The 224,664-nt window shown below is 35.2% G+C and overlaps 5 protein-coding genes, 1 long non-coding RNA gene, 4 other non-coding genes and 1 pseudogene across 10 annotated transcripts; 6 read left to right on the top strand and 5 right to left on the bottom strand.

Moving 5' to 3' along the window:
- The first annotated feature begins 18,703 nt into the window (after nucleotides 1-18,703).
- Trnat-ugu (transfer RNA threonine (anticodon UGU)) lies at nucleotides 18,704-18,776 on the top strand. Its single transcript has one exon. It is a non-coding gene; the product is annotated as a tRNA-Thr (tRNA).
- Nucleotides 18,777-20,111: 1,335 nt separating this feature from the next.
- Trnat-ugu (transfer RNA threonine (anticodon UGU)) lies at nucleotides 20,112-20,184 on the top strand. The gene has a single exon. It is a non-coding gene; the product is annotated as a tRNA-Thr (tRNA).
- Nucleotides 20,185-20,756: 572 nt separating this feature from the next.
- Nucleotides 20,757-20,828, bottom strand: Trnag-ucc (transfer RNA glycine (anticodon UCC)). The gene has a single exon. It is a non-coding gene; the product is annotated as a tRNA-Gly (tRNA).
- Nucleotides 20,829-21,246: 418 nt separating this feature from the next.
- Nucleotides 21,247-21,336, top strand: Trnay-gua (transfer RNA tyrosine (anticodon GUA)). The gene is given in 2 exon segments: nucleotides 21,247-21,283; nucleotides 21,301-21,336. It is a non-coding gene; the product is annotated as a tRNA-Tyr (tRNA).
- Nucleotides 21,337-29,858: 8,522 nt separating this feature from the next.
- On the top strand, nucleotides 29,859-62,661 carry LOC138309288 (uncharacterized). Its single transcript, XR_011206234.1, has 4 exons — nucleotides 29,859-30,815; nucleotides 38,862-38,929; nucleotides 46,887-46,950; nucleotides 62,121-62,661. It is a non-coding gene; the product is annotated as an uncharacterized lncRNA (long non-coding RNA).
- A 14,262-nt stretch (nucleotides 62,662-76,923) lies between these two features.
- On the bottom strand, nucleotides 76,924-147,625 carry LOC138308485 (structural maintenance of chromosomes flexible hinge domain-containing protein 1-like). The gene is given in 54 exon segments (XM_069249482.1): nucleotides 76,924-77,277; nucleotides 77,280-77,498; nucleotides 77,914-78,072; nucleotides 78,677-78,712; nucleotides 78,715-78,796; nucleotides 78,798-78,848; nucleotides 79,245-79,315; nucleotides 79,709-79,815; nucleotides 82,683-82,771; nucleotides 83,187-83,288; nucleotides 83,635-83,754; nucleotides 84,187-84,272; nucleotides 85,006-85,125; nucleotides 96,777-96,909; nucleotides 97,459-97,608; nucleotides 98,007-98,138; nucleotides 98,957-99,041; nucleotides 99,732-99,787; nucleotides 100,309-100,427; nucleotides 102,369-102,526; nucleotides 103,773-103,822; nucleotides 103,824-103,853; nucleotides 105,892-106,017; nucleotides 106,322-106,477; nucleotides 108,575-108,655; nucleotides 109,507-109,636; nucleotides 115,450-115,494; nucleotides 115,538-115,653; nucleotides 116,266-116,333; nucleotides 118,135-118,294; nucleotides 119,317-119,451; nucleotides 119,898-120,034; nucleotides 120,978-121,050; nucleotides 123,631-123,730; nucleotides 124,474-124,618; nucleotides 125,184-125,303; nucleotides 125,639-125,716; nucleotides 126,015-126,125; nucleotides 127,343-127,425; nucleotides 128,003-128,223; nucleotides 128,903-129,097; nucleotides 129,460-129,583; nucleotides 129,827-129,886; nucleotides 130,485-130,605; nucleotides 131,832-132,045; nucleotides 132,508-132,610; nucleotides 134,029-134,192; nucleotides 134,594-134,713; nucleotides 134,921-135,059; nucleotides 138,999-139,135; nucleotides 139,751-139,833; nucleotides 140,355-140,513; nucleotides 140,927-141,005; nucleotides 147,453-147,625. Coding segments are annotated over 54 exon segments (6,147 nt in total). The 5' UTR covers nucleotides 147,615-147,625; the 3' UTR covers nucleotides 76,924-77,230.
- Nucleotides 90,869-94,598, top strand: LOC138308486 (leucine-rich repeat protein SHOC-2-like). Its single transcript, XM_069249483.1, has 4 exons — nucleotides 90,869-92,635; nucleotides 93,279-93,489; nucleotides 93,809-94,092; nucleotides 94,493-94,598. Exons 1-4 carry the CDS (start codon nucleotides 90,900-90,902, stop codon nucleotides 94,590-94,592), a joined length of 2,331 nt encoding a protein of 776 aa, XP_069105584.1. The 5' UTR covers nucleotides 90,869-90,899; the 3' UTR covers nucleotides 94,593-94,598.
- A 277-nt stretch (nucleotides 147,626-147,902) lies between the features above and the next one.
- LOC138309862 (peroxisomal acyl-coenzyme A oxidase 1-like) lies at nucleotides 147,903-180,905 on the top strand. Its single transcript, XM_069251104.1, has 14 exons — nucleotides 147,903-148,129; nucleotides 152,521-152,683; nucleotides 156,181-156,341; nucleotides 157,282-157,389; nucleotides 159,012-159,131; nucleotides 160,779-160,894; nucleotides 161,154-161,326; nucleotides 162,101-162,263; nucleotides 162,974-163,164; nucleotides 164,165-164,317; nucleotides 176,450-176,555; nucleotides 177,809-177,955; nucleotides 178,448-178,654; nucleotides 179,167-180,905. The coding sequence occupies exons 1-14, from the start codon at nucleotides 148,009-148,011 to the stop codon at nucleotides 179,224-179,226; spliced, it is 1,989 nt and encodes a 662-aa protein (XP_069107205.1). The 5' UTR covers nucleotides 147,903-148,008; the 3' UTR covers nucleotides 179,227-180,905.
- On the bottom strand, nucleotides 168,202-170,672 carry LOC138309863 (neuronal acetylcholine receptor subunit beta-3-like). Its single transcript, XM_069251105.1, has one exon. The coding sequence runs from the start codon at nucleotides 170,121-170,123 to the stop codon at nucleotides 168,861-168,863; it is 1,263 nt and encodes a 420-aa protein (XP_069107206.1). The 5' UTR covers nucleotides 170,124-170,672; the 3' UTR covers nucleotides 168,202-168,860.
- A 3,883-nt stretch (nucleotides 180,906-184,788) lies between the features above and the next one.
- LOC138309808 (E3 SUMO-protein ligase NSE2-like) lies at nucleotides 184,789-191,893 on the bottom strand. The gene is made up of 2 exons (XM_069251028.1): nucleotides 191,676-191,893; nucleotides 184,789-185,554 (listed from the first exon to the last, which is right to left on the bottom strand). Exons 1-2 carry the CDS (start codon nucleotides 191,879-191,881, stop codon nucleotides 185,431-185,433), a joined length of 330 nt encoding a protein of 109 aa, XP_069107129.1. The 5' UTR covers nucleotides 191,882-191,893; the 3' UTR covers nucleotides 184,789-185,430.
- A 25,019-nt stretch (nucleotides 191,894-216,912) lies between these two features.
- Nucleotides 216,913-220,324, bottom strand: LOC138308677 (uncharacterized; annotated as a pseudogene).
- Between the last annotated feature and the right edge of the window lie 4,340 nt (nucleotides 220,325-224,664).

A 224,664-nucleotide genomic window follows, 5' to 3' on the forward strand; every position in this document is an offset into this window, starting at 1 on the left:
ATATACTGCTGTTTGGTTTTTACATATACTGCTGATTGGTTTTTACATATACTGCTGATTGGTTTTACATATACTGCTGTTTGGTTTTATACATATACTGCTGATTGGTTTTTACATATACTGCTGTTTGGTTTTATACATATACTGCTGATTGGTTTTATACATATACTGCTGTTTGGTTTTATACATATACTGCTGTTTGGTTTTATACATATACTGCTGATTTGTTTTACATATACTGCTGATTGGTTTTACATATACTGCTGTTGGTTTATACATATACTGCTGATTGGTTTTACATATACTGCTGATTGGTTTTACAAATATACTGCTGTTTGGTTTTTACATATGCTGCTGATTTGTTTTACATATACTGCTGATTAGGTTTTACATATACTGCTGTTTGGTTTTATACATATACTGTTGTTTTACATTATGCTGGTTTTATACATATACTGCTGTTTGTTTTTACATATACTGCTGTTTGGTTTTACATATACTGCTGATTGGTTTAACATATACTGCTGATTGGTTTAACATATACTGCTGATTGGTTTAACATATACTGCTGATTGGTTTAACATATACTGCTGATTGGTTTTTACATATATACTGCTGATTGGTTTTTACATATACTGCTGTTTGGTTTTTACATATACTGCTGTTTGGTTTTACATATACTGCTGTTTGGTTTTACATATACTGCTATTGGTTTTACATACTGCTGTTTGGTTTTACATATACTGCTGTTTGGTTTTTACATATACTGCTGATTGGTTTTACATATACTGCTGATTGGTTTTACATATACTGCTGATTGGTTTTACATATACTGCTTTTGGTTTATACATATACTGCTGTTTGGTTTTACATATACTGCTGTTTGGTTTTACATATACTGCTGTTTGATTTTACATATACTGCTGTTTGGTTTTACATACTACTGTTGTTTCGTGTTGTTTACATATACTGCTGATTGGTTTTACATATACTGCTGTTTGGTTTTACATATACTGCTGTTTGGTTTTACATATACTGCTGATTGGTTTTACATATACTGCTGTTTGGTTTTACATATACTGCTGATTGGTTTTACATATACTGCTGATTGGTTTTACATATACTGCTGTTTGGTTTTACATATACTGCTGTTTGGTTTTACATATACTGCTGTTTGGTTTTACATATACTGCTGTTTGGTTTTACATATACTGCTGTTTGGTTTTACATATACTGCTTTTTGGTTTAACATATACTGCTGTTTGGTTTTACATATACTGCTGTTTGGTTTTACATATACTGCTGTTTGGTTTTACATATACTGCTGTTTGGTTTTACATATACTGCTGATTGGTTTTACATATACTGCTGTTTGGTTTTACATATACTGCTGTTTGGTTTTACATATACTGCTGTTGGTTTTACATATACTGCTGATTGGTTTTACATATACTGCTGTTTGGTTTTACATATACTGCTGTTTGGTTTTACATATACTGCTGTTTGGTTTTATACATATACTGCTGATTTGGTTTTACATATACTGCTGTTTGGTTTTACATATACTGCTGTTTGGTTTTACATATACTGCTGTTGGTTTTACATATACTGCTGATTGGTTTTACATATACTGCTGATTGGTTTTACATATACTGCTGTTTGGTTTTACATATACTGCTGTTGGTTTTACATATACTGCTGTTTGGTTTTACATATACTGCTGTTTGTTTTACATATACTGCTTTTGGTTTTACATATACTGCTTTTGGTTTTTACATATACTGCTGTTGGTTTTTACATATACTGCTGTTTGGTTTTACATATACTGCTGTTTGGTTTTACATATACTGCTGTTTGGTTTTACATATACTGCTGTTTGGTTTTACATATACTGCTGTTTGGTTTTACATATACTGCTGTTTGTTTTACATATACTGCTGTTTGGTTTTACATATACTGCTGTTTGGTTTTACATATACTGCTGTTTGGTTTTACATATACTGCTGTTTGGTTTTACATATACTGCTGTTTGGTTTTACATATACTGCTGTTTGGTTTTACATATACTGCTGATTGGTTTTACATATACTGCTGATTGGTTTTACATATACTGCTGTTTGGTTTTACATATACTGCTGATTGGTTTTACATATACTGCTGTTTGGTTTTACATATACTGCTGTTTGGTTTTACATATACTGCTGTTTGGTTTTTACATATACTGCTGTTTGTTTTTACATATACTGCTGTTTGTTTTACATATACTGCTGTTTGGTTTTACATATACTGCTGTTTGGTTTTACATATACTGCTGTTTGGTTTTACATATACTGCTGTTTGGTTTTACATATACTGCTGTTTGTTTACATATACTGCTGTTTGGTTTTACATATACTGCTGTTTGGTTTTACATATACTGCTGATTGGTTTTACATATACTGCTGTTTGATTTTACATATACTGCTGTTTGGTTTTACATATACTGCTGTTTGATTTTACATATACTGCTGTTTGGTTTTACATATACTGCTGTTTGGTTTTACATATACTGCTGTTTGGTTTTACATATACTGCTGTTTGGTTTTAAACATATACTGCTGTTTGGTTTTACATATACTGCTGTTTGGTTTTACATATACTGCTGTTTGGTTTTACATATACTGCTGTTTGGTTTTTACATATACTGCTGTTTGGTTTTACATATACTGCTGATTGGTTTTACATATACTGCTGTTTGATTTTACATATACTGCTGTTTGGTTTTACATATACTGCTGTTTGGTTTTATACATATACTGCTGTTTGGTTTTACATATAGATTGGTTTTACATATACTGCTGTTTGGTTTTACATATACTGCTGATTGGTTTTACATATACTGCTGATTGGTTTTACATATACTGCTGATTGGTTTTACATATACTGCTGATTGGTTTTACATATACTGCTGATTGGTTTTACATATACTGCTGATTGGTTTTACATATACTGCTGATTCAATGGGGACAGCCTACGTCATCGGAAGTGATATCGGGCACACAAAAACAATGAAAAAACGCCCGCTTCAAGATGAAAATCGGCTGAAATTATCACATAAAAGCAATGCATCTTCTAAACCTATCGCGAGTCAAAGACAGTGTGTTGTTAGAGACTCTGTGAAACCATAAGATATCGTCAAACTAGCTTCGATAATGCAAACACCTCGACACAATATTTTTCGACAGCAGGTATATCGGTCACATTTTATTAGATAAAACGTAACAAGTTGTAAAAAATAAATTTTGCTGCCACAAAACCGTCCCATTTACTAATATGTAATATATGACTATTGAAAGAAAACATTTCAATCGTTATATCTGCTAGTGGACAAACATAGACGGTGCTTAATTAGAAATTATGAAAGTGATATCGGTCACACTTAGAACTTTAAGGGTAACGGTCACATCCAAAATTACGAAAACTGAATATTACAGCATTGTACATGTAGTCGTTATTTACGCATTTATGCAACTCCAGTGGAAAAGCGCCAATACACTTTTATTGAATTTATCTGATCTTGAAAGATGACTTTTTAACCGATTATCAGCAAATGGTTGGCGAACTATAAAAAACCTTTCCCCCATTGTCATCCATCCGTTTTTTGTTTCTGTTATTTCTCTGAAAGTACTGGAGGGGTTTCATATGTAGATCCAGTTATGTATAAAATATTTCGGGATCAATCAGAAATTGTGACCGATAGCCACGCTGTCAAAACAAAAAACGGACGGATGAAGAGCAATGGACGAAAGGCGATTTCAATAGCTCGCCAACCATTTGCTGATAGTGGGTTAAAAGTCGTCTTTCAAGATCAGATAAATTCAATAAAGGTATTTTTTGCGGCGTATCCACTGGAGTCGCATGCTGCTTAAATAACGACTACATGTACAATGCTGTTATATTCAGTTTTAGTTACTTTGGATGTGACCGTTACCCCTAAAGTTCTAAGTGTGACCAATATCCCTTTTATAATTTCTAATAAAGCACCGTCTATGTTTGTCCACTAGCAGATATAACGATTGAAATATTTTCTTTCAACATTCATATATTACACTTTAGTAAACGGGACAGTTTTGTGACAGCAAAATTTGTTTATTTACAACTTATAACGTGTTTGTGAAAAAATGTGACCGATATCCCTGCTGTCGAAAAATATTGTGTCGAGGTGTTTGCATTATTTTAGCTAGTTTGACGATTTCTAATAGTTTCACAGAGTCTCTCACAACACAAATTGCATTGCTTTTATGTGATATTTTCAGCCGCTTTACATCATGAAGCTGGCGTTTTTTCATTGTTTTTGTGTGCCCGATATCCCTTCCGATGACGTAGGTTGTCCCCATTGTGATTGGTTTTACGTATACTGCTGTTTGGTTTTACATATACTGCTGATTGGTTTTACATATACTGCTGATTGGTTTTACATATACTGCAGATTGGTTTTACATATACTGCTGATTGGTTTTATACATATACTACTGATTGGTTTTATAGATATACTGCTGATTAGGTTTTACATATACTGTTGATTGGTTTGATACATATACTGCTGATTAGGTTTTACAAATACTGCTGATTGGTTTTATACATATACTGCTGTTTGGTTTTATACATATACTACTGATTGGTTTTATACATATACTGCTGATTTGGTTTTAACATATACTGCTGTTTGGTTTTATACATATACTGCTGATTTGTTTTACATATACTGCTGTTTGGTTTTAAATATACTGCTGATTGGTTTTATACATATACTGCTGATTTGGTTTTACATATACTGCTGATTGGTTTTATACATATACTGCTGATTGGTTTTACATATACTGCTGATTGGTTTTACATATACTGCTGATTGGTTTTACATATACTGCTGATTGGTTTAACATATACTGCTGATTGGTTTTACATATACTGCTGATTGGTTTTTACATATACTGCTGATTGGTTTTACATATACTGCTGTTTGGTTTTACATATACTGCTGTTTGGTTTTACATATACTGCTGTTTGGTTTTACATATACTGCTTTTGGTTTATACATATACTGCTGTTTGGTTTTACATATACTGCTGTTTGGTTTTACATATACTGCTTTTTGGTTTTACATATACTGCTGTTTGGTTTTACATATACTGCTGTTTGGTTTTACATATACTGCTGTTTGGTTTTTACATATACTGCTGATTGGTTTTACATATACTGCTGTTTGGTTTTACATATACTGCTGTTTGTTTTACATATACTGCTGTTTGTTTTACATATACTGCTGTTTGGTTTTACATATACTGCTGTTTGTTTTTGCTACATATACTGCTGTTTGGATTTTACATATACTGCTGTTTGGTTTTACATATACTGCTGTTGGTTTTACATATACTGCTGATTGGTTTTACATATACTGCTGTTTGGTTTTATACATATACTGCTGTTTGGTTTTACATATACTGCTGATTGGTTTTACATATACTGCTGTTTGGTTTTACATATACTGCTGTTTGGTTTTACATATACTGCTGTTTGGTTTTATACATATACTGCTGTTTGGTTTTATACATATACTGCTGTTTGGTTTTACATATACTGCTGATTGGTTTTACATATACTGCTGTTTGGTTTTACATATACTGCTGTTTGGTTTTACATATACTGCTGTTTGGTTTTTACATATACTGCTGTTTGGTTTTACATATACTGCTGTTTGGTTTTACATATACTGCTGATTAGGTTTTACATATACTGCTGTTTGGTTTTACATATACTGCTGTTTGATTTTATACATATACTGCTGATTGGTTTTATACATATACTGCTGTTTGGTTTTACATATACTGCTGTTGGTTTTACATATACTGCTGTTTGGTTTTACATATACTGCTGTTTGGTTTTACATATACTGCTGATTGGTTTTACATATACTGCTGTTGGTTTTACATATACTGCTGATTGGTTTTACATATACTGCTGTTTGGTTTTTACATATACTGCTGATTGGTTTTACATATACTGCTGTTTGGTTTTTACATATACTGCTGTTTGGTTTTACATATACTGCTGTTTGGTTTTACATATACTGCTGTTTGGTTTTACATATACTGCTGTTTGGTTTTACATATACTGCTGTTTGGTTTTTACATATACTGCTGTTTGGTTTTACATATACTGCTGTTGGTTTTACATATACTGCTGATTGGTTTTACATATACTGCTGTTTGGTTTTACATATACTGCTGATTGGTTTTACATATACTGCTGTTGGTTTTACATATACTGCTGTTTGGTTTTACATATACTGCTGTTTGGTTTTACATATACTGCTGTTTGGTTTTACATATACTGCTGTTTGGTTTTTACATATACTGCTGTTTGTTTTACATATACTGCTGTTGGTTTTACATATACTGCTGATTGGTTTTACATATACTGCTGATTGGTTTTACATATACTGCTGTTTGTTTTACATATACTGCTGATTGGTTTTACATATACTGCTGTTTGGTTTTACATATACTGCTGTTTGGTTTTACATATACTGCTGGTTTGGTTTTACACATATACTGCTGTTTGGTTTAACATATACTGCTGTTTGGTTTTTACATATACTGCTGTTTGGTTTTACATATACTGCTGTTTGGTTTTACATATACTGCTGTTTGGTTTTACATATACTGCTGTTTGGTTTTACATATACTGCTGTTTGGTTTTACATATACTGCTGATTGGTTTTACATATACTGCTGTTTGGTTTTACATATACTGCTGTTTGGTTTTACATATACTGCTGTTTGGTTTTACATATACTGCTGTTTGGTTTTACATATACTGCTGATTGGTTTAACATATACTGCTGATTGGTTTTACATATACTGCTGTTTGGTTTTACATATACTGCTGTTTGGTTTTACATATACTGCTGTTTGGTTTTACATATACTGCTGTTTGGTTTTACATATACTGCTGATTGGTTTTACATATACTGCTGTTTGATTTTACATATACTGCTGTTTGGTTTTACATATACTGCTGATTGGTTTTACATATACTGCTGTTTGATTTTACATATACTGCTGTTTGATTTTACATATACTGCTGTTTGATTTTACATATACTGCTGTTTGATTTTACATATACTGCTGTTTGGTTTTACATATACTGCTGATTGGTTTTACATATACTGCTGTTTGGTTTTACATATACTGCTGTTTGGTTTTACATATACTGCTGTTTGGTTTTACATATACTGCTGTTTGGTTTTACATATACTGCTGTTTGGTTTTACATATACTGCTGTTTGATTTTACATATACTGCTGTTTGGTTTTACATATACTGCTGTTTGGTTTTACATATACTGCTGTTTGATTTTACATATACTGCTGTTTGGTTTTACATATACTGCTGATTGGTTTTACATATACTGCTGATTGGTTTTACATATACTGCTGATTGGTTTTACATATACTGCTGATTGGTTTTACATATACTGCTGTTTGGTTTTACATATACTGCTGTTTGGTTTTACATATACTGCTGATTGGTTTTACATATACTGCTGTTTGGTTTTACATATACTGCTGTTTGGTTTTACATATACTGCTGTTTGGTTTTACATATACTGCTGATTGGTTTTACATATACTGCTGTTTGATTTTACATATACTGCTGTTTGGTTTTACATATACTGCTGTTTGGTTTTACATATACTGCTGTTTGGTTTTACATATACTGCTGTTTGGTTTAACATATACTGCTGTTTGGTTTTAAACATATACTGCTGTTTGGTTTTACATATACTGCTGTTTGGTTTTACATATACTGCTGTTTGGTTTTACATATATACTGCTGATTGGTTTTACATATACTGCTGTTTGGTTTTACATATACTGCTGTTTGGTTTTACATATTACTGCTGTTTGGTTTTACATATACTGCTGTTGTTTTAATATTGGTTTTTACATATACTGCTGATTGGTTTTACATATACTGCTGTTTGGTTTTACATATACTGCTGATTGGTTTTACATATACTGCTGATTGGTTTTACATATACTGCTGATTGGTTTTACATATACTGCTGATTGGTTTTACATATACTGCTGTTTGGTTTTACATATACTGCTGATTGGTTTTACATATACTGCTGATTGGTTTTACATATACTGCTGTTTGGTTTTACATATACTGCTGTTTGGTTTTACATATACTGCTGTTTGGTTTTACATATACTGCTGTTTGGTTTTACATATACTGCTGTTTGGTTTTACATATACTGCTGTTTGGTTTTACATATACTGCTGATTGGTTTTTACATATACTGCTGATTGGTTTTACATATACTGCTGATTGGTTTTACATATACTGCTGTTTGGTTTTATACATATACTGCTGTTTGGTTTTATACATATACTGCTGTTTGGTTTTACATATACTGCTGTTTGGTTTTACATATACTGCTTTTTGGTTTTACATATACTGCTGTTTGGTTTTACATATACTGCTGATTGGTTTTACATATACTGCTGATTGGTTTTACATATACTGCTGATTGGTTTAACATATACTGCTGATTGGTTTTACATATACTGCTGATTGGTTTTACATATACTGCTGTTTGGTTTTACATATACTGCTGTTTGGTTTTTACATATACTGCTGTTTGGTTTGATACATATACTGCTGTTTGGTTTTACATATACTGCTGATTGGTTTTACATATACTGCTGATTGGTTTTATACTTTGGTTATACATATACTGCTGTTTGGTTTTACATATACTGCTGTTTGGTTTTTACATATACTGCTGTTTGGTTTTACATATACTGCTGTTTGATTTTACATATACTGCTGATTGGTTTTACATATACTGCTGTTTGGTTTTACATATACTGCTGTTTGGTTTTACATATACTGCTGATTGGTTTTACATATACTGCTGTTTGATTTTACATATACTGCTGATTGGTTTTACATATACTGCTGTTTGGTTTTACATATACTGCTGTTTGGTTTTACATATACTGCTGATTGGTTTTTACATATACTGCTGTTTGGTTTTACATATACTGCTGTTTGGTTTTATACATATACTGCTGTTTGGTTTTATACATATACTGCTGTTTGGTTTTATACATATACTGCTGATTGTTTTTACATATACTGCTGATTGGTTTTTACATATACTGCTGTTTGGTTTTTACATATACTGCTGATTGGTTTTTACATATACTGCTGTTTGGTTTTACATATACTGCTGATTGGTTTTACATATACTGCTGATTGGTTTTACATATACTGCTTGTTTTACTGCTGTTTGGTTTTACATATACTGCTGATTGGTTTTACATATACTGGCTGATTGGTTTTACATATACTGCTGATTGGTTTTACATATACTGCTGATTGGTTTTACATATACTGCTGTTTGGTTTTACATATACTGCTGATTTGGTTTAACATATACTGCTGATTGGTTTTACATATACTGCTGATTGGTTTATACATATACTGCTGTTTGGTTTTACATATACTGCTGATTTGTTTTTACATATACTGCTGATTGGTTTTACATATACTGCTGTTTGGTTTTACATATACTGCTGATTGGTTTTTACATATACTGCTGTTTGGTTTTTACATATACCTGCTGATTGGTTTTACATATACTGCTGATTGGTTTTACATATACTGCTGATTGGTTTTTACATATACTGCTGTTTGGTTTTACATATACTGCTGATTGGTTTTACATATACTGCTGTTTGGTTTTACATATACTGCTGTTTGGTTTTACATATACTGCTGATTGGTTTTACATATACTGCTGTTTGGTTTTACATATACTGCTGTTTGGTTTTACATATACTGCTGATTGGTTTTACATATACTGCTGTTTGGTTTTACATATACTGCTGATTGGTTTTACATATACTGCTGATTGGTTTTACATATACTGCTGTTTGGTTTTACATATACTGCTGTTTGGTTTTACATATACTGCTGTTTGGTTTTACATATATACTGCTGTTTGGTTTTTACATATACTGCTGTTTTGGTTTTACATATACTGCTGTTTGGTTTTACATATACTGCTGTTTGGTTTTACATATACTGCTGTTTGGTTTTACATATACTGCTGTTTGGTTTTACATATACTGCTGATTGGTTTTACATATACTGCTGATTGGTTTTACATATACTGCTGATTGGTTTTACATATACTGCTGATTGGTTTTACATATACTGCTGTTTGGTTTTACATATACTGCTGTTTGGTTTTTTACATATACTGCTGTTTGGTTTTTACATATACTGCTGTTTGGTTTTTACATGTACTGCTTACTATTTTTTTTTTACATATACTGCTGTTTGATTTTACATATACTGCTGATTTGGTTTTACATATACTGCTGTTTGGTTTTACATATACTGCTGTTTGGTTTTACATATACTGCTGTTTGGTTTTACATATACTGCTGTTTGGTTTTTACATATACTGCTGTTTGGTTTTACATATACTGCTGATTGGTTTTACATATACTGCTGTTTGGTTTTACATATACTGCTGTTTGGTTTTACATATACTGCTGATTGGTTTTACATATACTGCTGATTGGTTTTACATATACTGCTGTTTGGTTTTTACATATACTGCTGTTTGTTTTACATATACTGCTGTTTGGTTTTACATATACTGCTGTTTGGTTTTACATATACTGCTGTTTGGTTTTACATATACTGCTGTTTGGTTTTACATATAATGCTGTTTGGTTTACATATACTGCTGTTTGGTTTTACATATACTGCTGTTTGATTTTACATATACTGCTGTTTGATTTTACATATACTGCTGTTTGGTTTTACATATACTGCTGATTAGGTTTTACATATACTGCTGTTTGGTTTTACATATACTGCTGATTTGTTTTTACATATACTGCTGTATTGGTTTAACATATACTGCTGATTGGTTTTTAACATATACTGCTGATTGGTTTTACATATATGCTGTTTGGTTTTACATATACTGCTGTTTGGTTTTACATATACTGCTGTTTGGTTTTACATATACTGCTGTTTGGTTTTACATATACTGCTGATTGGTTTTAACATATACTGCTGTTTGGTTTTACATATACTGCTGATTGGTTTATACATATACTTACTGCTGTTTGGTTTTACATATACTGCTGTTTGGTTTTACATATACTGCTGATTGGTTTTACATATACTGCTGATTGGGTTTTACATATACTGCTGATTGGTTTTACATATACTGCTGATTGGTTTTACATATACTGCTGTTTGGTTTTACATATACTGCTGATTGGTTTTACTCATATACTGCTGTTTGGTTTTACATATACTGCTGTTTGATTTTTACATATACTGCCTTGTTTGATATACATATACTGCTGTTTGGTTTTACATATACTGCTGTTTGGTTTTTACATATACTGCTGATTGGTTTTAAAATACTGCTGATTGGTTTTACATATACTGCTTGTTTGGTTTAACATATACTGCTGATTGGTTACATACATATACTGGCTGATTGGTTTTTACATATATGATTCAATGGGACACTACGTCATCGGAGTTATACAATATCAAGATGAAATCGGCTGAAATTATCACATTAAAGCAATGCACAGTACCTATCGCGAGTCAAAAGACAGTGTGTTGTTAGAGACTCTGATGAAACATAAGATATCGTCATATACTAGCTCAGATAATGCATTACACTCGACACAATATTTTTTCGACAGCAGGGGATATCGGTCCACATTTTTATTCAATAAACGTAACAAGTTGAAAAAAAAATAAATTTTGCTGCACAAAACGTCTTCCCATTTACTAATATGTAATTTATGGACTATGCTGAAAGAAAAATATATCATTCATTATATCTGCTCTAGTGGAGAAACATAGACGGTGCTTAAGTGTAGAAATTATGAAATGTGCATATTCGGTTCACACTTAGAACTTTAGGGGGTTAACGGTCCACATCCAAAAAATTTACGAAAAACTGAATATTACAGCATTGCTGATTGTACATGTAGTCGTTATTTACGCATTTCATGCAACTCCAGTGGAAAAGCGTTTTTACAATACACTTTTATTGAATATTATCTGTTTGATCTTGAAAAGATGAGGTTTTTTAACCGAATTATCAGCCAAATGGTATTGGCGACTGCTATAAATAACCTTTCCCCCCCATTGTCATCCATCCGTCTTTTTGTTACTTTCTGCTGTTATTATTACTCTGCTGAAAAAAGTACTGGAGGGGTTTCATGTTGTTGATCAGTTATGTACATAAAATACTTTCGGGATCAATCAGAAACGAGATGGGAACAAGGGAAAACTCATTTGTTTCGATACAAATACAGGTATTTGCCAGAGAGTATTAAGGATCTATTTTAATATCCATGTTTAGAATCATTTTCTTGATTCATAATAGTTGTACTTGTGCTATGGTTCAAATTCTCACATTGTGAGCAAAGTTATGCATATTTCATATTGGGACCGTGCATTGACCACAATGGCCAAACTGGTAGTTTTATCATATACTTTGGTTTTAATATATAGGATTTATTTTACATATTTTTATGTGCTTTTGGTTTTACCTTATACTGCTGAATTTTATAAGTACTATCTGTCTCTTTTACATTGTTGTGCTGGTTTTACATAATGCACAAATTAAAGCACATGGTAGTCGACAACTTGAAGTTCGTTGCCATGTAGATATACAATTACTGCAAATTGGTTTTTGATATACTGATATTTTGATTTCATTTACTTGGGTTTTATTTATAATGCTGTTTTTGGGACAGATAATATTACAAAATGAATTTAACTATATTGGCTATCTTGGAAATTTTTTACATATACGGTGCTTAATAGCATTCATTTTACATATTGAATTGATGTTTACTTTTTCATGCAACCCCACTGCTATTTATTTTACCAAGTGCATTTGACATTCAGGCTGTGCATGATCTGCTATCCGCTATTTTCATGTAACGTCATAATGTTTTGGCCATTACGATCACATAAACTATAGTTGTTATCGTCCTTGACGATATTGCTTTTTTCCTATACTTAAAGGAGATATCTTTAAATGTTATCATACAATTGTTATCAAATGAAAATGCTGTTGATCAATTAGGGGAGCATGAATGCCAACTGGACATCGGCTATTCAACATGAAGCGCTAATAGATATTGGTCCCACATATCAAATTGACTAATTTTGCAAATCCAATGGGTAGACGTCACGATGTTTCCTGGGCCTCTTGTTATCGACTGATTTGCTTTTATAATTTGTTTGCGTATGATCATTTGTGATATTGTTGTTAAGATATATTCTATATTACATGTACCTTTTCAACCGTTATAGTGTGTTTATTTGTATAAAGCAAATTATTGAGTTCAGAAAATCTTTGGAGAAACTATCAGTGAAAATGTCATTCAAGATTGTAAAACTGCTAAATCATAAACACTAAAAACCCTCTTCTAAGTGATCCTGTTCTATCATGTATTCACGTATTTTTCTGTTGCTTTATAGATCTGTGAAAACCATTTTGTTTACATCGGATGCCTTTAATGCAAACATCTTTAATTTTAATTATTTTTCTTATATATTGTCACTGCAAGTTTTTATTCGGTTAATTACTTTTTAAACAGAAACGTGCTTAAAAAACAAAAATGGTACTACATAAACTGAACTAATGGTAAATATGACTGTTGAAAAGGGTTGCCCCACTTTCAATTTGCTTCTGCAAGCATATGGTTTCACAAAGACAATGCAAATTACAAATTATGTACAAATTTGTGATATCGACAAAAACAAAACAACTTTATAGGGATCTAACCAAGTTCACAAAAAAATAGTTACGATAAAAAGTTAATAGCATGTGTTCATGTAGTCTCGTTAGTCTTTACCATCTATGAATGAGTAGATAAGGAAAACCAATGCTGCAATATTTCACAATCTGTATTGAAGCGACAAACCAATTTCAAAAATTTGGACTTTTGGACCGCATTACCATCGTGAACGACAATTCTGTCAAAAACAACAATACGCCAATTATACAGGTACGTCACTTTTGAAGCGGATAAAAATGAACTATAGTACTACTTGAAATATTAAGGTTAATTTCATATCAGTAAAATAACTAATATAGGTACGAAATTTACACACTTGACATATTTCAGTGAATAAAGTTGGACGATAGCCCCTCGCTGTCATAAAACAAAAAATCGGGGGACGGTTGCCGAGCATATTGGGACGAAAGGCAGTTTCAAATAGCTCGGCACAACCGATTTGTGGATAGTGGGTTTAAAAGTCGTTCTTTCAAGCTTATCAGATATAAATTCCAATTATAAGCGTCATTTGTTGCGGAGTATCCCACTGGAGTCGTCATAGCCTGCTTAAATAAACAAAAAACTACATGTGACAATTTGCGGTTTATATTCAGGTTTTAGTTACTTTGGAATGTGACCGTTACCATAAAGTATTCCTAAGTGTGGGGACCAAATATTCCCTTTTATAATTTTAAATAAAAGCTACCCGTCTATGTTTCTCCCACTAGCAGATATAACGATTGAAATATTTTCTTTCACATTTCATATATTACACTTTAGTAAACGGGACAGTTTTGTGACAGCAAAATTTGTTTATTTACCACTTATATAACGTGTTTGTGAAAAAAATTATCTCAATTTTTTTTTATCTCAAATCAAGAGATTTTTAAATATCATTGGGAGGATAAGTAATAGGGCTGTTCTCGCGATATCACGTGCCACCTATTGTTATTCGTAAAAAAAGGATGAACGGTTACCGCGAGGAGGACCAGCCCGTGCGGTCTGCGCCCACTAATAGCTAGAGGCGAGAGTTTATTTCATTAGTGTTAAGCCCAATGAAGCTGTGTACGGCATTTTACTTCTATATAATGACTTATACGACTATATACAAAACCACTAAACATCGAAAAGTATTCTCAATAGCTTTTTTTTACTGTTGCATTAGAGACGCTAATCTCATGCATGTTATATTTAACCATTTCATGTAATAATAATTACCAATATATCCTATATAATGCCAAAAAAGGGCTTTCCAATTGTTGGTTGGGGGATGATGAGGCTAATGATGAAGATACATTTCTGTTGTTGTGTTTTTATGAAAAATTGTAAAATTAATAACCTATGCATTGGAAAAATTCTGTAAGCAATGATCAAAATGTTGAGTATAATTTTGAGTGATTAAATGGGTACACTATTTATAAAAGCTTTTCTTGAATTCGTTAGACATGAAAAAGTACGGACAATATAAATTTAATGAGTTTAACCCAGGAAATTTCAATTTTGACTTTGAGTAAAAAAAAAATGCTTGGTAAAGCAAGGATTTATTTAATGAATTATATTTCAAATTTCTGGTATTTAAGACGGTGGGAAATTAATTTATACTATTTACACTTAGATTTCAACTTTTATTTTTCAAAACATGGTTCTATGGCATTCTTACAATACAAAACTGTTTGGGAGTAAATTAAGATTAGAAAATATTTAATTCTTAATTTAGAAAAACTTTTTTGCATAGGCCTTCGAGACTCAAATCACAGGTAAATTAGGACCACCAGTTGGAGTTAAGTGAGGCGATTGACCTGGGGCGGTGGCCAGGATGTTCTGGCCGACGGTTCACCTGATCGACCAGTTTAAGACACCTGTGATTATAGCAGGTTGCAAAATATCACTTTCCGTTAATTAGATAACTCAAAATTATTGCTATCCGATCACAGCTCGGATCGGCACTGTAAAAAAAAAATGAAAAAAAAAAAAATGTATCTCTTCGCCATGATATATTGGGTACCTTCGATAATTTGTTAACACTTGTACTTGAGCTTTAAAAGTTTCCCATATGTACAAAACTCAATCAATAGAAAATTAATATTTGAAAACTAAATAAATGGAAATCAGTCAATTATTGAAAAATCAGAGTATGTTGGTTTTAATTGTGCTATCTTTCACGACCCTTGATTCTGAACACGTATCGTCGCCATTATAAATTTTGGGTAACTTCGATGATTTGTGTACAGATTTACCACCAAAAATTCAAAAGGTTCAATATGTTCAAATTTAAATCAATTTAATATTTTATCATGTAAAATTTAACCAAGCAACAATATTTGAAATTTTAACTGGATAATCAGTCACCAATATTGAATTCAAGAGTATGTGGGTTTAATATTGTGCTATCTTACACGACCCTTATCGGAAAAACGGTTTCGTCGCCATTATAAAATTTTAGGTAGCTTCGAACATTCAAAAGGTTCTTTATGTTCATCTTATATTCAATTGACATATATTAACTCTTTTAAATTTCTACGAAGCAAACATATATATTGGAAATTACTAAATGGAAAATCGGTCAATTAATTGATAATCAGCAAGTCATTTCTGGGTTTTTGTATTCTTTATCTATTATTTCCACGGGGCGATCCACAATGGTATCAGTTAGGAGGATCCGAGGTTATTCATTGACGGTTGAGGGGGGTACGATTTCACAGTTTATGCAATTCGTTTAACTCGAGTGTAAATCAAAACTCTACAATTATGAAACAATGTGATGGATTATTCAAATAAATTACATTTGCAATAAAGAGCCAAAACTTTATGCTATTTGGTTTATTTTCTGTTCATCACCTGAATTTTAGTCCTAGATTGCTTCATTTCGGGCGAAGCGTAGTTTCAAATATGGCCGTCGTTAGACTACTGTAGACACGCGATGCACTCTGGGATAGCTTCCGCTGCGGGCGTCGTTAAGTAAGGCTATGAGGTACCTTCTTATCCCTACTATTTAAATCTCTGCTCAAATGTATGCTTTTTATCCTGCATTGTTCAGCAATTACGTCTCAAGGAAAAAAAAGCAATGTGTTTAGGGCGGTGATTTCTATATTGAGAAGCAGAAGCGAAAACGACCATCGATAGGTCGTTTTTCGGCATATTACAACCAACCTTAAACCAAAATGTTTCAACCCCTATTCTCACAAAACTCGAGGTAAATCAGATGTAAATATAGAAAAATTAAAAAGTATCCCTTGGTCAGAGATGACTAACCAGATAAAAATCGGCACATTGAACAATTGCTGAATCGTGTCTGGTTTTACATGACACATTGAAGAAAAAAAATACAATATGTAGTTTACATTTGATATACGACTTCGTGTAAGTCGATAGTAAGTCGCACTCGAAGATATAGATTTTTTTCTTGATGTGGCAGACAAAATTTTCATTCTATTTGAGGCCATTTTTTTTTTGTAAATATGTTGCTTTCTTTTGAAAGCAGCATTGTGTATTTTGTTTGCTTTACAAAATTTACCTAAACATTTTTTGGAATATAGTTTGAATTATTACGGTATATTAAATGTAAAAAAACACTTCAAACCTACCATTTCGATCCCTTCCACTTTGGGCTTTCATAGAAATTTATTTTTATAACAATTTAATTACATTCTGCAAATTGATGGTTTCGGGAATAGTGAGCGTCTTCTGTTTCCATGGGCGACAACAGTTACAGGATTTTTTTTTCTTGTAATCTTTTGGAGCATGGACAAAAACAATTATTTTTCGTACAAAAAATGTATTACCATAGGGACAGATTCTTTAATTTTGTAGTCGATTTCATTTAACTCATCAAATATACTACTGTTTTCTGAATGCCCTGTTTTTACCTGATGTTGAGGGTAGGGTTAGATTATTAACGTTTTTTTTAGATTGTTTTATGGCGGAAACAATAACAATTGTTTTCCTTTCAATATGATGTCCACCCTCCCAAACACATTGACATTCCAACATTGTTTGACACTTGTCAAATATAAAGCAAAGATTGACACGGGGATATTTACTTTGACTCCGTACCAATCAGTTGTTATCTGTTTAATACAAGATTTCAAAAAATAACTGTTATAGCATATAACAATTATAGTATTTTTAGCCAATTGCAAACTAGCACTTTTCTCTCAATTTAATGTCTCATTGTAAGAAAAGCTATATGTTTGAGGTGTGATGTCAGATTTGCAAAAGCGAAAACAATCATCGTTTGGAACACTAAAAGCAAAACGTTCAACCTCACCATCAAAGAAGTACATTTTGGTGAGTTCATGAAGTCGATCACAAGGCTTCCTCATGGTATTCATCTTTTTCTATCTGTGGCAGACAAATTGACAAATCTTCCTATGTAATGGAGATATTTTTGCTTTTTTTTTGGAGCATCATTGTCTGTTTGTATGCCTACAGATTTATCTGTATTTGTGAATATAGTTTGATTGTTACTGTATATTAATGTATGTACGTGCAAACATTCCGGGTTTTTTTCCTCACAAACACATGGTTCACAATCAAATGTATCCAATTTAACACATTTTTGTTAAATATGTCTTATTTTGACCTATATTTAAGACTTTTTGAGACTTTGGGAATGACCTAAAAACCAGGATAAGATTTGAGATAACTACCGAAATGTGGAGATAGATAATTAGATTATAATGCATAGGACAATATATATCTAGTGCAGATTTGTCAGCTACATAATTGACTGTTGTGACACGGTATCAATCGATTGTTATCTATTGCATAAAACGAAGAGCTGCAACAGCTGTCGGGAATGAATATATCGCCTCCATAGCTCAGTGGTTAGAGCACTGGTCTTGTAAACCAGGGGTCGTGAGTTCGATCCTCACTGGGGGCTTTCTTATAATATTTTATAAAAACTGCGTTCGGTTTGTCAGAGATCAGAAAGAGTGAGCGTCTTCAATCGTCATAAAATTAGTAGCATTTACCTGTATGGTCCGAGAACGAAACAAGGCCCCATTGGCCAATATTACAATTTCTATTTTGCATTTTTCCGAATCGTTAATTCGTAGAAGTTTTCTTCCAAATTCTCATGAATGAATCCAATTCCTAAATACGTCCAATCTAAGTAAAGCTTACATGTCTTTTCATACTAATTGTGTACATAGGTATCCGCTCATGTGGGTAGATATTGGTTGTTACGGCATGTTTTTATGAGCGTAACGTTATATTTGGAAGAGAAAATGGCGTAATGTTCGCACGTTCCTCTCTCACCACATAGCCTCTAAATCGAGTAGTTCTGTATTGTAAAGAAATCGTCTCCATATCTCAGTAGTTATAGTACGCGACTTGTTAACCAGGGGTCGTGAGTTCGATCCTCACTGGGGGTTTGTTTAATTAGTTTTTATACAAATAACGGCATTTTGAATTTGGAGTTCAAGAAGAATGAGCGTCTTCTGTTTCCATGGCGGCAAATGTTTGTGTTTTTGTCTTGGAAAGCCAATGGATGGGAGTGGGGCGTCATATTTGAAAGCAAAGAAGACATTTTTTCTCGCACATACCCGATCTTCAAAACCAGACATATAAGTCATTCAAGATGTACTTTACAGGCGAAATACTCCCAGGTATAGCTGACGATGAATCCTTCGCCATGATATCCCAGACATTTCTCCGCAGAAACCACTGGACAATATATCTTCACATTTTGGTAATTATTCCAAATCAAATCCCGTTTTTTTGTTGTTTTTTTTTTTTTTTTTTTTTTTGTTATTCCAATGTCACAATAAAGTCCTAAATCTAATATTGGTCAAAATAAGATAAAGTTTCCTTTTATCTTTGCATTAAGTTATTGATTGGTACACCGTGTGTTTGTGAGAAAAAATGGAATGTTTGCACGTGCATATACATTAAGTAAACAAAGACAAAATGATGCTTCAAAAGAAAGCAAAACATATCTCCTTTAGATAGAAAGAAGTGTCACAAATAGAATGATTTGTCTGCAATATAAAAAATAAACAATTGAATAACATTGGGAAGTCATGCGATCGACTTTATGATCTAAAACAGCGAGTCCCTAACTTCGACGACACGACTTCATCGAGATGTTCATTTTTTTCAGTGCATGGTATTAAAATCACACATCATTGGTAATTCAAAATCATATACAATGTAAACACTTGGATGATAATAACTAGATAACTCAAGATTTCAATATATAATATATCCCCATAACGCCTCCATAGCTCAGTGGTTAGAGCACTGGTCTTGTAAACCAGGGGTCGTGAGTTCGATCCTCACTGGGGGCTTCTAAGTTTATGTTTTACTTATTTTGATAACACGCACAAAGGTCAAAGAAAGCCTTGTATGAGATATATACAATGTAGCCTAGCTACGCTTAGCGTATGGTGAATAAGTATATACCCAAACCTTTATAATAGAAAGTTCACTACACGGGTCGGAAGTCCTACTAGATAAAGAAGGACATGACTTGTTATCGTGATACACATATAGTGTAGTTATATAGAAATAAGTCACCGAACCCATTTAAATTAAAGATTTGAAATATGCTTCAAAATCAGAGACTTTTTAAATTCAAAATGAAGATTCAATTTCCTTCAAAATGCATTGTATTATAAAATGTCTATTTTTGAGATTATATGAAAATTATAACCTATAGAAACACACTATAATGCAATAGAGAACTAGGCCTATACCTCAAAACTAAATTGAAACTTTACTAAATACATTTAGGTGTCAATTAAAAGCTATAGTTTAATAATGGTATAACTCGAAGGGCAGGGACTTAACTAAACAAATAATCGAAATAAAACAAACAAAAATAAAAATTAAAAAAAAATAAAAACAAAAAAAACAAAGGTGCGTTGGCCGGGAGTCGAACCCGGATCGACTGCTTGGAAGGCAACCATGCTAACCGTTACACCACCGACGCTCTTGAAGGCGGAAGGAGATATCAGGTGAGTGGATCATAGCAGCCTACTCACCACGTGTACTACTAACACACCATATGGTGTGTATTGGTAGGTGCAACTGAAAATCTTCGGCATTTCGTCACTTTAATTACTATTGATTAACATTTTATGTAAAAATATATACATGCGAGAACTATCTTCCTTGCATTCATGGTATATGTCTACATACAGGCCTCATATGTAAAACATGTACATAATATACAATACAAAATATGTTTATTTTATCAAAATTGACTACAATTCTTCTGAATATTGATGTTCTCCCTCCAGAAAAATATAAAAAGTTGTCAATCATGTTATAATATATAAATATATTCAGTATTCAGTTGAAAGCATATTCTTGAACTCGGTCAAAATATATATTAGAGAGGCATGTATCCCGTGATAGCTCAGTTGGTAGAGCGGAGGACTGTAGTGGGTCATGACTTAGCTATCCTTAGGTCGCTGGTTCGACTCCGGCTCGCGGGAATTTTTTTGGTCCTGTATATTTATTTTTGAAGATAATAATTTCAATTCAAACTAATTAAATGAAAAATTGTAAGAGCCATTTATCAAATAAGTTCTAATGTAGTATAAAATTATACACTGAAAAATTGAATGTTGAAACAACATATTTTAGTATAGTTCTAAATAAATAAATATGAACAAATCACTTTATAGTTTACTTATATGATTGAAATAAAACAGAAATAAAATGTACTGAAACAAAGGAATGCGGAATAAAAAATATTGAAGGAAAAAGCATGTTGTGTAAAGAAAATAAAACGATTAACCAAAGACTTTTGACGTGTAGGTTGTACTGATCAAATCTAAAATAGTTATTCCTTTGTAGTATGTAATTTAGACAACCAGAAGAGCTGAATTTATGTACGAAAAAAGGGAGGCAACTCCGCTAACCTAAACATTATCCACTATGGCAATCGATGTATGAGCTGACAGCATCCCATCCAGGTACCATATACATAACGGTTTCATATAGTTCCGCCGGATATAAACACTTTAGCTAATCTAAAACTCAAACGTGAAATATATTAGAGAATACAAAAACTGAAATGAATTAATTGACAGGAGTGAAGCTAGGGTTGAGACAATGTGGGTGTATATCTTATTCCCTGCTGAAGCCAGCTACCCTCTCCCCTACATGTCATACCAAACGTTGTTAAATATGAAGTGGTGGTATTATCATTGCGTTCTTGTTATATATATTGCATTATTTTTTACTCACATTCTATGTTTCGATATTCCTATAGCGTCTTTTATATAAATATCATATGTTTACTATTCTAATTGTATATCTTCCATTTATATTAGTTACCGGTATGTCTCTAATGATTGGTTCTCATTAGATCAAACTAATTAATATTGATTCTAAAATGAACAGTAAAATGATGGGGAAACACAGGAGTCTATGGTAGCTATGTATGTGCCTGATTGGTATGATGTTAAATGTACTCATCAATTACGAGTTATTGGTTGGCTGACACTCAAGCATTGTCATAAAATGACGATTAAATAAAATACAACCTAGAATTAATAACGGGATGGATGGTAGGAAAATGTCATCCAGTGAATATATTCTTTACTTGTAGTGTAATGAACGTTTTCAATATTTGTTTTGAAAAAATAAGTAAAACGCCACCCTCGATACTCCAGGGATTACTATCACTGACATTATTTCCACCCCTGGACTATCTCATAGTAAAACCGAAGGCAGTTCAAGAGAAAATACTGAAATAAAAGGATCAAATTACCTGCGTCTTCTGTAGCTTCCAGTTTATTGGATAGTCCAGGGCTGGATATAACGTCAGTAATAGTAATCTGCAGTATCGAGGGTGGAAAAATGCTTTTGAATACAAAGTCTTCCAAATGACATAATTAATGTATGACTGTTACGAGATGTCTCGTGATGACATGGGCCGCACAAAATAGCTGCATAATTTATTCAAATTTAGTAGTTCATCTACAAACTAAAGGTATCCCCTCCCTCCATTTCGTTTGAAAAAGGCAGGGATGAATGTCGTCATTCGGACTAGCTCGTGGATATAGTGATCCTTGATACTATCACTGACGTCATTCGGACTAGCTCGTGGATATAGTGATCCTTGATACTATCACTGACGTTATATCTACCGCTGGACTATCTCATAGTAAAATTGAAGCATCAGCAGACACAGGTTATTTGATCCTACATGTACATTAAATGAATTGTATAACGGTACGCTGTGGTTAGTGGTCAGTTTTTCCCCTGAACTGCCTTCACTTTTACTATGATATAGTCCAGGGGGTGGATATAACGTCAGTGATAGTAACCCCTGGACTATCGAGGATAGTCGCACGGTAGCTCTATCGGTAAATCATCTAGCCAGTGTTTGCAGGTCCCAGGTTAGTCCGCTAAACCTGCCTATATTATTAGGTTTTTTTATTTCTAAAAAAGCCTAATAAAATAGGCAGGTTTAGCGGACTAGTCCCAGGTTCGAACCCCAATGTGGTCGTTCTAGTCCCCCTCTCTCCTATTACAACATTACATTTTCTATCAATAAATCTATTTCATATAATTGATGAGGACATTTTGTATAAACTGTAAATGCCCCTGTGCCGAGTCCATGAATCATTGTGTACCGACATGACAATCTGGTCGTTCTGGGTGATTCATTAGCCCAGATTTAGGATTATACACCGGCTGGCAAACGTCTAATATAAAAGGCGCCTGCGCAATCCTGTCTGCCCTGACTAGGTCAAGGTGAAGGTCGCCACTAGATACTATTACGTCATTATAATCATGTATTGTCCGAAGTGTTCCCGCTACGAGCGTGTACACATCAAGATTGATCTCGACACGGGGAACGGTGACCATCGAAGGAAAATTCAGTATAAATATGTCCATATAAGGAGATTAAAGTCTAAACAGTCCAATACGAGGACGTAACGTAAATCGACGCTATTCTTGTCATCGACGGGTCTGTTTTAATTATGTGTAGTCTGCTCAGCCATATAGCTACACGGAACGTCCATTGGACATTGGTCATTTTAACCGGATTGGCAGTCTGATGTGAAAGTAAACTGGACACCTCTGAGTCCTATTTCCTCACACCATACTAAGTGAATATCCCTTAACTCAATTCTAGTTTTAAATATCTGAGGTCAGAGGAAAATTAGACCGACTTGGCGGATTGAGCTTAAACATATTCGCGGCGTGCGATATTATAGTACATACTAAAACCGTCTAGAAAACATGGTCAAGGGGCTGTAGTCTGTTCGTGAAAGCTGACCAGCAAAATGTACAACTGACCACTATTAATTATGAATCAGCGGTCGTTATGGACACGACAAATCAATATTGAATGGTCAAAGAGCACATGTGTATACGAACTGACCACTTTGTTTCCGGCCACAGATAGCAGATACTGTAACACACGTGTGTATCGTACACTTTACACGGAATATAGAATAGGTTTCATACCGACACGTAGCGTTGAAATGTATATTTGTAAAATATCACGTATATTAAACTACCATGTAGTGGGGAAATTCACATAAAATCTAAATATTGGATTTTGATGACGAGCTAAGTCAGAACATTTCCATATTACAAGGATACATTTTTAAAGCCTCAAATATATCATATTGACATAACCACTGAGCTAAATTTATGGGATATTATGTAAAAAATTCAGAAAACTTTATCTATTATTTCTCTGGACAAATAAGATTAATAAGGAAGAAAAAATAGATAATATATATATATAATATGCGATATACGATAGTATTATATAGATTTAACACCCATATGCGTCAATGATGACCCAAAGAACAAAACTTTTATACGTTTATGTGGTAGCCCATTTTGTTACAATAACTTAGAAATCAATTGACATTATATATTAACATAACTTGGAAATCAATTGACATTATATATTAGTATAACTTAGAAATCAATTGACATTATATAGAAGTATAACTTAGAAATCAATTGACATTATATATTAGTATAACTTAGAAATCAATTGACATTATATATAAGTATAACTTAGAAATCAATTGACATTATATATAAGTATAACTTAGAAATCAATTGACATTATATATTATATACTTAGAAATCAATTGACATTATATTTAAGTATAACTTGAAATCAATTGACATTTATATAGTATAACTTAGAAATCAATGACATTATATATAAGTATAACTTAGAAATCAATTGACATATATATAAGTATAACTTAGAAATCAACTGACATTATATATTAAGTATAACTTAGAAATCAATTGACATTATACTAGTATAACTTAGAAATCAATTGACATTATACTAGTATAACTTAGAAATCAATTGACATTATATATTAGTATAACTTAGAAATCAATTGACATTATATATAAGTATAACTTAGAAATCAATTGACATTATATATTAGTATAACTTAGAAATCAATTGACATTATATATAAGTATAACTTAGAAATCAATTGACATTATATATAAGTATAACTTAGAAATCAACTGACACTATATATACGGAGTACAAATCATGGTCAAAAACATGGACATTTTAAAATATTAAAAGCCCACTGACCAACGGCATTTTGTCATTAATATAATTTACAAAACATTTATAATACCACAAACCATTTACATAGTCATCAGAGGCAATATACGTACGACTTAGCTTTACACAGTAAGCTCCCTTTAGTGAGTTGTCGTTCTTTATCGAGAAAATAAAATGAGTCGGCGATGCATTTGTCGGGTAAGATTTGCTTACCTGGGAAAACAATTTGGATAATGGATATAATATAATTAGTGAAACATAAAAAGACTTAAACGACTTTTTGTTGAATAGTGAAGGTTTGAATTTCAAATTGACTAATTAATCAAAAATGAAAGTGTCTCTCATACAAATGAAAGTCTGTTGCTAATATTGTTTACATGAGACCCAAGTTTGGTCCTATAAATGTAAAATGCGTTCTACTTGATAAAACTGTATGAACACGAGAAAATCGTCGGAAGTTCTCAATATAGTTAAACTAAGCGTGAGACACCAAAACTAGGAGAGATTAGTACGTTACTGTACACAGATTTAGTATCACGAAGTATCGCGGATGCACGTGTAAATCGCACTAAGGTTTATTTACCTCTGAGTGAAATGCCCGCATTGGCTATGGTTCTATTAAATATTCATAGTTATATGAACACGAATGTAAGTCATCTGAGAATACGATATCAACAGAAAAGATGGCGGCGTTCATATTTGTGGTGTCTGTTCTAACAGTTTTGTAGATTGGACAAGATCTCCATCTCATTTTATGTCGGAACCAATCAAATAAGGGATATTTGACGGCCGAGTTATTGATGATACCGCAGCAAAGGTACACATTGATATAGCTCCATAGCTTCTGTCACTACCCTATAATTCACAAAGTAAATGACAGTGCAGCGCCACCTATGGTCTAAGTTTGAAAGGTACGCAACTCTAACATAACAGTCAGCGAATAACATTTTCATAAGTGTTTGTTATAATGTATAATACATGTAAATAACTACAAGATTAGTCAAAATTATTCCGCCGGTCTATTGTCTTTTTATATTCCGTCTTTGCATGTAACAGATTTTGCTCCCATGTGAGTACATAGCTATTGTTACGTCATTATTTTGTGACCGCAATTCGCGACGTTTTTCTCCGAAAAGTATGACGCTCGCAAACACATTACGTCACAATCAATACCTACCCATAAGGGCAGATAGTTCTGTAATATGAAAATACAGAATTGGCCTTGAACTCAATGCATAAGAAAGATGATATAACGGCAAAATATTTCGGACTGTGCATTTAGGTATGAAATATTTTCAATTTGTCCTATGGTATTAGGTAAAACATTTGGTATCCGTATCATTTTTTAAAACACATCTGATATGAGTGCAGTGTGGTCTCCGTGGTTGATAAACGTACACGGGTTATTAAAATGATCGGAGAACGACCCGCGCGGAAACAAACACTCGTCCAAATGTACTCTAGAGCCAATTATCGATTTTACCTTTCTCTACCACTCGTATTTCAGTACAATTCCTTCATTTATATCTAGATACACAATGAAAATCTGTAAACATCGCCATTTTACTGTCCATCAAAATAACCAATGTCACTTTGGTGCATTAAATGTGCACCGTCACACCTGGTAAGCGCCCGCCATTTTAGAACCTGTTTTCCTGACCGCGCGCCTCTACTGTAATTGGCGGGTCAGATCTTACTCATCGTCTGCTCCTTGAAGGTCATCGCCTTTCGGTGGCCACACGCACGGGGTCCGTTAGCCACGGAAAAACATGAAATTTGAATGAAACATGCATAGAATTTTCTCAGGATCAAAATGGTGTATTCCAAAATACGTTTTACACATGTTTTAGTTACGTAACACACGTGAACAGTTGGAGGAAAGGCCTTGTAGCTATACGCCGGTCAATAGCGGGCATTACTCCGAGGTGGGGTTAAAAGTTTAGCCGGTCGTTTCACAATATGCTTGTCGGGGCTCACCAAGGGGGGAGCCTCTTTTAATCAAGTAATAATTCTTGAAATTTAGTCTCAAGGACACTTTGTTGATCATAAAGCGGCGACCTGTAGCTTGACAAAGGTATGTTTGTTGTTTGGGGTCCGCCATTTTACCTCGATTCTAGTTCGTTAATAAAACTGCATAGTGATCTGACCTATCTGACGGAGTGACTAACAGAATAAGGCATGGACAAACACATGTTCTAAAGCTGCTGTTTACCAAAGACTAGTTAGCTTTATGTTATTGGTCTGAATTAATCTAGAATAAATCTTCTTTTCAAATAATGTATTGGTGGAGTAAATTCTATGCACTAATAAAAAAAATCCGGCTGGGAATCTCGATGTTAAATTCAGATAGAACATCTTATCTGTTCTTAGATTGTATACCACATGCCGTGTGGCGCGAACATCCCCCTATATACAATAAATCTGATCCCCTTCTCCAGATGCCTAGGAAATCGCCATGACCAATGGTCGCGCGAGTAATATAAATATACTGCACGCTTGTCTACTTGCGGTTTCCTAGATTTATGATACGTAATATTCACATTTTCACTCTATTTTTAATGTCCCTTTCAACTTTTGACACTAGGAATCTATAAAAAATGAATTGATTGATATAAATCAAAATTAGAGTTTATAACAGCATGAACCGGTAAAAAAATAATGAAAATGTTTTATATTGAAAATAATAATGGTTCACTAGACTTTTATCATTATGATCTGGTCATTACCACGTGTCCCTCTCCAAGAAATGTTAGCTTTTATCATTTTAAACTCTACTATAAGGTATTGTCTTTGTTAATGCTTGTCTATTTTTAATATTCAAGAAATAAGATGGTTTACCCCCTAATTTACGTTGTATAATGTATTTATTTTGTTTACAGGATTACTAGGGGATTTTTTTACCGTTGGTTCTGCCATTAAATTGCATGCGAATGGTGATTTATTACATTACAGTACACATTTATATTTTATATGCCGTTAGTATTTGTACTGAAACATATGCAGGACGAACAACTGTTCGTACTATACGTTTATTACAACAAAATTTATAGACTTATGAATAATGATTGTCCTCCCTCGCGCCGCGTTATAAATCACGTATTTATGTTTTGTTGTGTGAGAGGCACGCAATGTCATACTCAGGCTTAGAAGTGAGGCGATCGTCCATTCACTCCAATAGCCATGCTCACGGACTTGGGGTCAGCGCGAGGTCTGCAGGCTTCTATATCGGTACATCTAGTCGTTTGTGCGCTTGTCCAGCTATGTAAGGAAACTCACACACGTCAAACATTATTTTGTTGTATTTTACGAGCTGTACGGAAGCTCTTCAACAGCAAACTTATTCTGTCCCAGAGTAAATTGCGTTCTCTGTCGGTGGTTTTTCACCGGGTACTCCAGCTTTCCTCCACATAAAAAGTTGCACATTTTTTAAGACCTTGGCTGTTAAAATGACGTTAAACAGTTCAAACCAAATGTTCCTTTCTGTGAGACAAACGTAGAATGTACTTACGGGCCACGTGGAATTATTATTTTGCTGTGCGTTGCCTACCATTTAGAAGTGTTCGTTTTCTGTTTTACATTAAACTGTCGGCGGGAATTAGAGCTACAGTCTGTTGTCAAATAAAACCTCCGAATAGATTTATATTTTTTTAAATTCTATAATACCTTTCGATACTTGAAGTCGAAAATAACACTTTTCTATTTTACTCTAAACCAACTTATTGTGGCGCGCGATGAAATTTTGATTATTTTGAGATAAGAATCGTCTAAAAATGTCAAGATCTCGAAATTGACAACTCACGACTTATCACGAACTTACTCGAGTCTCGAGAACATTACAATCATTGCAAAGATTTGAAAACTGCGACAAAAATTGTTTTTACAAAATATCCGATTTAAACCAGGGGGAGATTATTTTTTGTGAAAGGGCGAGAGTGTATGCCGAGCTCGATTTTACTGGCGGGCTGCTCTACCGAGTGATGAGATAATTAATGCGAAATTCTTCACAAGGCGAGCGTATCACCACGTGTAATTAAAACCTGCCAAACCATTATACCAGAGACCTACATAATTTACTTTTATTTAAATCTAAAATCTATTAACAACTTGGGCCCTGGCGGCCAGTCTGGAATAAGTCGTACGGCATGGAAACGCGAAAATCAGTCACCGCCCGCGAGAATACGTTCGTGTACAATACCTGTCGTTAGACTCTAAATGGGTTTCTGTTTCCATTGTTTGGTTCGACCACAGTGTGATGTGTATCAGAAGAATTATATGGTATATATGGTTGTCCGTACATACACACAGAAAGCTAAAGAGCTATAGCTTCAGTGTACACACATGTTACACCTACTGACCACAGTAACGTCAGTCCGCCCAGTGGTCACTTCTACACATACGCTAACCCTGATACACATACTGACCATTACTGACCAACACATATATACTCGTCTGCATGTCGACCACAGCCTGGCCGATTTCGTGTACGTAGCAATGTCCGAGCTGACCGGTCATCGCTAACTGACCACTACGAGAATATGGAGCCAGGTGGAGAAATTATTTGATTAGGTCAGCGGAAAAAGGTGTGAAAACGTCTAATTTTGATTAACAGGAAATGTGATTCATCATACAGTAACGCTTTATTCATTATTTTAATCTGACAACGAAATACTGGATTTTTTTCAAACTATCAGGTTTTATAATGTTATTACATTTCAACGTGTTTTAACAGAAATGTTTGACCAGTACTTTTGGAGGATTTCGGACCATGGATATAATGCACGTTGTTATAGCCGGTTACTGTGGCAGGTGTGTTTCAGTTGATTGATAACGACTATTTATATCACAGATTTCGCTGGACCATGTCCAGATAGTTTATCACTGGCTGGTCAGCTTTTGTCGTGGATCTGACCAGTACGCTTAAAATAGTAAACCGAATGTATTTTCCTCATATTGACCGGTGACGCTCCGCCATAACGCTCGAGTCAATATGTATATATACATATTTGCATACGGCATAAAGCAACAAGTTCACGTTCAGATGTAGGACAATCGTGAATTATTATAACTCTGTGTTGTATAAAAATCGATTTAATTACTACAAGTCAGTGCTCTGAATTCTGGATCCCCCGTTGGAGCCCCTTTTTGGCGGGCGGTTGTTGGCGTCCTTGGGTTTGCCTAAAGTGCAGAAAATAGCTGTGACTAGACCAGAGACAGTGGCACATCGACGGAGGCAGAAAGAAAAAATAACTTTATTCAAAAATCAAGAAAAACCCAATATCATATTTGGTGATTATTTTTCTAAAAATCAAAATTTTCGCATATATAAAACACTTAGCTTTCATTGGTGGCTGTTTGAAATGGACGTTTGGATTCAAGAAAGGAAAATCAACAGGAAAGGTAAGAGTTCACGAAAATCTATGATAAAATTTCGACTTTTCGTATTATAAGTAAGGCTTGTCAACTCCACATGTAATTACAAAATACAGTTTTCATAATTGACATAGAAAAGTTAAATATATATGAAACTCAAAGTAAAGGAAAGATGCCTTGTATAAAAAGTCCGTTAATTCAAAATCAAGGCGATATCACTTGCCTTCTTTCCAGGTAGAGCTTCATAGAATACTTAATCAATATGAAACCTGTGATAAAACAGAACTGATATATATCACATAGGCATACCTGGTTTTAGATTTCATATAATCGATTAAAGCGGTAAATTACGGAAATAAATCTAATCTGTTTTCGTTGGGAGAATAACAATTTCTGTACGATATGCTTGAAATTGATGTCGAAGGGATTGGATATATGTTGTGTCAATTATGTCGATTCGTAATCTAAAAGCATCGGATTTTAGTGTAACTTAAGATTATTGCGACTGCATTCCCTTTTGACTCATTTCAGCGCCAACGGTTAGTATTTCTGTGCCTTCAGACAATATTGTACACATTTCCAGACAGTTAATATCCCACACATTTATAGCCCTCAGTTAAGATTCCACAAATTGACCCCCTCCCCAGCCAATATCCCACATATTTTGTCGCCTTCGTTCATTATTCTATATATTTCATCACCTTCGGTCGCAATATTCCACAAATTTAAACTCCATCTTAATGTTCCAAATATTATGTCGCCTTCGTTCATTTCAGCGCCCTCGGCCAATAAACCACCCAAATTAGCGCCCTCGGCCAATAACCCACCCATTTTTATATTCCACATGTCTACGCCCCTAGTCAAATAACCGCGATTGCGGCGCCCTCAGCCAAACAAATATCCACTCATTCTGCGCACTCAGTAAATATTCTACATATTCCAACGCCTCTAGCCATAATACTGCACATGTTGTGCACATATTTTATTAGCTCCCTCAGTAGACATCCATACATTTCTGCGCCGTCGGTAAATGTCCTACATTTTAGCGCCCTCAGTCGATACTCCACATTTTAGCGCCCTCAGCCAATATTCCACATTTTAGCGTTTTCCGTCGATGTTGCGCATTTTTTTTTTGCATAAAGGTGGTTTCATCTTCACTCGATACAAGAGTTCATATTTACCTCATTTAGGTGGTCAACAGGGCGCTGTTTTAAACGCGATTTCATCTTAACTCTGTCTTGGGATTCTAGACGGATTCGTTTTAGAAGCGTTATATTCACTTTGTCTAGGGATTCTACAGGACTCTATTTTATAGGTGGTGATATTTTCACTTTATTAAGGAATTCTACAGGGCTCTGTTTTAGAGGCGGTGCTATATTCACTCATTTAAAATTTCTACATGGCTATGTTTTAAAGGCGGTATCATCTTCAAGTTATCTAGGGGGTTCTATAGGGCTCTGTTTTAGAGGTGCTATTTTTTACTTTTTAGGGGTTCTACAGGGCTCTATTTTAAAGGCGATGCTATATTCACTCATCTAAAAGTTCTATAGGGCTATGTTTTAGAGGCGGTATCAACTTCATTTTATCTAGCGGTTCTTCAGGGCTTCATGTTAGATGCGGTATTCTACAGGGCAAATTTTCAGAGGCGGTACCAGCATCAAGTTCCTTAGGAGTTCTTCAGGGCTCTGTTTTAGAGGCGTTATTTTCTACACTTTATCTGGGAGTTCTACAGGGCAATGCTATTATCTTCACTTTATCTAGGGGTTGTACATGGCTCTGTTTTAGAGGTAGTAGCATCTTCACTTTATCTAGGGGTTGTACATGGCTCTGTTTTAGAGGCAGTAGCATCTTCACTTTATCTAGGAGTTCTTTAGGGCAATGCTTTAGGGGCAATATCATCTTCACTTTATCTAGGAGTTGTACATGGCTCTGTTTGAGTTCACGTTCCCTAAGAGTTCTACAGGGCTCTGTTTTAGAGGCGGTGCTATCATCACTCTATCTAGGGTATCTACAGTAGCAGGGCTATGTTTAGAGGCGGTGTATTCACTTTATGAAGGGATTATACATTGCTGTATTTGAGGGGCAGTATCATCTTCATTTTATCTAGGGGTTCTACGGGGCTCAAACTGATTAAAATATAGATCCTTACACCCACTCCGTCCAATAGAGGATCTAACAACATCTCATAAGGGGTCATGTTCAGATGACCTTTATATCATCTGTACATCAGATTAAATGCATTTCTACGCCTTGCTACGTCACGACATTTCGCCCCGGTTTACTTATACATTTGGCTTTGTTGTGCTCTTTGGGCGAGATAACTACATACACAGACACAGTCAGACAGCATTTTCACACAGTTTCGTCCCCAGTCAAGATTCTGGCAGCAGCAATGTGATTGGAGTTCTAAAGGTCACCAGAACGTGACCCTTAGTGGGATGTTGTCAGATCCTCTTATCAAACGTAGTGATAATAAGGATCGATTTTTGATCAGATGTACAGAGCTCTATTTAAGAGGCGGTGCTATCATCTTTTTATCTAGGGGTTCTACAGAGCTCTGTTTTAGAGACGGTGTATTCACTCTGTGTAGGGTTCTACAGAGCCAGTATCATCTTCCCTCTAACTAGGGGTTCTACACGGCTGTTTTCTTAATCTAAAGGTTTTATGGGCTCTGCTATAGAGGCAATGCGTTCTTCAATTTGTCTTGGAGTTTTACAGGGCTCTTTGTTACATGCTGTGCCAATTTACACTTTATCTTTGGGTTTTTCAGGGCTCTGTTTTAGATGCGGTATCAACTTCAGATCATCTAGTTCTACCAGGGTCTTTGTGTCTTCACTTTATAGATAATTGATGTTAATATTCTCCTCTTACGTAAACGTATGTCACACATTATAGCAATGATTATTTTAGCAAGGCCGTAAACGTATGTCACACATTATAGCAATGATTATTTTAGCAAGGCCTCCTCTGTATGCAATGCTTTGTATGTGTACCTGTCCGTATGTTTCGGGAGTCTGTGGTGTATTCGTGTTGTTTTTGTAACAGTAGGAATCTGGCCCTTATACAACAATAAAACATACCGCCCAGAACACCAAAAACACATCCCACCCTAATAACGAGCGAACCAGTCGTCCATCTCTCTTTATGCTGAGCGCTCAGCAGGCGCAAAACCTACCAGTTTTAAAGACCTTGGTGTGTCTCAGCCAAGGGACAGAACCCATAGCCTACCTCATAGGGGTGATCGCTCAAATGTGAGGCGGTGTCAAGGGAGGCGTTAGGAAGACGAAAATTCAAATTTCAAATTTAGTCGCCTTTATATCGTGAAATGGCAGCAGCCAGTACAATCCCATCGCCCTAACTGCAGGACTAACATGAAGAGCTGTAGTCATTGTCAATTGCTCGAGATATAACAAAAATATGTCCATCATCAATAGTTTATTCTGATATGTCAAATATATTTCATATTATGACATTTTCGATAGTCTAATTACTGAAAGTATCCAAACTGTACTTGTTTGTGGAATATTCGTGTTTTACAAACGGTAGCAAAAAGATGTACCGTAACTAAACCTTGATTTGAAGTTGACATGATATCTTAAGTTGATTTTCTTTCTATAAACATGTACACATTACTGATTCACTGATAAAATATGTATGGGCTATATCTTATTTGACCTACATGGACTCAGAATTATAGATTTGTATACATGTAAATACGTTTCTGATTTTTAATACAACGCGACTAGCGTTTGTATTATTGCTATCCGGTTTACCATGATGTGTAGGACTATGTAGGACTTGCCCTACAATGACATCTAGTGGTGACCCCTCAAATCATTTCATTCATAAACTTCCAATCATAAAATCCTTATTTATTGAATAATATTCCTTTTTACCAATAAAAATGTTGCATTCACTTTACTGCAGTATGCAATCGTGGGAAGCTTGCCTTATGATTGGTGGAATTCACACAGCCTCTGTAGAATATACACACACATACTCCCTATCTGTGTCTACATGTGTATACATGTACATACAATTTACATCTGGTGGTGACTCCTTTGTCTGACTTACATAAACTGTTAATGATAATACAAATTAGAATTGCTATTGATATAAGACTTATAGACCTCAGAGTTAAAAAGTAAACAGTTCAGAGTTACTTTCTGTTTACATAATGCTTTAAAATGATTATTGATAAGGCTGTTCTCATGTGTGCATGGTTTTACCTACATAGGTGTGCAACAGGAGTCAGGAGTGTAGGACAAAAATTCCTTTTTAAATGGAGATAAGACTTATATGCTTTCTTTATTTTGAAATTGTTTATTTTATGTTTAATTAAGAAGAGTGTCAAACAATATTCCTTCGGACCAATCAAAATGTGGCATTCCCATTACTGCATTTGTGTGTATGCAGTCATGGGAAGCCTGCTTCCTGATTGGTGGAATTCACACAGCCTCTGTGTAGAATATACACACACCTACTCTACATGTGTATACACTCCTCTGTCTAACTTATATAAACACTGTTAATGACAATACAAATTGGAATTACTATCTAAGGCTTACAGATCTCAGAGTTAAAAGTAAACTAATCTGAGTTTCTTTCTGTGTACATTATAGTAATGTTTTAAAATGATTATTCATAAGCTTAAGGCTGCCCTCATGTGTGCATGGTTTCACTATACATACATAACTGTGCAACACAAGAGTCAAGAATGTAGGACAAAAACTCATTTTTAATGAATATATGTAGGAATTTTGATTAAGAAGAATGTCAAACAAAGATATACATTAGTTGAATATTCTTCAATTACGCTTAATTTTCCAGGACCTACGGCTGTTTTTTGGTCAAATATATCATTGGTCATTAAAATTTTTTTTTCACAAAATCAGAGTGGTGTATCAAATGTCATATAATCAACAGGACTTGATGGCAATACTGAATTCATCAAATTAATTTTATTTCATTCTAATTTTTCTGTATCGAGTACTTTGATTGTTCTAATTGTAGAAATTCAAACTTCGGGATTTCAATGTATAAACAATGGTTAGACAGAATTTTTAGTTAGTTTAAATTTACAAAAATATATGAAGAATTTGTAAATAAAAAGAATTATTCAAGCATTGTTGTAAAAACACGTCTACCAGAACTATACTAAGGGGCTGCTGAAGCCATGCTGTTATTTTCACAATATGCTTCAGAAATGTTAAAATTTAACTTTTCCATATTATGGTACACAGATACTAGCTATTTCTCCTTGATCTCTGACTTTCCCCGCTTGGTATCTTCGGCGGCATGCTTCAGTGATATAGCACTATAAAAAGGGCAACAGTTCCACTATACAAGAAGACACAACATGAATATACCGCAGTCTCCCAAAACACGCACCTCGCACAACATACACACAACACACCGCATACATGGGAGGCCGTCCTTACATGACCATAGCTGTTAATAGGACGTTAAAGATGTTCCTTCGCTGACAAATGGTAATTTTTTCACTATAAAAAACCGGAGCAGACGATTTAGTATTTTTCTCCAGTTACAAAAGCTACTTACTTTACACCATTACCACCATTGAAAAGTTTGAGCTTCTAATTTTACTTCGAGTTAAAAATATGAAAAATAATTAATTGCATCCCGAAAAAAATCCGTGACACTATATCCTATATGGAATGAAGTACTGATTGCGCATGCACCAAAAGCGAAATAAATTATTTTATATTATTTTTTTCTGTTAATTAGGCATATATATACACGATTAAACACCAATTATTGTTCAAATGATTAACATCATTTATGCTCTGTCGGCGGTGGAGCATCTTTAATTAATCATACAAACAAACAAACAAACAATGTCATAATATGATACAATGTTTGATAGTAGTACCGGTACATAAACAAACAAACAACATTGACATTATAATGCTTCAATAAGATATTGAAAGAGAATCAACAATATGTCACCTTTTATTGTTTCCGTCATTGTATTATTTTAAGCAATATTATTCAAATACAGATCCTTATAACGACTCCGCTCCATAGAGGATCTGACAACATCCCAGTAGGGGTCACGTTATGATGACCTTTATACCACCTGAACTTCAGACCAAATGCATTTTGTTCACCTCGCTACATCAATTGAAAACGTCATTTCGTCCCAGCCCACATATGCATTTAGCTTTGTTGTGCTCTTTGGGCGAGATGACTACATACACGAAAATGATTCTAACAGCTCTTACTAACCTTTCGTCCCCCTTCCAGGCTGTATTGATTAATTCAAAATGACATATTTTTATTTTAAAGATGCTCCACCGCCGACAAATAGTATTTTTTTCACTATCAAAAACAGGAGCAGACGATTTAGTATTTTTCTTCAGTTACAAAAAATTACTTACTTTACACCATAACCACCATTGAAAAGTTGGAGCTTCTAATTCTACGTCAAGTTAAAAATATGAAAAATAATTAATTGCATCCCGAAAAAATTCCGACGCACTATATCCTACATGGAATAAAGTACTGATTGCGCATGCACCAAAGGCAAAATGAAAATATATATATTATTTTTGTATTAATTAGACATACATACACACGATTGAACACCAATTATTGTTCAAATAATGAATAGCATTCATGCTCTGTCGGCGGTGGAGCATCTTTAAGAAAAAAAATATTCTGTTGAATGACCCACAAATGTCAATATAGATGGTGGAATTTTCAACAATAATTTGTAAAAAAATAACTAATAATAAAGATAAAGTACTAAGCTTTATATGAAGCTTTATATGTTCGTTCTCCTTTCAAAGTTATGGGTTTTCATCAAATGAGAAAAATTTTCTCTACAGCTTGCTATCGATTTAACGAAATGATATTTCTAAGTTATAAACTACATTTCCTGCAAAAATTTGAAGGAACTTCAATGCAGACAAAAAAGGCGACTAAGTTTAGGATATGATAGTTTCTCTTCTTCATAACTGACTATCTTCTTCCTACCGTCTCTCTTGACACCGCCCCACTTTTGGTTTTGGGTTCTCTGGCCGAGACATTTCATAACTTTTCCTTCTGCTTAGCGCTCAGCAATAACAGAGGGCAACGACTGGTTTGCTCGTTGTCAGAATAATGTGACAGAGTGCTGTGTGTTGCTTCGGCAACACGCTTCAGTGATATAGCACTATAAAAAGGGCAACAGTTCCACTATACAAGAAGTATAACTCAGTCTCCTATATTCACACACTACAACACATTGAACACAGGGAGGCCGCCCTTAAATGGCCCTGGCTCAGTGTCTGAACGTGACTGTGAATTTTCCATAGACAATCGGTCTACAGAGAAAGTTAATTCTATGGCCCCAGCTGCTATTTTTTCATAGACCCATTATATCATCATATACATGTATTGAATTAAAAATGAAAGAACTGTAAGATTGATTGTAATGCTTCTAAGGGTTTTGTGATACTAAAGCAACAAAAAACAATGGAAATTGCTAAATTTACAGATTTTTCACAATGAATTTTATTCTTTATCCTTGTCAAGCATTTCATTAAATATAGATGAAAATCAGAATTTGTCAATGGATGCAGAATAAAAGAATTTTGTGTCAAAATTGTGACCACTGCTGGCTGTTACATTAAACCTAATGAAACAAACAATTAACATTGTTATGTGACTGTGAGTTTTGCCGTTTTCTGATTGGTCTAGACCGCTCGGTCAGGTCTTGACAAAATGCAATGTCAACCTGAGACCGATGAACACCTGTTCAGAGGTTGACATTGCAAATCCGGTAACCACGCTATAAATAGACACAGGGAATTCCCTGTCTCTTCCACATTTTTGACGAATCAAAATAGAGCATTGCCGATCATCGGACAACAGCCATGGTTTGAGGTGTTATGTGTCATAGAAAAAGCATTTCATGAAGGGAATTCTAAATATAGATAATATAAGCGTTCTCAGCGAAACAGTATCCCAGAGAGATTTTAACTCCCCTGGCTTCATTCTTTCGGATGATAAGCTGATTGTAATTATGGAGATTATAATATCATGTAGATTCTTTCATTTTCATTACAGGATACATGTTGTATTTGTATCAATGAAGCACAAGACCACCTAACGTAGAACTGGACATCATCAATCTGGTAAGTCTTTTATTATGTTTAAATATTGTATTTATAATGCTTAAAAAACGTCACCGTTGACTGTTGATAAAAATGTTAATTTCTGCAAAAAAAATGTAGAGAACAGAAAGTTTGACAAAAAAACGAAGACTTTGAAAAATTATTGGTTTTAAATTTCACTATCATTGTTTTGGTGTGAGACAGCTTTGTCCTGTGCGGGGTAGCTTAATCTATAAAGGATAAATCGTACAACCAGACTTTAAGCTTAATATATTATTAATAGCAAAATACACGTGAATTAAATCCTTGTTTTTTGAAAGCCATTTGACGAACCTTAAATCTGTCTGCTTAGAAAGCGTTCCACCACTGAACAGCCAATCAAAAGAGACGTTTCAAACGGTCTATGTGGAACCTATTGATGATGTGTTTTACACTTTTCATTCTTGACCAATTAATTTCCTTCTAAAATTGGACATATGGTAAACGCTATCAATATGGCAGCACTTAAAACAGAAATAATGTACGTGTATATTAAAGATATCAGTACGCTTCTGTTGTGGGGTGTTTGAGATAATAATATTTCTCCGACATGATTTTGGTCTAATGTAGGTAGCAACACGTGACATTGATAAGAATGAAATTTGCTGATGATACCCCAGTCTCCTAATTTAACCGTAGTTAAGATATCCACTGTTTTAGCTGTTATGAGAAAATCTATACCTATGATTCTAATAAGGATATTTCCATATCTTAATGTGACCAGGATTCCCATACACTGTATTTCTTTATTTCACTGTGATCGGGTTTTTTTATGTTGAAGAAATCTCTATATAACTGATTATGGTAATATGTATCTCTAACTGTGGTCTGGATTGATATAAATCATCTGTGTATTACTTGTCGTACAGTTGAACCGGAAGTCACTCCCGGAAGTCGATGTCAAGAGTAACCCGGATGTTGATAATTGTGTTAATGCATTTATTGTATAAATAATCATCATTCTGTAGTTTCTCTGCATTTCTTTCCACTTCTCGATCATACAGTCTTTAAAGATGCTCCACCGCGGAAAGAGCATAAACGATACTCATGATTTGAAAAATAATTCTTGTTCAATCATATGTCTAATAAACACAAAAAATTATATGAAAAATATTTTTTCTGTTGGTGCATACGCAATTACTTCATTCCTATATAGGAAATAGTGCCACGGATTGTTTTATTTGGGTACAATTAATTATATTTAATATTTTTATCTTGAAGTAAAATTAGAAGCTCGAACTTTTCAATGGTGGTAACGGTATAAAGTAACTTAAGTAAGTAACTTTTGTCAATGAAGAAAAATACTTGTTCGTCTGCTCCTGTTTTTGATAGAGGAAAAAGACCGTTTGTCAGCGGTGGAACATCTTTAATAATATGAAGTGAACACATGATGCATCAATACAGATAACGGATACCGTCTTTATAAAATGTTATTATCTAAAAAATCATCTCTTTAACTCAGTTTTAAAGGGACACTGTGTTTCAAAGCTATATTTTGTGTAGATAACAGAACAATTAAGTTGCGTAAGGGTATATCTAAAAATGGGTTCCTTATTTCAAAATAGGTTATTCTTTTAGATGCTGGAAAATGGATGATAGATCAACAAAAACTTTCTGTACGATCAAACGGCCACAAATCGTTATTATCAACGGCCGACCGATCCCAGAACAATCAGATTATACAGAGAAATAACACCATTGTTGTATTTTTCACTGACGAGCAAAAACAAGTCGAAGCTGATATTAAATTTAAAACATGTGAACTAGGATCTCTGCTACCACAAGTGATAAGGTGTTGAAGTGGACATGGCTTTTTGGAAGAAAATGGTTTCCATAAATTTAAAACATGTGAACTAGGATTTCTGCTTCAATAAATCTGATCAACAGTGATAAGGTGTTGAAGTGGACATGGCTTTTTGGAAGAAAATGGTTTTCAATATTTTTTTGTTTTTGATTGAAAATATCAAAATAGTTTGGATACTTTTAACAATCTACGGAAAGTAGAGATTTTTCAGAGCTAAAGTCTAAATCATGCAGAGTAGACCAAAATATCCGATAGACCCCGAATATCCTATTACATACGAGATTGGATTTCGAGTGTCCGGCCGTATCAGACGATATGGTCAGTCCGTGTCTGGACTATAGACGGTGGTTTGACCTCAGCTTTACCTTACAATAGACGGGTACAGGAGTGTACGTGTGTGTGGATTTAAATTCCTTTGTGTACTTGTCTACAACAGCCCAGCGATAACAGAACGCGGCCCGACCGATAATGTTACAAGGTCATCGTCTACTGTAATCTAGCACTGGCAGGCTCCTTCTGTATCTGATTGGTTGGATATTTTATGATAGTTCAGCACTCTCAGGCTCTCCATGTTTTTGATTGGTTGGATATTTTATGGTAGTTCAGCACTCTCAGGCTCTCTATGTTTTTGATTGGCTGGATATTTAATGGTAAAACATCACTGATAGGCTCTCATTGTCTTTGTTTGGTTAGATATTCTATGATGTTTGCGATTGGTTGAATATTCTAAAATCGATGGCCACTTACAAGGACTTTTTGTGTTTTGTGATTGGTTGAATATTCTATGATAAAATACTATCGGGGTGCTATATAGTTGTGATTGGTTGGTTATTATTCGGCAGCCGAAATGAAATGTGCAAAGACTGAAAGACTTTTAACATAAACACATAACCAAAGCTACGTCTTGATTCCTACAAATGATGTAATTATAAATATTTTAAAACAATCCCCGCCAAATACATTATGTAGTCATATTTAGTACTTGTTGAATCTGTAGAGACACTATGTATACTCATGTATAGCATGGCAGGTGGGCGGTACAGGCCCTCTTGGTCTCTTGCTTCCATTTTCATTGCACTGTACATCATAGATAATGAATTTTAACTCTGGCAATTACAATATGTACGTATATAACGAGAGCCTGTGATATTGATATAACGAGAGCCTGTGATATAGATATAACGAGAGCCTGAGATATGATAAGCGTTAAAAATGTGGCTTATCTATGAAACATGTGATATTGGTTTAACATAATCTGGCAAGCCGTCACTGGAATGTTACAGATTGATGGGAGGGGAGGTATTGACCAGCTGACACGAAACTCATGTTCTGAAGTCTGAGGTCTGATGGTCAGTATGTAGGGAATCAATCCAACATATGATGAAATTGGGTGTAAGGATGGCCATTCATATTGAAAAAGTTATGATTTACTGGAAAATGTTGCTAATTAGCCAGAGGAATTCCAGGAAATTAGTTGGAATTCAGCTGAGAAATCATATACAAAAGTAAGGGACATGTGATTGGTGCTGGCCAGTGTTGAATACTGACCATCACTGACCACTACATATGACCGATATCTATCCAACACATGATGTTGATGATAGACTAGCAAACCGTATCTGTTATGTTACTTATTACTGGGATTTATAATTCACAAGAAGACGATAATCTAATATAATAATACGGCTGAGAATTTCTTATCTTAAACTATAGTCTGGTGGTCAGTTTAGTATCGGTCATCGTTGAGAATTGACCATCACTGACCATCACATGTGATGACCAGACGAATATAAAGTAGTCCTGATATACATGCACTGACCGTTATGTGGGTGAGGCGGAGTGGACTACACATGTTAAATCAATAGACAGGGTGAGAGCTAGGTCAGGACAGTCAATACTTCTCTGTGGCATATCCTAATGGACGCGACGCTTCATATATATGAACAAAATATCACAATTCATCTTTTGAGTAAAACGCGATGTTTAGTAAATACTAGCAAAACGGAACACTTCTTCGAAACTAGCAACACAAAACGATTCTTATATACGCGTAATAACGCTTCGTCTACACGAGCAAAATACGACGTTTCTTATATACAAGCAAAAAACCGAAACGTTTCATTTTTAGAGCAAACTATAGCCTTTTATCTTTAAGTCATAGACACCATAGTTCATAATATGTATGTTCAAAAAACGTAACGTTTCATCTGTGCGTGAAAACGAGCGTATCTACATTGTAGATACAGTGAAAAACACTGCTTCTCCTCTGTTTGCCAAAACACAAACGAACCTATACGAACAATAGCGTTACGTCTCATGAAATTTGGACATTTCAACCAAGCGTGCAAAACGTGATGTTTTATCTATATGTGCATAAACGTTTTATCTGTTATGTAAAATATTAGATTGATAAAAATGTGTTTCCATGGTAAAATATGTACGCGCCCATTTAACCGATCACCAAACAGTATCTTGCATGTGTACCTATTCACTGTCGGAGTTTATGTCGGAGCATACACAATGCAAAATGCACGTGTGGTACCCGGGCAGCATTGTTGCAATTTTAATAGACATATCTCATGTGATGCCACCTTGTAAACTATAATATTGGGACTGGCTACTGCGTCTTTGCTCCGACAAGATATCAAGCCCCATGAGCACACCCTACTGGTGACAAAATAATTATTACTGGCCAATATGATATCTTCACCATTCTTAAGTGATTATGTCCATTAGTTTATCTTTGTTACCAATTTACTTACTCGAACGCCTACATCCAGTTTCTCATAGGAGTCTGTGCTGCAAACAGCAATCAAGTGATCTAAAACTTGATCAGGTAAAACCTGTGAAACAATACAAATAACCGATAATGACTATTGCATCAGAGTTAATTCCCTCATTATATCGTTTATCGTTTTTTACTCAAAATGTAAGGAACGATAACTCTTGTGTAGAGTTCAGTTTCTATATAATAATACCAGACTAAATTCAGATGACCACTGGTCGTTCAGAGACCGGACTATGTCCTTGTGTTTGGTAAACAAAGTCATTTTCGCGCCAAACACGTACGTAAACTAACGATGCCATTTGTTATGAGATATTTTCGGCAATTTGACCAGCCACTCGCCATATACAGTGAACTATATATAGCTCGCCATCAATTGCTGTCTATCTCACTACGTGGTCAGTACACAACGCCCGTAGACAATGTGTATTATTTTATAAAGGAAACCTGGAAATGTTTTTTTTCGTATCCCAACGGCAAGGGATTTTTGCTAAGTGGTGTAAGTCTCGACATTAAATGGTTTTTTTTAAAACAGTTACAAGGATATTTGAATATTTTATAACATTTTCGCCATGTTGCAAAGTACGGTTTATTTAGCATAGCGTAGCCAGTGAAAAAATATGTATGAATTAATATCATTACATGGTATATAAGTAAAAAAAACTTGAAGATTTGAGTCTCTGTTCGAGAAGTTGGAACCTGAGTTTCAGCCAGTTAACATTAAACATTTTTAAACAAAAACGTGAAAACAACTCGTTGAAATTCTTATTTATACAGCAGGTGCCCCTTGTTAGACTGGATAACTGTATTACATATACATAATTGTCTAACACGGATGTCTTTTTGCAGCCCCAAGCATACACAATGCCTGGTACCCGGGCAGCATTGTTGCATAGACATATCTCATGTGATGACACCTTGTAGACTATAAATTGGGACTGGCTACTGCGTCTTTGCTCCGAAGCCCCATGAGCACACCCTACTGGTGACAAAATAATTATTACCAATATGATATCTTCACCAAAGTGATGTCCAATAGTTTATCTTTGTTACCAATTTACTTACTCGAACGCCTACATCCAGTTTCTCATAGGAGTCTGTGCTGCAAACAGCAATCAAGTGATCTAAAACTTGATCAGGTAAAACCTGTGAAACAATACAAATAACCGATAATGACTATTGCATCAGAGAGTTAATTCCCTCATTATATCGTTTATCGTTTTTTACTCAAAATGTAAGGAACGATAACTCTTGTGTAGAGTTCAGTTTCTATATAATAATACCAGACTAAATTCAGATGACCACTGGTCGTTCAGAGACCGGACTATGTCCTTGTGTTTGGTAAACAAAGTCATTTTCGCGCCAAACACGTACGTAAACTAACGATGCCATTTGTTATGAGATATTTTCGGCAATTTGACCAGCCACTCGCCATATACAGTGAACTATATATAGCTCGCCATCAATTGCTGTCTATCTCACTACGTGGTCAGTACACAACGCCCGTAGACAATGTGTATTATTTTATAAAAGGAAACCTGGAAATGTTTTTTTCGTATCCCAACGGCAAGGGATTTTTGCTAAGTGGTGTAAGTCTCGACATTAAATGTTTTTTTTTTAAAACAGTTACAAGGATATTTGAATATTTTATAACATTTTCGCCATGTTGCAAAGTACGGTTTATTTAGCATAGCGTAGCCAGTGAAAAAATATGTATGAATTAATATCATTACATGGTATATAAGTAAAAAAAACTTGAAGATTTGAGTCTCTGTTCGAGAAGTTGGAACCTGAGTTTCAGCCAGTTAACATTAATTATTTTTAAACAAAAACGTAAAAACAACTCGTTGAAATTCTTATTTATACAGCAGGTGCCCCTTGTTAGACTGGATAACTGTATTACATATACATAATTGTCTAACACTTTTGGCACCTTCCCAGATCCTTCGGACGTAAAAAAAGTACACCAACAAAAAGTGATTTAGTGTGACATCCATCAAACAATGGCGATAAAACAGGGAACAGTCCCGGACACGGGGGTCAATGACATTATGTCAGAGTTACTTCCCTTTGTTCCGTTCCGTCACCACACTCTATCAGAGTTACTTCCCTTGTTCCGTCTGTTACTATACTATATGTGTCCTAGGCTCGGTTATAACCGGAACAAGGACGTTAAGCCCCATCAATCAATCAATCAATCACTATACTATATGAGAAGCAGTGTGGCTGGATCCTGTGTGACCCAGAATTCTGTGAAAATTTGGTTAGCATAAACTTGCGTAAGAAGACTTTGTTTAAAAGATTCGTTACAGCTGAGTTAGATAGAAGCATATGTCCGTCCTTTCCTCTCTAGGTCTCCGTCAGAACCACGTGTTTTTATGAATGTGATAGTGTGTAGAACTGTGTTTACCAGCTCAAATAGTGTTTATAAATGATCCATTTGTTGGAAAAGGTTTTAAAATCGCATGTTGGGCGTTGCATTGCTGTAATGGTTTGGTCACTAAGTTCTTTACGGAAATCGTCGAAAAGTTACGAGTGTACAGAGATGTCTGAAGAATGATCTAGTCTATTACTGGTTTGAGTTATTGAGTTCTTCTGAATTGTGTTCTATTGTCAACTAATAGTAATAATTCAGAAAATATAATTAAAAACATTCCACATCTTTCCAAAAATGTTTGGGTATATCTATTTAAGTATTTTGACTGAAAGAAATTTGCAATTCTAAAGCATTTTTTATGCAGAGATTCAGTTTTCTCTTATAATTTGAATACAATTGGTTAATTCATATTCATTTCAATGCTGTATGATGTAACGAGACTTTAACTTAGCTGAAAAGTTTATTTTCTTACCTTAGTGTAAAATGTTATTCCGTCATTTGGGGTCGGAAGGGGAGGTAATTTGTTATAAAAAATCCCCACAGGAAAGTTTTCTGTGAGGATCATGTCTATAGAATTCATTTGAAAGTTAACCTCTTGTGTTTGTTTTGACACAATAAGGAAAAACTCTTAAATTAAAACCGTTGCATTTTAAGGTGCTTTATGGCCTCTCTCGTATTAAAATTCAAACTACCAAAAACAGAATTGAATGAAATGTCTTACAAAATAAGTCTACTTAAAAAATATGATTTTAAATAAAAGTAATCAACTTAACGAATGGCTTTCTCGTAACAATATGTGATATATTATTTATTTCTCGCGTTCATCATAATGCATATAGGCGTGTATGATGGTTTGCTCCAGTTTTTATATTCTGTGTACAGTGTGTATGTTCGGGTTCGAAAGTTTAGTGGGGGCACCAGAGTTCGATCACTTCTCGGCCTGCCTATTTATGTGTATTCCTTTGGTTTGTAGGCCGAGCAGACGACACTGGACGTTTTTCCGCGTGATGTATCTGGAGATCGTCTGCGGATAAAAGGTAGGAACAGTTTTATTTGTGATCTTTTACGATAACAGTGATTAAAAGCCTGAAAAATTCTACGAGTAGGTATAAAAGCTTAAAGTTATAAATACGTGTCATAATTTCTATACCTACAAATAAAGAAGAACTCTTGGAATGTGTTAAATAGATACGAATATTTTCAAAATTACTACACGTATATTACAACAGCTTTTAAGTCTTGAAAAATTAAAATAAGAACGTATTAGTATATTGGGTTTAATTCCGAAGAAAGAACCCTATTATGGCACCTAATTATGCCTTGAAATTAGTAAATATAGCAAGATTTTGTAAAGAAATGTTTTTGAAGTGAAAGTGGTCAGTCGAGGAAATGTTTTGTAGAATTAAGTGGATGAAATGTAGGGAAAAGCTATTTACAACTCTTTTATAGAACTCTTTCATACGAGGCGTGAAAAAAACTTAAAGCAATATATGTATGTAACTAAAAACAAAACGTAAGCAGCTTTCTGTTGCGTTTATGAGATTTTGGCGAGACTCGAATGAAGTTTTATGAAAACCGTTTCTATATATGTGGACAAGCATTAATTTTGCCAAATGGTGTCATTTTGACCGCGAGAATATGTATGTGTTAAGGTAAACGTATTAACCGGATATATCTCCTCATTTATGAAATGCACGAAGGCACACTCAGAGCAGTATCGAGATCATATTGCCTCAATATCTAAGCGATAATATTAAGTTATTCCCAAGATTTGTAAAAACATATGATGAAAATGTTCTGCCTTATTATGAATCTAACTATATATATTGATAAATCATGTCTGGAAAAAGTAAAGGCGTGTGACAAACTTGCTCCTGAAAGTATAATATGACTTACAGCACCATGTTTATAACTAGTAAATATGTGTACCTAACATATTGTCTATAACTTCACAAATGCTCCTTGATTGTGTTCTGCAATAATGTGTTAATTATTTCTGAAAAAATACTTACTAGTAGTTTTTGTGTGAAGTCAACGTTTACGACGATCAATCACCGTCATACAGTTTAAAAGCAACTACAATGTATCAATTGTGAAACTCGAGTTCTTGATCGACAATGAGAGGGATGTTGGTAATATTATAGACATATTCCATGAAAAAAAATAGTTCTTAGTAGAAAGATTATCAATTATGTATATTATTCTAAAGAAATGTTGAAGAATATTTGTCAACTTCGTACGCCAAGAACTGAATGCCCTTGACTAGAGAAGATGGATTGTGTTTAAAGGGTATTTTTAAATCTTGACAATTGATAATTTTTGTTTCTGGTTTTGATCAGTTATTGTTTTTGGGAATAGATTAGTTTTCTTTGCATCTTCGAATTTCAGAGATATTATAACCATGGTATTGTTAATTTGTTTTGTTGTTTATTTTACATCATACCAACTTCCATGGACATTTTCATGATGTTAGTTTTGGGTGCTAATACAAGAAGAGGGACATAATCGCCGCCCTTTGTACCTTTTTATGTGTAAAGGGAGCTAACCCCTGTTGATTTGGGAAATTTGATATTTAGTGTGTTGATGCTGTTGAAACAAAACTGTTATTTCAGACATAATTTTACACTGATTATGTTGGTTCAATACAAGTTTAACCATTTTCCATATTAAGAAATTAGATTTCAATAAAGAGATGTCTACACAGATGTCCACACTGGTCATACCGATAACAATGATACTGGGGGTATAAACTCTCTTCAGATATCTACCTTCATTTTCTCCTGTAATTCATTGAATCACGTTATTCTGATCATTTCATTCCGATATCCAACTGTAAGATAAAAACGTCCATTGAATTAAGGACTTCCTTGACTGATTTATTATCAATATTTTACTCTTTTTTTTACATTTTGTAATTAAAACTGCATCTTACTCCAGTCGTGCGGAAGTTTATATAACTTTTTGCATTTACATATATTCCAATGGAGTTACTTATTCGTGCAAGACATCAGTAATATATCTTCAATCCTACAGCAAGGAAGTGTTATATACATTCCATGTGTACATATTCAGATAATCACGATGTATGCACGTGGATGAGATCTTGTGTTGTACAGTTCCTATAGAAAATCCTCTCTATAGACGTTTACTTATTTGCATAATTATTCTACTCGGGTGTTACGTTATTTACATATCACCATGACGACGGCCCCTCCCCACTCCCGCCGACACCATTCATTCGGAACTGCTGACAAATCATTCGGATTCTAACATGGATTTCGATCTTCTGTGAGAATCTACAATTACTGTGAATTTCAACAGATAGTTATTTGACGATACTGTTCGGCCTAAATAGCAAGTGCTTTAGTCTCCAGTCTACATATTTGCGTGAACTCGCGATTTTAAATACTTGTAGTCCTGGAGATGGACTTTTAAATTAATTTATTTAATAATTTATTTATTTGTTTTTGTCCATTCAACATCGGATTACTGTAACTTTATGATTTGTTTAATAGTGTATTTACGAGAGCAACACGTTTGCTAATAATCGATCGCTAAAATCATCAAGTTTTCAGCGAGGCACATTGTCAAGTTTTCAGGGCAAGTGTTGAGAATTGAAAAGATCTTAGTAAAATCCCACACACATACGACAATGTGTACATAGGACTTGTACAGGTGTACCGACAACACACCCTCTTTTTTCTTACACGCCGCTTCACTACCTGGCGCAGGGTATAAAGTTATTTGAGCAAACACGTGGAATTTTATTGTTAAGAGTCTTTTGTTCGCCGAGTTGTTGAACGGGTCTTCGCGTAGAACGACTTGAAATCTTTTCTAAACCAGCTCTGGGAGAAGAATAGCCGGGCATATTTATAGAGCCTGGCTTTTGTGTTTAGCGAGGTCATGCATTGGTCGATCTACCTGGCTTGGGGAGCGCAATACGCCTTGTGACCTCACCGTATATGATTGGCGTCTCCTTCGCCAGGTATACAGGTGAAAAATTCCGGAGTTTTCTTTCTAACGCCAGAAATTCCGACACAAAGGACGGGTTTGTTTCGTGAAACACTTCTTCATGTATACTCAGGGATAACTTTCTTCCTAGGTTGTCTTTACGCTCGCGGGAAGAAATATCGAATGTATATAGGAATATATATAATAGGACATGGACTATATAACGAGTACGCATGCGCAGTAGAAAACAATTTAATCCATTCAACACCCATATTCGATGAATTTGAAACTGGTATCGCCGTGGAGCGCTCACAGAGACAGGCGTGCCCCGGACATGAGTTGACATCGGCATTCCGGGTACGGGAGGAGAAGGGCCGACATCGCAAGGCTCTCTCACCTGTAGGATATACCTACTTATTTGTTATCACGGAGCACATATGTGTTAGGGGAGAACGTTTGTAGGGACTTGTATATCGTACCTTGTTGTAATACAGGTATGTAAATAAGGACGTTTACCTGGCCAAGTAGCGTAGCACGGTATACAGGTGAGCTGTATTTATCTTAACCAGGACGAAAACTTTAAAAACTTTGGATTCTTCGCGAACTGATTTATTTTTTATTTCATTATTTTGTAACTGTGCTTATCTTAGTGTGTACGTTTTTGGATAGTTTGCGCGGTTTAGTGTGGAAGGCACATGTGTGATCGCCACCACACACTTACACTACACTATTTTACATATATACAGCTTCGAACGCTATGTCACTCAACTTCCTCGCTAGTGTCTTCACCCACGCACGAGCCGAGCCTTAGCTCCGGATAACTACCCACGGATCGGAAGCATGGGATATTGTCAAATATTAGAATCCACCTCGCCGATAAATTGGCGGGAAACTCGCCGCATGAGGAAGACCATTTATTGAGCGCGTGCTTTAGGGACCGGCGAGCACGAGACAGTATTTTAGGGTTTTTGTCAGCAGTTCCCTGCCAGGCTGTATGACTGTGTGTCTAGGTCCATGTTACTATTTATATCATGACTAGATCCACACTCATCCAGCCTCGGCAGGACTATCCACCACGGAATTCCTACACGAGACTTTCCCTGTGACGTCACATAGGACACCAGCGTCCGTTTTCTTTGTATAACTCTCTATTTAACCTTCTTTATGGACAAGTAGTTTAGTTACCCTAACCATGTAGTCTAGTAATACTGTATATTACACTAACTACTGCTTTATCATAATCCACATACGTTCATCAACACTAAATCACATATGGAAATATCACTTGTATATTTTAATACTTCTTGCTAGTGTGTCCTAGCTTTTCTTCCAGTAATACTACCATTTAACACCCTTTCATATTCCTATTTCACCTGTCTCTCAAACCATCACCCTGGCGGTGTGATCTCCATTCCGATATCGGTTTGATATCCTGTGTATAAATCTGACCAATATATACATGTATGTGTATGGACATTTTCCATGACGGACGGGCCATCCTCGATTTAAACAAACATACCCCTTATCTGAGACCAGGCCAAACAAATATGGCACGATGAGACATCCCGAGGTCTCGACCACGGACTCCTCTCTCTGTCAGCTAGCTCTAGGGCGCTTAAACTTCACACTTTATCTGTAGCACTAACTATACACTTTATGTACATACAATTAACATTTTTTAATCTTATTAAACTTAGTAAACTAATCACTAATGGAGCTATATGGGTGTCCTAACATGTTTATGGCTCTCGTTCTCGCTAGTATATTGGAGAAGGAAATGGATTACTTATGCAAAGTTCGTTTTGAAATAAATTGTGTATAAACTTGTAAATAAGTATTATATTTTGTATATAGTTTGACAAACTAGGAGCATTGTACTTTTCTAATATGACTCTCAATAAATTACCATCCTTCGAAAATTTCTACAACGTAGTTTCAAGATAATAATTGAAAAGTATTCCATCTATTTATCCTAACAAAGATAGGGCTCTAGCAATAATTGGATAGGGAAGTTATAGATATTTAAAAAATTTGAAGCCATACAAGCATTTCATTTCGGATTGTAAAATAACAATGATCTGGCTATAGATGCCTATTGCAATTTAGTTTTTCTCTTGGTAAAATCCTCCATGGGACCCCTGTCCCTACACCCACAATTCAAGCAGTCTGTTGGATGTATAGAGTACTATTTTGACCACCGATTGGTCAGTTTATGTCGACAGAAAATCAGCCATGATAAATCAACGACGGAATTCCCAGTTTTAGTTTAAAAATCACAAGACGCTGAAGAAGCAATTACATATTGTTAAAACGCACAGAGACTAGTAAACATTCCTTTTTATATTGCTTAAGTATATTTAAAGTTATTTTTATTTCAAAATCAAACCTTAAGTTAATGGTTTATGAAGTAAACAATTTTCTCCCTTATCCAATAAGTTTTTCTGCATGACTGACGATAGACATCAAGGAGTATCATATACTTTTAATATTCGTCACGTTTCGTTGGAGATACCGATTTTTTTCTGGTATTTATATTGGAATTTACTCGAGAGAAAATTAACTTTAATGGATTTTAAGGGTTTAGGAATTCCCATGACGCATACAGCGATATATACAACTGAACAATCTAGGTAAAAACTCTTTTAGCAAGCACTAGTATAGTGATATTGATGCTATATAGGCTGGTGTCGGAGATAAAACCGGAGTTTACGGAGATAATCATTGAATTTTTAACATAATTAATAGGAAATTAACGATCTAAAACTCGTGAAAGTTAGAGGACAATTATTTTTAAAATCTGATTAAGAACAATCATTTTGGAAAGCTACCTCTTAAAGAAATATCGAAAAGCCAAATAGCTTGGAAATGGCCAATAATGAATCAAATTCACAGAAGTATTTCTAGTTAGCCGATTGTGCTCGTTGATTCAAGGTAATTAATGAAAGAGTGAAGATTTTGGTCTTAAATAATTTCATTCGCAAATTTTCAAAATAAAGTAACCATCTAAAACTCAAATCGGTAATACTTAGGAAAATCCGGATTTTGTGAAAACTGAGAAATGACATTTTGAGTAGTAGTTTTATATTTTATAACGCTTTTCGTGGATGTAAGTATAGTCTAGACAGTTTATATAACGCAGCTTACTGGAGTATTAAAGTATATTTGATTCAAGCGGGAAGTTACCGCAGCATAAAGCCATATCTGCTCAAAAATCGCCTGAATCGTCTTCGGGTGGATGGGTTTGTGATTGTGAGAAAATGACTCTTAAAGTGAAATTTACTCCGTACAAAAATATCTGTTCATGCAAGCGTGGATTTTATCATCGCCATCTATACAACTCGTCAAAAACAGGACAAAAAGTTAAAAGAAATTTGTTCTAGAATTTTATAAACCACAGCTTCGGAATTTGGGGTTCAGTAAGGGATATTTCTACCCGTTCATGTTAGATAATTTAAATCAATTTAATCTTACAAAAAATAAAGATTGTTGTGCAAATGAGAAAATTTGACGATTGCGGACCTTTAAAATTGGAGACGTGCAAATGTGAGCATTAGCCAAAAGTGATATTATTTAATATTGTATAATTACGTGGGTGAAGTACCCGTTAAAGCCCCAAGCCTGTTTAAGGAGATTTGAAGGTAGACTGGAGTACTTCGACACGGTGAAAGATTTTGAAAGGATTTCAGTAGAAACTTGATCCTACTGCAGGGAAAATATACGGTGTAAATCCGGACTCGATTACTAGAAGTTACCTTGGGGCCCCGTCTCGGGGTTTATATAATAAAACTGGATGGATTTCTATGGCAGGAAGCTGCTGTTTGAAAACTTATCCTAATGTAAGATAAAAGCATCATTGTTGCAACCATAAAACATTTCTGTTCAGTTGAGAACGTACATGTTTGATAGGATTTTATAATGTGATACCCTTAATGTACCCCATTTAATTCAAAGCAAGTAAAGTCGTTAGGACAACAATGAAGTCTTTTCTACTCGGAAAGGAACTGGATTTCTATGGACTGGCGTTCACGGCGTATAGACTCTTGATTATGCGGTAGATGATTGTATATTCTCTCGCGGAAAAACGTCTATCAATCATTATATTTACATGATTAAAAACCAAACAGGATTCTATTAAAGCTTGTTACTTAATTTCAAAACGACAAACATTTTCGCTATACATATAGAACTACTTGTCAGATACTAAAGGAATTGTCCGAACACGTCACAGTGGCCCTAAGCTGTTTACCAAAGGGATTCACTTACAAAGGGCCAATTAGTCCTGTGTGGTTTACGCTGTAACAAGTCTTGTCAATTGTCTCCCTTTGTTAGTTTGTGACGTAAGCATCTTAACACAGTGGCACGTGAAATCAAAGGCGATAATTGTTGACAATTTTACAAAACAAATACGGGAAAACGGAATCGCCCTGGGGCATACCCTTACAAAGAGAAATTGGTGGTTAAGGGTCTGGTAAATAAGCACTAAGTCAGTGGAACGCATTCCAGATCAATTGTCTATGGCAATCCCCTTTTCTAGGAAGTCTGACCTCTAATAAAGGCCCCTGAATGTGTAAAGACGATGGAATGAATTAAGACATTTACAGGAAAGTGCCTTTGTGCATCATGAGAAATCTCAATATATGTTACTATATCGTTATGCATGACCCACTCATGACTCGCTACCAATTTTCGAAAGTTATCCCTAATTTTAGAATTATGAACTATTTAACTATATTTTTTGTTACTACATGTAGCTGCAGATATAAAAGTTGAATTAAGCGCATTTGGCATTGCAATGAACTTAGAAACTTATTTAAACAAATATCTTTTTTTTGGCTCGTTCATACACGGAATTTAGTAATTTCACAAGGAAAATCAAGACACAATGATTGCAATGGCATTGTATATGACATTTATTACGGATTAGATTCCATGTGACCGGTCTCGTTATCCCCGCTCTTCAGTAATGGAGGCGTTATTGTTATATAACGTGTCTTTAGCACAGATTACAATAATGTAACGTTACGTCAAAATAATCTCCGGAAGAGTTACCGTTCGTTACCGAGGGCAAATATTAATAAAAAAAAAAAAAGAATTAAGTTGTATTGAGAAGTTGTCAACATTATTACCATTTTAAAAAATGTTTTGATTCTGATTTCGGAACTAGTGGGCTGAACTGATTCATTTCTTGTCTTCCGCATTCTTGTATAGAAATAAACCAAAATGGACGGAAATGGTTAGCTATTTACAGTGTTACACAAATACTAAACTCCCCTTCCAAAGGTGTTTCCGTACCCATCGTTAAATTGTACATAAGATGAGTCTTAATTGAGGAATTCGTACGGGTAACCTTTAAAAAAATATTAGATTATTTGCACTTTAAAAGTTAATTGAGGCACTGAAAGATGGATATCTACAATTTACACTTAGAAGCATGTCTGTGATACATGTAGTCGCGGCCATTATGTCAACTTTCGATGTAAAAAAAAAAGTGAACGTAGTTTGAATGTAATAATTGTATTTTTGTCGCGTTTTTTATACATTACGACACAAAGCACCAAAAGTCGATCAGTACTGAATTCAGCCTCCCACGTCCCCGACTTAATCGATGCGTTTCCGGGCATCTTCGATACTTGAGGGGTTACTATCACTGTCGTTGACTTAAAGGGACATGAACCTTAAATAATTTGTTCTGTATGCTTAGATATGGTTTTCAGATGTTCATTGAATATTTTATTACAATGTTTGGTTATCTAAAACGACAGGAAAACGTGGGGAATACCTACCTCAAAATGATAAAAATAGACCGTCTTATTCTATTTTTGGAACACAAAACGAAAGCTGGCCGAAAGCGAGGTTATAATGAACAAAAACCTTGCTGACGTGACAAGGAATATTAGTTTTCCACATTATTAAAATTATTTTCTAATTTACGATGGTTGACAAACGAAGTTTAAGCCATATTTTTTTATAAAACAATTTATTTAGTGTAATAATGATAAGTCAAAAGTCAAACGAGACTTTTCATTCGATCATGATAGGGCACCGCGAAGGGAGGTTCCTGACTTATTGCACATATATACATCACGCAAGTATAAAGTGGGGAGTTGCTCCCGTCTCTTGCATTTCAGCGATCCATTTATATTTACCTACTTTCCCAATCGCGCACGTTACGGACTCTTGACGTACACTGTTTTCTATCGGAATTCTTTTGAGTTCGCTTCACCCACCATTTTGTTTACACTAAAGTTCAACACTACTATCGTTACAAAATTCGTCCGGGCCGGTTCAAAATACAGAAAGATGGAATTTCCATTATAATTATTTTATTTGACACATTTGCACAATAACTGATATATATTACTTAGTAAGGTATCTGACACGTCTTAAATATGTATTTCACTCAAATTTACATGGTTTATTTAGGTTCATGCCCCTTTAACCTATTTGTAATTTACCTATTTGCATACCTCTTTAAAGTCTGAAATACGCTAACATATCGGCTGAAACGAAGTGAAAATCGATTCATTTGTACTTCTGATTGCTTAACATTACCGGGCTGTCCTTAAGACACCAGATACTGATATTTACCGATGACCTTTGACATACTCTCCATGTTACACACCCCTATATTCCAAAATGGACTCGGCATTCTAGTGTACATAGAACGGTACTATTCGGGTTTTAAGGGTGACAACGATTGGAATCTAGTTTAAGCAAATACGGGTTATCGCGTTATCAAGTAGATGGTTGTCAATTTCCTCGTCACGTGGCTATATGTAAACGACAAATCGTATACAGGTGGGACAAGATTACCTGACACACAAATCAATACATTGACTGGTATAGATAAGACACTGTCACGTACAATTACCTTTATATTATCAAATTGATTACCTCCCCTTTGTCACGTGCATTGATCACTTTTTGTCACGAAAAGAAGTAGTTACATAATTACCTTCCTCTTTCATATACAATTACTTGCCCCTTACAATTGCCTTCTCTTTATTTCTTAGAATTATCTCCCTTTGTCAGGTACGACTTATCTCTCCTTTTGTCACGTAGTTACCTCCCTTTTGTCACGTACATTTATCTGACTTTGTCATGTTCAATCACCTGTTTGTCACATACAATTATCTCCCCTTTGTCACATGTATTTTCCTTTCCCTTATCACATATAAATATATTCCTTTGTCACGTTCAATTACCTCCCCTTTTTACATAAAATTACCTCCCCTTTGTCACACGCAATCACTATTTCTTGTTCACGTACAATATCCTCCCCTTTTCGTAGCCTATAGATTGAAAATAGAAATGAGAAGTTATCGCCCTTTGCTCTGCTTCATGTTTCGTTATGTCGCAAACATCATTAATTTATAGTGCTTTTAGTGTTCGTGTTCAATACGTTCATAAGAAACATTGAAGTATAATCAAAAAGGTTGACTTACGAGACGAGACTGAAATACATTATGTACGTTTGTCCACTAAAACGCGCTGTACGAGCAAGAATCGCAAGTGCCTATAGAAAAATCTATCCAAAACAACGAAGTGCTTAACTTGGGGCGATCTTTTATTATTTTCCATCTATTTTCCCTGACTGCTGTCTTTACTACAGGTTAACAAAGCTCGTAAAATACTTCTTAAGCGGACATTTATGCTCAACAGTATAATTTGAATTAAGAATTTTATTACATCACTACATTTATATTACCTTGTAGGTAAATCAAACAGCATGGTTTGATGTTTATGTACAGGGTATCGTTTGAATAACTTATGCCACCAATGTGTTAAGTTGTAGCGAACGTTTTGTAAACTTTCAAATAAAAACGTACACGAAGGACAAAAACATCAACACGACAAAAATAACATCTATTAATATCTGAAATGGGTCAATATAGAAAAATATTGACCTGACGAAATGATAATATACTTTATTTAAACTTGATAACATGTTGAGATTAGCAGCTCGTCTTACACATGGTCAAAATAAATATACAATATATACAATAAAAATGAAAATGAAAAGGTCTTGTACTTTAATATCAGAATTAAAGCGGTTTGCAAGGTGATCTTTTGTATCCCTCTTTATTCAGAATACTGTCGGAATGTCAAATGTAAAAAAAAAAGAATTAAAACAAAAAAGAAGTTTTAATGTAAGATTATATATGAAGTTATTTAATTATCTTTCCATATACAAAAAGGTAAATCATTATACTTAAAAACGATGCCATACATATAAATAGAATCGCAATAAAACATGTTAGTATGTAACGCTAGGCACATGATACATCACTGAAATAGAGTAAATCAGAAAATGGAATGTAAGACGAGCGATGAAAACGACAGATTAACGACGTAAAGGGAAGTGGAGGTAATGAAAACGACAAGAAAAAACGAGATAGGCGACGATATCGCCGATGGAATCATCTACTAGGGCTGTGGGAATGGGATTGTGTTAGCAAGTACAGTTTATACCAGTAAGGAAGAAAAGGATGAAAATAATGGAATTGTCATGAAATTAATAGTTTGGTTGATAATACTTATCATATACTAAAATAGTAGCAACAATGGTCGTATCGGGTCATACCGGGTTTTAGGGCGAAAGGAAACAAGAGAAAAAGATCACCGACCTACGTTATCCTTGATACCGTCTCACTTTGACCTTCATTTGAGTGTTGCTGCTGTTAGAAAGACTAAGGGTTCTGTTCCCTGGCCGAGAGACACCAAAGTCTATTAAAGGCTTCTGCTTAGAGCTCAGCATTAAGGAAGTGGGACGACTGGTTTACATGTATCAGTTTGATATGGCCAGGTATGGTGTGGTGTTGAGTGTCTTTGGTGGTAAGCTTCAGTCATGTGTTTAGTGCTAGTATTTGATCAAGAGGGTCCAGATGTTAAAAGTTAGGGGTTGGACTTCAAATACCCATTTTCTGGTCGCGGCCCACACTTAAAGAATGCTTTCGGTAGAATTATAGACACAAACCGTTTCGCCACCGCAGTTCGGAGATGAAGGGCTAGTAATGGTATCATAATGTCGGACACAAAACCGCTCTGCCATCATTGTCAATACATGGAAGGCTAATGTTGAAATACTTAGTCAAGACATGTAGGCCTTGACTATTAAAAGTATGTCAGACACCTTGACCACTTTGCCGCTGTGGCACGGAAGTGGGTGGCTATTGGTCGGAATTAGTGGTATTAGTGACAGCTTAAAGGCAAACTGGAGAATGACGTCTTTACGGTATAAATATGGACATTGATTTTAGACTCAGACAGACTCAGAATCAGGTAGGCCTGAGTCTAAGACGATTTTAACAACCACACTTGCCTTAGACAGACTATAAATCGGGTAGGCCTGCATTCTAAGATGCCTATAAACCGAGCAGTGCATATATTGCCTGTAGAGTGATGGAATGTCAGCCGTAAACAAATAACAATAGACTATTTCTGTTGGCCCAAGGTAACCCGACACGGCCATTCAGAGTGCCTTTGTACATTTGTTTGGCGAGGGACGCAAAGCAAATTCACGTTAGCTATTAGGTGTTCTAGTTTTTGTGTAAGGAATGCAGAAACATCACCGGGTAGGTGTAATTCTACCCTGTATACAAATTTCATTACCACTGAAGGAAGAGAATTTTCGCCTGTATTTTTTAAAACTTTCTTAACCTTTCAAATAAATAAAATAATATTATGTATCATGATACGTATCGTATCGTGAGTTTGGTGTATCTTGCAGCCCTACTTTCAAAACCTTTTTTTAGGTCATCTGACCCGAGGGTCATGATGACCTATAGTCGTCACGTTTCGTCCGTCGTAGTCCAACGTATGCCGTCCGCCATGCGCCGTCCGCTTTCGCCACAGCCGCCATCTTGAAAACACATTTGAACTTCTTCTCAAGTTCTACTGGTGCGATTTGACTGAAACTTGCATTAAATGATCCTGACATGGTCCCGACAAAGTGGTGTTTTTTCGGGTTGATCCGAAATCCAAGATGACCGCCATAGCTGCCATCTTGAAAACACATTTTGAACTTCTTTTCGAATTCTACCGTTACTATTTGGCTGAAACATGCATGAAAGGATCCTGACATGGTCCCGACACAGTGTTGTTATTTTTCGGGTCGATCTGAAATCCAAGATGGCCGCCACAGCCGTCATCTTGAAAACATATTTTGAACTTCTTTTCAAGTTCTACTATTACTATTTGGCTGAAACATGCATGAAATGATCCTGACATAGTCCCGACAAAGTGTTGTTACATCTCTGGTTGATCCCAAATCGAAAATGGCTACCAGGACACTACATACTTATATCTAAATTAATTTCCCATATGATTATTGCCAAGGTAGTCAGATGACCGTTAAGCCTCTGGGCCTCGTGTTTTATTAATTCGTCTTCTCCGCTGTCACGAGACTATATAAACAAACTATTGATATATACTAGGATTTATGACGTAGTACGTAAAGCTGAATACAGGGAGTTATTGTATAGAACTATTACAATTAACGATCGACACATTCCGGAATTCCAAACACCGTATCCGAATCATTATTTAATAATGCCCCAGCCTCATTTGCTTCAATTAGTGGTCAATAGTTCGAACTCCTTTAAGAAATCGCATTGTCATATCTGGATTAATTAGATCTTCATATTTAATGTTGTTATAATTATAAGCATAGACATATATGTTAAACTTATTTTTATTCCAATATGGTTCCATAACCTTGTATCCCGACAAAAAGAGGCGTCTGATCCCAAACCTCGCTTTGATCTGCAGGTCTGCTTGGCTCGGAATTGGGTACCAAATGTCCCATTTAGCGAGTAGTTCAGTGATTCGGCTCCTTGTGTCCCAGTAAACAGGTCCACATGTATTCTCCAAAACTAGCGTTCTTATAATCACAAATAAAGTAGCATCAAAACCCTTATGTGCCCTACTGGTAACCATAGCTTTTTTCAATCGCAACATGTCGGAAAAAAATCCGGCAATTTCGGTCCATTGAAGAAGGACCGCCACTGGAACTCGTGTGCCCTTCTTTTTACCAAGCTCACTTGTAGCTCCTTAGGTACACACAATAAAAATGGAATGAATCGGTAATTGATATTCCATTCTGATCCATCAAAGTTACTTCCCTTCGTTACACTTCGTCAGTATTGACGCAGAAATAAAGGGCAGTAACTCTTATATATCAGAACCAAGGGAAGCAACTCTGATAGATCATAATGACTCGTCGGCGAACGTACAAAGAAAACCGCAAAATATCACAAATTATGACGTATCTGCTATGCCTACAGCAAGATCGTCAAAAGGTCCGGACTTCTGGTGTCTGAAGTCTGTGTGTGTGTCTGTATTACCGGGTATACATTCTTCCTTAAAGTCGTTAAAGGTGACCTCGGTTAACTCTTCTCTCCCTGTTTCACGCCGCGCTGGTTTTCAATGACGTACCTAGACGGAGATAGTTTCGGGTGTCAACGCCAGTCATTGGATTGTGTACATAATAGCTTAGCTCTGTTGTTCCGCATTCAAGGGCAACACAGTCTGTATTCTTGGAATTTGATAACGTTTTATTGAAACTAATTTTATAGAAAAAATGCATGACTTACATATGAAACTCTTTTGTATGACAAGGCGACTTCGCTGTTTTACTGCTTAAAAACCGACAGGAAATATTACACACTATCAGGTACTAACGTTACGATTAAAATGGTTACTGCACCTTGCATATGTTTCTATAGCTAAAACACACACTAGTGTGCGGAGTGACTGATTCCGTCATCATTTATTAACATCGGTACTTTCCGTAAAACTTGATTCTTCGATCAATTGGAGCAACTCGGCAATCTTTGGAAAGAGAACACGCGATATATTTCCGAAGATTGCCGGAAATTTCTCCGAGATATCGCGAATGACTCTTCAATATGTAATTTACAGTGTCTGTAGTAAGTTTAAAATGTACCCATGGTTTCTGATTTCTTCCGTTATCTTAAAGAAGATGATTGGTTGTATTGATGGAGAAAATGTCACTTCAGGTTGATAGGAATATGAGCTGGATGTTTGAGTTAGACAACCAAAACTGACAAAAAGCATAATTGAAGGGTCATGGTAGCTTTTCGCTGCAACAATACCGTACTCTTTACTGGTAGGTCACGTGACGATAGCACTGCACGTGAATTGAATTAAATATGTACACCATAAATAAATAATCTTTGATATTGAATCCCCTTTATCTTTATTTAATTGCTATTGTATTTTGCTATCTTTGCAGGAAATGACACGCTCCCATTCTTTCAAAGTCACCTTCAGGACGAGAGATCACCTGACCCATGATGAGACTTCGCTTGACCTTTGACCCGCCATTCCGTGAATGAAACGTGGATGCTCTTAGTTGTATTTTAAAAATCGACTAATTTGAAGGTGACGTTTTAACAAAAAAAAACGTGGGAACCTCGAATTAAGCTCAACCCTCCATTCAAGGTTTTATCACGGTTGAGTTCACACGCTTTTAATTACTTGATTGTGTTAACTTCTAACTACATACAAGAGAAAATGGTTTAAATATCCAATCACAATTGTTGCTCTATAATTAAAGTCAAGGTTTAAATTAAATCACAGCAAACATAAAGAAACTTCTCCATATGTTATTTCGCCTTCCGAATCGTCCTTATAATAAGTTCTCAACTTTTTGCTATGAACAGTCTTTAATCAAAACACACAATAGGCTTCCAAACACACAACGTGCACAAGGTATAATAGCAAAAATGGGAGCGACTTTACGACTATTGTCCTTCCTGGAAATTTTGGTTTTGACAGTTTGAATTAAAAGTGTTCAGATTTTACTGCATTTCTCCTATAAAACTTGTCTTTCATGAAGAATGCGATTCATCAGTAGTAATATGACCAGTATATTTTTTTCATAAAAATGTATTTGCGGTTTACAATTTCCATTTTGAAATAGTAATAACACCGTGATCAAAAGCGAAGGAAAGATATTTTATAGTCTACCTATCCAACTTTTGCATGCATCGGTGGCTTCAAAAAACTGTCCCATCTTACATACCGAACTCTATTTAGATATGCAGGTCAACTTCCTGTTGCGGCGAAACAGAACGCACCCATTATAAAGCCATTGACGCGGAGCATTCGAATGGAACTGCGAAACGTACCCATTCCCAAGGGTCATGAACTTATAGGTCATCCGGCCGATGCCACGTCAGAAAGCCAACCATGTGAAACTTTGCCAATTTCCCTTATACTACAATGTACACGTATTGAACCACGTGAAATGCTTTAATGCTTTGTGTGTGTCGTATAAGATAATTAACATTCTGTTTTCATATCGTGTATAAAATAGGTTTTGCTTGGTTGACAAACGTCTCGGTTGTTAACGAAGGAAGCTGAAGTTCTTTTTTGTTTAACATGAGTTCCCTTCATTTGTTCAACAACTACTGCAAAGATAGTATTTATTCTCACATAGTTGAGTTTATGTATTAGACAAATATGTAACTGTATATTAATTTGTTCTCCAGTTGATTTTGAGATTTTGTAATTGATTCATTTGTAAGCTTGATCTTGCTTGCAAGCATACGAAAGAAGCTCAAGCTATTTTTGACCGAATTTCCCCGTTCATTTGTTCACCATCTATACAAAGAAGATAGTATCATATTTGTTCTCTCATTTTTGAGGTTTTGCATTAGACGATTATGTAGTAGTATATTAATTTCCATTTGATTTTGGGGTTTTGCAATAGATTTATTTGTGGCCTTGTTCTTCCTTGCGAGCACACGAAAACGGCATTAAGAGTTCTGTCTTGTACAGTTACGTTTTGTTGTCATATTGCCATTATTTGATTCCGGTTTAACTCTTTCAATTCTATTCACAAGAAGCACTTACAAATCACAAGTTAGAATGTCAATATAATTGTGCCGTTCCACATGTGTGTTATCAAACTGTGTGTATGAGTATGTTGTTTACATGTCGTTATGGATTTGAAGGCCCTGTCTATATATATAGCAAATATATGAATAATATCTCTTAAGTTGTTTTTCCTTAATGACGGCGCTGTATAATATATACCCTACGTTTTACATGTGACTAGGTAGGTATACAGGTAATTAAAAAGGTGTGGCGGACGGGTATAAAGGTGATTTATATTTCCTCGCATCGTGTCACTAAACTCGCGGTTTTAAACAGGAAAGTATGTCTCGATTGGCTGCACAATAAATATTAGGATGCTTTTTTAACAGAATCGAGCTTCTTAACCTTCTATACTTGTTGGATTTACGAAAACTTATGAGATCTATGCTTTTGTTGGCTTTACGAAAACTATTCCCATCTACGTAGACCATTTTTAGATCCTACTGCATTGGAATTTTCTACATCATGTACTTAGACAATCTGTATATTGTAGATAATACTAGCATATAACCTGAAAGTTTGATAATCAGTTATACAGATATTAAAGGCGTGGTTTCCGAACGAATTGCACATTAGATTGTTGAGATACGATGCGCTATGCAGACCTGGATAAAAACTAACATTTTTGAACTGAGCTTGAAAACTTTTTGTGTCTCGTCTTAAACCACCAACATCTCGATCATTCTTTAGAAGCAAGTATAGGAACATTTGCAATTATTGACCATAACATTCGTTTGTTTTTGTCCATGAACTCCGGTTTTCCTCCACCGTCAAAAACCTAACGTGTTCTTTTAAAGATGCCCAGAGCTGCTTTTAGGTCGTAAAGGTGTAATTAAAACGATTGAGAAAGTGTGAATGTATAATGCAATTCTATACAAATATTTATATGAAGATATATACAGCCATGAACTAAATCTTTCAATATATGAATGAACTATGTAGACCAATAGTGAATTCTGTTCTATACTTTACTTAATACCTAGCTATAGAATTGACATGTTAATATATTCGTGTTAGGTCCTGTAGCTCGACAAGTGAATGGACTATTTTCTTTTTGCACAGCATAATCATATTTCGATAAAAACCGTTTACAATGGTGCTAGATTTACACCATTTTGCCGCTTTCTTTTGTTATGGAAAATTTTATGAATTCCGTTTTATTCATGTTTACTGTTGCGTTAATGTATGCCGTGTTTAAAATACATGCAGGGAGAACTATACTCCAGTTGAAATTTCACTTTATACTTTATATTTAGCAGCGTCATCATGTAATTTTCTATGGAATCCTGTAAAGACTGTACGAAATCACTCAGTTGCAGCAAATCGGTGATTTCCGTCATTGATCGGAATCAATCGTAACATTTTGATAAATTCATACGGGTTTGGTATTTTAATTATACCTATCTGCAATATTTTTTAAATAATTAACTTTGCCGATCTATCAGGGTTATTTCCCTTCGTTTCAGTTCGTCAGTGCTGATTGTGTGAAACGAAGGGGAGTAACTCGGTATATCAGTGTCTTTACGCCGGCCGAAAAGCCGGGTACGTAATCTGACCTCTTCGTTACGAGTTCGAAATACTCGTAGATCAGGTGTCAGACCATATGTAGTTGGATTTTCTCCGGATACTCCGGCTTCACTTTAGGTTGTGATCTGGAAACCCACGCGGCCGTAGGGCGGTGATTTTTCTGCCGGGGTACTCCGGTTTTCTTCTATCTCCTAAACATGGCACGTCCTTAGATAACCCCGAGTATTATTTAGGTAGCGATGATGGGTCGAGTATACGCCGTCCACAGGATTCCATAAGACTCCAGTCACAAGCAATATACATATATTTTAAAGCCTGGGTCTATTCGGAGTCAGTGAAGCGTTTTAACAGCCTAGCTACCGACCGAGAGTGATGTGTACCCGACACTGCTACACCGCCTCTCTCCACGTAATATACTTTGTGTCAGGACAGGCACACAAAAGTTGTTTGTTGGTATTTACCCAGATGTATATATATACGTGTTTACATTTGAAGAACTTTTAATTTACTTATTACGGTGTGTGAAAAGAAAATCCGTGTTTTTGATCGGCATCGATATTTATGCAGATAATATTTTGGGTTTTGTGTCGTATTACAACTCGTAGTATTTGGGTAGATTGTAGACCTTGATTGGTCATATCGGTATGCATCTTAACACTATGATGTACTGCTAGTATCACAGGGACCTGGCACGAAAATGTTTAACCAATAGTATACATATATATATTATAGTATCAAGGGTATGAACTCGGCGGTCGAGAAAAACTGACCTATTTTTTTTAAACCGTGATTATTTTAATAAATGGGTTCTATACAACATTGACGGATATCTTACCTTAAAGAGAAATAATTTATCTTTCGATTGAGTGCTTGATGAACAAAATTGGCCAAGTATTGACGATGTTATGGCTTGATGAATCTGGAAATTTACGAAAAATATGCTAGGTACATGTAGACATTTCCCTGTCCGGTCGAAATGTCATCTCGGCTCTAATGGGTACCTCAAAAACCAAGCCAAAATCACAAAATCTACGCTTGTGGTGGTAAACAGTATCCATAACCGTGTTCATCCACAATCTCCTTTGGAGGTGTCATGACCCGTACTTTGTAGAAACTCCATTTAAACATCGTGTAGCTCACTTACTTTAACCGTCACCGCCATGTTCATTTTTCTCTCGGAACGCTTCTCGACTTTACATATCGTGACTACATTATGCAAATTATGTTGTCTTGTGCTTGTCGGTAAACTCGAGAAGCGTTCCGAGAGAAAAATGAACATGGCGGTGACGGTTAAAGTAAGTGAGCTACACGATGTTTAAATGGAGTTTCTACAAAGTACGGGTCATGACACCTCCAAAGGAGATTGTGGATGAACACGGTTATGGATACTGTTTACCAGCACAAGCGTAGATTTTGTGATTTTGGCTTGGTTTTTGAGGTACCCATTAGAGCCGAGACGACATTTCGACCGGACAGGGAAATGTCTACCTAGCATATTTTTCGTAAATTTCCAGATTCATCAAGCCATAACATCGTCAATACTTGGCCAATTTCGTTCATCAAGCACTCAATCGAAAGATAAATTATTTCTCTTTAAGGTAAGATATCCGTCAATGTTGTATAGAACCCATTTATTAAAATAATCACGGTTTAAAAAAAATAGGTCAGTTTTTCTCGACCGCCGAGTTCATACCCTTGATACTATAATATATATATGTATACTATTGGTTAAAAATTTTCGTGCCAGGTCCCTGTGGCTAGTATGAAGTTTCTACTGCAATTTCTATGCAATTTGATTCAGTTTAAACGTGAAACTTACAAATGTTGTGATGTGGAAACTTAGACCAAATGTTGTGATGACTGAGTGGTTAAGGTGTCCCACATCGTCCTTAACCATCAGCACTCCACTTCTTGGTCGCGAGTTCGAAACCCACATTAGGCAGTTGCTATGTACTATAGCAATAGGTCGATGTTTTTGCTCTAGGTACTCACACCTTCACCTTCTAAGCCTTGCACATCCTTAAATGACCATGTCTGCTTAAATAAGCTAGAAATATTAGGACAGTTTAGTATTCTTGTCGTGTCTTAAGATAGCCAAGCTTTTGCTCTAGTGTACTGAATCAATAGGCTGGAGTACCCGGAGAAAAACCATATCTCGTATCGGGTCAATCCCTTACAAAAGTCCTAACCAACGGATAAAAGGCTAGTGTTACAATTTAAGAAGACAAAATTACCAATTGCCATGTTGGCGGTATAAACTAGTACTAAAGTAATGTAAGATGCCTCAACCACTCAAACGCTTCATAATAGAATACTGGATTTTCTCTTCGGGGTAATATGAGTAAAAAGATTCCTCAACCTATCTCATTAACCACTTAACACTTATAAAATACAGAATTCACTCAATACACTAGTCAATTTAGTATATTAAATACATGTATATTAGCCTTTTTACCCCAGTCTCTTTAATTTCCAAATACTGAATTATATATAGTTCTTCCCATTCACATGGAAATTTGATCTTTAAAGAGCACATCAACAAAATATAAAATGTGCGACATACATTAAGTCTGGGGCTCAATAAAACGTGTGTTCATGTTTGGAAGGAATGTTTATGGTGCGTTTATGAAGAAGAGTACATACACATTGAGGATTCGGTATACGAGCTTATTTATATTAGATGTGATGGACTCGGTCTTGTGTTATGAATGAAATACACAATGTTTTAGTTACTGCAAATTAGAAATAGAATTCTTCGTGGTGGGCAAATTTTCGCCTATATGGCTACCTTCAAATCTTCACGAATATATCTTACTCGTGAATATATCTACACGCGAACATGACAGTTGTAAGTTTGACATATGACTTTTAAATAAATATAATACACTGTATGTGTATAGTTTAAAAATTGATGACCAGCGCGATAATTTGCACAACGCGAGCAGATTAAGAGTTTACTAAGCGAAAATAGGCAACTCGCGAAAACATCCACGTTTACAGAATTGTATGTAAACTACCCGAGTAACCTTACATCCCACCAAAAAGCCATTGGGCAATGGGGTATCGATTTTAGCTTTGGCTCATTATCCCAACCTTTAGCAGAATACTTCTGATAACGAATACATGTACAAATAACGATAAGAGTGATGATACATTTCAATACTTTGAAAAATGAGGAGACTACAAAAAGCCAATAAAAATTGTAAGGACGCAGTCATCTAAAAATCATAAAACCATCACTAAAATATGTACGACGGCATTGCGTTGTCTCTTATTGATTATGTGTACATTGAAAAAAATCCATCTAAAAATTGTCTTCGTATGCAGTTAATAGTGGCAGAAACATCTAATAATATATGTTTCTATTTGGGGTGTATATTAACATTGGAATCCTAATCACTTACAGATTCTTATTGCTTAACTGACCTTCACTACTTTTCATCACTATATCGTGAATAATAGCACAGCAATAGAGAAGATAGCAAGTTACTGCCTAAGGCCGTCAGAGTTACTCCCCTTACCTAACGGAGTGCCGAGTCGTATATTTAGACTTTGTGAGTAATCTCCCTTCTCTTGTTTTCAGATTGAAGACTCACTGCAGCGTTGGTTGATGTACTTTTATATTTGAGACTGAGCGGTGAGTGTTAATCCGGTAAGATGTTGCCATAGAAACTCATCACCGGGTAAACATTCATCCGCTTATGTCTTGATATATCGTCTATTGGTCTCCATGGGGATAAAGAGGGAGATTTATCAACAAGATGGACGATCCACGTGGTGAACGTCACAGGGACTTGAGAACTTTGTGTATCTGACCGGGTCTTTTCTAGTCACAAGGCATGTAGGCCTATTTATAGTTTGTGTTAAAGTTTCCTGCAACATCAATTTGCTGTGGTGATTGTAGACATGGTCATGTCTTTGTCAAAGGGACATGAGAACTATAAGTTATTGTCAGCTGTATTTTGTGTAACACATTAGTCACAGGGACACGGAAATATGATCTTGTATGTTGTACACATTAGTCACAGGACACGAAATATGATCTTGTATGTTATACATTGTATTATACTATTTACATGAACATTAGTCACAAGGCCTGACAAATTAGCCACAGGAATCAGGAAAGTTAGGAACTAGGTCCATGTGAATTAGTAACAGGGATATAGGAATTAATCATCGGGACATGGGAACTTATCACATGGACCTGGAAACTAGATTTTCTAGTCACATGGGGCTTTGGAACTAATCTCTGGAGACTTTGAAATTAATTGCTTTTAATAGTTTTTTTTTGTGCTATCCTAATAGTTTTTTTTGTGCTATCCTAATATCAGGGACTGGTCCTAAGATTGGGAGATTACATCTTTGTCATAGAGCATGAGAATGTTTTAAGCAGTCAATGATTTCTGGACATTTGTGATGGTGGTTTTAAAATAAGAATAAGTGGTACCCTTAATAAGAACATTTGGATATGTTGTTGATTGTTATATCAGAATGCTTTGTAATATTCTACGAGTCTGTTGGTGATACTTTCATTATATCTACTGAGTTTGGATACCTGTTTCTTTTCTATATGATCAGCTCAATATCCATGGTATTTTATTAGAGGTTTGCAGGTACAATCGGGAGGTATTTGGACGATGCTTTGGCGTGGAAATCTTCAAGTCAATTATTGTCCTTTTCGTCTCCCGGCAAAAAATTTCATCTAGATCTCTATTCTCTTAGGAAACAAACGACTCCAAGGCCTTGTATGTTGTATTTCTTTTGATTGGATGAAAGAGTCGATATGATGTAATGTTACCAAATGTTTATTGTTCATTAAAGTTAAATTGTCTGATAAGTGTTGGTTTCATTTTTAGGTCATCTGACCTGAAGGGTAAGGATGACCTTGAGCCATTTTTGTTTCGTCCTTTGTCGTCCCATGACCAGCTTATTGCACTGGTAGAACTTGAGAAGAAGTTCATAACAAGTTTTCAAGATGGCGGTCATGGCAGCCATCTGGGATTTCTGACAATAACAACACATGGTTAGGACTATGTCAGGATCATTTCAGTTAACTTTCAGTTAAACTTGACAAGTTCAAAAATATATTTTAAAGATGGGTATGAGCTAACATTTAACAGTATTTTTTTTTAAATATCGAAAATGAATGGCTGGCAGCTCACTCTTATATTACAACCTTCTGAAATAAAAACATAAGCTATCGGTATTTTACAAGTTTATTTCATAAATGTAATGTCTTTATATATATATATATTTATTTAGGAAATTTACAAAGAATGACAATCTCTTTTTACAGTATTAACAAAGAAACAAAAAACTAAAACAAAACCAAGGCAAACAAATGGTTAAAAACAATCATGATATCATTACAGTATTTCTTCTGACAGCATGCCACATATTTTGTTCCTAAGTTGTACATAACAGAATATCATTAGAATTAACAGCATGCCCATCAGTTATCCCCATAACGTTGTGTTCTATCTCCATGACAACTGCTTAATATGCTGTACAGTTGTCTATACATATGAAATCATGACATCATATAAAATAAAACACGACAATTTTTCATTATTTCATAATGTTAAAAGTCTAAATAACTTGTTCCTACTTTGTTGTTTTAATGTAATTTATTTCTCATCATATTCAAAGAAATCTTTCATCAAATAGTGTAGAATTTTCACTCCAATTCATGACTTAACTAGAACTGTTGCCAGAGTGGAAGACTAATACCACCTGCTGCACAAATTTAGCAATAACACCATTAATAGGGGGCACTGCAGACCCATATATAGCTTACTTAACTTCCCTTTATGTCAAGGTTCTTCGTACCAAATTTTAATCAAAATCTGTCAGTTAGTTTAGGAGTTGGCCTGACAAAGTTGTGTGTACAGACAGCTGGACAACCCGATTCCAATATCCCCTACTCCCCACACATCGTAGCATGGGTTATAATAATAAATGAGTGAATACAACAAACGGATAAAAAGTTACATCTTGCGTTACTCACATTATTAAATAATCCATGTAGTGAGTATGTTTTATCTGCACTGCATTATAATTCAAAAAGTAAATTAACACTCCAAATTAAGGAAAGGTTCTCATGAACAACATCCAGATATATGACCATAAAATTTCTTCAATCAGATATCAACTATCCTCAGAAATCAAAATATGTTTCTTTTGCAATCTAAATTTAATAAAGATTTATGCTCATGTATGCTTTTATTTACATGAATTGCAAACAGAAAAATGGAGAAAAAAACCCCTATAAAAAACTAAAACAATAAAGTTTTTGGTTTTATTAAATACTCAACTTCATTTAATTGATTTAGTTTTACAAAATACCCTCCCCTTAATTTTCTTAACAATGTAATTCAAATTGAATTAATACAATGTTGATGTAACCAATATTGAATTGGCTGGATTTTCCAATTTGAAGCCATCATAACAGGTATTGAAGTCAGAGTTAGTGGAGAAAAACTATCAACCTTCACAACCTTCAACTAGTATGAACATTACTTATTCTAGCGCAGTCAAATTATAGTACAAATGCGAAAAAATGTGTTGATTTTCTTAGCATGGATATTAATTTTGTGCAATTTGTAGTGCTTGTACATGAAATAGTGTTTCAGACATCACGAAAAATGCTAAAAACAAAACTTACCTAAAAATAAGTACAATTTACTATATTTCATGCAGGCATTAGACTTCTGAAGGGCTAGTAATAGAATTTTAGTCACTACATTTGTTTGAAAGTGTTATTTTCTTTTCGTTTTGAGAATGGTGTCAGATTTTCGGACCAATATTAACATCAACTACAGTTAAGCCTGACACGAGCCTAAGACTTGAGGCATATCAAATTATTGAATCTATTTAATAAAATTTCATAATGTATAACACGAGAGTCTATCTATAAGTTACTTACTCTGAACATATCTCAACTTGTTTATTCAATGCAATGTAAAAGCTGTAATGAAATAGTTAATAAACACTGATATGAATAAATGACACATGAAATTGATAGCTGCCAATGTTATGTATGAAAATGGTTTTGACAGAAACATGAAATGCTATGAAAATGATGTCATTAGAGACATAAACCTTTGTGGAGACCGAACGAACATGAACCTTCACTGTAACATATACAGAGTGAAAGTGCCAGTAACTCTAATAATTTACACTTGTAACACCACATTTTGCTTTTTTAGTCTTACAGAATGAAATAGTTTGGGAAGAGCTATACATGTAACAATATTTGATTTTCTTATTTGAGTTTAAATATTACATTGTAAAAGAGGAAAAACATGCAAGTCTTATCAAAATCCAGCTTTTTACATCAAATAGAGATCATATTTAAATTAGGTCAGAAATATTTTCATAATCATTAGTATGTAAAATTTATGTTGCTTTTGCCTTTCAGAGATATGAATTTAAGAAAAATTCAATATGGCAACTGAAGCCATATAAATATTTGTATTTATCTAAAAACAGGCTTGAGCAAGTGGCTATTCAATGGAAACTTACTGCAAATTTCAAGAGGGATATCAACCGAAACACAGACTGTACAATTAACAATGATTCTCTTGAAAGTAACACAAAACAAATCTTGGATTTATAATGACTAGTTTACATATGTATTAGAACTTCATCAAGGAATTTGAATATTGAGAATCCCAATATATTGTATTAGGTTTTATTTTAATACCTACATTAAAACCACACATTGTGCCAAAAAATAGATAGAATATTAAACACAAAGAATATAATACCACTTTGATTTTGGTAAATAGCAAATTTTGAAATGAAAGTTACTGAAATAAGCGTATCTGTAATGTTGAAATAGGATTAGTAGATTACTGGCTTTCATATCCTTACCATATACATTATCCAAATGATCTTAGGTTGGAAAATTTTCAACTTGAATTGTTTACAGTGTATCTAGACTTTTCGTCCCGAAAATGTTGTTTACAACGCATGAAGACGTTTCGTCCCGAAAATGCTTCGTTTCGCCCCACGCGTTTAGTCCCTACTAGTGACAATTATCCCGCAACGGAAAAAATGAAATCAATATTTCACCTCAAACATCAAAATTGTTACAATAATGATTTTTGTTCTTTGAAATCATATTAGTGCGGGAGCAAATAAATTTCAGGACGAAATGGAGATTTGTTTATCACGGCTGCGTTATGCCACATGTACGTGTAAATCCACAATGGAAGAAAGACAACTCTAACAAAATTTAGGATAAACTTTGTCTACTGCTCAAAATAGCGCGTGACAGACGATGAACATTTTCTAAATGTGGCGTAATCTTCCAACTTACGGCAGTTAATAAGGTATGAATATTTACCGCATCCATAATTATCGATAAATTTATAAGCACATGTATACATTATCTGGATTTAATACATATTAGAGGTTGTTACTAAACCATACTTTAAATACATTTTAGCCTCTTTCATCAAATGTTGGCCTACAGGAGCTTGACGTTCTGATAATATATATACAATGTAGCATATTCAGTAAACTACGTTAATTAACGAAGTAAATATTTGAACCGAATGACACAAATCATACATAAAATGTTCGTATAACTCGAAGTGAGATTATTTTGGACTACTACATTTGTAGGATCGATGAAAATGCCGATTTCTTTTTTCATTATTCTACCGTAGAACGGCATTATAAAGCTGTTTCAATCTACAACAAACGTGGAGAAAACTGTTAAATGTTTAGACAATTATCCTGGTTATACTTTATTCAACAATCATCAGAGATTAGCAATTAAAACTTACATAAACATACTCCCGACTCTCACTTGCATTGGTGTGATCATCGAGCGAAAAACTAATCTCTACCACATGACACAGTCTTAAATTGCACTTCACACAAAGCCTACATGATCACTTGTTTTTAGTGCGATTTACATCTTTGGGTATGAAACAAAATATGTTCTTAGATGTTTTTACTCGGGCAAAATAGACTTTACGCCTTTCATATTCAGCATCCGCAGTTTTTTTAATAAATTTCAACGTGCCCATGCACTACCTGCGTATACTTATATTCTTTGGTGCCACATTATCAGATACATTATATGACAACTGCTATCATAACAATCAATTTCATGAAGGACAAAAACTCTAAAGAACAGGAGGACTAAGAACAACGGGAAATAAATTTCAATAATATGGTACTCTAAACTGGTATTGATATTTATAAAAAAATTGTTTAATTATATGATATTAGCCTTTTCAGTAATTTTACTCTGTTTTTACAGTTATTGTTTCCTTATGTTTTACAGAATGTCTCTACATGCAAGTATCATTTTCATTGGAACCAGTCCAGGAGGTAATTTGTGTGAACAAAATGAAAGAAATAATGTTCACTGTGAGAAAACAGGCTTGTGTGAACTGATTTGTGGAAAATAAGAAAAACTGAAATAATAAATTCAAGCTAATATGGTAGCTTAATTAAAATCGTTAATAATATAATCTTCAACCGCATAACAAACACAGACTGAATGTGGTGATTTTACAATTGCAAGATAACATTTACCCTGATACTCTTGAAAGTAATGACCACATTGTTCTGACAAAACATGTCATCCAGAATTTTTATATTTTATATCTTGGACGGATTTATTTCATTAATGGAAATTATACCCTATACAGGAAAGATAAAAGTTGTATTATTCTCAAAAGTAAACGGTCCAACAACTCCATACGTGTATGGGATATAAATTATTTTGATAGAACTTCAGCGTTTTTCAATTGGAACTAACAATTAAAATTTGAGAATGTATCCCCAATATATTAGTATTGTAATGCCAGTTTTAGTATTGGGATTTATACCTACATTAAAATCTATGCCACACAATTGATATTGATATAATAATGTAGAATGTTAATTTTTTGTAAAATAGATTATTGTAATATGAAAATAGACAGACACTGTTAGAAAGAGTGTTTACAGATAGTTTTTAGGCCAATACCTTTCCAAAAATCTAAGGGGTAACAAAAGAAATTATATATGATGGCTTAGATGTGGTTTGCAAGAATTTCTGTTCTAATGATAACTATCTTTTCGCTGTTTTGCCGTCTGGCGCAGTGTTAGAGAGCGGATTTAGGACCCACAGGAAAATTAAACATTTATTTATTAATAAAACAGTCTGAGGTGATGATATGAATAACGTTTAGAATGTCATGACACCTATTTTAAAAATTAAAAACGTTTGTAGTGACTTGGCCAAATGAATAATTACATACTTGTTTTAAAAGTAGACCAAACCAATTTATTCTAGAAGTTTCTAGAGGATGACATTCTACATTCATTTTTCATTTGAATATATGCACTGTCTCCCTGATTTGTTAAGACTGTGTTCCAAGGAACTTGATGAGAAATACCAGAATGGATATTTTAATGACACCAAGGAAAAAGGTTAAAGATGCTTAAAATCAGCCACCTTATTGAACATCCAAGAATCCTCACATAGTCCAAACCAAGAGATGGAGAGATAGCCATTTAGTACTTTTCAGTAATATCAAAGGTGGAGATTTAATACATGAACGTGTGACCTTAACCACTTCAGCCACCATCAGTTGTAAAATAATCTTAAACCTAACCCAGATGACCCAGAGGTAGATGACTTGTTGTAGAATGTCAGAGCACCTTAACCACATCAGCCCTCCAAGACCTAAAGGGTGGAGGACTGTGCTAGAATGTCAGACACCTTAAATTTGGCTCATGACAGGGTAGTGGTAACCATATAAGACAGACACCTTAAACCACTCAGCACCATGACCAGAGATGGAGGCTAGTGTTAGAATGTCAGACACCTTAACAACTCAGCCACAATGACCCAGAGGTGGAGGGCTAGTGGTAGAATATCAGACACTGTAACCTCACAGCCATACATGACCCAGAGGTGGAGGCTAGTGGTAGAAAGTCAGAACACCTTAACCACTCAGCCACATGACATAGAGGTGGAGGGCTAGTGGTAGAATGTCAGACACCTTAAACCACTCATGGGCAACCATGATTCTAGAGAAGGAGGGCTAGTGGTAGAATGTCAGACACCCTTAACACTCAGACACACATGACCCAGAGGTGGAGGACTAGTGTAGAATGTCAGACACCTTAAACCACTCATGCACCATGACCCAGAAGGATTGAGGGCTAGTGGAAGAATGTCAGACACCTTAACCACTTCAGCCACCATGACCCAGAAGTGGAGGGCTAGTGGTAGAATGTCAGACACCTTAACCACTTGGCAACCGTGACCCAGAGGAAGGAGGGCTAGTGGTAGAATGTCAGACACCTTAACCACTCTTGGCACCATGACCCAGAGGTGGAGGACTAGTGGTAGAATGTCAGACACCTTAACCACTCAGCCAACCATGACCCAGAGGTGGAGGGCTAGTGGTAGAATGTCAGACACCTTAACCACTCAGCCAACATGACCCAGAGGTGGAGGGCTAGTGGTAGAATGTCAGACACCTTAACCACTCAGCCACCATGACCCAGAAGTGGAGGGCTAGTGGTAGAATGTCAGACACCTTAACCACTCAGCCAACATGACCAGAGGTGGAGGGCTTAGTGGTAGAATGTCAGACACCTTAAACCACTCAGCCACCATGGACCCAGAGTGGAGGGCTAGTGGTAGAATGTCAGACACCTTAACCACTTGGCCACCATAACCGAGAGATGAAGGTTAAGTAGTACAATGTCAGAATTATTACATAAAACCCACTGGATCAGACAACTGAAGAAATGTTGTCCCCTAGAACAATGCATGATATGGTGATCATACCAGAGAGATCAATGGTTTAAAAGCAAATAATTTTAAACCACAATTACCTATTATCTGAAACTGAAAGAGTTCACAATTTCTTTTCTATAAATGAAGTCCATCATTTTCCAGTAACTATCTATGTACTACGTTCTTCTCAAACGTTTCTTTCCATCGTCGGACGTCACGGGGACATAGATGCTAGTCGTCCACTTTTCCTAGTAGGCGTGCCAAGAATACTAGACGTGGAAGCAGAACTTGGAGTTGTGTTGCCGTTAGCGATTGTGGATTGTGGTGTGGAGTTAGTGGTCACTTTCGGCCTCTTGGACGCAGACGGACCTTCATCTGAACTTGGTGGTGGGCGCATCTTGACTCTCTCTGACGCTGGGATTCTTGGTGTGGACATCGTCACACCTATAAATAAACAAATATATTAGTAGGAGAAGATAATGACAAAGCAATAGAAGTCTTCTTAAGTTCTTTTCTTTTTCTCTCTCTCTGGTTTTAGAAGTGTCATTTTTCTATCTCAAGCAATATTTGTTCGAAGGGGGATAACTCTGCATTGCCAAACGATTTACAAAGTAATTGATATTTACTTTTTTTTTTCTCTTATTTTTTTTTTTTTTTTGAACTCATTTAACATTATTTTCCAGTTACACTATTAGGCTAACAAAACATAACATGTTAACATTGTAATTAAGTGACAAATGACTTGTTAAGACAAAAATATTGAAATAAATTTTGCTCAAAAAAAAATTAAAATGTTGATTAACATCTATGTACCCATTGCACCTAATTAAGTCATAAAACTTCTAAATTACACACTGACCTAGTTTTTGTTCTACATCTTTGAGTTCACTCTCAGCCTCGCGACATTCCTTGTACTTTTCCTGCATTTCTGGCAGCTTCATATGTGTCACTTGTTCTGCCAGTTCACTTTTGGCCTTACCCGACTTCTCCATCGCCACACGATAATTCTGGAGCAAATCTTAAACACAGAGGTCAAAGGTCAAAAGTAGGTTTTATAAAGACAAATATTGGAATAACGGAAGTTTAAAACTAAAATAGTCAATATCTTAGTTATTCATGGTTTTTTTCTCATTTAACTGTGAAATGACCTCCTTAACTCATTTTCAAGATGAAATAAGGAGAAGAATTTCTTTCAGAAATCTGTATTTTTTCAAAAGTTCAGGTACAACGTAAAATTTGAAATCAATTTGAACAGAAGTGCAGACCATATATTTTGATTTACAGTCAAACCTGCCTATAAAGACCACAAAAGGTACAAAGAAAATGGTCTTACAGCCAAAGTGGTCTTTAAACATAGGTCATGCTATGTTGAAAATTTTGGACCCAAAAAAGTGTTCTTATTTAAAAGCAGGTGGTCTTTATACAGAGGTGATCTTTATACACTAAGGCAGGTTTGACTGTACCAGTCTCTATTATGAAACAGCCAATTCCCTACCTACCAAGTCCTGTGTAGAATTTGAAATCTTTTTCATTAGGAATATAGTCTGTTTTTGGTTCAATGTTTTTTGTTTGTTTTGATTCATTTGGTACCAGGATGTATTGCTTAGCAGTGAATTCCTTACCTATTTGATTGGCTAGGTCGTGAAACAATGGCGGTAGGGCTGACTAAACACGGCCCCTCGTAGTTTGTCTATTGACAGGGCCTTGTTCATTAGACCACCAAACTTGCCGTTACTACGGATTACGGTCACCTTGTCGCGTTAAGATGGTGGGGCAGTGAGTGTATTTCACTAGCTGTATGACAAAAAGATTAAAGATATATCTGAAGAAATTACAGTCAGACATGTTATAAACAACATCACCTTATAATACATGATCAATTAAGTAGTACTTTATATTTCCTTGTCTAGGTTCCTGTAAGATGCTTGTAATGTGTATAAATTATGCTTATAATTAAAACATAGCGTCTTTTAGTGTGTTTTATTGTAAAAGGAAATATAGAAGCATGTACATTCTCCTTATTTTTTACAGTCTTCAAATATTACATAGTTATCTCTCATGCATGAGCATATTACCGATTGTGATTAATTAAACTAATGATGTTATGTTTGTGAATATATGACAATACAATCACAATACACACCTACAAGGGCAGATAACTCTTTAATATGTGTGATTAAACGTACTAACCTCCTGCCTGTACTCGTTGGCATGGTCCAGATTATCTAGGATTAAGGTATCACCCAACAGCATACCAAATACTGAAGGGGAAATCAAGTTCACATTAGATAATCAACAAATCTTTAATTTGAAGGTCTGTATAATCAATACATTTTCACTGTATCTCTGACTCCATGCTTTCACAGCTACACATCCTTTGTGTCTTTTTTATTTGAAAGTCAAGGATTACTTACACTTTGTCGGTAAAGTTTATAATAATCTAATTACACAACATTTCACATACTGGAAGATGTTTAGAGAAACAAGAATTAAGTTTCTTCAAACATTTAGAACTTTATCATGCCTTTAAAAAAAGCAAAGAGTAATAAAGAAATTTGCTCTTTCATATGGAAGATATTTATCGATCAGTCAACAGACCATATTTGAGAATCAGCCAAACACTATATATAAGAATCGATTTAAATATGACCTACCTATTTTACATTTTTCTTCGTTCTGTGGGAATATGATGAGATTCCTGGCATAGATCGGGTTACCACGGGGATGCCAGCTCGGTCTGTACTTCACGTGGGGTAAAGGTCTGAAGCAGAGAATGATACACTACATAAGGAACAATCACTGTTATTTAGATATTTTTGCCTGCTTGAGAGGGCACTCTCCGATCCCAGACGATATTATCAATAGAACCAACTCAACTGGGCCATAATGGATTTAGCACATCACCCTCACAGTTGTATAAAGTTTGTTCTTCATTTCTCATACCAGAAATAAAAATATTTCAGGCGACACAACGGAACAGTATTTTCATTTCCAAGTTACATTTCCATGCATGTACAAACATGAGCTGTTTGAGAACAGCAAAGCTCGTCTGTGGCAGTCATTAAAGACATGAGAGATTATCATTCAAGAAGAAGTTTGCCTATTGGACATCTTGAAATTCTCAACATTCTGTGTTTTAACCCTAAAATGAATGTTCATTTTCATAACATATATAATTCTAAGAACCTATGTAAACCAAGGCAGAAACCAATGCCAGTTCTAAAGTAAAATACAAATTGGCAACGAATCCATCTTGAAATTCTCAAAACTGTAATTTTTCATCCTTAAAATATTTGTCCATACCAAAAGCAAAACTTACAAACCTTTACTTATGTAAAGATATCAGTTGCTACAGATTATAGTTTTTCAACACTTAAACCAAAACCTTAACCAGGTAATTTTGACATATTGTGTCTCTTGAAATTCTCAAAATCCAGCATATTCTTCCCTAAAATGATAGCTCATACCCTTCAAAACTCTTATTATCCTAACTTAATGAAGAAATCAATGTCAGTTGCTACAGGTAACTGTTTTTCAACACTTACACCAAAACTTTAGCCTGGCGACTTCGGCCCTTTGTGCCTCTCGAAATCTCAAAAAATCCAGCATTTTCTACCTTAAAGTGATAGCTCATTACCCATCACAACACTTAAAAATCCTAACTAACTCAATGAAGAAATCAATGTCAGTTGCTACAGATAACTGTTTTTCAACACTTACACCAAAACTTTAGCCTGGTAACTTCGGCCCTTTGCGCCTCTCGAAATTCTCAAAATCCAGCATTTTCTACCTTAAAGTGATAGCTCATACCCATCACAACACTTAAAATCCTAACTAACTCAATGAAGAAATCAATGTCAGTTGCTACAGATAACTGTTTTTCAACACTTACACCAAAACTTTAGCCTGGTAACTTCGGCCCTTTGCGCCTCTCGAAATTCTCAAAATCCAGCATTTTCTACCTTAAAATGATAGCTTATACCCATCACAACACTTATAATCCTAAACTAACTCAATGAAGAAATCAAATGTCAGTTGCTACAGATAACTGTTTTTCAACACTTACACCAAAACTTTAGCCTGGTAACTTCGGCCCTTTGTGCCTCTCGAAATTCTCAAAATCCAGCATTTTCTACCTTAAAGTGATAGCTCATACCATCACAACACTTAAAAATCCTAACTAACTCAATGAAGAAATCAATGTCAGTTGCTACAGATAACTGTTTTTCAACACTTACACCAAAACTTTAGCCTGGTAACTTCGGCCCTTTGCGCCTCTCGAAATTCTCAAAATCCAGCATTTTCTACCTTAAAGTGATAGCTCATACCCATCACAACACTTAAAATCCTAACTAACTCAATGAAGAAATCAATGTCAGTTGCTACAGATAACTGTTTTTCAACACTTACACCAAAACTTTAGCCTGGTAACTTCGGCCCTTTGCGCCTCTCGAAATTCTCAAAATCCAGCATTTTCTACCAAGTGATAGCTCATACCCTTCACAACTCTTATATCCTAACTTAATGAAGAAATCAATGTCAGTTGCTACAGATAACTGTTTTTCAACACTTACACCAAAACTTTAGCCTGGTAACTTTGGCCCTTTGCGCCTCTCGAAATTCTCAAAATCCAGCATTTTCTTACCTTAAAGTGATAGCTCATACCCTTCAAAACACTTATTAATCCTAACTTAATGAAAAAAATCAATACCAGTTGCTACAGATAACAGTTTTTCAACACTTACACCAAAACTTTAGCCTGGTGACTTCGGCCCTTTGCGCCTCTCGAAATTCTCAAAATCCAGCATTTTCTACCTTCAAATGATAGCTCATACCCATCACAACACTTATAATCCTAACTAACTCAATGAAGAAATCAATGTCAGTTGCTACAGATAATAGTTTTTTAACAATTACACCAACACTTTAGCCTGGTGACTTTGGTCCTTTGCGCCTCTCGAAATTCTCAAAATCCAGCATTTTCTACCTTCAAATGATAGCTCATACCCATCACAACACTTATAATCCTAACTAACTCAATGAAGAAATCAATGTCAGTTGCTACAGATAACTGTTTTTCAACACCTACAAAGCTTAATCTAGGATTTCCAACGCCGACGCCGATGCCAGAGTGTTTCCATAAGCCACACTCTCTTAGAGAGGCGAGCTAAAAATGTCACATTTTTGTGTTTTTCAAACCAAATCAAAAGTAACACTAGCTGTCTTCTGAAGAAAAGAAACTGATTTCCTTTCCCAATGTATCACAGCCTATCAGCAATTTTGATGTCGTAGTCCAGCCCAACGTTACAATGACGTCATTTAATATTCATATTCAATCTTACACCACTTCAAGGGCCCAGTTTCACAAACACTCCTTAACTTTAAGGAATTCGTTAACTTAAAAATTCCCCACAGGAAAGCATTACAAAAGTAGAGGAAAACCCCTTAACCCTTAGAATTAAGGAACCTTCCTTAAAATCTGTACTGCTTTCATATGGGAAATTTAAGACAAGGAATTCCTTAGATTTAAGGAATGTTCGTGAAACTGGGCCCAGGGGATGCAGTGACAATCATTTAAATTTAGCATCAATGAATTTACGTCCTATATTTTATTAGCTTGATACTTACTTTCGCCAATCTGGCAGGTTTTTCTTAAATATGGAGTCGATGGGTAAAACTTGTTGCTTGCCGTTGGTTTGTGCATATATTTCTTTAGCCTGGAAACGAAGGAATAGAAAACTTAAAACACTTTCACAAGACATCTTCAGTTTAGAAAATCCCGCAGCATTAATATCTTTCCTGTTTATTGTGCAATAATTTTGAATACCATTAAATTTTGTTCACTAGAAATTCTGTAAAACATAATTATATGCCGTAGGCCCCATAAATAAAAGATGGAGGGTAGGGTGTAGGGGTCGGGCCACTTGAGTAACACTGTGTGTCCCTGATCTATCCTCCCATCCCCCTAATTTGTGATGAAGGTCATATGTTCTAATGTCGGCCACATCTCCCAAACTTCCTGATGAGGGTCATTAGAATTATGGACAAGTTAACAAATGATGCTGAAGAAAACCTTTATGATTTAAACCTTCAGACCTCTCATACTTTATACCTTACAGAAATGTTGTTTACCTTTTTATTAGTGAGTGTAACGACACAGTCCATGTCTGCCGACATGTGCCACGATAACACCCGAGCTATGTCCTCTTCATCTATCTGGCCAAGGTGACCGATCTGTCCAGAATAAGGGAGATAATTCAATCAATTCTCAAACAAAAACAAACTATAAAATATAAAATATTCTCATCAAAGGGAGATAATTCAATCAATTCTCAAACAAATAGTAAAATAACATAAAATATTCTCAACAAAGGGAGATAATTCAATCAATTCTAAAACCGAAACAGTCACATAATATAAAGTATTCTCAACAAAGGGCGATAATGCAATCATTGCATTCTCAATTCATAAAGATAATCAAAAACAAAAAAGTGAGATAATTTAGATACATATTTGTAAATTTTGACCACATCTGAAATAATTAACAATTCAATTCCTTCGTTTTTTTTTTTTTTTTTACCTTGCCCAGAACCTCATTGTCCAGTGGTGCCTCGGCCAGACCACAAGTTCTTCGCTTTGACGTCCGGATTTGTTCACGATTACAGGATTTCTCTTCCATAAGCTTGTCTACACTGGGTATCTAAACAAAGATGATATCATGTTTATGTAATAAACTCGTGACCAAAAACAAGCAGACAGCTTTATCTGTGAAAAGGGCCCAATGGGCCTGTATCACCCTCTTGATATCTCATCATCATCAGGAGTCTTTGTAACCATGTTGTTTAAATATCTTGCCTTATTTGGCACCTGTAACCTTGAATACAGGTCTAGGTATATTTAATAGCATACCATTGAAATATTTGTGTGTTCTTTCTTTAGTGGATTGTTACTTACTAATCATCAAAATAGATAATTGTGAATGGTCTTTGTAACAATGATTACAGTGACACAGTAAACAAATTTTGTTTCCATAACAACCATGATCTACAATAATTGCCCAACATTTCATGTTATATTTGATATTGCAGCAATTGATCTTATGACACGTTTGACCTTTGTTGACCAGACTTACATTCTGTAGGTGGACCAGTGGCACTTTCAGTTTCCTCAGCTCTTCTCGGATCTTGTTTTCCTCCACTTGGGCCTCATGCACAGAAACTACAACCAAACCATTATCTATCATTATGTAAAAGTTGGTGATAAAAACTCACTCTTCTCACCATTACTGATCTATTTGAAACATCATGATCATAAGAGGTACATAATCTTAAGCTTGCAATTTTAAGATTTTTTAATTGATGTTACATATATTGTGTAAAAGTCTGATGTAATTCTATATCATTTTTTGAACACCAATTTTTGAGTCCCTAGACGATCTTACATACATGACATGGTTTATTAACTTATTTTTAACCCCTTGACCTACTTTCTAGTGTCTGTGACTTTTTTTTAGCGCTTTGACCTACTTTCCAGTGTCTGTGACTTTCTTTTGAGCTCCTTGACCACTTTCCAGTGTCTTTTACTTACTTTTGAGCTCCTTGACCTACTTTCTAGTATCCGTGACTTACTTTTGAGCTCCTTGACCTGCTTTCCAGTGTCCGTGACTTTAAGCTCCTTGACCTACTTTCCAGTGTTCTTGACTTACCTTGGAGTTCCTTAACCTACTTTCCAGTGTCTGTGACTTACTTTTGAGCTCCTTGACCTACTTTCGAGTGACCTTGACTTACTTTTGAGCTCCTTAACCTACTTTCCAGTGTCTGTTACTTACTTTTGAGCTCTTTGACCTACTTTCGAGTGACCTTGACTTACTTTTGAGCTCCTTGACCTACTTTCCAGTGTCTGTGACTTACTTTTGAGCTCCTTGACCTATTTTCGAGTAACCTTGACTTACTTTTGAGCTCCTTGACTAGTTGTTCTGTGGTTTCAAACAAGGATTTGTAGGTTTTGATCACAGCTTTAAGGTCGTCTCGTTGCCGTGACAACGTTGTCATCTGTGACTGTTTCTTGGCATCTGTAACATATAAAAATATCTTTGTCACAATTACGGCAAAATCTATGCATTTTACTTTTGACGAGGATCTCGCAGAATAGAATCAAAGTGCCAAGGCCACTCATAGATGCTGTGAATGAAGGACTCAAACAAAGGAATAAAGAAATTGGTTTTTCATTTAAATATAGAATTTAGTAAACTATACATAAGTGTGCAGTGTTGAATTTCGGAGTTTAATAAAAAAATATTTACGATATACCGTATTTATTTTATGATATTTGAAGTTTTTCAAGAACAATAAGTTGAATAACTTATTATCCTGAAATAACTGTAATAAATTTTATTTCTAAATTATTTTTGAAATAACGATTTCAACACCAATGAAACCGTTCAGAATCTGAGTATCATTTTTTATAATTCTTTTTTAATTACTAAATTATCAACTTCATCAATGTCTCTTCAAAGACAAAAAAATAATAAGTAAACATATCCGTATCTTAATATCCACTTAACATTGAAGAATATTTTCGGAAAAATATAACATTAGAAATATTACCATTTCCGGATATGTTTTGGTTTCCTTTTTAGAAAACTAACATGGGTTGCTTTGACGACTTTTGACTAATAAATCATGGCCAGATACTTTTGCCAAAAAAATGTACATTATTTCATTACGTATATCACTCGGATTTCTTTTAAATTCACAAGAACGTTAGCCGTTAACATCAAGAAAGCTACATGTAATGTATCGGACTTTAGCAAGTCTTCGTAATCCTAACTAACAGTAACTGGTTGGTGAGATATTATCGTGCAGAACATTTATCGTGAGTTTTGCTTTGCCGACTCTTGTCTTATAATAAAACATGGCCATATACGTTTGTCAAGTAAAGGGTACATTATTTGGTTACTTATAAAAGTCAAATTTCTTTTGAATTCATAAGAACGCTATCATCAAGAAAACTTCCTGCAATACATTGGACTTTAGCAAGTCTTCATAAGGCTACCGTACATTACACGGCAATATAAGTTCATTTGTCACTTTAAGTTGCTCGTACATAAATAGATCTATATTATCATTATATTTTGTAAGTTTATGTTGATAGATTTGGTACTTTTTCCCTTTCAATATACCGCAGTTGTCGATAAACAAAAGACAGAACTCCCAGTGACAGATCAAGGGAGGAGGCACGTACTCAAAACTATTAACTTTTACTGCGCAATAATATCTCAGATATAGTTCGTCAATACAACCAACACAAAAAACTTCATTAGCGTTATAAGAACTTTCTTTTGCAGTTACCTTCCTAACATTTGATTACAATAATCGATCATTAGCATGAATAACGTAAAATTCGAATAAACATACACAGTCCAAAATCCACCGAAAGTCTGTCGCGGAGGAAGACAGCGAAGAAGGCGTTGTTCGTGACTTTCGGGAGACCAGTGTTCTCGGAGTAATACAAATATGATAGAGTCCCAACTGAACACTTAAAACACTCCATCAATGGTATATACGTATGTACAAATTCTATGTCTGTGATTTTGAATATTGGGGTTTTATTTTTTCATACCATCAAGTAATACGTGAAATGAACTAAACAACTTTTAATTTTCATCGCGGAGTGGTTTCATTGTTTTGATGTGCACAGGCTCTCCGAGCGTACCTAAGAATGCTGTTTCACAGCATCAATAAAAACTATTCTCTTAAACCCACCTATTTGTTGTTGTTTGTGGTTTTATTCTGCTTACCCTCCTATCAACATCTAAAGTCATTAATACAGATGTCAATTTCCTATAACTGCTGTGTGTTTTACTTATTTTTGTCTCCTTGTATAGTGGAACTGTTGCCTTTTTTATAGCGCTATATCACTGAAGCATGCCTCCGAAGACAACAAGTAACACACCCCACCCAGTCACATTATACCGACAACGGGCGAACCAGTCGTCTCACTCCGTGTATGCTGAGCGCTCAGCATGAGCAGAAACTACCACTTATATAGACTTTGGTGTGTCTCGGCTAGGGGACAGAACTCAGAGCCTTCTTTATCGATTTTATTAGACTTTGTGAATTGATTATTCAAGGCTTATAAAGCTTTTCCAGACTTGCTGCTTTCATTTTTCGCTGACGTTCTTAAGCTACAATTATTACACAGGTTCACTATTTTGTTAGTGTCTCCTTAATCCTAAGAAACATCCAACAAATCTGAGACCAATGAAATAGTTATCAGCCTATAAGTAGCTCCATAATGAAGTATCAGACTTGATGTGTGTTACTGTTCTTTTCATGTGTTTCTTGCCCCGAATCAGACAAGCACGCTATACATGTAAAATATACATGTTCTGAGAAACATCAAAGCACCCACTAATTGAGATCCCCATCTATACTCTCTAAATTAGCTGTGTACTCATGTTCTGTTACCAGGTATGTCTACAGGATATGCCAACTCAATATTTTCAGGTCAATACACTTAAGGAAATAGCTATTTACTTTAAATCTACTTATTTCCATGGTAACATAATGTCACCTTTCACTTATCTCCTTGAATTTGGGGGCTGCGGTGGCCGAGTGGTTGTCTTGACATATTACCACAAGCCCTCCATCTCTGGGTTGCTAGTTCAAATTCCAAGTAGGGCAGTTGCCAGGTAATGACCCCTAATTGGTGGTTTTTCTCTGGGTACTCTGGTTTATTTCCACCAACAAACCTGACATGCCCCTACATGACCCTGGCTTTTAATAGGACGTTAAACTATTCCTTAAATCAGAGTTAAAATGCTTTTATGTTCTTGTACAAAATTGATTTTTTTTATGATTTATTCTTTTATTTTCTTGAATTCTAATCACCTTGGTGATATTCTTTATTTTTTTTATTTTCTTGATACTAGGTTTACAGTATAATCTAACATTTCTCACATGATAATTATAGCTGTCAAGAATTTCTAAGTACAATTTATAACTTTTCATTTTACCTGTTGACCTTGAGGAGGAAATCTATTTGAAATGTTTCACGTGTACGATTGATTATCGCCATAGATACTGTGTTTGCAGCCTCGAGAAATCAATCAGAGTGCAGACGATCCTTATCAATGATAGTCTTCAGGGATTAACCTCGGCATGCGATCAGAAATTAAGACAAACCAAGAAAAAAAGAACCCTCCAATACACACAAACCCAGCACTCGCTGTATCCCCGGGGACCGATGTTTGACTCCTATTGGCTTGGTCAGATCAGTTTGTTTACCATCGTGTTATAACAGTCAGGGTCATATAAGGTTGTGTTAGGTTAAACATGTGTGATTTTTACGACTTGATGATTGATAGCCAGGTTTGTTTGACTGATTACATGTTAAGGTCTTACTAAAAGATGTTGATTTGATGAAGCAACAGGTTTGGATGAAGGAAAGCTGAAAATCCTGAGTAACCAGTACTACCAGAAATTCTTCCCCACATACACAGGCAATATTTCTTAATGGAAATTTCACATGAACCGGGGCAAAAACTGAAATTCTTCCTCACATTCAGAGGGAGTTTTATTTCTACACCTAAATTTAACATGAACTGGGGCAAAAAACTGAGATTCCTCCTCACATTCAGAGGGAGTATTATTTCTATACGTAAATTTAACATGAACCGTGGCAAAACAGTGAAATTCTTCCTCACATACACAGGCAATATTTCTTCATGTAAATTTCACATGAACTGTGGCAAAACAGTGAAATTCTTCCTCACATACACAGGCAATATTTTTTCATGTAAATTACACATGAACCATGGCAAAAAAAGTGAAATTCGTGTGAAAAATTTCATGTGAATGTCATGTGAAAGGGCCATGTGAAAACATATTGCCTGTATATAATTGATGGAGACACCACCAAACAACAACTAGTTCCTTCAAGATATAAAAAAGTTTTCTCACAATATTTGTCATGAGTATTGGGGACAGAGAAAAACTACCAACCAACAACTAGTTCCTTTAAGATTATTTATTTACTCTAGAGATCATGGTCAACATTCCTTTAAGCTCATTGGTGTTCTTGGGATAGGGATGCAATTTTTGTCTAACTGATACAATTTTCTGAAATATAAAGTTTTGACGGTGAAGGGAAGCCAGATAACCTGTAGAAAAACCATATATCTTCAGGTTTCATCACCTAACATCTACTTACCCTAGAAATTGGCGATTCCCCCTCAATGGAGTATTTTGGACAGGAATGCAGCTTTCATATTAATATGATTTATACAACAGATACAATAATTTTACGAACCATAAAGTTTTGATAGTAGGGGAAAGCCGTATAACCAAGAGAAATACCAAACATCTTCGGGTTTTCTCTCGCAATATGTATTTACCTTAGAGACTGGCGACTGCGGTATTTTGGATGGGAATGCAGCTTTCGTGTTACTGATATATACTACAGATACAATAATTTTATGAAGAATCAAGTTTTGACAGTGGGGGAAATCCGTATAACCAAGAGAAATACCAAACATCTTCGGGTTTTCTTTCACAATATGTATTTACCCTAAAGACTGCGTACTGGGACGGGGATGAAAGCCTAGGTAAGTCTTGGGAGGCCACAATTGCACTAAAGCATACATAATATATAAACTGTATACCCTTGTCCGTCATTAAGTCAAATTGGCCCTATCTGTACCTGACCAATCAAATGCCCTGATTAGCTACCTGCATAATTAATAAGGCATGCACAATGAACCATTGATTTTTCTACCAGGTAAGTAAAGTTAACTAGGGGGCTCCATGAAGGGAAATTATTGATCATGCTTTACACGGATACCTTCCTGGGGCACCAAAAATGAATGTATTACAACACTTAAATTCTTCAAAGTAAAACATGTATTCAGGTTTATTGTAAAACAACATGCCTTATTTCATAATTCAATGAATCTTAATATTTTTTTGGTGAAGATTTCCCCGATTTTGGCCCCATGTGTGAAGTAACTCTATCATCCTGTAGGGAGGGTGTGATGAGGTCTCTAAAGACTTTTATTATAAGAAATGCAGCTCTGAGAGTCTGGAGAGGATTGTGGCATGGTGTCTCTATGTGGCTCTGACAGTCTGGACAATCTAGTTTCGCTACCTACAGCGTGTTCCAATGTCAGGATTCGGCTGTGTCCTGAAGAAACAGGTAGATAGGCTGGGACACAGATAATACAGGTACGGTGCGATGTTGTGTGCAGAAATTTTATCTGATGTCTTCTGGGACTGAGACTCCAAATAATTCATAACCAAGTTTTTTTTTATGTTTCGATGTAACACAGGATTACTGATCTTAGATCATAATTTCTGACTGAGATATTACGTATGACTTACTGCACCTGCTTTTACCAAAGTAGAACAGTAATACCACTACACCTATTGTTTATATCTCTATATGACAATTGTTAATGCTGATACTAAATCATATTTTATTGATATTTGCAGTAACATTTTTATATGTAATCATATGTAATATACACTAATACAGCTACCATAGACTTCCATACTCCCATGCACCAACGTCTTTTTCTCTACTCATTCCAGAATTAATTCTAATTGTTTATAAACTTAATTTATACCACAATATCAATATAATATAGACAAACTTAATTTATCCTCTAAAAGTTGTATGCTGATTGCCAACATCTCCCCATGAAGATCTAATAATTTTCATCAGATTCATTGCCGGAGTTATTAGACACAAAATGTACGCTCCATTTTATCACAGAATTAAATAAATACCTGTATATTTAAATCTCTGATTTCATTTAAATGTTAGGTTTGCTATGATATTATATGGATGGAAAACAGATATTTTTTATTTATATATTCTTGTTTTATAGCATACAACAGAATGTCGAGATCTGCCTTCAGTTCTGGGTACTCCACCTGGAGACAGAGGCGACAGTCCCGATCCAAGTCACGCTCCAGAGCTCCCCTGTCACGTCATTCACAAACTCTGTATGAGGCGCCGCGTCTTCTCCGTCTACACATCAGTCGTAACCACAAGGGCTACATAGAGTTAAATCTGTCAGGCCAGGCACTACAAACTCTACCCCAGGATATCAGTTATTTTACGCGTCTCGAAGTCCTGAATGTATCCCATAATTCCCTGTGTGAAGTCCCCGCCTCCCTTGCTCGACTCCGTGGGTTACGAGTTCTATTGTTACAGGAGAATAAGATAATGATGGTCCCCGACACCATCACAAACTGTACACATCTCACAGAGATTAACCTTACCAGGAACAAACTCTCAAATCTCCCCAGGAATATTGATGCCTTGAAAAACCTACGTATTCTAAAATTAGGCCAAAATGAATTTGTCAGTCTACCTCATGATGTCGGGCAGCTACAAAACCTGACTTATCTCGATCTCCAGGGAAACAGAATATGGTATCTACCGTTTTCAATGCACGGTCTTCGTAAATTGAAATATCTTAATCTTGCGGACAACAAATTTGAACATCTGCCAATTCCAATTTGTCAAGTTTCTTCATTGAAACTGTTAAACTTGAAAGGAAACAGTCTTCAGAGTTTGTCTCCAGATTTTGAATCTTTGAAAAATCTCCGTGAGTTGAACTTGAGTTACAACAAGTTTGACTCCATACCTGGAATAGTGTATAGGTTGAAGGAGCTTCGGTTTCTTAACATCGCCGCCAATGACATCAAATATATTCCACACCACATCCAGGGTCTGCCGAACCTTCACATACTCCACATACAGGGAAACAGACTGGCTAATTTACCAAACACTTTTAAAAATCTTCAGTACTTAAACATGTCTAACAATTGTCTGTACAATGTATCGCTGGTCGGTATGACCCGGTTAAAAAATCTTAACGCAAGCAACAACTTCCTGGAAAACCTCCCGATGGGTGTGTATACGCTGACCAAACTGGAGATTCTTCGTCTGAGCAATAACCAGATTAAGTATGTGTCACAGGATCTGGCGCATCTGAAGAATCTCCGAGTGTTAGATCTGGGAAACAATAAGTTAGTGAGCTTTCCTCAGGTCATAGATCAGATGCATCGCCTAGACTACTTCAACGTAAAGGGAAACCAGATCAAACATCGAATCACCCTTCAGTACGGCGAGATCCCCGCTAACCAGGACGATATGATGGATAATCGCCACATATACGCCAGCAAACGTAACCCCCATCAGGATAACAACAGGTACAAGTCTAAGAAACGTGAAAAGTCACCAAGCACCAGATCTACAACTATGTTAGACTCTCAGGATTTAGATGAACTTTTACTGAATGGCTTCTCGCGTAAGCACATTGAGAATAACTCTGAGTCTGTGATGTGGCGAGACAATAAAAACAAAGCTAACAAAGTGGACAAAGAACCACTAAAAAACATCCTACAGCACATAGCAGACCTGGACGCAGCCGAGGGACAGAATTACATGTCTCCAGCTGACAGAGAAACAGATTTTAGGCTGTTGGGGATCTGTAACCAGTTAGAGATGCTGCTTAATAAACAGCTACTACAACCAGTACTGTCACTAAAGGAACATCCCACCGGGAAAAGGTGAGTTACCTTCCTTCTTACAACCAGTACTGTCACTACAAGAACATCCAACAGGGAAAAAGTAAGTTACCTCCCTTTTAACAACCAGTTACCTTCCTTCTTACAACCAGTACTGTCACTACAAGAACATCCAACAGGGAAAAAGTAAGTTACCTCCCTTTTAACAACCAGTACTGTCACTACAAGAACATCCAACAGGGAAAAGGTAAGTTACCTCCCTTTTAACAACCAGTACTGTCACTACGATAGCGTCCCACCAGGAAAGGCAGGAAAGTGTAAATTACCTCCCTTGTTACAACCAGTACTGTCACTACAAGAACATTCCACCAGGAAAAGGTGAGTTACCTCCCTTGTTACAACCAGTACTGTTACCACAAGACCATCCAACTGGGAAAAGGTGAGTTACCTCCCTTGTTACATATCACAGAGAAATGGTGAGTTATCTCCCTTGTTAGCTCATATCATACAGAAAAGATAAGTGACCTTCCTCTCTTACCGCCTTAATTACAGAAAGAGTAGATATTTTAAGTACAAATAACATGTAAATCACAATGATATTACTTTCAGTTACACCTTAAGTTTGTAGTTTTCAATATCTTCTTTTCTTTATATCCATAAAGTTTTGCATAATAGTATGTATCAGTTTCAGTGATAAAAGCATTGTTCCTGTTGCCGATGGTGTTTGGCGGTTAAGTGATAACAAATCTCCTGAAGCTGTTGGAGTGATCATGTCCCGGACAGAAAGTTTTACTGTTACGCCCTCTGGTGGGGAATTTGTGTCTACAGTCAACCCAAAAGTCAGCATCAACGTGCCAAATAAAGGTGTATCTGTTCCCTTAGAGGTCAGCCTTAAGGTAAGTCTGATTTATTGTTAAGAGTTCAAACCATGAGAAAGACGTGATAGAATATTTTTCCTATACACCCGGTTATTTTGCCTAACTTACCATTACTACAATTCTGATATAATTTTCATAAAGATTCAGAAAAGGTCAAAATGATCTCTTAGCTATAGTAAGGTTGATTACTCATTGAATACATTCTAAAATAAGGATTTTGGTGTATTTGAATTGAAATGCATTCATCAGATCTCATCAGCTTAGTGTAATATTAAATCACCATTAAAATAGGTAGGTTTATGGTAGACCACTATCAAACGGTTATTTCTACGTTCAGATCATCAAAGTGGAGCGAGACATGCTTCACTCGTTACAAGAGGATGACGGTATCATCAGTAATATACTGGCCATAGGACCAATTATCTTTTTAAAGACTGAGGAAAAAATGGATCTTAACAGTTTGGTAACCATGACAATTCCATCTCCCACCAGTACGACACATGAACAGAATGGATATCTTCATGTTTTGACAATCAACAGTGACAACTCCTGTAGTCCGAACTCTTCTGGGTATCAGATTACACGAGCATGTATCCGGCTTAACACATGGCATCTATCTGGGTAAGGGGAAGTAACTCTGGTTAGCAGAGGGTAAGGGGAAGTAATTCTTGAGTATTAGATCACCTGTGGATGTATCCGGCTTAACACATGGTATCTATCTAAAGGGAAGTAACTCTTGGAAACAGATTTATCTTGGTAAGGAGACGTTACTCTGGGTATCAGATTTGTCTAGATAAATGGGAGTAAGTCTGGGTGTTAGATCTAGTAGGGGGAAGCAACTCTGGGCAACAAATCAAATTATAAGCTGAATGTATCCGGTTGAACACACGGAATTTATCTCATCCTGCACTTAGATAATTGTAGGCCTAAAGAGGAAGCATCTTATGAAGCACAATGAATTCCATATCTAATAGTATTGCTTAAACTATAATCTCATGTATGATTTTCTCTTGTTTCACAGGAAAACCGTGATCCTCGCCAAGGCTAAGTGTAAATACAAGGCCTGTAGTGCTGTAGAGAGTCTACTCAAGTGTATGTTCCATGTACCTATCAAGTTCTGATCAAGGGGCGAGACAGGGAAACCTAAAGGGAAACACTACATATCATACAGCCATGTACCCATCAAATTCTGACCAAGGGGAGAGAGAGGGAAACCCTACATATCATACAGCCATGTACCCATCAAATTCTGACCAAGGGGAGAGAGAGGGAAACCCTACATATCATACAGCCATGTACCCATCAAATTCTGACCAAGGGGAGAGAGAGGGAAACCCTACATATCATACAGCCATGTACCCATCAAATTCTGACCAAGGGGAGAGAGAGGGAAACCCTACATATCATACAGTCATGTACCCATCAAATTCTGACCAAGGGGAGAGAGAGGGAAACCCTACATATCATAGTCATGTACCCATCAAATTCTGACCAAGGGGAGAGAGAGGGAAACCCTACATATCATACAGCCATGTACCCATCAAATTCTGACCAAGGGGAGAGAGAGGGAAACCCTACATATCATAGTCATGTACCCATCAAATTCTGACCAAGGGGAGAGAGAGGGAAACCCTACATATCATACAGCCATGTACCCATCAAATCCTGATCAAGGGGCGAGAGAGAGAATTTTACAGAGAAACATTGCGTATCATACAGACATGTAGCCATCAAATTCTGATCAAAGGTTGACACAAGGAAACTACATATACACAGACCCCTTCATCAGGAACTGTATGTTTGATTTAACCATCAAATTTTTATATGACAGAAGAAAACCATACAAACAGTTCACTCCATCCAGAAATATATCTTACCTGCATCATACATTCCGGGTCGACAGAGGAATATCAACTGGGAAACACTACACAGTAAAATCCATTAGACCATTATAGAGAGCTATACATCTTCTAATCTTCTACTTCAAGCACTTCATTTAATTGAATATCAAGGAACTGAATTCTGAACTAAATGGACACCAACTTTACACCTAAATTCTCATTACTCAATAGATTGCCCTATTCAGATGATGCTTTTATACATGGTGCCAAAGTTTAAAATTGTACGACTTCTTTGTGATTCAACCATTCTCAGTGTCCTTGGAAGTATAATGGCCCGTTCCCAAAGCACTATTGATTTTACACTAAATGCATCAATATCAGATCCAGGTACTAGGATCAGGAAACAATCTCAGACTTGTGTTATAGCTTAGTCAATCTAACATTATGTTAACTTTTGTTGACGTCATCTGTAACTGGCTCAGTCTGAACCATTTTGTGATCTAAGGCCCACATGCCTATGGTAACCATGGCAACTATGACTTTTTTTATTTTTTGTTTTCTAAGATAAAAGTTATGACCAGGCCTTCAACACTTTCTAAAAACATTTCTAATTCTTGTGATTTTCTCTGTCATTTCTATATACAAGTAGGAGGTGATAACATGAAATGTTATTTAAATAGTGTTACAATATGTGGATGTTTGTTCACAATAAATGAATCAATTAAATAAACAAGAAACTTGCATTGGATTTTCATTTTTTCTTCACATACCACAAAGTTATCTTCATAAAACATTGAATAAATTTTCTGTGAATCAGAAGATAAGTGAGAAATGTTGATTCACTGAACAATCTACAAGTCAGGGGATTGAAATGAAACACTTAACCTCTAACCTTTGGTTCAAGGCCAAACAATATTGTACTGCATATGGGTAAGTATACAACATGAACTTGAGATGTTATGATATTTGTATTGCTAAGAACCTAGACTTACCGAAGTAGGAAAGAATGGATATACTGTTAAGTTGTTCAATTTTGTAATTTACTGTCTAAAACTTACTGACAAGGTTTTATTTTGATGTGAATTACACTGTAAACTTTAGAAGAGTTATTCACATGACAATGTGTGCTATTTAAATAAATGGATTTTGAAAAATTATGCAAGATATCAAATTTCAGCTATTTGGTAGAATCGCGAATTAAACGAAATTATAACCCCGCGAACATTAGCAACCACACAATACCCAAAGACAATACTGTACAAACTTTAATGATATTATATTTTAGCACTTTTCAATGTTTTAGTGCTAAAATATGATTGTGTTTATTTCATTTACCAAAAAAGTAAATACAGCAACTATTTCAAATGTTAAAATGGATGTTTTAATAAAATTCAATTGTGACAAAGTATGTTTAAGTAAGTTTAAAGTTGGCAGATTTGTAAACCATGAAAAGTTGAGACTTACCGTTATAGAATAAGAATGGAATATCAAGCGGTGGAACACTTTTATTACGGGGAATCAGATCACAGTCAACTACACATCGCAGGAAATATTCATAGCCATCTTTACCCGCAGAGTTTTCGGCAAGGGTCAAATTCTGTAGAAAAGAAAGTTTCATTATTTACATGGAAATATTCATATCTGTCTATACCTGTGGAGTTCTTGCTAGGGTCAAATTCTGTAGAAAAGAAAGTTTCATTATTTACACGGAAATATTCATAGCCGTCTTAACCCGCAGAGTTCTCGGCTAGGGTCAAATTCTGTAGAAAAAAGTTTCATTATTAAGTTTCATTATTTACATATGGTCAAATTCTGTAGAAAAGAAAGTTTCATTATTTATCATTTGTTAGAAATAGAGAGAAAACAATCAATTGATTTGGGTAAAATATCCATAGCTATACTTAAGTTTATCAACTAGGTTTTAGCTAGAGTCAAATTCCTTAGGAAAGATCTGGCTTTGTTGGAAAGTTATTTCCAGCAGAAAATCCATCATATTGAGGTCTATTAGTGTAGAAAAAAATTCTCAATGAATTCCTGAACTAGATATCAAAGCCAAAGAAGGCAGAACAAGAACAACAGACATTAAGAACACTATAAGGTTGTTCCGTTAAAGCAATTTTGAAGAAAGCACCAGTATTAGACTTACCGATAACACACACTGGCCATTGTTCATGTTAAACTGGAGCGTCCTGTTACCCCCGACGAAGGACGGTACTTCTGCTTCTCCAGAAGGACCCATGATCTCCAGGTTAATTTTACCACTGTAGCCGAGGCCTGCAGTATTGTCAAACTCATCCTGGAAACAACAGCAGTGAGTGCGAAAACATATTAACGTACCATACAGCTGGTCACTTTGGCAGGGACATTTATGTAATTTGAAGAAACATATCACAATCATGTTATCCCAGAAACAATAAAGAACGATTACACTTAGCCTTGTTGCAAAAATTATAAATGTCATTTTTTACTTTTGTTTAAAATTCAAAATTGCAAAAAACATTCATCTTTGAAAAAGAGTCACCTATCAAAGCCCTTTTATTTTATTATCACTGATGTCATTTGGTGAAAAATAATTAACATTTCCATAAATTTCTAATCCATTTCTTTTTTAGGCCTCCTATTTTAACACAATATGACCCGTGTATAACAGTAAGAATGCAAAGAACATTTCACTATCAATGGAAATGTGCCTACCCTGAGGTCTATTTTTAGACTACGTATAACACAGCGTGCTGCGGCGTTATGTGTGTTGGATACGGTTGGAGTTCCGGGCTGTTCCATGGATCCGAGTCTCACTGGGGCACCGGGTTTTACATCTACTGTTATCTACAACATTACAATAATTTTGTTTGTATTACATTAATCTCAGAAATTCATTTTTCCTAAATTTGCCATCTTCAAGACACTGTAGGTAGTGTGTATACTTTCTTGTTTGGAGCTTTTACAAGATTTTCAGTGTAGAAATATTCATGGCTGGCATGTGAGACAGTGATTCCAACAACCAAATCAAATTTTTTGTTTGTATATTCATGGTCAAAAGCACAATGAATAGTTCATGTAATACATTGAGGATCTTACATGGGTGGCTATGTAATATGTAATTTATCAAATATGTTCAATTATTTGATATGCCACAAGCCTTGAGACGATTGGCATATCATATTATTTAACTAGCTTGAAAAATTTATTATTACATAGTCACGAATTTAAGATTCTATTTATCATATAACTTTTATTAATAGAAATATAAGTGAAACTTTTAATTTTGTCTCTTTATAAAACAATAGAAATCCGGCTTGGATGTGAAGTTTCCATCTACGGAGACAATCACGCAACATCATAATTTATATAGTGATTATTCGTGTTATACATGTATAAGTACATTATATTTTCAAATCTTTGATGCCATGTCATTATATCGTCGATATATACCGGCCATTTATGTTACACAGGATATTAAAGGAGGATATTCTATATAACAAGTGGAGAAGTTAAAATATAAATGTTTAAAACTTGTCACTGAATCAATTTATTTTACAATGGTGAAATAGTGATTGTCCATAACATGAATAATACAGCTATTTGTGAGCAGGAAAAGACAAAAATTGAAATGAATTTGAGAATCTGTTACCATGGTTACTCACCACATTGCTAAAGAGTTCGTATTTGCCGTCGTAATATGTGAGCATTAGGTTGTGTATTCCCGACACCTCTGGAATCTTCCGTTCCCTGAAAGAAAAATGTAAATAAGCCATACAGTTAAAGTCATACACACAGAATGATCTTGTGTTTGGGGTCTTTATGTAGGCAGAAACCAGAATACTTAAAAAATTTTAAGGTTGAGCAACGACTCCATCATCTATAGCTGTTAAACTTGGTGGGAGAACAATTCACAATATTCTCTTTGATAACAATTCACAATATTCTCTTTGATAATAATACATGAGGAGAAATCTACATACAATTATCAAATTCTAACAATAATAAGCCATACTGGTTCTCTTTGTTGTTATTCTTTCCTTTTTCATTTGTAAGTTCACAGAAATTAACTTGACTGCAAATATAGAGAAATTAAATCCCCTATGAATGAAAGTAACTACAATATAAATTATTTTTGCTTAAGATCAAGGAATATCTTATAGTCAAATGTGACTTGAAGTTCAATATATTTTGTAATTTTAAACCTTGATTTTTAAATTTATTTATCTCTTATCAAAGGAAAGTTTAAAGAGAACTAGCATATGAAAATTGTAAGAGAACAATCAAATGAAAGTTATAGATCTGAAGAACTATCAAATGAAAATTGTAAGAGAACTATCAAATGAAAATTGTAAGAGAACTATCAAATGAAAATTGTAAGAGAACTATCAAATGAAAATTGTAAGAGAACTATCAAATGAAAATTGTAAGGGAACTTACTTGAAGATGAATACACCTGGATTATGTTTTAATGACTCAGGACTGAAGGATACGGCCTGGAAAAAGAAATTGACACATACATTATACTTAAAACTGGTGCATTTACATTTAACAATTATCCAATTCAGATCACAGTACAATACTTATAAAGTGTTAATATCGCAACAGGTGCCCCATGGTTCATTAGTGATATTTACTTGAAATTCTATATATTATTCTTCATTTCCTACTTGCCTATTTTAAGGGTAATCTTTCAGAATGTTTGTCAGCTAAAGAGAACTTCACTTTTTATTTTACAAAGACTAAGCTACTGTTATGTAATATTATATGTCTTCGTTTTTCCCCCGACATAGTAGACCAGGGGCTCAGACAGACAATTAAGTATTCATATAGAAGTCTTATATAATTATTCACGTAACATATCAAATTGCATTTCAATTCTCTTGTGATATTAAGTAAAAATTTGTATCTCACAAAATAATGTGGCTTACATATATCATTATTCATACAATTAGGTCATGATGCATAAAATTCAGAAATAAAATTTAATAATGAAGACAACAGACTGTTACATTACCCTAGATGGAGGAGTGTTCTGGGTGCGGACGTCCATTTTCCACAGTTTCATGGACAGATTTGCAGCCTTAGCTCCTTTCATTGGTTGTTCGTCCTCGGCGAGGATACGGATTGTGAACTCTGTAGGAGTAAACATATATCGTTTAATTGTTATAATGTCCTGGTAACAGCAGGGGTCAGGTTTAGGTGGTTAAGAAAACCAACCACCTGTTGTCAGTATGGGATTCGAACTTGCGACCCAGAGACGGAGGGTTTGTGGTAATAAGTTAAGACATCACAGTCACTTGGTCTATACAACATATATTATACAAACATATGCATAAAAAACTCTTTATAGGGCACTTCACAGAACTATAGACACTGCATATCTCATTCAGTAAGTATAAGTAAAGAATTTCTGATTTGTTTCTCGGTGTACATAACACTGACCTATCATTTGTTAACACTGACCTATCACTAGAATTTCTGATAAGTTTCTCGGTGTACACAACACTGACCTATCACTAGAATTTCTGATAAGTTTCTCGGTGTACATAACACTGACCTATCACTAGAATTTCTGATAAGTTTCTCGGTGTACATAACACTGACCTATCACTAAAGTCATAACCTTATCACTGATAAGTTTCTAGTGTACACAACACTGACCTATCACTAAAATTTCTGATAAGTTACTCGGTGTACATAACACTGACCTATCACTAGAATTTCTGATAAGTTTCTTAGTGTACACAACACTGACCTATCACTAAAATTTCTGATAAGTTACTCGGTGTACATAACACTGACCTATCACTAGAATTTCTGATAAGTTTCTCGGTGTACACAACACTGACCTATCACTAGAATTTCTGATAAGTTACTCGGTGTACACAACACTGACCTATCACTAGAATTTCTGATAAGTTTCTCGGTGTACACAACACTGACCTATCCACTAGAATTTCTGATAAGTTTCTCGGTGTACATAACACTGACCTATCACTAGAATTTCTGATAAGTTTCTCGGTGTACACAACACTGACCTATCACTAGAATTTCTGATAAGTTTCTCGGTGTACATTCTCACTGACTTCATACATAACACTGACCTATCACTAGAATTTCTGATAAGTTTCTCGGTGTACATAACACTGACCTATCACTAGAATTTCTGATAAGTTTCTCGGTGTACACAACACTGACCTATCACTAGAATTTCTGATAAGTTCACGGTGTACATAACACTGACCTATCACTAGAATTTCTGATAAGTTACTCGGTGTACACAACACTGACCTATCACTAGAATTTCTGATAAGTTTCTCGGTGTACACAACACTGACCTATCACTAGAATTTCTGATAAGTTCTCGGTGTACATAACACTGACCTATCACTAGAATTTCTGATAAGTTACTCGGTGTACATAACACTGACCTATCACTAGAATTTCTGATAAGTTTCTCGGTGTACATAACACTGACCTATCACTAGAATTTCTGATAAGTTACTCGGTGTAACACTGACCTATCACTAGAATTTCTGATAAGTTACTCGGTGTACATAACACTGACAAATCACTAGAATTTCTGATAAGTTACTCGGTGTACATAACACTGACCAATCACTAGAATTTCTGATAAGTTACTCGTGTGTACATAACACTGACCTATCACTAGAATTTCTGATAAGTTTCTCGGTGTACATAACACTGACCTATCACTAGAATTTCTGATAAGTTTCTCGGTGTACATAAACTGATCTATCACTAGAATTTCTGATAAGTTACTCGGTGTACATAACACTGACCTATCACTAGAATTTCTGATAAGTTACTCGGTGTACATAACACTGACCTATCACTAGAATTTCTGATAAGTTACTCGGTGTACATAACACTGACCTATCACTAGCATCTGTTTACAGCCAAGCAGTCTATAAACTAGAAACATGTCAAACACCTTGAGTACTGGCTATACTGTGATCTAGAATTAAAGTGCTAGTTGTAGAATATTAAATACATTAACCGCTTAGAAATCATGGCTCAGAGATAGATAATTAAGACACCGAGACACGTTACCTGGCATGGTCTGCCCGACCTGGAACAAGGCCTTCTTGTTGTACTCCACCTTCATCTCTACCGGCCGCGTCATGTCCGGCTGTATCAGGATGGTTAACTTAGGGCCATGGATGGTCTCGCCAGACACAAACGCTCTCGGCTCTACTTCATAACTCCCTCTATAACATACAGAAACAAACTTAATAGTTAACTTAGGGCCATGGATCGTCTCTCCCGACACAAACGCTCTCGGTTCTACTTCATAACTCCCTCTATAACATACAGAAACAAACTTAATAGTTAACTTAGGGCCGTGGATGGTCTCTCCCGACACAAACGCTCTCGGTTCTACTTCATAACTCCCTCTATAACATACAGAAACAAACTTAATAGTTAACTTAGGGCCGTGGATGGTCTTTCCTGACACAAACGCTTTCGGTTCTACTTCATAACTCCCTCTATAACATACAGAAACAAACTTAATAGTTAACTTAGGGCCGTGGATGGTCTCTCCCGACACAAACGCTCTCGGTTCTACTTCATAACTCCCTCTATAACATACAGAAACAAACTTAAAAGTTAACTTAGGGCCGTGGATCGTCTCTCCCGACACAAACTCTCTCGGTTCTACTTCATAACTCCCTCTACAAGATACAGAAATACAAATAAGGAAAGGGTCCAATAGGTCCATTTCATTACATTGCTTAGCAAATGTAATGTTGATCATAAATCTATGCAAGTTCAAAATGAAAATTTAGTTTGAAACCATTTTTTTTTTTTTTTTTTTTTTTTTTAAGTATAGAAATGTGTTTTAATGGTTTCAATAAAACATGTAAATCATGTCATCTTTTTTTTTTTTTTTTTTTTTTTTTTTTGAAACCATGGCATGTGTAGCAGCATCATTGATTTTTCTTTTACGCCATCTTTTTCAATGGTGACCTTGAAAGTGGATTAGACTTAACTTAGACCAAACAATGATGTACCTTATATCTATATAAAGTGCACCCTGGTAGTCTAGAAAACTCAGAGTTTGGAGAGAAATGTCAAGACCAGATTACCCTAATGTGACTACGAACATGGAATTTGGCAGTCCAGAAAGTTCACAATCTGGACAAATTAGGCTGGGAAATGAAGGCGTCCGGATAAATGAGGGTTCACTGTACCTTTCATGTAAATATTTGGAATCATTTGACAGGACACAACCTGTTAACAGTTTTATCAATTTTAACTAAATGACCTTGGAAACGACCTAAGGGTTTGTAATTATAACCAAGCTCTTACCTTCTTCCTTACCAAATAATCACAGATACTGTGTTATACGTTCTCTTCGTAAAATTAACACTTTAAGTAATATATCTGATTAAACATCTGACCTCTGAACTTTAACCACGAACTTGACCATTTGACCTCCGACCCTGAACTAACCTTTGTCCCACCACAGCAACAGTCCCAAAGTCTACCTGTCCTTGGGCATATGGATTTCTTGGGCATCAGGAAAGGTACAAACTGTCAATATACAAATACATAGTAAGTTTTAGACAAGTTCTCTGTACAAACTGTCAATATACAAATAAATAGAAAGTTTTAGACAAGTTCTCTGGTTATTATTAACCATGATATCTCCTTGTCAAATCTTTCATATTAATGACATTTTCTATGTTTTTTTTGTGATGCTTTAATGCTTCTTTTTGTGACATTTTACAAGTTCCTCAAAAAAATTTATTTCTCTATATTTTTTACATTCCTTATTTTAGTGAAAATCAATTTATTCATAACAATCCCTTTATCTATAAAAAAATTTCTGTATTTTTGTCGAATTCTATATATATACATTTCTATTTGTAACCCACCTTGATCTTGGTATCCTTGGCTAGTTGCATTTGTAACCCACCTTGATCTTGGGGATCCTTGGCCAGTTGTATTTGTAACTCACCTTGATCTTGGGGATCCTTGGCCAGTTGTATTTGTAACTCACCTTGATCTTGGGATCCTTGGCCAGTTGTATTTGTAACTCACCTTGATCTTGGGAATCCTTGGCCAGTTGTATTTGTAACTCACCTTGATCTTTGGGATCCTTGGCCAGTTGTATTTGTAACTCACCTTGATCTTGGTATCCTTGGCCCAGTTGTATTTGTAACTCACCTTGATCTTGGTATCCTTGGCCAGTTGTATTTGTAACTCACCTTGATCTTGGGATCCTTGGCTAGTTGTATTTGTAACTCACCTTGATCTTGGGATCCTTGGCTAGTTGTATTTGTAACTCACCTTGATCTTGGGATCCTTGGCTAGTTGTATTTGTAACTCACCTTGATCTTGGGATCCTTGGCTAGTTGTATTTGTAACTCACCTTGATCTTGGGATCCTTGGCTAGTTGCATTTGTAACTCACCTTGATCTTGGGATCCTTGGCTAGTTGCATTTGTAACTCACCTTGATCTTGGGATCCTTGGCTAGTTGCATTTGTAACTCACCTTGATCTTGGGATCCTTGGCTAGTTGCATTTGTAACTCACCTTGATTTGGGATCCTTGGCTAGTTGCATTTGTAACTCACCTTGATCTTGGGATCCTTGGCTAGTTGCATTTGTAACTCACCTTGATTCTTGGGATCCTTGGCTAGTTGCATTTGTAACTCACCTTGATCTTGGGATCCTTGGCTAGTTGCATTTGTAACTCACCTTGATCTTGGGATCCTTGGCTAGTTGTATTTGTAACTCACCTTGATCTTGGGATTCTTGGCTAGTTGTATTTGTAACTCACCTTGATCTTGGGATCCTTGGCTAGTTGCATTTGTAACTCACCTTGATTTTGGGATCCTTGGCCAGTTTGTATTTGTAACTCACCTTGATCTTGGGATCCTTGGCCAGTTGTATTTGTAACTCACCTTGATCTTGGTATCCTTGGCCAGTTGTATTTGTAACTCACCTTGATTCTTGGAATCCTTGGCCAGTTGTATTTGTAACTCACCTTGATCTTGGGATCCTCAGCCAGTTGTATTTGTAACTCACCTTGATCTTGGTATCCTTGGCCAGTTTGTATTTGTAACTCACCTTGATCTTGGGATCCTTGGCTAGTTGTATTTGTAACTCACCTTGATCTTGGGATCCTTGGCTAGTTGTATTTGTTCTATTTTTGACATTTCTTATATATACATGTAGCTAGGTGACATTATTAACTATAGCTGTGAAGTCCATGTTCATGTTGTCAAATTAATGACATCTCTGTATTCACCAAAACCATTATCAAAAGTTTTAAGTAACCCACCGTCCTTGGCCAGTTGTATTTGTATTTGTAACACTCACCTTGATCTTGGGGTCTTTGGCCAGTTGTATTTGTAACTCACCTTGATCTTGGGGTCTTTGGCCAGTTGTATTTGTAACTCACCTTGATCTTGGGGTCTTGGCCAGTTGTATTTGTAACTCACCTTGATCTTGGGATCCTTGGCTAGTTGCATTTGTAACCCACCTTGATCTTGGGATCCTTGGCTAGTTGCATTTGTAACTCACCTTGATCTTGGGATCCTTGGCTAGTTGTATTTGTAACTCACCTTGATCTTGGGGTCCTTGGCCAGTTGTATTTTGATGTCAGCCAGATGGACTTCGTTATCAGCGTCATCCAACAGCTGTACAATGAGTGGTCGAGGAAGTTTGTTCTCGTTCAAAACTGTCACTGTCTGAAATCAAAGGGCTCAACAGTAAGAGTCTACAACAAAATGTTAACATCAATTTTTTATTTAAGAGAATAATGTCTTGCAGGTTAGTTGAATCAATGAAAATTTGACAATTCATTGTTACATTGTTAGCATCCGGTCCAACAGTTTAATTCTCTATACACTATGATTTTTATGAGTAGATCATATTCAAGTCTTTCAAAGCCGGTCTCTATAAGACACATTCAAATTCAGGAGTCTCAGGGACCTTCAAAGTCAAAGATAGAGGGAAACCCTTTGAATTAAAGCAATGTTTCAATCCTACTACCTCATCCTCCTCCCAGCCTGGTAATGAAAGCTTTGTAGGTGGACCTGCAGTCAGCTCTAGCTGGACGAAATCTGAAAAGTCTTTCCACGTCACTTTCAGATCGCGAGTTCCGGCCTTTCCTCCTTGTAACGTTACAGATTCGATATTGAACTTTCCCTGTGAAAATCAAAAGTTATATGTCTTTCTAACGGTGAAAACATATGAAAACCTAATAATAGTTTTTTTAGTTTCCAAATGGAAAGTATGTGAAAATGGATTAAATATGTTTACAACTGATGTTTTTAAGGATAGAGGCAGTGTATATTATGCAATGATCCTCTCCAGGTAGTCTACTGGTCTAGGGAATGTGTACATGGCCTCAAATATTCCGTCTTCGCATATTACAGACTGAGTTTACTAGCAAACACATAACGTCATAATCAATACCTACGCTCAAGGATAGATAACTCTGTTATATGCAAATACATAATTATTTAGGTTTGTTAATCAGACCAAAACCGAAGTTTCAAATCATTATCATTTCACAATGACAATTTTTATGTAATAACCAAAGCATTTTTTCTGTTACCTATACCGTTATAATGCTCACATTTTACACAAAAAAAACCCAATAGGCAATTATACAGGCCTCAAAGTAGCACTTGGGAATGACTAGCCAAGTGGCGAGTGACCTCTAAATTTTACTCGCCAAATGTTGACAAGCAAAATTTATAAGTTTCATATATTGATTTGATGTGTTAAGAGCTTTATTGAGACACCTTACACTATTGAGCAAGCAGATACACATGTACAAGTATTAAAAACATGAAAAACATAATTTTGTGTTGGTCAAAACTCTTTTTATTCAACAACTGCAATGTCCCCTAAACAGCCTCTGTACTTCAGCTTCCTGTTTGTTTTAAACCATTTTTCAATCTGTTTATTTTTCTATATGCGGTAATATAAGTAATCTATATATATATGTATAGTAATAATCAATATATCTCAAATTTATTCAGTTACTAACTCATATCTCGCCGATTAGGGTTATAATATTTGATTTTAAATTGAATAAATTGGGCCTAATACCTCAGGCAGTCATGTACAAGCTTCCAAGAGTCCGTTTTTCGTTGCATATGTGTACCAGCGGCTTGGAATTTAGTTTTGGCTTGGCGATTCTATACATGTATGCATTGACGAACTTCATATGCATATCTTGCAATGTTTTTGAATCACATTGTTTGCGTTGTTTGAAAGTTGTGTCCGACTGTACTTTCGATTGAACTTGAAGCAATAACAGTACTATCATGAATGTCTTACTGTCTTTATGTGTCACACAAGCGTCTGTCTCTTTCGTAACAATCAGTAGTTTGACACAAAGTCTGTTTTACCGGCCATTGATTAATTAATAATCTGTTCACACATCTTTCAAAACATTGTACCTTCGTCATGTCTTAGCCACAACATTCGTTCAGCCATGTCAAAGCGTTTGCTTCCTGTCGATGTATTGGCTTCAGTCTCTTTTTTCACATGAATCCCGAGTCAAATCTACCATTGTTCTCTGTTTATTTTGACTTTTTAAAGCCAAAACAAGTCAAGGGGATTTGCCCCGGCCTTTTTGCCGCCATATTGCTACTAATACACGTGGTAGGGTCATCAAGACGCTTTACAGCAGGCAGTGATTATGCTTTGAAGCGCTTTTCTGACACAGATTAGATCTGTGTTACTACTAAAAGAACCGAACACATAAAATAAATCCGGAAATATTCAGGAATTTTTTACTCGCCGTTTGGCGATATATCGTTAATTTTAACTCACCTTTGGGAATATTTACTCGCATATGCGAGTAAATTTCTCTCAACTTTGAGGTCTCTTATAACATCATTGTCATTTTAATTTTGTTTGTTTGTTTGTTTGTTTGATTGATTAACGTCCTATTAACAGCTATGGTCATGTTAGGACGGCCTCCCATGTATGCGGTGTGTTGCGTGTATGTTGTTGTAAGGAGTGCGTGTTTTGGGAGACTGCGGTATATTCGTGTTTTGTCTTCTTGTATAGTGGAACTGTTGCCCTTTGTATAGTGCTATATCACTGAAGCATGCCGCCGAAGACACCAACACACCACACCCGGTCACATTATACTGACAACGGGTCATTTAAATGTAACAATGCAAACATTAGTAACATTTGCTACTAATACACCAATGACATATTCAGATTAACACTAAATATTCAAATAAAGTTTGGAATTTTGTACCAGTCCAATACACCTACCTTTGAATAGGTGACCTTGACCTCATTTGACTGAAGACCTTCACCAGAGACTTGTACTTCTTGAGATGTATTTTTAGGCAGCTGTAAATAAAAGCACCATAGAGTTACATTTCTGTGTAACTAGACATATTAGTGGCATTGATAGTATCTCCAATTCTGTAGGAAATCTGATTACAAATGTTGCAATTATTTCAGAGGAAAGGCAAAAAAATATGTAAATCAGGTAGAAATAATACTTTTCATTCAGCAGAAATTCAAACTTCTGAATGGCGTGGGTTTAAAATGAAGACATGGTTTTTGAGTTTAAAATGAAGACATGTTAAAAACAATCAATTTTCAACAATTGCTGTACCAATGCTACTGAATCAATCATCTTCTACAAATGGTATCAATATCTGGGGTGAATTTTAACCGATTTTTTTTAGCTAATGAAGTATATTGGGACTTAAAAGATGCTCCACCGCCAGCGAATGGTATTTTTCTCCTATCAAAAACAGCAGTAGACAAATTAGTTTTTTTCTTCAGTTATAAAAGTCACTTACTTTACACCATTACCACCATTGAAAAAGTTAGAGCTTCTTATTTCAATTCAAGATAAAAATATTCAAAATGACTAAATGTGTCCTGAAAAAATTCCATGCCACTATGCCCTATATGGAATTGTACTTATTGAACATGCACCAAAACAAAAATTATTTTATACACATTTTTGTGTTAATTAGACACATATAAACACGTTATACATCAGTTATTATTCAAATGATGGGTATCGTTTATGCTCTGTTGAGCATCTATAAGGATGTTTCAGATGTAACCGTGGCCCTAAAACTAATATCTCCACTTTTGGTGAAGAAAAAGATCAAAAGGATTTTATAAATATAATTGAGAAAGTAAAGCCGATTATGAAAATGTACACTGACATGTTAACTTACATCTGTAATCTCGTTGCCAAACTTGTCCTTAATCGTGACCTCGATCACAGACTCCAGCGTCTCACCAATACGGGCCTGGTTGGGTCCATTACAGTGACACTTGATCTGACTGGGCTCCGTGGGGGTCGGACTGAAACCATAATTAATACATACAAAGTGAAACATTCAGGAGAAACAGAATACCGTGAGGGGTAGGGGGAATCGACCAGGATCTAACTGCATATAACAATATATATAATATATAAATATTTATAATTCCTTAAACGTTGAATAACATTTTAAAGTTCTTCATGAGAATTATGTCACATATAACATTGATCTGACATGTATTATGACTTTTTATACCTAAAGTTGGGGAGTAGGGTACAATAATACTTACACGACAGTAAAACTAAAGTCTAAAGTCATGTTGTGTACTGTGATACTTACACCACAGTAAAACTAAAGTCTATAGTCGAGTTGTGTACTGTGATACTTACACCACAGTAAAACTAAAGTCTATGGTCGAGTTGTGTACTGTGATACTTGCACGACAGTAAAACTAAAGTCTATGGTCGAGTTGTGTACTGTGATACTTACACCACAGTAAAACTAAAGTCTATGGTCGAGTTGTGTACTGTGATACTTGCACGACAGTAAAACTAAAGTCTATGGTCGAGTTGTGTACTGTGATACTTACACCACAGTAAAACTAAAGTCTATAGTCGAGTTGTGTACTGTGATACTTACACCACAGTAAAACTAAAGTCTATGGTCGAGTTGTGTACTGTGATACTTACCACGACAGTAAAACTAAAGTCTATGGTCGAGTTGTGTACTGTGATACTTACACGACAGTAAAACTAAAGTCTATAGTCGAGTTGTGTACTGTGATACTTACACCACAGTAAAACTAAAGTCTATGGTCGAGTTGTGTACTGTGATACTTACACGACAGTAAAACTAAAGTCTATGGTCGAGTTGTGTACTGTGATACTTACATGACAGTAAAACTAAAGTCTATGGTCGAGTTGTGTACTGTGATACTTACATGACAGTAAAACTAAAGTCTATGGTCGAGTTGTGTACTGTGATACTTACACCACAGTAAAACTAAAGTCTATAGTCGAGTTGTGTACTGTGATACTTACACAACAGTAAAACTAAAGTCTATGGTCGAGTTGTGTACTGTGATACTTACACGACAGTAAAACTAAAGTCTATAGTCGAGTTGTGTACTGTGATACTTACACGACAGTAAAACTAAAGTCTATGGTCGAGTTGTGTACTGTGATACTTACACGACAGTAAAACTAAAGTCTATGGTCGAGTTGTGTACTGTGATACTTACACGACAGTAAAACTAAAGTCTATGGTCGAGTTGTGTACTGTGATACTTACACGACAGTAAAACTAAAGTCTATGGTCGAGTTGTGTACTGTGATACTTACACGACAGTAAAACTAAAGTCTATGGTCGAGTTGTGTACTGTGATACTTACACGACAGTAAAACTAAAGTCTATGGTCGAGTTGTGTACTGTGATACTTACACGACAGTAAAACTAAAGTCTATAGTCGAGTTGTGTACTGTGATACTTACACGACAGTAAAACTAAAGTCTATAGTCGAGTTGTGTACTGTGATACTTACACGACAGTAAAACTAAAGTCTATGGTCGAGTTGTGTACTGTGATACTTACACGACAGTAAAACTAAAGTCTATAGTCGAGTTGTGTACTGTGATACTTACACGACAGTAAAACTAAAGTCTATGGTCGAGTTGTGTACTGTGATACTTACACCACAGTAAAACTAAAGTCTATGGTCGAGTTGTGTACTGTGATACTTACACACACAGTAAAACTAAAGTCTATGGTCGAGTTGTGTACTGTGATACTTACACGACAGTAAAACTAAAGTCTATAGTCGAGTTGTGTACTGTGATACTTACACGACAGTAAAACTAAAGTCTATGGTCGAGTTGTGTACTGTGATACTTACACGACAGTAAAACTAAAGTCTATGGTCGAGTTGTGTACTGTGATACTTACACGACAGTAAAACTAAAGTCTATGGTCGAGTTGTGTACTGTGATACTTACACGACAGTAAAACTAAAGTCTATGGTCGAGTTGTGTACTGTGATACTTACACGACAGTAAAACTAAAGTCTATGGTCGAGTTGTGTACTGTGATACTTACACGACAGTAAAACTAAAGTCTATGGTCGAGTTGTGTACTGTGATACTTACACGACAGTAAAACTAAAGTCTATGGTCGAGTTGTGTACTGTGATACTTACACCACAGTAAAACTAAAGTCTATGGTCGAGTTGTGTACTGTGATACTTACACGACAGTAAAACTAAAGTCTATGGTCGAGTTGTGTACTGTGATACTTACACAACAGTAAAACTAAAGTCTATGGTCGAGTTGTGTACTGTGATACTTACACGACAGTAAAACTAAAGTCTATGGTCGAGTTGTGTACTGTGATACTTACACGACAGTAAAACTAAAGTCTATAGTCGAGTTGTGTACTGTGATACTTACACGACAGTAAAACTAAAGTCTATGGTCGAGTTGTGTACTGTGATACTTACACGACAGTAAAACTAAAGTCTATAGTCGAGTTGTGTACTGTGATACTTACACGACAGTAAAACTAAAGTCTATAGTCGAGTTGTGTACTGTGATACTTACACCACAGTAAAACTAAAGTCTATGGTCGAGTTGTGTACTGTGATACTTACACGACAGTAAAACTAAAGTCTATAGTCGAGTTGTGTACTGTGATACTTACACAACAGTAAAACTAAAGTCTATGGTCGAGTTGTGTACTGTGATACTTACATGAGAGTAAAACTAAAGTCTATGGTCGAGTTGTGTACTGTGATACTTACATGACAGTAAAACTAAAGTCTATAGTCGAGTTGTGTACTGTGATACTTACACGACAGTAAAACTAAAGTCTATGGTCGAGTTGTGTACTGTGATACTTACATGACAGTAAAACTAAAGTCTATGGTCGAGTTGTGTACTGTGATACTTACATGACAGTAAAACTAAAGTCTATGGTCGAGTTGTGTACTGTGATACTTACACGACAGTAAAACTAAAGTCTATGGTCGAGTTGTGTACTGTGATACTTACACCACAGTAAAACTAAAGTCTATGGTCGAGTTGTGTACTGTGATACTTACACGACAGTAAAACTAAAGTCTATAGTCGAGTTGTGTACTGTGATACTTACACGACAGTAAAACTAAAGTCTATGGTCGAGTTGTGTACTGTGATACTTACACGACAGTAAAACTAAAGTCTATGGTCGAGTTGTGTACTGTGATACTTACACGACAGTAAAACTAAAGTCTATAGTCGAGTTGTGTACTGTGATACTTACACGACAGTAAAACTAAAGTCTATGGTCGAGTTGTGTACTGTGATACTTACACGACAGTAAAACTAAAGTCTATGGTCGAGTTGTGTACTGTGATACTTACACGACAGTAAAACTAAAGTCTATGGTCGAGTTGTGTACTGTGATACTTACACGACAGTAAAACTAAAGTCTATGGTCGAGTTGTGTACTGTGATACTTACACGACAGTAAAACTAAAGTCTATAGTCGAGTTGTGTACTGTGATACTTACACGACAGTAAAACTAAAGTCTATAGTCGAGTTGTGTACTGTGATACTTACACGACAGTAAAACTAAAGTCTATGGTCGAGTTGTGTACTGTGATACTTACACGACAGTAAAACTAAAGTCTATGGTCGAGTTGTGTACTGTGATACTTTACACGACAGTAAAACTAAAGTCTATGGTCGAGTTGTGTACTGTGATACTTACACGACAGTAAAACTAAAGTCTATAGTCGAGTTGTGTACTGTGATACTTACACGACAGTAAAACTAAAGTCTATGGTCGAGTTGTGTACTGTGATACTTACATGACAGTAAAACTAAAGTCTATGGTTGAGTTGTGTACTGTGATACTTACACGACAGTAAAACTAAAGTCTATAGTCGAGTTGTGTACTGTGATACTTAACATGACAGTAAAACTAAAGTCTATGGTCGAGTTGTGTACTGTGATACTTACACGACAGTAAAACTAAAGTCTATGGTCGAGTTGTGTACTGTGATACTTACACGACAGTAAAACTAAAGTCTATAGTCGAGTTGTGTACTGTGATACTTACATGACAGTAAAACTAAAGTCTATAGTCGATTGTCGTAGTTGTGTACTGTCGTATACTTACACGACAGTAAAACTAAAGTCTATGGTCGAGTTGTGTACTGTGATACTTACACGACAGTAAAACTAAAGTCTATGGTCGAGTTGTGTACTGTGATACTTACACGACAGTAAAACTAAAGTCTATGGTCGAGTTGTGTACTGTGATACTTACACGACAGTAAAACTAAAGTCTATGGTCGAGTTGTGTACTGTGATACTTACACGACAGTAAAACTAAAGTCTATGGTCGAGTTGTGTACTGTGATACTTACACGACAGTAAAACTAAAGTCTATGGTCGAGTTGTGTACTGTGATACTTACACGACAGTAAAACTAAAGTCTATGGTCGAGTTGTGTACTGTGATACTTACACGACAGTAAAACTAAAGTCTATAGTCGAGTTGTGTACTGTGATACTTACACGACAGTAAAACTAAAGTCTATGGTCGAGTTGTGTACTGTGATACTTACACGACAGTAAAACTAAAGTCTATGGTCGAGTTGTGTACTGTGATACTTACACGACAGTAAAACTAAAGTCTATGGTCGAGTTGTGTACTGTGATACTTACACGACAGTAAAACTAAAGTCTATGGTCGAGTTGTGTACTGTGATACTTACACGACAGTAAAACTAAAGTCTATGGTCGAGTTGTGTACTGTGATACTTACATGAGAGTAAAACTAAAGTCTATGGTCGAGTTGTGTACTGTGATACTTACATGAGAGTAAAACTAAAGTCTATGGTCGAGTTGTGTACTGTGATACTTACATGACAGTAAAACTAAAGTCTATGGTCGAGTTGTGTACTGTGATACTTACACGACAGTAAAACTAAAGTCTATGGTCGAGTTGTGTACTGTGATACTTACATGACAGTAAAACTAAAGTCTATGGTCGAGTTGTGTACTGTGATACTTACATGACAGTAAAACTAAAGTCTATGGTCGAGTTGTGTACTGTGATACTTACACCACAGTAAAACTAAAGTCTATGGTCGAGTTGTGTACTGTGATACTTACACGACAGTAAAACTAAAGTCTATGGTCGAGTTGTGTACTGTGATACTTACACGACAGTAAAACTAAAGTCTATGGTCGAGTTGTACTGTGATACTTACACGACAGTAAAACTAAAGTCTATGGTCGAGTTGTGTACTGTGATACTTACACGACAGTAAAACTAAAGTCTATGGTCGAGTTGTGTACTGTGATACTTACATGACAGTAAAACTAAAGTCTATGGTCGAGTTGTGTACTGTGATACTTACATGACAGTAAAACTAAAGTCTATGGTCGAGTTGTGTACTGTGATACTTACACGACAGTAAAACTAAAGTCTATGGTCGAGTTGTGTACTGTGATACTTACATGACAGTAAAACTAAAGTCTATATGGTCGAGTTGTGTACTGTGATACTTACATGAGAGTAAAACTAAAGTCTATAGTCGAGTTGTGTACTGTGATACTTACATGAGAGTAAAACTAAAGTCTATGGTCGAGTTGTGTACTGTGATACTTACATGAGAGTAAAACTAAAGTCTATGGTCGAGTTGTGTACTGTGATACTTACACGACAGTAAAACTAAAGTCTATGGTCGAGTTGTGTACTGTGATACTTACACGACAGTAAAACTAAAGTCTATGGTCGAGTTGTGTACTGTGATACTTACACGACAGTAAAACTAAAGTCTATGGTCGAGTTGTGTACTGTGATACTTACACGACAGTAAAACTAAAGTCTATGGTCGAGTTGTGTACTGTGATACTTACACGACAGTAAAACTAAAGTCTATGGTCGAGTTGTGTACTGTGATCTGACTGTGATCTGACAGTATTTGGTGTCCTGGATGTCCGCGGGGATCTTTATATCAGGTAAACGTCCTTCCTTCACAATATTTATTGGAATTTTCTGTACCCAGTTCACCTGAATGTCAAATATATTGAAATAAATGTTGTTAAATGTTAAATGTCACTGCCTTAATGCCACACTAAACAAGTTTCATTCATCACTGTTCAATATAGGCAACATTGTGGAAAACATATCTATAATATCAAATTCAGTATCAAATTTAAAGCTTTCATTATTGCAAATTTAAATTCTTCATTTCTAACAATGTACAAAATGACATCATGCTAAATTTGTATTCAAAGTTTGTGACGCGAATCAAATCAGTTTCTGAGACAAAGAAAATTTGTCTGATATTTACTACAAATAAATTAATAGATTACCAGTTTCATCAACAATCATTAGCATTAAGGAATTCCTTAACTTAAATTTCTCCATAGGAAAGAGAAAAGAATCATTTGTCCTTAACACCTGTATTGCTTTTGTATGGAAAATAATAAGTCAAGGAATGTTTCTGTAACTCAGACCTGACCCCCTGACTTGTTGACCTTGAATGCTGGTCAAGGTCATTTCCCATGTCTACCCAGAATTCCAAGAAAATTACATTATAAAACTTTTGGTTTCTCAGTAAATAGCAATACCATTCAGGCATAGTTCAAACAAGAAGACACATAGTATTTATTTACTTACTTTTACTTTGGCAGCCAACTTGTCGTCTATTTCTAGTTTTCTTCCAGCTTCGTCAAACAATGAGAAACCTGTTGATGTTGAAAAGAAAACAATGCTACATTAAACACGGTCTCATCTAGGTAGACCTATATATCAAGTACCAGGTATTAAGTTATTATGCCTTATGGTCTAGGAGACAGAACCTGAACAAAATGCATATATGATACACAGATGGACTGAGAGAAGAATGGATGGACTTGCTGCTCTTCCCAGTTTTCTCATAACCAATGCATTTACTGCATGCATTTATTTCGAAAGTACTCTAATTATATATCTTTTTTCTTATTCACATCATTTGCGCTACTTCAAGTACAGTTCTAAACTTTGAGCTTTCATTCTGTATACACGATATATGTTGAATATGCATGTGATTGATTGCATGAATTTCAGATTACACAAATTTATCAATATCCCGTCAGAATGCTAAAATTTGAATGTGCTCATTTAAATACACTTAAAATCTAAACTGGCACCTACCTAAACAGGGCTGGGTATTGGAAGGTCTAAAACGATACGATACATATACAATACACTGAAACAATACACGATACGTATTTTGACGATATACTGTACATCTTTTTTCAAATTCAGTTGACCATTGTGTTTTGAATATTTAAAAGACAATTTTGATAAAACATTCTATAACCTGGCAAAAACATACCAAACATTTAATTTGGTTTACCATCTGTGTTGATTAATTTCTGTCAATTCGTACTCTTAGTCATGAAACAACATTTCTAATCCATTTAGGTGACACACATGCTTTAAACACTTCCTTTTGATTGAAATGCTTTTACTTGAATGATATTTTAGAGTAAATTTTGTTTGAATTTCCTCTTTCTATAATGGAAAAAGTAGGTTGGGTTGTTAAAACGATACAGCGATATACAGCATGTTTGTGTATCGATATTCGATACGCTTTTGAAAACCGATACGTATCGGTATATCAATATATTGATCTAGCCCTAGCCTAAACCACCTTTTACACCACAAGAAGGGACATACACTATCATTATAGACGTAAATACTTACTAAGGTTGCTGATAAGATCACCAGTTACACCACAAGAAGGGACATACACTATCATTATAGACGTAAATACTTACTAAGGTTGCTGGTAAGATCACCAGTTACACCACAAGAAGGGACATACACTTTCATTATAGACATAAATACTTGTTACACCACAAGAAGGGACATACACTATCATTATAGACGTAAATACTTACTAAGGTTGCTGATAAGATCACCAGTTACACCACAAGATGGGACATACACTATCATTATAGAGGTAAATACTTCCTAAGGTTGCTGATAAGATCACCAGTTAGACCACAAGATGGGACATACACTATCATTATAGACGTAAATACTTACTAAGGTTGCTGATAAGATCACCAGTTACACCACAAGATGGGACATACACTATCATTATAGACGTAAATACTTACTAAGGTTGCTGATAAGATCACCAGTTACACCACAAGAAGGGACATACACTATCATTATAGACGTAAATACTTACTAAGGTTGCTGATAAGATCACCAGTTACACCACAAGAATGGGACATACACCATCATTATAGACGTAAATACTTACTAAGGTTGCGATAAGATCACCAGTTTATCAACCACAATAACCATAAGGGACATCCACTTTCATTATAGACGTAAATACTTACTAAGGTTGCTGATAAGATCACCAGTTACACCACAAGAAGGGACATACACTATCATTATAGACGTAAATACTTACTAAGGTTGCTGATAAGATCACCAGTTACACCACAAGAAGGGACATACACTATCATTATAGACGTAAATACTTACTAAGGTTGCTGATAAGATCACCAGCTTTGCCTGTTAATGATCCGGATTTCATCGTGGTCAACTTTCCGTCTTCATTCTGAATCCGTACCTCGATACTTGACACACGGTTGCTAGGCATCACCTTGACGGGTCGCTCCACGGTGCTCACCTGTTTGTGGTTCTGTAACCCAAACAAACTTATGGAATGCTCATCTGTTTTAAATTCAATTTTTGAAAATGATGATACAAAGTCCTTTGGTCTTTTTGATTGTTTGGAAGCAGAAGATGAAGATATGTTTCACCTAAAGTAACACAAAACAATAGGATAGCATGCCTGGTTTTGTAGTCATGAGCTGTTTATCTACATACAAGGTAATAACAATGACTTACCTGTAGGTGATGAATATTCACAAGATTATGATCAAAGTGAGCTAACTTTCTAAACACAAGATAACTATTTGGACCTACCTGGAGTCCTAACAAGGCACCACGTTTCTGGCACCTTTCAATCTGATTAATACAGGTGAGTTGATTATCTAGATCAATATACAAACTAACCTGGATCTCTATCGGGCAGTGAGTCATTAAAAGTTTCTGATCTGTTTGGTCCAGGTAAAACAATTATCTAGTAACAACTTATGTGGACTTACCTGGAGGAAAATGAGGGCAGTGACTTTTAATGTGATTGGACAAGGTAAAACTATTATCTAAACACAAGACATATATTAGACTGGTTCCCGCCTCAGTTACCTCCCTTGCGTACGCTTCACTGAGGACCGGTAGCGAGTAGCCATCTTGAGTGGGAATTCCAACTCCAGAGTAGTGCGCATCATTTCTGCGCATGATATGTCATCATGGAGACGGCTACTTCCGTTAAGAGAAAATAACGTCATTAACGTCGTTCCTACGAACACTCTAAACTCTGTTAGCATGAAACGATTTCAAAACTTAAGATCTTATTTACTTTTGTTTATATATCGTTCAAATAAATTATTTATTCTTTACGTTAAGATCCGTCGCTTCGTGCGTAAAGGGGTTTCCCACGCCTAAAAAAGGTGATGCCAGCGAACCGGATATGTAGATTGACCAATCAAAAAAATCATCATAGTTACCCGCTACCGGTCCCTAGTGAGCAGAGCGCAGCCTGGCGGAGAGTAGAGAACTAAGGGAAGGGAACCAGTCTAGACATATATCTAAACTTACCTGGAGGAAGATGAGGGCAGTGATTTTCTGGTTGTGTTTGAACTGTTTTAAGTTGATGGGATCACCGGTAATTGTTCCTGTACCACGCCCAGAACAGTCAAGTGTATAGACAGGTAACCCCGCTACACCAGTGAACTGTAAATAGAAAGTATGGATTATCTCCCTTCGTTGTATAGATTATTTCCCTTTTCAATATGTATATTTTGTGGAATTCGAAATGTTTAACTGCAATCAGAGTAAGAATTATCTCTTCTTTGAATATAATTTTAGTGACTTATCATAAGAGTTGAGAGTAAAGAGAGAGAGAGAAATGAGCCTGTCACACTGGGAGTACAGAGAATGGATGATCTCCCCTTTCAGTATAATACTATATCAGTACATACTTTGGTGGATTATCTCCCCTTTCAATACAAAACTACATCAGTACACATATATTGGTGATTATCTTATAGAAAAATTGTGCTTAAATATGATACCACCAATAGAATTTTCTGACAGTTAACCGGCCATTTTCCCTGAATGATGAGAACAGGTTGGAGTAGGGGTGGTTTGGGCATTTTGGGGAATGAAGTCATCCTTACCTTACACATGACCACAAGTTTGGCGTCGCTAGTCGGGTTACCGGCCTGGTCCCTCACCTCCACGTTATAGGATACAGGGTTACCGTTCTCTATCTCATGGCCTTCCTCACTGTCTACATAAAGGCTATGAGGCGGGCCTGGAAAACAGAGAAAGTGTTTGTAACATAAAGAGGAAGTATTTCACTACATACAGGCTGTGGGGTGGGCCTGGGAAACAGAGAAAGTGTTAGTCAGGCAGACACAATTAAACAGGGAGAATTCCACTAAAATAGTCTCCTTAACCATCATGGTCATCTGAATACTTTACAAGTCAAACTCATTCATTAGTGTTGAAAATAATATTGATTCCATGAACGTCCTTGTGAAAAATTACAGAGACCAATATTAATTTGAATCATTTCAGATTGAAACTGACATTCATGGCTATAGGTCATAAACATCTTTCTTCTTTGTTGATTTTATCTTGTCTGCATCAATTTGTTTGTTATATCACTGGAAAACATACAGGTCTGCCATATGACATTAGACTCCAGTAAAATGTCTACTTAAACAACATAACTACATCAGCACAGACCAAATCAGCTATCCATTTCTCAGCTGCCAGAAACATGACTGACTTCATTCAATTTTGCCCATTTAAATGAAACTATTTTTATTATAGCCAAATGTAGACATCTAAATGAAACTACTTTTGATAGTCAAATGTAACATTTAGACATTAATGAAACTATAACGTAGACATCTAAATGAAACTACTTTTATTATAGTCAAATGTAGACATTTAAATGAAACTACTTTTATTATAGTCAAATGTAGACATCTAAATGAAACTATTTTTATTATATCCAAATGTAGACATCTAAATGAAACTACTTTTATTATAGTCAAATGTAGACATTTAAATGAAACTACTTTTATTTTAGTCAAATGTAGACATTTTAATGGAACTATTTTTATTATAGCCAAATGGTTTTTTTATTTATCAGTACCTATCTAAGCTACAGAGGCTTACTTTACTGTGAGGATATGATGAAGTATATAATACAAGGTTAGACCTTCAGTATTTGTGTATGGTTTTACCTGGTAAAAGTCGGATCTTCAGTGTCTGACTGTCATGTTCCAGTCCAGGTACTTTGATAGTCATGGAAAAATTCTGAAAACAATACAACAATGTTAAGTTTCTTTATAGTAGAATATCATATCAATTACAATTGATCAGTTGGAGTAGTGATTTGCATTGATTTTCATCTAACAATTTTGTTCATTCCAACTTCTGGTAAACTATCTGTAATCAATTATTGAACATATGAATTTGGAGTTAAATCCATCGCACACAAAAAGACACTTAAAATTTTAAACATAAAATGGTCTTTAAAAATCAGGAGATCAATGTCTTTGAACAATGATCAGGTAACAGATTTCCATGACAGATATGTTGGCAAGGATGCTTAATCATAATTTGTTAAATTCTTTTAGAGTCTTTAATTGCTGTGAATGTTTAGCTGGAAAGGTGTATGTTAGTGTGTGTATCAAAGATTTAGAGATACACATCTCTATATGATATGGACTAAGTGTGTGTGTGTTAGTGTGTCAACAGATTTAGTGATATGTGATATGGTTAGTGGAAGGTGTATGTTAGTGTGTGTATTACAGATTTGGGTATGTGTGTGTTAGTGTGTGTATTACAGATTTGGGTGATATGTGATATGGACTTAAGTGGAGATTGGTGGTGTATGGACTTAGTTAGTGTGTGTATATTACAGATTTGGTGCTATGTGATATGGACTTAGTTTGAGTGTGTATTACAGATTTGGTGCTATGTGATATGGACTTAGTTAGAGTGTGTATTACAGATTTGGTTTGCTATGTGATATGGACTTAGTTAGTGTGTGTATTACAGATTTGGTGCTATGTGATATGGACTTAGTTAGTGTGTGTATTACAGATTTGGTGCTATGTGATATGGACTTAGTTTAGTGTGTATATTACAGATTTGGTGCTATGTGATATGGACTTAGTTAGTGTGTGTATTACAGATTTGGTGCTGTGTGATATAGATTTAGATAGTGTGTATATTACAGATTTGGTGCTTTGTGATATGGAACTTAGTTAGTGTGTATATTACAGATTTGGTGCTATGTGATATGGACTTAGTTAGTGTGTATATTACAGATTTAGGTGCTATGTGATATGGACTTAGTTAGTGTGTGTATTACAGATTTGGTGCTATGTGTGATATGGACTTAGTTAGTGTGTGTATTACAGATTTGGTGCTATGTGATATGGACTTAGTTAGTGTGTGTATTACAGATTTGGTGCTATGTGATATGGACTTAGTTAGTGTGTGTATTACAGATTTGGTGCTATGTGATATGGACTTAGTTAGTGTGTGTATTACAGATTTGGTGCTATGTGATATGGACTTAGTTAGTGTGTGTATTACAGATTTGGTGCTATGTGATATGGACTTAGTTAGTGTGTGTATTACAGATTTGGTGCTATGTGATATGGACTTAGTTAGTGTGTGTATTACAGATTTGGTGCTATGTGATATGGACTTAGTTAGTGTGTGTATTACAGATTTGGTGCTATGTGATATGGACTTAGTGTAGTGTGTGTATTACAGATTTGGTGCTATGTGATATGGACTTAGTTAGTGTGTATTACAGATTTGGTGCTATGTGATATGGACTTAGTTAGTGTGTTATTACAGATTTGTGCTATGTGATATGGACTTAGTTAGTGTGTATATTACAGATTTGGTGCTATGTGATATGGACTTAGTTAGTGTGTATATTACAGATTTAATGCTATGTGATATGGACTTAGTTAGTGTGTATATTACAGATTTGGTGCTATGTGATATAGACTTAGTTAGTGTGTGTATTACAGATTTGGTGCTATGTGATATGGACTTAGTTAGTGTGTATATTACAGATTTGGTGCTATGTGATATGGACTTAGTTAGTGTGTGTATTACAGATTGGTGCTATGTGATATGGACTTAGTTAGTGTGTTATTACAGATTTGGTGCTATGTGATATGGACTTAGTTAGTGCGCTTATTACAGATTTGGTGCTATGTGATATGGACTTAGTTAGTGTGTGTATTACAGATTTGGTGCTATGTGATATGGACTTAGTTAGTGTGTGTATTACAGATTTGGTGCTATGTGATATGGACTTAGTTAGTGTGTGTATTACAGATTTGGTGCTATGTGATATGGACTTAGTTAGTGTGTGTATTACAGATTTGGTGCTATGTGATATGGACTTAGTTAGTGCGCTTATTACAGATTTGGTGCTATGTGATATGGACTTAGTTAGTGTGCTTATTACAGATTTAGTGCTATGTGATATGGACTTAGTTAGTGTGTGTATTACAGATTTGATATGTGATATGGACTTAGTTAGTGTGTATATGCTATGTGATATGGACTTAGTTAGTGTGTGTATTACAGATTTGGTGCTATGTGATATGGACTTAGTTAGTGTGTGTATTACAGATTTGGTGCTATGTGATATGGACTTAGTTAGTGTGTGTATTACAGATTTGGTGCTATGTGATATTTGTGTGTGATAGTTTGTGTATTACAGATTTGGGTTTGTGTATTACAGATTTGGTGCTATGTGATATGGACTTAGTTAGTGTGTGTATTACAGATTTGGTGCTATGTGATATGGACTTGCTTAGTGTGTGTATTACAGATTTGGTGCTATGTGATATATCCTACCTTGCCAGCACTTCCACCCACTAATCCTATGGCCACGATTCCTTTGATTATAAGGTTAAAACCTTTCAACTGTATAGACTCATAGCTCAGTTCTAGTCCACTGTAAATATTGTACAAAGACATTAAAATTACTAATTTGTTCATTGGAAAAGTTTACAAACTACAGTACACTTAACTTATTTTTGCAGCAGCTTATTTTTGTGATTTCATTAACTCTGGTCATGACAGCAGAGATATAAAAAGACATTAGATTTCAGATCATGGTATCTCTATATATCTTATATGTGGAAACTTAACGTGATAAAACACTACAGATAGATAAGCGGACCTGTAATATATTTCAATAACTGTAATACTTTAAGGAGTAATCCTAATTTACTACTTTTCTTAATGTATGTTTTGCACTTAATATGATTGTGCTAAATGCATTATTTAATGTTATTCATATGCCAATTTTTTGTCAATGTGCAAATTCACAATCAAATGATTTTGTTCAAAATGAACAGGGCTATAATGTTATGGCACTCAGATGTTTGCTACTGGACAAGAGTTCTCAGAAGAAACAAGAGGTCGAGAGCCAAATGCACAAGTTCTGATGTGAGTAAAGTATAAAGTATGATTTACTGTCGCATAGTCCCACATTCTGGTGATTGAAACTTTATATTTAGAAGTGATTTTTCACGACATGACAATTACCAAAAGGTGGGACTACTCAACAGTACATTGTTATTTATGTACATCATTTTCAATCCTCAAAACCCCTCGTATTATCAAATCAGGAAGAAAATGTCCTGACTAGAGTTCTCAAATTTACAAAACATCCACCAAGTCTAGCTATCGTACCTTGCCTCTAGTTCTGGATTAAACTTAACAGAAGCTTTGGTATGGTTGTTGAATTCGTCCTGGAACTCGAGAGGAATCTGGAACGGAATTCCGACTCTGAACGGTCCGTCTAACATTCCTACAGTAAACTTCTCAGGCTCTGCCTCTATAAATAGATCAGAGCATTACAACTCATTCAACTATAACAGAAATCTTCATATACCATTATTAACTTAATTTCTTTACAGTAACCATACTTTTGCATTTAAAGTATTGTTTTACATTATCATATTACATAAGACCTCAGACCACATCTCAAGTAAATAATGCTGTTTTTGTAAATCAATACTCAGAACTGCAATATTTTTTATCATAAAGTGTCCTACAATAAAATGCTTTGAATTTACAGTTCTTAAGATATTTGTTTAATTTTTATTCCATCATTTTTACCTTGACAATTTCTAGTAAACTATTCTGTATTAAAGCAGATTTTCAAACATTTGTTCAACCTATTGATTGATATTCAAACATTTGTGAGTGCTGGTAAAAATATTGAACCATTTTGCTCAAATTCTTTGACACTTAACAGATGTGTTCAACCATTTGGTTCATATATCTCAAACATTGTGTGACCTTGATGATATTTTACAAATATTTGTGTGACTTTGATGATATCTTACAAACATTTGTGTGACTTTGATGATATTTTACAAACATTTGTGTGACCTCACCTGTGACTTGGAACTTGATTTTGTGAGATGGTAGTTGTTTGCCAGCGTATGTAGTAGCCCCACTCTCATTTAGCACCACTTGTAAAGATAGAGTGTGGGGTCCAAGGTTCTTTATATTTTCTACAAAAGAAAAAATAGCAAAATTTATTTTCAAACCAAATCAATTTTATTAGATGGTTCAGTCTTCATGTTTTTCAGTTCTTGAAAATTAGAAAGAAAACCACTCATAATTTGTTCAAATCTTAGCCAATTTTGATCTATAATACATTTTTCTCCAAGAACTTTGCTTCACCAAGAAATCTATATTTCGTTAAAGAACCACCTACTCATCTTGCTGAATTATCAAGTCTTACATGAAACCAACTTTCTAAACCAATAAACCAAAACCAACTTTTCTAAAACCAATAAGTCTGTAAAATAGAAATTGACTATTTTGCATTTATGAAACCACTTACCCATTTTCCTGAACCAGTAAGGCCAAGTTTTTCCGTGCTGACTAATATGAGACACCATTACTTCGTCACCACTGCTGGCTGTTTACAGGAAGGAAAAGATAAATAATTAGAAAATACAATCAATCCACTTTCAAACATTTTCAACATTTTTTTCTAAATGTATATTTTTTCACATTTTCAATTTTATTTTGTTGGCATATATTTTTTTCATAATTCCATACATTATGTCCAGTCCTGCGTTTTAATTGATGTCATATCTTCATTTTAAATTCCAATGATATGCCTGTCTTAGAGATCTAAGAGTTTCTTGACTGTGTAGTTTAAATGTGAACCATCTCCTAGACAACAGACTCTACAATATATACACTCTACTTACAATGCCACACGACCTTGAGCTCCACCAACAGTTTCTTAGAGACGACGGCTGTTCCTGGAAGCTTGCTGATCAACTCTCCCTTTTTGTTCGCTATCTGAACTTTGATATCACCTGTACAATACATCTATTGTTAAAGCTGTGTATAATTTAAACATTTTTAAGAAATATGAAGATAACATTACATATGGAGTCTGCGTTCTTAGATAAAGTTTCTTCTCTCTATGAAGAGCAAAGATGGTTTCACATTTCTATAATGTTACAATAATTCATGAAAACTGCACAGAAGAAAAGCATGAATCAAAGTGACAAATTCTTTGAATCATTATCAAAAGCAGATGGCGGAATAGGGAAAATATTTATATAGACAATGACTGAAGTCTCATCCCTTTGTGTTTGACAAAGAAATTATTTGAAATTGAAAATGTTTTGTCTCAATAAATCTATACACATAGAATCTTCCATGAGTGGCTATGCAATATGAAATTTATTTTATAATTCATTTACATAACTTTAATAATCATGTTTCTATATATAAAGCAGTAATCCTCCATCTCAAATCTATCGTTTCCATCTACCGAGACAATCATATGATGTCATATATTGGTTATAAACGTCATAACTTTCGGTGAGGCCATCAGTATTACAACAGACATTGAAATAAGTATCAATACTGAACATTTTTACCTAGGCAGAAATAAGGCCGGGTGTATTTCATTCAGAGCAAATAAGCAAACCGAAACAGTACAGACTAATCTGTTAAAGATGCTCCACCGCCGACAGAGCATAAATAATATTCTTCATTTGAACAATAATTGGTGTTTAATCGTGTATATATATGCCTAATTAAAACAAAAAATAATATAAAATAATTTATTTCGCCTTTGGTGCATGCGCAATCAGTACTTCATTCCATATAGGATATAGTGCCACGGACTTTTTTCGGGATGCAATTTATTATTTTTCATATTTTTAACTTGAATCTAAATTAGAAGCTCAAATTTTTCAATAGTGGTAATGGTGTAAAGTAAGTAACTTTTGTAACTGAAGAAAAATACTAAATCGTCTGCTCCTGTTTTTGATAGAGAAAAAATTCCATTTGTCAGCGGTGGAGCATCTTTAAGTCTAAAGTATTCATATTAGTTACATAAGAAGAAAAACTTCAGTTCTGACTTTAGTCTGCACTTTTGTTTCGAGAAATCGGGGCCAGATATGAATCTGATGTGTGGTTGAGTAATATCATCTAGGACAAAGATCCAGGGTTTGTGGTTTCGTGCTCCACACAACAGTACAGACCAGTCCGTTTATCCTTTAATTCACCACCAACTTACCCACTGTCTTCCCTGCTGGCCTTTTCTCGTTCTGTTTCACCTCATACCCTTCAGGCCAGTTCACAATCAAAGTGGACGGCAATCTGAAACAACCATCAGTAAAGATTTCTACCAAATATGAATTACCATGAATATGGAGTATCGTGTCAGATATCTTTACATATTTGCCTACATTGAGTTGAGTGTTTGGTATTACTGTAGTATACTGGCTCAAGAATCAGGAAACAGTCTTAGACTTACCTTTGTGCCTAGCCAATTAAAAATGATGTCAATTTTCGTAACGTCATCTTTGATTGGATAAGTCTAACCTTAAGACCGTTTTAGACTATTCAATATCTTGGGGCCTGGTCTACAATATCAAGCAGTTTGACTGAGAGCATTAATGTCTGTGACGTTTGCAAGGAATGGAATTTTCTAGAATTACAAAATCAAGTTTCAAATCTCTCAAAATTTTCAAAGTAATTTATTCTATGGAATTCTCACGACCAAATTTTAGACATCATCCTCAAACTATGGGACTATTCGGAATCTATAAACCCTATCACAAATAATTTGAGGAAATGTGTTTCAATCAATTCCATGCTTTCCAAAAATCATCAAAACATTTCTTCACTTCATAAGAATTTGCCATATAGCATGGTAAAAGTAGTTCTTCCTTACTTGGCCTCCTCCTCGTCAATGTGTTTGCGGACCGCCTGTGAAGAGCAGGTACGGTCAAGCTTGCAGAGGGGCACGATTTTCTCCTCGTTGTACAGGGACTTGGGTTCCTGACTGACTTCTATGTCCCCACCTGTCGCGTACACATCGTTGTCGTTCTCTCCGTAGAGTAGGAAACGTTTAATGCTACCAAGCAGCATCGGAACTGTTCGCTGTATCCTCACCTAGAATGATGTCAAATTGGGTCAACTCCTAATATTGTATCTATCTTCACCTAGAATGATGTCAAATCTGGTAAACTCCTGATAGTGTATCTCAAATGGGATCTCAGGATGGCAGGAGCTGTGTGAGAGATACTTTTTGCACAAACTTTAGAGCCTTGGGGAGCAAAATCAAAACTTCGGAGACAAATTTTATAAAATCTCATATTAATTTACACAAGATTTAAAATACGATTACATAACAACCTACACTGAAGAATCTCATGATCAAAATGTGTTGCAAAAATCTAGTGGAGGCCGCCATTTTGTCAAGACGTCCTTGAATCCTAACATCATGTCTTGTTGTTTCAGACAATGATACACCTTTTTACTACATGTATATATAAATGCTTGAAAATAAACAATTACAGAAAATGATACACGCTACAGGTTATAATGGGCAAAACCACTGTAAAATTGCCATGTGAACAAAAAAATCTGATTTTGCTTTCAACAAAACGTACATTTTAATGACAAATATGAAACTCTTGCTGTTCATCCTCAATCTAAATGATACCATTCAGGAAATGTAACTCTTGGGACTTTGAACTAGTTTGGTTTTTATTATATAATTGGTTCAGTTGTTCAAAACCTTTTGTAATTTTCACCTTTGACCTTCACCTTTTAACCCTGTCCTACTTACCAGTTGTCCCTTTTTGTAGGCCTTGCCATCCCAGTCGACCTGTTCGTACACAGACCAGGGGTATTGTTTATGTTTGGGTAGATCGTGGCGCGTTACCACACCCTTAAAGTGTGAGAATCGGATCTGTTTATCACATTGTTCGTGACATTCCTTCAACCACGACACAAACTCACGGTCTATAGCAGTCCTCCTCTCCTGAAAAAAAACCCAAAAAAATCAAGACTTCTACGATTACAATTTGTTATAATTCGAAACGCAGAGAAAGCAAAATGTTTAAGATTACAAATCATTAAAATTTGAAAAAAAGAGAAATCATTATGTTTACGATTACAAATCATTAAAATTCGAGAAAAAACAGAGAAATCAAGATGTTTTTTTAGATTACAAATCGTTAAAATTAAAAAAATTGAAAACAAAGAAATCAACGAAATACAAAGAAATCAAGATATTTACGATTACAAATCATTAAATTTCAATTTCAGAGATTATTAAACAGGAATTGTTTGGAGTAAATGAGAATCAACCAGATGTATTTTAAGCTACATTGCCATACTTACCTGCCCGTTAACGAGATGTGAATACACCGTGTTCTTTTCCCTTAACCTCATCTCAAGGTCGATGAAGGTCAGCTTATTGGTACTCACTTGGAAATGGTCATTTGTAAACAACACACCAGAAATTCTGGAAAGTATATTGAAAGTCATATGGTATGTTTGACAATGACATTAAGGTTAAAGTTCAAAACATTCAATTGTGTTAAAAAGTCATAATAAACATAATCAAAACTTTTGAGATTGTCCATTTTCAAGGAAATCATGGCACACTATAGAATTAAAGGGACATTCGATATTATTTTTATAAGTATTTCTCAACTGCATATTATTTTTCTCATCCTTGGTTTAACAGCAGACATAATCCCAGTACCTGTTGTAGCACTCCAGTGGTATAGTTCTACTCTTCTTAGGCTCAGCACACCAATCAAAACTGAAAATTTAACACACATCTTAAATACTGCCATCATTGTTAATGATAATGTATCACATTTATAAAGGATAAATATTTCTGCATTTTGTCAGAGATTAAAATGTTACCACTCTTGGGATGAAAAATGAGGCATATTTCAGATTATGTTTAAGCATTATTTCCAATATATTTTGGCTTCGCATCTATGAAGAATGTCCCTCCATTTTTTTTGTGACTGTGCCACTTTTAAAATATACCGCGTAAACATTCTTTAAGCATGACATCATAATACTCGACGTACAAATCTTTCTGTCTTTGCAAAAATAACCTCAAACTTCTAACCAATAGAAATGAGTGGTAACATTAAATTTAATTATTTCTCTTAGAGATTTCAAACAAAAAATAATTTTCTGTTAATTTCAAAACATGTCCTTATCTGTTATACTTTCTGATATAATTAGTCAAACCTGTCTATAAAGACCAATCAAGGAATTCAAGGACACGTCTTAAATCTTTAAAAATCAAATTTGAGTCTATCATTATTCTATACAAATGCACAATAATATATCTATGAACATTTACTGTGTAATATTACAATATATAAAAGCGTGATCCTTACTTCTCTACAAATGTGTATGGGATAAGTCGGCCGTTCCAGTAACACTCAAACACTGGACGTCTCCCTCTGGCTGGACGATCATTGATGGCATAATCATGTTCATCAAACACTTCAGGTTCAACTGTACAACACAAATCATTGATGGCATAATCATGTTCATCAAACACTTCAGATTCAACTATACAACACAAATCATTGATGGCATAATCATGTTCATCAAACACTTCAGGTTCAACTATACAACACAAATCATTGATGGCATAATCATGTTCATCAAACACTTCAGATTCAACTATACAACACAAATCATTGATGGCATAATCATGTTCATCAAACACTTCAGTTAACTTACAACAAATCATTGATGGCATAATCATGTTATCAACACTTCAGGTTTAACTGTACAAAACAAATCATGATGGTTCATGTTCATCAAACACTTCAGGTTCAACTATACAACACAAATCATTGATGGCATAATCATGTTCATCAAACACTTCAGGTTCAACATATACAACACAAATCATTACAAAAGTTATTTCACTGTATGTTGATGCAGCATTATCACTGCTATTTCAATGCAGCTCAAAAAATTGTAATAGAAGGTGATTCCATTCCCGCCGTGAAAACTACATCTGGGGATGTGTCTAATGCTTGAATACCACTTAGTAGAAGGTGATTTCATTCCCCGCGTGAAAACAACATCTGGGGGATGTCAAATGCTTGAATACCACTTAATAGAAGGTGATTTCATTCCCCGCGTGAAAACTACATCTGGGGATGTCAAATGCTTGAATACCACTTAATGGAAGGTGATTTCATTCCCCGTGTGAAAACTACATCTGGGGATGTCTAATGCTTGAATACCACTTAATAGAAGGTGATTTCATTCCCCGCGTGAAAACAACATCTGGGGATGTCTGATGCTTGAATACCACAAACACATTATAGATCTTGAACTACCCAAGGTATCATTAGGTTGATTTCAATGGAAATTTATTAAAAAAATTTCTATTCCCCTAAAGACAGAGACTTGTGTGTTGAGCAAATAATAGCAACTGGTTTTTTTTGTTAATTAAACATCTAACAATTTTTTTTATATAGCATTTGAAACATTGAAATAATTAAAATCTTCACTTTTGTTTTTTTCCCAAACATGTTTCTATTCCCCTTGAAACAGAGAGTTGGGTTGGTCAATAATGACGAAATTTTCAATATTTCCTTTAGAAATACAGGTCTAATTTCAGGAGACGTTAGACTCATACAATAAAAGTTATTAAACTTTTCCAACTAAATCATTCAACCATGAATATTTTTACTATTACTTCCCTGAAAACTAGGACTTACTTCTGGGATCATTGGCGTCGGAAGGGTAGGTCTCTCTGTCATACAGGAAGGGGTGATACCTCAACACGCCCTCTACGACCCCTGACCCCTCAATGCTGGCCTTGAACTCAAAAGTATTGGCTGCTGTACGCAGGAACTGTGTCTGCATGTCATCGTCGACGTCGCGTAGATTCACGACCCGAGGCTGGGGATGACCTTTAGTAAACAATTTTACCTGGAATTAGAAATTAAGAGCTGTTCAGGATGTCACAATAATATGCTTTGTAAATCAACATATTTTCGTGCGTGATTAAATTTCGAAGACCATTGAAAATCAAGAAAATTATTTGCCACAAAAATTAATACAAGCACTGACAATGTAGAATCTAACAGTTCAATTTTCCTGTGTTAACAAACAAACCATTGACCACTTCTATAAATACAGAGTCCAAAATTTTCTTTTATTGTTTGTCCAATCGGAATTTTTTTATTGTTCTAATACAAATTCCTGGAATAGGAAATTTATTGTTCTAATTGTCTAACTGGAAATTTTCTTTATTGTTCTTATAAAAAGTCCAATCGGAATTTTCTTTATTGTTCTAATAAAAAGTCCAAACAGAATTTTCTTTATTGTTCTAATAAAAAGTCCAATCGGAATTTTCTTTATTATTCTATCTTTTTAAGGTCTGGACAATACCTCAATATCTATATTTTTGAAGGGACTGGGTGTTCGTCCTGTACTGACATCTTCTGTTCCTGTATTTCCCCTTGGGCCATGGATGTAATAATGATAAATATGCCTGTAAAACAATATCAGAACATGATGTTATCATCAACCCCACTCATTAGATACAGATGATTATATGTTAACTGTATCAAGCAAACATTTCTCGGGTAGGCATACTTTAGGCCTTTCACAATTATATAATTAGCTAAAGAATTAAGTCTTTGAGACACCTCGTTATACCAAATGTGAAGAATGAGCAATCGGAATTTTCTTTTACAATGAGTCTGGAATAAAAAGTCCAATCGGAATTTTCTTACTGTTTTTAAAAAGTCCAAGCTGTTCTGACAAAAATACCGCTTTAAAATATCGATTGCAATATTATAAAATATCATTTTTTTAATTGTTCTGTTTTTTAAGGTCTGGACCCGCGTAGCCACCTCAATATCTATATATTTTGAAGGGACTGGGTGTTCGTCCTGTACTGACATCTTTGTTCCTGTATTTTCCCCTTGGCCCATGGATAAGTAATGATAAATATGTCATGATCCAAAACAATATCAGAACATGACTTATCATCCACCCCACTCTTTGGGTACAGATGATTCTATGTTAACTGGGGTCTTCCCCGAACACCAACTCTGGGTCCCAGGGTGGGGTGTTTTCATAGGGGTTAAGGTGTGTTGATAGGGAGTTATAGTCACCTCCCATATTTACATAAATAGTAGTTATGTGATAAATAGAATCTTAGACTTGTGGCTATGTAACATAAATTTTATTATTTTTCATTAAATAATTTAAATAATTGTTAAATTTGATAAAGGCCATAGCCACTCATGTAAGATCCTCTATATAAAGCCTTTATAGAGCGCTTATTTCTCATTGTACCAAACTATTCAATATCATTGTTGTGTTAGAATTTGAATGGGCTAAAATAAGTATATTTACAGTAAGGCCAAAAAAAATTAATTCTTAGTTTCTCAGGCCCCGCCGCATCGACATTTACCCCCCGCACCAAAGTTTTTTATGCGCCATAACTTTAAAATTAAAATCGAGACCGCCGCATCGAACGCACTCCGCATCTTTCATTTCCGGTAAAAAATGGCTGCTGATGTCAGCATTTGCTCAAAACGGAATGTTTCCTCCCAGGATTATGTATTTTCAACTGGTATTCTTTGGATATAGTGACGATTGAGATATTTAAAAGCTGTTCTTAAAGACTGAGTAATATCGTAAGACACATGTGTAATAACACTGTTATGACATCAAATATAGTTTTGACATCATAATCTATATATGACGTTGCATATTGTCGCAGTAGACTGAAACGTCACATCGGAGCCAGATTTCTACTGTTTTATATATAGAAGAAATTACAAGTTTTACTTTTATTTCTATCAATTAAAGTTATGTGATAAATAGAATCTTACACTTGTGACTATGGGATATGAAATTTATCAAACTCGTTACAATTTGATATGCCACTCCACTTACGCGAGTTGTCGTGTCCACTGTTTCATGTGTAGTTTGAGGTAGGCCATGTGCTGTGAGTTTATTCCGTGTATTTCTACCACTGTAAAGTGGTCTCGGTTTTTCTCTTCCTCGATGACTTTTCCGAGGATTTCGTCCTCAGCGGGGATGTGGGATGAGTCTCCAGGCTAAAATAACAATTAACATATCTTATTAAAGGCATTCTGGTATTCAACATTGAAAAGTGTTCTTTTTCATATGAAATACTATTATCTTTACATATTTAACTTACAGGTGGTATGTATGTCTTACGGGATGGGTTCAAGAGAAATTCCAAATGACTTTGAGGACAGGTCACAGGTGTGATTTACACAGACAAAACCAAGTAGCTGCCTGGCAGCCATCTTGTTGACCAATTGGTCCCAAAATGCATAAGACACGGATGTAATTTCAGATATGTGCACCAAATACTTCTCAAGATGTTGTGATTACCAGATTTATTTCAAAAAGGGACAGCAGATAAAAGACAGTTAATTTATGAATTAATAAAGTCTACTTCACAATTCATTGGAAATTCAATCTGTCATACTTGTCTGTTTCGTATGTAACCACTATAAATAGCCTCTTGGTTTTTCTCTTTCATTTGGAACTCCTCTTTGGATATTGTCAGCTCATGCACATCCTTAGAGTCCATCGGTTTAGTTATCATCTGAAAAATATATGAAAAAGATAAACATTTATGTTAAACTGCCTGCAAGATAATTACAAACTCAAATAATTGTGCAAAATGCCCTGGACTTTTGACTCACTACACAAAACTGTATAGGTTTACAATAATTTTGTCCTATTAAGCACCTTTTCTTTTTTTCAATTTTTCAAACTCCACTTATTGGGTCAAATATGGTGATTTGTTTACCCGTGTTGAGTTTCCTATAAAGAAGATGGCCTGTTTTCCTCCGACGCCAAAGTAGGAAATGTCGCTGTTGAGTGAGAGTGGGGTGTACGCCGAAGACTGGAGCTGCTTTCTATCTTCATCATCATCACCCCCAAAGCTTCTGTAACAGTAAAATGGACTTACTTATTTATCCCTGAAATATCATAATGGACTGGGCCAGCCACTGAATAAGATGAGTCCAAACATTCTTCAGGGGGGAATGAATTGAGGTATTTACAAGAAAATAAAGATTCATTTCAGAACAGTCTGACCTCTTGTACATTCTGAATATCATGGTTCATCTTGTACTGTTCTTTTTGCATGTCTCTGTTCAAAAAGTAATTTGTGATTTTAATATATTGGGCAATAGTTAGGTATGAGCAATTGATTGATTACATATAGTATAAACTGATTGGGTTTTTTAATATCAATCATTTAGCCTACAATAACACAATTCTTAAATAACTTTTGTCTTGTTTTCTTCTTCCATTACAGTGTTCATCATATTAACTCATGCACCCCTGGAAATCCATAATGTACTGTTCCATCATTTGAATAAGAAGAATTCAAATGTGTATATAGGGTTAATGACTTATGTGAAGTGGGCCTGCTGTAAAACTTGTCTCAGTTAAGTGAGTTTGATGTAAGGTTTGAAGGAAACCAATTAACTGGTAAGACATTTATACATTCCAGATTACAACTTTTAGTTGCTGTATTTAAAGCTAATTAATTGAAAATATCTATAAATAGAAAATGCTAGCTATAAACTCTAAGAGAACATACAAAACATAACATAATCAAACAGTTCTGAACAAAACAATAAGAAACAAAACAAAACTAGAATAATCAATTCTAATGTGTTACCCAGGATAGATTTCTAATAATTATAATCCTAAAACAAGTTAATATGAACTATGGATACAAAAAATTTGGTATATGTAGTTGTGTAGAGGTAATCATGTTGAGATACTAAATGTTGTACATGCATCATTAGGAAGCAAGCCAATTATAACAGAAGTTAAATGGATTGATTAATTACATGTTAGGTATCTATGAATGCTTCAGAATTTTAGAGTATTATTTTTAGCTTCCCTGACTAATAGACTCAATTGACAATTCTAAATATGCAGGAATAAAAGAGCACCAGAAAAAGTGTCAGGCAGAAATGATGTCTCAATGACCGGTATAAATAATGTATGCTTAGGGCTATATGTGGTTAGACGTTATGGGATATATATCTAATGACAATAGATTTAATGACTGTTTGGTAATGGGATATATAGTTTTATTATATGACAGGTGTTTTTGCTGTATTTTGATTGGCTGATACCTTTCTCAGAAGTATTCATCAACTGCGATATCAGCCCCGAAACCGAAAGCACGCGAGGTTACTCGACTCAGTTCAGATACCCCTCGCGAGGCCAGTAACCTGTGTCAAAAATAGATCGAGGAAAACTCCCTTTAGATGTGACGTCATAATCACTTTTGACGTCAAGTCTTACCAAAATATAGTTTAACGGGAGTTTCCCTCATTCAATGACGTCGAATTAATCTATTGTGATGTCATTTATAATCAGCAACATATATTGCTGAAGGCAGCAAGTTTACTGCGATCAATGGTGATCAACAGCAAACTTCAATTGATGGAAAATGTTCAAGAATGCCAGTTGATGCAGCGATAAAATATTCCGGTTCTACTAGTCTAAAACATTAGCAAGAACCATTTGTATATTTACCATATACTACATGTTCATGTAATAGATAAACTACTTTTGTAAAAAGAATGTTTGCAAATACCATCCTGTTTATTGTAGTTAAGTCTTTTTGATGAGCCGGGTTAATAGCATGTACATGTCATATAATAAAACAGTTATCGACCTATTTTCAGGTGGATACGGTGAGTTATCAACCCTCGAAAATGATATATCCCGAGGCCGGAAGGCCTCGAGATATATCACTTACTCGGGTTGATAACTCACCGTATCCACCTGAAAATAGGTCGATAATTGCATACTATCACTACTTGTAAGATTTAATGACTGTTTGGTAATGGGATATAAAGTTAAATTTTATAATATACTGGGATAGTATAATGAAAGCTAAGAACTACATATTATTTCAAAATTATCTGTGTGAGAAAGATAAGAGGCATTTTTCAAGACCCCACCTACCAACATATATTTTAGAGATCCCACCTCCAAATATATAACTAATTAGAGATACCAAAATCTGAACATATTTAAGAGACCCCAACAGCCAATATATTATGTTTTAGAGACCCCATATCTAAATATATCACTTTTAGAGACCCCCATATTTAAACATATCAGGATTCAGAGACAATGTCAACTAATCTTGAATTATAACCTGTTTAAAGATGCTCCACCGCTGACAAATGGTATTTTTTCACTATCAAAAACAGAAGCAGACGATTCAGTATTTTTCTTTAGTTACAAAAGTTACTTACTTTACACCATTACCACCATTGAACAGTTTGACCTTCTAATTTTACTTTAAGTTATAAATATGAAAAATAATTAATTGCACCCCGAAAAAATTCTGTGGCACTATATCCTATATAGCATGAAGTACTGATTGCGCATGCATCAAAGGCAAAATAAATTATTTATTATTATTTTCTGTGTTAATTAGACATATATATACACCATTAAACACCGATTATTGTTCAAATGATGAATATCATTAAGCTCTGTCAGCGGTGGAGCATCTTTAAATCATGGTTGACCTAAAAAGAAGGCCTGATTTCTATAAAAGTGCCATCCATCTCTCCTTCACAAATAATTTTGCAAAAGCCCAAATTTTAAGTGATAGAGTTCAGTAGCAAAGCTGAATATCTTGGTAACTTATATCGAAGGAACTCATTAAGATCCAAGATTGAGGATCAATAATCCATCATTCATATAATATATTTAATTGAAATTTAATGATTTCATAATTAATGAGGACCCACAATGTGGTGGTAAATAAAGACAGGGGTACATAACTCACTCCAGACACCAGACTTTTAACCCAATGGTCCAAGGCTAGTGACAGAATGTCAGAAATATATAAAATATTTTGCCAATTTAACACCTTAATAAATGTATTCTCTTTGTACAAAATTATTTATTTTCCTGAATGAGAGGATTGTTTTTGCATTTTTGTATAGTTTATACATGTATAGCAGCTCTGCCACTGAACTTTGACCATCAAAATGAAAATTAATGTGTTTGATCACCTTGTAAAGACTCTGCAATTAACAAAAAGAGACGCGGATAAAACCTGGACTGTTACAAACACATCGAACATAACCAGGTAATAGCTGAATCCGAGAGACGATCCAATCAACAAAGTTTTAATATCATCAATTTTACCTGTAATAATTTTATCACAGTCATAGCTTTAGTAATTTGGAGTCTGTTAATATGATATATGACACAGCTTGAAAATTTATCTTTAAATCAGGGATTTGATTATGTGAAACTTGTTGATGAAATTTCACTGTTTTTACGCTTCTATCAAACAACATATGCCATATTTGCCGTAATTAGTGCACAGGGCACTTAATAATTGAAACAAAGGGGGCGCTTATTAATGAACAAAAAAAAAAAGTTGTGGACAAGTCAGCCATATTTATTTATTTTTTGTACTCATGATACATTAATCTGTTACAGTAAACATGCATATGCCTTTTATCCTTTGAGACACAATGTCACATTATCATGTCGTGATTAACATTGTAAAACACTTGTTCATGTTATATGGGATATAATTCTGGTGTTAGAGGCATCACATGTTGTTAAATCCATGGGATGGGGGCTTTTATACTATTCCAACTCTTTTCAAGAAAAGTGGTCGCAAATAGGGGGAGGGGCACTAATTATGGCAAATATGGTATAATTACTGTAAATACTGTTATGGTTATATTTTGAGTAAAACATTGTGAAAATAGGCTTCAAAAATACATTAAAAAGTCTAATTAAAACTGATTAATATTATTTTAGTATCAATCCTGGAGATTTTTCTACACAAACATCATTTGTTTACAAAGATAACTTACACTTTTCCTCGTTTGTCCTTGCGGATAAATTTTGAAAGACGATAAATAGCCCAGTTGTTGAGTTGCCGTGGTGTCATCCCTTTTCCATTGTCGATGACGTAGACGCAGTTTTTACTAGGGTTACCGTCATCAATGTGCTGTTAACAAAGTCATTTGAGGATTAAGGAACAATTGAATTATGACTATATTTATCCTGTGAAAAACCAAGCACTAAAATCTCTATAAAGTTGGTGCCTAACTTTATAAATGTTCTTGACATTTACTCAGTGATTTCGAGAAACCAAAATAATGTGGGTGATATACGACATGCAGTTGAAAAGTCATTCCTTCCAGTGATTGTAAACTCATATTTTGAGGTGATTTTTGTGAAGGCACAATATCTGGAAGGTGGGACTAACCGACAGGAAGATGTATGTTACAAACATCTTGAAACCCCCATTTTAAGCGAGGACTATTTTACCTGATTTTTTGGAAAAAATAAATTGGTAATTTGATTGTGAATTTCCGAAATCAATTGTATTTCAAGAATTTGAAAAGAATTTGGAAAAGTATCCTTATGGAATAGTCTGATAATACTAATCACTATGATTAACAGTGAAAGTAATTTGACCAAAAAAAATTGCTATCCTGTCCCTTTGCCCCAGTTTTTGTGCTATTATGTGGTATTCATAGAAAATGAAAAAAATATGTATATCTGAAATGATAACAGAGAATCAATCAGTCACTTGATGACTCTCCGATACCAAACCTACCAGGCGTATTTCTATGGAGCGAGATCCCAGATTGTTGGATGTGGCAGCTAAAGCATTGTCAATTAGCTCCGCAAAGGCATAGGCTGGAAATAAAAACTCAATATTTCAGATATAGTTACCAGAAAAAACATTGGAGCAACAAAATGCAAGACAGAGAAAAAGAAGGTGGAGCTGATTGATGGATGGACAAAACCTTAATTCATATTGTCCGGTGAAAGGGAGAATGAATTTATTTGTATACATCACACATCAGCATCTTGGCCGTTTCAACAGTTCCAAATAAACATTCTTTAGAAGATCATGACAAAACTTTGCTTGATCCCACCTCTGGTCACCTAAGGGTTTCCTTTTTATTATATAATAGTGTTTGTTTCCTAACACGTCTCTTGTATTTTCTATTGTTAATTCTATATCACATGACTGCTTTATGTGTGTCTTGAAACCTTAAAATTTGCTAAAATATTTCGTCTACCGGGTTTCGGATTAATTCTTTGCCCCATAATAATCATACTTGTAAAATGTACAAGCATATTTTATTTTACTTTAGTAAGAATTTTCAATTAAATAATGTATAACAGAAATCTGTTCAAAATAAATGCCTTACGGAGTGGATTTTGTCCTTCTGAAGCGTAGTATTCATACATTCCACCTTTGACAATGGTATCGTAATGTGGTAAATAGCTGACTCTTTGCTGTGCAGGGGCACATAACTCCTGCTGAATGTTCCGCAATATGTACAGGGTGTCTCCTTTGTCGATAATATCTGCATAAATAAACAAACAAACCTTGTTAAAATTGACAGAGTTGGCAATGGAATGTTACTTTTAACAGTTTAATATTGTATTTGCAAAATTAAGGTAAAAAAACTTCTATTATAATTTAAATAATTTGTCTTAATTAAATTTCAAATGTTGCCGATACTTTTTTTTCAAGTTCAAAGCCATATTATTAATTTTTCATAGTTTTTAAACTAAATCAGACTTTATGAATGGCAAATATTTTTTTATTTTTTAATTTGTTTTGCAAGCTTTAGTGAGAATCCACAATACAGATTCACACAGTTTTCAAACAATTTTAGATACATGCTAGTCTTTCCTATAGAAAGTTAAAGAACAGACTTGTTATGATGAATTTATCAAATCTGGTATAAAAACAAATTTCATATCAATCACATACCCCAGGAGTCGTCATCTTTAATTTCTTCTCTGTTGGTTGTAGCGATAACAAAATTCTCTGATTTCTTTATCTCAAGTGCCTGACAATACAAAAGACAAGATTTTAAAATGAGGCGGTCGGAATGAAGACTAGGTACTCTTTTGTACTACCTGTTGTGCATGTGCAGAAAAATAACATGTCTAATGTTACAAAATCACCTATTGATGCTTAAAAAAAGTTACAATATCATCAGCAATTTATGTAGGATTTTTAAGGTGAGTCCAGCACACTAAATTTCAAATTTTGACGAGTCCCAGTACAAAGAAATATAGAGGGTTCTCAAAATTTTGGTGAGTCCTACAGGAAATTGACGAGTCCTGGACTCGTCTAGGCAAGTCCCGTAAATCACTGAATCATTTACATCTTTCACAAATATTATGATTACATTGGATTTCCCTCAATCTGCAGATCGACCCACACAATAACGAAGCTGATATATGAATATAATTTATGTCGAGTACTCTGATATGGGTTGGGTATTTTGGGTACCGATCTATAAGGGGACTAGATATTAGATTGTACTTTTGAGATATTACAAAATTTGTTGGTGACAAATCAGTGCTGCTGTTTGTTGCAAAATATCCATATCTCATTTTGTCTATATACAAGCATTTTGATATTACTTTCTACAATACAAGCATTTTGATATTACTTTCTACAATACAAGAATTTTTAAGATATATTTATAATATGAATCTGCTATAAAAATGCTTCTCTTCCGAGATTGGGAGGAATTTTCAGTCGATAAAGCGCCGTTTCAAACCAGACTTACAACGAAGACAAAGCCTGCAGATACCTTTAGCAGATAATTCATTGGATACTCAGTATGTGTGATGTTTTTCTAATATACACAACCTGTCACACCTACCGGTCTGAGGTAATCGGTACATATTTTAGGGTTAGGGTTTGATTGATTGGTCATATTTAGGGTGAGATGTGATCTAATTATTACTCAGGAGAGGGGTAATTACCGTTGGTAACCATGACAACCTGCAATAGAATGTAAAGGTAATTATATAATTATGGTGATCCGTGTGACCTGACAGAGAAAGCAGTCTATATACGCACAGAATATTGTTTCAAAAGTAATCTTACATCGCCGACTATATCAAAAATCAATCAACCCTCCATTCGTCTTGTATTTATCTTGCCACATTCTCCTCTTTTTTGACTAGGTCAATGTTAAAATAATGACCAATTGAATTGCGTTATATACAATAATATAAATAACCGTTGTAATCTATTCTTCTATCCATCAGTAGTCATTTTGGCCCCGGCGTCATCGCTATACCACGGGACCTCTACACTCTGGAAATAAAAAGAAAACAATAGATGTAAACACAAACATGTAGACGAACACGTTGTGGTAGTGTTATTTCGGACTGAAGAAGGCCCTATAGTGGCTGAATATATATTCCATAGAAATGATTTTGATTTTACTTTGAATTTATATTTTGGCCTGTTATTTCGGATTATTAATATACTAGTTTTATACCGTTTTCCTCATTATGAAAAAGAAAACAAAGTAATATGAAATGTAAAATTAACATGACTGGTTAATTTCTTATCGTAAAGCCAGCAATACATTATGTATTCTGTTAAGTATTCAACGATAAAGCAGCTTGGTAAAATCACATAGTATTTTCTTATCATATTCGTAAAAATTACGGTTATATTACGAATAGTAAAGTTATGTTACGAGTTGTAAAGTAAATTACGACTTTTTCTCAAGCCTGGCCCGGAGGCTATATTCTTCACCGGGAGGTGTGAAGACTCCTGCTGTGCGACCATGCCTCGCTGGCACAGCTACTTTACCTGTGTCCGGCCGGCTAACTGGTCGGTCAACGTCCCAATATTCTTACTGTGGGCATTTCTTGTTTATTTGTTTACATTCAATAAAGGCATCTTTTTCAGAAATATCGAGAAGTTCAAGTCGCATAATATATATTTCGTCTTCATGTCCAGCAAGTTTTCGTTTCTATAAACTTAACGTAAATATGATTCATTTTCAGTAAAAACGTTCATATGTTTCATTTAAAATATTAATTTCAACACAAGACGATACGTACATCATGAGAATATAGTACCAAACAGGTAGCGAGTTGTCCTAATTTAAAAAAAAGTGTGTATAACCAGACACATACATAATTTATTTTATCTACGTCTCTGTTATATTATGTCTACGTCTCTGGAATAACTCACGGGGAAATCACAACCATTGTAAACTAAATCACAACCAGTGTTAACTAAGCAAAGTACCTTGCCGCGGGCAAAACGTTACGAAGACAATGAGGGATCACACATACTGATAGCAGGGAAAGCCCTCCTGTGGTTTGATTGACAGCCACAGGTACGCTAATTAGTAATTGATCCATGTCACTGCAACTCACAGGTAAAGTGCCCGAGCAATTTTATTCTGATTCTTTTGCAAAAACCTCTTTTCTCTTACCTGATATACTACCATTAATTATACCCCGGCAACCGGTAGTTCACGCTGGGATTTGGCAGTTTTACTTATTTACAAACAACAACAAGACAATACTTCTGTTTAAATACGGAATGAATTTTATTCAGATCCGTTTACAAAAACTTCACTTCTCTTACCTGATATACTACCATTAATTATACCCCGGCAATCGGTAGTTCACGCTGGTATTTAGTAGTTTTACTTATTTACAAACAACAACACAATACTTCTGTTTAATTCCGGAAAGAATTTTATTCAGATCCTTTTACAAAAACTTCACTTCTCTTACCTGATATACTACCATTTCTTATACCACGACAATCGGTAGTTCACGCTGGGATTTGGCAGTTTTATTTAGTTAAAAACAACAACAACAAGACAATGAATTTTATTCAGATCCTTTTACAAAAACTTCACTTCTCTTACCTGATATACTACCATTTAATTATACTCCGGCAATCGGTAGTTCACGCTGGGATTTGGCAGTTTTATTTAGTTACCAAAAAACAAGACAATACTTCTGTTTAAATACGGAATGAATTTTATTCAGATCCTTTCACAAAAAACTTTTTTTCTCTTACCTGATATACTACCATTAATTTATACCCCGGCAATCGGTAGTTCACGCTGGGATTTGACAGTTTTGTTTAGTTACAAACAACAACAAGACAATACTTCTGTTTAATTACGGAATGAATTTTATTCAGATTCTTTTCCAAAAAACTTCACTTCTCTTACCTGATATACTACCATTAATTATACCCCGGCAATCGGTAGTTCACGCTGGGATTTGGCAGTTTTGTTTAGTTACAAACAACAACAAGACAATTTTTATATTACATTCCGGAATTAGTTTTATTCAGTTTCTTTTCCAAAAACTTCACTTCTCTTACCTGATATACTACCATTTCTTATATCCCGAGAATCGGTAGTTCAAGCTGGGATTTGGCATTTTTATTTAGTTACAAACAACAGCAAGACAATACTTCTGTTTAAATACGGAATGAATTTTATTCAGATCCTTTCACAAAAACTTCACTTCTCTTACCTGATATACTACCATTAATTATACCCCGGCAATCGGTAGTTCACGCTGGGATTTGGCAGTTTATTTACAAACAACAACACAATACATCCGTATAATTCCGGAAAGAATTTTATTCAGATCCGTTTACAAAAACTTCACTTCTCTTACCTGATATACTTTCATTAATTATACCCCGGCAATCGGTAGTTCACGCTGGATTTGACAGTTTTGTTTAGTTACAAACAACAACAAGACAATTTTTTATATTACATTCCGGAATTAATTTTATTCAGTTTCTTTTCCAAAAACTTCACTTCTCTTACCTGATATACTACCATTTCTTACATCCCGACAATCGGTAGTTCACGTTCGGATTTGGCATTTTTATTTAGTTACAAACAACAGCAAGACAATACTTCTGTTTAAATACGGAATGAATTTTATTCAGATCCTTTCACAAAAACTTCACTTCTCTTACCTGATATACTACCATTAATTATACCCCGGCAATCGGTAGTTCACGCTGGGATTTGGCAGTTTATTTACAAACAACAACACAATACATCCGTTTAATTCCGGAAAGAATTTATTCAGATCCGTTTACAAAAACTTCACTTCTCTTACCTGATATACTACCATTAAATTATACCCCGGCAATCGGTAGTTCAAGCTGGGATTTGACAGTTTTATTTAGTTACAAACAACAACAAGACAATACTTCTGTTTAATTACGGAATGAATTTTATTCAGATCCTTTTACAAAAACTTCACTCCTTTTACCTGATATATTTCCATGATTTATGCCCCGGATATCGGTAGTTCACACTGGGATTTGGCAGTTTTATTTATTTACAAACAACAACAACAAGACAATGCTTCAGTTTTCGGAATGAATTTTATTCAGATTAAGTTACAAAAACTTCACTTCTCTTACCTGATTAAATACAGTACCATTACTTATACCCTGCAACCGGTAGGTCACACTGGAATTTTGCAATTGTAATGGAAAAAAAAACAATAGCAAGACAACATATCTGTTTCAGAATGATTTAATTTGAGATTATTTAACAAGCTTCACTCCATTCACCTGACATACTACCATGACAGATTGATGTCTCGGTAACCGGTAGCTCATGCTGGGACCTGGCACTTGGCCAGTTCTGGCTAGCTGAAACACAGGTAAGCCGTGCGCTCAGCCGTGACCGACCCTGGCAGGGGGCCAGTACCTAATCGACGGTGACTGCTGGCAGGGAGCCAATATCTTCAGCGACAACTCTGAATTTTAGATGACATTTGTCTGAATTTTAGATTACATTTGTCTGAATTTTAGGTGACTTATCTGAATTTAAAAAATCGTGTCTGAATCTTCAGAATTTGTCTGAATATAATAAAACTAGTCTGATTCCACAAGGAAAGTCTGAATAATTCAGATAAAACGTAGTAATTTCAGACTTTACTATCTCCTAGTGACTGTCAACAGTGCAACACTTGCGGGGTCTCTGAACTACCATTTGGGTTTATACTTAGAGCTACATGACTAACAAGGGTTTGTGTCGTTCTAGGGGATTGTCAGGGCTTAGGGCTTAGACCAATCCATAGGAAAACCCCTAGTTTTCCCGCACCAGTGTCGTAAGGGGATTCCCGTCACGGGGCCTTTATAGGGCTTAGACAATCCCCATAGGAAACCTATTTTACGCAGTTTTTAGTTTTTATGGTCCCCCCCCCCTCCTTTTTAGAGTTTGGTGAAACCTTTGGTAAGGGTCGGTTAGTCCCCCCCCTCCCCGATAGGTTGTTTTTTGTAGGACTGTGGTTTGGGGAAAACCACATGGACCTTTAGTTGTTATTTCTGTAAAGCTTATCTAATTTTAGGGTTTTTTTACACTAAAACCTAATACGAACGACAGTATGCTTTATTCCTGTTCCATACTGGGTACGTTTTGTTCCTACATCAGGCAACTATGGTAAAATATTAATTCCCTTTCTCCACGTCCTAAAATATTACTTTTGTGATCCCCCTTAGATATAAATAGAATTCGTTTATTTTCTGTAACCTGTATTTAACTAGTTTGAGTTTTTTTTTTTGTTGTTATTTGGAACTCGTGTCCAGTGCTCCCCCGCTACATCCCTAGAGATCGAAACCTGTTGTGATACAGGCCCCTTTAACCTTGGGAGGACACGGGAAAATCCGGGAGAGGAATTTAGTGGGACGACTGGTAGACCTCAGTTTTTGTAAATAACTAAAAAAATTACTAAATAAACGAATCCACGATTTTGGGGAAACTTTATTTATTTAAACATTATAAACGGGAATCAACAGTCCCCCGGAGGTCCGCCCCTTGCCGGGTTCCTCTTTGTTGTGGAAAACAAAAAACCCCTATATCTGTTTTAAGTGCAAGGATCCCAGTCTGAGCAATCATATTCCAACATTTAAACAACATGGTCACAAAAAGAGGTAGCAGGATCGGACTGGGTGGAACCTCAGTCAGTTAAAGTATTTGGCTAGTGTTTGGAGGTCACTGGTTCGAATCCCGGTCTGGCTGCTACATTTTCATCCTCCTCTCCTGTTACAAATCTAACAAAAAATTATTTCTAAGATTAAGAATCTAACACAACCTGCCAATATCAATGCAAAGCACTTATTTTGAATTGAAAGAGAAAATGCATGAGTAGGTTCAGTGCAAGAATAGCTGGCAACTTTGATTTCAGTCTATTAATCAATGATAGTGAACGGGTGAAACCACAACACTCAATGTAACTGACTGAAGTCTGTTTCTTTTTTGTTGCACTTTGCAAGTATTTTCCTTACTTGCCATCAGCTTTAAACGCTCTCAAAATGAACTCACTGATAAATTCTCTTACATTTTTCCAATGCAAGAAAAGTGATGCACTTTTACGTTTTGCATAAAAATGAATGAACTCGGCCATATCCTCCTTCCACAGACAAATTTGTTTGTAAACAAATGAGCACAACGTGCCTCAAAACGAAACCTCACCTCACGCACGCGTGCTTTGAAATCGACGTAGGTGAAAAGACCTCCAGTTGGGATTTTGATTTCGGGAACATCGCTGTCTCTTCGATCAAAAACATAAACGAATGCATCATCATCTTCTAACTGTGCACTCGTATTCCCCACGCTTCTCCTGGAAGTCGCCATTTTCCAGGGGTTGCGCGCGCTGACAAAAATGGGAATGAAATTGCCCGGATGAAGAAACGGGAGAGGCCTTTCAGGGGTAACTCAACATTCAACTTTCATTTTAGCTCAACGCATATTTTAAACGGTTTCATACTTTGATTGTAGACCTTATATCTAAAGCTCGATGTAAACATATGCTTTATTTATTCATTTGTTTTGATTTATAGGTGAACTATATTATATAAAACCTGATTCTATGTACTTTCTTTTCTTGTTCTTTCGGAACCCCCCAGTACTTTACACTCGCAAGCGGCTAAAGTCCAAATGTCAGGGGACGACGAGAGTTGGTAACTTGGATTGTAGTTGTCGAGGGTTTGCATACCTGCACAGTGAGTTGACAGGAGCAGACGAGACCATGGCATCAAATGTCAACCCCGACTTGTTGGCGGAAAGAAAGAAAGCAACTTTTGACAGAGAGACCTTGACAGATTTTATATTTGGAGGAGCTAAAAAGAAACAGAGAAGACGAGAATTAAGTATGAAACAATTTTGTTCCATTTTGTTTAGTTGTTATACCCTTATGTAGTCAGACAGACCAGTTACATTTGTGCATGTTTATTTTGTTGTACTGAAGCGCAATTAATTTCATGGTAGAGCCATCCGGCTAGTGTTCCGAAGTACCGGGTTTGACTCAGTTTGAGCCCCGGCCTGGTCGCCATACATTTTCTCCTCTCCTGTTACAAACTTGGCCAACAAAAAAAACAAGAAACAAAAAAAATAAAAAAATAAAACATGATATGACTGATGATGTCATAAGTAAGTGCCTCATGTGTCTTGGAGGGCATAGACTCTGAAAAAGGAGGAATGGGTGTAGCGGGTCTGAAAAGGATTGATGCAATTGGTGACCAAGTAATATATATATTTAACGTTAAGTTTTATAGGCAAAGTTTCAATAAACTAGCGCTCGGACGTCAATTCATTATTTTGAGACCTGTGCAAACATCTTTGCAGTTATAGTGATTGTTTTATTTGATTTACATCCTTTACTTATTCAGCGCCAGTAATTGTCCTATGTTATATATTATTATATTGCGACCTCGTTTTACAGTTGTTCACCAGAAGAAACGCATTAAAGTTTATTGCTGTCTAATTTGAAATATGTTTGCGGTATTTGTCACCTACTGGAGCTTGAATTGTCAAATCAATTAAAAACCCCAATGGATTTATCTGTAAAATTGTTTGTCTACCTGATGATCAGTTAATAATCATATCATAACTTCTTTATTATTTCAATTTACACGGATTATAATGATCAAATGTTACAACTGTAACCTTCTTAAACTTCATTTGTAAAGAGACTTGAGAGAATGTCTTCAAATCAAATTGTTTAAGCCGGAAGAAGATGTCAATGATACTATGACAGAAGAGAAAAATTGTTGTTTAAGCAGGGGTTGAGGAAATGTACTCGTCTGTTCTCCCAGATAAGTGGATTATGCAGTCAGAGAAATGAATGTTGACAGCATACTTGTTTGTTGGACGAGCAAAAACAATTGCTGACGCTGATTATGACCTGGACCTTAATTATGTTAACTGTACAATGTATGTCTCGTTAATCACTATGACAATCAACTGAATACAGCTATAACAACACTAACATACAGTCACATATGCTTAATTCACTGGAAAATACAGATGGCAAGGGAAAATACCGTTCAGACAAGTAGATTTTTAGAGGAGCACTTATCGGACACACGAGTACATTTCAAAGTTTTTCCACAGCCCTGTTAAACCAGGAGAACATGATATTACTATGACAATATCAGAAGTAAAACAGTTTAAAATAAATATATATATTTTGTTGTATTTTTGCTGAACCAATTAATAAATAATGATATGAAATGTTGAAATTGTTTTCAATAGGAAGGGTTACCATTTTACAACATTTTATCTAATTAAAATTTAAAATTCCACTTCACTACAATGTACAAGTCTAATTTTAATTATATTACAACTAATCATCAATTATAAATTGATTATCTTTGATCCTTTCTGAAGACTAATTAGTATACTTGGCATTAAAGGCCCAATATCCGCATCTTTCTTATTTTTTTCATGATTTAGAAGAATGTTGAAAAAAATTTTTGTTGTAAATCATGCAGAGACAGGACTAAATCGAAGTCAAGATGAGCGATTATGATTCAGAATACTTTGATAAAAATCAAATAAATATTAAACATCGCTAGGTGGGTCCCACTTAGTCAAACAAGCCGAAGTTAGCCGACATTGTAACGTCGTTGCCGAGAACGTCATGTGACTACCGTTACTACGTAACGTCTGTCCGAACTCTTCCAAAAGTGGGTCATGAACTTTCCGACTTCCGTTCGGTAATAATCGTAACTTCTATGGCGGCCAGTTTAAAATGAAGGCATGCTTACTTTTATCGACTTTCAATAACTGCTGTACTAAAGTTATTAAAAAAACCGTTACAAATATTCTTTAAGATATCTTAATTTCAACTACATCTACAAATACTAACAATATCGGAGTCGAATTTAACTTGATTTTTTGTTGATAGTTACGTATAGTGTGGCTTTAATTTCTTTCACTAATATTTCATACCAAGTCTAGCTGAAATATGAATTTGAAAAAGGCTGATTTGTTAAAAACTTCATAGTAAATTCATTTTCATCAATACACTTAAATGCAGTCATTTTTTATGATCCACTGAGAATATTCAACAGATACATATATATTATGCATTTTAGATATACATGTATTGAATACAAGTTGAATATCTATGTAAAACCCTGTATTACCGGTACATATCTTTATCAGGTCAGAAGGTAGGATGATATTTGATGTGCAAGTATTTACAGTAGCTGCAGGGTAAACATTTTATCAATCAAAGCACAGGTCAATATCTATGACACTTTAACAGACATTTCTGAAACAGGTTAAAATCAAGGATGTTCTTTTTTATATTCCTGAGTTGGGTCAAAATCTAGGACGCTCTTTTTTGAAAGCCCTAGTCAATCAGGTCAAAATCTAGGACCCTTCTATAGACAATCTTTGGTGTTATACACAATACATAAACTTTGTACACTGGTTATCTAAGAGATAAAAAGATAATCCTATGGAAACTGTACACATACTCATTTAAAGGGACAATTCAGTCTAAGAGTACATTTAAATTTGCACATATTTCGGAATCAAACCAGTTCAAATAGAAATTAGATTAGTTGGTTTTACTTTGATATGCCAGAAAAGTCCACTGTAATGAAATGTTCAAACTCGCTAATTACTGTCCGCCATTACACATAGTGGTTGGATGTCTTGTATGCTGAACCCTGACCCTTGCTAGTGTAGTAAAGAAATTTTTGTCTAGAACTACTCAAATCACTCTTACAGTAGTGTGTTTACGTTATTAGGTGCATGTTCTTGTCTAAAAATAATTTCATATAAATTTCTCAGTGGTTATGTATTGCATTTGTTTAACGTGAGTGATTTTGGCTTGGGTATGGGTACAGCATACATGTTGTACCTGCTTAATCGTAAATAAAAATAATTGTTCAACAATTTGGAATTTCAACAGAATCAATTAAAATACTTAACAATGTCGTGAGATTTGTCAATATTTCTTGTTATATGTTTCATAAGGAATGTAGAACAATACATTTATGTCATATTTTTCATCGTGGTTATGTAACAGAATACTGTTTCTGAATTTTCCCTTTAATACACACGAACTGGAGATATTAATGTGTGTACTGGTAGGTGTCTTTCATTGGTGCTGATTCATTTGGCAACATTTATTACATCTTAAGCCCTCCACTGACAGCTGCTTCACATGGGTTTAAAACCTAGGTAGATGTTTTTTCCCAGGTACTCTGGCTTTTTTGGGAGTCTGGTATAGAAGGTGGAGCACATTTTATTAGCAATCTAATCATCGACCCAGTCTAATCCCACTGTACACCTCCCTCCCTTTTCAAAGTCTTTGCCCTTGAAGACATACAAGACCCTTATACCACCACAGTAGGTATTTTAGTTAGGCACCAAATTTCATGAAAAGGAAATAATGTTGTAGCCAGACCAAGAATCGAACCTGAAACCTTTGAACACTTATGATATAACACGGAAATGTTCTGAATATTTCCATATTACCACATTTATCTCTATGTTATAAATTATATCAAATTATAACTAATTTGATACAATGTATTATAAATTTATAAAATTCTGATATTGAACATTTTCAATATCATCATTTTCAAATCAAACGAATTTACATTTTCAAATATTAAGGAAGTCGGTAACAACATCTTGTTGGTTTTTCAGTGTTGAATCAACTGCATGGTTGACTGGTTTCGGCACTATAGGACTCACTGTTATTTGAACAATTTGAAATTCAAGTAAAGTCTCTAAAGTAAGAAATGTTTTTAATGCCCGGGTCCTATTTTTCTTGAATGCCACATTTGTAAGATGACCGGAGACAATGTAAAAGTCATACCAGGGCTCGAACCCAGGGACCTCCGAACACGATCAGATCATCTATCGATTGAGCTAGCTGGTTGCCAATGATAGACCCATTTCAGTCCCACTACATTTGAAGTATAATAGAAATAAACAAAAACATTTTACACAACAAATTAGAGTGTGTATTTATCTGTATATTGTACTGTAAGCCAACTTTCTTTCATGGCTACTAAATTTCACGATTTCCATTTTTTTAAAAATTCATGAAGATTAACATTCATGAATTTAAAAATTGTCCGGAAATTCCTATTGGAAGCAATGATGTAAATGTCTATTTGTGGAGACAAATTTTTGCAAACTTACTTGGATCGCAAAATTTGTGAAAGAAAGTTGGTCTACAGTACCTGGTACTTTGATGCTTTATTTTGTAAAATTTATATTTTGTTATTCACAGAAAATGCTATATTCAGTGACCCAGAATACAAGACTCTGAAACCCTGGGCTTTCTGTACGAGAGAAGAGCTCAACTCGACCCATTTACAGAAGTTCAGTATAATACAGCGGATAGAGAAAACTCTAAACATTACAGGCCGCGATGAAGCCTTCACTGTCAGACAGTAAGTATAGCATGGTTAAGGATAAAAGACTGTTTTTCTAACATTAATGTTAGAACAAATTAGTCCTACTTTCCAGTGTTTTGTAACCTCATAATCACTGGAATTGAGGTGGACCGATTGATGATATTCAGTAAATCAAATCCATGTCATTTTGGTATATGGAAATCTCTGTATACTGTAAACTAACCTTTTTTCGAGACTACTAAAATTTGTGATTTGCATTTCAAATCTAGTTTGTGAAGACAAATATTCTTGAATTTGAATAAATCCCTATCAATAAACCATATTCAACCCAATAAACGCCACCATCCCTATCAGCGCCCCTTCCCCTTTTTAGGCTTCAATTTCACTTACTTTGAAATAAATTTGAATGAAATGCAGACTGAAAATATTTAAAATTGTATTGATTTCCTTACTGATTTCTTTTGCAAATTGATTTATGACTTACTTTGATGAATAATATTATGAAAGGCTAGTCCAAATTTTTTTCTACTATGCGCTCCCTCATTTGCTTTATTTTTGTAAGCGCCCTAGGCACTAATTGAGTCAAATATGGTAAATTTTATAGATGCTCTTTCGTGGAGATGAACTTGACTAAGTAAATCGCTTGGGAAAGGAAGTGCGTTTACAGTAAACATGTATACCGGTAATATCATGTAGAGTTCTATATAAGATCCCCTATATCCTATCTTGTAGAATTCTATATAAGATCCCCTATATCCTATCTTGTAGAATTCTATATAAGATCCCTATATCCTATCTTGTAGAGCTCTATATAAGATCCCCTATATCCTATCTTGTAGAGTTCTATATAAGATCCTCTATATCCTATCTTGTAGAGTTCTATATAAGATCCTCTATATCCTATCTTGTAGAGCTCTATATAAGATCCTCTATATCCTATCTTGTAGAGCTCTATATAAGATCCTCTATATCCTATCTTGTAGAGCTCTATATAAGATCCTCTATATCCTATCTTGTAGAGTTCTATATAAGATCCTCTATATCCTATCTTGTAGAGCTCTATATAAGATCCCCTATATCCTATCTTGTAGAGCTCTATATAAGATCCTCTATATCCTATCTTGTAGAGCTCTATATAAGATCCTCTATATCCTATCTTGTAGAGCTCTATATAAGATCCTCTATATCCTATCTTGTAGAGTTCTATATAAGATCCTCTATATCCTATCTTGTAGAGTTCTATATAAGATCCTCTATATCCTATCTTGTAGAGTTCTATATAAGATCCTCTATATCCTATCTTGTAGAGTTCTATATAAGATCCTCTATATCCTATCTTGTAGAGCTCTATATAAGATCCTCTATATCCTATCTTGTAGAGCTCTATATAAGATCCTCTATATCCTATCTTGTAGAGTTCTATATAAGATCCTCTATATCCTATCTTGTAGAGTTCTATATAAGATCCTCTATATCCTATCTTGTAGAGTTCTATATAAGATCCTCTATATCCTATCTTGTAGAGCTCTATATAAGATCCTCTATATCCTATCTTGTAGAGTTCTACATAAGATCCTCTATATCCTATCTTGTAGAGCTTTATATTAGATCCTCTATATCCTATCATGTAGAGTTCTATATAAGATCCTCTATATCCTATCTTGTAGAGTTCTATATAAGATCCTCTATATCCTATCTTGTAGAGTTCTATATAAGATCCTCTATATCCTATCTTGTAGACTTCTATAAAAGATCCTCTATATCCTATCTTGTAGAGGTCTATATAATATCCTCTATATCCTATCTTATAGAGCTCTACATCCTATCTTGTAGAGTTCTATATAAGATCCTCTATATCCTATCTTGTAGAGTTCTATATAAGATCCTCTATATCCTATCTTGTAGAGTTCTATATAAGATCCTCTATATCCTATCTTGTAGAGTTCTATATAAGATCCTCTATATCCTATCATGTAGAGTTCTATATAAGCTCCTCTATATCCTATCTTGTAGAGTTCTATATAAGATCCTCTATATCCTATCTTGTAGAGTTCTATATAAGATCCTCTATATCCTATCTTGTAGAGTTCTATATAAGATCCCCTATATCCTATCTTGTAGAGTTCTATATAAGATCCTCTATATCCTATCTTGTAGAGTTCTATATAAGATCCTCTATATCCTATCTTGTAGAGTTCTATATAAGATCCTCTATATCCTATCTTGTAGAGCTCTCTATATAAGATCCTCTATATCCTGTCTTGTAGAGTTCTATATAAGATCCTCTATATCCTATCATGTAGAGTTCTATATAGGCTCCTCTATATCCTATCTTGTAGAGTTCTATATAAGATCCTCTATATCCTATCTTGTAGAGTTCTATATAAGATCCTCTATATCCTATCTTGTAGAGTTCTATATAAGATCCCCTATATCCTATCTTGTAGAGTTCTATATAAGATCCCTATATCCTATCTTGTAGAGCTCTATATAAGATCCCCTATATCCTATCTTGTAGAGTTCTATATAAGATCCCCTATATCCTATCTTGTAGAGCTCTATATAAGATCCCTTATATCCTATCTTGTAGAGTTCTATATAAGATCACCTATATCCTATCTTGTAGAGTTCTATATAAGATCCCCTATATCCTATCTTGTAGAGTTCTATATAAGATCCTCTATATCCTATCTTGTAGAGCTCTATATAAGATCCTCTATATCCTATCTTGTAGAGCTCTATATAAGATCCCCTATATCCTATCTTGTAGAGCTCTATATAAGATCCTCTATATCCTATCTTGTAGAGCTCTATATAAGATCCCCTATATCCTATCTTGTAGAGCTCTATATAAGATCCTCTATATCTTATCTTGTAGATCTCTATATAAGATCCTCTATATCCTATCTTGTAGAGTTCTATATAAGATCCTCTATATCCTATCTTGTAGAGTTCTATATAAGATCCTCTATATCCTATCATGTAGAGTTCTATATAAGATCCTCTATATCCTATCTTGTAGAGTTCTATATAAGATCCTCTATATCCTATCTTGTAGAGCTCTATATAAGATCCCCTATATCCTATCTTGTAGAGTTCTATATAAGATCCTCTATATCCTATCTTGCAGAGTTCTATATAAGATCCACTATATCCTATCTTGTAGAGTTCTATATAAGATCCTCTATATCCTATCTTGTAGAGCTCTATATAAGATCCTCTATATCCTATCTTGTAGAGCTCTATATAAGATCCTCTATATCCTATCTTGTAGAGCTCTATATAAGATCCTCTATATCCTATCTTGTAGAGCTCTATATAAGATCCTCTAAATCCTATCTTGTAGAGCTCTATATAAGATCCTCTATATCCTATCTTGTAGAGCTCTATATAAGATCCCCTATATCCTATCTTGTAGAGCTCTATATAAGATCTTCTATATATATATATATATATTGCAGAGCTGTATATAAGATTCTCTTTATCCTATCTTTTAGATCTCTATATAAGATCCTCTATATACTATCTTGTAGAGCTGTCTGTCCAAACGAGTACTACGGTCTGGGTGTCCACTCCCACATGTTCATACCAACCATTGAAAAGCTCGGCACAGAAGAACAAAAAAGAAAATGGCTGCCACTAGCTAAGAACTTCTCCATTATCGGGACCTATGCCCAGACAGAGCTAGGCCATGGTAAGACAAACAGATGGAACCTCAACCTATATATGGAGTTATTGCCCTTCTTTTAAAGCTGTTAATAAAATTGTATAGATAATTGAGATTTCAAATTGAATTATTGCCATTTCAAACTGTTTAAAATAAAATTATATAAATTAATGGGATTTCAAATCTAGGACCTATTACCTTCTTATTTAAGTTATTAAGTCAAAGTTTACAGATAAGTATTTCCATTCTACTTTCAGTTTCCCGTTTAATCTATGTTAAACAAGATGGGCAATATCTGCCTATGAACTCCAATCTGGTCAAACGTATGAATATCTAACGTTTCCGCCGCATCACTGACAATGTATTCAATGTATACTTATGCCTATACATAACGGTCAAATTATTTTAAAAGTGGTTTTAAAGTTGTGTAGTCTAATGAAATCTAATAGTATTATCGTGTTGACAAGATCACTTGTATTAAAAAAAACGTCATCGCATAATTTTCATTTGTTCGCTTGTTTCAAACCGTTTTGTGTTGAACTATATTCAGAAGTTGATGCTATTGCTGTTCCATCTATTGAACTTGGTGACGTCAACACTAGCGCAAGCGGGAAATTTAAAGGATATACGTGTGTGGTTTTGAATTCGAATGATCGTAATGGAAATATAAGTAATAAAAACGGGCGCCATGAATATTTATCTTCCTTCCGGATGGGCTTCATATCAACTGTATGTCCAATCTGGTAACAGTTTATTGCTTAAGTATTCTAGTGAATGTTAAGGCGTTATGGCCCCTTATTAAGTATTCTGTTAGATATTTACATTAATATTTTTTAAGCCTCATAGGCATAAATTTTTTTTTTTTTTTAAATTGTTTCCGCTTTTAATATGTTGTAATTTAATTATTGAAATTTCTTTGAAACAAATAAAGTTTTGCTTAAATGAAATTTTGCTGTATCCTTCCAAGGTACATTCCTGAGAGGGCTGGAGACAACTGCGACCTTTGACCCCAAAACACAAGAATTTGTGATTAATTCTCCTACAATCACCTCCATGAAATACTGGCCTGCCAATTGTAAGTTGATTAAAGCTGATATGAATAGGTTAATATGTCTGATCATCTTTGAGCCTTTTGCCTCAATTTTAAAATATAATTTCTAAGCCATGTCTATGCAAAAGAAATAGTTTTTCTCCAGCAACATACCTTTATTATGATACTGACCATAACAGTTGTTTGTAGAATATAAAGACCACAGACATTATACAGTTGTTGACTGGGATTGAGGGCAACAGATGATTTGTTGGACCTGAAGACAAACTGTTTGGCTGAGGCCAAAGGCAACAATTTGCTTGAAGGTCAAAGAAATCATCTGTTGCCGGAAAACCCAGTCGATAACTGTTTTGTTATACCCATTGACTCAAAACAATGCATTGACATCACGAATTGTAGGTGTGACGTCACTCCGGTCCAACAGCACATTTTAACAGTCGATTTTAACAGTTCTTTGGACCGCTCGACGGAACAGTTCATTTATTGGCATTTTTGTCAATAGAGATTATATAGAAATGATTGTATAGGGGTGTAACAATATTATTTGTGGTGTTTGCTAGGTCTACAAAATTCTGTTTTGAGTTGAATAATTAATTTTATCCCGCGAAACACATTTGCGGGGGATATTAAATTGGGCTCTGTCGGTCTGTCCATCCGAGATTTTTTTTCTGATACATGCTATAACTCTACTTTCTGTATACATCAGACAAGTGCCCTAGTTTTCCCTTTTGCTATTGCAGACCTTCCATTTTTGATTTTTTTTTCTGTTATCATGGAAATTTGGTCAAAAATACCTAATTACTGTTTCCTATTGCTTCTGGACTATAACTCCAAAACCGTTCAACGCAGCTCCATGAAACTTTCTGAATATATCAGACAAGTGCCCTAGTTGTGCCTTTTGCTATTCCATATGATGTGTTTTTCCTGTAACCATGAAAACTTAGTCAAAAATACCAAATTACTGTTTCTTTTTGTTTCCGGGCTATAACTCCAAAACTGTCCAATGCAGCTCCATAAAACTTTCTGTATATATCAGATTACTGTTTCCATTTTGTTACCTGATGTTATTTTTTTCAGTTTTACAATACTCACATACATTTTAAGTTATACTTGAATATTTGTTACTTTGACCTTGATGTATTTGGGATTTTATACCAACTGCGGGGCACGGGGAATAATGCCACGCTTTCGGCTCCGTGTTTTTAAATCCGACTTTCTGTCGGCAGAATCTTTTTCTTCATATACTACGATATTTTCTTCATATTATATGAAGAAAAAAAATCTGAGAATGGCGCGAAAACTTGATGTTATCATGACGTCACAATAGAGACGTCATGATTTAGAAAAAAAAATCCATAGGAAAATTAATGGAATTGTATGTTTAAACGTATTTTATATTATCAAGAAGTCTAAAAAAGTTAATTATAAGCATTGATGTAACTTTTTTTTAACTTCATCGGGTTATGAAATAAGATTTGTTTGTAAACTTTTGTGAGACTGCGGATTCACACTGTTTGCAAACAAAATTTTTTTCATACCCCAATGAAGTTAAAATATAGTGACATCAATGCTTAAATAATTTGTTTTGAATAGTTACACTTCTTAGATATGATATTTATTTCTAAACTTGTATATTTAATTTGAAGTGGGTAAGTCCGTCAACTTCTGTGTGGTAATGGCCGTACTAAAAACACAAGGGCAGAGTCACGGTATCCATTCCTTCTTACTACCTCTCAGGGACCTCAAAACACATAAACCTCTCCCAGGTAAGGCTTCATTGCTGTTTGATACTTTATAATAATGAAAATAATAATCAACAAGAATTTGTCATTTCTTATTTAATTAGCCAAATACAAGAATTTAGTACCCAGCGATTTTTTAGGTAGATTTGGGGCCGAAAAAAGGCCTTTCCCTTGAGAAATTTTGCTGTATTTTCCAAATTTTATGTAAATATTTTCCCCAAATACAGAAAAACTGTCTAAAATATACATATTTCAAGAAAAATGCAATTTAATTTTTTCCCAATTGAACAGGTACGTACAGGCCCCTGAAAGTATTGAGTAAGAAAATCTGCCCTTTAGACATGAAGGGGCTAGAATAGTTATATACATGGGAGTGTCATGTGAAGGCTCTCTTTCATCATCACCCATTAAAGATGCTCCACCGCTGACAAATGGTATTTTTTCACTATCAAAAACAGGAGCAGACGATTTAGTATTTTTCTACAGTTACAAAAGTTACTTACTTTACACCATTACCACCATTGAAAAGTTTGAGCTTCTAATTTTACTTCAAGTTAAAAATATGAAAAATAATTAATTGCATCCCGAAAAAATTCTGTGGCACTATATCCTATATGGAATGAAGTACTGATTGCGCATGCACCAAATGCTAAATAAATCATTTTTATTATTTTTTTTTGTGTTAATTAGACATATATATACACGATTAAACACCAATTATTGTTCCAGTGATGAATATCATTTATGCTCTGTCGGCGGTGGAGCATCTTTAATCCATATTTACATTCACTCGCTACTTTTACTACATAAACTAACCAAGTCAAAGTGTAGTCTATGAGGGTATAACTGACACACAAAGCTTAACCATTATGACGTCATTATTAAATGATGACACGGTAATGTAAACTTGTCATCGTCAAAAATGGCTGTTCCATCTTGTGGCGTATATTGTTGTTGATAAACAATTTCACTGGTTTAACTTAGACCATTTTAATGTAGAAACCCCAAAATGAGTTAACAATGAAATATTGAAGGGTTATGCTATCTTCCTAAAGAACCTATGTTCTACATAGATGCCGGAGCTTTGCAGACAATCATATCATAATGCATGTTATTATGATGAATATTATCTGCAAAGCTCTAGCATCTATATACCGGTAGACTATAGCTGCCATAGGAATATAGCATAACGCTTCAATATTTTATTATAACTCATAAGCCAGTTTGATGAAGCCTATATGACCCATTTTGACAGATTTTGATCTTAAACCTTGTCCTACTGGGTTCATGGTGGCTACAGGCCTTGAAAAGTCTTTGAATTTATGTGTTGACCTTGAAAGTCCTTAAATAAAGAGTTTGGTCGTAAAACGTCATTGAAAATCACCAAACAGCCTTGAAAAGTCCTTGAAAAATATGTATGTTCTAAAATGACATTTGATTCCTCATTCAGAATTTTTATTATAGCATAAAATGAACATGAAATTTACTCAGACTTGCCATGGAAGTCTTGTGGGAGAATCTACCTGAAATCCAGATTTTTAATTTCAGGCTCCGGACTGTGTTTTCATTCGGATTTAGACATTCCTTGAATTTGTTTTTGAATTTTTGAATTTTTTTATGAACCATGGGGTTACATATGTAAACTTATTTATATTTTATTGTTGTGAACAGGAGTGGAAGTTGGAGATATAGGACCAAAGTTTGGCTTTAATGAAAACGACAATGGCTTCCTACGGTTACATAACATCCGCATTCCTCGGGACTACATGCTTATGAGATATGCCCAGGTAAACAAGATGTTTTTCAAATCAACCAATTCTATTCCCCACTCCAAAACTTGTGGCCAAGTTTGCTTACCATCGAATGATACATCCCTTAATCAAAAAGCATCAAAGCAGATGTCGCTGCATGTATTGATAACGTTATATCACTGTCAAGCATATGTGAGCTATTTTTTCCCCTACCCTAGTAAAAAAAACAGTAATATTTTCCCTAGCAACCTGCATTGGAGTATGAGAGAAATAAATTTCTTGTTTACATTGTCAGGTGTCTGAGGACGGGACCTTCACAAGTTCGACCAGTAGCGGACGACTTACCTACGGTACCATGTTGTATGTACGTGCCATGATCGTCAACTCCACTTCCTCCACCCTTGGTATGGCGTGTACTATAGCCACGAGATACGCAGCTGTACGGCGCCAGACAGAGGTATCACCGGGGTAAGGTTCTTGTGTTGTGGCTTTTCCTCCGCCTCGTAAACTTTGATGCATGTCTTTAAAGATACACCAATGACCAATGGTATTTTGTCACTATCGAAAATAGGAGCAGATGAATCAGTATTTTTCTTCAGTTACAAAAGTTACTTAATTTACACCATTACCACCATTGAAACGTTTGAGCTTCTTATTTTGTTTTTAAGATAAAAATATGGAAAAAAAATTAAATGTGTCCTGAAAAAATTCCATGGCACTTGAAATATAATAATGTCAGAAATGGAATGAAGCACTGGATGTGGATGCAACAAGAGCAAAACAAATTATTATACATGTACTATTGTGTTAATTACACAATTAAACACCAATTATTGTTCAATTGATGAATATCGTTTATGTTTTGTCGGCGGTGGAGCATCTTTAAAATGATCTTTGCTGATAATAGGAATCCCAAATCTGTTTTACAACATTCTCCATATTCCAGGGATTACTTTTACTGTTGTGATATTCTTCTCCGACTATGTCACTGCAAACCTAAAGGCTCTGTGTGTGACAACAGAGGAAACAGGTAGTTTAGTCTCTAATATACATCAAAAGAATTAGTATAGCAGTAAACAGTAAGACGTTGCTCTCTGTAATCGTCAAAGGTAGTCTCTGCAGGCCTGTAATTGGTTGGTTTCTCTATGACCTAGTCCTGGGGTGGATATAACGACACTGATAGTAACCCCTGGAACATTGAGGATGGTTTTAATATTGATAACATTTTTGGTGTATTTACAGTGGACCAGAAGCACAGATTATGGACTATCAAACACAACAGTACAAGTTATTCCCCCAGATAGCTGCATCCTACGCCATCCGTTTCGTCGGTCAGCGTATATATGGACTATATGTTACTACCAACAGCAGTATAGAAAGGGGAAACTTTGAGGATCTCCCAGAGGTAAAGCTTGATGCTCTTGTGAATTATATGTAGCGGGATTGGACTGGGTCGTTTATTGGTGACCAGGTAGCTCAGTCGGTAGAGCACTCGGTTAGTGTTTGGAGGGTCCCGGGTTTGAATCCCGGTCTGGCTGCTACATTTTCTCCTCTCCTGTTACAAAATTGGCGCACAACTAAATAACCCACGGTGGTGGTGTTTGGAAGGGTCTCGTATGTCTTCGAGAGGGAAGACTTCGAGAAAGGAAGGGGAAGTGTAGCGCGATTGGACTGGATCGATCATCGGTGACCAGGTAGCTCAGTCAGTAGAGCACACGGCTAGTGTTCGGAGCCGCTACATTTTCTCCTCTCCTGTTACATATATATACTTTTGTGCCAGAGGGCCAAGTTATTAGTAACATGTTACAATATTACAAGCCATTCACTTTATGGTTCTGATTTTGAAACCACTCATAAGGCAGTTAGCATAATTATACTGAGTGTAGGTTGGTGGTTTTTTCTGTGGGTACTCCAGCTTTCCTCCAATTTTGAACTGGATTCTTAAATGACTGTTTGATAATATTCAAGAATATGACTATTCACTGTTTATTATTAGGATATACCACGGTATAACAGTAACAAAAATAAACCCCGACCTAAGTGGCCTTAAATGACCTTGGCTTTAACAGGTAAAAGAAGATAAATCCCATCCTAAATTTCCTCCATTTGATCCAGCTCCATGCCCTGGCGTCTGGCCTTAAAGCCTTCTGTACTGGAGAAGCTGCTGACGGCGTGGAGATATGTCGTCTGGCGTGTGGCGGTCATGGTTACTCACATGCAAGCGGTCTTCCCAAAATCTACACGTCAGCTACGGTGGAATGTACGTACGAGGGCGAGAATACCGTCATGTTCCTACAGATGGCGAGGTGGGTATAGAATGAAAGTGAACATTAGATAATTATGAAACGCTTTATTATCTGATTGGGGAAAAGTTTGTTTATTTGCCATAGTTTAGCATAATAGTTTGTCTATAATCCATCTAACAAAAGCATTTGCATAGCTATCATCTTGAACGAACCTTGTTAGAACATACTCAGATAACTACGTATTTCACAAAGTGTACTCTACTATTCACATTCACTATGTGAGGATGTGTACATAAACCATTTTTAAAAAAGTGCTATAAATCGTGTTAAGGTTTTATCGTGATAGGAACATAAAACCCTTTTTCAACAAAACCAATGATTGCTTCGGAAAGAAAACCAGTCTAAATGTGTTTTTGTTAATTTACGCGGGAGTTTTTAGTTTCCCAGTTCTGACCATTTAAAGTAAGAAAGCGAAATTAAAACACCCGCTTTCCTCAATCAACAAACTTGACACGTTTGAATTTCCATACTTTACATTTGATCATGGCTTTTAATAGGAGAGATTTTATTTTTACTAAAAAACCAAATTAAAACAAGACTTTAGGCTACCAGGATCGTGAAGTAATTTCAGACTGAAGTTTAGACTTAGCTAGTCATTACGGATGTAACATTTTGTAACATCACATTTGATTGGCTTAGTCTAAACTTCAGTTTTGGACTGAAAATTGTTTTGTGATTTTGGGGCCTGGTTTTATTCAGATTTGGACTCCAGAAGACGTTTATTGACTTGAATACAACTCACCTGTTCAATGTTTATACCATTTCTGTTCATCTATTATTTTCAAAATCTTGAAATAAAAAGTTTTCGATGGCATATGGTTCAGAGTAGTTAATTCAAATGACATGCTGATATTGTATTATTTGAGACAAAAGCCGTTCATGGATTTCACAAAGTTTAATTTCTATGAAGTGTTTTCATTGGTCCAAGTGACTTCTTGAAATACAATACCCATCTTTTTCAATCAAAGTAAGTTAAGAATGTATGGTACATGTTTTAAAGGTTCCTGGTGAAGTGCTACCAGCAGATGAAGTCGAAGAAGAGACTACCAAAGACTTTTTCATACATCACAGACAAACCATCTCTTGTGTCCGACCTGGACAGTTCTCTACAGTTTGACAGCATCATAGAGGCGTACGAACACCGAGCTGCCAGGTAAGGTTTTATAAATATACTTTAGATTGATCATATAAAGATGCTCCACCGCCGACAGAGCATTTGAATAGTAATTGGTGTTTGATCTTGTATATATGTGTCTAATCAACACAAAAATAATGTAAAATAATTTATTTTGGTTTTGTGCAGACAGTTCCTCTTTCCACATAGGACATAGTGCTATGGATTTTTTTTTCAGATATATTTATCTTTAATTAATATTTTTATCTTTCAATTGTGTAAAGTAAATAATATTGTAACTGCAGAAAAATATTTATTTGTCTGATCTTTTTTTTCATAGAGAAAAAAATACTAATTGTCAGTGGTGAAGCATCTTTAAAGAGGTGTCCTTCATTTAAAACACACCAAAATGTAGTTGTAGAGTGCTGCATGTAAAATTAATGAATCTACCATGTTTGACCCAATACATGGCAATGGTGCTTAGAAAAAAAATGGGGCGTTTAAAAAAGCCATATTTGGATTAACCTTTCAAAACATTATTACACTTAGTAAATTATAAATCATCAATTTTCATTACAAATTAAGAAAATACATAGTTTTAATATTGTCAGCCTGCATTTCATTAGAGAAATTAAGGCTTCAAAAAGGGGGAGGAGCTCTTATTGGGTTGAATATGAAATATGAGAAATAGGTCTCGTACAACTCATAGACCTTATTGGTCCTGACTAAACTTTTCACAATATATTTGATTACAATAAAGCCTGTCTATAAAGAGGAAGTGGTCTTATTAAGCAGGTGGTCTTTATACAGAGGTTGTCACTAAGGCAGGTTTGACAGTAAACTTAACTCAAATACTCGAACAAATCAAAGTGATACCCTTTTCTCCCATACCTGAAAGGGTTATCACGTGGTTGCTAGGGAAAAGATAACTCTTGTCTTTTACCGGGGTAGGGAAAAGACAGCTAACACGCGTTAGACAGTGACGTCATCAATACATGCGGCGACCATTTTTACGCACGTGGACGTTCATCTGATTAATTGAATTTTCACCTTTTTTTGTTAAAGTATGGGAGAAAAAGAATCAAACATGGGCCTGTCAGGTGGACAGGGATATCTCAACCCTCATGAAAGATTTTGACCATCAACCCTTGGCAAGCCTCGGGTTGACCAGCCAAAATCTTTCACTCGGGTTGAGATATCTCTGTCCACCTGACAGACCCATGTAAGATTTTATTAGTTCCAACTTCATCATTTTAACAGTTTTTAATATATTATTATCTTCCTGCTGAAATGACATTACCTAAGGCGTATAGCATCATTCTATGACCAATATAAACAATTGTCCTCTACCACTGTTACTTGGTACTTGAATTAGTCCCATATCATACTAAAAAAAAACCTGAAGAACTGATAATGTTATTTTGCGCTCCATTTGATTTCATAATTTAAGGACAATAATAAAAAAAAATATGGAGGCTGTTTTTAAAGATGCTTCACAGCTTACAAATAGTATTCTTAGGTCATCTGACCCGAACAGTCAGGATGACCTTTTGTTGCCATGCATCGTCCATCGTTGTGCTCCGTGCTCCGTGCGCCGTGCGTTAACTTTTCATTTAAACTACTTCTTTTCAATAAGCAAAGGCCCAGGGTACTGATATATGGCCTATAGCATGCTGGGATGAAGGGCTACCAAGTTTATTCAAATGAAGGACTTTGACATTCATTCAAGGTCACAGGGGTCAAATATGCTAAAATCTTTTAAACAACTTCTTGTGAATAACTAAGGGGCCAAGAGATCTGATATTGGGCTTGTGGCATGCTGGGATGAAGGGCTACCAAGTTTGTTCAAATGAAGGACCTTGACCTTATTCAAGGTCACAGGGGTCAAATAAGCTAAAATCCTTAAATGACTTATTGTAAATAACTAAGAGTCCTAGAGACTGGATATTGTCAGATGACCGTTAAGGCCCATGGGCCTCTTGTTTCTCAATAAAAAACAAGAGCAGATGAATGAATATTTTTCTTCAGTTACAAAAGTTACCTACCATTACCACCCATGAAAAGTTTGAACTTCTAATTTTACTTCAAGATAAAAATGTTAAAAAAACAATTAATTGCTTCAAAAAAAACCTCTGTGGCACATTGTCCTATACGAAATGAAGTACTGATTGCGCATGCACCAAAGGCAAGATAAATTATTTTATATTATTTTTTGTGTTAATTAGACATATATATGATTAAACACCAATTACTGTTCAAATGATAATTGTTATTTATGCTCTGTCGGCAGTGCAGCGTCTTTAAGTGTTCATTTTAATTAGGAATTTCAGAACTATTGTTTAGAGAAGCAGAAACTTGATTTTAATTAAAATAACATCACATGTATCATACTATTCCCCAGGTATTGGGAATGGATGAAATCAGAAAACCGTCTTAGCATATTAGAGAGTATATTGTTACCTGACTCTCTATATGAATATATATAAAATATTTTTGACTGTTTTCACAAAAAGTTGCTTGAAAATTGTTTTAAATGTACAAATCCTCAGAAACTATTGACCGTTAAATGGTTTGACTGTTGACCGACTAGGAATTTTTGCATGCGCTTAATTGTTGACGTTATAATCACGCCGGACCCAAATATTCTTTCGACGAACGTCATTTTCGACAGAAGCTGCGACAACTTTAAAATTGTGTTACAGTGATTTGATGAAATCTCGGGCTGATGGCATTTTGGTTGTTGAGAAAACATACGATAAGTGTTATAAATACAGAAAATGTCATTGGGGAAAACAACTTTGCACAATATTGTATGATACGAATTTAGCGAATTTTCAAGTTAAGTTTTTGCTTAATTAAACACCGATTCAATGTTTCTGGACTTTTCAGGTAACAAAAGAGTTGTTTCATGCCTTATCAGTCAACAGTGAAAACTCTTTTTTCCCCACGGTGTTGGGATAAAAAGTTTTGACTGATGACTGATGAGGCATAAAACAACTACGGTAAACCTCCGGTTAATTCGAACCGCCGGTAGTTGGAACACACAATTTTTTCCAGAAAAAACGGTTTTTTAGCTAGTGATAGTTCCAACACTGACTTTTTATAATCAATCCTATTTCGGATAGTTCGAACACGTCAAATTATGAACAGTAAGATTTTTGTCGGCAAAAAATGTGGTCCCAAAAAATGGCGATATATTTTGCATATTGCAACAGTTTTGATGTTTGGAATAAAGATTGTATAATTGATCATTATAATGACCATTACGACAGATAAGTAATGAACATTTTAAGCCATAAATAAAAAAATTTTAATGCCGATATATCGTACACAAAGCAAGCAGGCCAAATGTTTAATCTTAGGCCCCGACAATGTACTGTATATTTAAATTCGCTATACCTGATGGAAACACGTGGAAGAAATCGCCAATTGTTTGTTAAGTCCAATCTAGATATGGATATCAGTTTAAGTCGACATTAAATTATGCATTCAATCTATCTTTAATCAGCCAATCAAGGTGTTAAATTACCTGTAAACACGTGCCTCACGCTGGCTTGCACACTAGGCCAGTTACGAGGTGTCACAGCGAGCATCAAAAGCCAGCCGCTTGGTCACAGCGAGTGAATGTGATTACATTATTCAGCTCCAGCCAAAACAATCCACGTGTTGGGTAATTGAACAATAGATACGTAGCTTTTCATCAGGTTAAAACTAGTTACATAATTTTAGAAGCAGACAATATGCAATCGGGTTTTGGACAATCTGACATATATATTGAAGGTATTCAGTGTGACGACATTGTTACCGTTCATAAAGACACGACTTCACAATCAATACCTACCCCCAAGGGCAGATAATTCTGAAATATGACTGTCTCTGATGGAATCTTGAGAAAAAATATTACCAGCTTATGACCTTGCAAACTACCCTACATGTATTTATTAGTAAACTAGGTAAAATCAAAGGTACACACATGTATATCAATTTCTATAAAGTTTGTAGTAGATTCATACCAAAAGTAACATATACTATGTAGTAGTAAAAAGTGTTATATATTACAAGACTCTTTCATATGTGGATATGAAGAATAGGGATATTCTATCCGAGGGTCACAAAATGTCGTAAAACCGGAGGCTTGCAACATTTTGTGATCCCGAGGGTAGAATATCCCTATCCTTCATATCCACTTATTTATGAAAGAGTATTTTTCTTTCATACCTCGACGTTTTTATTCAATTTTACAACTATAATATCCTGCAATTTTGAAATAGATTCGAAGAAATCCACGACTGGAAGTCAATTTTTCATACATGAAATATTATGCGATATTTTCAACACAAATTTCATTGTGTGCATCTTTTATAGTAAAACCAGTCATATTTGTGAAAAAAATGTTTGAAGTTTACCGAGGAAATAGAGATTTTGTTGACGCTGCGACGTCACAAGGGTTTATTGCATGGGTAGCTATGCAATACAGACTCAGGCGACATGAGTGTATTGCCCTGGACCAGCCAGTATTACAACCGTAGTTATGAAAGAAAATATAGTAATATATAACCTGGCCTTGCATACTAACCGACTTCTATTTATAGTAAGCTAAAGAGAACCCAAGGATAAGACCTATGACAATGGTTTCTGTCAGAAAAAACAAACTGATGTCTATAAACGTCATAATGACAGTTTTGTCTTCAATGAAATTTTCAGTTTTCTGTCCACAAACTATTTCTGTTCCGACAATGTTAGCAGTATACTCTTTTGTTGGCTCAAACTCAGCCTTATAAGTGTCACCGTTAGCAACAGAATCCAGATGCTGACTAGTTTTCCTGTTCTTTTTTAAAGCCAATTGTCTTAAACATTTCGGGTACATACTTACATCTGTCACTGCCTCACAGCGAAGTGTAAATATTGTGAGTATAATCAGCACACAGCTGAACACCATCGAAATAAGGATAAAGTAGGAGATCCCGGCCATCGGCTCCGATACCTTGGGCATGTTATCCCCGATAAGTGTCATATAAACCGCCAGAGACAGGAACATGGTGATGGTGTAGGAAATTCTCTCCCCTGACGAGGCGGGCAGCAGAAACACGAACGGGTTGAGGAAGCAAAGGATGTATACGGGTACAATCATCGTTATGAGGAAATAAGGTGACTTACGCTTCAGGATGCAGCTGTACATTATTTGAGAGCTATTTGTCTCATTACTTTGAATTTCCTTTGCAAATGTTTCTTCCATCTGCCATTCACCGTGTGGAGTGAAGAAGTCCATGTGGAAATGCTTAAGTCTTGCTGTAAGATATATTTCAGTTGCAGGATATCCCCATGAAATTAAATTCAAGGAACAATTCTGTCTATCCGTCGGGAAATTTGTCATATCAATCTCACAATTTGATGCTATTCTTCGACCCGGAGAAACCTGAACCGTGCCATCATTGTATATCCTGGCGTCAAATCCGTCGGCGCTGAATTTCTCAACTTCTGCCGCAAATGATAGTAGGAATATAAGGGGTTGCCATATCATTGAGGAGTTGATCATGATCTGATCGATCCCTCCATGATCTGAGGGTTGCCATGACAACCGAAAGTCTTGCCAATTCATCGTTATTCCTCCACTCATAGTAATTGTCCCTGAGACCTCATCCAGGTCGCCGATGGAGACGAGAAAAAAAGAAATGTCAACCGGAACAGTCTCGTTTACATAACGTGCTGGTCTTAATTCTCTGCGATAATTTAAGAATAGTTTGTCACTCAATGCTGCTAAATCCTCGATAGTACCAGAAATAGATTCTCTGCCATCAAAACAGCAAACCATACAAAATAAAAATACGATTCGCTGAATCTTCATTCTTCTGTCTTTGGACTGGTAACTTCTCAGTTCAGAAATAAAGAACCTTTGATGAATGTGGGTATTCAATAAACGACCTGTATAAAATACCACATAATTTTCCTTAAGGTGAAAAGATGTGAATCTTTCCTTTTGACAAAGTAAATATAGAAAAAGATGCTTTCAGTTTTGCCTTGTCAATGAAAATCTATAGCAAATTTCGGATGTGACGAAATATTTCTTCATTAGTCCTGTGGTCTTGCAATTTTTAACAATTTGAACCTGTGGCCAAACAAGTTTTGCTGTGAAGTGTGATTGTCCTGTCTAATTTACAGTTCTTCAGATCACTGATATCATGTCTGAGTCGATGGAACTGAATTTTGATGTGATCGATTACCATAAGTGATACTCCGAAGTATTTTCAGATGACATTTAATGGAAGTATCAGAGTTGCTACTGTATCCAGGAACTTAAAGTAAGCAACTATCCTCCTGTCTGTTTCATCTGAAAGGTTCTGATATGATTGTTAACACTGGCAATGTCTATAGCAAGATCATCAGACAATTGACTAATCGCCAGGCAGTATTTAGCCACGCCTCATGCTCACAAACACACATGTACCTATTTAATGTCAGAGAAAACATAGCATACACGATACAAACTGCAGCGTCACGTGCAGTACCCAGGTATCTTGATTGACAGGTGGTGATTCGTCAAGTTCACACTTTTGATTTATTTGTATTGACAGAAACTCCTGGACTGATATATGATTACATGTATTGTTTCTGCAGCATGAACATCATATTTATGAAAAAGTCTAACTGATGTTGTGAGGCAACAGGATATACAAGCTGTCAGAATATTTATTCAGTGACAAAACATTGGCTGTGGGTTTATCAAAGTTAAAAGGACACTTTGTGAGTGAACTGGATAGATACATATTATAATAAGACCCATTTCCTGTTCATGAAGCTTTTGTTCACCGACTGATGCGGTATTAAGTGATACAGTATAGCTATGTAAATATGTTCGAGAATTTGATGACAGCCATTTAACAAGATGATGTTTTACTGATTTTTAGCAGTCGGTATATACCTGGAACAATAGCTGTGCTTTATCGTGTCCATTAAACAGATTGTATAGCCATTGATCTGTATGATATATTTAGTACAGTTATCTCTTGTTGTTCTTTTGATGTCATCTACTATATTCGACTTGTAATAAACTCCTACTCAGCAATCAGCACCCTTCCCTTTTTATTTTGTCTGTTAATTAGAAACATGCATGCTAAGAAAAAAGCCCTCTTCAAGCTCCCTATTTTTATTCTGTTTACTTGTAATTTTGTTCTGAAAAAACAAAGATTCTCAACTCTATTCAACCCAATAAGTAGCCTTGTTCCCTCCATCACACTTTTTATCTCGCCTATTCGAAGAATAGGGGGAGCTAATGTTGTCACCCCGGCGTCGGTGTCAGCGTTGGCGTCCCATTTCACGTTAAAGTTTTTGAGCAAGTTTCTGTTTCGTCAATTGTTTAAGCTTAAGTCATCATAAATGTTTTTGATTTTATTTTTCTAATGTGTATCACTGTAGTGCAACTAGTACGGCAACGATGTTTTGATCCGTTTCCGGTATCGCTTCGATATACGAGTACCGAGCAGGTAGGTTCCAACTTGTAGAGTTTAAATACATTGCGCATGGTGTTACAGACCGATATTCAGCTCAAGTGTTAATTAGATATCCTACCTTGTATTGAGATCGTGATTTCACGCAAAGTACTCCTATTTATCATACAATTGTGACACTTACATACAGCTTGATGCGAGTTCCTAGCAAAAACTTAAAGTTTTCATCTGAATCTTGCTTATTATCCAAGATATTCACAAAATATGACTGAGAAAACAAATAATTAGATTCATATGTATCAATTTGATATGCGCTTTGCTATATTTGATGAAGAATAAAGAGTGTTTGACCCATTGTTTACATCGTTGTGTCAGTCTTTGCGCAACGGTTTTGATCGATGATATTGCGAAAACGTGTACGGTTTGGAGTTTGAGATTGCAACGGTTTGGTATTATTTATATGATGGCATTTCCATGCGTAATATAATCCAACCGTAACGTATTAAGCACAGGGATCTGAGAATTAGTTACAGTTTATATAATTATGGACCCGCCAGAGTGCCCATAGACTATTTTTTAGACGTTTTAGGGACCTAGATAAAAAAAGAAATCAGTAAAAATCCTATTCTACATTAAACACACATAGTACAATGTAGAATAGGATGTTTACCGATTTTTTTTATCTATGTCCCTAAAACGTCTAAAATGGTCTTTGGGTACTCTTGTGGGTCCACGATTACATTGTAATTAATGTACATAAATATCTAAACTGTAAATAATCATCAGATCCCTAGCTATGGCATTAAATGCATTTGTCTAGTTCACCTTTAAAATAATAGTTTGACGCTGTCCACTCGGTCACACTGACCAATGCATATATACTATTACTAATTAGGTACATTTTCATTATACGAGTGAGATGTGAGTACCTGCATCTGATATGTACATGATTTCGTATATCGTTTTTATGCCCATCATTACAATGCCTATAAGGTCTCTCAAATCCTTTGATGTGGGACTAAGGAGTTTTTACTTTTGAACACTTTTGAATTTATGAAACTTTTTATCGAATACCTACAAAAAACTATTTTGGAAGAATTTTAACGGAAAAATTTGCTGTAAATATGCAATAGAGTCGGACATCTTAACTTGCCTGTCCCGCCGTCCTCGAATCCTAGCGTAACCACAAGGATCTGAGAATAAGCTACAGTTCATTTCAATATGGACCAAAGAGCCCATAGACCATGTTTACACGTTTGAGGGGTCTAGATAAAAATCGGTTAACTCACATTCTACAAAGTACGTATATATTGCGAAAGGTGGAAAGCTCCCCAACACAAAAAAAAATTCGAAGAAAAATCTACCACGCCTGCGCTTTAGCGGCCAAAAATCATATTTTTAGAAAGTCTTAAGAAACAGATTACTGCCGTTGGAAAGAACGATACTTTTTGCTTTTAAAATCGTATAAAATGGTCCATGGGCACTGTTTTGGGTGTACACTGATACAAACTTTATCTAATTATCAGACTCTTGTGGGCGTAACGTCTTGGTTTCTTGATGTCCCTTCATCGTTTTTGAAATGACGTCAGATTGAATTTCGTGCCCGTTAATAGCCGATATTTATATTGTCACTGTACATATGTACAGTAACTATGTATGGCTATTAACCCCAATGTATGATAATTCTCATTATTAACATTGGCAGTTACATGTAGATTTTGGTGTGCTAATTATTTCTTCAGAGTTCAAGAGGTCACATAAACACTGAGTTTAAGCCAATGTGAGAATTCGTTGAATAATATCAATGTATTCTTAAAATTGAAGAAGTATATATATCTGTGTATATTTGGTTTATCGGCAGTCAGATACTGTCATTGTTTAATCGGTTGCTGATTACAACACACCAGAAGAAATTCCCCCCAAATCATCAACTGTTTATCAAATAGTATTCTTACTCTATACAGACGTATAAACGAACGCGTTTTATTGTTAAACTTTAGCTTTTTTCCCTTTATAACTGGAACGACTAGTGATTTTGCCCGTATAATATTTTGCATGTATCACTAGTGTAATTAAGCATTCGTTGTCATATTTTGACATGCATTGGTGTGTGACATAAATTGGTTGTTCTCGCATATCTATCATGGTGCGGATATATGTTAAAACACAGTCATATGATATACATCATGTACATGTATATGTGTATATTTCTATTATGGAGTGCTAATTCGCACCAAGTATTTATAAGTATATTTTTGAAGTCCTTGTGCGTGCTATTTGATATGCTTTTTTAAAAAAAAATTAAAATAGCCGATGTATACAAAAAATATGACATAAACAAGGTTACTGTATATCAAGCGCATTATGGGATAAACTAGTATACCCATTTCTAGTCTACTACAAAATTAAGATAGCATACACGTTAAATATTACGTCTAATGAATTTAATTCTAATAATAGTACAAAAATTGGTCCATTTTCATGTCATTATCTGAAAGAAAGAAATCGAAACCGTACACTCACTTTTGTTTTAAACTTGTGTCTCAACCGTACACTATTGAAATTCGAAACCGTTGCGACACTAGTCTGATATCGAACACAAATTGTTGAATTTCATAAGTATTTTTAACATTATTGTAAACATATTATATACCAATGGAAACGGAAAAGTCTAAAGATTTCCAATATTGAATCACAGTAAAACTATACCTCAATATAAGTCGGCAAATCGAAGCTGAACGAAAAATCTAGCTGTGTTTTCTGTCATGTGTGATATTCAAATGCATTTTTTGAAATATAAGAAAACAGAAAATAATATATTTTTTGGTTTGGTTGAAACTTATCATACTCTTCAGCAATCACTACATACCATGAATCATGGTATCATCCGTAACGCCAGCAAATTAGTGATACAAAGCACAGTACCGTGGTCTTCATGTCGCCGAAGCGATACCGGAAACGGATCAAAACATCGTTGCCGTACTAGTTGCACTACAGTGTGTATGGCATGCTGAACGTGATAATACAACCAATTTGGGGCCCTTTAGGGGGTTTTTGAGTCTGTTTATTTGTCATATTTCCATGTTGAAGTTTTTGAGCAAGTTTCTATTTTGTCAATTGTTTAAGCATAAGTCATCATAAATGTTTATGATTTTATTTTCCTAATGTGTATGGATGCTGAACGTGATAATACAACCAATTTGGGGCCCATTAGGTCTTTTTTTGAGTCTGTTAATTTGTCATATTTCCATGTTTAAATAGTAAATACTTGAACATCAACTTCTTCTGAATAGGCAAGCTTTGCTGTTCTCCAACAGCTCTTGTTTGATGTTTCAAGTTCACTTTCCTTGACTTAGAAAACTTCATTAATTCTGTCATCCCTGAAGAAACATTTAGACTCTTCTTAATCAAAGACTAGACCAGTCCAATATAAAATTTCACGGGTGAATGAGTTAAATGCAGGAAAACCTAATACCAGGCACAACCTAGTATGTTATTTCTAAACTATATATCACTTCTTTTACAAATTGATTGAGTAGATCAGTGCGTTAATTTTGTCAAAGGGCTAGTTTTGTGTCCCAGTAGTGACACTGCTGTATAACATAAATGTTGTTGGCTTCTTTCTTTCGTGGTTTAATTAAAACTTTAAAAATATTTTGTTTGAAGAAATATTTATGGTTGAGAGATTCCAATTACATGTACCTATATTACCAATTTTCGTTGATTTTATGTCTGTTCCACAGCAATCATGAGGACATAGAAATTTTCAAACAAATATTTCATGTTATACATTCAGTAATTGCCAATTAAGATTTCTCAGTTTTTGAAGTGCCCCGCGCATTTGTCAGGTTGAATAATGTTCTGTATCTAAAATTGATGTTGACAAAATATTTGTAGAACAACAAGGAAAATACACATGTGATTTCTGTAGAATGCCCCAACCAGGAATCGAACCCAGGTCTCCGGTGTGAAAAACAATGGCACTACCAACTGAGTAAAAGAACAATGATTGCAGTATTGAAGTAACGCTTTGTACAAACCACAAACTCTTCTCATTTTTTTGATGATGCACAGAAAGTCTTGTTGAGCCACAGGAGTTTGACGTTCTGTCAATAATATATAGTATAAATTTATAAAAAAAATAACCCTATATACTATATAAAAAATAGGGGTATTTTTTTTTTTATATAAATATAATTTTACAGAAGTAAGTCTAATGTGACAAACATACTCACTATTGCTCAGTTTTGTCACCAGCATGTCCCCACAAGCTTTCTAGATGTTACGAATTATTTATGAAGAAAGCAAAAGAGACCTAACAACCCTAAATTAAATATTACAGGTTCTGATTATCTCCCCTTGTTGGAATCTTTGATTCAGACATTATAACAAAGGAAAGCAAAATCAAATTCTAATAAATTAAGTAAAAAAATTGAAAACAAACTTATTGTAAATTCATGGTTATAACATAGTCATATTCATTCCCCGTTTAGTTATTGGTATTGATTATTTATCATACTGCAGAGAAATTGGAATGATGCAATTCATTACAGGTAACAGATTTAACATATTGGTGCACTTTCATAATTTTCAGTGGATATAGAGGAAAGGTATGAAGGCTGTGGAAGGGGGAGGGGGAGAGAAGGGGGAGATGAAAGTTCTAACAATAATTGTTATGTTCTATGAACAGATGTGTTGATCATTGATTTATCTTTTACTGCCACAGTGAGGTGAAGGCAGCAGCACAAAGTATCACATTTTGGTTGAAGGCAGGAAAGAACCCCTGGCACTCCAACAACAAGAGCTCAATACGGCTCGTCTGGGCTGCCAAGGTAACCATATCCTCATTATATAAATTGAAAAAAAAATAATAATCTCGTTTAGTACACAAATGAGTAGGCCAAAATCTTTAAAAAAAGTATAAAAATTGTTGAATATACTGATTTAACCTAAAATTCTTTAATCAATAGTCAATCACGTACCATCCATTTGTTACTTTCACTTTCCCATTAGAAACCTATTTAGATAAATTGGATCAATATTAAAAAAAATTCTTTTGGTGAAAATTTGTTAAGCTGAATTATATTCAAGTTTTTATTTCATAACACATTTTGACACATAAGTCAACAGACTGTTTTGTAGGCCTGCTGTCACCTGTTTGTCAGACTGTTTCTGTTTTGTAGGCCTGCTGTCACCTGTTTGTCAGACTGTTTCTGTTTTGTAGGCCTGCTGTCACCTGTTTGTCAGACTGTTTCTGTTTTGTAGGCCTGCTGTCACCTGTTTGTCAGACTGTTTCTGTTTTGTAGGCCTGCTGTCACCTGTTTGTCAGACTGTTTCTGTTTTGTAGGCCTGCTGTCACCTGTTTGTCAGACTGTTTCTGTATTGTAGGCCTGCTGTCACCTGTTTGTCAGACTGTTTCTGTTTTGTAGGCCTGCTGTCACCTGTTTGTCAGACTGTTTCTGTTTTGTAGGCCTGCTGTCACCTGTTTGTCAGACTGTTTCTGTTTTGTAGGCCTGCTGTCACCTGTTTGTCAGACTGTTTCTGTATTGTAGGCCTGCTGTCACCTGTTTGTCAGACTGTTTCTGTTTTGTAGGCCTGCTGTCACCTGTTTGTCAGACTGTTTCTGTTTTGTAGGCCTGCTGTCACCTGTTTGTCAGACTGTTTCTGTATTGTAGGCCTGCTGTCACCTGTTTGTCAGACTCTTTCTGTTTTGTAGGCCTGCTGTCACCTGTTTGTCAGACTGTTTTCTGTTTTGTAGGCCTGCTGTCACCTGTTTGTCAGACTGTTTCTGTTTTGTAGGCCTGCTGTCACCTGTTTGTCAGACTGTTTCTGTTTTGTAGGCCTGCTGTCACCTGTTTGTCAGACTGTTTCTGTTTATAGGCCTGCTGTCACCTGTTTGTCAGACTGTTTCTGTTTTGTAGGCCTGCTGTCACCTGTTTGTCAGACTGTTTCTGTTTTGTAGGCCTGCTGTCACCTGTTTGTCAGACTGTTTCTGTTTTGTAGGCCTGCTGTCACCTGTTTGTCAGACTGTTTCTGTTTTGTAGGCCTGCTGTCACCTGTTTGTCAGACTGTTTCTGTTTTGTAGGCCTGCTGTCACCTGTTTGTGGTGAAGACCTTTATTGGTCATGTGACCTCAGCGAACCTTGACCCAAAGGTGAAGGACGCCCTGATTACCTTATGTCGACTGTATGCTGTCAGTGGAATGGTACAGAACATGGGACAATTTTCACAGGTAAAATATATATCCCAAGATATTTCATACACTTTTCGGGATTTAATACTTTGTTTCATACTGTGAACACATATTTTCATGGTGTCTTTATTTTTGTGTTTTACAACATTGTCATGGATGTTTATTTTTGTGGTATCCTATCACCAGCGAAATATGTGTCACAACTCATATAAAGATAACTTGGTTTATAGTGCATTATAATCATATCGTCTTCATGTAAAACCTTGATAAATTACTCTCACAATGAACTGGGATGATAAATGATAAAAGTTTTTCCACTGTAAACAAAAATCACTTTGAACATTGAGTTTTGATATATCCCCTGTTACCAAACATTTAGTTTTGATATATTCCCTGTTACCAAACATTTAGTTTTGATATATCCCCTGTTACCAAACATTTAGTTTTGATATATCCCCTGTTACCAAACATTTAGTTTTGATATATCCCCTGTTACCAAACATTTAGTTTTGATACATCCCCTGTTACCAGGATGGCTACTTCAGTGAAGCCCAGATCAACATGTTGACCCTGAAGTTATCTGACCTGTTAGAGGAGGTCAGGCCAAACGCCGTCACATTGGTGGATGCTTTTGAATTTGATGACAATGAACTGCAGAGCTGCATAGGGAGATACGACGGACAGGTTTATGACGCGTTGTACCAGTACGCCAAATCGTCACCGTTGAATGATACGGATGTAAGTGACAGCGATACATACCACGCAGTATGTTTCTTATACCTTAGGTTATATCACAGCCAACAAACAGTAGCTTTATTTTGCATACAGTTTACTTTCACTAATTTTGCAATCAAACTTAATTCACGAAATATCTTCACTAATCATTTGTCTTGTTAGGTACAATGTATTATATCAGTTCAATAATTATTCCATGAATAAATGCCCATGAATTTATATTGATATGAACATCACAAAATTAACTCATTGACCCCTGAAAATTCATATTGATCTCTTCTAGCCTTTTAATTAGACCGATATAGTTCAAATGTTAATTTAGGGATGAATGGGTTAAAAAAGCTACAAAAGAAAGTTGGTTTACAGTAAAATTTTCATGAAAAACTAGTGTGTCTGGTCGATAACAACTCTGGATAATATGAACATATGTCTATAGCAGTGTTGCTATGTAATATTGATGTCCACAGTCACCGGTGTATGGTGTCTATGTAAAATATTGTATTCATTTATTCCAGGTGCTGAGCTCCTTCCATAAGTACCTAGCTCCTCTGAGACAACAAGCCAGCAAGTTGTAAGATCAATCCATTTACACAGGAGGCATACAGTGTTCTATTCCAATAATTTTGTATTATTCAATAGTGATCCTCTTTTTTGTTCATAAGACAATACATGACTGTTATGGACAACAACAAAAAACTGGATGCATTCTGCTCTATTCTATTCTATTCAGAAGACAGTACCTTTATATTGCTCAACTCAAAGATTGTCTCCCTTTAAAATTCAGAGTTATCTCCCTTATAGTATCCTGGTTGTCACCCTTTGCATGTAAGGGAGTGGAATGTAATCAATCAGATCCCCTTGGGGGAAATTTTCGGTAATCTTCGGAAATAAAAGATTGACGGAAATTACTCCGAGATATCATGATTGGAAAGTAATATGACAAATATTGTAAACAAGGACGTAGTATAACGTAGATGCAACTTATATTCTGAAGACTGGGATCTTATGCTACCCAGGAGTTGTCTTCCTTGTTGTGCAACATGAACTCGGAACATGTTAACTTCAGTGACTCGACAGATTGATCTTTAATGGGTTTTTTTCTTTAATGTTGCAATTAAAAATTGATTTTAGGAAAAGCTCCTGAACAACAATTGATCAGATCAACTTATAAACAATCAACACAAACACCTTACTATAGAAATACTGGATTTTATTGTGCAAGTATTGGGACCAAATACTGCCAAAATTGTGTATGTTTCACATTTTTCTCGATTTCTATGCAGCAGATTTCAATCATATGAGTTGACAGTTTCCCTCCAGTTACTGTAACTTTCTTCCACCAAAATAGCTGGTAACGTTCCTATTCTGTCTTTGCATATTACAGAGTTAGCTTGTGGGTAGGTATCCATTGTGACGTCAATATTTTGTGGGCACAATTCACGTCATTTTCTCTGAAAAAATATGACGTTATGCTCCCAAACACATGACATCACAATCAATACCTACTCCCAAGGACAGATAACTCTGTAATATGTTAATACAGAGTATGACTTTTATATAGAATAGATGCTAATAATTCAATTTAGAAAATTGACATCCATCAGAAAAGCAAATTTACCCTACTGGGTATATATAGTTACACCAAATGCAGTGCACATGGCTGAAGCAGCTATTTTGGGTTCTGTCACCCATTCAGAACCATGTTTATCACACTGTTGATCCAGTATACCAATATAAAACAATTTTCATTGATTCAGAAAATTGCTCATTTAAGCCTAAGTTTCATTTCTGTGAGTAAATACATGTGATAGACATATATCCTCATGACCACCTTCTGCTTTACTAGAACAACCTTTTACTTTTGAAATTACACTATTATTACAGCAACCTTTCAATTTGCTACTAATTGCTGCCAATCAATTATTGTTTTACCCTGAAATTACAATTAATCAAACAGCCTCTATGGCTGAAATGGGAAAAACTGAAACTGTTTTTTGTTTTGGCTAAGATAAAGTAGGAATATGGTTTGCCTCCAAATAGATCATGTGATATATGAATAAATCATCATGATTATTGTTAATTAATGTTATTGTTAAGTATTGTGGATGTTTTTATATTGTTGATAATATTTTTAAATGGAACCAGAAACTAAATCATATTTAATTGTCCTGGTCATGTTTTACACAAAGTATTTCATATTTTATTTTGTATGATTATATGAAATTCAATGGAGAATAAAATATGATTAAAATGAGATTGTTGTAGAGTTAAACTATATCATCAGCTATCTCTTACAGACATCTTTACAAACAAAATGATAAGATGACTAGCATCAAGATCTTGAAAGTTAAAATCATTTTCTGATCATTACAAACAGCTCAACAAGAGGCCTAAGGGGTGTAATGGTTAACTTAGTAATATGTACCAGTAATTATAATAAATGATAATTAAAATTGAATCAGTATTGTATATTCAAATTTAAATGAAGTAAGAAATGGATGTTTACTGTAAGCCAGTCTATTTTGTATCCATATATACAATATTTAGTGCCTTTGTTATATGCTCGACAACATAAATTTGTGATCAAGGGCTCTTACTGACAATCATGCATTGTTTTATACAAATACTTGAGAAACATTTTAATCTGTTTCTCACAGAAATAAAGTGGTTTACAGTTACTTTTTTCATCTTAATTCATTTTTATCTTTTTATCATTTTTCGTTTCTTGCAAGTACCGATAAATCTATGGGCAAGGTGACTTTAAAACTGAAGAGTTTATTCAAATAAATGAACATTTTTAAGTTTACCACACTAATTTACAAAAGTAACACAACATCAAAATTGTAACATTCTTTTTATTTTTTAATTTATATAAAACATCTGTACATTAGGTAAGATATTCAGTAAAACATTTTTATGTAGGCTTACACTGATGATTGGTATTTGAGGAGTGACAAAAGCCTCTTGGTCACCTAAATTCTTCCGTCTTTGCATATTACAGAGTTAGCTCCCTTGTAGGTAGGTATCGATTGTTACGTCATTATTTTGTGAGTGTCATTCACATCCTTTTCTCCAAAAAGTATGATGTTACACTCACAAACAGATGAAATCATGATCAATACCTACCCACAAGGGCAGATAACTCTGTAACATGCAAATACTGATTACCGTTGTCAACAACATGATCCTCTGGTGGTTGTGATCATGTAACTTCAATTCTTTTTGAGATTTTACCATGGAAAGCTTCTGCAAAATTTTATTAAGTGGTTTTGAGGAAATTGAAAATGATGACAATTGATGACCTTAAAATAGAAACGGTAATTAAGACAAAGGTATATCATGAAATGCTTGTTTTGCAGGAACATCCATTGTTTTTGGTGGTTACTGTTAGACCATGCATAGGTTTGTATATTATTATCGACTAACCACAAACTTTTTCTATCCACAAACCATATCAATGTTACAAATTATGAATGAAAATGCACACAAATATTTCATTTTTTTTACGTAATAATTCCTCCCTGAACCCAGTAAATCACCTTATGGATGGAAATCTTTTTTACTAATTCTACAAGTGGTATCATTAAACAAAACCAGGCCCGACTTCTTGAAGTCAATCTCTGTCAAAAACGGACTTCAGATGGTATGACTAAAGGTACATGTATAACTATTAGGATAAAATTTACGTAATTTCCTTTTCAGAAATTGAGACCTGGCTCCTGGATCATGAAACAATAAACAAACTAAGGTTTAGACTTAGCCAACCAGAAATGACTTAACTTTTTGTAATGTCATCTTTGATTGGCTAAGTCTAAACTTAAGACTGTTTCAGACTTGTTTGATGATCCAAGTTGTTGTGGGCTCCTGTTTAACCTAAGCATATTCAAATCAATTTTAAGAAATGTTTTATTGATTTCCGTACAAAATTTATCAAACTGACATGTTTTATCGTACAACCATACTCCATTTAATCGGCCATACATCTCGCTCAACACATGCAATGTATACTCTCATTCTAATTAAAACTTTTATCTTATTCTATCAGCCTACACCTCATCAAGTCCTCTCTCACCACTGACAAGTGTAATTATAAGAAGAGCTAAAGTCTTCGTTGAGTTAATGAAGTCACAAACTAATGAAGTAGTAATATAAGTGCTTTCTGTGAAAGAAAAAAATTTCAGTAGTTCAGCTATTTGTTAAAATGCTAACTTAAACTGTCACAGAAAGGTGTTTTCCTCTTTGATTACGCTCTCATAACATTTGAGATCATGATCGTCCTCGGATAAATGAAGAAACAAACAATGAAGTATTCACAAATGTCCAACAGAAAATATCATTCAGTCATTTATTAAAACACTAGCTGTAAGAACCATGTTACTATGTCCGTTGTGATTGTAGCATTCCTCTCTGTTTTCCTCTCCGTTTACACTATGTTCTTTGTGAGCGTTACTTTCCTCTCTGTTTTCACTATGTTCGTTGTGAGCGTTACTTTTCTCTCTGTTTTCACTATGTCCGTTGTGAGCGTTACTGTCCACTCTGTTTTCACTATGTCCGTTGTGAGTGTTACTGTCCACTCTGTTTTCACTATGTCCGTTGTGAGTGTTACTGTCCTCTCTGTTTTCACTATGTCCGTTGTGAGTGTTACTGTCCACTCTGTTTTCACTATGTCCGTTGTGAGTGTTACTGTCCACTCTGTTTTCACTATGTCCGTTGTGAGTGTTACTGTCCACTCTGTTTTCACTATGTCCGTTGTGAGTGTTACTGTCCTCTCTGTTTTCACTATGTCCGTTGTGAGTGTTACTGTCCACTCTGTTTTCACTATGTCCGTTGTGAGTGTTACTGTCCACTCTGTTTTCACTATGTCCGTTGTGAGTGTTACTGTCCACTCTGTTTTCACTATGTCCGTTGTGAATGTTACTTTCCTCTCTGTTTTTCACTATGTCCGTTGTGAGTGTTACTGTCCACTCTGTTTTCACTATGTCCGTTGTGAGTGTTACTGTCCACTCTGTTTTCACTATGTCCGTTTTTGTGAGTGTTACTGTCCACTCTGTTTTCACTATGTCCGTTGTGAGTGTTACTGTCCCTCTGTTTTCACTATGTCCGTTGTGAGTGTTACTGTCCACTCTGTTTTCACTATGTCCGTTGTGAGTGTTACTGTCCACTCTGTTTTCACTATGTCCGTTGTGAGTGTTACTGTCCACTCTGTTTTCACTATGTCCGTTGTGAGTGTTACTGTCCACTCTGTTTTCACTATGTCCGTTGTGAGTGTTACTGTCCACTCTGTTTTTCACTATGTCGTTGTGAGTGTTACTGTCCACTCTGTTTTCACTATGTCCGTTGTGAGTGTTACTGTCCACTCTGTTTTCACTATGTCCGTTGTGAGTGTGTTACTGTCCACTCTGTTTTCACTATGTCCGTTGTGAGTGTTACTGTCCACTCTGTTTTCACTATGTCCGTTGTGAGTGTTACTGTCCACTCTGTTTTCACTATGTCCGTTGTGAGTGTTACTGTCCCACTCTGTTTTCACTATGTCCGTTGTGAGTGTTACTGTCCTCTCTGTTTTCACTATGTCCGTTGTGAGTGTTACTGTCCTCTCTGTTTTCACTATGTCCGTTGTGAGTGTTACTGTCCACTCTGTTTTCACTATGTCCGTTGTGAGTGTTACTGTCCACTCTGTTTTTCACTATGTCCGTTGTGAGTGTTACTGTCCTCTCTGTTTTCACTATGTTCGTTGTGAGTGTTACTTTCCTCTCTGTTTTCACTATGTCCGTTGTGAGCGTTACTTTCCTCTCTGTTTTCACTATGTCGTTGTGAGTGTTACTGTCCACTCTGTTTTCACTATGTCCGTTGTGAGTGTTACTGTCCACTCTGTTTTCACTATGTCCGTTGTGAGTGTTACTGTCCACTCTGTTTTCACTATGTCCGTTGTGAGTGTTACTGTCCACTCTGTTTTCACTATGTTCCGTTGTGAGCGTTACTTTCCTCTCTGTTTTCACTATGTCCGTTGTGAGCGTTACTTTCCTCTCTGTTTTCACTATGTCCGTTGTGAGCGTTACTTTCCTCTCTGTTTTCACTATGTCCGTTGTGAGCGTTACTTTCCTCTCTGTTTTCACTATGTTCGTTGTGAGTGAGTGTTACTGTCCACTCTGTTTTCACTATGTCCGTTGTGAATGTTACTTTCCTCTCTGTTTTCACTATGTCCGTTGTGAACGTTACTTTCCTCTCTGTTTTCACTATGTTCGTTGTGAGCGTTACTTTCCTCTCTGTTTTCACTATGTCCGTTGTGAGTGTTACTGTCCACTCTGTTTTCACTATGTCCGTTGTGAGTGTTACTGTCCACTCTGTTTTCACTGTGTCCGTTGTGAGTGTTACTGTCCACTCTGTTTTCACTGTGTCCGTTGTGAGTGTTACTGTCCACTCTGTTTTCACTGTGTCCGTTGTGAGTGTTACTGTCCACTCTGTTTTCACTATGTCCGTTGTGAGTGTTACTGTCCACTCTGTTTTCACTATGTCCGTTGTGAGTGTTACTGTCCACTCTGTTTTCACTATGTCCGTTGTGAGTGTTACTGTCCACTCTGTTTTCACTATGTCCGTTGTGAGTGTTACTGTCCACTCTGTTTTCACTATGTCCGTTGTGAGTGTTACTGTCCACTCTGTTTTCACTATGTCCGTTGTGAGTGTTACTGTCCTCTCTGTTTTCACTATGTTCGTTGTGAGCGTTACTTTTCTCTCTGTTTTCACTTTGTTCGTTGTGAGCGTTACTTTCCTCTCTGTTTTCACTATGTCCGTTGGGACCGTTGCTTTCCTCTCTGTTTTCGCTCTATATAACGTTTGAGTTCCCGATCATCCTCCAAACAGTTCACGTCCAAAGGCTTCGTGTTAGCACAACCATTGATAGGACATCTGCAAACAAGAACAAAATGCTCAAATACAATATAAATCTATTCAAACTTCTGAACTGCTCCAGGGAAAAGGTTAGTTATATATCTAAACGAATACATCAATCATAAGGCCTCGGAAGCTCAACCAGAATGCTTATCATATAGATATAGTGCTGTGATCTATTAAGTGAAATGCAAGGGTTTAGAGATAACAAAATGATGTGGGTGTAAAGCAAAACTTTCTGTTTTTTTTCTAATTACTGTAGTGTTTCTTTTGGTGATTGTTACTTCACAAAAATCATGTAAAAAAGTCACAGTCACCTGAATGTGGGACTAATCTACGGTAAATAATATTTTTCGTTTTGGCATCTTGAAAATGACATATTGTAGGGGATTATCAAGGATCATTAAGGGTAACTTATTTTGGGAATAGTTACTCTGTATTATTCGCTCACACAACGATTTACCTGTTTCACAGATTTGTTCTAGAAAGATGACACAATGGTATCCCGAAATGGATTTATTATTTGAATATTATTGTATAATAAGCTTGAAATCTCCTTCAATGTAATTTCACAGACACATAATTCAGAACAGTGCATTAGTGTATGTGTTATCTCCCTTTAAATAATCTATAATTTGAATTGATTGGTGATTACAATTGTAAATCAGTCCAATATTGTTATTTAAAACTTATCATATCTTTATGCATTTATGGCCTCATTGGCAGAGTGATACGAAAGGAAATATTACATCTGAGGGTAAATAAACCTTCATATCACACTGCCACTGGGGGACATAAAATGTTTCAGGGCTTTTTTTCACCTTTTTGGGAATGGGGCCTGTGTCTTTTGGTTTGGGAAAAAAAAGCACGGTAATATGTGAAATTGGGAAAATGGACATACCCCAGTATGTGATTGTGTACTACATATACTAACTGATAAAAATATAAGAACAAAAATAACAATATATATGTTCATTTTATTTCATTCTGTTTAATTTGTGACAATCTACAGCAATATCTCCCTGGCCCGCCTTTGCTGAAAAATGTTGATAATTTCATCATATGACACATTCTTCTCTGGCATGGAACAAATGCGCATCAGGGCATCAAGGGTCTTCTGGGAGAGAGAGGAGCGTGATGGTGTGCAAAGCGAATTCATCAAAGAAAATATCCTCTCTACTCCAGCTGTTGATGTAGGAATTATGTCACAAAGTTGGACCATGTAGTGCATCGCTGGAAATGTATTGGCCAGTACGGAGTCTGTTGACATAACTTCACCAACAGCCTTGTCATCACCTCTTTGTCTAAAAGTAATAGATAAGGTGTATAACTACAAGGTCACAACACAGGACTGTTGAATATTATATATATAATTTAATATACAGTATGTGTAGTGCACATTGATTCAATGTTTTAAAGAATTGGATATAAACAAAAAAAATCAAATTGAATTCATATTAAAATTAAATTAAAATATCCTTGGACTTAATTGATAGTTATAACATTTATCTACTACTTAATCTTCTACTTACCATTAATTTGTATCAAATATTGATATTGAAGGACTCCAACCTAAATCCAAATAAAATAAAACAGAACAAATGCTAATCAAAGATAAAACCAAAATAAAATCAAAATCATTAAACAAAGAAAAACAATCAAAGAATAAAAACACATTTCAAACTATGATAATTAAAATCAAAGAAAAATCTAAATATCATAAATACTTCAAATAAAAAAAAGAAAAATATCACAAAACTGAGACCAATACCAATGGTTATTATATTATCACAAGAAAACTTACTTCAGGATAAACATCTGGTGTTTAAATGCACTGAACTCAGCCAAAATGGTGACTTTCTGGTGGACAGCAGTGCCTACTGTTCTATGACCATTGTATACATCAACCTTTGGACATCCATAATGTGATGCTAGGGTTTCTATTTCCACCTGAAAGGACATTAAATAAAACAAATGCTAGGCCTATATGTGCCAACAGTAATTGTTTTCAGTTGAAAAATGTATTAATAAGCAAAGATCAGAATTAACTTTTTTATTTTGGCATCTACATTAATATTTAATTAGTACTATTATCTAAAATTGAATCAAGGCATTGGTATGGTCAAACATCTTTCTATGCATTCATAAAAATATGGTACTCAAAATTTTCAATATGTTCAATTTAACTGACCTTTCCATAATCTGGTAAATCTGAAGCTGTTTCTGGGAGCTCCCGCAGATCAAACACTGAGAAAGCCTCCAATAGGGGAGAGATGTGGAAAGCGTCCATTATTTCACCAATAAGACTCTGGATGACTGGTATTGCGAGTTCTTCCAGAATTTGGTTTTCAGTCAGGACATTGTGTGCTCTGTGAAAACAAATAATATATTATGAAAATAGTCATCAAAAATAAGAGCACAACAAAGTTAAGAATAGATAAATATGTTTTTCAATGGATATTAATTAAAAATCCCTGGTAATGCTGCATATCATTTCTATTGATAATATAAAATCAGTAAAATAATGTGGGATTAAATTTTAAATATTAATTCTTTATTGTATTTAATGTTGTAACTAACAGTTGTAACTATTATAGGACAAACAAAGAAGAATCATTATAATTTTTACCTCAAACGCCTTGCCAAATTGTCTCTATCATCAATCTCCAGGAAGATCTCGGTTAACTTTGCCATGTAGAGGTCTGGATCTTTGGCTCTCATTCTGTTCTCCAAATGGCCCAGCTCGGCTATCAGATCCTTTGATAATAAATCAAACATAGTTTGCGTGAATGTTCGTCATCAAATTTGAAAGTGCAAACAGACAATCTTGATGCACAAGAGTAGTTAAAATAATTTGGCAGCAGCAAAACACTTGTCAGCTGAGCAGAACAGATTTAAAAAGCTTTAGTCATTACTATATTACTTTAACAATTTAATGAATCAATTGAAATATTACTTCTCTGATAGGGATATTTGTTTGATTTTTTAATGCTTATCAATGTAAAAAATACCTTGAAATTAACACTATGAACAGGAAAGGTTAAATAACAGATAATATTTTAAGTTGTAATGAAGAGGTATATTCGATTTTCAATCATGTACCTTTGTCTTCACTGTGACATCACAAAGTGCGTGATTTCCTTGAAGAAAATCGCTGAATCTGATTACAGGAGCAAGCAAGTCACATAGGATCAAAACCATAGCCATAGAGTTTTTGCACAAAAGTTGTTCACACGCACACCAAACACCTCTGGATCATAGCGCTCACTTAGCGATGCATCTAGTGTATCAATGACCTGCAAATAATTTAATGAAATCAATTAAAAGAAATTCAATAACATATACCATTAATATTATATAGATAAGACTGTACATATATTTACAACACCACTTAGATGACACACATTTCTTTAAAAAAATTCAATATATGTCTTAAAAACTACTTACTATATATATAAAAAAGAATGATATGATCATGTTTAGATGAAAGTTCAGTATCAAAAGAAATTAAATTTTGCTTAAAATGACAATTCAAATTTTGTGTTTTACTCACTTGCACATATCGGTCCACAAGCCTCTTACAGGCTCGACCATGACTTAGCCATCTGGTCGCTGCTGCCCTGATCAGGTTGTATTGTTTAATGCCATACGTCTCTTGGATATGACAGAACAACGCAAATTTCTTTGGAGAATAGTGGAACAACTTCCAGATACCCAACATGAACCCGTCAACAGTGGCAATGACTGGATACTGCTTGATCAGATGTTTTAATGCACAGAGCCAAACGATGATTGCGGCAATTTATGTACACCTGATGTGGGACATGATGTCTAAATCTCCTCTGCAGACCTAAAAAATTATTATATTGATTCATTGATTGGATGATCACTTTTTGTGATAATATCATTAAATTGTTAAATATTTAATACATGAGTCTTGTTGTTAAAAACTACTTTCAACCCAATCTTTCTTGTTAATAATGAAGTGAAAAATTTTGATTGATTCATCAAATTAATTTTCAACGTTAAAAAAACATGTTATAATAGCCTAGGAATGGATCATCTTAATGAATTGAAAATATACTAACCTTTGTTCTCACCACTCATGGTATTGCAGCCATCAAATCCAACAAACAGGACTTTTTTCATATCAAGGTTCTTTGCAATCAAAAAACCTTTGATAACTGTCATGATGGATGCTGCATCTGTCCTTGGTACTTCCACTAGACCCAGGAAGAAATCCGACACTGTCCCTTCATATCTAAAACGGGCCAATATTGCAAAACTGCTCCCTATGAGCGTCGTCTCAAGATTCGTCTGCCAATAACGAAAAACATTCTGCCTTCCTAAGAGCATTAAGAAGAATCTCTTCATAATGGTGACTAATGCAATCAAGAAGCTCTGTCACAGATGATGAAGAAGTATACTTCACGACCATCTCCGGCTTATGTTGCTCCATGTAAGTTACGATGTCTTCCCCCCTCAGTGTCCTTACATGCTCTATCAAATCTGACACACTGTCTAAAGCCCACCTTTTCTTTACCACAAATATAATGGTACGTATCAGAGAACTCAAATACTTTCTATTTATGTTTTTGACATGTGTTTCCTGATTCTCCTTCTGAGCATGGAGCATATCTACAACGCTTTGCTTATGAATAACTTTTTTCTGTTCTGATGAGCGATGATGTTTTGAAGCATCATGTTTCAGTAGCTTCCTAGTTGGGTGGGTCCCTTGTTGCACCCCAGACACAAATGCATGATGCTGCCCATTATCTTGGATTGGATTAAAATGTTCACACAGCTTGCAACAAAAGCCTCCTTTACAATAGCTATAGTACAACCACGGGAATCGTAATTCATATTTGTGGTGTGAAAATTCCCGGGCGTCATTGGACAAAGCAGGCTTACTTAATATTGGCTCGTCTTCCGGCTCTTCACATTCATTTTGATCAGTACTTGACTGTGGAAGGTTTGTTGTGTCATCAAGTTTCTCGTTATCATCATTCTCACAACGGTTCTTGCACTGTTCGTCAATGTCAACAACACCATCAACAACCGTTTCATTAACGGAAATCGTAAGTTCAGGAACCACCTCTGCATTGCTGACTGGCTTGAAGAAAGAGGAAAGTTTCTCGCATCCCTTACTATCGGTTTGTTTGAGTTTCTTTGTATAATAGCGGCCGTTATGACCAATGATAACTCAAAATAAAACGATCGAAATTATTCCTATATTTTACTGGAAGTCATTTTGTTTTCGATTCGTCTTTGTCATCGAAACGCTCAACACAAATAATACTATTACTCCCGATGCAAGCGCACAAAAGATTGTCTGACGAAAGGCAAAAGCAACCGATAAACATGAAAGGACATTTTCGGACGGAAAGATACAGCAAAATATCCAGCCGCTTTTTCAGACGAGATTAAATACGAATGTTTTATTTTAGGCAGGATCATTTAAACATTGTGTTTGGGAAATTTTGGTCTTCGAATTGGGAAAAAAATGATTTTTTTTGTCATGGGGAATGGGGCCGAAATTCGGCCCCAAATTGGCCTGAAAAAAAGCCCTGTGTTTATTACATGTATACTGAAAATTTGCGATTTCCCTTCTCTGGGTTAAATATTACTTAAATTTGCGTTTGGTAATAAATGACATTTTACGCTTCGGTCATCAATATTTATAATCAGAAGGGGAGATAACTCCGTGTGAAAGACGGGAGGTCACCATAGGGGCACGCGCCCCAGGGAAACACAAAGGTTTTATTTCCCTGTCATGTGATATGTTTCAACTAATCACAGACACTGTTATAAACATGAGGTATAATAATATAGAATATGGACCTTCACGGTTTATAATTAAAATGTACAGGGGTTTTGAGATAACAAAATCATTTGGGTAAATTATGATTTACTGTCGATTAGTCACATCTTCCAGTGAATGTGACAATGCAAAAACAATTTTAAAATATGACATCACAATCAGCGGAGAAAATGACTAATCAACGGTAAATCAAAACTTTTCCCACATTATTGGTGTATCTTAAAACCACTGTTATCTTCCACCACACAAATGAAAATGACCTTGGCGAGATGTGACCTAGCTGGCATATAAAGGGGTTTTTTTTCCCCCACTACTTACTTTGCTCGCTTCCCTTTAGATTTAATATGTTGCATGATACCCTCCTTGTCGTACTTGTGTCCACAGATCTTGTTTTTCACTGGATTCTTCATATCCATTCCTGTGTAGGGACACCTGATATTGACCTCCGTCTGTGTCATGGCCAAATCATCGTCTCCGACAGGTCCAGACAAGGAGGGCGGCACTGGCTCACTCTCTATCAACATACAATCATTTTATCATTATTGGATGGGATAAATTAATGACTCGATAATTTATTCTGAAATATTAATGATATAGTCATAATAATACATGAACCACATGTAGGGGACCACCTGGCCAAGTGGTCTGTGTTTTTTCACCAGATACTCCAGATTTCCTCTTGATCTAAACTTTGCATATCCTTTAATAACCCTAGCTGTTAATAGGACGCTAAACTAATCAAACCAAATCAATAATTAGAAGTTAGACTTCTTAAAGATGCTCCATCGCCGATAGACCATAAATGATACTCATCATTTGAACAATAATTGGTGTTTAATCGTGTATATATATGTCTAATTAACACAAAAAATAACAAGAGGCCCAGAGGGCCTGTATCGCTCACCTGGTTTGTAATGCCAAGTAATGTTCTGAATATAAGTTCATTGTTTCTTTTCTGAAGAAATTTGGATATTTACCTCTAATTCCCCTATTGGGCCCCACTCTTTCTCCTCCATGGGGGATCAAAGCCAAAATTTATACGAATTCTGTTAACCCCAAGGATTTTTCTGGCCAAATTTGGTTACAATCCATGCAGAACTCTAAGACAAGTAGAATTTTTTAGGATTTACCTCTATTTCCCCTATTGGGTCCCCCCCCCCCCCCCCCTTCCTGCCCCCGGGTAGTCAATGCCAAAATTCATACAAGTTCTGTTCCCCTTCCCCCAAGGATGTTTCTGGCCAAATTTGGTTACAATCCATGCAGAACTCTAGGACAAGTAGCAATTTTATAGGATTTACCTCTCAATTTCCCCAATTGGGCCCCATCCCTCCTGCCCACGGGGGATCAGAGCCAAAATTTATACAGTTCTGTTTCCCCTTCCCCCAAGGATGTTTCTGGCCAAATTTGGTTACCAATCCATGCAGAACTCTAGGACAAGTAGCAATTTATACGATTTACCTCTATTATACCCCTATTGGGCCCCGCCCCTCCTGCCCCCAGGGGGTCAGAGCCAAAATCTATACAAGTTCTGTTCCTCTTCCCCCAAGGATATTTCTGGCCAAATTTGGTTACAATCTATGCAGAAGATTTACCTTCTGTTTATAGTTTTATTGTGCTATGAAGAAGGAATACAATTCTGAAGTCAGAGACAAAATTTTATCAAGAGACAAGGATTTTACCTTTTGTTTAAACATTGAACAATTTTGCTATGAAGGAATGACTGTTCCCCTTTTGGAAATTTGGTTTACAATTCGAGAGACAAAAAGATTTATTTATTACCTTTTGTTTGACCTGCTATTGATTACAATTATGAAGACAAAATTATTTCTTATTTTTTATCTTTTAGAATGCAGAAGGATACAATTACGACTTTTTAGACAAAAAAATTTACCTTTTGTTTGACCTGCTATGAAGGAATACAAGTAGATGAAGAGTGATCAGAGCAAACAAATTTTACCTTAGAGTTTGTATTTTACTTTGCAATGCTTAATAATAACATCGACTGTGAAAGATGTTTTGTTGGGCAAGAAAACAAAAAACAGTTGGCTAAAAAATATGTATGTTTTACTTTATCCTGGATTTTTGAATTTCCATATACCTTTCTTTGAAATCTTAAACTTTTCATGATCCTGACACATCAGTTCCACTTGCCTTCTGTAGATCAATAAAGTCTTATCCAGCAGGCTCCCAAATCCAAACGCATCCCAAGATTTTGAGCCTGCACGGGAGGTACTCTAGATTAGGAAGTATTGCACAGAAATACAAAAATATGATGAACACTATAGACAGTTTAAAGATATCTAGCACAGCTGACTGAATGTAATTATTTACATCAATCCCAAAAAAGAAGAAGGAGACAAATTAGAATTTTGTAAAAAATATAAAAGCCCTAGAATTTTTCAACAGTAAATAAAAGTATTACTTACTTTACACATTACCACTAATGAAAAAAGCTGTGCTTCTTATTAAGTTCAAGATGAAAACTATTAAAAAACAATTAATTGCGTCAATGGCACTAAGCCTATCTAAATCGAAGTACTGATTGTAGCATGCACCAAAAGCAAAACAAATTATTTCAAAGTCTTTTTTGTTAATTTAGACACATATATAATCATTATTAAAAATCAGTTATAGTTCAAACTAGTTTTAACCAATCAGAATAACGGTCCCCAAGTAACCTCAGCAAGACACTTAAATCCAACTAGGTGCATGTATTAACAACCCTGCTGTGCTTGAACCAAATGTACAATCCTTATTCGACCCTAACAGCGCCCCGGGCATTTATGAAAATGAGTTATTAGGGCTAACCTTTACCAAATAACTTGCGGCAGAGTAAGTTACAATATTATCGATTTTGCAATAGAAATAGAGAAACTGACAGTATTACATAGTTACAGTCTATATAAATCGTGGAAATAAAGTGAAACTTGGACCTAAAAATAATCGGTCGAAATGTGTATTTACCAACAAATACCCTTTTGTTTGATTAAGCCTGCTCATGATAGGAATCTATACAAAGCGAAGGGGTTACCACTCGTTTTAGAGACAAGATTTTACCTTTTGTTTGGAACCTGCTATGAAGGGAATACAATTCGAGTAGAGACAAGATTTGTACTTTTGTTTGACCTGCTGTGAAGGAATACAATTCGAGAAGGAGACAAAATTTTACCTTTTTACCTTTGACGAAAACAATTCTTAATTACCCAGCTAAGAAGGCAATACGACCAGCTTATGAAGGAGTAGAGACGAAGACAAGATTTTACCTTTTGTTTTGTGAAGATACAATTTCGCTATGAATGATACTACAATTCGAAGCTATAAGGAATAGAGTAGAGATTTTACCTTTTGTTTGACCATGCTATGAAGGAAACAATACAAATCGAGAAGAGACCTTTTTTAGACGCTGATTTATCAACTCGAGCCTTATTTTTAGCCTTTTGTTTGCTGCTATGAAGGAATACGATTCGAGATAAGAGACGAAGATTATACCTATTGTTTGACCTGCTATGAAGGAATACAATTCGAGTAGAGAGGAAGATTTTTACTTTTTGTTTAAACCTGCTATGAAGGAATATTACGATTCGAGTAGAGACATGAATTTAACCCTTTTGTTTGACCTGCTATGAAGGAATACAATTCGTAGAAGAGACAATGATTTTACCTTTGTATATGACCTGCTATGAAGGAATACAATTCGAGAAGAGAGAAGTATTTTACCTTTTGTTTGACCTGCTATGAAGTGGAATACAATTCTTTTGATTTGACCTGGTTTTAGAGACAAGAAGATTTAACCTTTTGTTTGACCTGCCTATGAAGGAATTACAATTCGAGAAGAGACAAGATTTTACCTTTTGTTTGACCTGCTATGAAGGAATACAATTCGAGTAGAGACAAGAATTTTAAACCTTTTGTCTTGACCTGCTATGAAGGAATACAATTCAAGTCAAGAGACAAGATTTTACCTTTTGTTTGACCTGCTATGGAAGGAACACAATTTCGTGAGAAGAGGACAAGATGTTTACCTTTTGTTTAGACCTGCTATGAAGGAATACAATTCGAGTAGAAGACAAGATTAGAGACAAGATTTTACCTTTTGAAGACCTGACAAGATTTTATACAATTGACCTGCTTTGAAGGAATACAATTCGAGTAGAGACAAGATTTTTACCTTTTGTTTTGACCTGCTATTGAAGGAATACAATTCGAGTAGAGAGAAGATTTTACCCTTTGTTTGACCTGCTATGAAAGGAATACAATTCGAGAAGTAGACAAGATTTTACCTTTTGTTTGACCTGCTATGAAGAATACAATGAAGACTTAAGATTTACCTAATTTGACCTTCTATGAAGGAAGACAAAGATTAGACAAGATTTTTTGTTTGACCTGCTATGAAGTGGAATACAATTCGAGAAGAGACAAAATTTTACCTATTTGTTTGACCTGCTAAATGAAGTGAATACAATTCCGAGTAGAGACAAGATTTTACCTGTTTTGTTTGACCTGCTATGAAGGAATACAATTCGAAGAAGAGAGAAGATTTTGACCTTTTGTTTGACCCTGCTATGAAGTGAGAATAGAGACAATTCTTTTGTTTGACCTGAGAAAGAGACAAGATTTTACCTTTTGTTTGATCCTGCTATGAAGGAATACAATTCGAGAAGAGACATGAATTTACCTTTTGTTTGACCTGCTATGCAGGAATACAATTCGAGAAAGGAATACAATTCGAGTGAGGAATAGAGAGCAGACAAGATTTTACCCTTTTGTTTGACCTGCTATGAAGGTAATACAATTCGAGAGAAGAGACAAGAAGAGATTAACCTGCTCAAGAGATAGACCTATTTGTTTGACCTTTTTGTATGAAGGAATACAATTCGAGAGAAAGAGACAAAGATTTTACCTTTTGTTTGACCTGCATGAAGGAATACAATTCGAGTTTGAGAGACAAGATTTTACCTTTTGTACCTTGACCTGTAAATGAAGGAGGATACAATTCGAGGAGAGACAAGATTTTACCCTTTTGTTTGACCTGCTATGAAGGAATACAATTCGAGAACAAGACAAGATTTTACCTTTTGTTTAACCTGCCCTATGATAAGGAATACAATTCGAGTAGAGACAAGATTTTACCTTTTTGTTTGTCTGCTATGAAGGAATACAATTCGAGAGAGAGACAAGATTTTACCTTTTGTTTGACCTGCTATGAAGGAATACAATTCGAGAAGAGACAAGATTTTACCTTTTGTTTGACCTGCTATGAAGGAATACAATTCGAGTAGAGACAAGATTTTACCTTTTGTTTGACCTGCTATGAAGGAATACAATTCGAGTAGAGACAAGATTTTACCTTTTTGTTTGACCCTGCTATGAAGGAATACAATTTCGCGAGGAAGAGACAAGATTTTACCTTTCGTTTGACCTGCTATGAAGGAATACAATTCGCAGTAGAGACAAGAAGATTTTACCTTTTGATTTGACCTGCTATGAAGGAATACAATTCGAGTAGAGAGAAGATTTTACCTTTTGTTGTTTGACCTGCAATTCTATGAAGGAATACAATTCGAGTTAGAGACAATGATTTTACCTTTTGTTTGACCTGCTATGAAGGAATACAATTCGAGAAAGAGACAAGATTTTACCTTTTGTTTGACCTGCTATGAAGGAATACAATTCATATGTAGAGAGATGATTTTACCTTTTGTTTTTTGACCTGCTATGAAGGAATACAATTCGAGAAGAGACAGATTTTACCTTTTGTTTGACCTGCTATGAAGGAATACAATTCGAGAAGAGGACAAGATTTTACCTTTTGTTTGACCTGCTATGAAGGAATACAATCGAAGTCGAGAATACTAAGAGCGAGACAAGATTTTACCTTTTGTTTGACCTGCTATGAAGGAATACAATTCGAGATAGAGACAAGATTTTACCTTTTGTTTAACCTGCTATGAAGGAATACAAATTCGAGTAGAGAGAAGATTTTTACCTTTTGTTTGACCTGCTATGAAGGAATACAATTCGAGAAGAGACAAGATTTTACTTTTGTTTGACCTGCTATGAAGGAATACAATTCGAGTAGAGACAAGATTTTTACCTTTTGTTTGACCTGCTATGAAGGAATACAATTCGAGAAGAGACATGAGTATTTTACCTTTTGTTTGACCTGCTATGAAGGAATACAATTCGAGTAGAGACAAGATTTTACCTTTTGTTTGACCTGCTGGCAGTATGAAGGAATACAATTCGAGAAGAGACAAGATTTTACCTTTTGTTTGACCTGCTATGAAGGAATACAATTCGAGAAGAGAGAAGATTTAACCTTTTGTTTGACCTGCTATGAAGGAATACAATTCGAGAAGAGACAAGATTTTACCTTTTGTTTGACCTGCTAATGAAGGAATTACAATTCGAGAAGAGACAAGATTTTACCTTTTGTTTGACCTGCTATGAAGGAATACAATTCGAGAAAGAGACAAGATTTTACCTTTTGTTTGACCTGCTATGAAGGAATACAATTCGAGTAAGAGACAAGATTTTACCTTTTGTTTGACCTGCTATGAAGGAATACAATTCGAGAAGAGACAAGATTTTACCTTTTGTTTGACCTGCTATGAAGGAATACAATTCGAGAAGAGACAAGATTTTACCTTTTGTTTGACCTGCTATGAAGGAATACAATTCGAGAAGAGACAAGATTTTACCTTTTGTTTGACCTGCTATGAAGGAATACAATTCGAGAAGAGACAAGATTTTACCTTTTGTTTGACCTGCTATGAAGGAATACAATTCGAGAAGAGACAAGATTTTACCTTTTGTTTGACCTGCTATGAAGGAATACAATTCGAGAAGAGACAAGATTTTACCTTTTGTTTGACCTGCTATGAAGGAATACAATTCGAGAAGAGAGAAGATTTTACCTTTTGTTTGACCTGGCTATGAAGGAATACAATTCGAGTAGAGACAAGATTTACCTTTTGTTTGACCTGCTATGAAGGAATACAATTCGAGTAGAGACAAGATTTTACCTTTTGTTTGACCTGCTATGAAGGAATACAATTCGAGAAGAGACAAGATTTTACCTTTTGTTTGACCTGCTATGAAGGAATACAATTCGAGAAGAGAGACAAGATTTTACCTTTTGTTTGACCTGCTATGAAGGAATACAATTCGAGTAGAGAGAAGATTTAACCTTTTGTTTGACCTGCTATGAAGGAATACAATTTGTTTGACCTGCTATGAAGGAATACAATTCGAGTAGAGACAAGATTTTACCTTTTGTTTGACCTGCTATGAAGGAATACAATTCGAGAAGAGACAAGATTTTACCTTTTGTTTGACCTGCTATGAAGGAATACAATTCGAGTAGAGACAAGATTTTACCTTTTGTTTGACCTGCTATGAAGGAATACAATTCGAGTAGAGAGACAAGATTTTACCTTTTGTTTGACCTGCTATGAAGGAATACAATTCAGAGTAAGAGAGAGACAAGATTTACCTTTTGTTTGACCTGCTATGAAGGAATACAATTCGAGAAGACAAGATTTTACCTTTTGTTTGACCTGCTATGAAGGAATACAATTCGAGAAGAGAACAAGATTTTACCTTTTGTTTGACCTGCTATGAAGGAATACAATTCGAGAAGAGACAAGATTTTACCTTTGTTTGACCTGCTAATGAAGGAATACAATTCGAGAAGAGACAAGATTTTACCTTTTGTTTGACCTGCTATGAAGGAATACAATTCGAGAAGAGACAAGATTTTACCTTTTGTTTGACCTGCTATGAAGGAATACAATTCGAGTAGAGAGAAGATTTTACCTTTTGTTTGACCTGCTATGAAGGAATACAATTCGAGAAGAGACAAGATTTTACCTTTTGTTTGACCTGCTATGAAGGAATACAATTCGAGAAGAGACAAGATTTTACCTTTTGTTTGACCTGCTATGAAGGAATACAATTCGAGAAGAGAGAAGATTTTACCTTTTGTTTGACCTGCTATGAAGGAATACAATTCGAGTAGAGACAAGATTTTACCTTTTGTTTGACCTGCTATGAAGGAATACAATTCGAGTAGAGACAAGATTTTACCTTTTGTTTGACCTGCTATGAAGGAATACAATTCGAGTAGAGACAAGATTTTACCTTTTGTTTGACCTGCTATGAAGGAATACAATTCGAGAAGAGACAAGATTTTACCTTTTGTTTGACCTGCTATGAAGGAATACAATTCGAGAAGAGACAAGATTTTACCTTTTGTTTGACCTGCTATGAAGGAATACAATTCGAGTAGAGACAAGATTTTACCTTTTGTTTGACCTGCTATGAAGGAATACAATTCGAGAAGAGACAAGATTTTACCTTTTGTTTGACCTGCTATGAAGGAATAACAATTCGAGAAGAGACAAGATTTTACCTTTTGTTTGACCTGCTATGAAGGAATACAATTCGAGATACATTCGATGAGAGACAAGATTTTACCTTTTGTTTGACCTGCTATGAAGGAATACAATTCGAGAAGAGACAAGATTTTACCTTTTGTTTGACCTGCTATGAAGGGAATACAATTCGAGTAGAGAGAAGATTTTACCTTTTGTTTGACCTGCTATGAAGGAATACAATTCGAGAAGAGACAAGATTTTACCTTTTGTTTGACCTGCTATGAAGGAATACAATTCGAGGAGAGACAAGATTTTACCTTTTGTTTGACCTGCTATGAAGGAATACAATTCGAGAAGAGACAAGATTTTACCTTTTGTTTGACCTGCTATGAAGGAATACAATTCGAGAGAGAGACAAGATTTTACCTTTTGTTTGACCTGCTATGAAGGAATACAATTCGAGAAGAGACAAGATTTTACCTTTTGTTTGACCTGCTATGAAGGAATACAATTCGAGAGAGACAAGATTTTACCTTTTGTTTGACCTGCTATGAAGAATACATTCATAAGAAAGATTTTACCTTTTGTTTGACTGCTAGAAGGAATACAATTCGAGAAGAGACAAGATTTTACCTTTTGTTTGACCTGCTATGAAGGAATACAATTCGAGAAGAGACAAGATTTTACCTTTTGTTTGACCTGCTATGAAGGAATACAATTCGAGAAGAGACAAGATTTTACCTTTTGTTTGACCTGCTATGAAGGAATACAATTCGAGAAGAGAGAAGATTTTACCTTTTGTTTGACCTGCTATGAAGGAATACAATTCGAGAAGAGACAAGATTTTACCTTTTGTTTGACCTGCTATGAAGGAATACAATTCGAGAAGAGACAAGATTTTACCTTTTGTTTGACCTGCTATGAAGGAATACAATTCGAGTAGAGAGAAGATTTTACCTTTTGTTTGACCTGCTATGAAGGAATACAATTCGAGTAGAGAGACAAGATTTTACCTTTTGTTTGACCTGCTATGAAGGAATACAATTCGAGAAGAGAGAGAAGATTTTACCTTTTGTTTGACCTGCTATGAAGGAATACAATTCGAGTAGAGACAAGATTTTACCTTTTGTTTGACCTGCTATGAAGGAATACAATTCGAGAAGAGACAAGATTTTACCTTTTGTTTGACCTGCTATGAAGGAATACAATTCGAGAAGAGACAAGATTTTACCTTTTGTTTGACCTGCTATGAAGGAAGACATTTTACTTCGAGAATGAGACAGATTTTACCTTTTGTTTGACCTGCTATGAAGAGGAATACAATTCGAGAAGAGACAAGATTTTACCTTTTGTTTGACCTGCTATGAAGGAATACAATTCGAGAAGAGACAAGATGTTTACGCTAGGAATTTGTTTGACCTGCTATGAAGGAATACAATTAGAGAAGAGACAAGATTTTACCTTTTGTTTGACCTGCTATGAAGGAATACAATTCGAGAAGAGACAAGATTTTACCTTTTGTTTGACCTGCTATGAAGGAATACAATTCGAGAAGAGAGAGAGATTTTACCTTTTGTTTGACCTGCTATGAAGGAATACAATTCGAGGAGAGACAAGATTTTACCTTTTGTTTGACCTGCTATGAAGGAATACAATTCGAGTAGAGACAAGATTTTACCTTTTGTTTGACCTGCTATGAAGGAATACAATTCGAGTAGAGACAAGATTTTACCTTTTGTTTGACCTGCTATTGAAGGAATACAATTCGAGTCGAAGACAAGTTCGAGTAGAGACAAGATTTTACCTTTTGTTTGACCTGCTATGAAGGAATACAATTCGAGGAGAGACAAGATTTTACCTTTTGTTTAACCTGCTATGAAGGAATACAATTCGAGAAGAGACAAGATTTTACCTTTTGTTTAACCTGCTATGTAGGAATACAATTCGAGAAGAGACAAGATTTTACCTTTTGTTTGACCTGCTGTACTGCCTGAAGAAACCTGTGAAGATCGGACTCCATCTTTATATAACTCTTCATCACTTTCTCCAGCTCCCTCACACCAGACTCATTTTCTGAATTAAACACATTAACTACCCCATTAATACTTTGTAAAGCAGACATAATTATCTTTAAACATAAAGTTCATCAACAAATATACTTACAAATATCAGGGTTGTAAGGACTTAAGTATAGTGTATGTGTGAGAGGGTAAGTGTACAGCAGAAAGCCTGTTAAGGTAATTCTTTAAAAATTTGTGACAGCTGTGTTTTTGGATATTAAATGTATTGGTATAAATTCAAGTGTCTAGTATATCTTAAACTATTAGTCTAATGAACAATTTAAATTACAAACTCTTTCTTTCTTCCTAGTTTAAAGTACCAGTTTGATACTTCTATATTGTGAAAACCACTACTATATATGTTAATTGTTTATGTGAAACTGAATAGGTGAGATTTGACAGGATGAGCCATCATTAAAACTAATTACATTTTCGCTTAAACAAAAACAGGCTTTTTTCTTTGTTTTTTGTGTTATGGGCATTATACACATACATGGAACATGTTTGCTGCAACTCGTGGTATAGAGATGGTTTTGTATTTAAGGATTAACTTGAATAGATTTTTTATGTTATGGAGATCTAGATATAACACAAAAATCTGAGTGTACTCTTAATAAACCACGAAGCGGTTTATGATGAGAGTACACTCAGATTTTTGTGTTATATCTCCATAACATAAAAAATCTATTCAATCTACTCTTTTGTCTATGAAATCATTATGCCGTCATCTCAGCCAATCAGAAGCAACGTCACAAACGGCGACGCCATTTTTTCCTTTATGGGCTGATAAAGTAAATTTTTAAGCCAATGGAAATGCTCGTAACAAGCAAAATTGAATTATATTGTGATATATTTATATATAAAAAAATGTATCTGTATCTATTAAAACAAGTTGGAGGTATCTAAACTTTATCATTATTTTATTCTAGCCAGAATTCTTATTCTAAAATTAGCTCACTTTATCTATTAGTATTCCATAAATGGATATGGCCATTTAGCATTACCATCTGAGTTCAAACTACCCTATACACATTCAAAATGAAAAAATATATTTACATCCCTGTTATGGTTTTAGAGAGAATAAATCGGGTTACTATGGTCACCTTGGTTGCTAGGTTAAATAGACTGCATACATACCCTAACTTATACACAATCAGACTGTACAAAGATGGAGAAGAGAAATATAATATAGTGTTTTCCCCACAAAAACAAAACATGTAAATGAAAGTACTGGCCACTTCTTGGGTTTCTGGACTGAACCAGTCAGGCAGTCAAGCTCCTGTTAATATCAACTTCTGATAATGTCATACCTTTATCATTTTCCACCAGGTCCTGTACAACATCTATCGTTGTCTCCATACCAACATCTATATATTCTTCTACAGTTTTCATGGACTTGATAGCTTGGTCGACGACATTGAAATGTGTGGCTCCCGAAGACATGACGGAGACTGATGGTTAATCCTCTGGTTGAATTAATAATCCCTGTAACATGTTACATGAATAGTACTAATACTGTAGTTCAAACATGTATCTGGTCCCATTTTCTTAAAACAAACTCAAATACGACGATAAGTTTTAAGTACCTGTACCATAATATTTATAAGGGCGCAGGGCCGAATAATTAAAAGGTAACAGATACACGAAAATATAAGAAAAAACACAATCTTCAAAATTCAATCCTACACACTGACAGCTTCAGTTTGCGGCCGCCATTTTTTCATACATAATATATATGGGGAGGTTGTGCGTTGCTCCGGTACTGCTCTCCCCAGTAAATATATATTTAACTAATGCAAATGCATAAGAGGGGTAATTAAACATTTTTTATTATTTTTTGAATAATAATAATAACACTTTGAAAGTTAAAAGCTATTGAATGTAGTCAAAATATCCACCAAGACGAAGATGAGCACAAGGAATCATGACGTCACATAACGTCAACAAATGGCGCGAAATCATAGGATTCGCATGGACACAGAGAAATCCTACTCTTCATTACTTTGAGTTTATGCTAGACAATTATTACATCATATACTTCTATAGTTTAAAGGGCCACTACCTTTCCGAAACGGCTTTTAATTTTTAAAATAGACATGTAAAACGAGATCAATAATTTTGTAGAGTCGCAGAAGTTATTAACTATACGTTTACTAGCACACTTATCATCACCTTCAGAACTGTTTAATTAGAATAAATAAAATGTTAATTTTCATAACGCGTATCGTTTTATGTTTCCCGCCGTCGTCCTAAATGCCGCGCGGTAGTTGACTATCACTGCGCCAGACGACAAAACAGCGAAATGAATCTCCACTGTTATCGTACATTAGACAGGAAATCTTGCATATGTTTGGTGTTGTAACCTCATCTTAATTAAGCCATCGATATATATTTTCTTTTGTTATTAATGTTTTTAAGAAACCTTTAAATTTTGCTCTGGAAAGGTAGTGGGCCTTTAAAGTGTGTTCTTTTATTTCTAAATTATATCTTCATGAAATAGAAAATAAAATAAACAAGTAGCTATGACGTGCATGATTCATATTAAAACATCTGGCTGCGCCCTTTAAGGCCTTGCCTTCAGTCATATTATATATATGTAACTACTAAGTAAATCATGTACTTAGTAAATGATTATTCAACAGGTTGAGCACAATCCTGCATATGGGTAACAATTACCCATTTGAGTAACAGTTACCTGTTTGCAGTAATCAATAAGTTACCCAATTGAGTAATTATGTGAAAAGAAAACGCATAATGTTGTTTTAAAAATTAACAATAATCAAATCAAAGTACTGAAAGTACTGAAGGAGGCGTAGCTCAGATTCTAGACAGGGTAATGATATATTGAAATATTAAAGATATATCATAAAAGAGGTAATAATACATGTTCAGGTTATTTTCAATCAATATGGATTGAAATAACAGATTGAAAATTCTGTGCTTTCGCAGAATGACTGTTGTTTATTATAGAATAATGTGGATCAAATATTTGCAAATTGGTTAAATCATGGAAATGTTTAATCTTATAAAGTTAGTTAAAAACAAATGCTCCAAAGATCTTGAAAATATTGTATGCGAAATAAATATGAACAATGAATAATGATATATAGAATAAAAATGATGCAAGACTAATATATATTCCTTTTGAAAGTTTGTGTTGGTTTTTACATGTTTTGAAATTTCAATCATGGTTTGAACTTTCTACCATCTGGGCAAAGTGTATGAAAGTGGTAGTTATGCTCCTGCTGAGCTCAGCATATACTGGCAGTAGAACGACTGGCTGACCCATTGTCAGTTTAATGTGACCAGGTGTGTTGGGATGCTTGGGTGTCTTCAGCGGCATGTTCCAGTGATATCATAATACATGTAGCACAATGAAAGGACAAGAGTTCCACTATACAAGAAGACCCAACAAATACAGCGCAGTCTGTGCATGCTACACACAACATACATTGGAGGCCGCCCATGCCATTAATGAACCCAACAATCAAATATTGCCAAATCCAGTGTCAATCTGTCAATGTTAACAACAGTGTAAGGTGAAGTTGAAATCAATGTCCAATTTCCTCTCAAGGGATATTCCATTAAAACATCTAACCCAACTCAGGATATTATAAACATTGATACCCCTGATTTCAATTTCAGAAGTTAATACTGGATTGGAATATTACATTTTGTTGCAATGAAAGTACTAGTTAAAGGAATTGTGCAGTCAAAAATTATAATTTCAGTTCATGCTGGAAATGGCTTTATTAGCACGTGTAGAAACCTCTCCGTGCCGCGCGCGACCGGAATAACCTGTAAACCGTCGATATCGAGGTCCAAACTTCTGACCGCCCGATTATGCATATGTTCTAGCTCTAAACCGTGTGACATCATAATAGTCCGTGGCTTATAGCTGTACTATAACTGATGTGCTATCACTTACATCGACGGTCACAGGAAAAGCCGATCAACGATTTTTTTATGATTACTTTTGAGTGAAGTTAATCATACAATAACTTTGGCTCGAATGTAAATAACTAAAAGAGTGAAATTCGATGTTTCAAATACTCTAATTTATGCTCTAATAACAGGTATCTTCGTGTAATTATGAAAGAAAATCCACACAGAAATAAAAGTTTCGATTTTTTTTTTGTCGAGGAGTTCAACAACGAATAAGCTTTAATTACATAATATTTTCCTGTAGTCTGTATCTTTGATACATTGTGAATTACAAAGTTTGTGTCTGTAAAATGAAATTTTATGAAACAATTTCAGAAATCCTTTATTAAAGTATTGACGTACATACCAGAAACATATATACATATATGTATACGGTGTATATGTTTCTGTACATACACACCGATGATTGATCATTACCAACATTGTGTTGTGTGTTGCTAACCGAATAAATTGAGATACATTTATTACAATACCGTAAAACGTTTCAACATGTGGTAGAAAGAATTTATTTTTGATATTATAAAAGATCTAAATATTGCGATATTAGCAAAACAAACTATTTTTTTCAGACTGTGCGGTCGCTTTCAATTTTTAATCGATATACGAGTAGATACCCCTATATAGATATATAATTAGCCATGTCTTTGGTTTGATGGTTATGTAATACCTGGGCCAGGATGTTGTTTACCTGTACCAAACGCCATTCATCGAACTCACCTGTAAATACCTGGCCGCGGGCAATTTGCTATTCGGTGGACTATGTCGGGTATTTGCTATTCCTATCAATCAGGTTAGGACATCCGTTAATTGGATTGTGACTTGAATTATGGAAATCCCGTACATCTATGCTCTAGGTTTTTTTATTGTCACCTCCATTTTTAAAATGAAGATGTAAAAGCAAATGGAAATAAAATATCCCTGATCATACATGTACCTAGGAATATATATTACATATATATATGTCGTACACAGGTAAAACAATAATGGAAGTTGACTTATTCAGAAACAAAAATGGTTCTAAGAACTATTTCAACTAAAGATTTAACATTAAAAATTATTCCAGTCTAGTACTGTAATTACGGAATCGTGGAATATAGCAATCACCCGTAATTTCTAAGGTTTTAGGAAAAATTCTAAGCATGTATTTTCATAGCTGCAATATTGTAGCTCAAAAGACTTTTTGACAGAAAATGGTGTCGTCTTTAGAAAGGTATAGTAGGCCGGGTACGTATATTCGTTCTAGTATTTTCACTGTTTCGAATCTACATGTATAGTCATACAAGAAGGGTTACATCATTACCACACTAAATATACTTATATAAATATCACCAAGTATAATTTTGAAAAGGTACAACATTTCATATCTATTTATGATGCCTGTATACAAGTAATTTTATTTTTTCATTTGAACACAATGTGTGGTTACTTTTTGGATTATACAATAAATGTTCATATATCATACTATTAAATCTCGGTATGATATACAAAAGGATCGACAATAGATATACTATTTTAAGGATTTAGTATAATTTTGAAATTATGAATTTAAATCTACACTTATACTGTAATTTAGAAACACATATCAGAAATATCATTGATGTATTTCTGCTTTTTAGTAAACGTTATGGATAAAGTTTCAAAGGCAACAATATAGATATACATATTATTTTCGGTATAAGTTCGGTATTGTCACTCCAATATCACATAACTAATAACCGTCCACATTTTACTTTTACTCAAAAACTGTGACGTATTTGCATCGTTATGGTAGAAATTTGAAATAAAAAACAATAGTAAGTAATAAGATAGTGTTACATTATACTGGTTTTTTTTTATTACACAGAAATTTATGTAATATGCTATCTAAATCTCAGTCCAGACTGATCCGAACATCATTTTGATATCGCTATCAAATTGGACAGATTATCTAATTTAAAGTTAGATATATGCTTGTTTGAATGTTTGTGTAAATGGAATGTTTTGAAACTGAAAATATCTACATCAGTATCTCATTATCTCTGAACCGTAGTCGACACTACCCGTAAATCACGACCAAAACCAACCGATAGCGCTAAAAGCTAGGCGATTCGTTGGGTGGGACTTAATTTTTCATTCATCCAAAGCAATATCCTGACGTATTATCAAAACAATATTTTGGCTGCACAAATCCTTTAATATCTTAACGGAATATCCCTTTGTATAGAATATACAACATCTGCAAATAAACAAGATATTGTTAAAACAAGAAAAAAATATATTTCACCTTACATAAAAAAAATATTTTTGTCTTACATAAAAAAAAAAAAAAACATTTTTCGTCCCAAATAAAAAAAATATTTTTCACCATACATAAAAAAATATTTCTTGTCTTACACAAACTGTTTTACTTGAGCACGTAAATGTTTTACGTGCTCACGTAATAAGTTTTACGTGAGCACGTAAAAGAAAAAATATTTTTCACCCTATATAAATTTTTTTTTTTGGGGGGGTCCTACATTAAAAAAAATATTTTTCGTGTCACTTCTGTGCCGCCGTACTTTTATGTTTATTTTTGAGAAATGTTTTGTTAATAATGATGCTTCAGAATGAATCAAATTATACAGTGATGCTATCATTTCCAAATATTATTCGACATGAGGACTTCAAAAATTAATTAAAACGTTTACATGTCAGAAAATGGGCGATTTTCTTTGTCGGAAATACTCAAAATATTGCCGATTTTTTATAACTTAAACACAATATATGCGCAAATTACCTGAAATATCGTAAACAAACTAATCAATATTTGTATCGTGGCTCCATCAATATATTTGCTCTGTAAAACACTGTTATTGCTGCTTTGTCCGTGCCTATTCACCGTCCGTTCACCGCTTCTTTCACTTTCTATCGTTCTGAGTAATGTGTTCATTGTAGGATGTTAGTACATTATTTGCCGTTGAAAATGCACGAAAATGATCTGATCAACTGTAAATGAAACATATAATAGGATTATTGAAGTTTTGACAGCAAGTTTTTAACAAAATTATCAACACTCACGGCTGTAAACTCGCCAGCCATTCCAGGACCAACACGGCGTCAGGTAATGGCGATAGTACGGGACCTCGCCGTTTTTCATGTACGTCAGATTTTTCGTTCGGTCAAATTGAATAAAAAAATCGTCAAAATCATTGTCAGATTATATCCTTTTAGGCCTGTGATATTTAAATATCATGACATCGTACTTATAATTACAAATATATACCGTAATATCAACAGCAGAAGCCATGATGGCGTCCCCGGTAACATGAGTGAAGCAGTGAACACATGTGTGATTTAACACTCTGCATTGGAGTGCGTCGGCAGAGTTTGTAACAGTTGTCTCCCTTTGGACGGACTGTTCTTGTTGACATGTTCGTTAGTTTGGGGAATTCTAGTTCATTTTTTTATAAAATATTAGTGGATAGGCCTATCAATATTCGATTAAATACACGTAATTGAAAAGGCATTTATTGTCAGATGAATTATTTTTTACTTACAAACAAGTTTATATGCAATTACTGTTAGATTCGCGGTTTGCAAGTTAGTCTGCCGTAGGTTAGTAAGGCTAACAGATCTAGATGCAGCGCACTCACTAGTATAAGTACCGATATTGAGACACACTTTCGGTGAGAATAACTAATAACTAATTGTAACATTGAAAATAAGTCTAAAGTAATTAAGTGCAGTGTTTTTTTTAACTCTTTTTCAACAACAGCCTGTGCCTTTTTGATTGGGAAAATATGATCGGCATATGGGGGAAATTGGGAAAATATGAAACATTACAAAATCACAGAAAAAACACACAAAATCAACAATTCAGTTTTATTATGATGTACCAGCCTTTGCTTTGACTTTACAAAGGTACAATACAGTACTGTATGGCTGCGAAATGAAAATTACAGACAATTTTGATTTCGTAAAGATTTGTGAAAAATCACAGTCTGAAATGTCTCTAAATCTCAGGTTTGAGACTATTGTTTACATCAAATCGGTGTTATTTATCAACAATACATATTCAATCGTCTTTTAGACAGTAAATTTGTATAGAATTCACATGTCCCGTTTCTTTTTTTCAGTCCTTTGAAGTCATCAACCAACTTCTCCAGATCTGTAGATTGAAGTTTTACTTCAGTGTGGCAGATCCTCATCACACCCTCCAGCTGCCGTTGTGAAAGTCGGTTTCTCTTGGTGTCAGAATATTGTTCATCAGAGAGAAACCTCTTTCCACAACAGCAGTGGATGGTGGGATGAGCATTGCTAGCTCATATAGTTGCTTGACAGAGGGGAAACATTGTTGTAAAACTTGGTCCGTCATGAAGCGGTGTTGTATGTCTTGAAGTTTCAACTTCTCATTCTTCCTGCAAAGACAAAAATAAAAATGGACATCAGCACAATCTGTCAGTGTGTTAATAACTATTAAGAAAATCAGAGAATTATAATGATTGAATTTATCACTACTCAACTGCCAAGTGATCTATTTTTCCTAACTAATAGTTTGATATCATAGTTATCTAGCTAAAGTTTATCTCAATCTGAAATAAACTAGTAGGTAAACACAAAGATTCATTTTTTAAGTTAGTAATTTATTTAGAACACTTAACTTAAGGATTATTTTTAAATAAAATAACTGAATAAATTACTAGTCTATTAGTGCAATTGGCAGTAGATTACCAACAGGAAAATTGAAAACAAAAGGTATCAGATATGGACTACTCTACTAACCTCATCCTGGCTGTGTGACTGTCGGTGTACACATAGTTTTTTTCAATTTCGGACTCAATTAGAGACACTGTAGTACTGACAGTGACCACTGGACTTATTTTGATCTTTTTACTGGGGTGATTGGATCGGCTGAGGATCCACGTCATGATCGTTATTGAGCTCATTCCCAACCCTGGACTGGTCAGCCTGTTGAACAGGAGATGGAGATTCTTCTACTAGTAATTCAGTTTGTTGTGTCGAATTTTCCAAATTCCAAAGGTCATTTATCCTTGTCAGACCCCTGGCATCTTTTTTTGTTGAGCCGTTTGTTGTAATATTTTGAATTATGCGACATTTTCACCCTTGACTCGTACCTGCGTTCACAATCCTATAGACGCTTGACAAATACGTTTACAGATAATGTGATTCAAACTCAAGAGTGACCCTGAACGAAATACCGGAAGTAAAACGCATTGGCGATAACGATCAATCATCAGCGCGCTTTGCAGTCAGATAACAGTAAACACGGAAGTTCTACGATGTTTTCTGAATTTATTACGGCATCTTTTGAGACAAAAAACACTGGGACAAGACAACTGCTATCAATAAACGACAGACAACTCAATTGGGAAAATACGATTTTATTTTGGGAAAATAAGCTACTTTTGAGCTAGGGGAAACAGCCGAAGTTCGGCGGTAGATTCGGCCTAAAAAAAACACTGAAGTGGGAAATTATAATGTGACTGAAACATGTAATAAACGGAGAACCTCTGACTGCTGTATAATACACAACGTACGTTGCAATACACAGTGTAAAGTTATCTTCCGTAGTTCCGGAAACTGTCGATAGGATTACCAAGGTATAGTGTTCCGGTGATAATTGAAAACCAGAGTGATTACATGATGGCAGGCTGCGCCTCCATAAAAAGGGTGTCATAATTTTTAGAATGCCTTACAATTGATCAAAGACTCTATGTTTCTGTGGGTGAAATATCAAATTCTGTTGTCTAACTTTGTTGTAAGATGACAATTTAGGTGCTCTCCATTGACTTCAGTGTATAGCTATCAGGGAAATTCAGTGCAAATGCCATGGTTGAATGAGTTTTACCTGTGTTCTATTTTTAGCACCATAGTAAGAAATGGAGGGGGGTTATTTTGTGACTTTTACCAAAATTGAGACAATGAAGTTTGTTCCATTTTGATTAATAATGTAATGTGTTATGTTGGTAATGGTGCCATGTCAAAATTATTACGCCCTTTTTTGATAAAAAAGTTTAAAACAACTTCATGCATTTTTCTTACATAATATTCCTCATTTGGGTAACTTATTGATTACTCAAACAGGTAACTGTTACTCAAATGGGTGACTGTTACCCATATGCAGGATTGTGCCCAACCTGTTCAAATCCAGATAGTCAAGTATCAAATCTGTTTATCGATATGTTGAAATTGCTCCTCCAGATTCTTGGTACGTTTATTCAAAGTTCAAGTAGACCTACAAGAGACTATCGGGGAGATCTGATATATTATCCATGCACTACTGTTCAAAAAAGATGACATATCCTGTCCAATGGCATCAGACGATCTGACGATGGACAAAAACTACCAGTGTTTAGATTACAATTCATTTAAGCTTACTAACCACCAATTAGACAGTTTGATAACTAAATGATTACTTAAAATCTAAAATACCTTTTGTACTGCCAATATGGATCGTTTTCTGCAGCGAAACTAGTTCAGCTGGCCGCTATCAAATAATAGATTCTAATCTTCTTTGCATCCGCCATCAGCCATCAGTAACTCCCGCCTTTATGTCAAAGAGTTCCACACAAGGGAGGTAAGGCCATATAGTTGTATTTTTTTTCTCTTTTGCGGTTTTGCGTCCGCGTGCTGGCAGGTTTTTGATCTATTGAGCAAATAAGCTAAAAAAAAACATAAAACTATTTCTGTCCGTAACAAGGTAAGTAATGTTTCCTACAATCAAAGAAAAATCTGATCAGTGGAAATGAAATAACTTTTTTTTTATAGAAAAAATGTACAAAATCAGTATCCCCACAGAGATCAATCTACCGTTTATGGGTAGTTTACCCTCAAGGAATGAATTCCCCTCTAGCCTAAAATTCCCCATGAAGATTTAAAAATTCCCCCATTTGAAGCGAAAAAATGACCGTTTTTGTAACACAATTTCCCTGTGCCTTATCTTTCATTAATGGTATTGTTTTTAGACTTTTGTTTGCAAATTTATTGATATTTATCATACAACTACTGCATTTCTTTACTAAATATTAAAATCAAATAAGTTGTTTTACAGTACCTTTTCGTCAAAATGAATATAATTTTGAACCAAAATAAGAAGAGTCAAATTCCCTTATATTTCGCAAAATTTTCCCCTATTTTGAAAAAGGTAGTTTCCCCCCAATCCTAGATTGATCCATGTCCAAACAAACTTCAATTCCTTAGCAAAACATTGTGTCAAATTCCCTTATATTTCGCAAAATTTTCCCCTATTTTGAAAAAGGGTAGTTTCCCCCCAATCCTAGATTGATCATGTCCAAACAAACTTCAATTCCTTAGCAAAACATTGTGTTTATATTTCTTGTGTGTTTTTTTTTTCGCCTTGCTGGCTAGTAGGTTTAAGAAATTCAAAATGACGCAAAACAGGAAAAAACAAAACTATGGCCTAAACCGTTTTTTTGCGTCCATTAAACTTATGTATGAAATGTTACAAAGAACAGAATCCAGCAAAAATAAGCTGAAAACATTTCACAGTATGGAAACACACATGAAACTAGGTCCTAAATAAATGTAACATTCTTCCGAATGTTTTCGAAAGAAACTTCCACGATTCCAAATTCAAATAATTTAGGTGGATTCCACTTTTAGTATGATCATAGTGAATCCACACCGATTCTGAGAGGTCATTACAGTAAAAACGGTAAATATGACATATATTGTAATAACTTTATTATAAAAATATATAAAAGGACGATAGCCTACTATTTTGTGTTGTTTCATTATCATATTTTTTGTTCATTTAATTATTGTAATTTATCTATATTTTCCCAAAAACCTTAGAGAGATTGGCAACTCCGCCATATTGACAATCGGCAAATGTACCTCTGAATGTGGCCTAGGGGAGACCGGGGCTAGTCCGCCCCCACCCCCTTTTTTTATATAAAAGTTATATTTTACAAACGAACGGCTTTTAATTTTTTAAATGGGAATGTAAAACGAGATAGATAATTGTGTAGAGTTGCAAAAGTTATTAACTTACCGTTAATACTACACTCATCATCATCTCCTGAACAAAATAATTAAAATAAATAAAATGTTAATTTTCATAACGCGGGTCGTCTTATGTTTCCCGCCGTCGTCCTAATTACCGCGCGGTAGTTGAATACTACTGCGCCAGACGGCAAAACAGCGAAATGAATCTCAACAGTTTTCATATATTACGCAGGAAATCTTGCATATGTTTGGTGTTGTAACCTCATCTTAGGCCATCGATATGTATTTTTTTATGTTATTAATGTTTTTAAGAAACCTATAAAATTTCCTCCGGAAAGGTAGTGGGCCTTTAAATATATAAGGCATAGTTGGGTTTTACTACCCTCGGTATTCCCTATATCATTTCTTAATCCTAATAAGAATTATTTCTCCTTTAAGTGACCAGGTCAAGTTGGCCGAACTTGCCCCTTCGCGGGGCAAGTTTGGCCACCCCCGGGGCAGGTTTGGCCACCCCTGGGGCAAGTCTGGCCCACAGAAACTTAAGTTTACAAGAAATACCTCATATCATATTCAAGGAGGTAAACTTTACTCTGTAGATTGAAAAAGGTTATAACTCTTCACATCGTTATAGTTTTTGTTAGTTTAACCAAACAACGATGTGTATGGACATGTGCGTATTTTTTTTATAAATCAGCTTAAATCAGCTAACAGCACACACTTTTCGAAACAAATCCATTTTTCCTTGGGTCTACTGTTGGTCCAGTTCTCAAGACAAACTAAACAAAAATACTCCTCTTCACTGTCAGAATTTTTGTCTTGTGTGTTGTTCCATTTGCTTTGCAAATTGCACCTGATATTTGATTTCGATAGTCCTTTTGTTTTCGACATCGATGTTTTTTTGTGACTTTCTTTTTGAAGTCTTCCGCTTCGATTTGCGGTCCTCTTGCTCTTGTCTTAAAGCTTCCTTTTCTGGAGTATCGGTAAGGATACATGTCTTTCTGCGTTTCCTGCTCCAAGACGATGTCTTGCGTTTTGGTGCTTTTGGATGGGGTTTGACTATTTCTGGGAAATGTTTTTTCTTTGAAGTAGGCGTGGAAGCATCTCCCATTTGATCATCGGCTGTGGTTTCATATGTCTTAAAAACAGCACCGCTGTAGTGTGCCTCAGCACCAGAGCCTTGCAATGTCAAATATATTGTACGTTGATACCCGTAGTAAACGAAGCTATATTTACCATGGCCTACGTCTTTTGGCGCCATATTCAGCCAATCGGGAACCTTCGACAAATCTCGTTCAAAATTGATATTTAAATTCAATTCATTTATTTGCATTTTTACATCCACAAACAAGGATCGATATCAAATTACAAAGATAACATTACATGTATAACACAATACGGTGCTTTACTTTTGGGCAACCGCGTAGTAATACCTAAAGAAGGACGCGCTGTGTTGTTGAACTTCTTACATGAAGGACACCCAGGAATCGTGCGCATGAAGGCACTAGCCCGCAGTCATGTGTGGTGGCCAGGCATAGACTCTGATATTCAAGAACGAGTTCAGGCATGTATTGAATGTCAGCTACAGCGACCTGCACCACCTGTGGCCCCATTACACTCGTGGGATTGGCCTGAGAGGCCATGGACGCGCATACACGTCGACTATGCTGGTCCTTTCCAAGGACAAATGTTTTTGATCGTTGTTGACTCTTATAGTAAGTGGTTGGAGGTCATTCCAACAAAGTCCGCAACCGGACAGGTAACTGTCAGTAAACTGCGTCAGATTTTTGCGGAACACAGATTACCGGAGAAACTTGTGTCTGACAACGGTCCATGGTTTGTCAGTGAGGAATTTGAAACATTCATGCGAGAGAACGGAATCAAACACGTTCTCATTTCACCTCATCACCCTGCTACAAACGGATTAGCTGAACGGTCAGTTAGAATCTTCAAAGAGGGAGTGAAAAAGATGGGCAATTCTGGTGGCGATACCATGACTAAATTGAGCCGTCTTCTCCTCTCATATCGGTCAACACCGCATACTACTACAGGTCTATCACCGGCAGAACTGTTATTTGGTCGCAAGTTAAGAACAAAATTAGACTTGGTATCTTCTCAAGTGCGCGATCGAGTCGAGAAACGACAGCAATCTCAGAAAGACTATAATGACGCTCGTGCTAAGCATCGTTCATTTGCAGTCGGTGATCACGTTTTTGTCAAAAACTTCTATGCTGGACCTAAATGGAAGTCTGCCGAGATAGTGTCTAAGAACAGTCCAGTATCGTACACTATTTAAGGACAAAACGGCACTGTTGCTAGACGTCATGTCGCTCACATTCGACAAAGACATTGCCTGACAGTCAATGAACCAGACAGTCAGGAATCACAGGATAACGTGAAATCGGACAACCATACCCCTATTCCAAGTCCAACAGCGTTAGCAACCACAACGGAAGCTCAACCTGTGAGTGAAGGGAAGATCAGCATTCAGCCAATGCCATCTGTCCGTCCACAGCGTTTGAAGGCAACACCTGCTTACCTGAGGGACTATGTAACTCCGAAATGAACAGTCTCTAGAGACAGAGTTAAATGTTTAAAGTGTTGAAGAAATCTTCACTATGTTGAATTTTGCAAGAGTTATTTAATGTACCAGCAGTACATTTTAATGTGTTCAAAGTTCTAGTTATAATTACAAACAATGATTCTTACAGTGTTAGTAATGAGCGGTGATACTATAGTAAGAGACATGGATATGGACAGTAATGTAAATGAATGAAGCGATCTTTAATGGAAACTGGAAAACATTTAATTATTTTGTTTTCATCAATATCTATAGACAGTTTAAAGTCTTAACTTAAAGGTGGAGAGATGTAATGTATTTGCATAGTTGAGTCTTGTCGCTGTTTGTCGGTCTACAATATCCGTAATATCATTCCGGTAATTAGTATGACACATGTAATACCGAAATGTATCATGGGTAATAAAAGCACATGTTGACGCCGCCATATTTGTGTCTGTCAGTTATGTCATGCGGTCCCAAGATTTTTAACACATTATGTGTCTCGAGAACAAAAGTCGACACCGCATGGAAAGTCACGTGATCATGATATGAGGAAACGGTTCCAACCTGAACGACATCGGGCATTACACATTGTGATTTATCTCCCCTCGGTAGCTCCGGTTGGAAACGGTTCATTCCCGTCTAGCCAACCTTCTAAGTGAACACCATTCCAGTCTAGCCAACTTTCCTGTTTTCACACCTTGGTTAGGCTTGGTCACACCTGAGTGACCACCAGGTAAGTTCCAGGTAAAAAGTGGTCAAATTCGAAATTCGAAATTCTTTGTTTCCGTAAGTATACAACTTATTGGAATATTAACATAAAATATACATATATACAATCAACAAGGGTAAACATTAAATTATCATAGACAAATTGAAATGCACATATGTGATTAAGTGATTCTGCTGTTGTTTGCCTTAATTATGTACTTGCCTAATAAATTAAGATCTTTTATGTTATGTGTATTTAGCAATTCAATAACTTTGTAAACAGATGGCTTTACCCAAAAATAGTTTTTAATGTATTTTCTCCGAATATCTGAAAATTTTGGACAAATAAATAAAAAATGATATTCATCTTCTATAATCTATTATTCCTTTCAACCTTTCTATATCTACCTGTCTCGATTGCAAGATTATGAGCTGAAAGACGGAGTTTGGATACAGAAATTCTACGTTGTTTTGAAAGAGACTTCGTTAAATAAAATTGTAATGTTACGTCATCTACTAGATATCTAAAGAGATCACATTTACTGGAAGTGCTTATTGTTGCCAACAACAGTTGTTTTGTCTGATCATCAATTCGTTGTTTAATTAACGGAAGTAAAATGATATCAGCAGGAGACTGCCTTAACCATATGTAACCTAACCCAAGTTCAGATAGTTTCTGTTTAATAAACACTAAAAAAATATGTTTTGGATGTACTTTTTTTTTCAGTTTCCTTAAACTGATATATATTTCCTTCAAAATACAGTTATTACTATTCAATAGTTTTAAACCAATACTTGAAGGCTTTGAAGATTTGTTGATTTACCAAGGGGAAAAACGACCAAGTTCATAATAAACCATTGCATTACAAGTTGATTTTAGTAGAATCAAATACTCCTTCATAGGGATAGAAATGGTTCTTAAGGTCACTTTACAAAAAATTGTGGTCTTTATATGACCCTGGGTCCTTCTAGTTTTTCCCCTGGGGAGGGGTTTTAAGTTGTACTATAGTTTATATCTGGAGGAAAACACATTTTTGCGCATCTATTATTGGTCATTTCGTAATAGAGAAATGAGTCAAAATGTTGATCAAAATTATCAGTATGTGATTGGCCATATTTACTCCTAAATTAACAAATTTTGGTTTCTATGACTGACCCACTGAGGGGCCTTTAGGGGCGGGGTCAAAAGGGGGGTTCAAATAGGCTAAAACATGTACAAAAATCTTCTTCGATGAATTTCTGGAAATGAGGTAGAATCGAAATACTTTTGCATAAATAGAAAGTGTCTTAAGGTCCTTTACAAAAAATTGTGAATTAGATGACCCTGGGTTCTCACTTTTACCTCCTAGGGGAGGGAGGTCTAAGTTTGAACACTATATTTTATATACGGGAAAACACATTTGTATGAAGCATTTTTTGACGCATTTTTCCTTTGGCAACGAGAGTCATACAATGGTTAGAATAATTAGCCCTGATATAGATAACCTTTTTAATATTATATCCTCATTGGGTTCTGGCCAACGACCCCCTAGGGCGCAGATGAGGTTGGGGCTAAAAAAATAAAAAGGCTTGTCATAATGGAGCTAAAACAACAAAAATTTTCATTCCTGAATAAGCACTGGGATCCAGTATAGGTATATTCAAATCAACACTTTATAGACTGACGAAAGGTCTTAGAAGTTTCTTACAAAAAAATTTGTAATTTATTATGACCCTGGGGTTCTCCTGTTTCCTCTTGGGGACGGGGGGCCCTAAGTTTACTATAGTTTATATAGTGGAAAAACACCCATTAATGAGCATAATTTGCTCACATAGTTCATAGGAAATGCCGTTCAGCCGTTACTTGGTTAGTAATTATTAGCCTGAGATAGACATTTATATATACCGATATCACTCATTGGTCCCTGGCCGAGCGACCTCGGGGGCTATGAGGTTGGGGCTGGACTAAAAAAGGAGTCCGAATAGGCATTAATACCGTTCAAAAATATTCTATTCTAAAAGTCTGGAACTGGAATAGATCAAATACACTTTTATTGATGAAAAGGTCTTAATGTTTCTGTATTAAAAATCTGTACATTAGTATTGTCCCTAGGGTCTCCTGTTTTTCCCCGTGGGTGAGGGGGGTCAAGATTTAACTATCGTTTTTTATATAGGAGAAAAACACATTAATGAGTCAGGATTTTGCTCAATAATTCATTAGGAAATGAGTCAAACTTGGTTAGAATTATTAGCCTGAGATTAGCATTTTAATAATCATATCCACATATGGTCCTGGCCGTCCCCCTGGGGGCAGAGGCAGGACGTCGTGGCCGGTTATAGTCACCGGCGTTTGATGGGGCGTCGAGGGGGCAAAAGAGGGTCAAATAGGCTAACAACACGTTCAAAAAATACGTCTAAAATTCTGGATATATAGGTAGAATCAAAATAATTATTGAGGAAAGGTCTCATTAGGTGCTTTTTATAAATTAATTGTGAATTATATGACCATTGGGGTCTCACGTTACCCCCTGGGGACGGGCATCAAGATTTTACTATATTCAACAGTTCTATATAGGAAAAGATATATTTGTGAACATTATTTGCCACAATCTTTGTAGGAAATAAGTCAAACTTGATAAGAATATTTAAGCCTAAGATATAGCATTTTAACATTCATATCTGTCCCTCAATGACCCCTTTTTGGGGGACCAGGGGCTTATTGTCTCGGGCAGGACCAAAAAGGGTCAAATTGAGATTAAAATTTCAAAAAATACCTCTAAGTTTCACAGGTTTGATGGAAGCAAATACTCTTCATAGTCTAAAGAGATCAAATTTATAAATCACTGACCAACTTCAAGGCCCAGCATATAGTGTTTATATGTCTTTAATTTAGGTTTCATTATTTGTTTCATTATATATTCTTACTCAGGTGACCGCTAAGGCCCATGGGCCTCTTGTTTTACACATAAAATAATTTTTACAAAATTCTATATGAACCTTTTCAACTTCATCAGCTTTAAATCCCGCCCATGTTTCACAAGCATAATGAAGGATGCTAACAATATGTGTATCAAATAAATGTAATAAAGTTTTAATATTGAAATTTACTTGATTGCACTTTGCCCGCAAGGCAAAAACGGCCTTGCGAGCTTGACTAGCTACGTGTTTAATAGTGGTTTTGAACTTGTTATTAAATCGTAGTAAAACGCCTAAATAACAAAATTCATCAACAACTGAAATACCGTTTCCATCATATGTCCATGATTCCGATTCCTTAATAATCCCCCCATTTCGAAAAACTACAATTTTGGTCTTTTCAGTGTTAACAGTTAGCTTCCATTTTTTAGTGTAATCACATAAACAATTAAGCAAAATTCGTATATACTTGCACCATTTTCAATAAAACTATTTTCAAAATCATTTATAAACATGGAAAAGAGTAGAGGGGATAAGATTTCCCCTTGCATCAATCCAATATGACTAGTAAAAAAATCAGAACATTTCCCATTCACAAAAACACATGATTTTACAAATGAATACAGACCCTTAATAACTTTCAAGAATTTCCCTCTGATGCCCAGTTTGATTAACTTATACCATAAACTTACTCTATCAACAAAGTCGAATGCTTTCCGAAAATCAACAAAACAGCAATATAATCTTTTTTTGGTTGATAAAGATTTGGAAATTATAGATTGTAAAGCAAAAATTGCATCAACTGTACTTAAACACGTACCTGTATATCATATTGCATTTAATATCATTTCAGTGATCATTTTTATTTAGAATTTTATGTGGCATTAACATATTTCTTAATTAAACTGTGATTATTACAACATATTTGTGAATATTTTTGATAATGTAATATGTTATAAATAATGATAAATAAATATTTTATTAACTATGATGTTATGATTTTTTGCTGATGTCTACCTGTAAATTACCTGTGTTGTCAGTGTTGTGATAGTATAACTTGTGTTGTTTTAGTAAAACACACCTATTCCAACCTGGCCAACCTTTTACCCTATCTGTTTAACACCTAAAATCCCAAAAGTTGGCTAGACTGGAAGACACCGAGGAAACACAAGTCGTCACGCGTCAGTAAACAATTAAACAGACACTCGCAGTATCAATGTTCTAGATGTGGGAGAAATCACGGAGATAGTGAAAAATGCCCAGCTATAGGTCAGACGTGCAACAAATGTCACAAACGGGACCATTTACAACGCTATTAAGTGTTTTGGTGGTAAGCCTAAATTCAGGAATAAAAAGGTACATGCCCTTGATCAAGATGAAATCACCGAGAGTGAAAACTAACTGTTCATCGGAACGCTAGATAAAGGACAGGTCCAGAGTTTTAGCGGGAAACTGCCAAGGACGTGGTGCTACAAGAACTACAAAATTTAGTGTTAGATGGTTGGCCAACAACCAAAGACAGTATATCTGGAGAAGTACGAGAATACTGGGGATTCCGAGATGAGATTGCCTGCATAGATGGTGTCTTATACAAAGGACCAAAACTGATTGTTCCCAAAACTCTTAGACCAGCAATGGTGGATATCATTCATGATTCACACTTAGGAGTAGTCAAGTGTAAAGACAGGGCCAGAGAAGTTCTGTTTTGGCCTGGGATGTCAAGCCAGATAGAGGAAAAGGTCTCAAGTTGTTCAACATGTGCGGAAGTACAACGGAACAATCCAAAGTAATCAATGATACAGGTAGAACTACCAGACCGCCCTTGGTCAAAAGTAGCAGCAGATATTTTGAGCTCAACTCAAAACATTATCTACTCACAGTAGATTACTACTCAAAGTGGCCAGAAGTACAGCTACTAGACAATCTGACAGCAAAAAACATGATTGTCCGACTGAAAAGTCTGATATCAAGATATGGAGTTCCGGATGATATATTTTCGGACAATGGACCACAATTTTCATGCGCGGAGTTCAAAGATTTTGCGAAAAGCTACGGATTCGTGCATAACACAAGTAGTCCATACTATGCTCAGTCGAATGGGCAAGCAGAACGAGCAGTTCAGACTGTGAAAAACTTGATGAAAAAACCAAAGGATCCTTACAAAGCTCTGCTCGACTATAGGAACACTCCTCTGGACATAGGTACATTGTATATCTCCAGCCCAAATGTTTTTAGGACGTAGACTGAAAACCATGCTACCAACTACGTCAGGCCTTTTGAAATCTCGTGGTAATGACGAGATCAGCAAACATCTACATAAACGACAGGAGAAATACAAGTCCTACTTTGATCAGAGAGCTAGTAGGAACAGTCTCAAAAGCTTCCATCCAGGTGACACAGTCATGATTCAAACTCAACGTGATAAACCGTGGGTAAGAGGAACAGTTGAGTGTAAACATGAAAGTCCACGATCGTATGTGGTAAACGCGGACAACGGTAGACGATACCGGAGGAATCGAACAATGTTAAAACCTACTCGCGCTCCAGAACTAAAGCAATATAGTTCCCATACAGGATCTGATTTGTATCGCGAGTTCAACATAGACCCTCTAGTTCTGGTTCAACAGCCATCTGCGAATGTACCATGCACTCAGGATGATACAGCTGATCATCAGACTGTGAAGGAGCCACCAGCTACCACAGGGACCTGGCACGATTTTTTTGAAACTAACAGTATACATATATATATATTATAGTATCAAGGGTATGAACTCGGCGGTCTAGAAAAACTGACCTATTTATTTAAAACCGTGATTATTTTAATAAATGGGTTCTATACAACATTGACGGATATCTTACCTTAAAGAGAAATAATTTATGTTTCCATTGAGTGCCTGATGAATAAAATTGGCCAAGTATTGACGAAGTTATAGCTTGATGAATCGGTAAATTTACGAAAAAATTGCTAGGTAGACATTTCCCTGTCCGGTCGAAATGTCGTCTCGGCTCTAATGGGTACCTCAAAAACCAAGCCAAAATCACAAAATCTACGCTTGTGGTGGTAAACAGTACCCATAACTGTATTCATCCACAATCTCCTTTGGAGGTGTCATGACCCGTACTTTGTTGAAACCCCATTTAAACATCGTGTAGCTCACTTACTTTAACCGTGACCGCCATGTTCATTTGTTTTTCGGAACGCTTCTCGAGTTTACCCACAAGCACAACACTACATAATTTGCATAATGTAGTCACGATATGTAAAGTCGAGGAGCGTTCCGAGAGAAAAATTAACATGGCGGTGACGGTTAAAGTAAGTGAGCTACACGATGTTTAAATGGAGTTTCTACAAAGTACGTGTACATGTATATACAAATGTATATCTTATATGTATACAGTTACATAATAGACTTGTATATTTTTATTTAGTTGAATATTTTGTTTTTAATTAAATAATCTATTTAATAAATTCTAATTCACATAACATACACACATAGATTTCCGCCTTTCTCTTCAATATCGACTGCACTTGTGTGTTTACCGATAACACAATCTTGTTCAGGCGAATGACCTACGGCCTTTGGCTACAGTTATCGTAAAGGAGTTCAACTTTCTTATTACGTGTAACGTGTGTACCCTTCTTGATTTAAATTGCATTTGAATTTAAAAGAGGCTGGAAATATTAATACAACGTTTGAAAAAGTTATCGTGTTTGTATGGAAATTTAATTTAAGTTTTTGTCAAAACAAAATTACGGGCGACATTCTTACCGGATAATTAATTTCAACAATCATAACGAAACAAGCCTTATGATCCAACGGATGTTCAATATTTTACTCACCCCGTGAAGATATGGGCGTTTTTAAATACTGCTACTGTTAAATCATTACGAAGCCCAGGTTAAATGTTTTGATTAGTAATCTTTAAAGATCGATTACTACACGCGATCTTTCAAGAGATCGATAATTTTCGTGCCAGGTCCCTGTGCCACGCTACTACCGTGAGAGAAGCCATTACAAAGGAGCAGTGGCAGTCACCTCAAAGCTTGGATATTTGAATGACTATGTTCAATAAGATTTTTATTTAAAGTTAAGTTTTCAAGTTAACACGCGAAAGACTTTAATTTGTTCGAGTTTGTGTTTTAAAATTTGTTAAATTCCGTTTGAACGGTTAGTGAGGACTTTCTTGGATGGACCTTAACCTGTTAAGCTCAAGGTGAATGTAAAAGCTTGTAGGCTATATACATAGTGATCGGTTACAGTAACTGTATTGATATATGGATTGGCTAAAAGAATATTTTAAAAGTTCTTGAGAAGGAGGATGTCATGTATATCTTAATCGGTCCATAATCTGGTTAGTAGTGTGTCCCTGTTATTATTTCACGTGCTCTTGAGCCTCGGTTTGATTAATAAATGATGCTGGTCCTCAGCCATGTTTATTGTTTTCATATGCCAGATTAGGCATACATAACACTTAATTTTCGTCTTTTCGGGGTGAAAAGACGAAATTTAGGGTTTCTTAAATCTCGTCGCGAAAAGACGAGAATCAAAGTCGCTAATTAGCGTGCATCACTTTCGTCTTTTCGTGTTTTATTTTTCGCCTTTTCGTCTTTTCGCCTCGAAAACACGAGACACAGAGATGGTTAAATTTCGTCTTTTCGGGGCGAAAAGACGAAATTTAAGGTTTCTTAATTCTCGTTTTTTCGGGGCGAAAAGTCGAAAAGACAAAAAGACGAAATGGCACAAATCAGTCACCGTACAATAATAATAAAACAAGAACAACTTAAGCATTCAGTAAGCCCGCTTTCCTCAGTT

This window comes from Argopecten irradians, chromosome 15, assembly GCF_041381155.1.
Source record: "Argopecten irradians isolate NY chromosome 15, Ai_NY, whole genome shotgun sequence".
Classification (NCBI taxonomy): domain Eukaryota; kingdom Metazoa; phylum Mollusca; class Bivalvia; order Pectinida; family Pectinidae; genus Argopecten; species Argopecten irradians.

Excerpts from the sequence above, each read along its gene's own strand:
- LOC138308486 (XM_069249483.1), top strand. The coding sequence starts at position 90,900 with ATGGAAAACAGATATTTTTTATTTATATATTCTTGTTTTATAGCATAC. Across the intron at positions 92,636-93,278 it reads GAACATCCCACCGGGAAAAG|TTTCAGTGATAAAAGCATTG; the intron begins GTGAGTTACCTT and ends AGTATGTATCAG. Across the intron at positions 93,490-93,808 it reads CCTTAGAGGTCAGCCTTAAG|ATCATCAAAGTGGAGCGAGA; the intron begins GTAAGTCTGATT and ends TTCTACGTTCAG.
- LOC138309808 (XM_069251028.1), bottom strand. The coding sequence starts at position 191,881 with ATGTTGATAGAGAGTGAGCCAGTGCCGCCCTCCTTGTCTGGACCTGTC. Across the intron at positions 185,555-191,675 it reads TCTAAAGGGAAGCGAGCAAA|ATGTCCTATCAATGGTTGTG; the intron begins GTAAGTAGTGGG and ends TCTTGTTTGCAG.
- LOC138309862 (XM_069251104.1), top strand. The coding sequence starts at position 148,009 with ATGGCATCAAATGTCAACCCCGACTTGTTGGCGGAAAGAAAGAAAGCA. Across the intron at positions 161,327-162,100 it reads CAGACAGAGGTATCACCGGG|TGGACCAGAAGCACAGATTA; the intron begins GTAAGGTTCTTG and ends GTGTATTTACAG. Across the intron at positions 176,556-177,808 it reads GGCTCGTCTGGGCTGCCAAG|GCCTGCTGTCACCTGTTTGT; the intron begins GTAACCATATCC and ends TCTGTTTTGTAG.
- LOC138309863 (XM_069251105.1), bottom strand. The coding sequence starts at position 170,123 with ATGAAGATTCAGCGAATCGTATTTTTATTTTGTATGGTTTGCTGTTTT.